Source organism: Cydia pomonella, chromosome 5 (genome assembly GCF_033807575.1).
Source record: "Cydia pomonella isolate Wapato2018A chromosome 5, ilCydPomo1, whole genome shotgun sequence".
Classification (NCBI taxonomy): Eukaryota; Metazoa; Arthropoda; class Insecta; order Lepidoptera; family Tortricidae; genus Cydia; species Cydia pomonella.
In genome coordinates, this window is record NC_084707.1 from 12,955,227 (window position 1) to 13,236,645 (window position 281,419).

General features: G+C 35.9%; 1 protein-coding gene across 2 annotated transcripts; it reads left to right on the top strand.

Moving 5' to 3' along the window:
- The first annotated feature begins 5,853 nt into the window (after positions 1 to 5,853).
- Positions 5,854 to 210,958, top strand: LOC133517749 (trissin receptor). Of its 2 annotated transcripts, XM_061851141.1 has the most exons (8): positions 5,855 to 6,849; positions 42,668 to 42,713; positions 133,731 to 134,041; positions 142,086 to 142,230; positions 143,898 to 144,057; positions 144,952 to 145,149; positions 194,112 to 194,270; positions 209,830 to 210,958. In XM_061851141.1, the coding sequence occupies exons 3-8, from the start codon at positions 133,795 to 133,797 to the stop codon at positions 210,295 to 210,297; spliced, it is 1,377 nt and encodes a 458-aa protein (XP_061707125.1). In that variant the 5' UTR covers positions 5,855 to 6,849; positions 42,668 to 42,713; positions 133,731 to 133,794; the 3' UTR covers positions 210,298 to 210,958. The 2 variants fall into 2 exon arrangements, with proteins under 2 accessions (XP_061707126.1, XP_061707125.1); XM_061851142.1 differs by lacking the exon at positions 42,668 to 42,713 and having other exon boundaries at positions 5,854 to 6,849.
- Positions 210,959 to 281,419: the final 70,461 nt, after the last annotated feature.

Sequence of the window (281,419 nt, forward strand, 5' to 3'; positions counted from 1 at the left end):
GCACTGTAACAGAAGTTATCCAGACAGCGCGCATTAATTAGTACTTATTAGGCGGAAGAACTCTCAAACTGTCTTTGAGGCGTATTTATTAATGCTTAATAGATACGCGAGACATTCGACTAGGCAAAATTCATTATGTTCCATTCTTTGTAAATAAATACCTAAGGAAAGAGTAAGAGTGAATGTGTGCCTATGTTGACGGCAGACATGTGGTGTGGTATAGGTACTTAATCGTCTAACGCAGCTGCTTACGTGAGCGAATAACTCGCGAACGCGAAGCGTCGTGGCGCGGCGCGGGTGAATTCAATCCTTTGATACCTATGGCAGTGTCCGACGCACTGTGGGCTGAAATTCGGCTCTCATTGACATAGAAACCGAAGTTGTTATTTTTATGTTTTTTTGATTGAAATAGGTTTTGCTCAGCATTGTTGTGGTAACCTATGAATTTTAGACGTTTTGGAATGAAAAATGTCGAGTTATAATTTAAAAAAAAAATGAAATCATTATTACTCAAGAATCGCTAAACAAACCGTGATATCCTCGCAGGTAGTTATACTACGAATAATTTGTAATTTTTTGGCATACTACATATATCCGTCACGGGTGCGGTTTTTTTATTAAATCATTAATTGTTTCTATGGAAAAAGCACAAAAACCAAAGTTAACAATTTAAGATTTTTTTGCTTGAAATTGGTTTTGCTCAGTGTGTTTATGGTAAGTTATACTTAAAAGTGTCAGATGGTTTGACTTGAAAATAGTAGAGATATGTTTTTTTTATCAAAAAACTTATAACTTAGCATAAACATACTGAGCAAAACCCATTTCAATGAAAAAAATCTTAAAAAGTTGACATTGGTTTTTGAGTTTTTTCCATAAAAACAATTAATGATTTTTCCTACTCCTCTACTGTTATCTGTCATTTATGCATTCATTAACACGAATATAAGAACATACATAAAAGGTTTCAAGAAAAGTCTATATTGTCTATTCCTCATAAAAGCTCTTGTGATTTTATTAGCTATAACGTTACTGCGATTAATGGCTACCAACCTAACAAAACCAAAACGAATACAGTTTTAAACTAAGTGCATTGCTGCCAATGACTACGAAGACCGCTTAGCGTTGCTTGTTTGTCTCCGTAGGCTACGGTGGCCAAAATTGAGAAAAAACTGTCCAAAAAATAAATTTAGCAAGTAGCAAGTACCAGGGCCTCATGAGTTACGAGGAGGTGTCGCGGACCGGCCGGCCGCGGCCCGGCGCGGGCCGGGCGCGGAACAAAGTATGCTCGCGCGTCTTGGCTATATACTTTTGCTGTAATTTGTTTACCTAAATTAAGATTTATTTTTGTTGACTCGTAGGAAAAATATTGTATACAACTGTTGCATAAAATACTATAAAAAAACCCGCACCCGTGACGGATATTTGAAGTATGTCAAAAACTCACAAATAATTCGTAGTATAACCATTTTCGAGAATATTACCGTATTTGGTGCATAATAAGATACATAAAAAAAACATTATAAAGTTTTTGTAAAGTTGGTATTGTGAACACACGTCATAAAATGAACCGATTGACACCTGATCCACCAAAAAAGGCTCAATATTTTTGAATCCGCGATGTTAGACACGACAGACAATGTACCAATATATTGAATAAACTATATAATAGTACTGTACTGAGATAAAGATTGCCAGAAAATGCATACATGCGATACCTTATAAGATAGCGTTAGATATATTATAAACCTCCCTCATCTTACAGGATTCCACTTCAGCTCGGGGCATTGTTCCCAGGATGCTACCCACATTACTTTTTAACTGGCTATCTCGGCTTTGAGCAAAGTACTCTTCGACATAACAAATTACCAAAATTTTTAGATTTATTATTCGTGTTAGAGTACATCGATTACAGGGAAAATTTTCAGTTTTAATTTTTATTGCAAAAGAGTAAGGTGCGAAAGTGTAAACATTATTTTGAATTAGTTAATCCATTGTAAGTAATAGTGAAATATTTACAATTTACAGTTACAATAACTAATGTTTCTAAGTCTCAGCCGCTTAATGTCTCTGCCATTAAAAAACCAATGTATATTTTTGACGACCGGTTTGGCCTAGTGGGTAGTGACCCTGCCTACGAAGCTGATGGTCCCGGGTTCAAATCCTGGTAAGGGCATTTATTCATGTGATGAGCATGGATATTTGTTCCTGAGTCATGGGTGTTTTCTATGTATTTAAGTATTTATAAATATTTATATATTATATATATCGTTGTCTAAGTACCCTCAATACAAGCCTTATTGAGCTTACTGTGGGACTTAGTCAATTTGTGTAATAATGTCCTATAATATTTATTTATTTATTATTTATTTATTTATTTTTTTTTTTTCAGAATTTTCAGTTACGTTTTAAAGGTCGCTACCGAACTTTGAAAATGTTGACCCTTCATACAAAATGTATTGTATGTGTATTTTTTAAAGTGTATAAATATTTAAATTTTTATGTTTATTTAGTTTGTTGAATTATAAGTAATATTATAATATTAATTATAAGTAATTATAATTAATATCGGCTCTATCCGTTCAATTACTTCCAAAGAAAGGTACCCAACTGTCCGGTTCTGATTTGATTTATATTTATATATGTTATAGAGTAGTCTAAAATAACGGACACATATTTTTTTTTAGCTGCCCAAACTCAACCTATTGGAAGAAATTGTCCTCCAAAATACTAAAAACTTACTAAATCTTCTAACTCCTATAGAAAGTGATGCTCGAGCAACTTGCTAGTTAATGGCTTGTTTGAGAATATGTTTGAGAACAGGAAAAAAAATGTACAATAGTTTTGTTATATCATCGACGACCGGTCTGGCCTAGTGGGTAGTGACCCTGCCTACGAAGCTGCTGGTCCCGGGTTCAAATCCTGGTAAGGGCATGTATTCGTGTGATGAGCATGGATATTTGATCCTGAGTCATGGGTGTTTTCTATGTATTTAAGTATTTATAAATATTTATATATTATATATATCGTTGTCTAAGTACCCTCAACACAAGCCTTATTGAGCTTACTGTGGGACTTAGTCAACTTGTGTAATAAAGTCCTATAATATTTATTTATTTATAATATTTATTTATCTGCTTAAACTCAAGTTTTCCTAAAAAAACACCCGTCTTTATGTGTAACTTTAGCGATAAGATATTATAAAACTTCGAATGTCGATTTTTTAAAGAAAAAATGAGTTTTAGCCGATATAACAAAACACGTGCTCATTATGTTTTGCTGCTTTTATACATATACTCAAACCAGCCATTAACTAGCAAGTTGCTCGAGCATCACTTTCTATAGGAGTTAGAAGATTTAGCAACTTTTTAGTACTTTGGAGGACAATTTCTCTTAATAGGTTGAGTTTGGGCAGCTAAAAAAAAATACGTGTCCGTTATTTTAGACTACTCTATGACATATATAAATATAAATCAGTCCGTCCGTATGTCACAGTCACTTTTTTCCGAAACTATAAGAACTATAACTATACTGTTGAAACTTGGTAAGTAGATGTATTCTGTGAACCGCATTAAGATTTTCTCACAAAAATAGAAAAAAAAAACATTAAATTTTGGGGGTTCTCCATACTTAGAACTGAAACTCGATTTTTTTTTCATCAAACCCATACGTGTGGGTTATCTATAGAAAGGTCTTCAAAAATGATATTGAGGTTTCTAATATAATTTTTGTCCAAACTGAATAGTTTGCCCGAGAGACACTTCCAAAGTGGTAAAATGTGTGTCCTCCCCCCTGTAACTCCTCAAATAAAAGTATGATAAAACTAAAAAAATATATGATGTACATTACCATGCATACTTCCACCGAAAATTGATTTGAACGAGATCTAGTAAGTAGTCTTTTCTTAATACGTCATAAATGGTACAACTAGTTTTTCAACCCCCTTTTCACTTAAAAAACCCCTACTAATATGCGAAATTCTTTTTGTACGGGACACGCTGTAGAAAATTCCGTGCAATGCTCCATATGCAAGAATGTGTATGTTTGATGCCAAAGGTATGTAACATCTAACCTGTTTACTTTTAAGACCATAGAGGAACTAGGTCCATGTTTAAGATATTTGTTTTGACTGTGATCTTGTTCTTTGCTTCAGTATTTGTAGCTAAATCAAAACGTGTACATGTTTAAGACACGTTACTACATTTATGACGTATTTTACAACTTTAGTGGGCAAATATGAATGGGTAGCTACATATAAATATATTGTATCTGAATTCTATGTAACGGCGTTAGTCTAGTTTTTTTTTTAAATATTGTATATAGTTGGGTCTGTACTTGAACTCAAATGATAGTAGCAATTCATTTTCGAAGTTAAATATTTAAAGTAAATCAGTGTTACGGGTAGAAGCGCAGTAGACTTTACCGTTCGGCTCGGTACCAAACAACAAAAATAAAACAGTAGCCGTTCGACTCGATATTGGTTACTGCGCCCATGCTGTAACAAAAGATATTTAAAAAACTAGCGCACAGACCAATTTGTTCGCTTTACCGGTTGAAAAGTTATAGCTCACATAAAATAAAGGTAAGATTTTATAACAGCTCGTACAATGTTTCATTCTAGATTTTCACATACCTGAAGCTAATGGGGAAAATTTATCTATCACGGGTAATCAGTTGTGGTGATGGACAACCATGAAAAAAGTTGTATATGTAAAGCATGCCAGAGCTCGGAAAAACTTACGATAAGCCGGCACGCCTTCACTGCACATTTAAATGGAGGCACTTTATTATTAGTTGGTTTCTGTGAACATGTTTTTCTTCTCTAGCGTGTCGTAAATATGCTATGCTAAACACGGGCTACATTATTTATACTAAGGAACTATGTTGCCCGGAAAGTTCTTTTGCCGCATTACGTGTTTGTTTAAAACTGTAGGTAATTGCTCTATAAAACTATTTTTACTTTTATTCATAGCACAGATTCTTGGGATTTCAGAGAAACTATACAAAATTATTCCATACAACTTTTTGTTGTTATTAGTTAAGACAATTTTGCGTTTATCTAAATTTAAAAACAAAATTACAAAAAATACTCCGCGAGCTTTCGGTAAAACAAGAAAGTTTTAAATTAACTTAATTTTCTCTAACATGCTTGGGGAACATTATGTCCAAAGAGAGAAAAGTTGGTGTTTACCCCTCGCCGTGCTAATATGGAGACCCGAACAAACAAAATAAGTATCCCAAATTGAACTAGGAACGTAGTGAGTCGTCCAAAAAGTGGAATCTGGGACGTTGCGAGGGTTTCAAGGCACGTGAAGTAAATAAACTTTGCTACTGAGTAAAACGCCAATATCATTTATCACGACCGCTAGGAAAATTCTTGCTGTAAAACATAACAAATACGATCTAAATTTATTCAAAAATCATTGTTGGCTTTACATAACTCAACAACTCAAAATTTGAATCAAATTACTTTGCACCCATAAGCACAACAATTGTGGCCCTCTATAACAAATGTAGTTCGCGTCAAAGCACGCGTCTTTGTGAATGACACGATCTATATGTTGAGCTCTCTAAGTGGGTTCATAAAAGTTAAAAGTAGATGGGGTGATTAGGGTGTAGTGAACAGTGTTGGCTGAATGTTAATTAGAATTGAAATTATTGAAAATTAACCATTACAAATTGCACCGAAAACTGTCACGGATTGTTACAGTTTACGGTTTAAATTGTAATGGTTAATTTTCAATATTTTCAATACTAATTAATATTCGGCCAACACTGGTTGTGGACCTATGTCTAAAGTGGTTTTGTAATATACTCGTATATGTCTATGGTTTTATTATGCTTTCATTATATTTTTGTGCCTGTAAGAGCGCTCAGGCAAGGCGTTTCGAAGTTGTAAACAGTAAAAAAGTTTTCGTATGACAATTATGAGGCACTCGGAGTTGCATGGAGATGAATACTCTAGATTAATTTACTACTCCCTGTTAATACTGAAGTAAGCTCAAGCTAAATAATCTATAAAATGTCTATCATTGTAATTATGGCCTTCATCAGCAGTTCCACTTTACAAAATGTTGGTTTCCTTGAGAATAAGCTTTGTTAAATAAGAACTTAAATCACTATAATATTTGAGAGTTCCCTTGATTTTTCAACACTATTCCATAATCAGATCCTACCCTGATACAATGGGAATCAAACAAAATTAAATCAGTCCAAACGTCTCTAAAATATCAGGGTATATACGTTAAAAGAATCGACACTTTGATTTAGTCTCGTAAATATCCATGTGATGACAAAAAAGTGCCTATTACTGAGCAAAGAACGAGCGGCAGAAAACCACGCAGCTGAATTAATAGATACTGTTTCCTTTTAGGTAAGCGAGGTTTTGATGACGGTTTTTTCAAACAGAACGCACATGAGGAAATGACTGTAAAAACTGATTTCGTTCGCTGTGACAAATTAACGCTGGAAAAGCCTAAACATTGCTTTCGAAAGCGTCTGACTGATTATTACTCGTACAATATTTGTGCCATTTTTCAAGAGTATCAAAGATAATTGGTTGGCAGTAGAATGGCGTGATGTAACGGAGTGTTGGTCGGCGAAGGCTCGACGCGCCCTAGAGCGGCTGAAGGGCTCCGCCACTGTCTTCAGTATTCGTATCGGCAAGCTGAGGCGCGGACGCCAACCGCGCAATTTGCCCCGTGTACTGCTATACCACGTGTCGATGAGATACGAGTTGGTGAAAAATAAAGTGCTACAAAGTGCTTGCTTTAATGAATTCTTTCAAATATTAAAATAGGCAACTTTCTTGGAAAAGTTTTATCGAAGTTTCTGTGAAATCAAAGTTCATTGGTGAGTTATTACTAACTTCATTTGAAAAAAAAATAGAATTTATCAACTAAGGAATACTTAATTTATACCTAATAATAAGTAAAAAAAAGTTACCGATTGAAAAAAGTTACATATTCCCGACGAGTAGGTCGGGCCAGCCGCACCGCCTAATAGGAAGTATGCCACAGTGCAAAATATAAACTAATTACTTATATTTTATCCAAAAATAAGATTGGAATACTTAATAAAAAAGGTGTACAAAACATTGTACAATTGTTTTTTTTTCTAAATAGTATTCAAGTATATCATTAAGATTTCTTACTAAAAGTTTTAATAGTTCAACAAATATAAAACATGAAGTGTATCGAGGCACACATTTTATATAAAATAATGGATCAATCAATTTAGAAATATTTATGACGAATCAATTTGTTTTTACCGCTCTTAAAATCCTTTTTTGACTATACACACTTACACAGCGTGTAGATTTGATACGGTCGCATAACCAAAGGGTAGTTAATTTAGGCTTTAATGAACACACTTTCATAGGTTTTATAAAAATAAAAAACAGACGACTTTAATATTTCCATGTAAAATAATTCAGCATGTAATGTATCACTACTTTGTTTTATCTCAAAACAAGGCCCAACGCTGTCTGTTCTCAATAATTGAATACTCAAGCCGTAGCCATTTTGGTGGTTACGCTGCTGTGTATGTGTGGATTTTTAGGGATGTGGACTGGTCGATTTTAATCATATTATATTTCGATAAGCGCTACACAGCGGCGTAAATATTATAGATATGTTAATTGATAATACATATTGTATAATAAATTAGGTATCGGAGTTTTTATCGCATGGTAAGACTAATAGCGAGCTATGGAGTCGACATTAGCAATAAAATTCAACTCATATTCATACTCATACTCATTTAATTAGTGATTTTAATTTTACAAGGACAAGAATGTTTGCAAACGATCCTTTAATTTTGTCTTTCAGGATTTAAATATTAGGTAATAATACAAAATAATGACCATTTTTATGTATTGATTAATTTACATTTATTTTACCTCTTTTAACATTCATATTGTTTTTTTAATGAAATTTCGTGATATAATCTATACAATAATTTTTAAGAAAAAAAAGCCGACTTCAATGAGGGAGACCAGGTGAAAGAAAGATGATTGTTGATTTTAGGTTTCATACAATGAAATTAAAAAGACAGCTACCTACGCCTAATTATGTAGAAAAGGAGGTATTTTTTTTTGTCACTGCACCCTCATTGACACATTTCAGATTTGCCCCATGGTTGACTGGTAAGATACCCGCCATAGGGTATTCGGCTGTATTTAAAATAAATTATTTCACACCATGCATGAAATAAAGCACCAGATAATTATTAGGAAAACATAGATAGCAGTTATTTTTAAACACAAGTTCTATATAATAAATAGGATAGAAATATAAAAAGTAGGTGAGTTGACCGTGACGTCATTGTGTAATGTTTCATATGAATTTGTTAATATGCTTGATTTGTTGATGAAAATACTTAGATCACTATATACATGCCTTTAACATTTGAGGAATTACCTCGATTCCTCGTGAACCCCATCGCGTCAGAACTCATTCGTGACAAAAGTTTGTCTTTAAAATCTATTTTACTTAACAAACACAGCGAAGAGGACAAATCGCCAAACGTGAACTATGTGTCGTTGAAGAGTTCCATTCTGATCAGCATCAGCAGTTCCAATTCATCAAATGTCACTTTTTTAAATGTAAATACAAAAATCACTATATGTATGCCTTTCATATTTGAAGAGTTCCCTCGATTCCTCATGGATCCCATAATCAGAACTAAGTTTTGACAAAAACGGGACCAATCTGTATATATACAAATTCAATATTTTTTTTTTTAATTGGTTCAGAAATGACGGAGTTATGAAGCAACATACATTAAAAAAAAACTACCGGATTGATAACCTCCTCTTTTTGAAATCGGTTAAGATATAGTAATTATTCTTATTTGTATTATTACCTAATATTTAAATCCTGAAAGACAAAATTAAAGGATCGTTTGCAAACATTCTTGTCCTTGTAAAATTAAAATCACTAATTAAATGAGTATGAGTATGAATATGAGTTGAATTTTATTGCTAATGTCGACTCCATAGCTCGCTATTAGTCTTACCATGCGATAAAAACTCCGATGCTTAATAATAATAATAAAATAACTCAATTCTTGCAGAAAGCTTGTTTTAGTATTTATTTATGTATTGTAAAGCTTAGTTTATATAGAATTGGCACATAATTAGCAATGTTTAAAAAATAATAATTCCATGGCGGAAAAAAAATTGTCAGTTACAGTTCAATCACCAACCTTCAAAGTATTAATGGTGAACATATTATTGTTCTAGCTTCATGCATTTTAAAGTTATCGACCATGAAAATTGAGAACAGGAGATTGATCGTGCACAAATCCTACTTCGAAAATTCTTATCGATCCCGGACAAAGACCGCTAAGTCGCTTAAGATGCTAAAAGCTAGTTTTTCTACAAATAAGTTCTACAAACAAGTTTTTCTATAAAACGTTACAAGGAGACTATCAGCCGACAGGAAAATACAAACTAATCGGAGGTCTGGGACAAATAACAAGATTTTGGGAAAAAAATCCCAAGGGTACTCAAACAAAATTCAGGACGGTCTAATTACGATTTATCCCAAAAATTCAAAGAAACTTCTAGAAAGATAAAGATGATTCACCTCAGAGGTGGCTATAAGAGCTATCGAGCAATAAAATAGCCAAATCGGACTGTTAAACAGATCCGACAAGCTAAAACACTAGCTCGACTATTGTACGACCCAGTATTGACAAAATTCGAAGCTGTTGTTGGACGACAAGACGTATGTAAAAGTCGATTTTAATCAACTACTCGGTTCGAAATTTTATATGGCCAATAATAGAGGTAATGTACCCGAAAAATATAAGTTCGTGAAACTTGACAAGTTCGCAAAAAAACATATGATATGGCAAGGAATTTATAATTCCGGCTGTAAGACGAAAAGTTTTATAACATAGTCAACACTTAAGTCGGACCTTTATATTAAAGAGTGCTTAGAGAAATGAGTATTGCCATTTATTAGAAACCATAACGGTCCTGTGAAATTTTGGCCAGATTTAGCCAGCTGCCACTACTCAAAAAAAGTGTTGGCATGGTATGCTAATAATCAGGCCAATTACATACCCCGCGAGATGAATCCTTCGAATTGTCCCCAATTTCAATCTATCAAAAACTACTGGGCAATCATGAAAAAAGAAAAATTAAACAAGACTAGTCAAATTGTCCAGGGTATCAATTCATTGCGATCTACAAGAAATCAACACGCCAAAAATGTCGACAAAAGTGTTGTGCAGAAAATGACGGGGGTCCATTATGAAAACAGTTCGTAATTATTTACATAATAGAGTTTTTTTTAATATATACATATTTGAAAGTTAATACATTACTATTTAAAATTCACCATTCATAACTTTCTTATTTTATTTACTTAAAAAAATAACAATCTTCTAGTGCGTACCAATTCTATATGAACTATGCTTTAACTAAAAATCCGAACTTTTCCTTCGTTTCAACCTGTGTCGTCACGATAAAATCGTGACCTGATAACCACAATGAAAAATAAAAGCGTTTTCTGTTCATTTTAGGTATAATTAATCCTTTCAAGTATTATTAAAATTGCAAGAAACATCGATAGTTTATCGATATCACTTTACCGACATGGCCACGGCAACTTGGTTACACATTAGGTATCGCATGGAGATATAATTTATTTTTAACCCCAGCAGCTCGAACAAGCCTACTTTCGTCACTCCAGGGAGTGAGAAAAGTGCGCCTTTTGCCATTCCAGGGAGAGAAAAGTGCGACTTTCGCCATTCCAGGGAGTGAGGGAAGTGCGACTTTCGTTACTCAAGGGAGTGAGACAACGTAGCTTTTTAATTTAGTGAAGGCCATGAATACTGGAATATTTCTAGAAGCTTTCGTCATAATGATGATGCCTTTCATTCATGAATGTAAATAAATGTGAACTTTACTTGATGTTGAATTTTTTTAACCTTTAATATGTTCTCACTACTAAGGTGAAAAGTTGTATGTGTCACACGCGAGCAAAGTTATTTTACATCTCGTGTTTTGAGTCCCTCGCTACGCTCAAGATTCTAACTCAGAATTTTAGAATCTTTCGCTTACTCGGGACTCAAAATCAACACTCGCAAGAAATACCAACTTTCCTCTCTTGTTGCACAAATTCTAAGAAATTTCAAAGTCCGTGATTAATCGTAGATAAAAACCAAGTGGACCCGGTGACAGCTGGCTTTCACATTATCTATTAAATCTCATATATCTATGACTCAAAATGTCGCATTTAATGACGCGCTGTCACAACTGTCACAAGTGAAAATCATGTACAAAATATGTACATTGTTGCTGAAAAAAAATCAGAAATGAATCATGCTCTGGTAGTTAAGACTAATTAAAAAAAATCGAATCAATTTATAGCACTAAGACCTACGTCTAGTTTAAGTTTGCGGTTATATCAAAAATACACATTGTATATTTTGTATAATTATATATTATGTATTTATTATTAAGTAAATAATCATAATCGTCATCAGATATATCTGAACCGCCGAAGTGCTCAAAAATATCTTGAGGCGTGCGCCTTGATAATAGAGGCGTATTCAGATATTTGTGAGCACCTTGGCCGCTCCAATATATATCTGATGGCAACTGTAAGAACAAGAAGAATTATAAGAAAATTACATCATTTACATATAATTTAGTCATTAGAACGTAAGTGCAAATTGGCCTACGTGATTCACTGATTGATTCACAAAGCTCCAGGTCAAAAATAAATAATAAATGCAAATGATTAAAACGAATAGGGGCCTGTCGCGTAAATATTTGACTAAGTGCTTTAAATACATCACAAAGGGCTGCTTCCGTAACGGAGTGACGGTCTGACGGAAGTTCGTTTCGATTCGGACGCACGGCCGTAATAGGGTAATTTGCGGTAGTCAAATAAAATTGTTTCGAATTAACAATGAACCAAAATTAAAGCGTAAATTCATTGAAAACCAAGACGAAGCCTGCGTTGTGGATATAAAATTATGGTCCCTGAATAAAATTTGTAAGTTTCGGCTTCATTACTAATAACTCTGTATTTGCGCTTACACTTCATTAAAAAAAAATTATTCTTGCCTATAAATCAGTTAGCAATTTATAATTCAAATAATAATAGTCTTTGATTTACCTGACTTACAAATCAATAAAAGCTTGTAAAAAGGAAGGCATATTAATGATTTTCGTGTGCATGTGTGTTTCGCGCTTCCTACATTTTAAATGGATAAAGAAATTTTATTATATGAGGCGTCGTCCGAATCGTCCCACTTACATAAGTATCAAATAGTCAGTTTTAGTTATTTTCACTTCCTTTCTCAAAACAGTGGTGTTATAATTATGATATATTACTCGTATATTTTAGAGGTTAGTTTCTACACAAACAAAAAGACAATCGTACACTCATTAAAACCTTTTAAAAAAGTGAAATACATGAATGAAAATCTTTATTTCAGGGAACTAGTGGCCCTAATAAATATCTTAAAATTAACATACATATTATAACAATATACTTTAAAACTAAACACTACAAATCACATTACGGTAAAACCGATTTATTTCTGAGAGTTTGAAGCCAAGTCTTAAAAATGTCAACACACTGTCGAACCAAATGTCGAACCTTGTGCGATAAGACAGAAATAAAACTGTCCATCAAGCTGTCCATTAGTTGGGATTTTACTTGGTGAATATTATCTTAAATTTATGTCAGATTTCGTTATTTTTTTAATGTTTTATTTTTCCAATTGAATCCTGTCTGGCCAAACAGTCACGTCATTTAAAAGTTTCGTGCTTCGAGTACGTTTCAAATTTCAAGGTCTGGGTTTCAATGTACTTAACCATAGATTCTGGATTTCCGTTGCCTAGTCGAATAAAACAAGTTTATGTAACGAATAGGCAAAAACGCTTAGTTTAAAAGGTAATTTAGGGAAAATGGCTTCATCTATAATTATATATTTTATACACAGACAAAATTTAAGGATTGAGCTTTTTCTTTTTCATTTGTTTGGGTCCAAATTTTTTTGACAAGCAACAGGTTTACCTGGTAAATATTAGGCGGTTGGTAAGAAGTTGCGCGATAACTTTCTAGTAGTTAGAAGAAGTAGCTGAGTGTTGGGACAATAAAGCTAATCTATATATTATATGTTTACTTACTTAACATCATACATATTAGCTTTATGAAGCCAAGCCTTCAACTAGCCAGTAAATTACCATAATACTATACCTACCAATCACCTCAGTTAAACTGTAGACCTATAAATAGGTACGAATTATATCAACCTAATAATATTGTATTCGTTTACCGCGATAGTTACTCATGAAATAATATCATGGAAACGGAATTACATCGCGTATAATGAATTTAGAATTCACCCCGACCATTCGAAACTTTGACTTATAGCATTCGTGGTCATCGGGTAACCGTAACAAAACATCGAAACGGGAAAGTTGGAATGTATTTTACAGTACATATGGGGCTACTTTATAGCACTAGTGCGAGAAGTAGCATATTATGTTACTGTGTCGAACATTTAAAGGGCCATATGTACTGTAAAACGTTGTACGATACATGTGCGAATAGGTAATTCGCAACTCGTGTCGATTTAAAACACTCCCTTCGGTCGTGTTTTAATTTATCGCCACTCGTTTCGAATTTCCTATTTTTCGCACTTGTATCGTAATGTACTATTTTAATACAGTTGCTCAAAAAGTCCTACTTTAGGTAAGTAGCTGTTTAGCGTGCGGAAAGTTGGATTTCGCGAATCATGACTACGTTGATGAGTGTTAATGTTAGTTTCCTTTAAAAATCGTAATCAACATAAAAACCTACTGTTAATGTAAAAAAATAATAAATATAAGCATGTTTCATATATTATTACTTACCTCTTCATCATTATATCACGTTTATTTTTTAATATTAAATATTGAAAAACCGGAGGCGTTTTTTCTTACTGCAAGAATGTTTTAAGTTTCCAAAGGCAACATTCGATATTGTTTTCATACAATTTAAATATACGATACACAAATAATCGTAAATAACGATACTTAGTTAATAATAGTATAATATTTTATATTTACAATTGTTTCTGTCTTATAGAACATGCATAAAAAGTACTTGTTGTTTTTCTTAATTTTTCGCAATTGTATTAAAAAACGTCGTTCGATACACGTGCGGAAATGTCATTCTTCACTCGTCCCCAGTCGTGAGGTAATGACATACTTTCCGCACTAGCATCGAAATGTACTATTAAATTCATTTTTCGCGCTTATAATCCGTTTCCATAGTTCTATTGTGTATCCACGTCATTAGCATCCATCGATCGCTCACTATCAGTTGTTAATTGCCATTGGTTTTTGACGTAGTTCGACCTAAAAGGCCGTTAAAAAATAAACTACTAACCAAAATAAATTATACAAGACATTCTCAAATGGTGAAATTGGACTTGAATTAATATACTTAACAATTAACATTGTTTTACATGTAAAGTTAAAGAATTTATATTCTTTGGTTTGGTTGTGTTATCAGGTCCACCCTCTATAAGTATTTAGACGATAAATTACATTTATACCTAATAATCTGAGCCATATTTCTTAGTGACCTCTATACCTATTTTTAACCTTTAGAGTAATATTGAAACGACCTTCGCTTATTTCCATAGTGTTACGGCTCGATTCGAAGTTTAAGATACGTCAAATATTAGGTCTGGGTACGATATGGATCGGATATGTCAAAACGTAATTTTTAGGGTTCCGTAGCCAAATGGCAAAAAACGGAACCCTTATAGATTCGTCATATCCGTCTGTCTGTCCGATTATGTCACAGCCACTTTTTTCCGAAACTATAAGAGCTATACTGTTCAAACTTAGTAAGTGGATTTATTCTATGAACTGCATTAAGATGTTCACACAAAAATAGAAAAAAAAAACAATAAATTTTGGGGGTTCCCCATACTTATAACTGAAACTCAAAAAATCTTTTTTCATCAAACCCATACATGTGGGGTATCTATGGATAGGTCTTCAAAAATGATATTGAGGTTTCTAATATCATTTTTTTCTAAAATGAATAGTTTGCGCGAGAGACACTTCCAAAGTGGTAAAGTAAACTGAATATTGCGCGAGAGACTTCCAAAGTGAAAAAATGTGTGTCCCCCCCCCCCCCTGTAACTTCTAAAATAACAGAATGAAAAATCAAAAAAAAATATATGATATACATTACCATGAAAACTTCCACCGAAAATTGGTTTGAACGAGATCTAGTGAGTAGTTTTTTTTTAATACCCCATAAAATAAAAATAAAAATTTTTTTCATCAAACCCATACGTGTGGGGTATCTATGGATAGGTCTGCAAAAATGATATTTAGGTTCCTAATATCATTTTTTTCTAAACTGAATAGTTTGCGCGAGAGACACTTCTAAAGTGAAAAAATGTGTGTCCCCCCCCCTGTAACTTCTAAAATAACAGAATGAAAAATCTAAAAAATATATGATATACATTACCATGCAAACTTCCACAGAAAATTGGTTTGAACGAAATCTAGTGAGTAGTTTTTTTTAATACGTCATAAAATTAAAAAAAAAAATTTTTTTCATCAAACCCATACGTGTGGGGTATCTATGGATAGGTCTTCAAAAATGATATTTAGGTTCCTAATATAATTTTTTTCTAAACTGAATAGTTTGCGCGAGAGACACTTCTAAAGTGAAAAAATGTGTGTCCCCCCCCTGTAACTTCTAAAATAACAGAATGAAAAATCTAAAAAAAATATATGATATACATTACCATGCAAACTTCCACCGAAAATTGGTTTGAACGAAATCTAGTGAGTAGTTTTTTTTTAATACGTCATAAAATTTAAAAAAAATTTTTTTTCATCAAACCCATACGTGTGGGATATCTATGGATAGGGATATTTAGGTTTCTAATATAATTTTTTTCTAAACTGAATAGTTTGCGCGAGAGACACTTCCAAAGTGGTAAAATGTGAGTCCAAAGTGGTAAAATGTTGAACAAGATACTTACTCGATCTTGTTCAACATTTTACCAATTTGGACACACATTTTACCACTTTGGAAGTGTCTCTCGCACAAACTATTCATTTTAGAAAAAAATGATATTAGAAACCTCAATATCATTTTTGAAGACCTATCCATAGATACCCCACACGTATGGGTTTGATGAAAAAAGATTTTTTGAGTTTCAGTTATAAGTATGGAAAACCCCCAAAATTTATTGTTTTTTTTTCTATTTTTGTGTGAACATCTTAATGCGGTTCATAGAATACATCCACTTACTAAGTTTGAACAGTATAGCTCTTATAGTTTCGGAAAAAAGTGGCTGTGACATAATCGGACAGACAGACGGATATGACGAATCTATAAGGGTTCCGTTTTTTGCCATTTGGCTACGGAACCCTAACGAGTCATTAATAAAACCAAGATCAAACATATTGTCACTTTATTTACTATATATTTCAGATACTTTAACAAAAACTGAAAAGGTCAGTGCATGGAAAAGTATATAATATATAAGACTCGGAAGAATCTCTCAGAAGAAAAATCATTTTAATTACCTAATAGTAAAAATTTCGAGCGAGAGAGCGGATCACTGAGAGTACACTACTAAATAGTAGCTGCTGTTACAGGACTCAAGACCTATGTCAGTTTCTGTTACAAGTGTACCAACCTACACTTGTAATTTACGATTATGATTTTAAAACTATTAAACTCCCATATTTTCGTCTATGGTTGAGCTATAGGCACTTGTACCTGTAACCTGTAAAATTGTAACACAGTACTTTTATAAAACGCAAATTGTAAAAAACGGAGCAAGTGTTGCCAGTATACGCCTGTAAACTTGTAACTTTATAAAATTGGGCCCAGGTGATGACTATATTATTAACGCCTAAATTAGTTTCTTTTAAAGTCCAAATGTTATATTTATGTCTAGATATTTGACCGTTATTATTTAGATAGGTACGCAGAATTTCCCTCAGTAAAACATTTAATTTCGCAGATTTTTCATTTTGTACATATTTCTTTGAAACCGTTTTTTTTAGATTGTATGATTGTATGTAATATGTTTCTTAATTTGGTAGATCATGAAGTTAAAGATAATCTTAGAAATAAATCACAGCAGATTTTGGTGTTGAGCAAGCGAAAGGTTCAAAATTTGTAAAAAGAAAAAATCTGGAGCGTTGCCAGTGTAGGTATCAAAGCGAAATAATTTATTGTACTATCATTTTAACCGTTAAACCATTCCATATTCCTTTCTAGTCATTCGATTACAAACTGTAATCCTTAATGTAAAGATGCGTTTGTTTTAAGTATGAGGGCAAGCATGTTGCCGTCATGGACTTAATAGTTAAACTATTAAGACTTAATAGTTTATTCTACCAGCAGAGCTAGCATATAAGAAAACAGCTCGAAATTTCAATTCAATGAAGTTAGCGGCCAAAGTTACCGGCCAACGTATGAACGGTATGGGCTCTGTAACAACTCTGCCTACTGGTAGACTGTCTACTTACATAAATAAGTTTAAACCGCAATAATTATATTATTTTTTATGTATTAAAAATTACTTCTTTTCACCTAAGTATATATGTATGCAGTTGTTTTTTTGCAGGTGACGGATTAAACAATCATTGTATTACAGGCATTATAATTATCAACAAATATATACCTACCTACATTTTATTCAGTTAGTACCGGTTGTGGCACATCGCGATTTTATGAGTTGTACGAAACAGGCAATATTATACCAAAGAGAATTTGAAATGGAGGCACAGATTAAATTATAGTACAGTCAGCATCAATAGCAGCGGCTGAAACAACGCCCCAAAAGTATTTGACATCCCAGATAACTTTTCCAAATATAGATAAATTTCTAAAATTCACGTTCAAAAGTATATCTTTTACAGTCTTAGTTGATCTATATTAAAGACATCACTTTTTGTTAAGCTATGACAGAATGGTAGATACTTATGAAGCGTTATTTGATCCGCTACTTTTGATGCTGATTGTACTACGGTACAGAAATGACACTTCTTACAAAACCGAAGTTTGACAGCGATTCAGGGACGAATCATGCTCTCCCTTTATAAAGTTTGGCACTATCCCTTTCCGCTTTTTATATAGCCATATAAGGTTGTCGAAATTCAAGTCATTATCTTATCTGTGTACGTCAAGTTGTGCCAACCCTAATAATTGCTCGGAGCAATTCTGAGCCGAACGGAGCCGAGAATGCCCGAAAAGGAGTGTCGATGTCGCCCCACTGATAGAGGTCGTCAAAGAAAACTTTGTAGCCTTTTAGAACGCCATTAGACTTTGATCCTTATAGTGTAAGGTGTACGCATAAAAAAACCGCAAATTGATGTGGCACACGCATACTAGAGGTCAACAAACTATACCAACTGATGAAAAGATGCAGTAAAAGGGTTTTTCAACACACTTGCTCAAAACTACGTTTTTATCCCACCAATTTTTGGCTCATAATCCTAGATATTAAACACGCGTGCTATTTCAGTGTATTATAACACTCGTGCTTTTTCATTATATTATCCGACTGAGTTAAGAGGGTAACTGATTGCTAATAATATGCATGGAAACGGAGCCTTCTTAATTTGGTCGAGTAATACACATTTTTTTATGTGATAAAACCTCTTTTAAAGTGTGATAACACCTCTTTGAACTAACATTTGAAACCTAATAGTTAACCAACTATTAGGTTTCAAATGTTAGTTCAAAGAGGTGTTATCACACTACACATAATTTATAGATTAAATTATCTCGTAAATTACATTAATGATCTCCATCCGTCGAATAGAAATACGAAAATATTAATTTGCTTTTAAATTTTTTTTAATTGGCTGTTTGTCGATTTTGTTCGCGCCTTTGCTTTGCGCGCGTATTGGAATCGTGCGTAAAAAAAATAACGCGCCAGCCATTTTCCGTATTTGTCATAAAATTGGAATAGTTTTGCATGTGTTTTGTTTTGTTTGTTATATTGACGAAAATGTCATTTATAAGCATTGAAAATGAAGAACACATAAATTTGACGCTGCCCGTAATACTAGAGAGGCAAGAGCCGAGAACGATAGCCTTTTACCATCAAAATCAGGTGAAAAATAATTGGCGGCATATGAAACTTTTGTTCAATGGAAAATCAGCAAAAACGCCCAGTCATTCTTGGATAACGTGTTGGTAGCTTACTTCAAAGAACTGGCGAATAAGTGCCTACAAGCCCAGCACGCTTTGGTGCAGATGTTATTTATTATTCGATGTTAAAACTGTAAGCTCTTATTTTGAAAATTGTACTTTCACTGTTTTGACAAAAAAAAACTAATTTAGAAGTTTTGTTTTTTCCTCGCAAGTGTGTTGAAAAACGTCGTATGAAACGCGTTCATTGGTCATTACCCACATCGGCTTTCTTATTGCGCGCTCGCAATATCGCCTCGTGTTTAATGACCAACTTAGCACATTTGTATCATAATGTACTAAAAGAGGTATTCCCCGTTGGATATATGGATATTACGTATAATTTTATAATTAATATGTACCGTATCTGCAGTACAGTTCCACAAGTCTCTTAAAATAGGTACTGAAGTAGAACTGTGTCACTTTGTAATATTGAAAAAAAAAACTAAATGATATAATATTCAAAATTGATTTCTTGGGTTTAGATATGAAGATAACCCGTATCATTTGTGGTGTATTGTACATAAAACAAATCAGCCATATCGTATCTGGAGGAGCCCAAACTCGGTATGTTTTGAAAATTGTTTTATTTTAATAAAAAAAAAAATACTGAAATGTAATAATGTGGTATAATATTCCTAGAATTGTCTCGAAAAGCCCTTTCATATGATACCACACACGAAAGGTTTCTGAAAAAAAAAATCCCATACAAAAAAGAATGACTCGGCACTCCCATCCTACGGGAATTTATTTATGAACTGCGAGTTAAAAAAAAAAATTGATCTCTAGTATGCGTGTGCCAAATGGCTAAACTATACATCGACTTGCGGTTTTTCTTTGAAATTGGGCTCGTACGGCTTCCACTATTATTCTTTCACTGATGTGTTAAATTATACTAATATTTAACCTTTGCGTTTTTGGGAACACGCGTATAGAAAAATGTAACGAGTAAACAGTTTCCCACAAAAAATGCCATTTAGGCGACACCCTTGCCTTGCATTCATGTTGAACTAAGTATAGTATACACGCGTCTTTATCTTTATCTTAGTAGGTATCGAAGTACCTATAGTTCTAGGTATTTTGAAGGACATATACACAGATGGCTTGACGGACAGTAGTTAGTAAGATGGTTCCGTTTGTCACCCTTCGGGTACAGGGGGCCTAACACGAAACTCAAAATTCGCAAAATGCGGGGATCTTTCTCTTTTACTCCCTCACTAAGACGTAATTAGAGTGACAGAGATGCCCGCAATTGACGAACTTCGATTTTCGCGGTTAAAACCCTGAATCGTAGAAAGTTACGTGCTTGCCTAGACGAATTGCTAGTACTAGTAGAATGTATTTTGTTTTCTTCGGTACTTCAGCGGGCATCCATTAAAAATACGACACACATTTAGGGTAAAAAAATGTGACATGTTGTGACAAGAGGGGGTCACACACATTAAGACGTCACTTTAATATCATCTCATCTGTAACTGAAAATTGTTTCGATTATTTTTTATTTTGTACCCTGTCAATCCTGTCATAATGACGATAGTATGAGAGGTCCCTAGCGATGTTCATATAGATTGTCACTGTGACAAGATACTGACTAGTACTTAAATTAAATCCTTTGACTGTACAATTAATACTAAAAATCTAAGCTCTGGTAGAACGCGTTGCGTAGTAAGGAAACTGGATTTATACCTGTAATTTACGTAGTATTTTATTGCTTTGTGCAAGTAGAATGAGTAATAACAATTTTATAGGAGTGAATATTTGTACCTATGAGTTATCTTATCACAGTCGTTTATTGTTTTGTGGGTATAAACGGTCCGTGGCGTTCGTGGAGTAATCAGTATCTCACCTTGTAAATTAATCAATAGTAGGTATAATATATGAGCCTTTTCAGGTAAGCTATTCTTTGTACACTTATTGATTTTGGTATTTCTATACATGATACATCACGTCTGACCAGTGTTACCAGGCATACGATATTTATTGACAATACGATAAAATGGGCTCCCGTACGATGTACGTTCCAAAGGGCATTATCGTACGCAAAAGTACGATAATTTCAGCCTTCGGACGATGCCATCCAAAACGTCTAGTATTTGAAGCAAATTTTTTTCATCGGTAAGATAATTTTGACAATCAAATACGATATTTCTCTTCCGCTCACCTGGCAACACTGTGTCTGACTTAATATAACTTTGATGGTTTTATCACGTCCCCTAATTAATCGAACGAAAGGCTTTATTTATGTGTTGTTGTTGTATTCATCGAATTATTATTTAGACTAATCAAATTAGTATTATAACTTATTTTAAATGGTCCCCAAAGAGGTTTGGCCTTATTCATAACGCGCTACAACTGCAAGCCCCACTAGCTTAGCATAATCGTTTATCTTAATCTGTCATTTTAGCATGTGTATTTTTAAGAAAGGGATAAAACATAAACTAGCTAAGTCAGACTGTAAAGTTTTTTGATTATGTTGCTGTAACAAAGTGTAGAAAACACTAATAAGTTGTTAGGATAATTCGGTACACGGCGGGAAGAAGTTGATAACTCGAGATATAAAATAGAAGAAATGTGAACGTAAAATAATATTACATAAGGTTCAAATTTCTTCAGTTTTATATCTTATATCTACGGAATTATACAAAGCATCTCGTGCTTTGCGCCTGCACGGGCCGTTTGAAAGTTTTTGCGGCCTTAAGTTTTCTAAATAATTCGACTTTTATTCAGCGTTGATGTACGAGTATTTACCTACTTTTTATAACATTTTATTTTGTTTGTGATGTTGATAAATTTAGCTATATAAATGGCTACTTAAATTTAACTACCAGAGTGTCTCGTTTTTAAAAGTAATTATGTACCTAAACTATTTTGTTCAAAGGCAGGGATTACAGCCCGCGTAGCCAACATGCCTATCGTTGACGCTCCGTAGCGAACGAAACGCAGCTGTCACTGTCGCACTAATATGAAAAAGGTATAGAGAGATGACTACGCTACGCTACGGAGCGTTAACGATTGGCATGTTGGCTACGCGGGTAGTTTACCTACAGGTTTTTATAAAACACGATCCAGGCCACTCAGCAACTTTAGTGAAAAGCGTTTATAAAAAGTGACATGTTGACTAATTAGGTACAATTTATTTTGACATTATCTATAAAAAGCTTTCTAAATTATTCTGCTAAGTCTATGTATATAATACTTCTAATTAGTGTGATTGTTTTAACTGCTGTGGACATACAGGGTGTTTATTTAGTCACCTGCATTAATTTACGGGGTTAATATAGTATAGGCCATACTAAGCAACTTTTACAATGCGACCAACCGAAATCGCGTACAAAAAAAACAACAGGTTGCACTCGGGAAGTGAAAACTTAAACATTAACGTTGTGCATTTTTGATATTTTGGAATCGTTAGGGAATAGTTTTACACGAATTGCTTTAATTGCTGGAATCATGTGGGTGGTTAACAAACACATGAATGTTGATGGCCCTCGTTTATTTTATACCTGTACCCCTAGTATAAATTTATTCGATGGCGTAACGTGATGTACGCGTTTGCGTTAAGTCTCATTTTGTATGGGATTTTGAATTTCCAAAACGTTCGCTTGGCGGGCTGTTTCTAAATCCCATAACTAAACTTTGACTGAGACTTAACGCAGACGCGTACCTACGTCACGTTACGAAATCGTTATATGGTTAAAATTATCTAAGGTTATATGGTTAAACTTTATACATACTTATGCTATGGTCGTTACAAAAAGCCGACTTGTCCTTTGCCAAACAAATTGGTGACGTAATTATATCTATACTTACACTCCAGTAGTTTGTCTCCACTCCGTACCAGTGCACGTGATGTTATAGGTAATTAGCGTTAAATAGGTACATTTCAATATGAACTATAATATATACGGCTGCCGCATCACGACATTTCATTATGAATATTGCAACCGAGAAGGCTGAAATGTTTCATAGATTCTTTCTATTATTAAACGAGTCCACTCCATGACTTGTATAACAACGGTGGCTGGTAGTAATATCCACCGTATTAACATAATAATCAGCATTGCAATTACACTATTCACATACTAAATGAAAGAGTAAAACTAAATTGGTAATCAGACCGACCAAATATGTGGAAGAGCTGAACAATGAAGAGATTTTTGTCTTCAATGAAACAAAAAACGATTACTAATTCAATATTAATTTGTGCCTTTATACAAGGTGCATATATCCCACATTGCAATCGTTAACGCTTTCTAGCGAACGAAACGCAACTGTCACTGTTGCACTAATACGGAAGAGTGATAGAGAGAAATAAGTACGCTACGATACGGAGCATTAACGGAGGGTTCATTATACATAGCCGTTAACCACTATACGAGTTATCACCCGGGAGGCGATTGGTTATGGAAATCTGTTTCTGGCTCGCGGTCTATGTCTATCACCACGAGCTGAACTCTTGATTAAGTTTATTAAATTATTAGCTCCTTAGTATTCCGATACGTACTTAGCCGGGTGGAACTTTCAAATTTGCAAATTAATGAAAATAATTAATGTCATCATCATCATGTAACTGTATTTCTTCAAGTGCAGATGAACAGGTTGCATTGTTTTTTGTATACACCTGAAAAGGTACTAGTGACAGGAGTATACAGATGTAATGCATAATTATTTTCCTTCGTATTTTCACGGAAACGTACGAACGTGTCTTGCTATTTCAGTCAGTCTCGGTACAAAAAGTACTGAGGTTGACGGAAGTAGCACGGTAATACGAACGTTTGCCGCTATAACAACAATTACTAAAAAGTAAATATTTAAGAGCAATTCCTAGCTGAGCAACTTTTCAAATCTCGAATTTTTGAAGCTATGTTTCTGTCGCGCTGCGGTGGGCGGGAGCCGGAGCTATCTAAGTGTGAGTGCGCGCACACGGACGCGAGACTCGTGCGCTCGCTCATTGCGCGCCGTTCCGTCGACATCGCCCGCGAGCCAGACGGAATTTATTCTGCGCTGCCCGACGCAAGTTGTTTTTGTTGTTTCCACGTAATATTGTTTTTCATTTTTATATTATACTGTATCTATTACACCCTAATACCAAACACCCTATCACCTGTACTAAATGTATTTTACACCTATGATGACGAAATAATAAATGATTGATTGATTGATTGATATTAATTACCATATAGGTAAAAACTGCAAAAAAGAATGATGTCTCAGCTTCGGTTGTCGTCGTACAGTCAAGTGAAAAAATATGTATCGAAAGAATCGTCTCATAAATATGGTACTACGCTCTTATTACACTGGAATAAGATGCTATGGGACATATTTTTTAAATAAGATGTGTACACCCATATTTTTACACTTGACTGTACCTATCCGTATCAGTAAGTTGGGAGTGATCATGGTGTGTTGTGAAATTTTGTAAGTAGGTATAAATATACCTATGGTTAAACTACAATCTATTTAACTTGTAGTACGATGGGGCTAAACTTGGGCCGCCTTATTGAAGAACGTATCGCAATGACAATCTGGGTAAAGTATGTTGGGATAATGCCGGACAATTTTGGGACTAATTGAGAGAACTCGTGAAAAAATGTTTTTTCGAGATCTCAACACGCGACAGATTCTTGAAGTACGTAGCGAATCGTTAAATAATAACCGTAGATTCGGCCTGAATTTTGGTAATCTTCAATATAGAACGGTTTTAGTTTTGTACCTGTGTAAAGATGAGACATACTTTTTTTTAGGGTAACGAGTGTTTTGCCATCAAGGGAGAACATTGGATGGTGAAAAAAAGTTGCTTCTAATGGAAAGAGAATAAGGTATCACAAAGAAATAGGTCCGGTGTCTACCCTTTTGTATCCGATCTTAACCCTGATACAAAAATTGATAAAATTGTGGCTCTCAAACTTTGATACCTATGTCATAAGGCAATTTGATAAGTAAACAATGTGCTAAGAAACCTCTTATTGTAAGGTTTACCCGAAGTAATAAAAAAAAACCACTAAAATAATAGATATGTTGCAAAGTTTTGACAATTTAAGATTTCGTGAACTGTACAGGTTTAGGGAAAGTGTAAATGTACTCGTATTGTTTATTGAATGGAATGTACTGGAAGATATTAAGCACTTAAGCAGGAGGGACAAAAATCAAAATAAAAAATAATCGTGCCCAGTAATTTTTAATGAAGGTCGCCAAAAAAATTAGAATCAAACTTAGAAATCAAAAAGAGTAAGTAGTTCTTTAAAAAGGTCAAGGTCCCTGAGCCCTCTTGAAGCATTTTAAGGAAACTAATTTCGAAGCCCTATCTCTATTTTGTATCCGAAACTAGCTATGTATGTATGCGTGCACATCTATATATGCATCCGTATGTGTAGGTACTTTATTGCGAAAAATTGCTTATTTATTTTACTCGATTTTGTTATAATTTCAACATGTATCATCATCCCTATACAATATAAATACTATTTATTGCACACTTCAATAAAAGAAAACAATACAAAAGAAAATTTAAAACACATAAGCACAGGTAAACAACATGCGGTCTTATCGCTAAAAGGCAACCTTTGGGTTGCGGAAATTAAAAAAAATACATTGTCAGTAACCGTCGCGCTGGTAGTGGTACTGGATAAAAATAATGGTACGAAAGTGTGATCAAGAAAACAATAAATGTGATAATTAAGGTCAGTAGGTAAATTGAAGAAAATTTAAAGTTTGATAATCACTGCTGTATTTTAAATAGGTAAAGATCTGATTGTTTCTGGTCCGATCTTTCCTGGAAGGGTCAAGATCGGATATCGGTCTACAGCAGTGCTAGGTCTGTTAACACAATTACAAAAAATTACACAGTTTCATCACAATACGCAAAATAAATTACAGAGCGAAGATCGGATAGAAGGAAGAATTCGCGAAATTTACTTTGCTCTCTGTGATTGCACATAGCACAAGCCCGACTCCCTGAGCGACGCGGGGACACTGACAGTCGAGGCGCAATGAAATGGCGTCTTACAAAATGTTGCCAACATTAAAAAATAAAGCCAAATTAGGAGGGAAAATGAATGTCCTACGTTCTTCACCCGCATCCGGTATTTACCCAACATACCTTAATCGTTGAACCGCCGTATTTCAAAATGGCCCTTATTTTGATATCGGCTAGCCGTAATGTAATACGGCGGGTTATACAATACGACTGCGATACTTATATATAAATCCCCTCGTCAATGTAATTTCATTAAATTTGCTATCTAGTGGCAAACATCAAAGTAGTTATCTTTTACTTGTGACGCACAAGTGTGAGCAATGTAAAATACTATATTTCTAAAAAAAATTGCCTACTACGTAATAAAAGAAAATGTGATTATTAAATTATAATATGAAAGGTGGTCAAATAGCAAAATGCTGTCGTTTTATTTAAAATAATGAAATAATTAGACCAGTTCCGAAAGTACCGGGAAATCCCGGTTCTTTAAAACAGTACCGGTTCTGCAATCCCTAATAAGGATGTTATGCCCATCACTATTCCTTCTGTGTACGTATATTTAGAAACTGTCTCCGCCTCCAATTCGTGCGATAAGGACAACTGCAGCTCGGACCGAAATTCACTCGCAAAAAACTCAAAAATCGAGGTTTCGCTCTCGACTGTTTCCTCCTCCAAAACGCAACTAATCATTATGAAATTTTGGAAATTGCAAGAGGAAGAAATAATCTATGCCGCTATGTTTTGATTTTTTGGATATTTTTTGTCATATTTGTATACTGTGCCTTTTTTACAGCCAATTCAATTTAGCCGTTTTTGCGATTTTCGAGGCGCTGTATCTTTCTTCAAAATAAAACAATCCAAAAAAGCAAAACATAGCGGCACAGATATTGATGATATTGATCTTATTTGAAAAAATCACTGCTCTAGGTTAAAAATCCAGGGAGGAATCAGTCGAGAGCGTTTGTATGGAAAAATCGCAACTAGGAATTCCTCTTAAGGGGGCTCCCATACAAAAAAGTGATGTTTAGATAATGGTACGGAACCCTTCCTGCGCGAGCCCGACTCGCACTTGGCCGATTTTTTATTACAGTACAATACTTCTTGTAGTAACGAAATGGCCAAGCTACATATTTAGACTAAGTATTTTGATTATATTCTGTTTTTTTATTCCGTAGACTAAACTGACATTTCATGTGGTACTAAGAAATGTCACGTCTTACATATGAAACGTCATTTTAGTCTACGGAATAAAAAACAGACCTTAGTTAATACTTTTGTATATTATGTATGTAAATAAAGATTTTAACTCCTAGATGTAAATAATGATAATAATTTAAAAATTACTAAATTACACACCATACCTTACTTATAATTTCAAACAAGTTTTAAATTAATTCTCTTGTCATTTGAAAATTCGTTTTTGAAGAGATGTAGGTACTTTATAAAAGGAATAAAATAGTACGTTTGGGATTTGCAACTATAAGTTGTTAAGCTAAATCGATCAATTTCTGCACAAATTTAAATTTAAATTGAATTCCAGCTAATTTATAATTATTTATCCTTGAGGTCCATCTTATAGCAAAAATATATTCCGTATACTTTGCACCAGAGTAAAGTACTATGTATAAGTATATTGAAGCATATTATTTATATTACTTATTTTAAATCAGAATTCGTTAAACTTATTCTTTTCAAGCATATCTCTCAATCATATTTGCGAGCGTTACTACATTGTTTTTAATAAAAGAAAAAATATATTTGTATTAAAGTTGGTGCAGTGGGCCAACACTGAAGTTCACAAATTATAGGCACACCGTAGGGCTAAGATGGTCGGCTCTGTATATTTATTTTGTGTGATCAGCACAGATATTTGTTCCTGTGGTATGGGTATTTTCTACGTGGGGCTTAGGCAATTTGTGTAAGAATGTCCTATATTTATTTATTTGATGTAATATCAATTTATTTGGTCAGGTGGATGCCATATACACAGACTTTTCGAAGTCGTTTGATAAGGTAGATCATCATATTCTCTGTCACAAAATTGAGGCCTATTATGGTATTCATGGTCGTCTTCTTCACTGGGTTCATTCATATCTTCAAAACAGAAGTCAGCTTGTCGCCATCAACGGGTTCTCTTCTCCTGAGCTCTCCATAACTTCGGGCATCCCTCAACGTTCTCACCTGGTCCCTTGTTGTTTGTCCTAAAATGATCTTGCTGATTGTTTAACATGTTCCTGCTTACTGTATGCAGACGATCTTAAACATGTTAAATCCATTAATGATACGAGCGACTGCTTAATGCTGCAAAAAGATTTACAAAAGTATCAGACTGGTGTCTTCGAATTCATATGTTTCTAAATGTTAGCAAATGCCATATAATATCATTTTCGAATAAGAAGTGCAAACTCATTTTGTCGCGTTCGGTAAGTTCTACCTCCTAAACATCTCGTTAGGTACCTATGAGGATTTATAAATGAGGAGGCAGAAGATCGGTCAAAATGTTTATTACCACTAATACTATGCAAGATCGGATTCCGCAAGTCGTTCGTAGCCAGAGTACTCCCCTGACGGTGTCGAGGTGGTAGGCGCCGATTTTTCTGATCGGCGCTGAGTTCAGCGCAGCTGCAAACTACGTGGCGCTGAGTCGGGGAAAGGGCCAGAAGCACGCCAGTAGTAAAACGGCAAGCGGGCGGCAAGCAGGAAGCCAATAAAAAGTCACTCTGGACTTTGGATCCCAATTCGGGGTACTTACACTTAAAAACATAATTAAACACCACAGTGATTTTATTATAGTCGAGGAACACGGACGAAGCCAAAATTCGATTACGGATTCGTTATTTCAAACCGTAGCAGAGATCGATATTTAAGCGACGGGCGTTCCACTCAACTTCAAAGGTAGAATGAATGAGCGAGCGGCGGCGCGCGATGATACAGCGCACCGATCAGTACACTTCATTCATGCACTCGCGAATGTGAACATTATTGTGAGTGAATGTAATAACTATGGCGCGACATATTCAAATTAATCAGCGTGAAGATGATTTTATAATCCTAAATACATAGTTTTAAGACAGTATTGTTGTATATATTAGTGTGTAATATAGTTTAGAGTATATTTTTAATTAGACAAGTAGTAGCTCTTAAGGTCTATTTATTAAACATGTAACGTTATTACGTTACAATTTATGACTATGAATTATCAGGACAGAGTCTTGACAGGAAATCAGTCGTCAAGGATCTTGGAATACTGTTTGATAATCAGCTCAGTTTCAGGCCACACTTTGATTATATAGCGAGTAGGAGCAGGCAATTATTGCATTTTATCTTCAAAACAACCAAGGGCTTCAGGGATCCAGCTAGTTTGCTTGTATTGTTCTCCAGCCTGGTCAGGAGTGTACTGGAGTATGGTTCCTCTATATGGACCCCGTATTACTCTCTACAAAGTAACGCTATAGAGCCGGTACAGAAGCTATTTTTGAAGATTCTTGCATTTAGATTTAAATCGAGACGTGCGTACAAAACATATACTAGTCGACTAATCAAGTTTAATATTCCCACACTAGAAGCTCGCCGTAAGATAAGTAACTTTATTATGCACTCTAGAATCGATTCGGCAGCACTGTTCTCATCCGTTACCTTTAACACACCTATATTTAGAGGTCGTAACACCAAACTTTTCGCACTTACAAAAACAATACTTCATTCTATAATCCAATTACAAGAATGTGCCACCAATATAATGCCTTAATACGAGTAGCCGGTGAGCATTGCGGTAGGGGCATTGATATTTTTGACCCCTGTGTTGTTAGGCTTAAGAAATAAATAAATAATAAATGGGTTTGTCTCATTTGCGCTGTTAAATCTTTATAATGTAAAGTTTAAAGTATATTAGATATTAGGTACTTAGTTATAGTATAATGTTTGGATAGTTATTTTATTTGTTGATATTATGGTGTTAAATTAATTTGTAACATTTGCGCTTACATGTAAAGCATGCTGTGTACACTTGTTTTGGATTTCGTGCTAGATTCCAAGTCATGATATGCAATTGTATGTTTCATGATATTGTACGATTTCTGTTCAGTGTACCCAATAAAGTAAAAAAAAATAAGAAGATCAAAAACCGAATACATGCATTGTAACTTCACGGGCAAAACCTCATCCCAATCTATAACCATCTCCGGGGTACCCCTGAAGAAGGTCGAGTCATTTAAATATCTTGGTTCCTTGGTTACATCAACAGCGTCTACCGAGTCCGATATCGAAAATAGAACAAGGGCAGGATGGCTGAAATGGCGATCCCTTACTGGCGTCCTGTGCGACCCAAAGATCCCAATCAAGACAAAGGGCACAGTATACAAACGGGCAGTTAGACCAGCCCTGCTCTATGGATCCGATTGCATTGGAGAATTTATTCTCACGTGGCGCATCGCCATCCCCGAAACCCACGAATCCCTTTGCAGAAATAAAGTAAACCCGGGATAAAAGAGCCTACCTTGCTTTTTGATGGGACGTTTATCGCAGACTTCTACATCCAGGCGGTATTAGGCCGCCTAAAACGTGCAGACATCGCCAGCTGGATTTGGCTGGATCACGCGATGCAGGTGGATCAAGTGCGCACACCGTATCGATCACGAGCAACATGAGTCCCGCTCTCGTCGGGTTGCTGTGTGCAGTGGTCACGCATTTAGTCAAGAGGATGGGGAAGATAATTTCAAAATGTTAACTTACCTTAAGTGAAGGATTATTTTTCCTCTGCATTAATTCAATTCGAGTAATTTGGTTGTATTTATTCAATTTGAAGTTAATTGGTGTTTTTCTTTAATCAGCAAACAAACCATCACCATCAATATCTGTTTTTTTGATAATATTATGTAGCTGCCTTCGACTGACTGTGACTTTTGTAGAAAGGCAAACTGTTCTTCGTTTTCGTGTACCATATAGCATTATCGTCACTTACTTCTTCTCGTAAAAAATACAAATAAGTAAATTAGTAATTTTATTTATACGTCTGACAGTGACATTATTCATAAATCATTGACTTTGACAATCAACTGACGAACGCTCCCGCGATTGCACGCCTCAAACAAATAGAACGACTGTCAAACTTCGAAAGTGTGACCAAAAATGAAATGCAAGTGTGAGCGTAAATAGTCTATGTGCGAACAAAAATAGTGATATCATGTTACAACATATTAATAATCTATCGATGTTTGAAAAAGTTGAAGTTGTTTGAAAATGTGTTCGCGAAGAGTTGACTTACCAAAGAAAATTTGATTTTCGCGCCTTTTCCTACTGACAAGTTGGGTTGGGTGTGCACAGTCTTGAAAATAGAAACCCATTTACAAGTATTTCAGAGCTCAATCATATTTCAACACGCACTTCCATGACCTTTGCTATAATATCCGACTAGTCGAACTTAAATATGTCTACAATAATACGTAGGTATATGTAAATTAATCGATTAAGCCGTTTAGTAGAAATAACAAAACGGCCTGTCGTATTTTTTTTACGGTGAAACTATAAATCACAGAAAGAAAACGTATGTATGTACGTAAATAAAAAATCAATACGAGTATGATGCAGTAGTTGGTATAATACCTATTAAATTCAGAAGCCATTACATTTTTAGGATTAAACTACGAATACAATTTACATCGTTTTAGAGTTTAGGTATTTTCAGAATTACCCCACGTTCGGAGACATTTAAAATTATAAGTAGGTTATTTTTCTACTTATTCCGTAAATAAAACTTCTCCGACGGTAACTAATAGTTCGAAACCAATTATAGCTCGTGTCATCAAATTTAACATGTTATCAAATTTAAGCGTTAATAACATGATATTACGAGCCAAGGCCCGCGTCTTCGTGAATGAGACGATCTATATTTTTTATTTGATTTATCAAACAACTACTCGAAAAATATTAAGTCTAATAGGTAACTATTCTAAAAATGTAATACTTTATACATTAACTATGGCATTATTTAGAAACACTACTGTGTCTCAAGTCTCAACTCAATACCTCATATTAATAGTTGTCTAAATCTGTCAGTTAGACGTATAATTATTTAAGAAAGGAATACATCATAAATTAACTAATTGAGGCTTGTAATGTTTTATACGCATATGCATATATTTTTATTATAATATACGACCTTCACCAAATGCATGATCTACTCATATCAAACAACAAAACGTCTGCAAAAGCCTCTGCGCTAAATCTTATTCTCTGAACGTCGTTGCGTGCGATCGTCATGAGAGGTGTAGCGCGGGGACAGAGCGCTTAGCTCCGCTCCGAGGCCCCGAACGCTCAAGGGCATTGGGGCGACAATCGTCAGTAAAGTTATTACTTAACCGTTGTTAATAATGGTTCCAGGAAGTAACATTTAAAATAACTCACTGAAGTTTGTACATTGACTATTATCTTAAATTATTATACTGCCTAACTATGGGTAACAACCGAATGTTGTATATATTCGATACCTCATAATTAAATTGTTCACCATACTCGTGTTGTCACGCTATAAACCTTGTCACGTTTCTATCTGTGGAAACTTGTAATTGGCTTACTATTTCTATGTCGAAACCTCTTTTGTCACTGTAGCTGTAAGTTTTCTTCAGAAATAAATAAATAAATAAGTAGAACCTCTAATTATGTAGTAATGGTAAAAAAGTATACTGTGTACCTGCCATATATACACGGCGATTAACTTATAATCTAATAAATTGAAATATTAAACTATAATATAAATATCTCATACCAAGGATACTTTATATGAGTAATGGCCTAACTGCAAATACAGTAGGTCAAATAAGAAAAAAATACAAAATATTTCGGTTTATCACCATGGTTAACATTAACAAATAAATTTCACCTGAATGACTTATTTTACTTCGGACTAAGATGGATATATGTTTTTAGTGTTTCACAATGATGTTTTTTAATAATATATTTCTAATGTTAGTACGGCATATACGTAACGTACAGTAAATAAAATAAAAATCCTGCGGTCCAATGACCGCATGGCATGCCAATGCATGGCATAAAAATTGAGAAGTTTTTTTTTCTCTGCGTCCATGTGCTAGTCAGGAGGAACGTCTTAACTTAAACCAACACTCAGACAGCCAAAGCTTTCGTCTTATTTCAACCAAAACTTATATCTCTAAACATCTACATGGTTAATGTGACGTCTTAGCTCCGTTGTATGACAAGGTGGTAAATAAAATACAAATTGTGATAGTGTGCTTGCCTAGCCACCTGCTCACCATGACACATCCCAACCGAGTGTCGACTTGTAGGTAGCTGGCAAACCACATTTATTGTGTAAACGTCACATCTCTTCCTTTTTATAATGATTTATTTATTTTACTTTATGTGTTAGCCATGCAACAATAGTTCAGTCATCTCACATCTGTTTATCTTATAACTGCTAGGTTAATTTATATTCTAATTTAGACATACTACTACCGGTTCGGAACCGAGAAGAACCGGCAAAAGAAACTCGGCGAGGTGTAGGTGTTATTTATTTTTTTCGTTCCCAGAATAGGCTCGTTTAGATTTATCGCTCTCCCGTTGGTCTTAGTTCCGGCTCAAATGACAACAATATACATATTTTATTTTAAATCAACTAATATTTATGATGCAATCTATGTTACCATCTCAGTCCCCTTGGGGTTCCACTCCGACCGACGAAGACACGCCAGAGACGGAGACCCTGACCGACTCTCTGGAGCACTCGGGTCCGTGGGGTCGTTACTCCCCAACAGCTCGCCACAAGTTGCCCTGCGGGGTTATTATTATTATTATATTAGGACGTCACATTTTGTGGCATTTTCCCTCAATCAGTTCTCATACACAAAAGTATTTCATTTAAAATAAATTTTCTTTTTAATGAAAAAGTTTGAACAACCACGAGCTTGTGGTTGAATATGTAAACAGTAGGAGCTCGGTGGCTACAAATTTGCTTAATTCAGCCGGCCATTAAAGTAGCTAATTTACGATGTTATCATACCACACTAGCATTAGGTACCTACGTAAGCAATAAAATTGGAGATCGTATGTGGGTACTACTTATGAGCTTACGACCCATATCATGCTACATTTGACGTAAAACGTCAAAACCCGCGCGATCGTCAAATCTTTCGTTCCTTTCTAATTTTCTGGCTTTACGCGCCCTCTAAAAATCATAACATAAAAGGGGAAAGCCAAACGTCGAAATATAGAAAACATTTATGAAATCTTTTCTTTTGTTGACCTCGAAGATGCACAAAAAAAAAGCTTCGAGGGTGTTCTAAATCCAAGGCCTATTGTCTTGAAAATATTTCCCCGTGACAAATATTTATTTTCTTTATCAAAAATATCATTATTCGCTTAATAAGGTCACTTTTTCTCAATATAGAAATACAAAACTCTATTGTTGCAAGAGTATTTACGTAAAAGAAGTCAACATGGACAATTTCATTAAAGTAATTTAAATCGTTTCGGGGCTATTTAATATTGTTTTGATAACAAAATGGCATTTTTTAAATTCAAAATATGTTTCTCTGTTTGAACACAAATTTGTTCTTTACTTACACCATTTTATTAATAGAGGATTTTTCTTTTCGATAGTCCAATAACTTCTTTCAAATAAGATTTTAAATCACTAGCTCACAGCACTAATTAAATATTTTCTTTAAGGCTGCGTGCATCCAGTCCGCGGCCTAAAATATTTCATTTTCTTGGATACAACATTCAATTCTCTAAAGGAACACACGCTTTACACTTTAAGGCAATATATTTATATGTAAATAAATGAGACCTTCAAATAAAGATAAGGGACACTACAACCAAGATAGGATTCCTTGAAATTATGATACTTAAGTGTCTCATTTGTAGGTATATTTTTTTATTAGGCTACCTTTTCTTATTCTAATTTAGTGCAATACGTCTACTAAGAATCATATATTCTTATAATAAGATTGTTTTCTTCGGAATGATAAAGTTATATAAAAACTGTTGTTCACACGAAGTTGACAAGAACTCTTGAACCAAAAGAATCGTTTTCTCAAACGGATTTGACGTGATTCTCACTTAAAACAAATATTGAATTGACTCAATAGCATGATTCTCTTGAATCAAAATAAACGCTGCTTAGAACTAAGACGTTAAAATTATCAATAAAAGATAATGATATTATTTTACGTGGAAACTGTACCTACAATTATGACAAAAGATAAAAATAAGTTTTGAGTCGAGAGTTCTTTAATTTCATTTAATAGTATTTTATGCAACAGTTGTATAAGAATGGTCAAAAAAGGCGAGTGGCGTGAGTTACAATGTGAGCCGGAGCCGAAGGCGTAGGCGAACATTGTAAAGGAATACGCCACGAGCATTTTTTGACCTACTTATACAACGTTGCATACAATATTTTTCCTACGAGTCAACAAAAATAAATATTAATTTAGGTAAATAAAGCAAAAGTATATAGCCAAGACGCGCGAGCATACCTTGTAACGCGCCCAGCCCACCCCGGGCCGCGGCCGGCCGGTCAGCGACACCTCGTAACTCATGAGGCCCTAGTACTTGCTAAATTAAATTTTTGTACAGTTTTTTCTCAATTTTGGCCACCGTAGCCTACGGAGACTAACAAGCACCGCTAAGCGGTCTGCGTAGTCTATGGGTGTTGCTATATTAAGGGTGTCACATGCGTGTTTCTGACTTATGAAGAAATTATTTTTACTATGCAACCAAATGAATATTTTGTAAGTTGGCAGCAATGCACTTAGTTTAAAACTGTATTCGTTTTGGTTTCGTTAGGTTGGTAGCCATGAATCGCAGTAACGTTATAGCGATTAAAAGCACAAGAGCTTTTATGAGGAATAGACAATATAGACTTTTCTTGAAACCTTTTATGTATGTTCTTATATTCGTGTTAATGAATGCATAAATGACAGATAACAGTAGAGGAGTAGGAAATAGTATTTTATGCAACAGTTGTATAAGAAGGGTCAAAAAAGGCGAGTGGCGTGAGTTACAATGTGAGCCGGAGCCGAAGGCGTAGGCGAACATTGTAAAGGAATACGCCATGAGAATTTTTTGACCTACTTATACAACGTTGCATACAATATTTTTCCTACGAGTCAACAAAAATAAATCTTAATTTAGGTAAACAAATTACAGCAAAAGTATATAGCCAAGACGCGCGAGCATACCTTGATACGCGCCCGGCCCGCCCCGGGCCGCGGCCGGCCGGTCAGCGACACCTCGTAACTCATGAGGCCCTGGTACTTGCTACTTGCTAAATTAATTTTTTGGACAGTTTTTTCTCAATTTTGGCCACCGTAGCCTACGGAGACTAACAAGCAACGCTAAGCGGTCTTCGTAGTCTATGGGTGTTGCTATATTACGGGTGTCACATGCGTGTTTCTGACTTATGAAGTAATTATTTTTACTATGCAACCAAATGAATATTTTGTAAGTTTAAAACTGTATTCGTTTTGGTTTTGTTAGGTTGGTAGCCATTAATCGCAGTAACGTTATAGCTTATAAAAGCACAAGAGCTTTTATGAGGAATAGACAATATAGACTTTTCTTGAAACCTTTTATGTATGTTCTTATATTCGTGTTAATGAATGCATAAATGACAGATAACAGTAGAGGAGTAGGAAAAATTATTAATATTACTCCAATGTTATAACATGCTTCTTCCATGAGGGGTTTTCTTGTAGTGTAAAATAGATTCTCTTACGAAAGTGTTATGAAATAATACAATGATATCACTGATTAAAGAAAAGCGTGAACTTAAAAAAAAAAACAATATTTCTTTCAAAACCATGACAAATATTACAATCGCTGGTGTCTCCTTTCTACTTGTAAGTTATTTACAAAATAACCTGTACTAGGAGGCACCGCTCTTCCATAGCTAAGTACAATCTGTATTATACTATTCTTAAAACTATGTTCCTTAATTATTATTTGAATATAAGTGTGTGTGTGTGTGTGTTAACTTGTATTGATACAATTGTTTTTGGTCTCAGACCGTATTCCTTTGCCGAAACTATTCTAAAGTCTCAATTTTAGTTAACATTTCTTAATTCGAAGAAATAAGATTTTGTAAAATGTTGCCAAGACGAAACCATAAGGCTCGCACTGTCAAAAAGTTATCAGATATCTTGTAGAGCCAAACTTCTAATTCTACAAGTCTTAACTTCACAAACTTTACACCTTAGTCAAAATATATGGCTTAGGTAACGAAGTTAATGATATTGTACTGCGTTTTACGGCGTTTCGTCATACTGACTTACCTACATTTACCATATTTTGGTTTCTTACATTATTTATCTTACAAAAAAGAAAATTGTGCCGCCAAAAAAAAATTTCAAAAGAATAATGTGCCAAATCAAGAATGCGCTGCAAATTTAATAACGAGTGGATCCAAATGACGCCGTGGCAATAAGTTACGCAGAAAGATCAATTCGAAAAATTGTTAATCTAGACACGCGGTAGCGTGTCAAGCCAAGTTCAAAAGAAAAGTACTGGCGACGCAGCGGCCGTGTGTTACACGAACCATTTGGAGCTACTTTTGACCCCAACGTATCTCTAAATCTATAATATATAAACATGAAATTTGTTTTTTTTTTTTTTTATTATTAAGACCCGTAAAGGGGCCCACTGATTACCAGTTCGTCGGAAGATATCGGTCTGTCAGTTATTCGCAAAAGATGATTATAATCAGTGGTCCCCTTAAGGCTAACTAGAACCCCGAAATTCCGGATTTATTGAACTTGGCTTTCATTTCACGTTTACGCTTTTGACGGGTGAACTATTACTCGTTTAATATTTTCACAGTACATATACATACTCGTACTATACAGCCAAAGGTCGGTAAAATATGACTCTCATAAGCGTTACGATCGAGCTAAATGCTTGCGAAGCTGTTGCCGGTCCCCAGAACATTAGGGTTTATCGCACACATAAAGCATTGACCCTATACAACTGTAAATTGGTTTCTGTGAATCTAATTTTTAACTAACGAGTACCTAAAGTTACAAAATGGGGCATGTATTTCTGTTGAAAGATAGAATACTACTTGAACATCATGACAAAGTTTTACATCTTCGCTTTTTGTCCTAGTAGCATTATACTAATAGGGGTAATGTTTGCGTTATATGATAGCCTAGGGTCAGATCAACCGAGGGTTAACGATGGTAAGGTAAGATCTCTATTAGTCCTTATTTTGAAAACTAAGTAGGTACAACGTAATATGCGTATTGTCTATCTATATTACGCATGTCTTGATCTGCTCATCAGTCAAGGGTCATTCTTTAAACGATACATTTTCTGCGCCCAGAGGGAAAAAGTACCCGAGGAATTATAAAATCTCACCTCATTCTTTTTAGGGTTCTGTAGCCAAATGGCAAAAAACGGAACCCTTATAGATTCGTCATGTCCGTCTGTCTGTCCGATTATGTCACCGCCACTTTTTTCCGAAACTATAAGAGCTATACTGTTCAAACTTCGTAAGTAGATGTATTCTATGAACCGCATTAGGATGTTTACACAAAAATAGAAAAAAAAACAATAAATTTTGGGGGTTCCCCATACTTAGAACTGAAACTCAAAAAATCTTTTTTCATCAAACCCATACGTGTGGGGTATCTATGGATAGGTCTTTAAAAATGATATTGAGGTTTCTAATATCATTTTTTTCTAACCTGAATAGTTTGCGCGAGAGACACTTCGAAAGTGGTAAAATGTGTGTGTCCCCCCCCCCCGTAACTTCTAAAATATCAGAATGAAAAATCTAAAAAAGTATATGATATACATTGTCATGCAAACTTCCATCGAAAATTGGTTTGAACGAGATCTAGTCAGTAGTTTTTTTTCAATACGTCATAAAATTAAAAAAAAAATTTTTTTTCATCAAACCCATACGTGTGGGGTATCTATGGATAGGTCTTCAAAAAGGATATTTAGGTTTCTAATATCATTTTTTTCTAAAATGAATAGTTTGCGCGAGAGACACTTCCAAAGTGGTAAAATGTGTCCCCCCCCCCTGTAACTTCTAAAATAACAGTGTGAAAAATTTAAAAAAAAAAAATGATATACAGTACCATGCAAACTTCCACCGAAAATTGGTTTGAACGAGATCTAGTAAGTAGTTTTTCTTAATACGTCATAAATGGTACGGAACCCTTCATGGGCGAGTCCGACTCGCACTTGGCCGCTTTTTTTTAATTTCTTCACCACTTATTTTAAGTGGAGCACGATTTCTTGCCTTGAAAAAAATTACAAAGTGATTGCAAACCGGACTGATTTTCAATCCGGCCGGACCGGATCCGGATTGGTGTAGGGATATTAAAATTAACTAATTAAATTACATATTGTTCTGGTTTTTGGCGTAATAGGTACGAGAATAAAATGTATATCAACATCAATAATTTAAAGTTAATAAAGAACTTTTCAATAAAAAAAAATTAAACTTATTAGTAAAATGTGTTACAATGTCAATCTCACTACAGAAACAAAATTTGAAATCTAAGTCAGTTATTTTTATTTAACCATTCACAAGTGCTCAAATTTTCGTTTACAATTATAAATTTGATTACTTTCAAAAGCCAGATGGGAAATAAGTTTTCGTAACTGTTCTTGGATTAAATTAAATGAGCAAAATTCAAATGAAAAAATAGTAAAACACAGCACAATATAGCGTCTATGTCGCGAACTTCAACCTCGACTTTAAAGAAACCTAATGGATTTTTGATTTAAACCCGAAAACGGAGAATTACTTTTAACTCAACGTTTAATGTAAGGTACTCGTATCATACACGGCTGGAATAGCACAAAAATTACCACGAAACACAATTACGTTTACACACACGTTGCGAATCTAACCTTCATGATATTTTCTGTATTTTTAACCGACTTCAAGATTTCAAAAGAGGATCCGAGGTTATCAATTCGGTTGTATGTTTTTCTTTTTTTTTTTATGTTTGCTACTCCATAACTCCGTCATTTCTGAACCGATTTTGAAATTTTTTTTTTATTTATTTATATATATATACAGATTGGTCCCGTTTTAGTCAAAACTCAGTTCTGATGATGAGATCCATGAGGAATCGAGGTAACTCTTCAAATGTGAAAGGCAAACATATAGTGATTTTTGTTTTTTCTGTAACAAATCAAGCATTTACATTTAAAAAAGTGACAATCATGAAGTGGAACTGCTGATGATGAACAGAACGGAACTCTTCAATGATGCATAGTTCACGTTTGGCAATTTGTTCTCTTTGCATGTTTGTCAAGCAGTTAGGTTTTCAAGGCACATTTTTATATTTCTATCCTGTTTAGTTTTTATAGTGCACACCGTAGTTCCCCTAGCTGACGCTGATTATTACGAGTTTAATTTGCTTCCATATTACACGTTTGATTTGGTTGTTAGATTAATTTTAAAATAGGTACTTCTGCTATTATTATGTATATTCAATGAAAATTAAATTACGACACCTTTACCTCGACGTTCTGCATTTACACCTCATTACCTATGCTTAATCAATAAATTAATTGTCAACTGAAATTTAAAGCGAACGTAAACACAGCGTACACTGTAAGCTAATTTTCAATCAAGTATCCCAATAGCCAAAATGTGTTTTCGCTTAGTAACAATGACAAACAAATTCAATTAATATAAAAACGCCTGGTTTATCGCCTGGCCGGGTAAGGATTTTCCCGAAAATCTAAATTCCCAAAGGACCTGGAATGACATCCATTGTAAATTATCTATGACTCTCTCTTAAGGCGCAGCACAGGTTCCTCACGCGCCAGACTCTTAGCGGCGGGAACCAGGGAATCCGGCGCCTGGCTACACGCCTTCCCTTCAGCACACACAGGCACATTTTTGGAACCGCACACTGCGCGTTGCGACCTGCCTGCGACTCGGCGTCCGGGTCTGTGCTCCACATAGGTGCGCCTGCGGCACTGAATGATGTCGATGCCCTCGGACACCACGAGCTCTCCTGCCAAAGGAGCGCCGGCCGCTTCTCTAGACACGTCGCGCTTAACGATATTCTCCGCCGGTCTCTTGCCAGCGTCAACGTGCCATCTCTTTTTGAGCCTGCTGGTATTGTAAGAGACGCTGGTAAGAGACCGGCCGGAATGTCACTAATTCCGTGGAAGATGGGACGGATGCTGGTGTGGGACGCCACATGTGTAGACACCCTAGCCCCGTCCCATCTCCACGGCACAACTGCAAAAGCCGGCGCGGCGGCCGAAAAATTCAAAAATACCAAATATAGGGGTTTTGGCCCCGAATACGATTTCGTACCTTTCGGCCCCTTACCCATGGGGGCCGCCGCCGGTGATCGTAGAGCTGCCAGCATCTACGGCACCATGCCGCAGGGGGATAGTTTTTAATTATTTATTTTAAGATTAGTTTTATTTATTTTTAGATTTAGAATTTAAGTTTTATAGGTTATAGAATTCTATTTGTTTATTAATAAATGTTAATACATTAGCCTTAAAAAATAATTATAATATGATTAATATGTCCAAATACGACGACCGGTCTGGTCTAGTGGGTAGTGACCCTGCCTATGAAGCCGATGGTCCCGGGTTCATTTATTTGTGTGATGAAAGATATTTGTTCCTGAGTCATGGGGGTTTTCTATGTATTTAAGTATTTAATATAGTATATATATCCTTGTCTAAGTACCCACAACACAAGCCTTAATGAGCTTACTGTGGGACTTAATCAATTTGTGTAATAATGTCCTACAATATTTATTTATTTATTATTATTAAAAAAAATACAAGTTGCCTGAGTTATTTAAATTAGGCGTGTATTTAAGTAATCACCAAATATAGTAAAATATAACGTCAAAAAACTTTTTTGACATGCCAAAAATAGTAAATGATTACCAAAATTAAAACTCCATCGTCGGGAACTATACTCCTCGACAGATAATAGGAATAATAATTTATCTTCTGACGTAATACATAACTTTAATATCATATAAAATCATATGTTTTATAATCATGTACCTAATATAATAATCTGGTATGCCAGCCAGTAGAAAAAAGCGGTAAGTTAGAAAAAAGTTTGTGGGCGCGAAGGGTCGACCTCGAACACATATTTCTGTATTCCGCGCCTTTAAAACACTTCGTTAATAGTATTTCGTCCAACAGGTACCTACATGATAAGGGTTCTTAAAATTCAAGGGCCGAAGTTACAAAACGAGACAACGAGAGGTTTGTAAAGATAGGCCCGAGAATTAAAAGTCACAACTAGGGCATGCTCCCGGTACTCGGCTTGTATGGCTAGAACCGGGAATTCCTGGTTCCGGTAATGTATTTGTATAGAAAACCAGTACCGAGAGCACTCCCTAGTCAGAACTATGTTGCTCTAGGTATTTCCATATATCTACGTAGGTACTATAATGTAAACAAACACAATCAAGTAAAAATCGTATTTAGTTAGGTGTTTGATAGAACTAATGTTTTTTTTTTTCTGCAGGTACATTGAGATACGAAACTGTTTGCCTCGGAGAAAGAATATTTTTGTAAGTACCTATGAAAATCTTTTTATAGTAACATAATTATTTAATTAGTTTCCTTAATTTATAAAATGTAATTTTCTTAAAATAAACTTTCTTAAATATATATTTAGAAAAGGTTACAGCGATGGACATTTAATTAAATCAAAAACTTTAAGTACCTAAAATATATTGCGTAACAACGCGTACTGATGTATGTATCTTCCTATGTAATATTAAATATTTAGAGTATAAATTTAAATGTTTGGACGTTTGTTCCTACTTAACGCTAAAACAGCGACACTAGAGTGGTCTACGTTTGTATGGGATAAAAAAATTGCAATCTTTTCGCCACGTGGCTTTGATATATTATGAAGTAGTAATGTTTTGCTAAATTTTGACTCATTTACTCATAATTTACTGATTGCTCAACATTCCTTTAGAATTTGATATCTCATACAATAAATAAAAAACATATTATTCGAAAGTAACAAAATGGCCGGTTTATGTTTTATTTCATTGTGAGTAAATAGGGGAAAATGTAATAAAACCATTAAAACGCCTCTAGTGGTCAAGTTCATTTCATACATTTTAGTATAGCAGAATTGCTCCGTTTTGAGTGACCTCTAATCTAAATAATGTTTGATTGTTTTCAAAATTGGTTTCTCAAAATTTTTATACGTTTTTGACAAAAAATAAAAAAAATTGGACCACCCTAGGCGACACGAGTTATTGGCGTCCCAGGCGTATTCTGGATGTAAAAACAGGTTATGAATTTGATGTAGATTTGTTACGGATATAATCTGTCGACGTCAAAGGTGACATTTGTTATGGATATAATCTGTTGGCGTCAAAGGTGACATTTGTTATAGATATAATCTGTCGGCGTCGAAGGTGACATTTCTTCAAACAGAGACTCACTTTTGACCCTGACAGATCTTATTCCTAACTAATCCCGATCAAATTTATGCCATGCATTATTTATGCCAGCATACATAATTATTGACCGAAGCGTAGCGTAGGTCTACGTTTTGACTCGCGCAATCTGCTTTCGTATGTCCGGATGTTCTCCTCTACAGGTCGCAATTCTCAACCGATTCGCGTGAAATTTTGCGACCATATTCTATGATCAAATAGAATTTTTTTATCGATCCAGTTTTTGGAATTTTTTCAAAATGGCGGAGTCATGGTACGTCGCGCCTAAACAAATAGCCGTATCGATATCATAAGAGTTTCCTCCTTTTGAGACATGGTTACAGAGTGATTTGCGAAAAATTCAGATATTTTAGAGCGCTGGTTTAGGGGGTATTTAGATATTTAGGTTTTACTCGAGAATAAGTAGCCTAATTTCACCGTGTCACATATATCCATTCGTGGCTCAATTGGAATACACTAGCTTTACAATCATGAGGTTCCGGGCTCAAATCCCGAACAATTGAATCTTTTTTGTTTTTTTTTTTGCACTTTAATTTCCTATTTTTTATTGGCTAAGCTTTGTAACAGGGAGAGAGAAGAGGACCCTGAATCTATTCCCTGAATTGTAACATTTTGTATTTTTTTTGTATTTAAATTTCGTATTGTTGATCAAGCGAGCACGAAGCGCGAGCAAAGCGTATTCGTTTCAGTTTTATTGTCTGAACTTTTTTTACGGCCGTTAAAGTTCAAGGAGACGGACAGTTGCGCAGGCGATAACGGGTTCATGTTTAAAAAAATCTGAGCAGTTTTTGCATTTAGATTAATTTATCAACTTTGGCTTTGCTATAGAGACGTAGTTGTAGATTGGAATATTGATATTATATTAGGGTATAGAAGTTTAAACGTAAAAGTATGTTATATTGCTTTAATAAAAAAAAAATATATACTACGCTTCGGTCAATCATAGCTAAAAGAGGGAAACGGTTTTTTTAAATATTTCCTGCGTGTAGTCGCCGCAGAAAGTTTCGGTACGGTTCGTGGCATTCTTTTAGAAAATTTTGGTGCATATAAATTACTAAGAGCCAGCGATGCTTGCTATAATCTTGTCTACAAAAATTCAGGGCACAATATCAACAGATATGATATTCTGTTGATATTTTAGTCAAGGTATTCGATGTAGCAAAATGATGTTTTAGCGGATTAAATTGCTAAATCCTATAGAGATAAAACACTACAGAGTGAAGCTCTGATGGCCCTTCTTCTGCCGACGAAGATGGAGGTGGTTCTACTTTTACCATTCAGGGGATGACCGACTAACTGTGGGCGTTTGGAAACGGGAAAGGGAGTATTTTCTCTTTCCCTCCCATTTTGTAGGCGATGGCAAAGCGAAATTGGAATGGAGGTGGATTGTCAAACAAAATTTTGTTGCTACAGTAAAATTGCTGCTATATCTTTCGACACATGATAAAAATTTGTAGAACGCCATTTGACTTTCCTTTCCTTGATGATCTTTTTGATCCTTATTCGTTTACTAATACTTATATGTTAAAATTGTTAAAGACCTAAAAGTGGCGCCATCTAATAAATAAAAGGCCAAATGATTGACAGCATCGTTTCGAGCGATGGCACCATAACGTTCCAAAAGTTTTAATCATGTGTCCAAAGATGGCAGTAAATTTACATGTCTACAAAGTTTTCTTAGTTAATAATTAATGAAAATTCCTTTTCCCTGCGGGCTTTTTAAATTCTGATATACGTAAAAGTATCTATAAAAAATTAAGAGCAATTAACATCGGTCGCTATAAATGAAACAATACTGCTATACAAAATAGTATGAAAATAAATTGACCCATCAATAATTCTGCTTTGGAAATGTGTTTCAGGGCTCTTTATTCGTTTTATTATACTTATTGTATAATATATAATAAGTATGCTAAAAAAGATGGCGATCGTTTTTTTGTTTTAAGTAACTTTGCATTTTTTTATTTGTATGAGGATATTGCAAATCACAAAATCATAGCGACCACCACACATCATTTGATTTGATTATTCGCATATGAGTTCAAATTTGGCACATAGATTACTGTTCTATAAAGGTAGCCATGTGAAGATAAAATCCTTTCAACTTTTCTCTACATACAAAGTTGGACCATCCTATTCGATAATTATGTTTTTTTGTCAATTTAGTTTTTATAAATTCTTCTAAACAGCGGAGCTATACATTTATTCAGTTTTAAGGGATACTCTACACGATGGCCCAGCGTAGGCCAGTCTATAGGGAACCCGATTTTACCCCTACTCCCAATAAATATCAATATTTTTTCTTACAGGTCTAATTTCTGTTATATTTAATTGAGCTTATTACCTTCGTAAAATACCAGATTTCCCACTACGGGGGTAATTAACTAATTACCCCCAAGTTAGGAACCGCTGCTCTAATGCATAAATGGACTTGCCTACGCGGGGCCATCGTGTAGAGGAGCCATAAGCTATGCTCGCGAGGTCTACAGCTCACAGAGCTACTAGTACTTATATCTATTTTCTTATAAGTTATAGTAAAGTTAAAGTAAGTAATTACACTTATCACATCCAAATGGGTTGTAATTCTACCTTATGTATGTTTAGCTATTGTTATTAAAGTTACAACACCTCTGGCATTATGCTGAGGCATGAAAAGCCTAAATGGAACTACATCACTCGAATGTCAATGGACATTTACCTAACTCTCCTCAACGTTGAATAAAGAAAGATTTATAGAGGCCGGGTTAGCGTTGCGTTGTACGCTTTAGATATATCACCTACACGTCACGTCAACAACAATCTAGAAGGCTGACTCCTATTGTTATATATGTTAAGCCGTTAAATGTTGACTATGATAACAATATAAATAAAGTTTCAACGTAATCATAGCATTTCTCTTTGAAACTTTGAAAAGCTGCCTAATTAAGTGAAATTCAATTATGATGTCTTTAGGAAATAAAGGAAAACTTGACCCTTTGTTTCATTTGAACTTTAAGACTTTTTCAATAAAGCTCAAATGAAGTTTAAACAAATTTATATAACTACCTAAATCACAAATTGGCTTAACGGGAAAGTTGGCACTTAAAAATTCATGACAGCAACATTAAGGCCAGTCCAGACGGGATGATAACATACCGATTTGATGAGAAAAGAAATTGCCATTAATCTCCAATTTTCTTATCCAATTTTAGCTTTATGGTGATATATGAGCACTCTTAATTAAAAATACTACCGTGACAAATTGATATTATTGTGTCCGTACCTCCATTTCATCAGAAATATCGGTCATAATCGGCGAGCCAAATTGGCGTTTGCGTCCGTACTAACTGATTTGATCATAAAATTTAATTTAATCAGATTGGGGAAAAATTGTTCTCGTCTAGACTGGCCTTTATACAAAGCTATAATAAACACATAACTTTATATAGGTACCTAAACAATATACCCCTTTAATACGATTATGGTTCAACGTATTGAGAATTAATCAATTTACCTATATTAGGCAGATCTACTTATAACCGAATTCATTGCTATATTCCTCCTTGCATTAAACAAGGGTCGGTTGGTTTTTTTATATTTTAAGAGGGAAGTATATATTAACGTACTCGTCCATGAAAAAGAGAAAATGTTTTTCCACTTTTAAATATTTTCCATTCTCCATGATTTTTTAGTATGTTATTGACACAATGAAAAACTAGGTCTATAATTTTTCCTTTCTTTCAAAACTTGCAATACAAAAAAAAATAAGCGACACCTATAAACCTAGAATATATTATGCTGAAGCGATGGACATCAAAAACAAAGTAATTTGTTAAGATTTAGTTCGTGGAAAACCTTTTCTCCCGAAATGGAAATTTCATAAAAAAAAGTACCGTTGTTTCGTTATGATCGAAAAGCTATTGTTTTGTTTTTAATAACAACCATGCATTTGATGACGTCCTCACTCATGAAGTTGTATCGTTCATAACTTTTTACTAGATGGGGTATTTTAGAGGCGTTATTGATAATTTACAAATTATTATATAATGATTGGTAGACGAATTGGGCAGAACTAATCTCTTTTTCAATGTTTAATTCTGAACAGCGTTTGGAGCGTATTATTGAGTAATGGACCCTAAAATTGGAATGAAGTAGGTATATACAGTATCGCAACAAGAGTTGAAATAAAATTCTGGTTAATAAAACGAATTATAAACTGACGTAACTAATTTAAGATATTTAATAGGTTTTAATGGCCGGTCTGACCTAGTGAGTAGTGAAGCCTATGAAGCCGATGGTCCGCTAAGGGCATTTATTTGTGTGATGAGCACGGATATTTGTTTCGGAGTCATGGGTATATTCTATGTATTTTTGTTGTCTGAGTATCCAAAACATAGCCTTCTTGAGCTTACTGTAAGGCTTAGTCAATTTGTGTGTGGATTCATTTAACACCTTAGATTTGTTTTTTTTTTAATTATATATATATATATTTAAGGCTAAAATATGAAATAACTTACAAAATATATTCATCTTATTAATTTTTTATATCACAATACATAAAACAAAGAACTGACTAGAAGACAGTTTTAGACTAAGGAGCGCCACAGAAATTTATAAAAGTTAATGCGTGGTGCAAATGCATCACTTAATGTTAATGTATTTATTTGTTTATATAATTGGTTATATCGTCCATGATACGTTAAGCCTTTATACATGGCGATTTCTAAAATTCAATCTTGCCTTCTTAGGATTTTTAACGTGTGACACATCGTTTGATAGGTGTGTAAAAAGAAAGAAAAAAGTTTTTAAACCAAGAGTTTTTTTTTCTAAAATAATCACTTCGAGATTCGAAACCTGTGAGTGCGAAGTTACATGTCCAATTTCGGATTACCTACATATCTATCTTATCCAATTTTAGCTTTATGGTGATATATGAGCACTCTTAATTAAAAATACTACCGTGACAAATTGATATTATTGTGTCCGTACCTCCATTTCATCAGAAATATCGGTCATAATCGGCGAGCCAAATTGGCGTTTGCGTCCGTACTAACTGATTTGATCATAAAATTTAATTTAATCAGATTGGGGAAAAATTGTTCTCGTCTAGACTGGCCTTTATACAAAGCTATAATAAACACATAACTTTATATAGGTACCTAAACAATATACCCCTTTAATACGATTATGGTTCAACGTATTGAGAATTAATCAATTTACCTATATTAGGCAGATCTACTTATAACCGAATTCATTGCTATATTCCTCCTTGCATTAAACAAGGGTCGGTTGGTTTTTTTATATTTTAAGAGGGAAGTATATATTAACGTACTCGTCCATGAAAAAGAGAAAATGTTTTTCCACTTTTAAATATTTTCCATTCTCCATGATTTTTTAGTATGTTATTGACACAATGAAAAACTAGGTCTATAATTTTTCCTTTCTTTCAAAACTTGCAATACAAAAAAAAATAAGCGACACCTATAAACCTAGAATATATTATGCTGAAGCGATGGACATCAAAAACAAAGTAATTTGTTAAGATTTAGTTCGTGGAAAACCTTTTCTCCCGAAATGGAAATTTCATAAAAAAAAGTACCGTTGTTTCGTTATGATCGAAAAGCTATTGTTTTGTTTTTAATAACAACCATGCATTTGATGACGTCCTCACTCATGAAGTTGTATCGTTCATAACTTTTTACTAGATGGGGTATTTTAGAGGCGTTATTGATAATTTACAAATTATTATATAATGATTGGTAGACGAATTGGGCAGAACTAATCTCTTTTTCAATGTTTAATTCTGAACAGCGTTTGGAGCGTATTATTGAGTAATGGACCCTAAAATTGGAATGAAGTAGGTATATACAGTATCGCAACAAGAGTTGAAATAAAATTCTGGTTAATAAAACGAATTATAAACTGACGTAACTAATTTAAGATATTTAATAGGTTTTAATGGCCGGTCTGACCTAGTGAGTAGTGAAGCCTATGAAGCCGATGGTCCGCTAAGGGCATTTATTTGTGTGATGAGCACGGATATTTGTTTCGGAGTCATGGGTATATTCTATGTATTTTTGTTGTCTGAGTATCCAAAACATAGCCTTCTTGAGCTTACTGTAAGGCTTAGTCAATTTGTGTGTGGATTCATTTAACACCTTAGATTTGTTTTTTTTTTTAATTATATATATATATATTTAAGGCTAAAATATGAAATAACTTACAAAATATATTCATCTTATTAATTTTTTATATCACAATACATAAAACAAAGAACTGACTAGAAGACAGTTTTAGACTAAGGAGCGCCACAGAAATTTATAAAAGTTAATGCGTGGTGCAAATGCATCACTTAATGTTAATGTATTTATTTGTTTATATAATTGGTTATATCGTCCATGATACGTTAAGCCTTTATACATGGCGATTTCTAAAATTCAATCTTGCCTTCTTAGGATTTTTAACGTGTGACACATCGTTTGATAGGTGTGTAAAAAGAAAGAAAAAAGTTTTTAAACCAAGAGTTTTTTTTCTAAAATAATCACTTCGAGATTCGAAACCTGTGAGTGCGAAGTTACATGTCCAATTTCGGATTACCTACATATCTATCAAGTACAGTCAAGGTATTAAATATCGATACGGACAAAGTGACAAAAATATGTACACAATACCTTAATATGCAGGCAATATCCGTATCGATATTTAATATCTTAACTGTACGTTAAATAAATATTAATTAAGATGAACCCGAACTATTTTATACAAAAATATAAATAAAAGTTCTGAGTTCCCTGGAAAAAAATATATTATTTTAATTTGTATAGTTAATAAAATGTAATATTTTGTTTTATTCAGTTTGACTTGAATGGAGAATATCTTATACTAGTTTTGCTACAATATCTTATACCTTTAAACGAGTAGTTCTTGTATATATGTATTTATTTTATTTACAAATGTTTCTATGACATTACAGTTAACCTAATGCGTCGCGAAACAGGATATAACAATATTTACATTAAAAAATTAATCATATACGTAGATACGTTCAACAACAACAACACTAATAACCCTATATAATAAATTTGCTATATCGGGGTTTTCGGGGGCGAAAATTTGATTTAGCTAGGTCTTATTTCTAGGAAAACGCACATTTTCGAGTTTTTATATATTTTCCGAGAAATGATCGGTCTCACAGTTAAAACAAGTGTTACCTACCGAGCAAATTGGAGGAAATAAAATTATGCAACCAATTTACAAGGGATAGCGACGGGTTACACGATTTACCCTTATATGAGGCTACAGACAGAGACATACACTCCGAATACAAAACAACCTTTTCACGCCACGTTGTTTTTCAGGTGAAATAATGAAAGTATACCTTATAATTTAATTTTCTTTCGAAACATAACATAAAATAGCCCACTTGAAAAATAGTACATTGTAGGAGAGGCCGGAAAGCCGCTCAAAGATGGACGAGTGAGTTTGAGGGCCGACACGTCAGTGGAGGCCCTACAATAATACGAGTCCATCTTTAGCGTTTCCGGCCGAGGCATTACATAGTGTTTTTCACGACTACTGCGAGGTAATAAGAAAACATTTGCATAACTATAAGTGCTTTAATAAGAAATAATATTTATATTAGCGTGAGGACAATTGTTGAAAGAAAACGATGTATTTTTGCCAGAAATATTTATATTCTCTTCACTTGAAGGACTCATTGTTATAGCGTAGATTCGTGTTTCTTGCATGTTTTGGTCTTACACAATTTTCACTATCCAATTCAGTATTTTCAGATCGCCTTTTTTACTTTATTTATCACTTTTAAGAGGCGTTTTTGTGTTATTTGCTTCAAACCGACTCTAAACTTACAATTAGAAGCGTTTTTTGATAAAAAACTATAAACAGCTACAAAATTAAAAACGCCTTAAGCGTGAACTGAATGGTTTGAGCGTTAATTGAAATTCCTTTTTTTTACAAGTACTTGGTCCTAATAAATAACCTAATTTTTATTATTGAAGGAAAAAGTTGCGCCAAAATAGTATTTTATGCAACAGTTGTATAAGAAGGGTCAAAAAAGGCGAGTGGCGTGAGTTACAATGTGAGCCGGAGCCGAAGGCGTAGGCGAACATTGTAAAGGAATAAATAATAAATTATAAATCGCGAAACGTCTGGTTGACGTAACTGGTGACCGAAGAGCTGGCGGCTTCCTCGCACAACGTATCAGTATTGCGATACAACGAGGAAATGCCGCCAGCATCCTTGGTACAATGCCTCAAGGGCCTATTTTAGATATAAGCTAGTTATAGTAATCATCTGTATATATCCATTATGTATATTGTTATTGTCAATAAATAGGTTTTTTTTTATAATACATATAAAAGAAAGGGGGAAACCTTATTCAAGCACAACAACATACAAAGTGCCGCCGCTCTGTGGACGCTCAACAAGGAGTAAATCAGAAACAGAAAATAAAATTATTTCCGTAAGTATGTAATTTCACATCTCCATTAAGCATTAAAATTAATAACATATACAGATTTAAGCTACAACGAAGAAACTAATTAATAACGAAGTATAAAATTAGTTAAATTACGATACTCTTTTGCATCAGCTGTGATATTTAAATGGAAAATACTGCAAGATATATCGTTTTATACGAATACGTCGTCAGTAATTGCAATCTTGCTATTTATAAATTCGAAACGGTCGGTCTCTGGGAGTGCTCGTCGAAATGATGTTCACAACTAGCTACCCTAGCAACCCCAGCGACCCCATTAATGTCTGTTACATTACTCGGAGGTTTATTCTCAACTGTGCATTTAACATATCGATATAAAAGTAGTTGCGCTCACTCGCCCGCACTAGAGTAGTTACAGCCAAATGCGTGCGATAGTGACATACTGATTTGTATTATCTTGGTTTTGTATTTTCGTTTCTGAATACAAGTCCCTGTCTAATATCTTGAGAGCGATAGATTAATGTATCTAATTTTACACATCATGCAGTACAGGGGCCTTATTCGAGATGCACAACTGTCAAATTTCGCGTCCACATCAAATCAACACTTGATTCTATCGCATGTTGATTGTATCAAGTGTTGATTCTATCAACTGTGGATATTATCATTTGGAACAATCAAAACTCATTCATAGAAAAAATAATCAAACAAAAATCAACTTTGTTTATTACTACTATATAGTTTGAAATGGCTCTGAACTCGAAGTGGTTCGGTTTGATTTGATTGTCACCTGACTGTGGATTGCTAATGTCAAATTTTGACAAGTGTTGATTTTATTGCTAGACTTTATTGTCCATGGGCTTGGGCACCATCTTGGATTTTTTGACGTACGACAGGGAATACCCTTCCTTTCCTACAATATATGGCATAGAGTAAAGCGTCTTTTTTTTTAAACATAAGTTTACAGGAATCAGCGACATCTTGTATTCGATAGGATAAGTAATGCGCTATGAACAATGCGGCGGCGAGTAGTGAAACTGTACCTGACAAAGTCAATCAATTAAAAAGTGACCACACAGTTGATGGTCGATAAAGGCGATTATTAATTGAATTTTAACGACAATAAAGAACTATTGACATGCGATCTTTTTGTTGAACCCACACCTACACGTCGAATAATGCTCGCTCCACATATTCTCCTACAAACGCTCAAAATTGTAAAAAAAATTGATGCAATTTACTCCGCACCCAGTCTCAAGTTGCTTCTAAACCACATTCACGAACCAAGTTGTAACCAAACACATCTGTAAATATAAGGCATATGATTTAGAGATAAAGTCCGTTTTTTTTTTTAAATTACGAGATGGTTCATGAATAACCTTTATTACTATAAAAATAATACTACATTTGTCAAAAAAAAATTCTGTATTGCGCTATTACATAATGCATAAAATTGATATAAAGATAGGTACCATAGTAGCTCGCTCACTTGGTCTATCAACAACTATTTTAATGCTCTTTGTACTCGTATACGCGACCCCATTGTATGTACAGTCGCCATCAGATATATCGGAACGCATGTATGAGATCTCAAATTATTAAGATAAGACCTACTGTACTGTCTATATTACTTACCAAGACCTAAGTACCTATTATTTATATGTACCTACACAAAGAGAATTCCTATGTTAAAAGGAGATTAAATACATATTTTGTTATTCAACTACAAATAAAATAAAATTTATCTTTTTCAGTTAACACATTTTTTTACCGATTTCTTTAATAAAATAAAACATTAAAGTATTATGTGACTATATTTCATTGTCTTCGGTGTAGATTATTTACTGATGTTCCAATTTCCTGTATCAGTTTGGTACCAGGAAATATAAAAACTACACCTCTTCAAAAACTTTGCTGGTAGTTCGACATCTGTAAGTTTAAATATAAAACATGATAAAAACACTTAAAAACGTATACATAAAATATTTGCCCTATATTCTGGTCGCTCGGTAGGGTGCCCAGAAGGCTGGGTGCATTTCCGCGCTGATTAACAATGCTGATCCTCTGGTCACCAGAAGCCTATATAAGGCGCTCTCATAGAGCCACGCTAGTGCCCTAGAGTTTCAAATTCAACCCCAAGTGCCACAAATATGTAGTTAAGGGTTTAAATTCTGGATCAAGAACATGGAATACTATTCGCTAGTAAGGCCATAAGTATTAGAAAAAAATAATAGTAGGAGACGGCCGTGGTCATGGTAGGTGGTACAGGTGGGCCAGGCAAGCTCTGAAATTATGCACCTATTTTACTATAACTTTGTTCACCTGTGTATATTACTGTTTCCATGATAATCATTTTTAATATGTAGCCCGTGTAATCGGGCTGTATAATTGGTCTCATATTTTTTAACACAAAATCATAATTTTAATTCAATAATTAATGGTGTTTCACATATTAATCATTAATGTACCTATTTTGCAAAATTTTCTTGCATATAATAATATTGTTTACTTCAATTGACGTGTTTATTATTTTCGTTACTATGTCAACGTTAATACTTAAAAAATTATAACGTGAAGGTTGAGTCCGCAGTACAGTTACAGTTTACGTACATAGTAGCATTAGCACAGTCGGATTAGGACCAAACTCGAAATGTCTGAACAGTCATGAAATTTTGGTATGTATATACGCCCCTTAAAGGCCCCTTTTTCATGCCCACACCATTTGACTTTTGGGGACCTCGAGGAACCGCAGCCATCTTGGAAAATGTGGACCATCCAGGAGAAATTCGCGTTTTACTCTAAATCTACGTTCTTTATTCAATAATCGTGTAAGGCAACATTCAAGCTTATAAAATTCTACATAAAATAGTTTTAGACATCTTTGCGAAAAAAAATGATCTTGCTTTAAAAAATACTTGCTAAACCCAGATTTAGCCCTTATACCCTTTCATGGGATATTCTCTTAATAGGAAACTTGGAAGAATAAAAATTCCACTTTTAACTATACATTTGTACATAATCTACCCAAATATCAATATTTTACTTGACTGCAACTTAACCAGAAAGTAGGGTTATGGGTATAAGTACTGAGGATTCAGGACACCCTGTAGCTTAGGATACTGGACGGATTTTTTAAATGACGTATTATTTAGCCCTAAACCTTCTTCTTCCGTTAATTTTAGTAACTTTGTAGTGCATAGCACTTGTATACTAACTGTGGATCTACTGATGTCTGTTTTACTGTACTCCGCTCAATAGTTTAGGCGCTAGAAGAAAAAATATGATTTAATATTCGGAGTCCTCTCAAAGCGGCTGTATTGATTTTTCTTTAATAGAACAAGTAAAAGTAGGTCGTCAATGGCAAGAGGAATCTAACGATAAGTCATTTAAAAAAATCCGTCCAGTATCCTAATACCTAGCTACTGGGTGTACTGAATCATCAGTACTTACACCCATAACCCTTCTTTCTGGTTTAGTCACAGTAGAGTAAAATGTTAATATTGGGGTAGACCACGTACAAATGTATAGTTAAAAATAGAATTAATATTCCTCCGAGTTTCCTTTTAAGAGAATGTCCCCTGGAAGTGTATAAGCGTTAAACGTAGATTCAGCAAGTATTCTCTATAACAAGATGTATTGTTCTGCAAAGATATCGAGGACTTTTTTGTGTAGAATTTAATAAGTTTTAATGTTGACTGTTGTGTTGATGGTACACATTTTCCAAGATGGTTCGGTTCCTCGAGGTCCCCAAATGTTAAATGGTTTGGGCATGAAAAAGGGGCCTTTAATTTATATACATAATAAATTTCATGACTGTTACAGAGATTTTGAGGTTGGTCCTAATCCGATTATGCTACATTGTGCGTCCGCAGCAAATTCGGTTCTCCATACAAATGTAGTTACGCTCTCATTTTAAAATGACTTGCTAGATTGCTCTGAAACTTTGTACTTACAATAGGATATGGTATGTCTATGCCTATAATTAATTTAAAACATAAATGTGAAATGAGAGCCAATTAAGTTCAATATTAAGAATATGTGTCGTTGTTGACTCGCCGACAACGGAATTGAGAATTTGAGGTGCCATGTTCTGTGCTGTGTAGAAAATCCTGAAATTATAAAGGATTTGTCTTGGCTAGTTTTTACGTATAGGCTACGTATCACCGAAACGTCACAAACACCACGAAGGTTCGGCTTGTACGGGCCCTCGTTTTTCCTATATTCTTATACGCTGCGGAGACCTGGACTATCCGAAAGACAGAGGAGAAGACGATAGACGCCCTAGAAATATGGTGCTGGAGGAAAATGCTGGGGATATCCTGGACCGAGTTTCGGACTAATGTCTCCATCCTTAAAGAACTCCGTATCAAGCAGCGCCTTTCGACTCTCGTAAAGATCCGCATACTCCGTTTTTTCGGTCACGTCTCGAGGAGGAACAACGACTCCATAGAGCGTCTAGTGGTGCAGGGTAGAGCAAACGGAAAAAGACCGCGCAAAAGGCCACCTATGCGATGGACTGACCAAATCAAATCTGCCATGAAGGGTCCCCTGAACGCATTTGCCAGAATGGCCCCCAACCGCGAAAAATGGCGAGAAATCGTACGGCAAGCAACATCTGCGCCTGATATCAGCAGTTGACCACGACGCTCTGCAAAGAGTACAACGACAAAGAAGAAGAAGACGTATCATATTTGTCTAAAATTTGGTTTGTTGGTACACACACAAGGGATAGTCTCTAGCTAGGTACGGGGTGCCACACTCGTCAGCGCGACGGCGATATTTTTTACCTTTTACCTAAAAATCTCAAATTTGTGTACGGGCTCAGCTCCTGTTTCGTCTTAAGGCTGAATTTAACAGATTCTGACTCACAGGGGGCTTTGAGCATGCTGTTGCGTTCGTTTTGAAAAAAAGAACTAGCCTAACAACACAATAAATGCTTGTTTTTCCGCATTCTTCACTATATCTCCCTGTCTCACTACTATCTGACCTTCTAACCCAGAGGGGAAAATATACCTTATTGGGGCTACTCCATCTTCCTCATGATAATATATTTTACTTTACTGAAAAGCAATCGGTACATGATACAAGATGCACATTGTTAAGAGCCGGGGTTAGAACCCACGACCATTGGTTTTAAAATGAAGCTTTGTATATAATTTGTATTTTTATAATAAATCTGTTTTCTTGTTGACATTTTGTGGTATTGTATTGCTTTATGTTAATTGTCAAGATATTTCTTTCATCCTGGACAATTGTCACATGCGTCACATGTACGTTTTTATGATAGATCTACATCGACGCAACTGCATGTCATTGTCAAAGAGCATATAATCACTACGTTTTAAGAGACGGGACTTCCATACTAGCGAGTGGAATCAGTTTGTTTCGCAAATAATTACCAAAATGTACGACAAAGAACTGTCAAAGAACCATAGTACCAACATAAGCGATTTAAATAGTGTAGTACGCTACACGCTTACGATTCTTATCGATATCGATAAAATGGGGAGGGTTGAAACATAGGCTCCTGTCTACAAATTTTGTACTCGAAATCAGGTTAGCATCGAGTCCACATTTAAGTTGTATGTTATATAGTGGATAGTTCTTAATTGGACTACTATCTGGTCGGGCTTAATGTGGACCCGAATTATTTTAATACAGTTTTTAAGTCGTGTTTTTTTTATTTTATTAAATGCTTGATTTTCATAATGATGTGCACATACATGTTTGAATAAATGTAACTTTTCTATGGGAAGATGTATCAGGTCTTCGTTCCCAACAAATTTGGCCCACTGCCTGCATCTGAAAACATACAGCCTTAGAAAAACATGACTATATCTACAGTTTATATTCCATGTGTTTGCTAATGAGATGATCAACTGATTATTTCGCGCTAATATGCATCTATAAATCATGTTTTTCGGCATCCAGTTATCAACAGCCCTTTATCAATGCTTTAACTTTTTATGTATTTATATGTCTGTTAATCATGAGAACGGGTCTGGCCTTGTTGGCAGCGACCCTGCCTATGAAGCCGATGGTCCCAGGTTCAAATCCTGGAACGGGTATTTATTAGTGTGATGAGCATGAATATTTGTTCCTGAGACATGGGTATTTTCTATGTATTTATAAATACTTATAAATTAGGTCTATGTACATATATATATATACATTATTGCACAAACTGACTTAGTACTAAAGCATGAATGGCATGTGTTGTGGGTATATATATATATATCGTTGTCTAAGTACCTTTTTGCACTAAATAATAAAGAAATTACACGAAATACCCGAACAAAACATTGAAGCCTTCAAAACAAACAAAGCAATTAGGCTGACAGTAGACTTGATGTAAACGTGACAGAATAAATAGCACTGACGTTTTCTTTTTCTTCGTTGGCAATGATTTGCGAAACAAATTCCATACAAAACTTTTTTCTTCCTAGTTGCGTCAGCCTGATCGGAATTTGGCAGCTAACTCCATCTTGCGTCCAGTAGAAGAATCAAAATCGTACAGGTAAAACTACTCTCTGCCTTAGGATCCCCTTTTAAATGTCATAAATCCAAACATGGCAGCCATACCCATCGACAAAAAAGTCTACCGTTGATCTAATTTCATTTGACAGTTAACTAATACGTATTCGACACGCTTATATTTGACAACTAGAATCCTGACTAGAGCTGGGACTGCGTACCAAAAGTACGTCTCTGTTACTCGTACCAAAAGTACGTCTAAAATACCAGTTTTACGAGTATGACCCCCAATAGGCAGTTTACGTATTTGCCGTGCTTAGGAGTCTTACAAATAAGGATTATTTATACAAATATCGACTTATTATTTCGGTAAGGGTCGGAAATATGGTGACGTTTTGAGTGAAGGCTATGAATCTATTGTCATATTTTTGTTATATATTATTACATTATTTTTAGATACAACAGACACCCAGACGACCATCTGTTAACAAAATTTTATTTTACCTAAAGTAACGGTAAGAATGGAGGTACGAGGTGATAAAAGTTTCATATTTGTTTTATTTCAGAAATCAAAGTCTGTACTTTTAAATACTCGACAAGCTAAAAGTAGTCTATTACAAATAACCTGTTCCAAAAACTATTCCGGTACAACGCCCCGCCTCTAGTGTCGATATTGTTCACTGACAGGTGGTGATAATAGCAATTCGACAAGTCACAATACTTCTCACATCAAATGGAAATCAACACGAAACGTCACTTTTAGCATGTCGAATAAGGGCCCAGATATTAAAGCTCTGGATAATTAAGTAAATCAGCGGTCGGTACCAACAGGTTTTTTTTTACTGTTTTGTCTAGTCTTGTTTTTTAGGTTTGTTAAGACGAAAGGGGACGACCGCTCCGAAACCGCCTTTCCATTCCATTCCAAACGTAGGCCCCATTTTCCTGTCTGGATATTAACATTATTGAAAATATTTTTTCACAATTCGATGTGTTTTAATCATAGTTATGGTCGAGATTTATTTAGACTTTTTCAATATTATAAGAATTAGGAGCATTTAAAAATTTGTATGAAACAGGTTTTTGGCTCCTAACTTTTATATTACTTGAAAAAAACGAAAAAAATCAAAGGGTCCCGACCCTTTGATTTTGAGATTCATAGCTATATGGCCAAAATACATAAAATTCTGTAAAAATATTTTCCATAATGTCAATATCCAGGGAGGCAAATGAGGACTACGTTTGTATGAAGATCGATCGTCCTCTTTCCTCTTAATCAATAGGTACAACGTTCAATCTTTTTTGTAATCTGAATTTTCATAGAGCTGTGAATAATGTTACTTCGTATATCCAATTCAAATAGTCTTGTTTAATTTTTTCACCACACCAACTGGTAAAGGCCCTTTTGATTGTTCAAAAACGAATGAGAAAGTTGCATTTTACCCACATGTGGGCCAAAGTAATCAGATGCTGTAAGTCACTTTTATCTTAGGTCACAACTGTGTCTATTCAAGCAAATAAAATAAAGTAGCATTTAGATTACTAAATAATAAATCATATTTCTAACAGCTGGGTATAAACTGGAGAAAGTTTCAGCAAAATCGAATTGTGCAAAAATATATTTCAATTGAAGCGAATTTCAACTTATTAATGTGCAGAGAAGATGAAATTATTTAGTTTAAAGTTCTCTAGACACAATTTCTTATCGTGATAGTGACATTTGTTAGTTATCTCTGATTTCTGTCTCAACTTTACAGTTTACACTTTACAGTTCTCTTGATTCGTGGGAAACCAGTTGATAAATACGTTTAATTTTAGGCACCAATTCGTAAGCTTTTAGTTGTGGAGCAGAACTTCTTAGGTATGAAATTAAATTTTATGTAATAATTTACAAGTCCCATTGAAATTTACACCCTGCTTCGTAAGAGAATTATCCTCGTATCCTATAATAATGGAAAAGTCAATATTTATGCTGTTACTAGCTGTTGCCCATTACTTCGTTCGCGTGGATTTATTTCCCGATGCATACTTTCAATCCCGTTTAATCCTGTTAAGGGCTGAATTTTCAAAAGCACTGAAATGCATACTTTCTAAAAAAATCCTTCCTACGAATATCAAATGCCTAGTCAAGTCGTTTCCGTTACAAACTATCAACTCCCTTAGGGGAAGAATAAAAAAAGCTGAAATTATTATTTTTTATATTTTAATGAAATACATTTTTATTTTGTTGAAGTTTCTAGTTCCTAGCTTAAAATAAAGCTTGAACCCCATACAAACTTGGGATGCAAGTTTGTATGGGGTTCAAGCTTTATTTTGATAATACTTACCTACGGGTAAAATTTTCAAAAAAGCTGAAATTCGTTTTCTTGTATATAAATAAAGTACTCTTATGATGAAGTTTTAATTTCCTAGCTTAATATAAAACATGAACATCATACAAATTTGCATCACATTTTTAACCTCTTTAACAGATGAATTAAAAAAAACGCTGAAATTAGTTTTATTTTCTTTTAATAAAGTACATATAGGTACTTACGAAGTTTCAAGTTCCTAGCTTAAATCAAATTTTTACCTCATACAAACTATCAACCCATTTTTAACCCTCTTAAGCGATACATTTTTAAAAACACTGACATCCAGTTGCCTGAATTCTAATAATATGCCTTTATACAAAGTTTTAAGTTTCGCACTCGAAAAAATGTTTGATATTATTAATGGCTCACTATCGTTCACTGCTTACAATTCGTGAATCTTGCAGTTTTAACTTCCATAAATAGTCAGTTAACAGTATACATACATACAGGCGTATTCTAATTTGACACTGACAGATCAGATCCATATCTGATTCATAACCTGTTACTAAAATTAGATTACGCCTGACAATTTCACATACTTTTCATATACCGGAATTTTGGCCGAAGGGTGTTAATTTCCGGTGGTTCTGCAGCCGGCTCTGTGACACTGGGGGTTTGCGAAATGCGTCGCAGATCGTAGCTATATTGTATTTTTTACTTCTAAGATATATTTTACAATATGTACATACTTATGCTAGTTTTAAGGTATTTATCTATGAGCCATTAGATGCGTGAAAATAAATCGTTCCATTTTAATTACAAAACCGTCTTAAATCCATGTTTTTATGGTTCCGTAGTCAACTAGGAACCCTTATTTATAGTTTTGCCATGTCCGTGTGTCCGTCCGTCCTCAGCTTTGCTTCGTGATCGTTAGTGCTAGAAAGCTGCAATTTAGCATACTACAATAAAACGGCAAAGTAAAAAAAAGTACGCCCATACAGAATATATTTTTTTTAAATCTCTTTAAACTAATAGTGTGAGATATCTTTGGATAGGTCTTTTAAAACGAATATGAATCTTCAACAACCACTTTTCCGCCGCTGCCTTCTAACTTTTGAACCATGAGTCCAAAAATATGGAAAAAACCGTAAAACTATAGCAAACATGACCGGTCCAGCTATTTTTTAAGTTTTTGTAAAGTTTCCCTTAATAGTAAAAAGGCATACAAAGCGCTGCGCTGCTTTTTTACTCCCTTATGCTTGTAATGTACATTATACTTACGAATAGCCCCCGTTTAGCCTATTTGGACAGAATGGTAACCACGGAACCCTGCACTGAACATGGCCCGACATGTTCTTGGCTAATATTTATTTATTATTCATAATTACCACTTTTAAGACGTATCATTTAAAATATCTGTAGCACTATTTTTAACAAGGTATGTAAACTATAGTTCACTATAGTAGTGAATATTTGTATAAATACTTTGTAAGTTTGTTTATTTTCTTTTTACTATGGCTGTTAGTAAATATACGAGATCTTTCTAAAAATATCATATAAAAAATAGCATATCCCTATAAAACGCATTTTTCAAAATTTTAAACAGCCATCAGAATTGTTTAATAAGTAATTTTCAGTGTAGCTTGCTTAAAACTAGCGCAAAACATCTTCCTTGTGACTGCGAGTCTGTTATTCTGTATACATTTCAAATTAATGGCTCGAGCATTGTAAACGGCCGGTTATTTTCGTAACCTATTACACACGTCCGCTTTTTTGTAATGGTTCGTTTTATATTTCACGGTTTAGCTGGAATACATAACTACTGCACGTCCAGGAATTTGGTATCTGTGTTAATTCGTTCCTTATCGGAGTGACAATAACGCTTGTGTTTCTCCAGCTTCCTTATTAATTGTCACTGTGACAAGGTATGAAGTGGCACAGAAATGTAATTCGAGGTAGGCAGGTAGGTATCATATGCATCTTTATGCATTTTAAAGCATTTAAAAAATGTACCATTTACTTTTTTTGGAAAATCATCAACTTTTGGGTTATTTCCATTTGGTTTAAGATTAAGGTTTTTTTTAAGCTGGCGGAGATACTGACCGCTAAGCCACCATATTTACATTATTTTAATTCTGATATTAGAGGTATCAAGTAACTCAATATTTTAATGTAAGGTATGCAGTAAAGTGATGTTTAGTATATATATATATTATTTACTTTATTCCTAAGAAGATGATATAATATCTCGATGGAAAAGTATAAATGGAAATTTAGGATATTACATTTGTAAAAGGCTCAAAACTTTCATTAAAAGTTATCGAGAATTGTTCATAATTTCAATATAACACAACTTCTTCTTATGAATGTTCACAAATTTCGAAAGAAATTGTAAAATAGTAATAATAAAACCATAGTTTGCGTATTCTGAATTATATAAATTCTTAATCGTACAAATCTTTGTTTTGACTCAACATAAAAAAAATTCAGTACGTTTAAATTATGTGGCTACTTTCCAGGCCCTTTAACTTTCATTAGAGTGAGCTTGAGTCCCATGATCCTCTCACGGAAGGACATTTCATCCTCCGGACACCGACCTATTTCGTGAAGTTATTAGTCTGTGCGGAAAGAGAAGAGTCGTAGAATGTATGGGGTCCCTTGCCTCACTTACATTTCACGACTCTTCTCTTTCCGTACATACTCTAGTGACAGACGTTAGTTGAAAACAGGAATGAATAACTAAGCTAAACTAACTATATATTTGTTAATGTTTGATCCTTTCGCATTTTCTCAAAGGTTAACTGGAAGAGATCCCTTTTAGGGATAAGTTCGCCTTTGTAGATAACATATTTTTTTTTTTTTGGCTATTTTATGTTAACCTGTTTATGTACAATAAAGTGACATACATACATACAGACATATATGATTACCAAATATGCAGATATATTAAGTACGTCTACTCCATGGTTAGAAACTGTAAGTAGTCAAACAGAATTAGAGAGAACAGATTCAGAAGAAACAATTCAAAATGTGTGAATGAAATCTAATTTCATCCCACAATCTTCATTCATTATAAGAGTAAACAAAATTGTTTTGACACCGTCAAGCAGTGAACCATTAATTTGAGGAGTAATGTATAAAATAATTCGGTATTATACAGAATGCATATAATACAATACAAATTTATGTACCTACAGAACCGAATATTAATGTGTTAAATAGCATATAGGCACACGCATGAGATCAGAAATTTAATATTAGGAAGGAAACCCATTGCTGATAAACGATAAGTAAAATAATCGTAACGTAGGCATACAGGGTGATTATAGTTTATTAATATTCTGAGGGAGTTATGAATTTCTTCATGTCTCTTATTATCGCATATTTTTACATCAAGCCAAATTAATTCACCAATTTTTTTATCAATGATTGGGGACAATGTTTACCAAATTATTAACCGATTACTAAATGTTCATCTGAGCTCTAGAATCTGAAATATAAATCGAATCGAATTGAATCCTCAAATACTTAAGCACACGTTAAGATTTTTTTTTCCTTTTTGAAGTGTTACGCGTAAGTATTTGAAAATTATTAAGTATGTATAAAATCAAATTGATAACAAAAACATTTGAATACTGGTGGGTAGTATATATTAATAAATTCTATCCTTTTATGTATGTTCTTATATTCGTGTTCATGAATGTATAAATAATTGACAGATAACAGTAGAGGAGTAGGAAAACTTACATTTTAAAGCTTCTTTCCCACCGTCACCAAGGGGTGAGGGTGGGAGGGGTGGGGTATGGTATAAGGATACCATATACCCACCCTTTATATTTGTTTTCAAATCGGCCATAAGTTTCTTTTTAACAATATGTATAGGTACTTGTCTCATAAAATATACACGGTGATGCGCACAACACGAATAAAAAAATGGCCAATATTAAAGAATCTTGAGAGCTACCAATTTTACTCTCATATATGTTAAAGGAAAATTAATGGTTGGTGTAATCAAAGCCATATTGTTAGGCATTTGCTAATTTAAACTATGTATAGCTTTATGTAATTTTATTTTATTACTAACACGAAACTACAAATAGCCGATATTGGTGCAGCCTGGTCTACGGAGATACATAACTAGGCCACACCATTATTGCATAGTAATAGTTACAGCTTATACGTGATCCCGATCCTTTGAGGCTTGGCTAGTAATATAAACAATCTGTATAGTTATACCTAAGATAGACATTATTTTATTAATAACTAAGGTGCTTTGGGGTAGCCTCGAAAACGCAATAAAGTCGAAATTCACTAATTTATATGAAAACAAAAGTATTTTTTTCTTTTGCAACACTTGCTTTAAACAACTACAGTTAAAAAAAACAATTGATATTCACTCCACAAGGAAAATTCCAATTTGTGTAATATATACAAACTTAATATAATGAAAGACATTCACGAAGACGCGTGCCTTAACTCGTAATATCATGCTATTAAAGGTTCGATTTGACAAATCTACGCGTCATCGTGGATGACACGAACTGTAATATTAAGAATGTGAAAGTATTTAATTCTGCTGCTGTGTTTGTTACCGCTTCATTCTTAAACCGCAGAACTTATTGGCTCTTTGAACTGTAGACCTCGCGAGCATTACTCAAAAGTAAATTAATGTATGGCTTCACCATTCTGAACAATTGCATCAACAAAAAACGATTTGATCATAATCATCGAACCTATTCACAATATTTCACGAGGATCGGTTGAGAATTACGACCTGTAGAGGAGAACATTTTTGTTACCCAAACTGAAACGGAGGCTTTCGTCAACATTTAATACTCGAGTTGGTGGTTGGAGTCCAGGGCACTACCTAATATATGACATGAAATAGAAAACTTACTTGGAAAACTAATACCAACTTTTCCAGCGCGCTGCCTATTTATGAACCCTAAAGGTACATACTTACATAAAAAGCCGGCACATACTAAGTGTCCAATACTTTTTGTTCGCCGATATACTTTGGTGTTTACTGGTACAATTAATGTAAGGTAAATTCTTAAATATATATTGTGAAAGGGAACGCTTATTTATATATAAATTTTAAAAGATGTTTTTAATGTTTCAAATGCAATTAGGTACTCAAGAGAATAACTAATTATAATTATTAATTTAACTTTACTGTGTATGGTTTTGAAGTATCACTTTACTAATACCAAAGTATTGTTCTCCAATATCGATTGAAATCGTTATATATTACTAACTGAATCTACTAATAAACTAAAAGTTTTCAAGGTGATTTAGCTAATAATTTTCGTTTAATATGTTCCGTTTAACACAAACTTATGTACATTTGAATACATACAGAATTTCATAAATGTCATAGGATGTGTGCTAGTGACCGCGGATAGGTTTGCATACGCGATGCTGCTCACGATAGTGCAATCGCCGACGGGATGCGGTTACCAAAGCCTTTGAGAGCCCTCTCGTACCACTCTATATCTAAAATATCTTACATAGTTGTTCACAGCTTCCAATAAACCGCCTCTCCGCTGGGAGCGTCAGGGAAATTGATCATTACGAATATGATAATAAATACAGGAGCAGAATACGACGTTTTTTTTAATATACATAGTTACATATAGGTTTTAATGGTTGCTTTAAACTGAAGAATCTTGATGTGTCTTTAATAAATCTATCGGATTCTTATACTGCATTAGTTATTTTCGGTTATTAAGTAGGTATAGTTAGTATGTATTCATGTCCTCGTGTTTCGAGTGCCAATACACGAATACGAAGTACATTACTGACTGACGAGGCGAAGAATGGAGGCATTTGCTGGGTGAATATTAATTACAGACGACCTTGAGAGCTCGTTTCATTGAATAAGAAGCTAGTAAAATCCATTTCAGCTCAGTGAAATATAGCCGAGTTTTCCGATCCGATCTTCTCAATAATGTCACAAAAATACTTAGTGCTATCGGTTCCTTATAGTCAGTACTTACCTTTTCCTTTCCCTGGAAACATATTAAGTCTATAAAGTATTAGACTGAAGATTACAGATGTCAGTCACAATGAGAAAGTTAACGATGATCAGCCAGAGTTGACCATTGTTAATTTTTTCATTGTGATTGACATCTGTATGTACAATTTATAATAAATTGCAATGTGGTACGTCCCACAATGTAAAAGAAAAAAATATTAACATTTAATACAGTTACATGTTAACTATGTTTGGTGAAAAGCCTACTTTTTATACAAGAATTTAACTTTTTTGGTCAGAGAGCGGAGTTTTTGAAAAATTGCACCGCTTTCTTACTTAGATCACAATACGGTTGCTAAAAATGATTTTTTTTTTGTCTTCAGCAATCCATAACCGGTAGTATCCAGCACACACACACTACACCTGATTTTTTGACTTTCGCTCGATAGAAAAAAATCACGAACATAGGTCTAAAACATATTTTAAAAATTTGTAACCATTTATGCACAAAAGCTAAAAATATGAAAATTGCTTCTAAAAATGCGCATATTTATTTTTGAGAGAATTCATCGATTACTTTTTTTTGTTAAAACCTACAGCAAATTAAAAAAACATGATATCCGCCAGTGCTGGGCATAATTAAATTAATTTGTAAGTACATTATGCATTAAATTACATTTAATGCAATTACTTGTAATGCATTAAGCTCGTAATTGAATTAAATTTAATTTGAATTAGCTGGTATTTTTTAATTGAAAATACATTAATTTGTAATTGCATTACGCAATTACGTTGTGTAAACTATTTATTACTTACACAAACAGGATAAAATTTACCCACGTGGAATGGTTAAGGAAAATATTCAGTCTAGTTTAAAACATTTATTGGATACACATTTACCAAAATACGATTTAAATTACTAATAAGCATTTAAAGGACTTCCTTTAAGTACTTACTTAGGTACAAGTTTAAGTGTAAATCTTCGAATGGTAATATAATCATATCCGGGAAGTACAGTCAACTGCAGAAGTATACATATATGTGTCAGTCCTAAACAAAAGGGACCTTTTGGCGGAAATTTAGTTATCTAAGGGATATAGATCTAGAAACATGAATGAAACAAACATGATGTTCTATTATTACAACAATCAACCCACCTAAAAATACCGCCATAAGGTCCCTTTTGTTTTGGACTAACGCAAATAGCGTCCAAAGTTGAATGTAAGAACTAAAAAACTTACACAAGTATGTAAAAAAAATAGTTGAAAATTGAGGATAAGTTCCTTAAAATTGAGTTGCAAAATTTGGCCTTAACATATTAAATTAAAACACAAACAAGTATAGCATGCTATATAAAAACAATGAAAATGTTTTACTAAGTGAGTGTAATTTGTAATGCATGAAGCAATGCAATTAGAAATTACAAAATGTAATTTCTAATTGCATTGCGAATAACATTTTGTAATGTAGTGAACTTTTAATGCAATTAGAATTTACATTTCCGTAATTTCAATACATAATTCAAATTACATTTTGTAATTACAATGCATAATTCGTAATGCAATTACTTTTTGTCCAACACTGATATCCGTAGTCTTGAGCACGCACACACGCACATCCATCTCGCTCCCGCTTACGATCAGTGAGTGTGAGAAAAGAATATGAACCTAAGAGGCGCTAATGGCCAAGGATGCTTCTCGTAAATTACTTTACTCATTGCTACCTATTACATAAAAAAAAAGTTCTATGGGACAGTATAAGAAATCAAGGAATACAGAATATTTAACCTATTGATGCCTCGCTTAAAGTAATATTTAAATATTGTATTTAATTTATCGGCAAAAGGCTTAGGGATTTACCAAGGCTGCTGCTTTCGAGCCCATTTAGCCGTGGGTCTCCGTTGCTCTCGTAGGCTACTCGTAATTGCGAACGCTATCTTTGATGTTGGTCCTTTCCGTTAAACATTTTGATGTATTGTACTAATGTCATTGCAGCTTAGTCATGTGTCTGGCAAGGAACTTTAGATTAGAAACACTAAGCACTTGCCGAAAATGACATATTAAGAGTATTTATTATCTCGACAACTGCCATGCATTTTAAAATTTTTGTATGCCAAATAGTTGCATGGACTTGTTGAATTGGCAGGCATCCGAGTCAATACTGGCTAGAGCTTTTTGCTGCATTGCATTGCCAGATAGTCTGGTTGCATATTGTTATTTTCTCTCTCGATATTATGCCAAGTGCCTTAAATATTCAAACTAAACCTCATATTCCAGCTTTTTCGGACGTTTACTCCGAATATTAGTATTATTTAGTCCATTCAATATCAGTTAAGAACAGACTATACTCTGTATCTTTAGGTATTAAAATAAAAGTAAACAAACAATTTGTACATTTCGGGTAGTTTTAATATTTATTGGTTAACCAACCAAATACAAAACCGCCTGGATCTGTCACTGAAAGGCCTGACTTTAAACCTACATTATTTGATCATGTAATGTTTTCATCTATCCTCAACTGGCTTAAGTAGACATTTAGGGTAGATTTTGTATACCTTTCTTTAAATATCTAAAGCTACAGAGTTAAAGGTACCTAATAATAGGCGTAAATGTCATTAACGGGTCTAACGCGATTTAATTTTATTGTTTTGATTATTATCCAATTAATTTCATTTATTAGTAAAAAAAAAACAACTTGTGAACTTGGGGACCAGTGATTCAGATGTTGAAACCAAGGGAGCTGTCTTCGGACCAGTGTGCGGATATTATAATTAGTTATTAGCCCCTCAATGAAAATAATAATGGTTGACAAAATATATTATCATGTATAAATTTAGTTTGATAACGGCTTTCTGTACATACTAATCTTAAGCTCCGCAATTCTCCTATTAAGTAGGTCGTTAACGAGCGGCATTGAATGTTATTAGTTGATTAATGAAGGTACTTACCTAAGTGTTTGCATTTCATTGGCAATACGTGGATGAGTTTCGTTTTTGTCAAATGATGCGAACCAGAGCCCGACATAGAAAACGATTCCACGAATAGGGTTGTTTCCAATTTTTTGAAACGCTTGTATTACGTTCTACATTAACTAAAAGTTGCCCTAAAATTCAACTTTTATACTAAACTTTAAATATGTTAAATTAACAAAATATATTTTGACAGATGCTTTCGCGCCCAAAACGCTCTTTGAAAATTGTGTGACGTCACAGTTTACGGTTTGACACATAACTACATACATACGTAGAAGATACGAACTGTCAACTGACATTTGTCATTTGTTGTTTATCGCCTAACTGTCAACAGTGTCAATCTGAGAGTTGTGACGTCATCAGAATCTTCAATGACGTTTCGAGTTTGGTCACGTGACGTGTGCCAAAAGATATTTTAAATTCAATATTTACAAAAATATGGTCATTACAGGTCCCCTAAAAATAGTTTAACATGTTCTTATATTCCAAAAGAATTTATTGGGATACAATTCTTCCCTAAGATTTGTAGATGGAAACAACCCTATTGTATTGAACCTAATGAGAAATTTTCGATAGTTTATATTTGCAAAAAGATACAGGTATTTTAATATATAAGTAGTAATAAACACTTCCCTGTATAAAACAATGAAAGGTAACATCAGATATACATTTGAAAGTACAAGTGCGAACTTATCCTTATGTTTATTTTATTTATTATAAACCGCTAGTGTGTCACCTCTCACAGCCTTACTGCACGCACTAACAATAAATTCGGATATTTTTTTCCAGCGTCTAGTAATTAATCAGTGTTATTTTCTCTACTACTCACTATATCTTTACGTATTATATAAATAAAAACATTGTTGAAGTATATTTGGTACCGGTTTTGTGATAAGTAATAACACATATGTGTCACCTTAAAATCGACTTTAAAAACACACCCTCACAACGAACACAATATTAAAGCTTAATTAACACTAACTCATCTCTTTGACAACACAACGATGCAACCAAAATCATGCATAATCAATCATCATATTTATTCAGTAATTATGTCACCATTGCGTTTCAACTGAATGGGCTACCGCTCAATTTATCCATCTCTCTAGGGGTACGTGGAAAATTTGTGTTGTGTCACAAGGAAATGAAATGAATGCACTTGAGATTTTCATAATTTTAAATATTTTACGGCAAGAATACTGAAGACGAGAAGTGACATAAAGCGTATTCCTTGTAAAAAATATCTGCTCCAACAGTTATTATTTTTTTAGGGCCCCGTAGTTAACTAGGAACCCTTATAGTTCCATCTGCCTGTCTATCGTTTGTTCGTCCGCGACAGCTCATAGTAAGTACTAGGAAGCAGCAATTTGGCAAATGAATATACATCAATCACAAGTACAAAAAAATATTGAGACGAAGTTTACGCTTCAACCCCATGGTAAGTTAAATCTTTAAAGCAGGGAAAAATGTGTAAAATTTACTTTTAAACCATTAGTCCTAAAAATATTGTGCGTTGCCGACCTTTAAGGGAGTACGCTTTAACTTTGAACACCTATAAGTGTTTTGAACATATCGGCTAAAAGGACGTGATACTGCTTCATGCTGCGAAGATGCTTCCATTTGCTTGTTACGTCGTTAGTATCTACAAAAAACTCCGTAATTTTTTTGGACGGCTAACTATGGAACCCTTGAACCCTACACTGAGCATGGCACGACATGCTCTTCGACGGTTTGTCTTTTTGTGTTTTTTTTTTCTTTTTTGTGTTTGTTAAATATTGTTTCAGGGTTTCAAAGGTGAACAAAAATTTCATTTTTTTTTTGCGTTACGAAGCACGGTTTAGGAGCCGTATCTTCTAAACCGTGCGTCGCAGCATAAAATAGTACATTGTGCAACGAGGGGGGTAAGCGAAATTTTGGATACGAGGGTGGTAATTCCCGACAGCCGCAGGCAATTAAAGACCCGAGTTTGCAATATTTTTACCCCCGGAGTTACTGACAATGTTTTTCATCACACTTGCGAAGAAAAAACTAAATTTTAAGCGAAATTATTCTTAAATACGGTGACATATCAAACATTCGTCCGCCATTTTGTAATTTCTTGGCAGGTGAGGCATCGAAGGCACACACCTATTCGGCATTCAGCCACGATTGAAAATTATGTAAAAATATTTTAAACGGCTGTTAAATTAATCAAATTAAATAATTTTAAACATAAACAAAAATAGTAAATTATAAACGCCAGTATTTTAAAAGTATAACTCATTTATGCTACTTGGTTTGTATGAATAAGTGGCTTGGTTTGTTTGTATGGCTCGCAACCAAACTTGTCCTCAGCGGATGTTTCTACGGAACCTGATGATTCTAATATCACATTTCGTAACATAAAACGTAAGCGTGATAGCTGCAGCGGAGATATCTTGAGTGAACTTTCAGACATTAAAAATCAGATGAAAGAAATGATGGACTTGATGAAATCGGCTAAAGAAACAAGTAACCGGCAAACAGAATCCATAGAAAAAATGTATCAAGATATTCTTACTATAAAAGAAGAATTAAGAAATAGTCAAACTAAAACAGAAAATTTGGCTACGGAGCAAAATCAAATCAAGGAAGAAATATCAAACCTCAAAACATTGAGCCAAATCACAAAAACAAAAGTAGATGACTTGGAAAATGATATAAAACGGAGCCAAACTTCTTACATGGCTGTAACTTCGACTTCATCGAACGAAGATATTATTACCGAAATCGAAGAACGGAAAATACGAGAAACAAATATTATTCTTGCTGGAATACCGGAATCGACAGGATCTACACCAGAAGAACGAATAACAGGAGACTTCAACGAAGCTCTCAAAATTATACATTTAGTCTCACCACAATGTCCCGATCCAATTGAAACTAGAAGACTGGGGAAATTTACACAAGGAAAAAGCCGTCTCCTAAAAGTTACTTTCGATAGTAAAAATCAAGCAATGACCATTCTGCGCAATAGGAATAGAGTAAAAGATCAATTTAAAATATACCCTGATCAGACTCCTCAACGACAAAGTTATCTAATCAATTTGAAAAAACAGTTAGCTGATAGAATCGCAAATGGCGAAACCGGTATTACGTTAAAATATATAGAGGCGTACCAAAAATAATCAAAGATAAATCAAAAAACTAATTAAAAGTATGGATAACGAGTATAAAAAGTGTTCTTTAACTGAAAATGTTTCGCACCAAATTACAACCAATTACGAAAACGTCATTACTAGTAAGAAGTCACTGAAATGTTTTTATATGAATGCCCGTAGTATTGTCAAGCCAGGAAGGTTGGATGAACTAAAGTGTGTACTACAATCATTTAATTGCATTATTCATCTAGTGATACTGACTGAGACTTGGATAAGGTCGGAGGACGAAGTGAAGATTGTCCAATTGCCAGGTTACACTCATTATCATAATTATAGGACAGATAGAAGAGGCGGTGGTGTCTCCATATTTGTTCACAACAATTTACATCACAGTCACGTAGAAGATCGAAACGTGGACGGAAGTCATTTTCTCTATATACATTTAGATAAATATTCATTGGACTTTTTAGCAGTTTACAGAAAACCAGATTCTGCGAATATTAACACTTTCTTCGAGACTCTAGCGGCATACCTCGAAAAATCAAAACGAGCTGTTATTCTGGGAGATTTTAATATTAAGTTACTAGTGTCAGAACGTCACACTAACGTTTATAAAGAGCTTATGGAAGAGAATGGCTATAAAATTTTAAATCTACTTACAGCTGAAGCCAGCACGCGTGAAACAGAATCTACCAAATTCATAATAGATCACGTATGTACGAACTTAAATGAAAACGGCTTTCATATGGCGATAATAGACTCTAGTCTCTCAGATCATAAACAAATATACTTTGAGATGAAAAGTTATGAACCGAAACCGGCCAAAAAGATCAAATACGAAGCTATCAATTATGAGAACTTGTATGAGACGATCACCGTATCTATGACTAACACAGATGAATATGATTACTATGCCTTAGAAGATAAAATATTGACCTGTATTCAGAAGAGTAAAACTACAAAAGAGAAAATGCTAAATCCTCCTAGACAGGACTGGATTAGCAAAGATATATTAAATATGATAAATAGGCGTAATGTATTGTGGAAAGAACTTAAAAGAAATCCAAATGACAAACAAAAAAGGGAAGACTTTATAAAGGAAAGAAACCGTGTTACTAATACTATCTCGGCGGAAAAAAACAAGTACTATACCAAAGCGTTTACAGTATATATATACAGTACAAAGATGTGGTGCTTAATAAATAGCCTATCAAAAAATAAAATAAAGGACAACCAAATCCCGAAGAAACTACAAACCGAAAATGGAACTGTGACCGATCCTAAAGAAATTTGTGAAAGTTTTAACACATTTTTTTTCAAATATTGGGGCAGAATTAGCAAAATATATCAATGCACAAGTTTCAAATACAAGCTATTCTCATACATCGGCAACACAAACACAACATAAGCTCGTGAAATTTACACCTGCGACTGAAGACGAAGTAAGCAAAATTATCAACAATCTTAAAGTGAATACTAGCTCAGGTTTAGACGGAATTACAGTAAAATCCTTAAAATGTATCCAAAGTGCAATCGTGACGGAGTTGACACAGAGCTTTAATAAATGTTTAGAATATGGCAAATTCCCCAATAGTCTGAAAGTCGCCAAGGTAACACCGATCTTCAAATAGATCCTAGGTAGTAAATCAGATCCTAGCAATTACCGACCAATTTCGGTCCTTTCTACTTTATCTAAAGTCTTGGAAAAACTCTTACGGAACAGACTGGACGACTACCTAAACTCAATTAACTTTCTGTATGATAAACAGTACGGTTTCAGACCACAATCCAGTACTCTTACAGCAACTGTGAACTTAGTTACGAAAATCAAAGTTAGTATCGACCAAAGGCAGGTAGGACTTGGCGTCTTTATAGACTTAAAGAAGGCATTTGACACAGTGAGTCACAAAATTCTTCTACAGAAGTTAGGGGAGGCTGGTGTCACAGGTGTCGCTCTTAAAATTTTTGAATCATACCTGTCAGGACGTAAACAAATAGTTAAAATCGGTGAACATGAAAGCAAACCTTTACCTGTTACGTGTGGCGTCCCCCAAGGGTCAATTTTAGGGCCACTGTTTTTTCTTATCTACATAAACAGTATCTGCGAAATTGGCTTAAAAGGGGAGGCAACCTTATACGCCGATGATACTAGTCTCTTTTACTTTGGAAACTCTATCCATGACATAATTACTGACGTTCAAACTGACTTAAACATTCTTAACAAGTGGTTTCAAAATAATTTACTTACAATAAATATTGCAAAAACTAATTACATCATATTTGCATCAAAAACAAAAAAAATGCCCACCACCCACCTCTGACAATAAATAACCAAGAAATAAACAAAATTGATAATGAGAAGTACTTAGGCCTTATACTAGACAAACAAATTACCTGGAAATCACACATTGAAAAAATAAATAGAAAGATTACATCCCTTACTGGAGCACTGCGTGGTATAGCAAAATGTCTCCCAAACAAAGTACGTTACATGATTTATAATTCTATTGTAAAGCCACATATCGATTATCTAATCGAGGTATGGGGTACAGCTGCAGCTACTCAAATAAACACAATACAAAGATCACAAAACAAATTAATTAAAGTACTGTTCCATTTTGATCCCTTAACACCGACAGAATATATTTATAAAAAAACTAAAATCATGAATATACACCAATCATACACTTACTATACTTGCATGCTAATACGAAAAATTATACTGAAAGATCTACATATAAAAATATCTTTTACCAAAAAACGTGACGTCCGAAGAATAAAACTAAGAAATGCTAATGATCTGATTCTTCGTCCACCACGTACAAACTATGGCAAAAAAAGTATACTTTATGAAGGTGCAGATTTATATAATAAATTACCGAAAGACATAAAAGACGCCAAGTCCTTTGTTACATTTCAAAGATTACTGAAACATCATATCACTTATAAATAGCTCCCCATATGCGAAAAAATTATAAATTAATATATCATTGCGATAAAATATGCTTGCTTCGAAGTTATTTTTGAACGAACCCATACTTTACAAATGACACTGACAGTGACAACATACTATTGGAATCAGCGCCATCGGCCTCGAGTTGAGAAACTAAATTGAATGCAGATAATTAATTATAATACTGAAACGACATTAATTAGAACCTTTAACATTATCAAAACAGAAGTACAAGACATTACAGTATCAACAAACAGAAACGATCATGCAACAAGAGTTTTAGTGCCAAATTTGTGATCTGCGACATGTGACCAAGGACACATTTACAACTAAAATATCATGAATTGTTTGAATATTTGAAGACTTTCAAGGATAATTAGAGGTAAAAGAAACATTAAATCACATTATTAGTTATGTTTAAGGTTATTTTTTGAACAAGAAGCTGGTGAAATCTATAAATGTTACTAAATTATTAACATTTTGCAGGTCCCTAACAAATTGGCGGAAGGAAGCGGCTCCTAGGAAGTCAACCAGTCAATTACTATGTACATACAACTGCTGCTCAAGTGCCACGTTGATGACCATGTTTAGAAGAAATGATGATTATGTTTAACATTATGAAAAGAGAACTATATCAAATGAGGTCTAAGAAGAATTACTTGCTTTTGTGATTAAATGAGAATTAAAAAAATATATATTTGTATTAAAACAAGGTTGATATCAGAAATATTTTATTTTCAGTAATAATTATAGTTAATGGTACAATTAGTGCAGTTCATAGTTATGTTGTGAGTTCTTCCATGTAAATTAAGTGTCTGACTAGTCAGGCATGGTGTATTTTCAGGTTCCTGCTGTTGTGATAATTCCTGTGGGTCAAAGTTAGAGGGGCTATGTGTAATCCAAGTGTTGTTGGCACGTGACGGTCCTGGTTGGTTAACAGGGCTGGGTGTAACCAAAGTGTTGTTAGCATGTGACGGTCCTGGTTGAGGTTCAGTATTAACAGGTACATTAAGACCAGATTGGAATGTGGATGAAGAAAATTCTGTGGGCTCTTGCGGCTTTACATTAATTGATTTTGCAATTTGTTTTCCAATTTTTAATTTGTTATCAACGGAGTTTTCTATGTATATGAGTCTCCTGCTACATTACTTGACCGCCAACCTCCATGCCTCTTCAAAGTTGTTATGTCAGCTCCTGAGTCGGTAAGTAATGTAGCAGAGGTTCTCCTAAATGCATGTCCAGTGTAAAGATTTGCATCAGGCAAATTTAAGTACTGAGCGATATCTCTCGGTATATTCCCAAACTTGTTTAAGCCTATTACCTGGGCAGTGCACCTTCCTCTTTGAAAATTCTGAAAGAAACGGTCACTTTTGCCCTTAGAAGACCGCAGACTCTTGATATTTCTTGACTATTTCTGCAAATGGGCCGTCAATAGTGAAGGACCTGGGAATTTTATTTTTTGTATTTGGTATTTTGACAAGAAGTATGTCCCCATGTGTATCTATATCTTTTACTGATACATTTGTGAGCTCTTCGCGTCTGCATGCGCCACAGACTCCAAATATAAGAGCAACCTATGAACAAAGTTACATATTTATTATATATTGTAAGACAATTGTTTATTTCATTCTATTTTTTTTAACTTCCTACTTTATTTTTAGAGTTAATATACTTAAATTGTGTACATATTTTATTAGATTTATATTTAAGTTTATACCTTTGTAGCTAGATGTTGCTGATCTGGAGCTTCATTAATAAACGTCTCAATTTGTTCAGCTGTTAGTACCTTCGATTTTTTACTCTGAAATCCTGCACTTTGCCTGTAGATACCTAAGACAGAGTAGGCTATAAAATGCAAATTCTTAATGTTTTTTCGTCATTTATATATTAATGAATACTTTAAATAAATACTCGTAGTATTCGTAAGCGTTTTTAATTTCATAATTTCCAACCCAAGTAAAAAATCTAATATAAAATTACTGCGTTTCGAAAGTATAGTTTGGAACTAAAAAGTAAAAAGCAACTCGTTCGAGAAATTGAGCTTCTCGCACGCTACGCAGCCACAAAAAGTACCACTTTTTGAGCAACTGTATTAAAAAATAAATATTATCATTTATCGGAACATTAAAGCCAAACTAGAGAAAGCGCTTTGTCACCTCCACGCTCTTTATATCCGTGTAAATACGTAGTAGCCTTATCTTATCTCTGTTACTATGAGGCAGCCGGTCCGGGCCGTAGCAACTACGCTCGCACTCTATTGCAAATTGTTTCGATTTGTTATTTCACTTACCCACCAAAAATGTTTTTATTTTATTTTATTGTGTTTAGTTTAACTTTTAGATTTTTAGTTTAAGTCATACATGTACCTACGTTTTTTGTTATAAGTGTGCGCTCACCGCTAAAATGTTTTTTTTTGCATGAAAAAAAAAGAAAAATTCTCATGTAAGTGAATATTTTGTATTCTTATGAGAAATAAAGATCTTTAAACCTAAGTGACATAATTTAAAAAAAAAAAAAAAACGCTATAACTCCCTAGGGAGTTATAGCTTTTTTTCACAAGCCATAACTCCCGTGGGAACAAAATAGGCCTTTGTCCTTCAGCACACCTGCATGAAATAAGATCTTTTTCGAGCAAGTGTGATGAAAATAATCAAATTTTCGTACTCCTTTCACTAATCCCAAAGTAATACTAATAAAACACAAAAAAAAATAAGAAAAAATAGAGAAAAAGAAAAGAAAAAAAGCGTAATAATGGCGTGCGTCGTAGCGCCAAAATAATTACATTTTTGTTCCCCTTCAATACCCCACGCACTGAATAACCTATCACATTAGGACAGGAAACACTCATCATCATCATCATCCTATTTTTTTTTTAAATTATATCATTGCAAGTTTGAGAAAAGCACTATACAAATCTCGGCGAGAAGAAGAGAAGAATCTTCGTTTCCCCTCCCTATATAGTTATTCCTTCTTCGGATTTATTTGCCTTGGAAAAGTTAGAAGCGAAAAATAAATTTCACACAAATTTTTGAATGCTCCTAACTCTTATTATCATTTTAAAAAAACATACTAAGGGGCATGGTTGCAGTTAATTTAATATACCTCATCTAATTGTATAAAAATATTTGTATTATGACATCCGGAGAGAAAGATGGGGACTACATATGTATGGAGGAGTTGTTGTTACATGCTGCTGTTCCTCTTAATATTACAATAAGCATAAGTAATATGTATTAATAGCTGGCATCAAGTGTTAAGCAATCTGGATAGAGGTCGGGATGATCCGTTATTGTAGCCCGACACCCCTTGCCTGGCATCCAGCCTTCGGCTCGAGGTCAATAAAATTATGTGCTCTACAGAAGTGCCCCTGCTACAGGAAAAGCGGTCAACTAACAATTTGGGACATTATTACTATTATTAGGGGCTTTCCTGTCAGAGATCTTAAGGGTACTTTTTCAGTCTCGCTATCATTGACTGGTATGAGACGATGGCAGGGTGTTTAAGTTTTTTTTTGTTTTTACTTTATGTCTTAAGAAATATTTTTATCATGCGTAGTTTGAAAGTAAAAAATATAGGTTCTTACATAATGTACGAGTACGATGGTGTGAACAGTATTCAAGCTTTAAAATCTCATCTTGATTTGACATTACTACGAGTATTCACAGTGCATCTTGCTCGGACCACATACATAATACATATGAGTAGGTATACATGTGAGTACGTGCGAGATTTTTTTTTATTCGAATACCGTGCCGCTCTGATACCTGGCAAATGAAGCAAACTTAAGTTATTATATTTTTTGTATATTACTTGCCATAAAAAAATTAGTATTTTTTTTTAAATATCTAGAGTAAAAACAGAAACATTCTGGGTACATGAGTATTTATTTATAAAAAAATGTAATTGCAAGGCAGGTACACGGAGATTTTTTTTTACTAGGAACAAGTAAAAAATATTAATCATTAGTAAAATTTTAGTGAATCCCAGGACAAGGAGATTATACTAACGGTTATAAACCAGTTTTACTAATAGTATTTACTAACACCAAAAAAATTGTCCTCCTTGGAATAACAATACTGTTTACTAAAAACAAGCAAACTTTTATTTGAATTCAATAATGTAACATACTAGCTTTTAATATTAAACAAGAATAGTTTTTCTTATTTTTAGTAACTTTTTTATGGGTTTTATTATACCTGTTACTAGGAATTATAATAAAAGTCATGGAATTTATTAAGCCGAGAAGTTTTATCTAGTGTTTTGTTTCTTGGTTTTACTAATCCTATGACTAAAATTCACAATAGTTTGCTTGGAAACAATAAAGCAGCACTCTTATTTTCAGTAAATATTTTTACTAGAAATTACAAATTTATAGAATAATTCATGGGATTCAGTAAGCTGCAATTTAATTTCAAGTAACCATAATTGCAATGTACAAATGCGTCCTCGCCTGAGCCTGATCCAAGCGATCCAAACGCTATCGATACACACCACACATATTTAGATCCCGTAAGGAACGATCACTTCTTACGTGATCTAAATTTGCGTGGCACGCTCCAATCGCGCTTGGATTGCTTGGATCAGGATCAGGTACGAGTGCTTCTGTAAATTGCAATTATGGTTACTTACATGTCTCTGGCCCAATTTTACAGGTTTCTTTGTTATATATTCAACGTAGTTAAAATTAGGCTTAGTCATAGTGACATGACAACGTTCAAATTTTAAATCGTCAAAAGTGAAACCTAGAATTGTAATATTGAGCTAGTCAAGTGACACTTGCATAGCTCTTCAGTATGCAGTTTTACAGGGTACAAGGAGCGAATTGTTTATATTTTGACAGCTACTCTTCGAATAATAGGAAATGCTAATTAAATCTAAGTAAGGGCTGTATGAATGTAACAACGTGAATGCAAAATGTAACTAGTAACTGTAAAAATAAAACAGGCAATTAAAGTTTAAATAAAATATCAAATATTTAGTAATTAAGTAACTTTATTTCAAGGTAAATGACAGTTCTTCATCTAGAATATATTATTAATTGAAGCAAACCTTGGCAAATTCAGACAAATCTACGGTAACGTTTCAATAGAGTACTATTTATTTTTACGTATTTATTTAACAAAGGCATTTGCCCCTCAGCGCATTTTTTTTAAGTTGTGCTTGCATTTCAGACAGCATAAGCTCCTTTGAAACTTTGCATTTTATTTTTAAATACTTAAATTAAAATTAAATATAATCAGCTGATCGCAAAAATATATAAAAAATGAAATAAATAAATGAAATTGCTGTCCGATCAGCTGATTATATTTTAAATATATTTAAAATAAAAAACCCTAAAAAACAAACACACAATACACTTAGCACAGAAACCCCACGACTTTCAACGACGAAGTCCATGTCAACTAACGAACGACACACCACAGCTCCACACACTAATTTTTGGCACAATCACAATTTTTCGTCGTTTCGCCGATGAGGTTACAAGCACAATGGACGAGTCAAGGATAGATACTGGGTGCGTTTACAAACCCTGTTATTAGTACACTTTACTAATATCTATAAAGCTATTTTACTGTTTACGGAAATAAGAATAAAACTCATAAGAATAAGAAAGGGATTTGTTAGAAATTAGAATTGACTTTTAATTATTAATACTCATTTGTAGCCACCGACTTTAATAAATCCCATTTGTATTATCTAGTAATCTTTACGTACTGGAGATAGTACACCATTTATAAACCCAAGGAAAGTTTTATAGAATTAGTACAACTCTGTTACTCCGAGTAAAGAATATTAATTTCACGATTTAGTAAAACCGTTTTGTATTTCCTATACTATGAAATTAATAAAATTTTCTTGAAATTATAATATTTACTATATCCTAGAAAAAAAATGTAAAAATTAATAGAGTTTGCTATTCCCGTCTTTTAGATATCAGGTTTTTAATTCGAAGAATATTTTTTCTCTCAGTGTAGTCTCTAATTACATTCTCAAAACTTCTACTTTCTATTTTCTTTGTATTACAGTTATCAATGCGCTGTGTTTTTTTAAACTCCGTTAACTTCGGGGTAAGGCCTAAGTAATAAAAACTGAATGGCAAAGTGAATTTATATATATATATATATATATATATATATATATATATATATATATATATATATATATATATATATATTCCCAGGCCGATACCATACCATATTATGATAATAATAATAATTAATAATTTATGTGTACAAATAAGATTAATTTAGCAGACAGTTAAATTTAATTTAATGCTTGGTCAATCCTAATCCTAAGAGACAATGCAGCGGTTACTTGAATGACATTGTTACACCCAACTATGTAGACAACCCGCAAACCCTAGTGGAAATCTATTTCCTGAATTGGGCAGACTGGAAGTTAATACCGGATTACCGGACGTTGACACAGCGACTATTAATAATAAAATTATTTTTAATTTGACCTAAAGTATATGTCTGAACTCTAGTGTATCCCATACAAAATGAGACTTAACGCAAACGCGTACGTCACGTCACGCTATCGAATAATTTTACACTTGGGGTTCAGATCTCTTTAACGGACTAATCGTATAGTTTCTAATTACCTAATTTAATGGAATGTCCGATTCAGAGTTCACTCTAACTATTTATTTGGCTGATTTTATTAGGTATAACCTAAAACACACGGCAGATTAATAAATCGGAAATACATTTTTGTCAACTGTGTACCAAACTCTAAAAATAAAACAAGATGTAAGAAAATAAGTGTGGGGTGGAAACGATTTTAACAATGTGATATAATAACAAATTGTCAAATACGTGTGTGGGTTGTAGACGTATCTATATGTTATGTTCTTATGTTAGAATACCAACCAGTATTACTAATTATACTTATATGTATAGTCAGATATAGTTACAGCTGTTGAATCATACAGTAGATAAAAAATTATAGCCAGGCACTGTTTGCAATTTTAATTATGATTAATATCGAAGCAAATCTGAATCTTGTAATCATCACGCGAGATGAGATGTTGTACTCGTAACGGCATCTATTATCCAAACATCCTGTCAGTAGCTTCCTCCCACACCATACCAAAACACAGGTCAAAATATACCTAATTTATTGGTTTTCATGACTGTGTTTTAATTGGAAAATATAACTTTTTAGTAAATTATTAATATTAACATATATTTTATGATGCTTGCTAAATGTTTGAGTTTTTAAATATACCTCATATATATTAAAAATTGTCGCAACATTTTCTACGTGATGAGTGCCTCATAGCAAGACTGGATCGTAGGGCTTACTTATTATATGGCCAATAAATGCACACACTTACGCTTATCTAAAATACGCCTATAAAATTATTTTGAAACTTAATAATAATCATAGAATAAATGTGTAGCTGCTTGAGTAATAAGATAGAAGTACCGAGGTCACGGAAAACTCCACGGAGCAAGTGGAGGAGTATATGTATATTTGAAAACCGAGCTTTTGTAGGAGTTTTGCCTCACAGGTTTATATATAATATTAGTGTGGCCGGACGTTGTACAGTCAACATCAATAGTAGGGGATGAAACAAAGGAACAAAAGTATCTGCTTTTAAGATTTCATATTTTATTTTTCCCTTTTTGAAGTCAGTTTTTCTTTTTTTAACTCGATTTTATATTTCTATTTTTAATAGTTGTGAAAGATTCACGGTTAGTTTCACTAGACTTAAATAGACCGGGATAGGGACCGACCGTGATTATATTTTGTATTATTGTTGAGCTCCCCATACTTCGACGCATTTGATTTAAGTCTACTTTCCATTTTTAATTTTAAGTTTTTGTTATGAGAGATGTTGTAGCCTTCTGCAAGACTCGTTTCTGTCTGGCTAAACAGTCATGTCACTAAACAGCGCTTCGGGTACGTTTTAAGTTTCAAGGTGTGGCTCTGAATCCATCCAAAACTGTGGAGTTCGCTCAATAGCACATGGAACCCATCATCAGAACAAATGTTCCTTAAAAAAGCGGCCAAGTGCGAGTCGGACTCGCCCATGAAGGGTTCCATACCATTTATGACGTATTAAAAAAAACTACTTACTAGATATCGTTCAAACCAATTTTCGGTGGAAGTTTGCATGGTAATGTACATCATATCATTATCTTATTTTAGAAGTTACGGGGGGGGGGGGGGGACACATTTTACTACTTTGGAAGTTTCTATCGCGCAAACTATTCAGTTTAGAAAAAAAATATGTTAGAAACCTCAATATCATTTTTGAAGACCTATCCATAGATACCCCACACGTATGGGTTTGATGAAAAAAGATTTTTTGAGTTTCAGCTCTAAGTAGGTATGGGGAACCCCCAAAATTTATTGTTTTTTTTTTCTATTTTTGTGTAAAAATCTTAATGCGGTTTATAGAATACATCTACTTACCAAGTTTGAACAGTATATCTCTTATAGTTTCGGAGAAAAGTGGCTGTGACATAAACGGACAGACAGACGGACATGACGAATCTATAAGGGTTCCGTTTTTTGTCATTTGGCTACGGAACCCTAAAAATCTTACTTGATTAACAAACTTAACGAAGTAAATGATGTATGTTCTGTCCTGTTTTTATGTTTCTTTCTGTACAATAAAGTGTTTTACTACTACTACTACTACTACTACTACTACTACATACAAAAATAACTGTCAAATTGATAACCTTCTCGTTATTTTGAAGTGTGATTTTTTTAAATTCTCTATGGAAAATTCCCATTATGAAGAGGGGGTAAATTTTCAAAGTCTAGTTACTAGATCAAGAGCGTGCGCCTTGCAATCCGGAGGTTGCGGGTTCAACCCCGGTTCGTAACAATAAGTTTTTCGCGACCAATTTACGAAATATGAGTTACGAGGTCAAGTGGGATATGGCACCGACTTCGGCAGTTGGCATATACTTAAATAATCGGACAGACAGACGAATATGACGAATCTATAAGGGTTCCGTTTTTTGCCATTTGGCTACGGAACCCTAAAAAAGGATATTTTATTTTATCCTTTCTGAAGTCGGTTTTTTTTGTAAAAAGTTTTTTATTTTAGATAAATTGGTTTGCCAGACTATATAATTATGGCTGACTATACATACACTCATCAGATTTGTCTAGCTAGTTATGAAAGTTTGCTACGTTTAGCTGATACAAATTTATTGAATGGATTCGTTCAGAAGTTTTCGCGAGAGTAAAATAGAGAACTAAAAGTAATCTTCAAAGTCTGTAGGTATACAATTTGAAAGCCGAAATTGTTTAGTTTTATAGTAGGTATTGTGACGTCTTGACTACGATGTATAACAAGGTGGTAAATAAAATACAGATTGTGATCGTGTGCTTGCAACCAGCCATCCGCCCACCATGACACTTCCCAACGGAGTGTCGACTTGCAGGTAGTTGGCAACCACACCTTTATTGTGTAAACGTCACATGTCTTCCTTTTTATAATGATTTATTTATTTTACTTTATGTGTTAGCAATTCAACAATAGTTTTGTCATCTCACATTTGTTTATCTTATAACTGCTAGGTTAATTTATATTCTAATTAAACATACTACTACCGGTTCGGAAAACAGAATTAACCTCAGACCCGAGAAGAACCGGCGAAAGAAACTCGGAGCGATTAATATTTTTCAACAATATTAAACCTTGGAATATTTACAACTATTCCTAATATCTCTCTCAGTTGCTTAACTATTAGTTGAAATAGATCCCTTTAAAGGATAAGTTCGCTTTACCCACATTTATTTTATTGTCATATTGTTATGTACTATTTTAGCGCAATAAAGTGTTTTACTATTATTATTATTATTTTATCTTTAAAATGTCAGTTTGCTTTCTTTAATTCAAGCACACGTAAACAGGTGTTGATTTTTATTGAGTTTGATGCTAAATAAAGTCTACAATTATAAGACACGCCTATTGTAAAGTGTACACCTAATATTTATTTATAATTTCTGGTTAAAGTTATTATATTAAATATTGCTAAGCAGATGTCGTTAATTCAACACATTTATGAGCTGCTTATATACCACTGCGCACCAAGATATTGTTTCAACAACTGTGTTGCTGGCTGTGTTGGTGGCCGTTTATCGGAAGGCATCCAAAAGGCTTTTCGTGTAACGTTCTCGTAAAAGACCCAGGACTCGTCTCCAGTGATGATGGACTCCAGAAAGCTTTTTCTTTGGGGGCACAGCAGCAGACTTTTACAAATGTTGACACGTAATGCACGTTGAGCATGGGTCAAAGCATGAGGCGTCCATCTTGACAAAACTTTACGGTAACCCATCGACTGCAGATGGCGATCTATGGTACTGTAGTGATAGTTCAGAGTTTTCTCTAAATCCCTGGTGGTGGTGCAACTCAAGCTCGCGCCGCAATGCTTCTTCGCCAAAAGTGATGGGGCGACCAGTATGAGGAATGCCTTTTAGACTTGTGTCGCCTTTATTAAAGCGCTGGAACCAATTGCGTACTGTGCGATCGGTAGTTGTGTTTGGGCTAAAAGCAGTGTTCATCTTATATGCAGTTTCCCTCGAACTGGTTACCAATTTGTGTTCATATAAGTAAATCGATCGAAGATGTCGTTGGTCTATTTTTTCGATTTTAAATAAATCCCTGTAACAAGCCCGCGCTTATATACCCTACGTGAAAGATTCAAGAACTTTCTACTACATACTAGATTTATTCTAAATATTCCCGAGACTACTGAAAATATCAAGAAAATTTAGAAGTGGGAAAAAAATTATGCAATACCCAATACCATACGTATACCTATAAGTTCATTGTAGTTTTACACGCATAATTAATGTCACAGTTGTTATAAAAAAAAAATTAATAACTTATTTTACGGTATTTTGCTTAATTGTTGTTCACCGACTCGTTTTTAGAAAGATTTCAATAGTATTTAAAATAAATAAGACGTTGGTGTTGATGTGCCTTATAGTACCTAATACTATTAGCGTAAACATAGTTTTTTTTCTCGACCATAATAAAGTTTAAATACCAGAAGTGTACCTTATAAAGATGTTTATGTGCTCAGGCTATAAATAAATCTACAATTTGTAATCATACCTGTGCTACCTTGGGTCCTTTCCTTTTATTGAAAAAATAATTTAAATCTGATAACTTTTTGTCCGTCATTTAGTACATCGTTTTTTATTTATTTTTTCTTACGTTTTTTTATCCTAGTCGCCATTGTGACGTCTTGACTCCGTTGTATGACAAGGTGGTAAATAAAATACAGATTGTTATCGTGTGCTTGCAACCAGCGGTGGCAGCATGGTTCCATTTTTATCACCTGTCACTATGCCCGTCACTTTCGTGCTTATATACTTGTTAGAACGTGACAGGCATGGTGCCAAATGATAAACAGCCGACCATATTAGCCCTACAGCCATCCACCCGCGATGACACTTCCCAACGAGGTATATAAAATATTTGATGACAAGACACCCGCGATGCGGGAGTCCGACTCGCCGCTTGTCTAACTTTGAGTCAGAATAAATTAAAGCCATTTCCTTAATGTTGTTTTAAATATTTTTCATATGCAAAGAACGTCTGTTGTACGAAGGTAAACCAATCCTGTTGAATAAAATATTGTAGTAACTGAATAAACATGAAATCCACACATTAATTAGAATGTAAACATCTGGTGTATATAATCAACAGTAGCCGGAAAAGTTGGCAGTTGAATATCCAAACAACGTAAACATTTTTGAACTCGTCTCAAACTGAACGTGTTTCTATATTTTTAATAATTAAAGACGAAAGTTGAATACCCGGGCGGTATCGTCTTTTCATACAAACATAGTCCTCATTTTCCTCTCTGGATATTAACATTATTAAAAATTGTTTAACATAATTTGTGGTATATCTTCGATGTACAATTACCATAGCTATGCCCCTATGTTTGATTTTATTCGAATCTTTAATTATTGTAAAAATTAGGAGCATATAAAAAATTGTATGAAATACAGTCTCACTTAATTTTTATAATATTCAAAAATTCAAAAAAGGCAAACGTCCCCTGTGTAATAACGATGGTAATTATAGGTACACCAAATTATGTTATTCATTTATCATCAAGTCTGATGGATTGACACTATTTCTGAGATATGTAGGATTGATAACAGCAAATATAGATAAGTACTTTTTTTTGTTCGTCGGTCTGTATTTGCCTGCCTATTAACAACTATCGAGTTGAAATTTAAAACTAACGAAGAGCCCAGAGAGTCTATTTCATTTAATTATTTATTGTTTTATTATAATAAATAACAATTAGGGTAGTAGTAGTAGCGCGCATTTAAATTATTATTATTATTTGGGTGTTGCGGGCCTTTGAGTGCCACGTCGACTAAGCAGTGATATATTGTGATGGCCCCTTAAAGTTCATGACTAATGCCCATGGAATCCAGGACGTTCCAGATTCTTTGGGCGGTAATGTTCTGTACCTCATAGGGTTACAATACATGCCGCCCTAAGTAAGTACTTCTTTTTGACATTAGTGGTCCACAGGAACAGAGAATTTGCATTGCAGTCTCCTCTGACTCATGGCAGAACCTGCATGTCGCATCTTGTTCCTTTCCAATTTGAAACATGTGTTTGTTCAACTTTGTGTCCAGTCAATATTCTAATCACCGCGCAGGTTTTGTTTCTTTTGAGCCCTAAAAGCTCCTTAGCAGTTTTGCTGATGAACCCTTTGATTAGAGCTTTCGAGTGTTCTTGTCCTTTGACGAACTTCTACCAATCGATTGCTCAAGTTTTTTCTATGTTGCTAAGCAGAGATTATGCATCCCGTTTTGTGATTCCACGGAACGGTTTTGGGCCGACCAGGGGTGTGTCTACGCCCTTTGTGCGCATTTAAATTAATCAGTTTTCATGTATTGCGACTAGGTCACCCGGAAATTCTTCTTAGAATACACGCATTCACTGCCAGCAACCCGCCAGGCGGGCGCTCAGTTCGCAGTCGCTTTTCGCTATATACGAGTTTTCGAATGTATTGAACCTACATGAATTTTAGTTTCTGGATCTTCTAGATCTATTACCGGCCAAGAATTAATAAGCTTTTCTTGTTTTGAAAGCGGCTTGAAGCTTAATATGGTTAATTTATCTATAAGGTTTTTTTTTACTTTAATAATTAATTTATGTAATAGTGGCGTTCTTACACCTACTAACAAAGCACAGCTTCGTCAAAACTTTCAATGAGGTATTTTTTATTACCACAAAATCAATTTGGTTTTTGATATTTTCTAGCCAATGCAAATAAAACTAAACTCAATCACCGATACTACCTATTATGTGAACTTTGATTTACAATACAATACTCTTTATTGCACAACCTCTGAAAAAAATGTACATGGAAACATAAAAAACATGAAGATAGAGGTAAACAACAGGCGACCATATTGCTACAGAGCGATCTCTTCCAGACAACCTTTAGGTAGTGGAGAACTGAAAGTTAAATTAACTAATTAGGAGGTGCAAAAAAACTAAATAGCAAACTAAATTAAAACTAAAATACCCTTAAAATTTAAGTCTACAACAGTAAGACAATACATATACATATACACACTACTTACATAATTTTATACCTACATATATACATATATACAATACTATATAATTCTTGTCAAAAGTGATAACCAGTAACGCGGACAGAAACACTAAGGAAGGGACAGATAATAGTCTTTAAGATGGGATTTGAAAACAGCAAGGGATTGAGCGCGTCTTAGTTCGATAGGAAGAGAGTTCCATAACCGAACAGCCCGAAAAGTGAATGAGCAATTATAAAATTTTGTGGAGGAAGGAGGGACAGAAAGAAGCAAATTTTGTGCGGATCTAGTGGAATTTAAATAACTAAAGCGTTATTTTAGGTAACAGGGAGTGGTGGGATTAAAGAGTATACTATAAAGAAGACAAAGAGTTGCACGGGAAAATAAGAAACGTAGTAAAATTTACGCAATCCAAATATAAACCGGATGCAGAGATTTTGTATTCACTCGAGCTTATTCAGTTGCTCTTCTGTGAGATCAAAATATGAGATGTCGGCATAATCGAGGATCGGAAGAAGAAGGGATTGAGCAAGCGCAATTTTAGTGGCGATCGGCAAGAGATTACGTAGTCGTCTAAGAGAAGCAACAAGCAACCTGAGGCACTCAAGATAAGGACCGGTCCATAATAACACCAAGATTTTTTACCTGGTGTGAAAATGGAATCTAAATACCATCAAAGTATATGGGGGGAAGATTCGCAAAATCTACTTGATTTATTGTCTTAATTTAGATAGTTTTATTTGGAACCAAGCACCTTATTTTTAAAGCAGTGTCTTACCTGAGCGAATAACTCGCGAAAGCGAAGCGGCGCGGCGAGGCGCGGCGCGGCGCGGGTGAATTCAATCCTATGGAAGTGTCCTACGTGGACGATCTCCGAATGCCGTTGGGCCGCCGCGCCGCACCGCGTCGCATTCGCGAGTCATCGCCCACGTAAGTCGCTGCGTTAGCTTGACATTTTGTCTTTGGATTTTCGTGGACTGAATAACTTTTTAAGATCATTCATTATTATTTAAGGATCGTTTACTTCTTGACGTCTGACTTAGGATGCTGAAAGTGATGTGAAAACGCTATGTAGATAATTGTGTAAAAAATATTTCTCAAATTCCCATGGAGATTACGGCGTCTTAAGGAGGGTTTAATTAAACTATTTAGGGTGGCAAAGCAGTTCGACCTTAAAAGTCGCCAACTCTGCCAGCGATGGATTTAATCTAATGTAGACACAGAATTTTACTTTGTCTCGAACAAAGCCATTTCTATAATAATGATTAGTAAACTTTTGCCCAGTAGTCGTCGCATTCATTAAAAAGTTAAAATTAAACTTTAAGAGCGTCACTGAATAGTCCGTCTGCAGTCTCTGGTCTATCGGGCGGAATACCGTTTTAGGCTAATAATGTGTACAGTCCAAACACAAAATCGATTATAGCCTGCCGACAACGGACTGCTGCCACCTATGTGACTACACACTAGCAGTTACTGTTGAGAGACGGCAGTTTCCAGCCGTAGCACCGCGTCATGGTCTTGTATGAGATGAGGGCGTTTAAGAGAGGTATGGGCATTGTGAACGTCATCTCGCTTTGTGTGGTTGGGCACAGCCAGTGGATGTCATTCCAGATCTAGAGCAGAGCCCACCTGGGGAAGTACCTCCACCTTACAGAAAACAGCAACCAAATAACACTAGACCCTACTCATAGTGTTGTGTTCCTGCCGGTGAGTAAGGTTGCCAGAGCTCCACGGGGGGGGTTTAGGGTCGGCAACGCGCATGTAACTCCTCTGGAGTTGCAGGCGTACATAGGCTACGGAGACTGCTTACCATCAGGCGGGCCGTATGCTTGTTTGTAGTATAAAAAAAAGAGAATTCAAACACTATTAAAATTATCTACGTGGTTAGTAACCATCTAACTAATGTTTTAGGAAATAAATCAAAAAATTAAACTGATTTGTAAGCCGTATTTTTAATTAAATGATTTCTACGAATATATTTTGATGAGAAAGTTTAAATGTGTAGACATTTGGATATTTGTTCCTCCATTTTATTGTTTCTTAGTTAACTTGATCACCCTGCAGCTCCTAAAGTATTGATCGTAGAGTAAAAATATCAACCAAATTTGTAGGAAATTTATTATTAACCCTTTTGTCCGAAGTAATACCTAGTATAATGCTATTTGTACAGATATTCAAGATATATAAGCAAAAATCTGAAAAATTCAACACCACCCCCCCCCCCCCCCCCCCTTCTACATCCTCAGCACAACCCCCACCCTCGAGGACTTTTAGTATATTTCTCTGGAGATCACAAAGTTTAACTATACCATACTAATTTTCAAAACTACAAAATATATAATTAATAGAATCTGGCGTTACTTTGCAGAATACCATATTAATATAAACAAAAAATATTACTTTGAAATCAAATCATTTCGCGGATTAGCAAAGTAATATTTTTTTGTTTTAGCTACACAAATTATTTCTCCTGAATTTATTAATTTTCTTGAGCGCTATTAATCAAAAACGACTGCTGAACGCATTTCTATGAAGTACGGCACACAGAATGATAGTTTATAATCTAAAAAGAATATTTTTCATATTGGAATTTATTCCCCTAGAGGAGGTTGCAACTGCAATTTAGTATTAGTGTACGAAAATAGATGGGTTGGAGGCTATTTTACGACTTCTACGCGAACGAATTTGTAAGTAGGCAGATGCTTGTCTCAGATCAGAGAAAGAAGATAAAAAACATCATTAAATGTTCGAAAACTTGGAAACGAATCTGTAACGGACATACGATTACAATAAAAATTACAATAACTCAAATTATACAAATGTCTGTAACTTATGTAACACAAGCAGCTACCTATAAGTTGCATTCTAGTTAACACGTTCATTGTCCGCGTGCTCCGTGTAGGGTCACGACAATCAAATCTTACAGCATCGATTTGCTTCTTATATTTACAGCGCTTACTCGAGTTTTATAACTCTAGTCTGTATAAAGTGCGCCTTTTTCGGGTCGAGTAAACGTTTACAGGCCTTTTATTCGATTGTTTTTATATTGTTTATCTCATCAAAAAGCGAAAATAAAAACGTGCTCTCGACTTTTATAGCACATAGATTTGCTAGTTGGGAAGCTCCTATGTTTGATAATTCAAATTGGGACATGTGAAAATATGAAAAAATCACAATTTTCGTACGAACTTTCTCTGTCGGTCAGTATAGGAAATTATTTAAACAAGAATGGGCCAATATTTTATCTACATAGTAAATGGTAGACTTTTGTCATCTTTGCCCTTATTTGGGTCGCCCGATGCGTCAATGAGACGCTGTTTCACGAGATCTTACATTCTCCGTGGACCTATTTCTTTTCTACACGTAGGTAAAGGCAACAGCGCAAACATGCACATAGCTTTTCTCGTATTAAGGATGGAATGTTTGCGCCATTTGTGGAGCGATAGACGTTTAATAAAATCTTAGAATATAAGGTATTATTATGTGGACATACATATATTATATAATAAGTTTTATCAAAGGACAATCTCCACCTTCTCAGCTCACCCATTTTCGATGAAGCTATTCCGTCTGTTTTGGCAAAATCTATATCTAAATTCCGCATTAATTCAGATCGTTTAATTAAAATTAGTAGCCATTCGGCTTTATTTATTTTAAAATTTTGTTTTATGGTTCCCAAATTTACCTACTTGCTCCGTTGCTGCCGTATCTGGAAATTCGCTAGTTTAGTTCAACCTATCGATAGCCTCCTCAAGTCACAACTGGAATCGATTTTGAATGTCCGATTGAATGAACAGGCATGGACCCAAGCATCTTTGCCTATTAGGTATGGCGGTTTAGGAACTCGTAAAATATCGAGTGTCGCTCTGCCGGCATTCTTGTCTTCAATCCATAGCACGTCTGATCTCGCAGGTAAAATTCTTAAAGCCTTACCGGCAACAAACTGCGAGATCGCGTGCTTGGAGGAAGCCAAGAGTGCCTGGATAGCTGGACTGCACTTAAATTTACCACCTAGACCTAAGGGGCAAAGAGCTTGGGACAACATAGCCTCCGACGTCGTCCTAAAATCCCTGATCCACACATCCTCGGGTAAGGACCGCGCAAGGCTCCTTGCGGTTTCCCGACCAGAGTCTGGACACTGGCTACACGCATACCCATCACCAAACACAGGCACATTTATTGATCCGGAGACACTTCGAATAGCCATCGGTCTCAGAGTGGGGACTGATGTATGTGTGGACCACAGCTGTGCTTCTTGTGGGGCAACCGTAGATCGTCTGGGGCACCACGGACTTGCTTGCTCTTCGGGCGCCGGCCGCCTATCCCGTCATGCGGCACTCAACGACATCCTGAGAAGGGCGCTCGTCAGCGCCAACGTCCCCGCAGCTCTGGAGCCCCAGATCGTGCTGGACGATGGTAAGCGCCCCGACGGGATGTCGTTGATCCCCTGGAGGATGGGCCGTGCGCTGGTGTGGGACGCTACTTGCGCCGATACGAATTCGTAGCTTTTGGTGTCGAGACACTTGGTCCGTGGGGCAAGGGTGCGCGTGGGCTCCACAGGGAGCTTGGAAAGCGATTGAGGGAGGCAACGGGAGACCCTCGCGCAGGCAGTTTTCTCGCGCAAAAGCTTGCCGTCGCGATACAGCGCGGGAATGCTGCCTGCGTGATGGGCACCCTGCCAAGAGGCCAGGGTCTGTTTTAGGTATCTTTATTTTTTCTAGGTAGGTTTAGTTTTAGTAGTTTTATTTTATAAGTAGTCATAATTTAATTTTAATATTATTATTATATTATTTATGCATGAAATAACCATTGACTTTAATAGAAACTGTAAAGTTTTCTATGTCTCATATTTTACCGAGACATAATAAGTACATGGTAAGATCGAACTTGTTTTTTTTTTTTCGTCCAAACATAAAAAAAATATATTTTACGCTAGAATAACTCTGCTTCAAATATGAAACATGTAACATTCGTTATTAGTGGGCGAAACAGAACATTACGCTTCATTAGGTACCTACCCTGTTCTCCATTTACCGGGATATTTAGCAACAGCACCAAGTTTTAACACTAAAGCTAACATGTAAGACAAAACGGGTATTTGATCTGAATGTCAAGAACGACTGCTGAGTGTCCACCGTACATCGTACATTTTCATTCCCTCTGGTTTATAGGACGTACACAAGAATTGTACTCGATATAATCCCTCTCAACCCCCTTAGGACAAGAATTTTCCCAACCACTGAAATTAATTCTTGTATTTCCATATGTAATGCCTTTTTATGGAGTTTAAATTATCTCGTGTGGAATAATACTTTAGATCCCATTGTAACTCCCTTGAGTGACGAATTTTCACAATTCTGAAATCTGAAACAGACGCTAACAAATTGCTAGAATATTGCATGCAAAAGCAATCTCGATTTTGTTCCTCAATTTCGTAGTTTTATAAACCTCCTTAGACACATAATTATATGTAAATAATTCATTCAGTATGTAGGTAGGTACCCGACGTTCGAAGCGAATCCGAAGAAATTTATGTGTCTGAGATCAAATCAAATAAAACGAGAGAAATAACGATCGGATCGTTCCAATGTACCTATGAATATTTCTTTAATAAAACTTCGTCTTATTAATTTACAAATGAAAGAAGCCTTAAAAGGAGTTTCGTAATAGAATTTCTATTAACATGTTGCGTACAATATTTTCAGATATATTAAATTTATTTTATGATTAGTACTTTCGCACCTAAGCTGTAATTTTTCCTACGCTCTAAGCCCTTTGGCCAATGTTCTAATTTTGCGCAAACAGTTAGAAACCCAGCAAGTTCCTTTTAAGTGCCGATCGGTCTACCGCAATTTGCGAGGGCGCATTTATTATAAGTTTATTTAATATAATTACATGTTAACAAAGCTTCACCAATATACATTTAGTTACTTAGTCTCATTTTCTACTTCGTTATAATTATAATCACAGTATTATATCATAATTTGAATTACCTACTTATTCTGAAATTTACATGGATGTAACGTTGAATGTGTAGGACTGTAGGTATGACCTGGATGCTCCATAGGGGAAATAAACGCCACCCTTGCAGATATGTTTGAACAAACGGGTCATTGAAAGAAATATAACGAATATATGATAGACGTATAAAGCAAAGCTTTCAGATCCGACTCACTCGGAGACAAGCAACATTTTCAACCACGATTTAATGATGTCATAACATTCCTGGTTTATTTTTGCTGTAATTATTGAGCTTGACGTTGCTAAGCCCTTGAAGGCAAGATTGACAAACTGTATGTATGATCTCTAAGATAAGATTTCGACAGCGATGTTGTCTTAAGTACAAATACTTAGGTCATACTGAAAGTTTCTGTAATCTCAAAAACTGTGTCAGATATGCAACATGTTTTATAATCGCTCTTCTTAACTCTTCCCGACAATGCGTACATAATTTACGTTACGCCAACCTAAAAAAACACGACCTGTTTTCTGAGGCACTTTTTGTAGGCCGGTTGTGCGGTATATATTTATTTCCTAATATGTGATTTTTTTGAAACATTTTATCACGAGTACACAACTGTGATTTTAGTTTAGAGTAGTGCTAGTGTTGGTATGTGTGTGTAGTGTGTGTGTAATATTCGTTCAAATTATTCGGTTTGGCAAAAGGACTCGGGTTAATAGCCGGCAAAATAATAACAAGTGCTTATTGTAAATTGCAATCAGTGTCTGTCGCTCCTTTTGTGACATGAAATATGTAACTAAAATGAATATATTTTAAGTTCTCATTTTAAGTGAATTGTACAAATTCTTATGAGAATAAAGAATCTTTAAACCGACTTTAAACTAGTAGAATCATATAGGTAAACAAACCAAAAGTAAAGTTAAGATACGCAAGCAACCTTCTCACGCGCTCGGCCCGCCCCGGCCCGGCTGGTCAGCGACACCTTCTCATAATTCATGAGGCCCTGGTACTTGCTCCTTGCTAAATTCAATTTTTGGACAATTTCTTCTCGTTTTGACCACAGTAGCCTATGGAGACTATGGAACAAGCAACGCTATGTGGCTTTCGTAGTCTATGGGTGTTTCTGACTTATGAAGCAATTGTTTCTGCTATGCAACCAAATTAATATTTTGTAAGTTGGCAGCAATGCACTTAATTTGAAACTGTACGTTTATTATATATATAGTATTTTTTTTAGGTTGGTAACCATTAATCACAGTAACGTTATAGCGAATTTATAGCACAAGTTCTGTTACGAGGAATAGACACTGACTTTTCTCCAAACCTTTTATGTATGTTCTTATATTCGTGTTCATCAATGTATAATTGACAGATAACAGTAAAGGAGTATAGAAAAAATTATAAATAAGTTCAACATTTAATTATTTATCAGACTGCCAGCATTTCTCAAATACATACCTACATATAAATTGTGCCTCACATAATTTTTAAGAAAAAAAAAACAACTCCAGTGAGGGAGACCGGTGAAAGAATGATTATTGTTGATTTTGGATTTCATACAATGAAATTAAAAAGACAGCGTCCTACGGCTAGTTATGTAGAAAAGGAGGTAACATGTTTTTTTGTCACTGCACCCACCTTGACACATTTTAGATTCGCCCTATGGTTGACTGGTAAGTTTGAAGGCAAAAAGGTATTCGACTACATTTAAGATTATTTCACACCATGCATGAAATAAAGCACCAGATAATTATTAAAAAACTAAAAGGATAGAAATATAAAAATGTGCCTTGAAAAACCTAACTGCTTGACAAACATGCAAACAGAACAAATTGCCAAACGTGAACTATGCATCGTTGAAGAGTTCCGTTCTGTTCATCATCAGCAGTTCCACTTCATCAAATGTCACTTCTACAAATGTAAATACTTGATTTGTTGGTGAAAATACTAAGATCACTATATATATATATGCCCTTAACATTTGAGGAGTTCCCTTGATTCCTCATGGACCCCATCGTCCATTCTGATCATCATCAACAATTTCACTCATCAAATGTCACTTTTTTAAATGTAAATGCTTGTTTTGTAAAGGAAAATATAAAAATCACTATATGTATGCCTTTCATATTTGAAGAGTTCCCTCGATTCCTCATGGACCCCATCGTCAGAACTCGTACTTCACAAAAAATTGTCTTGAAAATCTAATTTACTTAACATATACAGCGGAAAGGACAAATCGCTAAACGTGTACTATGCGTTGTTGAAGAGTTCCATTCTGATCATCATCAGCAGTTCCACTTCATCAAATGTCACTTTTTTGTTAAAGAAAATACAAAAATCACTATACGTATGCCTTTCACATTTGAAGAGTTCCCTCGATTCCTCATGGATGCCAGCATCAGAACTATGTTTTGATAAAAACGGGACCAATCTGTATATATAAAAAAACATACAACCGAATTGATAACCTCCACCTTTTGATATCTTGAAGTTGATTAAAAATATACAAAAGTAATAAAATAAAAAATATTCTGCAAGTAGGCCTCAAGGGCTCTTAGAAGTCAAGACAACATTAGAGTAACATCATATAGTGACATGAAAAATACATGACAACATTTATAAATACAACAGCCAATACCTGGGTAAACATTACATTTTAATAATCTTAAAATAATTAATTACTACAATACAATAGTGATGTATAGTCTCTATGGTTAGAAATACATTAAATCTGGAGATGTAAAAGGTCCCCGATGTCAGAGTAAGTACTCGTACTAATACTCATAAGATTTGAAGGTATAAAATGTCAAAATAAAATTTATACTAAATAAATAAATCGCGTCTGGTCTGTTAAGCTAGCAGTCTCGTAAATTAATGCTACAGAATACATAACTAGTATGTACCAAGTCAAGAATATTTTCAAACAATGAACATTTATTTTTCACTTCAACGTAATATGGAATTTCGTTACACGTCTACTGAAATATAGTGTAATCCCAATTGTTTTTAAGGTTTTTTAGGTTCAGAGAAAAATCATACCGCTTTCTTTACACTTTTAATTTCAATTTATTATTAATGATAGATACATTTATTCTAATAAAGCTCTTAAACATATTGACTAACTAAACTAAAATATAATATTACAAAATTAAAACTAAAATAAAACCTAGAAATAAAATAAAATCATCTACTATAAAATACGAGTATACTTACCTACAAAAAAAAGGAACCAATTATAAAGAGAATACTCCTTCTAAGAGGTCTGTTTGCGGCATGGACCCCATGATACTGGCGGCATTACCTCTCTATATGGCAAGGGAAATACGTTGAGAGAGGTACGCGCCAGCCCTGGGGTCCCCTGTGGTGTCGACCAGCCGCGCCGACAGTGCTCCCATGAATATTTTCATGTCGGCTGACCAGGGACCCAAAGTCTCAACCGCGAGCGCCAAAAACTCATAGTCATCGAGCAACGTCGAGTATTTGCGGCGCTTGAGTACTTGGGCCTGGTCAGCGGCAGCGCCGGCTCGAATGCGGGTCCCCTGAATGTGGGACTGTGCAAAGGTGTCGACACACGTTGCGTCCCACACCAGGGCCCTTCCTAGTTTCCACGGCACTAACGTGGCTCCGTCAGGTCGCTTGCCGTCGTCCCTCGCCATGCCCACGGGTTCTAAAACCGCAGGCACAGACACGGTGGCGAGCGCGCGACAGACCAAATCATTAATAGTGCCGTGGCGGAATATTCGGCCGGCGCTTCTTGAACATGAGAGGCCATGGCGGCCCAACTGGTCCACATCCTTGCCGCAGGCGCACGTATGGGGAACACATATTCTAGACCCAAGCCTCAAGCATATTGCTATTCTTTTCCTACTCCTCTACTGTTATCTGTCATTTATGCATTCATTAACACGAATATAAGAACATACATAAAAGATTTCAAGAAAAGTCTATATTGTCTATTCCTCATAAAAGCTCTTGTGCTTTTATAAGCTATAATGTTACTGCGATTAATGGCTACCAACCTAACAAAACCAAAACGAATACAGTTTTAAACTAAGTGCATTGCTGCCAACTTACAAAATATTCATTTGGTTGCATAGTAAAAATAATTACTTCATAAGTCAGAAATACGCATGTGACACCCGTAATATAGCAACACCCATAGACTACGAAGACCGCTTAGCGTTGCTTGTTAGTCTCCGTAGGCTACGGTGGCCAAAATTGAGAAAAAACTGTCCAAAAAATTAATTTAGCAAGTAGCAAGTACCAGGGCCTCATGAGTTACGAGGAAGTGTCGCCGACCGGCCGGCCGCGGCCCGGGGCGGGCCGGGCGCGTAACAAGGTATGCTCGCGCATCTTGGCTATATACTTTTGCTGTAATTTGTTTACCTAAATTAAGATTTATTTTTGTTGACTCGTAGGAAAAATATTGTATGCAACGTTGTATAAGTAGGTCAAAAAATTCTCGTGGCGTATTCCTTTACAATGTTCGCCTACGCCTTCGGCTCCGGCTCACATTGTAACTCACGCCACTCGCCTTTTTTGACCCTTCTTATACAACTGATGCATAAAATACTATAAGCTACTTAGGTCCAGAACAGCGCCGATTTGTCTGGATGGGAGAGCCTGTAACCGCTTTCTTAGATAAAAATTCGGTTGCCAAAAATTTAATTAGCAATCTTCAGGAATACCCTAGGGACTTCAGCGATTCGAAACCTGATTTTTTGACTTTCGCTCTATAGAAAAAGAAACGAATATAGGTCTAATCCGCAAAACAAATTGTAACAATTTATGCACAAAAGCTAAGAATATGAAAATAGCTTCTTATAAAACGCGCAATTTTATTTCTGTGGAGATTCAGCGATTGCTTTTTTCATTTTTTCAAACTTACAACAAATTAAAATTCAATAACATGATATCGGCGGTCCCGAGCACGCACATCCATCTCGCTCACGCTTATGCACAGTGTGAGAGAGAGAGAAACACGAACCTACGGCACAGAATAAGTAATAGTATAACTTGGCATCACGTAGGGTACGAATACGAGTAACGGCCCTATTCGAAGAATGAGATACGATAACGATAAGTTCTGGTCTAGATAAGTTCTCATTTAGATATCGTTTGTTTGTATGTCGTATAATTGACAGAAGCAACTCGATTCAGGCAACCAATGTCACTTTGGCGATAGAAATATCGTAGATAGACCTTATTGGGATCACAGCGGAATCGAAATAAACGTCAATTTTGACATGTTGTTAAGTTATCGATCTTTTAAAGATCTTTCCAAGATCTTAAACGTATCTTAATTATGCTTCGAATCGGGCCGTAAATCTACATTACGTAGGCTCCAAAGGGTTGTCATATATTTTTCAGCTTTACCTTGTTTTATAGAATTCCTTAAGATCTGTAACATGTAAGCATTAAGTTTCTGGACTTGACTAAACTAATGAATAAAGTTCAGTTAGAGGAAATTCTCTAAATATGTATGAGCCTATTACTTTAATGAAATGAAAATAAATGTCACGATAATAATGTCATGTAATATGACTTATCTGACATTATTATCGTGGATACACCGCTTCAACGAAATATATATGTTACCTACTCTTATTTACTTATCTATACAGAATTAGAAAGAGTAATAAAAAGACTAACATGTCAGTAGACTAAATACTGACAGTCATGCATATGTATTTCTAGGCATTTCAGCGTTATTAAATAAATAATGCACATTTTATAAGTTTAAGTTATATTTATCGATAACGTGACTCCATGCCACCGTGTCATCAAATTTTTACGTGCAGGTATACACTGAATCAAAAAATATTTCTGCTGTCCGATTACTATTCCTAATTTAAACTCTCAGTTTCTAAATATATTGTTATTATGAAGTTCATATGAGAACGCATGGGCGGCACAATAAATCCACCTCCTTTTAATGACACACGGAGAATCATGTTGGATTACCATTTCTGTCTTATTGTATTCATACTCTCGCGCCAATGAAATACCCCCGCTACTTATTTGTATTTATTACTTATTTACTTTCGTATAGAAATACGTGTCCATATTATCGCATTCGTACGGATTCCGGATTGAGGTGATATTCGGGTGGCTACTACGGCTGTAACACGGTCGTAATTTTATCACTTGTCACTATACTTGGCACGTTCTAACAAATATGTAAGTGCGAATGTGACAGGCATAGTGATAAGTGATATGAATGCGACCGTGCTACGGCCGCAGGTAGCATTATACGGTAAACGGACTATTGCGCTACTACAATTTTCTTGATAAGACAATCATTTTGTTGTTGTCGTTGCCGCTTTTGTCTCGATTAGAACGTGCAATTCTCCACTCAATTTATCAATAATATTGACAGTTAACTGCACTCTTTATCACTGTTGCTGACGCAATTCGTATTAATAACCTTATTAAACGCAGATGAATTAAGTATTTTTTTAATGTAAAAAGTCTCATAGAACTTGGGTGAGCGTGATAATTAGTTTACATTATTTAACGAGTTTTGTTAAACGATCCTAGAGCTATATTTCAACACTCGATAGAAACCTATTATACGATTTCTTATGCTACCTACTTAATTTGTATCATCAATTGTAACAACCCGATCCCACAAAAGCGCTTCAATCTCCAATTCAAATATGAAAAGCTAAAGAGGTCGTTTAATGTTCGGAGTAATCTCCCCCTCCAAGAAACCACAACTGCGCAGACCTTTTTGTCTGTAGGTATAGACGTCATTCCGAAGCGATCTTAGTCACTAAAACATTCCCGAAATTGCCGCGATTTCGAACTAACAGGCGAAGGAGAAATTGGTAGACTCCTTTTATTTGATTTCCGCTATCTCTGCTATTTAATTCAATCTTCGTGGTACTGGATTGTATTCCTACACTAACATTTGAAATGTTATATAAATTGGACCAAAATATTTAAGAAACATTTATTCTGTTTATTGGTGATACTTTTGACGCGAAGTCGGTAATTCAGTTATTTTCCATTGCGCGCAGCGACGTAGATGCATTGATAAATAAGTAGTTAAATTAATAAATAGCGAAATTAGCGCGGCTCGGCCGCCGCTGGAAAATATACGCTATGAGTGTCTCCGAACCTAGTCAACCCATCGTGAACCTCGACGACAACAGGAGCTAATGATTTGTATTCATTTTAATAGAATGTGCAGTTTTTTTTTAATAAATATGATTTTTAATACCTAAAATTTTCGTCACTCATTGCCGTCTACTTCAAGAGTCATAGAAATCAAAACTATAGTTTGCAAAAAAATCGAGAATATTTCATGGGAACTTTGCGAGAACAAAGCAATCGTAGAAATTCGTGCAAAAAATTCTGGTGTAAGTACCTACTTATTACCAAAGACTCCAGTCTGGTAACTACTCAGTTGGTTACTAAATTCTGTTACTGCAATAATATTTATCTACATAAAATCACAGGCCCTCAAACGACGAGGCCAGTCATCAATAATAGTGGCACGCACGATTGTCATGTCTAATTCCGTCAAGATTTGTGTGGGGTTTAGCACAGGCTTTCTCCTCAATAGCCTGCCATAATATGGCATAATCCAGGGGGTTAAGGTCCGGGCTGGAGGACGGTCAGTCTTCGTGGGCAATAAATTCAATTTTGTTCCTTCGAAACCAGGCTTGAGTTGTTTTTGCCTTATGTGCAGGAGCTGAGTCCTGTTGAAAGGCCCATGGCTTTTTTTTGAAATAGGGTGTGGCTTAAAAGGGCTTCACTATTGGTTCGAGAACGGTTTCCTGGCAAACTTTGGCCCCAGTTTTCACACCTTTTTCACAGAAATGAACGTTTTTTTTTGGGACGCAGGGGTAAATACATTTACGCATCTCACCCCCGAGCCGGGTCAGCCCATGTGGGGGTGGTATGTGGGACTCGCTCCTCCCACAAGTCCCTCTGCTACACAGAGGGAGGGGAGGAGAATACCCACTAACATCCCCTGCGGCGTCACCCGCTCTGTCGTTAGGGGGAGCGCCATGGGATCGCAGCCATTCTACCACGACGCTCCCCGAACACAGAAATGAACCTGTGTTAGCCCTGAGCATAACCTAGCCAAATCATCACATAAGAGGGATGATGGCCTCGTTGCACTCTCTGAACAGCCGCAATCGCCTCTTGACTGTTTTTTGCATACACTCTGTCATTCTGGCGGTTTCAACATTCTTCAATGGTAAAATTTTTTTCATCTATAAATAGTATTTTTTCGGTGACCATTAACGCTTCAATAGCACGCGACTTCTCTCTAGCCTCATAGTCTTTAATCGTCCATTAAGCAAATGACCTTTTTGGCTGCGGTAAGCGTGTAGTCCTAGGTCTTCATTGATAACTTTTTTTAGGGAGCTTCTCTTCACAGACATCTGTATTGCCAACAACTTTTGCTTCCGGACGGGGTTTCTTGCAATTCTCGCCTTCACTGCCTTTATTAGAGCTGGGGGGGGGGGGGGGGGGTCCGAACGGTGCCTGGTCTTCCAGACCTCTTGCGGTCATCGAAGCTCTGAGTACGATTGTATCTATTAATTGTGCGATAAACAAATTGTTTGTTGATTCTTAGGTTTTCAAGCAATTTTAAAATCATGTTTGGCGGGTGCCCACATTTGTGCAACGCAATTACTGCGACACGATTGTCTTTTCGAGGCCCCAATTCATTATAAATACGACGAGATAAGCGTTATGTGTGGTATATAATTATAGCTCACAAATTTACCACATTATGTCGTTTTTTATTTTTTCGGTAGCATTTGTTTTAACGGAAATAAAGAGGTTGCAAATCGAGTGACAGAACTTAGTAACCAACTAGGTACGAGTAAGCAGCTTAAATATGCGAAACGTTATACTTGTACTTGCTCAGTTGGAATACATGTTGCTACGTTTCTCAAATCATGCCTACGGCAATATAATACTGAAAACGTAGACAATATAATACTGAAGTTTGCTTAATAACTTTTTTTGTGCGAGTCGTCAAATTCTTCATAATATTCGTAATTAATAAGGTTTATCTCCCGTTAAATACCCATCTTATCAGAATATAGCGCCATTACGTCTTTACATTATTGTCTAGGTAATCGTAGTTTGAATGAGTACAGGATGGGCAAATAAGAAATATACATTTTGTTTTTGAAGTTTAACTATATTAAGTTCAAAGATTATTAAGTATTGTTTCAATAATACATTATTCAGGGTTGTCAAATAAATGCGAAACATAATGTCTGACATGTGTCCATCACTAACAGCCAGCAGCTCCTGACAAACTAACATTTGAGAAAAAAATGTTTGCTGCTAGACGTAAACATTTGGCAGATATTATCTTCCGTATATAATTGCCAACCCTTAATAATATATTTATGAAAAAAAATACTGTTTGCATTTAATATGCATAAAATTTTAAAAGCTAAGTGTATACCTCTAGTTTAATATCATATCATAATATAATACAATTTTCTTGATAAGACAATCATTTTGTTGTTGTCGTTGCCGCTTTTGTCTCGATTAGAACGTGCAATTCTCCACTCAATTTATCAATAATATTGACAGTTAACTGCACTCTTTATCACTGTTGCTGACGCAATTCGTATTAATAACCTTATTAAACGCAGATGAATTAAGTATTTTTTTAATGTAAAAAGTCTCATAGAACTTGGGTGAGCGTGATAATTAGTTTACATTATTTAACGAGTTTTGTTAAACGATCCTAGAGCTATATTTCAACACTCGATAGAAACCTATTATACGATTTCTTATGCTACCTACTTAATTTGTATCATCAATTGTAACAACCCGATCCCACAAAAGCGCTTCAATCTCCAATTCAAATATGAAAAGCTAAAGAGGTCGTTTAATGTTCGGAGTAATCTCCCCCTCCAAGAAACCACAACTGCGCAGACCTTTTTGTCTGTAGGTATAGACGTCATTCCGAAGCGATCTTAGTCACTAAAACATTCCCGAAATTGCCGCGATTTCGAACTAACAGGCGAAGGAGAAATTGGTAGACTCCTTTTATTTGATTTCCGCTATCTCTGCTATTTAATTCAATCTTCGTGGTACTGGATTGTATTCCTACACTAACATTTGAAATGTTATATAAATTGGACCAAAATATTTAAGAAACATTTATTCTGTTTATTGGTGATACTTTTGACGCGAAGTCGGTAATTCAGTTATTTTCCATTGCGCGCAGCGACGTAGATGCATTGATAAATAAGTAGTTAAATTAATAAATAGCGAAATTAGCGCGGCTCGGCCGCCGCTGGAAAATATACGCTATGAGTGTCTCCGAACCTAGTCAACCTATCGTGAATGAGTTCCTTGCCTTTCTGCAACAAAAAACAAGCCGGTGCTGGAAGAAGCAATGGATGCGGCGAATGCTGTCCAGATGAATTCGCGTGCGTCGAGTTTCACCGTCGAAGACATCTGTGAAGCGAAGCAAGTCCCTTGGGATTGTCGGCACCTATGTACTTCACCGGAGAGAGGATAAAACCGGGAATAAAAAGGGAAGAAGACCCTTGAGGATATATAATGAAATCCTGAGGTAGAATAAAGACCAGATTCCGGAGTTTGTGGCACCGGGTACCTTTATCCTGCCGTGGGCGTTGTGTGATCCGGATCTGGTCGACATTCGCTGCTTGTCAAAGGAAATCGTGACCCTAAAAACAAGATTAGCGGAAGTTATTACTAAGTTTGAAGCCAGCTTAGTCATAAATATTTTATGCATGGATTTATTCAGTTTTCATGAAAATTAAATGTATTAGTTTGTGATTATTTTTACTAAAACTAGAGACCACAACCTAATGGACCTCAAACGACGAAAAATTACCTCAAACGACGAGGCCAGTCATCAATAATAGTGGCACGCACGATTGTCATGTCTAATTCCGTCAAGATTTGTGTGGGGTTTAGCACAGGCTTTCTCCTCAATAGCCTGCCATAATATGGCATAATCCAGGGGGTTAAGGTCCGGGCTGGAGGACGGTCAGTCTTCGTGGGCAATAAATTCAATTTTGTTCCTTCGAAACCAGGCTTGAGTTGTTTTTGCCTTATGTGCAGGAGCTGAGTCCTGTTGAAAGGCCCATGGCTTTTTTTTGAAATAGGGTGTGGCTTAAAAGGGCTTCACTATTGGTTCGAGAACGGTTTCCTGGCAAACTTTGGCCCCAGTTTTCACACCTTTTTCACAGAAATGAACGTTTTTTTTTGGGACGCAGGGGTAAATACATTTACGCATCTCACCCCCGAGCCGGGTCAGCCCATGTGGGGGTGGTATGTGGGACTCGCTCCTCCCACAAGTCCCTCTGCTACACAGAGGGAGGGGAGGAGAATACCCACTAACATCCCCTGCGGCGTCACCCGCTCTGTCGTTAGGGGGAGCGCCATGGGATCGCAGCCATTCTACCACGACGCTCCCCGAACACAGAAATGAACCTGTGTTAGCCCTGAGCATAACCTAGCCAAATCATCACATAAGAGGGATGATGGCCTCGTTGCACTCTCTGAACAGCCGCAATCGCCTCTTGACTGTTTTTTGCATACACTCTGTCATTCTGGCGGTTTCAACATTCTTCAATGGTAAAATTTTTTTCATCTATAAATAGTATTTTTCGGTGACCATTAACGCTTCAATAGCACGCGACTTCTCTCTAGCCTCATAGTCTTTAATCGTCCATTAAGCAAATGACCTTTTTGGCTGCGGTAAGCGTGTAGTCCTAGGTCTTCATTGATAACTTTTTTTAGGGAGCTTCTCTTCACAGACATCTGTATTGCCAACAACTTTTGCTTCCGGACGGGGTTTCTTGCAATTCTCGCCTTCACTGCCTTTATTAGAGCTGGGGGGGGGGGGGGGGGGGTCCGAACGGTGCCTGGTCTTCCAGACCTCTTGCGGTCATCGAAGCTCTGAGTACGATTGTATCTATTAATTGTGCGATAAACAAATTGTTTGTTGATTCTTAGGTTTTCAAGCAATTTTAAAATCATGTTTGGCGGGTGCCCACATTTGTGCAACGCAATTACTGCGACACGATTGTCTTTTCGAGGCCCCAATTCATTATAAATACGACGAGATAAGCGTTATGTGTGGTATATAATTATAGCTCACAAATTTACCACATTATGTCGTTTTTTATTTTTTCGGTAGCATTTGTTTTAACGGAAATAAAGAGGTTGCAAATCGAGTGACAGAACTTAGTAACCAACTAGGTACGAGTAAGCAGCTTAAATATGCGAAACGTTATACTTGTACTTGCTCAGTTGGAATACATGTTGCTACGTTTCTCAAATCATGCCTACGGCAATATAATACTGAAAACGTAGACAATATAATACTGAAGTTTGCTTAATAACTTTTTTTGTGCGAGTCGTCAAATTCTTCATAATATTCGTAATTAATAAGGTTTATCTCCCGTTAAATACCCATCTTATCAGAATATAGCGCCATTACGTCTTTACATTATTGTCTAGGTAATCGTAGTTTGAATGAGTACAGGATGGGCAAATAAGAAATATACATTTTGTTTTTGAAGTTTAACTATATTAAGTTCAAAGATTATTAAGTATTGTTTCAATAATACATTATTCAGGGTTGTCAAATAAATGCGAAACATAATGTCTGACATGTGTCCATCACTAACAGCCAGCAGCTCCTGACAAACTAACATTTGAGAAAAAAATGTTTGCTGCTAGACGTAAACATTTGGCAGATATTATCTTCCGTATATAATTGCCAACCCTTAATAATATATTTATGAAAAAAAATACTGTTTGCATTTAATATGCATAAAATTTTAAAAGCTAAGTGTATACCTCTAGTTTAATATCATAAGTAAGTACATCGTATTGTGAAACACACTACTAAATATAAATAATACTTACGAGTACATACATAATTCCAAATAGAAAATTTTAAACTTGGATTGATATGAAATTGATCAGCATCAAAATTATAATCTTCAACATTGACGATTTTTTCGCCGTATCAATATGGAAAAATATACTTTCATATTCTGAAAAAAATAGATACAAGTCCCTAAGACTAGAATACTGATCCTTAAAATGGAAAGAAAACATTTTTTTTCTTAAATATATGTTTATCATAATAAATAATTTTACATTGTGATTTGTATTCATTCATATTCATAAATAGCAATTATTATCTTATCTGGCACCATCATATAATTTGTTTTTAAAGAAGTAAAATACTATTCAAATAACTTCAGTTAAATAACATTAAGCCCTTCAGCCCTTCAGGCGCCCCAATACCTATAAACTATTATTCTATTCCTTTGTTAGGAGTATACTTGAATTTGGTTCTGTTGTTTGGACGCCTCAGTACCAAGTCCATATTGATCGTCTGGAAAGGATCCAAAATATTTTTCTAAAATCACTCTGTTACAGAACGGGTAATTATTTTGAACGTACTTCGTTAGCAGCGAAGCATTTTTGTGTTCCTTCCCTTGATAACCGAAGACACTATTTAGATATAATGTTCTTGTTTAAAATTCTTAAAGGAGCGATTAAATGTCCGAATCTTTTAGAATTAGTCACTTTCAGTTGTTCGCACCACCCCCTACGTCCTAGATCTCTATTTTATATCAGCTTTGCCCGCAAGAATTACTCTCGGCACACTTTTTTCAGACGAGTCCCTAGTTATTATAATAAGTACCTACTTGATATTGATCCTTTTCACACTTCATTGTCTAGTCTCAAAATGATACTTAAACGTAAATTGTTTTAGTTCAAGTACCTATTTCATATAATTAAATATAATACAATGTATAAATGTAACTTTCCGGTTGTCCTAATACCTACCAGATATTAGTAAAAAAAAATAATACAACATATCCGATAATTAATGAAACAGACAGTAATGTCAAACCTACTTACTGTATTACTACTTATTGTATTTTTTTTTCTCCTCTAAAGACTAGTAAATAGATTTTAAGTATGGCTCATGATTTCATTTTCTTTATGCTGTTAGTATGTATGTTAACATTATGTATTTAATAATGAACCTCCAGGTCTATGATTCTTAAGTATGTTAAGTACTCCACATTGTACTTCAAATTCATTTGTATATGTGACTGTTTGTGTTCTAAATAAATTTAAAAAAAAAAGTTAAGGTATAACGTTAAGCACGACATGTCTACCAAAATTTTGTTTTAAATAAATAAAAATAAAGCAGTAAATATTATAGGAAATGACCACTCAAATTGACCAAGTCCCACATGACAGTAAGTTTAATAAAGCTTCTATTGTGGGTAAATAAATACATCGACAGCGATATATGTAATGTTACATCGCATTCCTAGGCCCCCGTTTCACCAAACTGATAAGTGCGACAATTGTCAAGAGAAATTAATATTGACATATTGTTCCTGTTTACAATTTTCCACAATTGTCACCCGATGAATATAGCCTATACGTAACAAGTTGAGAGGCAAAAACCCCTGAACAGTTAAAAAAACTGCTTTTTGGATTCTATTGTGAACTAGGAAGTATTATTGTTTCGCCATCTCCATCTGTCTATCCGTCCATCCGTCCGTCCGCGTGTGACGAAACGACATTACCGTATCTTACAAATCTATATATTTAAAATATTAAAAAGGCTTTATGTATACTCTTTCATATAATTGATTTTATTTTGCATGAATTCGTGACGTTAATTTATTACAAGAATTGAAACATAGCACAGTATTCTATCTTAATACAAAATAAATTAATATAATAAAAATGATGTATCTACTTGTGTAAAGGTAAGCAGCGCGCGCAAACCATGCTTGTAGTGCCGGCATTTCAATAGGAGATGCTATTATCTTAGCGGCGTCCTGAATCGCGAGCAAGCCACGCTACAACTCGACTAATCACGAGCGAAAGCTTGGACGCATGATCATACAAGGTAATAAAACTTGCATCATAGGTTTGCTAGGCCAAGTACCTATAGCTGGAGGGCCGCAGCGTCATCGCAGGGAGACAAGGCAGCGTCAGGAACAGCCCTTATTGTTTGAGAACACAACGGGAATATGTGCTGCCCGAAGGTATAGATCAGTCTGTTTATGTAAGGAGCATTTTACCAAGAAGAAGTTATCAAAAGAAGCTTGATATAAGTGTCGCCAGATAATAGAAGACCTAGGATAACTAAACTAGAGCTAAGTACTTACCCGTGCCTTTTATCATTTTATATTATATATTGTTTAATACACTAGCAGCTGAAAGCTGATGCGTGTATATCACTGCACTTGTTTTTTTTTTGTACGATTAATGTTACTTTTGGTAATTTTTAAATGTTTGTTAAGTCTGTTTTTAAAACTATTCACTGAAGGAGCATTTATTACAGTTTGTGGTAGTTTATTCCACTCGCGCACGACGCGGTTCGATAGAAAGTGCTTTCTAGGATTGCTTGTGCTAGGAACGCGAGTAATCTTTAAGCTGTGGCCTCTTAGACGATGATTCTTGCTCATAACAAACAGGTCCTTTAGTTCAGGTAAATCGTAATAATTATGTATGGTCTTAAAAGTTTCAATGATGTCACCACGCTGTCTTTTTCGCTCCAGGGTTGTCAAACCAAGACTGGCAAGCCTTTGGTCGTAAAGTTTGTTACGTAGTCCATATACCCTCTTGGTTGCCCTGCGTTGCACCTTTTCAAGTAAAGTGATATCCTTCTGAAAGTATGGAATTCAAATTTGGTAAGCATATTCAAGAATAGGCCTTATGTACAAATACAAATAACTTTATTGTGCATAAAATATGGAACAAAAGTTGGTCAGACAATATTATATATAACACATATTCCACCAGCATCTAGCATGCAAAAAACTTAAGAACTAAATATACAACTAAAACTAAGTTTAAAAAATCATAGTCAAGGCCTCTATTATAATATTATATCACCTACCTCGGTCAAAAGATGACATATTCCTCGATAGAATAGAAGGCCTTTTGTACGAGCCATGCTTTTAATTTCACTTTAAACGTTTCGAAAGGCAACTGTTTGATGTTATCATCCAGCCTATTATAGATTTTTACGCTCATACATAAAGTGTTTCTGCTATACAAAGCTGTTCTTTTGCAAGGTATTACTAGCCTATCAGGGTACCTCGTATTAAAATTACATACATCTTGATATGTCTTAAAACGTTCTGAATTAATTTTAACAAAAACACATATTTCGTATATGTACATACAAGGTACTGTCATTAACTAAAGATCTTTGTACAATGGTCTGCAAGATGTCATAATATCAACATCGCAAATTGCCCTTATGCATTGCTTTTGAGCTATCAGCGCTCGATTTGCATGGCGCGAGTTTCCCCGTAGAATCATGGCATATCTAAGTAGGGAGCAAACATAGCCATGGTACGCTTGTATGGCTGCTTTCAAAGTACTACAAGTTTTTACCACTCTTCACAAAGCATATACAAAAGAGTTTATCTTGCCACACACTTTATCGATGTGACTTATCCAAGAGCACTTGTCGTCCAAAATAATACCCAGAAATATTGTTTGACACGATTCTTCTATAGATTCATTATCGAAAGATACCCTAAGTACGTCTTATCTTTTAAAGTTTTAGGAACAGTGTTTTATCAATTGTCTTAAAGGTCTTTCGTATAAGGTATACTAGTGAGTTGGCTCTTTTTGTTATTTCCAGAATGTGAATATCCCACTTCAGGTTGCTTATTACCGTGACTCCGAGGTCTCTTTGTGAATTCACTACTTCTAGGACATGCGTACCCAGGGTATACGGATGCTGAGGGTTTGTAGGCCCAATATGAAGAATGGTACATTTATCCGAATTAAGTGACATGAGCCAGTCCTGTGTCCACCCTCTAACTCGATCTAGGTCTTTCAGTATGATGTTATGCGAGATGAGAGGGTTTCCTATTATTTTCGTGTCATCAGCGAAAAGTGACAGTCTAGATTTAACAATGGACTTAAGGTCAGTGACAAAAATTCCAAAAAAGATTGGGCCGAGAACAGATTCTTGCGGGACACCACTTAGAACCTCAACAAGTTCAGACAGGTCCTCTCCTACTCTGATTCTCATTTTTCTTACACTTAGGAAGTCTTGAATCCAGTTCAGAAGAAGTCCACGAATCCCGTAAGTGTAAGGGTCAGATGCAGAAGGCGATGATTTTGGACACGGCACGGATAGTCCGGCAGTTCCTCTCTCTGCGGCCCTGCCCCGCCCCTAGGTTAGGTTTTTTATAATGTCTTCATATATTCTTGTATTGTTTTGTAAGTTTTTATATTTTACTTTTATATTCATATTGTGAAAAACCTAAACTAAGAAATAAGAAATTTAAATAGAAAGCATGCACAAAGCCGTGACGAGTGGCGGAAAACAGGGGAGGCCTTTGCCCACCAGTGAGACACAATGTAGGCTATTAAAAAAAAATAGAAATACCCAAGAGTGCTATTAAAATTATTCAAAACTTATGATTGATGATGGTTCGAGCCCTACACCCCAGCAGGGGGTAACAGGATGAAAAGAAGAAGAAGAAGATGATTGAATTGAATTTAAGTAAATTATAACTAATAAATGCATGTTATGTACCAAAAAAAATAATAATTATGATGCACCTTCTTAACTTGTAAATGTATATCGAATGAATATAATATATTTATTCAATATATCATCTCAATGTCTATTTCACCTCCTTACCTAGTGTAGCTTTAGTACATAAGTATGTCATATGTTTTTTTAGGTTATTATGGAAGTTAAAAGTGTGCATAAATAATATTGAATAGACACGTCTAGTAATAGTAATGAAGAAAAAATAATAAGGCTGCAACAGCGCTGCAGGGAATATTTTTATCTCATGAAACCTCATAGTAAGAGCTTCATTAACGTGCCGTGTTTGTAAATCTTTTCACTTTCCGGGAATTTAAAGAAACTTAGACTAGAATAAGAAAAGTTATATTTTTAAGACAATGAAGCTTAACAGTGCTAGTTTTAATTTTCTACACTATACCTAAGTTTATTTTTTTAAAGTAAACTATTGTAATAAATCCTAATATTTTTCTCGGTGAAAATGTTTTATTTTTGATGACGCGTTTGAGGTTATATAAAAAAAACTGGTGCATTTTGTATGCATGCTATAAGCAGAACCCACTTACATTAGACGGCACGTTTTTGGTATTCATTTATGCTGATATTTTTGCCCATATCCCAGCTAGTACCAGTGTCGCAACGAATTCTAAGTTCCACCACGTCACGTTCAGAAGTACCGAAACACGGGTTCGTTCGGTTCATTGTAAAAGACTGTGAAGTTATTTAATAATCTTTAATATTAATGTTGGTGTTAGTAATGTGCTAAATATAATCGAATTTAAAATGTCATGAGGCATGCTAATATTAAACTAATATTACGGTTTACACTAACGTGTTTTTAATCACTCGCGCGACATTTTTCGGAGAGCCTCGGTCCGAGGCTCTCAGAAACATGTCGCGCGAGTGACTAAAAATACGTGAGTGCTAAATATCATTTGATTGTTTGATAATACGATCTCGCAGTTATCATGAAAAGACAGTTCTAAAACCTCCATAAACAAAATTTAAACAGGGGCATCTGTTCAAAGATTGTAATCAAGCTCCGACAAAGAAGTAATTACTAAACGTCATAAACTGCGTGTGCTAACAAAGCAATTTCGCCCATGGTTTTGGCAACTTGGCACTTCGCAACTCCTAAGCTAATATATATTAGTTCGACAAATTGAATATGCTCAAGAAAGATTATGAATTATGATTAATTATTTAGGTCAAAAATGTTCTGGATAACAAGTGGCTTTCCTGTGGACAATATATAAATAAATAAATAAATAAATATTATAGGACGTTATTACACAAATTGACTAAGTCCCACAGTAAGCTCAATAAGGCTTGTGTTGAGGGTACTTAGACAACATATATATATTATATAAATATTTATAAATACTTAAATACATAGAAAACACCCATGACTCAGGAACAAATATCCATGCTCATCACACGAATAAATGCCCTTACCAGGATTTGAACCCGGGACCATCAGCTTCGTAGGCAGGGTCACTACCCACTAGGCCAAACCGGTCGTCAATAAATATAATATTTTATTTTATTCAAATTTAAGCGGACTGTTTCTTTCCGCCAGCGACCATTCTTTTCCGCTAATACCTACAACATAGGTACTAACTTTCAAAGTCCAAGGCAATAAGTATATTAGTGATCTAACTTTATACTTCGATCGTAAGCTATCTATGTTTTTTATGTAGGTAAGCAACAACCATGTAAACATGAATATTTTCAAATTCACACAACTACTATTTAACTTTACGACGATATTTTGACGACCAGTGTAGCCTAGTCGGTGGTAATCCTGCCAATGAAGCCGATGGTCCTGGGTTTGAATCCCGGTAAGTGGTTCGGTCAAATTATGTTTTTTGAACAAAAAATTATATTCAAACTAATGCAGTATGATGATTTGATACCTTTGGGTATGGCGCTTTACGCACAGTAGTGTTCCCTCCCAAAATTTTGTCGAAGTTCATGTAGCTCTAACATGAAAATGGTGCATCGTGTCAAAATGAATGTAACCTTATTTGTTGAGAATTTATTAAGGATGATTTCTATGATTCTTACATTGTCACTTTTTTCCTAGCTATAATATTATAATAATACGACAAGCACAGAGCAAATTTTCTTAATACTTTTCGGACGTACACCAACATTGTAAGAGTATATGACGGTTTTAAATGGGTACAATATTTCAAGTATGTATATTTGGTATATGTTTGTATTTATTATAATACTATGTATTTATATATGTTTATTTATAATAGTAGTGTTTAGATAGCAGTGGCGGATCGTTCAAAGAACTCGGTTCCCATCGGCTTGTCTAATTTCAGCCCGTTGAGTTTTTTCACGATCGGTTCATGGAGAAAAGGAAAGCAAAATTAGCTCCGGGTTCCCTACAAATATTTGTGACGCGCCGCCACTGTTATATAGTGACTTTTATCTCTCTGTACTGGTTTTCTTTTCCGCACCAATTGTAAGTTTCTGTTTGGCCCAATGGTTGACTGGTAGAGAATGCCTTAAGGCATTAAGTCCGCCATTTGTACTTTTTTTGTATTGTGCAATAAAGGTTAATTAAATAAATAAAATATTTATCTCTGAAAATGAGAATAAGCCGTCAACCGGGACATATTTCATGCTAAAAGGGGGGGTTGCGTCATGTGGAGGGATGGGGATGCTATAGTGTGCGTAAAGCACCATACCTAAAGGTATCCATAGGACATTCGCCTTAAGCTGTATATAATTTGTTTGTCTTCCCCATACATTAGAAAATAACTTGACCGAATCAAAGAGCATTCATTTGAGTAATGAACACAGTTAGTTCCTCATTCATGGTTGTTTTCTATGTAGGTACTTAAAACTGAAAATTCTTTATTTACAATGACAATATACATAATGGATATATACAGAGGATTACTATAACTAGCTTATATCTAAAATAGGCCCTTGAGGCATTGTACCAAGGTACATATTTAAGTCTTCATATATCGCAATCTAAGTACCCACAACACAAGCCTTTTTAGGGTTCCGTAGCCAAATGGCATAAAACGGAACCCTTATAGTTTCGCCATGTCCGTCTGTCTGTCTGTCTGTCTGTCTGTCTGTCCGAGGCTTTGCTCTGTGGTCGTTAGTGCTAGATAGCTGAAATTTGGCATGGATATATAAATCAATAAAGCCGACAAAGTCGTACAATAAAATCTAAAATTTTTTTTTTTTTAGGGTACCTCCCCTACACGTAAAGTGGGGGTGAAATTTTTTTTTCGTTTCAACCCTAGAGTGTGGGGTATCGTTGGAAAGGTCTTTCAAAACTAATAAGGGTTTTCAAGAAACATTTTTTGATAAAGTGAATATATTCGGAGATAATCGCTCCGAAAGAAAAAAAAAATGTGTCCCCCCCCTCTAACTTTTGAACCATAGGTCCAAAAAATATGGGAAAAATCGTGTAAGTAGAGCTTAAGATAGACATTAAATGAAAACTATAGCAGATATGATCAGTTTAGCTGTTTTTGAGTTATCGCAAAAAGTTTTCCCTTCATAGTAAAAAGACTTAATTTAATTAGGTACTGATTATGCAAATTTGCCTATTTGTTTAACTCGGGTGAAAGGTACCGTTTCATCCCTTGGTTAACAATTTACTATACTTTAAGCTCCAGTTTAGCTTATTGTGACGGAAGAGTAACTACGGAACCCTACACTGAGCGTGGCCCGACATGCTCTTGGCCGGTTATTGAGCTTACAATTGGGCTTAATCAAATTGAATATCCTATAGCATTTTTATTATTATTTATATACTTACATATCTACATACTCGTATCGTTTATTGTTGCCTAATAGTACCCTTAGTACAGGCTCTGCTTATTTTAGGGCTAATTATGTCGATATATGTATGATTGGTCCAAATATTTATTTATATTACTATAAAATGAATATCCTCGTATGTATTGATTTCAGGTTCAAGTGCCAATTACATCCACACCTTATCAGACCCGATTTCGGGCCCGAGGAAGGGTATTTTTCCGTTTCACCAAATAACAATAACAATTACAATATTTGAAATGTAAAAAAATGGTTCATATGCAAAAATATCAAAGATTGAAATTTTTGGCAATTAGAGATAAAGTATTTTTTACATTTCAAATATTGTAAACGATGTGCTGATATTCCGTGAAACGAAAACGATTATCAGGCCCGAAATCGGGACTGATTTCATGCCCGAAATCGGGACTGATTTCATGCCCGAAATCGGGACTGATTTCATGCTTGAGATCGGGACTGATTTCATGCCCGAAATCGGGAAGTGTGGATGTAATTGGCGCTTTACGCCCATGCGAGTTTCCCAGAGGAATATATTGTTTGAATTTTTGTACCTACAATGTGGCTTGACACATATTGACGACAGTAGGAAGGGTATAATTTGTTACGGTTGCGTTTATTGACGAGATAGTGGCGGGCAAAGCATCCATCTCTTCATAACAGGCGGCATCATAAACGGACATAATATATGGTCAATCGTGTCATTGTAGCGTTTATTACTGCGTCCATCATACGATGTTCTATGGCCGGCAAAATTACATCGCAATTTATTATTGCAATAAATTAACCGATAGGGAACTAATGGTTCGAATAAGATATTTGTTTGTTATTTAATTCTATATTTGCAAATATGTAACGGCAGAGTTACATACTATATCTAGGGCGCTCAAGGCAATGAACCGATTGAAAGTAACATTATATTCATTGTTAAATTAGCGAATAAAGAAAGTAAGCTCAATAAATCTGTCTAGATCTTTTGCTGCTCAATTCACGAAGCTATTTCTGACGTATATTTTTATTACTCACCGGATACTTGTAATTAACTGCCCACGAATAATGAAACTAAATGAGCCACATCAATAAAAACTGCGATTGCCGGTCATAAATAGAGCGAACAAAAGAGGATGGCAAAAAGTCAACGATTAAGATAGGCCTCCAGGAGGCCTCCAGGAGGCCTATCTTATTGTTATTATTTGGTCATGCGTCTCGTTCGTATTTAAATATTCGAATACGCTGCGAGTAGCAATATATTAAATGCCGCTGACTATTCTGATGGGTTTGTCACTACATTAACCTCGACAATATTACAAGTAGGTATAATCAACTCCCCAGCTGGCACTGTTTGTATATTGTGATTAAATATTGTGCACATTTGTTTTGGGATATACAGATATATCCGTCACCTTTATTTCCCATATACCCTATTTATATATAGCTACTCTTATTGGTTGTTAGCACAGCCATTTAATTCTTTTGAAAGATATACCTACAGCAAAATAAGGCTGTTCAAATGATAATTAACTGAATTATTCCTTAAAAGGAAACTGGTTTTTATTTTCAGTTTGATAACGAATTTGTTTAAGGGAAGATAAGGTCACATAGGCATGGATTTAGATAAAAATCCTTTCCGTGACAAGAGCGGTCAGTCTATTAGTCAATTCAAAAAATAATGTACTCTTTAGAGCTTCGATTTATTTTTATACTTACACAATGACAAACACTAACTTGGGTTTCAAGTCCCATGCTTCTTAATCTTCTTATAGGGTGTATTCCTATTTGTCCCCGCTGGGCACAAATGGGAATAGGCGCTGCATATAAATCATTCCTAATTGTCCCTGCCTCATGTATACCAGCCATCACGTTGGGGGGGACAAATGTGAATACACCTTTTATAGTAGAATACAATGTTACGGAACATCTTTACACAACTTAGTTCCAAACCTAATAAGGCTTGTATTGTTCTGCGGCTGTAGCACGGTCGCATTTATATCACTTGTCACTATGCCTGTCACTTTCGCACTTACATATTAGTTAGAACGTGGCAAGCATAGTGACAAGTGATAAAATTACGACCATGCTACAGCCACAGGACTCTGTAGGCGTATATATTGACGATAATTATATCTAATCTACCTACACACTAGCATATTAAGCGTCTAAATATTCAGCTTACAATCGAATCGGCAAAGTTTATTGGCACGAGCACTGCCGATATAACAATGCCAAAAAGCCAAATACGCTGCAATATATTAATTAGAACGGTGAAATATATTTTGATGTTGTTTTGACCATAATTTCCACTCGTATTGATTGGCCGAATTTACACACTGTTACTGTGTCTGGTGCAAAAGAATTAATTAAAAAGTTATGCAACCTAACCTTATAATTTATATTTTGTATTCATATTTCATATAAATCCGTTTTATTAATAAAGTCAGTGATTGATACGATTATTTTTATTCCTACGAGTAAAATGTTACTATGAAAATTTATTTCGTTCCACTGCGTTTGTTTTTAGTTTGAAAAGTAAAAAATTTGCACTCTGCGTTTTCAATTTACGGATAATATGCGACCATTTACGAGAATGTTTGAGAAATATTCGTTTGCTATGTGGAAGCTATGACATCACAAGCGAGTGATTAAGTGCATGTCACGCGCCGGCAGTATAGTAGGTATACAAATTACAAAATTGCATGACCACTTTAATGCCATTGAAAATGAAATAGATTTCCAAGACTAATTTTCTTGCAACACCCTCATAAGCATGTTTGAATCTTCTACTTTTTGAAAGCTATGTGAAGAAAGCCAGGCTACGTCCGCACAGATATGCGGCTTGCTTAGCATCTAGAGCCCAGTAGCTTGCATGATGTGCGGTCGTAGCTGACAAAAAGCGGCCAAGTGCGAGTCGGACTCGCCCATGAAGGGTTCCGTACCGGTTGGGTTTCGGTGGAAGTTTGCATGGTAATGTATATAATTTTTTTTTTTTAGATTTTTTATTCTGTTATTTTAGAAGTTACAGGGGGGGGGGGGGGGGACACATTTTACCACTTTGGAAGTGTCTCTCGCCCAAACTATTCAGTTTAAAAAAAAATTATATTAGAAACCTAAATATCATTTTTGATGACCTATCCATAGATACCCCACACGTATGGGTTTGATGAAAAAAGATTTTTTTAGTTTCAGTTCTAAGTATGGGGAAAATTTATTGTTTTTTTTTTCTATTTTTGTGTGAAAATCTTAATGCGGTTCATAGAATAAATCTACTTACCAAGTTTGAACAGTATAGCTCTCATAGTTTCGGAAAAAAGTGGCATTGACATAATCGGACAGACAGACGGACATGACGAATCTATAAGGGTTCCGTTTTTTGCCATTTGGCTACGGAACCCTAAAAACAAACATTTGTTTACTTAGATACACGCTTATCGACTAGCTAGGAGCCAAGCGCACAGTGCGGCCGGTCGTGAAAATTCTAGAATGTTCGTTTTACTAAGGTAGGCTTTAGACGCTAAGCAAGTTGCTTGATTGTGCGGACGTTGCCTTAATAATATGCACACAAATCGTTAACTTTCATGATGTCCACAGAACAGATGGAGGTTTTTTAACCGACTTCAAGATTTCAAAAGGAGGAGGTTATCAATTCGGCTGTATTTTTTTTATGTTTGTTACTTCATAACTCCGTCATTTCTGGACCGATTTCGAATTTTTTTATTGAATCTATATATACAGATTGGTCCCGTTTTTGTCAAAACTCAGTTTTGATGATGGGATCCATGAGGAATCGAGGGAACTCTTCAAATGTGAAAGGCATACATATAGTCATTTTTATATTTTCATCACCAAATCAAGCATTTACATTTAAAAAGTGACATTTGGTGAAGTGGAACTGCTGATGCTGATCAGAATGGAACTCTTCAATGACGCATAGTTCCCGCTTGGCGATTTGTCGTCTTCCTTATGTTTGTTAGGCAAATTAGGTTTTCGAGACAATTTTTTTGTCAAGCGGGAGATCTGATGGTAGAATCTATGAGGAATCGAGGGAACTCTTCAAATGTGAAAGGCATACATGTAGTAATTTTTGTATTTTCATCAACAAATCAAACATTTTCATTTAAAAAAGTGACATTTGATGAAGTGGAATTGCTGATGCTGATCAGAATGGAACTCTTCAACGACGCATAGTTCCCGCTTGGCGACTTGTCATCCTTACAAGACAAGAATGATTATGAGATTCATCTTATTATTATGTTTGTCAAATCTGTCATTGGATTTAATTCGTGTAGCTACCGCTGACCTGGCGCTAGTTATGCACGCTTAATGCCGTGTTTTTTGTTTGTTAAGCAAATTAGGTTTTCAAGATACATTTTTGTCAAGCTCGAGATCTGATGGTAGAATCTATGAGGAATCGAATAAACTCCTCAAATGTTAAAGGCATACATATAGTGATTTTTATATTTTCTTTTACAAATCAAGCATTTACATTAAATAAGTGTCATTTGATGAAGTGGGACTGCTGATGATGATCAGAATAGAACTCTTCAACGACGCATAGTTCACGATTGGCGATTTGTCCTCCTCGCTCTGTTTGTTAAGTAAATTAGATTTCAAGACATTTTTTAATATAATATAATAATCTTTCTTTCACCGGTCTCCCTCATTGAAGTCGGTTTTTTTTCTTAAAAATTATGTATGTCATTTAGACCACTAAGTATAATTTATTCCTTATACGAATCCCGTCTATAGTATCAGCATCAGTATCAGTTGTACCGCTTTCTTAGAATTATCTATTGTTTGCAAATATAAACTCCCTTTTAAACAAACAAGAGTTGTTTGCAGGTAAAGCCTGACCAGTTGGGTTACGATAGTCGGCTCTTTATCATTTTTACAATAAGTATGTATAATCACGCGCCATATTGCGGAATTTCATTGGAACTAAATTTTTCATACTAAACTGAACTAGCTGTCACCCTATAGATGAGAATAACAGCGCCCGCTTGACAATGATCTTATTATTCTGGTTGAGCTTTACGTTCGTCATATAATATCTTCATCTAAAATCCCAAATAACACGTGAGTGTAATATTCTTTTTATCTTGGCACATAGTATTTTGTCTCGCAATTTGTACATGAATACGAGTACCTACATTCCCTATCTGACAGGCAATTTTGGGTATGGCGGAGCCGTGATAAAAGGTTTAAAAATTCAATATTTCAAAATCGAACCAAATTTTCCGACTTTTACTTAATAATTTTATTTTTAGAATTTTGTCTTTGTTTGTGATAGATTAACGTCTGGTTTTTATTAAAAATATGAATTGGACCTTTATCTCAGATTAAAAAAAAAAAAGAAAATTTATTACAATAATGTTGAGTTAAACTTTTCCTCTTGGGTCGATTTGAGATGGGGAAAAATATGTAATTAGGGAAATTATACAGTAAAAATGTAAAAGTTAAAGCAATCCCAACAACTGCGTACGCGGCATTATTGAGGATGATTTAGGAGACGTGGGCAGCATCAACCCTACGCATTCAGTATATTAAAAGCTACTGTTTCGTATCAGTATTAGACATTTTACCTTTCCATTTTTGTATTAAAAACAAAACGTTTTAAATAATTTACGCACGCACGCCGTTCACGGTCATCCTAAAAATAGAATACTTGCGCCAAATTGAACGTCATCAGAGGGGTAACTTTTTGAGACAATTTACTTTAATTCTTTTCAATCAAAGTGCTGTTTACTGTTGATTGCGGTTTAAACAACAAGAAGAGTTTGCTAATTATAGGAAAAAATAGACCAAAAAACTAAGCACTGGGGCTTTACTTTTATACCACATCGGAGGCAAACAAGCATATGGCCCGCCTGATGGTAGGCAGTCAGCGTAGCCTATGGATGCCTGCAACTCCAGAGGTGTGATATGCGCGTTGCTGACCCTTTAAAAACCTGTACACTCCTTGTTTGAAGAACCCCATACTGGAGACCCTCGGGAAATCTCGACTCATTCCACAGCCGGAATGTCCGCGAGACATTCCTCTTAAACCATTTCTCATTGCTAATTTCTTCCTAAAATAAATTTATCAAACGGGGCCATTGTTTTAATTTATTTTAAATATGACGGGATTTACCGGCGCCACGTGAATTATATTAAGAATTTATATTAATTAATTTGTTGCGGGTTTGTTTTGCCGTTCCCAAATTGACTTATATAGTTCTTGCGCACCGTACTGACTTGGCTTTACCCCGTGCATATTGCCTCCTTTGATTGTGTGTTAAGGGAGTCATTAAAATTACTGTTATATCTTTCCCTTGATTCGAATCAATAGGATCTGGGCTCACTTCCTATTCAGACCGGTGGTCTGGGCATTCGGCGTGCGCGGGATGTGAGCCTGCCGGCCTTCTTGGCGTCGTGTCGGCGGCTGGGGTTGATGGCCTTGACACTCAAATTTTATCTTCGAAAAGTGACGAGGTAGCCATACCTTATGATGCTTTGGCGGCATGGTCGGCTCTCAACCCGGGTACGGTAATACCGGGGGAACTGTTTGCGAGGAAGCCACCAGCTCTTCGGTCACCAGTTACATTAATCAGACGTTTCGCGATTTCTCCAAAAAAATTGTGCGCACTGGGACTCCATGGACCTAGAGTTTCAACGCCAAATGGTACTCTCTATCGAGGCTCTTACATATAATTATTACGTTTCAAACTTTCGGCGCTTTCCGCCGCTGCGCCCGCTTTTACATTAGTCTGTTGGAGGTGGGACGGTGCCAGTGTCTCTACGCAGGTTGCATCCCACACTAGCATCCGTCCCGAGTTCCAAAGAACTAAGGTTTAGCCGAGGAGTCAGGGTAAGGTTCTTTTCCCGTCGTTTTTCCCTTACCACAAGCCTTATCCAACCGTTTTGCGAGGATCTTAGCCATAGGCACGACCTGTGCGGGGATGGTCTGGACACGAGCTACCTTGAATAAGACTGACGCATAGCGAAGGGGTGTTAGGAACATTATTTACTCTGCGGGGTAGTTAGGGTATAATAGGATAGGGTGTAGTTCTGTGAGGATGTTTGCCACTTTCACCAGAGGAGGCGAGATATGTGAAGGTTGGAAACCTTCACAGTCTCGAGATAGATAACTGGCAACGATTATTTAAATTCAGAACTATCGCCCTGCCGAAGAAATAAAGATCTGCAGGCGGTTTCATTCTGAAAGTAGCAAGCATCTGAGTTACTCGATAGTTGTATTGTGTTGTTTGAAGTAAAAATATATTATCATCAGAATTTACATGGAGCGTTTACATTACCCACCTCAGATATACCGTATTTCTTTTACAGTACCTACCTAATAAACTAAAAAAATAAACGTAAAAAATGCACAAGTCCGTATCGGACTCATCCACTTTATTTATTTTTTTATAAATGTATAGTGGTCATATTAATTCCTGTACATGTAGTCTAAGACGATATTACTTGCTAAATTTCATAGTTCTAGGTCAATGGGGAGCACCCTATGAATTTTTATTCCCTTGAGAGTGTCGATATATACGTTTATTGCGGCATACATGGACATATATTTTTTGTTAACTTAGAAGTTCGATGCTTCACAGCTTTAAGAGACTTTAGACCTGAGTATAGAAACTTTAGACTTTAGTTTCAACTTGATACCTCCACGCGTTCTCCATATAAATAAAGGTCTTGACAGACAGACAGACGGACGGACGAACAACAAAGTGATCATATAAGGGTTCAGTTTTTATTCCTTTTATATTTAATTATTGCTTGTTTTTCATAGAAAATATTAATCGAGTATAAAAGGACTAGATACCATAGGGCATTTTCTAGCAACTGTTTTTCTTGAAAGGCCATCCCACATCCGATATCTGATCGCATACTGTAAAATGTAAGGGGTACACCGAGTGGATGCTGCCCTTGTCCGTGTCATGGGACGCATGCAAAGACAGCACCCGCCAGGGTGTAAGGGTTATTGAGAGTTGATGGAATCTAAAATGAAATAAGTTATTAAGTGAAAGCGACGGATTAAATACTGGGATATAAAACCGAACGCCTGTCTAATAAAAGGGTACCTATTCAAAAAAAAACTGGCAGTTGTTGACTTGTCCTCACAAGATGGGCTCCACAAAAAGCGATATCAAGATGCGAAGACTGAGGGTAAAGAGATGTGGCTGGACTTTAAATATATAGCTAACCCGCCATTTATGTATCCACATCTACCCTCAATAACGCAGCTCTCACGGCTTCTCTTTTGATGATCGGCTAAGGCAAGCCAGAGGCAGAACGAACTCTGCTAGTATCTGTAACGTAACACACTTCATTAATTAATTTCTTACTATTTATACACGACACCAGTACGTATTTGTTTTTGTCACTGGGACGGACGGACGTCATAATTACTCAACTAATCTCAAAAAAGTTTGGCAAATGCGAAGTCTTAGTAGATTAAAGATACCTCTTAATAGAAGTAGCAGGATTTTACCAAAAATATTTTTATATTTATATTATCAAATATGCTGCAATACTATTTTTATATTTATATTATCATCTATGCTGCAATATCTAAATATCTTTCTAATGATTTAATATAAGCATATTTTACATTACATTAAAAATCACATTGACGTTTCTGTATTTGTAACTTAAGGCTACACCCGACGCCAACGACCTCGCGCGTGTGGGCGGAGCCTATACCCTTAACCGCGACATTGCTCTTGCCTTTTAGTTTACTATGTATTTTCTTCCTACTCATAAGATGTCATATTTAATGTAAAAATGGTTTAGAATAACTTAGTTTTACGCTGTTTTGCTGGAGGTGGAATCTTAACAATATCGTTTAAATTATTTCCTATCATCATAATATAATTATTTAGTACAGAAATATCTGATCCTTAACATCTAGGTAACAAATAATTAGGTAGAATCAGAGTCCAGGATTTAGTTGTTATTCATTAAAGAATCTAGGATACCGTGGTTCACTTCGAGGGGTCCTAACCTTTAACTAGACGATCACTTGGCCAAATTATTGTTAGGATAAATTTTAGGGGTAATTGTAAAGGTGGGGTTTGTTTACGAAAGGTTGAGTATTTTATTACGTCTGAGGTTTATTAGATGGGGTAGAATTTAAGGGTGGTATAAGTTTAGGTGGGATAGGTTGGGGTTTCGTTTAGCTTAAGCTACAGTACGTACTTAAATATACATAGAAAACACCCATGAGCCAGGACTGTGCTCGTCACACAAATAAATGCCCTTACCGGGATTCGAAACCGGGACCATCGGCTTCATAGGCAGGGTCACTACCCAGTAGGCCAAACTGGTCGTCAAAAATTACCTAAATATCTAATATTTTCCATTTCGTATTGATTTCAAATATATGTTATGTTATGAAGTAAAGTCGCCATCAGAGTTGCCGAGGTGGTCAAAAATATCTGAATGCGTACTCTAGCGCCTCGACATTAGAGGCATGTACAGATACTTGTGAGCACCTTGGCCGATCCGATATATCTGATGGCGACTGTAGAATCATTGCTGTCAGTTACATGCACACTCTTAAATTGTAATTTTTAATATTAAGTTGTAATTACAGGTCAGGTTTAATAACACTTCCACGCAAATGCGTCAATATATGCATATGCAAGCGTAAACGTATTTTCATGGTCGAGGATGATGTGGATATTCGCATTTCGCTTCACGCGCCTATTCGTATATGTGTTGTAGAATCCAGTACAAAAGTTATACGAGTATACCCGGTGCAGCGCTATCTAGTATATATCAACCAAGTAGATACCTAAATATTTGATCAAAGAGTGCTAGAGAGTAGGTAGTTTGCTGTAAACGACAGATTGAAAAACAGCACCTCAATTGTTTTAGAAACAATGTTTTGCTAATAATTTACGCTAGCCAACGTTTAACGGTTCACCGACAATACTGATCGGCTCAACGTTTAAATATTTGCAATTCCCTTATAAAAGGACCAAGGGTCTCTTTGAATCCTCTGAAACCAGCTGAAATCAATATTGGATTCGTAGCAGGATACAAAATAAGGAGTCGGATCCCAACTTTAAAACATGATACTGGTTTGTTATATGATTTTTGCACCAGTCGGAACGAAGACGGTAAGTAGGTATATTAATTCATTATGTATTTGTGTAAACGGAAAGAACTAAGACAGAACGGCTTGGCTGATCTGGTTGGCGGTTTTCGGTATACACATACTGGCCTTAGCGTCTATTTCAGACGATCTATGGTGCAATGTCCGCAAAACATCTTTTTTGGTGACTGAAAAGACCGATGCGAGAGCGGCATACTTTGCCACAGAGCTGGCAAGGGAAGTTCGCGACGGACTGTGACGTTTCCCTACGGTGCCTTTTTTCCCTTTTGTCTGCCAGTGCCGCAAACCAGGCCTCGTCGCAGAACTTGCGACCATCTCCAACGCACTTGCGCCACTCCGTTCGCTTCTCCGCAAGCTTCTCCCAGTTACGGTGGTCGATCTTAAAAGCTGCCATATCCCTCTTGGCGCAGTATTTAAAGCGAAGCAATGGCCTCCCAACATCTCTTTTCGCATTCGCTACCACACCTAGAAGAACACGGCGTGGCAGTCGAGAAGGTTCCATCCTGTACACATGCCCCAGCCAACGCAGTCGCCTCTGTTTGAGAAGCGCGGTCAGGCTGGGCAGCTGTGCGATTTCTAGAACCTTTTGGTTTGTCACCCCGTCCTGCCATGATATGCCCAAGATCTTTCGTAGGCAGCGCATATAGAAGGACTTGACGCGGCGTTCGACTTTGGCATACGTGGTCCAGGTCTCAGCCCCGTACAAGAGTATGCTCAACACAGAAGCCTGAAAGACCAGCATCTTGGTGCTAGTAGTCAGGAGTCTGTTTTGCCATAAACGAGTACTAAGCTTCCCGAACGTAGTAGCTGCCTTACCGATGCGAACGTCAACCTCTGCTTCGAGCGAAAGATTGTCGGTTATTGTCGAACCTAGGTAGCAAAACCGATCAACTACCTCTAACGGCGTGCTATTGAGCAAAATTTTTGGGGTTACAGCCATGCCCTCAGCCAACACAACTGTTTTCTTAGTGTTAATAGATATGGCAAACAGGGAACATGCCTCAGAGAATTGTTTAATGATCAACTGAAGCTCACTTTCAGAGGCAGCAACAAAAGCTGCGTCATCGGCATAAAGAAGGCTGTCGACGAAAAGGTCCTCGCGATTTTTTTTCGATTTGAGGAGTGAGATGTTGTACAACTTTCCGTCGGCCCTCGTATGCAGATGGATACCCTGTTGGTTATCGCCGAAAGCTGCATGTAACGGCCGCGCGAAAACGTTTTCCATACAAACGTAGTCCTCAATTTCTCTCTGGATTTTAACATCATTCAAATATTTTGACAGCGTTTGAAGTATATCTAAAATTTTGTATGAAATTTGTTTTTTGCTAAAGGATAGAATGGACATAGAAAATTTAACAATGACCTATAAGAATGACTCATACCTCAACAGATATATTTTCCCAAACAATATGCGTCTTTTTGTTATATTTATGATAACTAGTCGAATCGTGGAATATATGGGAACCAATCAGAGATAAAAATATACCATAGATGAAACAAATATCACGATTTATTACTATCGGCTTTTTGTCCATTTACTCCGCTTATTAAAAAGCGGCCAAGTACGAGTCGGACTCGCCCATGAAGTGTTCCGTACCATTTATGACGTATTAAAAAAAAATACTTACTAGATCTCGTTCAAACTAATTTTCGGTGAAAGTTTGCATGGTAATGTAATGTATATCATATATTTTGTTTAGATTTTTCATTCTGTTATTTTAGAAGTTACAGGGGGGGACACATTTTTTCACTTTGGAAGTGTTGTTCGCGCAAACTATTCAGTTTAGAAAAAAATGATATTAGAAACCTATTAATAAATACCCCACACGTATGGGTTTCATGATAATTTTTTTTTAAATTTTATGACGTATTAAAAAAAACTACTTGCTAGATCTCGTTCAAACCAATTTTCGGTGGAAGTTTGCATGGCAATGTATATCATATATTGTTTTTAGATTTTTCATTCTGTTATTTTAGAAGTTACGGAGGGGCGGGGGGGACACACATTTTACCACTTTGGAAGTGTCTCTCGCGCAAACTATTCAGTTTAGAAAAAAATGATATGAGAAACCTCAATATCATTTTTATAGACCTATCCATAGATACCCCACACGTATGGGTTTGATGAAAAAAGATTTTTTGAGTTTCAGTTCTAAGTATGGGGAACCCCCAAAATTGATTGTTTTTTTTCTATTTTTGTGTAAAAATCTTAATGCGGTTCATAGAATACATCTACTTACCAAGTTTGAACAGTATAGCTCTTATAGTGTCGGAAAAAAGTGGCTGTGACATAAACGGACAGACAGACGGACATGACGAATCTATAAAAGGGTTCCGTTTTTTGCTATTTGGCTACGGAACCCTAAAAATACCCAACAGGGTAAACAACCCGTAAAAAAAAGTAAATAAAAATAAAAAAACTGGCCAAGTGCGAGTTCGTTTTACTGGCTCACCGAGAGGGCTCCGTACAAACTTTGAATTATCTCGAGTAACTATAAATTACAGTAATAATATATACTAATCTATGACTATAACAGCGAAAGACTTTTGATCAGAAGCACCTCTATCGGTCTCTCAATTATGTACAGCGCCATCTATCGGTAAATTTATTTTTAATAATAAAATAATAAAAAATATGTTTTTTAAATAACATTTCCACTACGAAAAGGTAATAAAACATGTTTTCGGAATGTTCCAGTTGAGCGCATTCAAATGATAACCCACTTGACCTAGTCAATAGATTTTGGAATTTTGCCCCCTCTTCGTATGGGGCATTTTCCCTACTTAAAAAAAATACTTCAACGTTATTCATAATTATTCCAAATTTCAAATCAATAGTTTAAGTGGTTTTCGAGATATTTAGCGATGTGACAGACAGACAGACAGATAGACAGACAGATAGACAGACAGCAGACAGACAGACAGACAGACAGACAGACAGACGGACGGACGGCCAGAGTCTCATTATAAGGGTTCCTTTTGTACCTATTTGGTACGGAACCCTAAAAATGATCAAGTCAGCAAAAAAAATTTAACATGAAACTAAATTTAATAATCCCGTTAAGTCATTGTACGTCAAATGGCGGTAAATTGAAACTCTTTCACGACTTTTTTGAACCAGAGTTGGGGGCCGATTGCCATATCGTTTCATACCAACTAACATGCGAGATTTGGCAAAATTGTATGCAATTGACATTTCATTTAGAATAAAACGTAAAATAAAATAAATAAATATTATAGGACATTATTACACAAATTGACTAAGTTCCACAATAAGCTCCATAAGACGTGTGTTGCGGATAGGTCATAGATATAAGAAGTAAGGAGATTTATAACGAAGCATAATTTCAACGAGTCTCGCTGTCTCCAACTGTCCCCCACCACATCATTAAAGGCGTGGCCTGACAACCAACTCACGCGCTGTGATTGGCCAAACCGCGCGGTGTAGGAGCCTAGAGCGGCGGCACTAGAGTGAGGACAATTCGATGGAGCTATCGATATTTTACATGTTCTGAACATGACCTTAGAGTTTTGACATTTTTGTTTTAAGTAATAATTGCCATAGATTTAATTTATATACCATGATGCGAAAGCTTGTTTATGCTTAACTAATCAAATTGGTTTAAATTTTAGTCATTATTTGATGTAATGTTTGTTTAAATTGTTTACTTTGGGATTGTCGTTAGACCCGAGCGCTTCATTAAAAAAATAGTTTCAGTTTATTATAGCATATTTCGTCACCAATTGAAAGCAATTCCAGCATGTTACATAGAGTTATGAAGAACTGCGAAAGCAAGTTATAGTAAATTATATTGTAAGTATAATGCACCATTAAATAAGCTTTTAAATCATATGTACGAATAATAAGGAAAGAGTAATCATACTGTAAAACGTTTGTAATAAAGAGCTTTAATAATAATAATAATAATAATCCTTGGGTCCCATGCCCCCGAGAGTCGGACAGGCCCCTCTCTCCGGCTTGCCTTGATTGGCTGGCTGGAGTGAACACTGAGCAGGGGCCGCAGGACTCTCACCTCTGGCTTGCCTTTACCGGCCGTCCAGAGTGGGGTGTCAGAGCTATATGCTCGCAGGGTGGAAGTGAAATATGCATAAGACGTGAGTTGGCACAGTGGCTGCTGACAGCCACTGGGTAGAAAGCGGCGCACACCTCTCCACACCCTGAGCCGCTCACGCAATGTTGTCCCCTTGTCGCTCTGTGCGAGCGGCCGTTTTCGAGGACCCATAATGTGAGTTGGCGAGTCACCCCCTGTCCATTTTTTCGTGTTTTATAACATATGATCAGGGCAGGTGCCATAGTCACCTCCTTAGTCTCGGTTACCAGTCCACTAGCAACCCAACCCAATAGCCCGGTTTCTTTTTGTACCTTTTTCTTACAATAGTCCTACATTAACCGGGGCTTGTCCTTGGGTGCACTGCTATAGTGTGAACAGGGATAATCGTCGGTTGGTGTCACATTACTTTTAGAGTAACTTGTCTTATTACAAGGGGCCTCTACGTGTTGGCTTCGGCCCCACGCACGCCTTCAAAATGCCAGGGACCCCATGATCCCGAGAATTTGTAAGGGACATAGAAATAATAATAATAATCATAATTATCAGTAAAAATCTTTCTGATAGAACTTTTGGATCGACTAAGTATACAATATACTATTATTTTAAACATATTTATATTCTATCGTTATATAAACGGGGCGAAGTGTAACTGGAAACATTTTTCTTGAAAATGATCCGAACAAATAACACTTTTCTCGCTCGTAAACCAGTTAGGGCCCTCTACCTGTAGCATCTATCCATTTTTCTTTAATACTGGGATTTTTCGGGAAACTGAAAAAAATTGCAATCATGAACATATTTGATTATACCTAGTGCAGTTATTCGAAACGTTGCTAAGAGCCTGAATAAAATATATATATATATATATAATATATATATATACTTATAGGTATAAACTATAATGTTATGAAAAAATTGTACTTAATTAAATCAGTTTATTTTTTGACTTACCTATTCGATTTTCAATTCAAATTAATAAGTATTAAATTAAACATTAGGTGCATATAAAATAATTGTAAAATTTTACCTGAAAAATAATTACTTTCATACACACTATATACAAACATTTTTATCGATAACGCTCAAAGATCAATTATATGCACGAGCACCACTCTACTTCGCGGCGTCAATGAAGGGAGCGGTTGGCGGTCGTACCAAGAAACAATAATGCCCCTGTGAATAATGTTAGCGGTTTAATGCATTGCGCCGTTGCTAAGGACACTACAAATAGTTTTCCATGCCAAAGCGTCAATGTAGGATGCATGGACAAATTGCCACGCGTTTGTATGACAACATGGTCTGACTCAGAAAAATCATATTTCACTGGATTTATTTGTTAAAATGTGTGGTTTTATTGACTAATACGTGAAAAAAAATTACTCACATGTGGTATGTAATGTATAGTTTTTGGATGCACTACTATTTCGACACAAAATAAGGCTATAATTCGGCATTTCACTAAAATTGACGCGCACATTGTTCAATGACAGCTAATTTGCTACTCTCTTACGGCGAGCCGGTATGGCCACGATGTGGCCATGTCGCGGCGACACGCGCCACGCCTCCGTCAGCCATCTAGTACTTTCTATGATCTGAGGGATAGGTACTTGGACAAAGATATATATATAATATATATATAATATATACATAATTATTAATACTTAAATACATACAAAACATCCATGACACATGAACAAATATTCGTGTTCGTCACACTAATAAATGCCCTTACTAGGATTTAAACCCGGGACCATCGGCTTAATAGACAGGGTTACTACCCACTAGGCAAGACCAGTCATATTGACTCAATATTTCACAATACGTATCTCTTTAAGGTAAACGCGAAAACCATCCATATTAATATCATAAATTTAATGTGAAAGTAATTCTGTCTATTAGGACTCTGTTTCACTGTTGCCTGTTCAAAACTATATTGCCCAACCTATTCAGCTAAAATTGAGCATGGAAATTTGAGCCCTGTGAATTAATATAGGTTTTTTTTGGACATTTGTCCGTTGGAGGTAGAAATTGAATATGAACCCGGCCGTATCTCAGGCCAGCAAAGTCGCCGCCACTTCTAAAATAAAATTGCAATACCGTCCTCTGCTCAGTAAGGAAAATTTATTTTACACTTTGGAAGCGTTTACAGCAGCATGAAATGACGTTTAAGAACGTTTTAGAGGGAACATCGTCACATATTAGAGTATCTTACGACTTATTAATTTACGACGACGTCAACTTTGTAAAATTTTTGAGTAATCGTCATATTTTCTCGCCCTGTGCATACATTAACACGAAGATAGGAATAAATTAACATCAAATATAAATAAATTGGGATAACAGTTAATCTATCACGCTGATTTAAACAGGAAGCCGATTTTGATTTCACAATTTTTTATGATTTTGATTTGAGTTATGATACGACCTTGAGTATATATCTATTTAAGTTCCCTCTTCTCCACCAAGTTTTATTGGTATATCACAATCCGATTTCTTTTCGGTGCACGGTGTTCGCAGGCTCCTCAGATTTAGGGATTGATTGATTTATGTTGTCACAATTGAGCTCGTCTCAAATGAAGTTACTTTACGTGAAAAAGAGCCTTTGTGATGGCCTTGTTTTATTAACGTATAAATAAAATAGCAGTTTACGTTCTAAACTTCTAACCAACATCGATCCCATCGGGTAGTTATTACGTATTCATTATGTGTATCAAACACACATCATCGAAATGAATTGACGCACGGTGATCGAAAATTGTAATAAAATGTATGTTTGTTTGTTACAGGTATCTGGCAGTAAAATGAAAGGGAGCAGAGAAAGTATACCTACATTATAACCTACATACATTCATGGATGGATCCGGAAACATGCTGGGAACAAAAGACCTAATCGTGTCAGATATTCAGTCAAGCGTCTGGGTCACCGCAAATAGAAGCCACCCCAACGGGTCAATCCATAATAAAGAATCGTTTGTTAACGTTTCCAGAATAAATAATAGTAATCCTTTAAACGACGATGAATATATTTTTGATAGAACAGATATCCGGGCTATATTCATTGCTCTTTATACGATAGTCTTTTGCTGTTGTTTCTTCGGTAAGTACCTACTAAACTACACGCTCTACTTATGTTTAGAGTTCCGTACCTTAAAAGTAAAAGAATAAACCCTTATAGGATCACTTTGTTATCCGTCCATCCGTCCGCCCGTCTGTCTGTCTGTCAAGACCCTTTCATATCATATCACATCATTCATATCATATTCCTTTATCTCGGCAACACGTGGAGGTGTCGCTGTCGAGTTGAAATTAACCTTTTAGTAAGTAACGGCAAGATATTTGCAGTTATACAACTCAGACATATCTATGAATAAAATTGATTACGCTTGTTTTTGTTGATAATCATAATTCTCATATTTCAAACGTTAAATTAATGCTTTAAGTAAAACATAAAAAATATTTATTTATAAATTATTTAAATTTTCCTACAAACATTCAGCCGCACTATGAAAATAGATACTTAATGACATTTTTCGGCCGACAATGGCAAACATATTACCGTCTTGTAATTTCAAATGACAACAGAATTATCGCTTAAAATGAATGAAAAATAACCTAGATCGCACACATGCTTATATTGTTTAAATAAATGCTCTAAAATATTGGTTAAAGAGTTTTTCGGTACTCATATCAGAAATATCATTTTGATATTTACCAGTCGCTTTTCAGTGAAGGAAAACATCGCGAGGAAACCGGACTAATTCTAATAAGGCCTAGTTTACTCTCTGGGTTGGAAGGTCCAATGACAGTCGCTTTCGTAAAAATAAGTGCCTTACACTATGAGCCGTTGCAAACTGTTGGGACAACGCGAGAAAGATGATGATTAAATACCACACTGATAACCGGGGTCTACGCGAGCCCTCACTTTCTTAAATAAGATAAATGGGTTAAACAACCCAGTCCCTTCAGCCATCAGGAGGCCTACCGCAAAAACCGTGTTGAAAAAACATTGCTCTAGTGTCAAGAACTACGGAGGAAATAGTCGAGTACGTTTGTATGGAGAAATGACCACTCCTGTTCCCTCTTAACGAAGAAGACAAATCGCCAAATTGAAATACGCGTCGATGATGAGTTCCGTTCTGGTTTTCATTAGCAGTTCTACTTCACCCAATGGCATTATTTTTAATGCAAATGATTGATTTGTTGATGAAAGTATAAATATCGCTATAATAAATAAGATTTGAGGTGTTTTAAAAAAGGCAATGTTTCACTCAGCGTGTTCTCTTGAAGACTATAGGTACGTTCCAACCATGTTCCATCGTGAAGCTAAGCCATAATATGCAAGGTGAATATGTGCGCAAGTCACATTGATCAACTTTCACTATGGTACTTTTTCCGCAATTACGAAAAAAAATGGCGGTAATCCTTATAAATTTTGGCTGATCATCTCTTTTATATGAATCTCTTTATGGTAAATAAGATTCTGTGTTTCCCGTATATCTTATACCTGTCGATTACGTTTTATCGACGTATACAGTTCCTTAGCGCAACACAAGCTTTGTTGTGCATCCTGTGAGGCTTTGTCAATATGACAGGCATGATATCCACATTTGAATGTACGAAATTATATTGATGACAGTAAAATACAGTATACTCTTGAAGAAGCCTTGAAAATATTGGATACCGTGAATAAATGACCCGATTCGAAGAATGAGATACGATAACGATAAGTTCTGGTTTAGAAAGTTCTCATTTAGATATCGTTTGTATGTCGTATAATTGACAGAAGCAGCTCGATTCGGGCAACCAATGTCACTTTGACATTAGAAATATCGTAGATAGATCTTATTGGGATCACCGCGGAATCGAAATAAACGCCAATTTGGACATGTAATTAAGATATGGTAGATCTTATATAAACGTGTTTTAATCATTCTTCGATTCGGGCCGTAAGTTAAGCCAAGGGGACATTGTCGTTCAGACAGTAAGTAATAAATGACTCGATTTACACTTCATAGATTTTAATGAGAATAAAGAGGTGACAATGATTTATTGCGACTGAAATTGAGTAATAAAACTAATACTTAAAGGAAATACAAAGGAGGTATGCTTCAGTGCACAAATATAATTACTTATAAAAAACATAAAAATGTACCTATAAGACGAAGTAAGAAACATCAACACAGAGTTTTCCTTTTATATTATAAATTAATTCACCTAACCTAACACCCAAATTCAACTGAACGAAAGTGAAAAACGTTTAAAGTGCTTTTAAATTTTACTTCTTCATGAAACATCACAATAAAAAGCCAATAGGACGTATAATATAGTGTTTCAGAAAAACTAATTAGTTTAGTGCACAAATAATTCAGAAGATAAGCCTAACAACGGAGTTGTTTATAAAATAAGGCTAGCAACCAGACTGACGTATCAGTTGAAGAAAACCGTACGTAATTTTCAAACATCAACAACATGGACGACATAAACAAATTGAAAACGAATACAAATTATTCAAATTGAGAAAACTAGCTAAATTATTTTTGGAAGCCAAAGGAATTGGAGATGACAATGACAATAAAGCCTGAAAATGAAAATGTAGAAATAAGATGTGCCATTGCAGAGAACCATATTAGCAACAGTCACCACAATATACAGAAGTTAACAGACAGGAAAAAAATCAAGTTGAAAGAGTCAACAATAATGAAGGTCGAGAAGGTGATACGTTAAGAAAAAACAATGAGAAGTAGAAGTAAAGACTGTTCAAAAAGGCGATATTCAGTTGAGAAGATTGAGTAGTGAAGCAAGTGAAAATGACCCAAAAGAAGTTGAAATAAATGAAAATGAAAGAAATGAAGTCGTGACAAGTGAATATGAAACAAATGAACCAATTAAACAAATGAACCAATTTTGATTTCTAAGTCTGTATTTAAATATTTTATTGTTTATAAAGTAAATAGATGTTTATGACATATAATTAGAGTTGATGTGTCGAGTGGGAGAATAAAGGGGAAAGACGTGTAAGGAGGAGAAATATCTTGCAGAGTGGAATTTATCTGACTAAATTATGTCTTTGATTATGTGTAGAATAATTCTTTGTTTTGGAAATATTGCTGTGACTAGAAAAGAGTACTAATGTAAATTAATACTTCAAGCAGAGTCGATTGAGGGGGTGTGTTAGTGTAAAGAGAAAGAGGTTTGATTAGCAATCGACTCGAGCTTGATATTGTATATTTAAATATAGAATGTTATCTAACATTGAATTCACAGATATTCAAATCTGAGCATTTACTCTTCGTCCAACTATCTAATAGAAGTCATGTAAATATTACGAGTATGTAACGGTAAACAATGAAATAATGTTGTGATATTACTAAAGTGCCTCCTTATAATTTTAGTAGATCTCCAAGGACCTCCCATAATTTCTTCAGTTCTTATTACGTCTTAGTGAGAGTATTGGAGAAAGAGCTTCGCAATTTGCTAATTTCGGTTCTCGCGGGAGGCCCCCTGATGGCTGAAGGGACAGAATAACAAAAATAGTTGTTTAACCAATTTATCTTATTTAAGAAAGTGAGGGCTCGCGTAGAGCCCGGTTATCAGTGTGGTATTTAATCATCATCTTTCTCGCGTTGTCCCAACAGTTTGCAAAGGCTCATAGTGTAAGGCACTTGTTTTTACGAAAGCGACTGTCATCGGACCTTCCAACCCAGAGAGTAAACTAGGCCTTATTAGAATTAGTCCGGTTCCCTCACGATGTTTTCCTTCACCGTAAAGCGACTGGTAAATATCAAAATGATATTTCTTACATAAGTTCCGAAAAACTCATTGGTACCTCCGGTCGTAAATCGCACGCTCTTACCGCTAGGCCACCAGCGCTTCCTAGGATGGTATTTAATATGGGCTGTAAATAACCTGTAATCCAATATCCTGTTTGAATGCCAGAGCATTGAATAGGCTGATAAATAGTCCGAGTATAAAGGTTTCAAATATCGATACTATACAATTTGAGAAAATGGTAGATTTAAAAAAAAAAGTACATATAATAAATAATAAATAAATATTATAGGACATTATTACACAAATTGACTAAGTCCCACAGTAAGCTCAATAAGGCTTGTGTTGAGGGTACTTAGACGACGATATATATATATAATATATAAATATTTATAAATACTTAAATACATAGAAAACACCCATGACTCAGGAACAAATATCCATGCTCATCACACGAATAAATGCCCTTACCAGGATTTGAACCCGGGACCATCGGCTTCATAGGCAGGGTCACTACCCACGAGGCCAGACCGGTCGTCGGACATATATGATTGTACAACACCATCCCCCGTCAGAATTTTATAAAGTTACTTAGCCAGGGAGTAGGTACGTGTTCTAGATATTTGATTTTATGTTTTAACTCACTTTGAAGTTGGCACATGAATGGTAGAGGCACTTGTGAGAGTTGTGAGTGGACACTTGGACAGATCCAAATAATACATATGTCTGTGTCTGTACTAGTAATACTATACAGTGTGTATTTTTAATATAACCTCAAACTTAAACTAGACGTAGGTATGTTTTAGTGCTTTAAAACAATTCTGAAAGATTTTTTAAGTTAAATCTTCACTACCAGAGCATAATTAATTTTTGATTTTTTTTCAAGGGGCAATGTATTTCGTACATCACGATCACTTGTGACAGTTGTGACGTCACGTCGCTTGCTGAATTATTTTGTATGAAAAAATAAAAGTCGTCTATTTTTTATAAACCTTAACTAACTGCCCTTTGATTATGTGTTCGTATCAAAAATACACGCTGTATAGGTACGGGAAACAAATAGCTTTTTTAGAGGCCGCATTTAAAGTAAGAAAGTAAATATTCTTTATTGCACCAACAATTATACATTTTCCATACATGTAAAACTACTAATAAATTTTAAAGGAAAATAAAACCAGGTAACAATAGGTCTTATCGCTAAAAAGCGATCTCTTTCAAACAACCTTTAGGTAGCAGGAAATGTAGAACTCATCCAAAAGTCAACAGGTAGTGCAAGAAGCTAAAAATGGAGACTATTAAGTGGCGTAGCGTGCCTTGGCGGGGCCCCGTATAAAAATTCGTTTGGGGGCCCTTAGGAAGTAGCGTGCCTTGGCGGGGCCCCGTATAAAAATTCGTTTGGGGGCCCTTAGGAAGGGTAAAGATTTCTCACAAAAACGCACGTTGGGGGCCCCGTGGCCCGAGGGCCCCGTATAATTGATACGGCAGATACGGCGGTAGCTACGCCCCTGACTATTAAACACAAACACACATACTACATATTACTTATACAAAATAATACCGAATACACTAATAAATATACAATATAATATAATATATATTTATATATACATACAATATATAAAATGGCAACTTAAGGCAGAGATAAAATTATAGTTTCAGCTGATTTTTGAAAATGGGGAGAGATTTAGCTAATCTTAATTCTAACTAGCAAAGCGTTCCACAACCGAATAGCCCGGAAGGTAAAAGTGGAGGTTAAAGGTACGTGTTTATGACTGAATTGTGCCCGTATGTGTGTCGTGACCGCAAAAACAATGGCATTCCACATACACACACCACATACATACCACAATTTACCCAATGAGATGTATTTAAAATAAATGTACAGCCAAGGTATTAAATATCGACATGGAGAAAGTGCCAAAATATTTACACGCCACCATACTGTATGGGCAATAAAGGTCGTGCAAACACATAATTACAGTACATATGATGCTACTTTACCGCACTCGTGCGATAATTAGCACATCACGTTACTATACATGTGCGAATAGGCAATTCGCAACTCGTGTCGATTTAAAACACTCAATTCGGTTGTGTTTTAATTTATCCCCACTCGTTGTGAATTTTCTATTTTTCGAACTTGTACTGTAATGCACTATTTTGGCACTCTGTCTGTGTCGATATTTAAAAGTAAAAGAAAAAAGTTTATTGCCGGAACCGAATCATACATTGGACGTCAATAAACGTTACAGTTTGGCGGGAATAAATATGTATTATATTAGTTTTAATTTTTATATATAAAAAAAAATACTTTCCCATAGAAAATGTCAAGGTCGGACAGACAAAAAGTATGAGACAGCAAATTTTTTAATACAATCTATATTAACCAAACGTTGTCTTAAAATTCAACTTTTACCCTAAAAACGGCTTTAATTATTTTAAATTAACAAAATATTTGTTGAAAGATGCTTTCGCGCCCAAAACGCTCTTTGAAAATTGTTTGACGTCACAGTTTACGGTTTGACACATAACTATGTACATACACACGTAACACCAAGGTCTGTTCACACACATTTACCTATACGCACACATACACAGCTTGCCCACCACCAAAATGGCTACGGCTTGAGTATTAAATTTTGTACTGAGAACAAACAACGGGGGGGCCTTGGTTGATCGAACTATCAAACCGAGAGTCATCAGAATCTTCAATGTCGTTTCGACTTGGGTCACGTGACGTGTGTTAAAAGATATTTTAAATTCAATATTTACAAAAATATGCTCATTAGAGGTCCACTAAAGGTAGTTTAACATATTATTATAATCCATAAGAATTTATTGGGATAAAATTCTGCCCTAAGATTTGTAGATGGAAACAACCCTATTGTACCTACCTACACCACAAGATTTATCTCTACAGGAAAGTTGCTACGACGCACAGCTTTAATTGGGAAAGTTAAAATGCCGCATCAAATTGCCGTTTCAAAGGAATGTGCAACATTTATTTGTGCCCCTAACCGAATCACGGCCTTTCTGTTACCTTCGATAGCAGTTCTTTCATTGAGAAATTAACAGAAAATATCTTTGTCCTAGATGGTTTTCCTTAGTTTCCGTCTGTATATAAAGTATAGGTAGGTCGGTGTACTAACATGTGAAACTATAACTCTCAGGCAAGATTACTTACGCAAAGCTGGGCCGTTATTAGCTAGCTAGATTAAAAGGCCAAATGGTCATATCATAATTTACGGTTGGGCAATTTAATACCGAAAGTTTGCCGATAAGTACTCAATTTATCGATGTCCTTTAAATGTCATAATCGATCCCCGTTATAAATAATGTATGCAGACACTAACAACCAATAAATATTACAACTTAATACTTTTACTGGAAGGCTTAACGTAATTACCGTACAGCTCCGCAATATTATTTTTGTATTGTCTTTGTTAACCATGGTTGGTTAACTTTATATAGGCATAATAAAAGAAAATAGTTAGGTATTTGTTTTACAAGGAAACAAAGTTGATATGTAGATCCTCGTGCTAATATTGATACCTACCCGAGCAATTGAAAGATCCCAACATTTAACCACGAGCGTAGAGAGTGGCTCGAAGAGTGGATGTGTTGCATGGGTTTCAAGGGTTAAACAAACTTTGCTATCGAGTAAAAAAAAAAAAAAACATTTTTCTCTACACGCACGCTTATAAAATATTTTGTGTTAACCATAACAAATCAAATCCAAATTAATGCTCTTAAATATTTATAATTTCGAACGAAAATGGCTGTTAAAAAAGGCATTCTAACTTCTAAGCTATGAATTAAATTGTCAGCTACTTCATTTACCCTGATAGAATTAAGTGCTAAAATTATTTCATTATTTAAAGCTTAATAAGCCAAAAATAGAACACTAAACAATTTTGTATGTAGCTGTAATAAACATGCAGGCGTCATTTTTTGTCTAATAGAAGGCTAAGTATATGTCCTCAGCTGGCATCGCTCGATAGCGATTACTTAGTGTATTGTTCTCGATCGCTCAGCGCAAATAGACATTTAACTGCGCTCTACGTGATTCACTTGAAAATTAATTTCAGTTCAGAGGAACATTTCCGTTTCTACGTAATTGTACCTAGTATGTTTTTCACTAATTTTGAACCAGATGTTTGAAATGTAATATTCGTAATTATAATGACATTACCTGCACACATTTTTTAATATGCAATATGCTCGCTCGAATGCCCCTTGAATTAAATATAAAGCTTGATAAAATACCTACGTGCTTAAGCGTGGATTTAGTACGAATTTGTTATCATACTTACATATCGTAGGATTAGTTGGATATGATGTCATGTTTTGTAATTAGTGTTTTTTTTTTTCAGGAAACCTATTAGTAATCCTTGTGGTGACTCTGTCAAGGCGGTTGAGGTCTATCACTAACTTTTTTTTGGCTAATCTGGCTGTCGCAGATTTATGTGTGGGAGTATTCTGTGTCTTCCAAAATCTGACGATATATCTCATACCTAGGTAAGTATAAAGATGTGAACAAGATATACCTAATGTTATAAACTATTAATTATACATCCAGCCAAGCGGAAAAGCCTATTTACATTGTTTGCATCAGTCGGATGTCGGGACTAGTGCCGGATCAGGACACAGCTAATCACTCAGGATTACTTCCTCTCTCATCCTCACTGCCTCCACGGCACGTCGATGATTATTTATTACATACGGCATATTGATTACTTTTATTGACTTAAATCATTATAAGCTAATTCTAGTAGCTTAAACAATATACCTTCTATATATATTATATTTGCCTTCTGGCATTAAGTCCGCCATTTGTACTCTTCATGTATAGTGCAATAAATAATACAGTTTAAATAAATAAATATACAAAATAATAAATGGCAGATAATCATAGACCACTACTGGCATGCTAAATCTAAAAGGGACAATTTGAAGAGCATAACCGAACTTATTGTACAACAGGACAACTGATCTGGTCTGCTCTCGAATAATCTTCTCATAGCGAATTTCTATTTTGTCCACATTATGCGCAGGTGGACATATCTATATGTAATATACAGAGCATGAACCATTTAACCGAATAATGAATTTTAAAAGCAGGAGTTATAAATCGACTAATCTATTTCAATCGATAGCTGTACACATTCTCAGTTTGTAACAGAGTATAGTAAAAATAATAGAAAAGTCAAATTATCGGAAAAAAATCATAGATACTCAGAATGTAAACAGCCTCTATTATAATGACTATGATAAAGCCAAAAAAGGCAAGTTATGTATTGCACCTGTATGTTCTATGGTCCCTCGTAATTACTAAACGGCTAAACCAAATTAGACTAGTTTCTTCCTCATTTTAACATTTATCAACGTTACAACCTCAACTCCTTGGTTAGCCGGATATCGAAGTCTGTTTTCCGGCAGTTCATTTATTTACTTACTAAGATGTCATTAAATAGTATTAACATCAGCATTCCATTGATTTAAAATTAAATTTTTATTTATGCTAATGGGATGAAAATACGAAATTTAATGTCGTATTACCACCACCACCATTTTTGCATTTTTGACGACCAGTTTGGCCCAGTGGGTAGTGACCCTGCCTACGAAGCCGATGGTCCCGGGTTCAAATCCTGGTAAGGGCATTTATTCGTTTGATGAGCATGGATATTTGTTCCTGAGTCATGGGTGTTTTCTATGTATTTAAGTATGTATAAATATTTATATATTATATATATCGTTGTCTAAGTACCCTCAACACAAGCCTTATTGAGCTTACTGTGGGACTTACTCAATTTGTGTACTAATGTCCTATAATATTTATTTATTTATTTATTTATTACCGGTTACTAGCAAAATTATTAAGTATCTACTTAAATCATACTGAAATTTCGTAGGTATAATCTTAAAAACTATAAAATTTCTTTTACAATTCCTTTTTACGAGCTTTCTGACAATGTGTACAAATTTACTTTACGATAACACACACATTAATTATACCTCAAAAATTTGTTAAGGAGTTAGATTTAAAACAACTTTTTTTCACTGCGTCATCTATAAGTGGGTCGTAATACGAACTTTCAGTACTGCCCACATATGAATGTGTTTATAAATTTATTTATATGCCTAGTCAAATGCCTAACCCTATTCATACCTTTTTCTTTTTTCAGTTGGGTATTTGGAGATTTTTTGTGCAAGATGTACCAGTTTGTACATTCACTCAGTTACACAGCATCTATATTTATCTTGGTTGTAATATGCACTGAACGATATTTTGCTATTATACACCCTATAACCTGCAAGCAAATTCTTACGTCTACCAGACTTAGGGTAAGATTTACTCGTGTATTCAATTTTAACTAGTTTTCTGGCGAACTTCCTTTTCTTTGAAATATACAGTATAGTATAGAAGGATTAAACACTAAATATATCAATAAGTCTTCTACCCAGACTTATTGAAGTAATATCATGTGAACTTTTTTCGCTCCACCAGCTCATGCCAAAAAGTTAACCTGATATTAGCAATACTATTAGACTTGAAGCTAATTCAAGATATTAAAACCAATAACTATTACTTAAAAAAAAAACCAGAGACCTCTCGATATATGTGAACGCTTAGTCACTCTTGCGTTGTTATTATCTATTCATTATTTAAATCTCTCATACATTTAAAACTCCGATTTGAACATTTTGAACATATTTCTGTGTAAGAGCGATAAGTTTAATAAAAGTTTCCAAGGAAGAGCCCAGTCAGACAGCACCTTTCCGTAACTATTTATTGAATAATGAAGTAAGGAGGCCGCTTGGGAAACTTCGTAAATCCGAGTCTGACTGTTCCTTCAAGTATTACCTTACAAGAAATATGGATTAACCAGGCCATAAAATTACATACACTTACGGCCCGATTTGAAGAATGATCAAGACACGTTTAAGATCTTGGAAAGATATTTAAAATATGGATAACTAAACGACATGTCTAAATTAACGTTTATTTCGATTCCGCTGTAATCTCAATGAGATCTATTTACGATATTTCTAACGTCAAAGTGATATTGGTTGCCCGAACCCAGCCGTGTCTGTCAATTATATGACATACAAACGATATCTAAATGAGAACTTATCGTTATCGTATCTCATTCTTCGAATCGGGCCGTTAGATCCAGTCAGTTTTACTATAGGACGTATATTTAGCCAATATGATGCTAACTGTTTTTATTTTGGCAGATGGTTATCATAGGCGTATGGATAACGAGTGCAGCATACAGCGCGCCCAAGTTTATATGGGTTGAAACTATAACGTACAACCTTGACAACGGGCACATGGAGACAATATGCATACAACATCTAAAAAAATACAACTCGGAGATATTCGATTTGGTGAATTTCGGATTCCTGTACGTGACGCCATTATGTGTAATGACGGTAAGTGGCATCACGTTCTTATTATGACTGACATCAGTGTATTTCGCTTACTTGATCTATTAGCTATAAGAATTGTGATCGAGTGGTTCTGTTATAGGTGTTAAATTCTTGTTCTGTACCCCTAGTGTAATTAAATTCGATTTCTAAACGTGACGTACGCGTTTGCGTTTAGTCTCATTTTGTATTGGATTTCGAAAGAGCGCGCCAAGCGGGACGTTTTGGAACCTCAAAATCCTATACAAAATGAGACTTAACGCAAACGCGTTCGTCACGTTATGATGTCGATCAAAGTTACACTAGGGGTACAGGACACGTTTATAATTATAACCGTATCCAAATTGTAGGAATGAAAAGGTTCGTGTTTACGTACCTACTTATTTATGGTATTGTCTAACGATATGTTTAAGGCCGCGATACATATTTAAAGGTCTAAGCCCATTGCAACGTATAGAATTTTATTGCTTGTTTTAGGTTTCTACCTAAAATTAACCCAACTGTATTTGGCATTAACACAAACAAACGACTGGCTAAATCCAATGGAATAAATAAATGAAAAATATCTTATTTTATCCAGGTGTAATAAAGGACAAAGGCTTATATTGTTCCAGCGGGAGTTATGGTTTGTGAGCTATAACTCTCTGGGAGTTATAGCGTTTTTATTTTATTCTGTCACTAATTCATACGATCCATGTGGGTTTACTTTTAAAACATTGACGTTTCTAATTTAATATTTTTGGTTATGTTTAGAAAGATTTAATTTCATTATTTAATAGCCGTTTAAAATATTTTTAGGCCCACTTGCACCATCCCACTAACCCGTTAAACCCGTTAATCCATTAACCCAGTGTCAAATTGTACTGGTAACCATGGTAACTTCAGGTTTAACCGGTTAACCCCGTGTTAGTGGAATAGTGCAAGTGGGCCTTACACAATTTTCAATCGTGACTGAATGCCTGATAGGTCTGTGCCTTCGATGCCTAACCTGTCAAACAATGTCAATATTGCGGACGAATGTTTGAAATGTCACCGTATTTAAGAATTATTTCGCTTAAAATTTTGTTTTTACTTCGCAAGTGTGATGAAAAACATTTTGTGTAACTCTTGTGTAAGAATATTGCAACTCGGGTCTTTAATTCCCTGCAGCATGCGGCTGTTGGCAATTATCACCCTCGTGTCCAATATTTCAACCCCCCTCATTGCACAATGTACTATAATACAAAACATCAAACTGACCAGGTACATTAACAAAAAACCGGCCAAGAGCATGTCGGGCCACGCTCAGTGTAGGGTTCCGTAGTTACTCTTCCGTCACAATAAGCTTAAAGTATAGTAAATTGTTAACCAAGGGATGAAACGGTACCTTTCACGCGAGTTAAACAAATAGGCAAATTTGCATAATCAGTACCTAATTAAAGTAAGTCTTTTTACTATGAAGGGGAAACTTTTTGCGATAACTCAAAAACAGCTAAACTGATCATGTCCGCTATAGTTTTCATTTAATGTCTTTCTTAAGCTACTTCCACGATTTTTTTCATATTTTTTGGATGGTTCAAAAGTTAGAGGGGGGGGGGGACATTTTTTTGTTCTTTTGGAGCGATTATCTCCCAATATATACACTTTATCAAAAAATGGTTGTTGAAGACCCCTATTAGTTTTGAAAGACCTTTCCAACAATAACCCACACTGTAGGGTTGAAGCAAAAAAAAATTCACCCCCACTTTACGTGTAGGGGAGGTACCCTCAAAAAAATTAAATTTTTAGATTTTATTGTACGACTTTGTCGGCTTTATTGATTTATATATCCATGCCGAATTTCAGCTTTCTAGCACTAACGACCACGGAGCAAGGCCTCGGACAGACAGACAGACAGACAGACAGACGGACATGGCGAAACTATAAGGGTTCCTAGTTGACTACGGAACCCTAAAAAGGTTGTAAACTTCGTAGCTGAAAGAAATACATGGTTGCCGCATTCTAAACTGATACCTACACGAAACACCGCGTGGCACTTTCTCGTCTAGTGGACGCGCTGGCACTACGAAACAGGAATTTAAAGCATGCACATATTTAATTTAACGGTTTCAATGATATTTCTGAAAATTTTGCAATTTTACATGAATTTTCGCGTTTCTGTCTAATAAGTAACAATTTACTATATTTTATATTAACAACCTTTAAACAAACCCTATATATCCTCATACACATACTTATATCTATGAAAACACAATTTGTTTTCATATATAAACATTAATGTTAGGCACAAAATATTAATTTTAACTATTTTTTAGACTCTTGGATCACAATTTTTTCCGTTAATTTCAAGGGTACATTCCTGAGCTTAAATTACGTAGATAACTTTTTCAAATTTTAACCGGTATTTTAATTAACTCCATTTCAGAGATTATCAATAATTTATTTTTATATTATAAGGCCCTTATGAGCGTATACACTTGCCTTAAGGCCTATTTACATATGAATTACTGTTTAGTACGAGTTTATACATTTGCTACTAAACAAAATACTATATCGGATGATTGATGTTTGAAATGACATTCATATGTCACAGTTTTCAATTGTTTGGTTGAATTAAATATAATGCCCGTGTTACAGCAGCGCTATATGCACCATTTAATTACTTTATATAAAAATATTTTTTTTAATAACTATGCCATTTAGTTTCCTTAAACATACTTACCCATACCCCGGAGTTAATGGAATTCAATAAAAACACGATGTGTATATAACAAAAGAGTAACAAATAAGATACATCACACGTTACAAACTACAACTTAACACACATTATTCATGCCTACAAGTGTAATAAACTGTCCGTCGGGAACTCCAGGCTGGCGTGTTCCTCTAGCCTAGCGAAGCCATCACATTGCGTGTCAGGTCCTGATATCACGACAAAGACAAGAGCGTTTCGGTGCTCTAATTTGACAGTATGTGATATATTTTATATTACACGCATAATTTTAGTGTCAGAATAAATTGTACAAATCAGATGCTAAATTATCCATTATACCAACGTCAGACCTCAGACAGAGTCTGTTCATAAGAAGTGTTAAGTAAAAGTTAGCATGTAACACGAGAAAAGCTTAGTTTAGTTAATTATTTAGTCTTTGAGATAATAAAAGGTTAAGTTAGTTAAATAAAGGTTAAGTAGACGTAATTATTGTATCATCTCCAACAATATAGACCAAGAGAACATCGCCGTGACCTCAATCGAAGTAGGCGAAATTAAAATCTGCAACATCTACAAACCACCAAAGAGTCGATGGCCAAAACCAGCGCTACCAGAACTTCAACATCCCTCCGTGTATATGGGAGACTTTAACAGTCATCATACCTCCTGGGGCTACAAGTATATTGACGAGAATGGCAAATATATCACGGAGTGGGTGGACAAAACAAACGCATATCTCGTCCACGATAACAAAAGTAGAGGCTCGTTCAGGTCAGCTCGATGGGGCAAGACCTACAATCCTGACCTAGTATTTACCTCTAAAGATGAGAACGGTCTCCCAGTTCCAGCGAAGAAGTCAATACTTAGTGATTTCCCAAATAGCCAGCACCGCCCCATTGTCCTTGAAATTGGCTTGAAAATCCCTCTAGTTCAATCATACCCAGGCCCGCGATGGAATTTTCATAAAGCCGACTGGAAGCAATATGCTGAAAAACTAGATGAGAGAATTAGATGGATCGAACCAGTAACAAGAAACTACGACCGCTTCAAAAAGCTCATTATCTCTACTGCAAAACAGTACGTCCCACGGGGATATAGGAAACAATATGTTCCGTGCTGGAATAGTGAGACCGAGGAGCTATGGGAGGAATTTCAAGAGACAGCTGACAGAAATACGGCCCATCAACTAATAAGGTCTTTAGATGAAGCTCGTAAGGCAAAATGGGAAGATACCGTTGGGAAGATGAACTTCACGCACTCAAGCCGCAAGGCCTGGCACCTCTTGAGAAGGCTAACTACCGGGCAGACGTCTCAAAACAGCCACCCGAAAGTTAGCTCAAACGCTATTGGAAGCCGGATAGTGGAACTCTCGAAAGCCCCGAGTCACAAACTTCATACCCGTGAAATACGCAAGAAACTGAAACTCTTAAAGTCTGAAGCCACCCCAGATGATCAATATAGCGGCCCCATAACCATACCCGAGATAAGTTCTGCAATCAAACACTTCACTGTTAATAAAGCCTGCGGAGAAGATGGCATTTTTCCCGAGTTCCTGAAGCACTGTGGCTCGCGGACACAGTCATGGCTAGCGGCATTCTATACCAATATAATAGAACTTGGCAAAATACCGCCTAAAATGAAGTCTTCTAAAATCATTGCCTTACTTAAGCCTGAAAAACCCGACGACAGAGCAGACAGCTACCGGCCCATTGCCCTACTCAGCGTTATTTATAAATTACTGGAACGTCTGATCTACAACCGAATATCGGAAACTATCCTTTCGAAAATCCCAAACGAACAAGCTGGTTTTAGGCCGAAACGGAACTGTTGCGACCAGGTCCTCGCCCTTACTACATATATAGAAGCTGGTTTCCAATCAGGAACAAAGTCTTCTGCAGTCTTTATAGATCTCACGGCTGCATACGACACCGTCTGGCGTCAAGGCCTGCTCTATAAACTATTAAAAGCTGTTCCGTGTCTTAAGATATTTAGAGTGATCGAAGATTCTCTCACAAACAGATCATTCCAAGTACATCTGGGCCAACATTCAAGTAAAACGAGGGTTTTGAATAATGGTCTACCTCAGGGATCTGTGCTCGCTCCCCTGCTCTTCAACCTCTACATCCACGACTTACCTGTCACGACCTCATGTAAATTCGCCTATGCTGATGACCTAGCCTTAGTAGCGCAGAACAAATCCACGGAAACAACAGAAGCCATTTTGGAAAAAGACCTAAAGGCCATGGATGAATACTTCCAGCACTGGCGCCTACGTCCAAATGCAAATAAGACAGAGGTCTGTTGCTTCCATTTGTCGAACAGGTTAGCGAAAAGAGAATTAAAAGTGAAATTTAGAGGGACACTTTTGCGCCATAATTTCTGCCCAAAATATCTTGGTATAACCCTAGACAGGAGCCTGACGTATAAAAACCACCTTAGCAAGTTGGCTGGAAAGTTGAAGACCAGGAATAACATAGTTCAAAAGCTAACAGGAACTTCATGGGGTGCCAGCGCTGCTTGTTTAAAGACGTCCGCTATGGCCCTCGTATTCTCAACGGCGGAATACTGTGCCCCCGTGTGGATGAACAGTGCACATGTGGCCGGTGTGGATGTTGAGCTTAACAGTACAATGAGAATAATCACGGGCTGCATCTCGCCAACGCCTTTGTATTGGCTGCCGGTCCTTAGTAACATAGCACCACCAGACATCCGGAGACAGAAATGCCTAATACGAGAGGTCACAAAAATTTCTGATAATTCTTCACTGCCGATACATAAGGACCTGAGCAGTCTTCAAATCACCCGACTCAAGTCTGGAAACCCACCGGCCAAAATCTTTCACACCCACAACCCATCACATCAGGACGACCAAGCGTGGATGAGAGAATGGGAGGCTCAGCACAGTGTAGACAACACCATTTTTGAGTTAGACCCAGGGAAACGGCCCCAAGGGTTCACGGAAAGCCGAGAAATATGGTGCAGACTTAACCGCCTCAGAACTGGCTTCGGTAACTGTGCGTACCTCTGGCACAAGTGGGGGTGGAGCGAGTCGGCGGCGTGCGAATGCGGACACCCAGAGCAGACGGTGCAGCACATGGTATTCGAGTGCCCCGTCACGAAATACAACGGACCAGCTGAGGATTTTAAACACCTGACAAAAGATGCGAGTATTTATCTGCAGAAATGTAAATTTTGAATTAAGTTTTTTATATATGTATAACCAGTGTGTAAACGCCATACGATAAATAATAATTGTAAATTTTATAGCGTGCTGGGTGATTGATACAATTAACAATGGCAAGCCATAATGCCAATAATAATTATGCAATTTTATCCATTTGTTCTTATATAGTAGGTTGGCGAATAAGGTTTTAGATTACTTTCCGTCCAAATCATCTCGGTCGTGGGTATTTGGTAGCAGTGCATGTATGATATCCTGAATACAAATATATGACATGACAAACGCGAAAATGGTGGGGGTACTAACTATGACGTTATAAAGTCGGCGGTACAAAGAATTTCTTTTAAACATACCATGTGGGGCAAATTAAAGGGCTTTGTAAGTAAATTAAAAATTTTTGATTAATCTGTTTAATTATTTTTAAACACTATATAAAGAATATTCAGTATCACTTACGGCCCGATTCGAAGAATTATTAAGACACGTTTAAGATTCTGGAAAGATATTTAAAAAATCGGTAACTAAACGACATGTCAAAATTTATGTTTATTTTGATTCCGCTGTGATCCCAATAAGATCTATTTACTATATTTCTAACCTCAAAGTGACATTGGTTGCCCGAATCGAGCTGCTTCTGTCAATTATACGACATACAAACGATAACTAAATGAGTACTTATCTAAACCAGAACTTGTCGTTATCGTATTTCATTCTTCGAATCGGGCCGTTAGTATGTATTTTAGAATAATCGATTCAGTCGTTTTCAACCTAGAGCAGTTTAAAGTCAACTCTGAATTGTGAAAATTTTGCACGTTTTATAATAATGTGTTGAACCAGGTAGTGAAAATGTTATAGTTTATTATATAATCAAAATCGATTTCTGGAAGACTTATCGATTTACCAAGAAGATTATTATTCCCATCGTTTATGAATTTACCTACACACAAGATTATTGGTTTATAATATTTCAATATTATGGAAAAAAGGGTCCGAAATTTTGGTACTAAGTAAAATGTAATTTTACAGTATCAGTACAATTAAATCCTTAATTGTACACAATAAAATTTAATGTCCCTAAAGCTTATTTTTGGCAGAATCCTAAAACGGTAAATAATTCAATTCGAGGATTTTGCCATAGGATTTATTCAAGTGGAAACTCTTAGAATTTGATGATATCGAATGACGACTTTGCTAAAAGATTAATAAACATTTGATTACTAAAATCGAAAATGTTGGCATTAGTTTATTTATGTTATATATCGTATTATATCATAGGCACCTACATTTACTATAAAAGCTGCTTCTATGTGCTTTTATAGTAAAGGTAGGTATTCAAATACAAGTAAGATATCATAATTGTTTCTTTAATTAATATAGACATGACAGGACTCACAAGACAAACCAAAGGGGCTCTCCAAGTTATTTCAAGTAAGTTCTACTATGCTGGTTAGATACCTAATATCATATTACACTGGCAGAAAGTTCATGGACAATTTAGTTTTCCATGTGATTCGTAAAAGGAGTACAATTTACTTATGTTGTGCCCATTGCTATTAGGTATTATTATCTAAAGAATTTTAGTATTTGTTGGTTTTATTTTTTATCATAGTTTTTTGTGTAATTTGACATTTAGAGACAGTATTCATCTCTAATAAAGTATTTATTATTTCATCGATTCCATATTTGTAATTGTTTTTTAGGGTTCCGTAGCCAAATGGCATAAAACGGAACCCTTATAGTTTCGCCATGTCCGTCTGTCTGTCTGTCTGTCCGAGGCTTTGTTCCGTGGTCGACAGTGCTAGCCGACAAAGTCGTACAATAAAATCTAAAAATTTAATTTATTTTAGGGTACCTAAGAGCATGTCGGGCCACGCTCAGTGTAGGGTTCCGTAGTTACTCTTCCGTCACAATGAGCTAAACTAGAGCTTAAAGTATAGGTACTAAATTGTTAACGAAGGGATGAAACGGTACCTTTCACCCGAGTTAAACAAATAGGCAAATTTGCATAATCAGTACCTAATTAAAGTAAGTCTTTTTACTATGAAGGGAATGCGATAACTCAAAAACAGCTAAACTGATCATGTCCGCTATAGTTTTCATTTAATCTCTTTCTTAAGCTTCCACGATATTTTTCATATTTTTTGGACCTATGGTTCAAAAGTTAGAGGGGGGGGGACACATTTATTTTTTCTTTCGGAGCGATTATCTCCGAATATATTCACTTTATCAAAAAATGTTTCTTGAAAACCCCTATTAGTTTTGAAAGACCTTTCCAACGACACCCCACACTTTACGGTTAAAGCGAAAATAATTTGATGATTTTATTGTACGACTTTGTTGGCTTTATTGATTTATATACTCGTATTCATGCCAAATTTCAGCTTTCTAGCACTAACGACCACGGAGCAAAGCCTCGGACAGACAGACAGACAGACAGACGGACATGGCGAAACTATAAGGGTTCCTAGTTGACTACGGAACCCTAAAAAGGTGTCATTAATGTAATCTTATAGAAATTTCAAGTGTAATAAACAGGACAGTGTAAAGTTGGTTTTCCTACTCCTCTACTGTTATCTGTCATTTATGCATTCATTAACACGAATATAAGAACATACATAAAAGATTTCAAGAAAAGTCTATATTGTCTATTCCTCATAAAAGCTCTTGTGCTTTTATAAGCTATAACGTTACTGCGATTAATAGCTACCAACCTAACAAAACCAAAACGAATACAGTTTTAAACTAAGTGCATTGCTGCCGACTTACAAAATATTCATTTGGTTGCATAGTAAAAATAATTACTTCATAAGTCAGAAACACGCATGTGACACCCGTAATATAGCAACACCCATAGACTACGAAGACCGCTTAGCGTTGCTTGTTAGTCTCCGTAGGCTACGGTGGCCAAAATCGAGAAAAAACTGTCCAAAAAATTAATTTAGCAAGTAGCAAGTACCAGGGCCTCATGAGTTACGAGAAGGTGTCGCTGACCGGCCGGCCGCGGCCCGGGGCGGGCCGGGCGCAGAACAAGGTATGCTCGCGCGTCTTGGCTATATACTTTTGCTGTAATTTGTTTACCTAAATTAAGATTTATTTTTGTTGACTCGTAGGAAAAATATTGTATGCAACGTTGTATAAGTAGGTCAAAAAATTCTCGTGGCGTATTCCTTTACATTGTTCGCCTACGCCTTCGGCTCCGGCTCACATTGTAACTCACGCCGCTCGCCTTTTTTGACCCTTATTATACAACTGTTGCATAATAGTATTTTATATTCGGCCGCTCGGCGACACCTCCTCGTAACTCATGAGGCCCTGGTACTTGCTACTTGATAAATTAATTTTTTGGACAGTTTTTTCTCAATTTTGGCCACCGTAGCCTACGGAGACTAACAAGCAACGCTAAGCGGTCTTCGTAGTCTATGGGTGTTGCTATATTACGGGTGTCACATGCGTGTTTCTGACTTATGAAGTAATTATTTTTACTATGCAACCAAATGAATATTTTGTAAGTTGGCAGCAATGCACTTAGTTTAAAACTGTATTCGTTTTGGTTTTGTTAGGTTGGTAGCCATTAATCGCAGTAACGTTATAGCTTATAAAAGCACAAGAGCTTTTATGAGGAATAGACAATATAGACTTTTCTTGAAATCTTTTATGTATGTTCTTATATTCGTGTTAATGAATGCATAAATGACAGATAACAGTAGAGGAGTAGGAAAAATACTATAAACTGCAAACTAAATTCGGAAATCATGTTTTGTTATTTAAAAAAATGTTATTAAAATAGAGGTCTGATTATGGAATGGTCAATTTGAGCTCTTTCAAATGATACCCTACTTGACCTAGTCACTAGACTTTGGAAATTTGCTCCCTCTTCATATTGGCCATTTTCTATAGTTGTTAATAATAAAATAAAAAACTAATACTTTCAATGTGTCTGGGTTAGGGTTGTTCATAACTATTCCAAATTTCAAATCGATAGCTTAAGTGGTTCTTGAAATATTTGGCGATGTGACAGACAGACAGACAGACGGACGGACTGACAGAGTCGCACCATAAGGGTTCCTTTTGTACCTTTTTGGTACGGAACCCTAAAAATCGATTCTGGGGTTTACCATCATCGGCCTAAGTCAATCACTATTAGGTAGTACACACGCTTTGAGAACTTAGTACTTATTTATTCAACGTTTTCTTGCTTTTAAAGATCATAGCCATTGATTTCAGTTTTTTTTTTCATAAATACTTTACATATGTTAAGTGCAGTTTTGTTTTCTTAGACGTGTTTAAGTGATGGAGCTTCATTTAAGTGAGAGAATTTTGAATACTGGTCATTTAGGTATTAGGTAAAAAATCGGCCAAGAGTGTAGAGTACCGTAGTCACCATTCTGTCAGAATAGGCAAGACGGGGGCTTTTTGTAAGTATTATATACATTACAAGCATAAGGGAGTAACCTTGGCTGCTTTTTGCAGGTCTCTTCTTTACTAAAAAGAGAAGACTTTTTTATTTTTAACCGACTTCAAGATTTCAAAAGAGGAGGTTATCAATTCGGTTGTTTTTTTTTAATGTTTGTTACTCCATAACTCCGTCATTTTTGAACCGGTTTTGAAAATTATTTTTTTGTTTGAATTTATATATATACAGATTGGTCCTGTTTTTGTCAAAACTCAGTTCTGATGATGGGATCCATGAGGAATCGAGGGAACTCTTCAAATGTGAAAGGCATACATATATTGATTTTTGTATTTTCTGTAACAAATCAAGCATTTACATTTAAAAAGTGACATTTGATGAAGTGGAACTGCTGATGATGATCAGAATGGAACTCTTCAACGACGCATAGTACACGTTTGGCGATTTCTCCTCTTCGCTGTGTTTGTTAAGTAAATTAGATTTTCAAGACAAATTTTTATCAGGTTCGAGTCCTGACAATGGGGTCCATGAGGAATCCAGTGAACTCTTCAAATATGAAAGGCATACATATAGTGATTTTTGTATTTTCTTTAACAAATCAAGCATTTACATTTTAAAAAGTGACATTAGATGAAGTGGAACTGCTGATGATGATCAGAATGGTATTCTTCAATGACGCATAGTACACGTTTGGCGATTTCTCCTCTTCGCTGTGTTTCTTAAGTAAATTTGATTTTCAAGACAATTTTTTGTAAAGTTCGAGTTCTGACGATAGAGTCCATGAGGACTCGAGGGAACTCCTCAAATGTTAAAAGCATATATATAGTGATCTTAGTATTTTCATTAACAAATCAAGTATTTACATTTGTAGAAGTGACATTTGATGATGAACAGAACGGAACTCTTCAATGATGCATTGTTCACGTTTGGCAATTTGTTCTCTTTGCCAAGCAGTTAGGTTTTCAAGGCGCATTTTTATATTTCTATCCTATTTAGTTTTTTTTTAATAATTATCTGGTGCTTTATTTCATGCATGGTTTGAAATAATTTATCTTAAATCTTACCAGTCAACCATAGGGCAAATCTGAAATGTGTCAAGGTGGGTGCAGTGGCAAAAAAAAAAAACATGTTACCTTCTTTTCTACATAATTAGGCGTAGGACGCTGTATTTTTAATTTCATTGTATGAAATCTCAAATCAACAATAATCGTTCCTTCACGGGTCTCCCTCAATGAATTCGGTTTGTTTTTCTTAAAAATTATTAAGCAAGTACTCAAAAAGGGCTGGACCTTGACTGGAGTTCGTATTTGCTATAGTTTATATTAAAAGTATTTATCAAGTTTTTGTTGTACGATTTATTTCACATTTTTGGTCCATGGTTTAAAAGTTAGAAGTTAGTGGGGCATAAGGCATTATAGGTACATAGGACACATTTATTTTCTTTCGGAGCGATTATTTCAGAAAATATTCATTTTATCAAAAAATGGTTCCAGGCCCATAGTCATTTCGAAAGACCTATCCAGCGGCACCCCACACTATTTGATTAAAACGATATTTTTCACAAAATTATATTTTGTATACCCAAAAAAAAAACTAGAGGTTTTATTTTACCGCTCTGTCGCAATGCATGATTTATGTTACCAATGCCAAATTGCAGCATTCTAGCACTAACGATCACGGAATAAAGCCGTAAAGCCGCGGACGAACAGACAGACTGACATGGCGCAACTATAAGGGTTCCTAGTTAATTAGGGAACCTTAAATTTTTTTAGACTAACACCAATAAGGTATAGTTTACGCTTTGAGTTGAAGATCTACAAAATTCACTTCCGCACAGTAAGTAATTTAAAAGTTAGATTGCTGAACAGCCTCCAAGATCAAACACGAAGACGAAGTCCAAAGCAAAACATGAAGATGTATATAGGTACCCAAACAGATGCTAAAAATTAAAAAAAAAAAAAACATTTTACTAAACCGCCCCGAGATACCTATAAGAAGACAGTGGAGGACCCGTGTGAAATCGCCTTTTCATACAAACGTAGTCCTCATTTTCCTCTCTGGATATTAACATGATTGAAAATATTTTGACACAATTAGTTGTATATTAACCACATTTAAAAATTTGTATGAAATCTGCTTTTCGCTTCTAATATTTACAATAATTAAAAAATCGAAAAAATCAAACATCGGGGCATAGCTATGGTTAATATACATAAAATAAATAATATTTTCCATATTGTCAATATCCAGATAGGAAAATGAAGACTATGTATGTATGGAGAAGCGGCCGTCCTCTTTTCTCTTAAATGACAATTATTTAATTCGAGAAATTAAGACACAGCAATTTTTAACTATATTTCATATATTTGCACCAATTAACTGATCGCCGCGCCGTCACTCTCAACTGACTAAAATTACGGACAGTATAATACCTAGCGATAATCATAAAGCAATAATCATAAAAATAAACACATAACTATGTAAATATCTCAATTATCTCAAGTAAAAACAAATAACGATGAATAGTTTTAATCTATCCGATACATACGTTAATCATCAAATAAAGTTTACAAAACAAATTAAAGTTTTACTTTATCTCTTGTACTTAATGGTTTAAGCGTATCTCTAAGTACTATTTACGTAAGGTTTGAGATGGAATTTAGACTGATCAAAACATTGTATTACTCCGGGAGCCATCTAAGTAATTGCCACACAGGGTAAGTAATATGTGGTCATTAAAATTTCTGACCGTGGCTCAGATCACGCACATGTACTTATTTATAGCTATTATTATTTTTGTAGTGAAAACAACTATCAAACATTGTAAATTACCAAAACTCCTGACTTTTTCCATTTTAAATGCATTAGCCTCTTTTGTCTTGTGTACCTACAGTCAATTATATTATTGCCATAATATTATTTTTTACGTTCTGCGATTACCATTTCTTGAAAAAATATATTATAAGATCAATAAAGAAGTATCAGGCTAATTTAATTTTATCATAAAAACGCTGAAAGTCAAGAAATTACTATATGTTTTAAAAAGGAGCAAAGTTGTTGTTTTACCGATCGTGCTAATATTGATTCCGAAAATGAAGATGAAAAGGAAGTAGGTCAGATTAGAACTGCGAACCCTACACCAAACGAACTATTGTTAGTAAAATATGTTAGGGTAGAAGAACTGCGAACCCTACACGAAACGAATTGTTGTTAGTATAATTTTTAAGAAAAAAAAACCGACTTCAATGAGGGAGACCGGTGAAAGAACGATTATTGTTGATTGTAGATTTCATACAATGTAATTAAAAAGACAGCGTCCTACGCCTAATTATGTAGAAGAGGAGATAACATATTTTTTGTGCACCCCCCTTTGTACATTTCAGATTTGCCCTATGGTTGACTGGTAAGATAACCCGCAATAGGGTATTCGACTGTATTTAAGATAAGTTATTTCACACCATGCATGAAAAAAAGCACCAGATAATTATTAAAAAAAAAAACTAAATAAGAAATATAAAAATGTGCCTTGAAAACCTAACTGCTTGGCAAAGAGCACAAATTGCCAAAAGTGAACTATGCATCATTGAAGAGTTCCGTTCTGTTCATCATCAGCAGTTCCACTTCATCAAATGTCATTTCTACAAATGTAAATACTTGATTTGTTAATGAAAATACTAAGACCACTACATAATATATATATATGCCTTTAACATTTGAGGAGTTCCCTCGATTCCTCATGGACCCCATCGTCAGAACTCGAACTTGACAAAAATTTGTTTTGAAAATCTTATTTACTTAACAAACACAACGAAGAGGAGAAATCTTCAAACGTGTACTATGCGTCGTTAAAGAGTTCCATTCTGATCATCATCAGCAGCCCCATTTCATCAAATGTCACTTTTTTAAATGTAGATGCTTGATTTGTTACAGAAAATATAAAAATCACTATATGTATGCCTTTCACATTTGAAGAGTTCCCTCGATTCCTCATGGATCCCATCATCAAAACTGAGTTTTGACAAAAACGGGACCTGACGGGAACGGGAAATGACGAAGTTATGGAGTAACAAACATTAAAAAAAAAAACATACAACCGAATTGATAACCTCCTCTTTTGAAATCTTGAGGTCGGTTAAAAATAGGTTAGGTTAGGTTAGAATTGTGACCCCTACACAAATATATATAGTCCTCCTTATCTATTTCGATGACGGCGACGCCAGAAAATTATGGATTTTGCCTGTTATGGGCTTACCCATATTTGTACCCATCAAAGTTCCTGCTTGGCGTTTTAGGGTTTAATTCCTTCGAGGTGAGGCGTAACTACGGGCTACGTAAAATATTACATACTACTGTAATATTTTACGGGGGAACTCGGACTGCCCTGAACTCGTTGCACAGCTCGTACGCCTGTTTGTTCCATCTGTGGCTAAGGCCCAATTTAATTTGCGACCACGAAGTGGTCACCTATTAGCAGTGCCTAAAACACGCACTATGTCCCATGGCAAATTACCACTTGTCCGCGCTCTACCATTTATATTAACACCGCATCCTCGCATCAGCACCGAAATGTGATGTATTTGCAAGTAGTTAGATGGATCTGTGTAATGAATGCATGAAGTTCTGTGACACGATGGATAAGCGAGAATCTTCTGTCTTGTATTAGTCTTCTTTCTTACATTTGTTCTATTTTTCCTTTCTAGACTGTATCATGTACCTAGTTTGTATAAATACTGTCTATTATAAATTTCACAGAATATTTGTTCGCTGTAATTCTGTGTAATTTATTTGAATCAATAAAAAAAAAAAAAAAAAAAAAAAAATCTTCAGGGTCACTACCCACTAGGCCAGATTAGTCGACACTCTATGAACTATGAATACTATGACTATGACTACCCTATGAGTCCGTACTCAAATAAAAAAAAGTACCGCCATCTTGAATTTCTTCCTTTTTTGTATTGATCTTTAGAATAGCGAGTTCTCAGTTTGGAGCGAACTACTAGTATTAAATAAAAGTAAAATAGTTTGTTTGTTTGTTTGTTTAAACTTTATTGCACAAATTTACAAAAATAGTACAAATGGCGGACTTAACGCCTTGAGGCATTCTCTACCAGTCAACCATTGGGCTAAACAGAAATAGTTAGTTTGGTGCAGGATTGTAAAGAGTTGATATGGAAATAGACACAAGTCGAGACTACTATGATACTATACTTACACAAATATATATTTTAAATACACCTACCTACACATATACATATTCAATATATATAAATAAACATACATATATAATATAATAACAATGTACCTATTAGTGTGAGATATCACGCAGACATTTAGTCACGAATGTTTTCAAATAAGTGCTTACGCAACTTGCTTTTGAATGAAAGCTTGCTCTGAGCTTGTCTGATAGGCAGAGGGAGAGCATTCCACAGACGTATTGCTTGGCAAGTGAATGAGTGTATTTTATTAAAATCTATGTTTATAGTAGGTATTTACATAAAGATCCCTTCAAAATAAATTATTGTTTTAGATTAAAGTGGAGGCTATTAGTTCGTCAGTGGAGATTAATACAAAAGTCTGAGGCATTTGAACGAATAAAACAAATTGAAGAATAAACTTTTGTAATTACAGTAATTGGTATAATCCATTTGTCGATTTCTTGATACCGTGAAGTTTATCAAATACGATAAATTAACACTGCGAGGTGATTCATTTCAATCAGTGTCTATCATGGGTAGATCAAACCGAATCAAGACAGATAGGTACCTTTGTAAGTATTTTATTGCTTCATCGAATTGATCTCTTATTATCTGAAGCCGTATTTTAGGTCGTAGATAAAGTACGAGTATCTCTGTTTTTAAAAAATAATCGAATTCCGTGTTCAGGTGTTTTATTTTAGCAAGTTTTATACTTTACAACTATAAACTGACGACCAGTTTGGCCTAGTGGGTAGTACCCTGCCTACGAAGCCGATGGTCCCGGGTTCAAATCCTGGTAAGGGCATTTATTCGTGTGATGAGCATGGATATTTGTTCCTGAGTCATGGGTGTTTTCTATGTATTTAAGTATTTATAAATATTTATATATTATATATATCGTTGTATAAGTACCCTCAACACAAGCCTTATAGAGCTTACTGTGGGACTTAGTCAATTTGTGTAATAATGTCCTATAATAATAAAAAACTACTAGGTCTAAAGTTTATATTGAACTTTTACACGTCAAATCAAGGGAAATTGCCAAAGAAAAAACACAATAAAACTAGACACTATATTTGCGAGGGCAGACTCCAAAAAAAACCTTAAAAGGCAAAGTTGGCTCGAAAGAAAAAAAACTTGGCCAAACCAAATCAAGACTTCGGTATTAAGTGCTTCGTATCACTCATCTCTATGTTTACTTACATTGGATGCTTATCCGCACGTCACTGTGCGAGCGGAATAGCATCACCCCAAAAATATTGTGGTAGAATATCCAGCACATACATGTCTCGTTTATACTCCGAGCGCCGTGCGGCTCAGTGGGAATACTTTAGGCAGCGCATAAATACATTTTCGGCAGTAGCTTGCCTGCTTTTCGTCTAAATGTCATACAAATAAAATAAAAAATAAAACAACAACATATAGTTATAATATATATGTGCCAATTTGTTCGATAACTTGTTGCCATTTTGTAGGTACCTAGTGTCATTATCAAGTTACTGTAAACCTTTTGGGACTTATGCTCAAAAAACTGCGTCAAGTACCTACTTGCCGTTTATGTATCAAAGGTTAACGACCGATTAGATCCTAATTGCTAACAAGACCGAATCCCTAATAAAGTGTTTACTTTATTTAGCCTATATAAATTCAAACAACTGTATTTGTTAAAGGCCCAACATGCATACGCCGCCGTGTGCCCTTTGTGTCAGCATCTAACCTTAACAAGAACAAAGTGAAGGCAATTTTCTTAAGTAGGTACCCATTTCGGGCCCGGTACTTGTTTCAGGATTTAATGCCCACTCACCACAGAAAGTTACTGTGCCCTCCAAAATATTTATTTTTCAAAAGTTGTGGCTTGATCTTATGTACATAGGGGCTTGCTTTATACGCATTAAGAATCCATAACAAGCTCGGCAGAATTGTGAGCTTCCAGCTTATAAAACAAACGACATAGATCAAAAACAAGTTTTGTATGAAAAACTTAAAATAGCTGTATGGTTTTTTTTTATTATTTTGGTATCTGAAGCTACATAAACTAATTACAGGCATAGATACTCTTATGCCTTAGGGTCTATACGGACTGTGCGGCGGCCGGTCGTCCGGATGACAGCTGGTTGCGGTTGCACTTGCGGAAAACCGGACAGTGCGTATAGCGCCCGTCATGGTTTGCGGTCGAGTGCACACGTGCGCTTTCAATGGCAACCGCACTCGCAAATTGGCAACCGCAGTGAATCTGCGTAGTGCGTACAGCGACCGTCCGGCTATCTGCCAGTCGAACTGCAGCGCTCCGAGCGACCGGAGTGGATGGGCGGCAGCCGCATTGCAGAGCGTATAGACCGCGGGCCAGTCGCATATTTCGTCAGTCATCGCCTCTCGGTTGATACTTTGCCAGATGATAGTTTAGATGCTGTTTTAAACTTAAAAAACCGTCGCGGTGGAATGACCGTTAGCTGTAAAAAAAAATCGCCTACCACTTTATGTGCGGCAAAGTATGCGTAATGTGTAAATTGAGTAATCCGTTGATGGCTTTTTAGGCGATTACGCCTGATACAATGCTATATGCAACGTGTCATGATAGCGGTTATTTTTTACATGTTGATGCGACCAGCTGATGTTCTTACCACCGCGATATAACCGGCTGACGACTTTTTAAATTAGCAACAGCTACTGAACTATCATTTGGCAAAGTATCGAACGGGAGGCGATGACGTTTTTTTTTGTTTTACGTGTTTCGGTGGCTGTCATTCCTCAATCCACCAACGGCGTAGCAGCTGACGTCCACGAGGATTCATCATACCTAGCCGTTAACCACTACACGAGTATTTAGCCGGGAGGCGATTAGTCATAGAAATTGTTCCTAGCTTGCGGTCTAGTATAGATAATACGGTTTAAATAAAATGTTGGGCTTCCGGTTAGCCTAGCGGCCATCCGCAGTGCGGCTAACCGGACAGTGCGTACATGATATAACCTTATCCTATTGTAAGGACAAAGTTTCAGAGCAATCTAGGTAGTCGTTTTAAGATGAAAGTTTGCTGCGGACTCTTAACCTTTTGAACGCCACGCCTATCGTACGCGGCGCGTAATCGTGAACCTTGTCGGTACGCATGAAGATTGATATTGGGCTGTAGCCACGCGCGTCATATGACGTCTTTGGCGGTCAAAAGATTAAGGAACACTTAGGAGAGACAACATAACGATACCTCCCAAGTAAGGCAAGTGACAATTTTATGATTTTGAGTTCTTTACATATTTATTATTAAAATACCAATCTTAACTTTCCACTGGCTGAAAAGTGTATTCTTTTTGGTAAGATAACTACATTTTATATACGCAAACATCGCATACTGAGGCAAGTCACTTGCACCACGGTAAAGTTAACGCGGAGGAGGGTAACAAAAGTGAGGCATACTGATACAAGTTACTACGTCGACATGGTAAAAAAAACTGATAATAACAATTGAAATTACAATTATTTGATATATTTGAAATGTTTTCATAATACATGAATATACAATTCTATTTTGAATCAAATTTTATCGTTAAGATTGGCATTTTTTAAGTATACTGGATGCTTGTTGGTTCGGCTAAAATACGCGTAAACAGCAGTGGCAGCATGGTTCCATTTTTATCACTTGTCACTATGCCCGTCGCTTTCGCGCTTACATACTTGTTAGAACGTGACAGGAATGGTGAGAAATGATAAAGAGCCGACCATCTTAGCTCTACTGGAGTATATACTGTTATATCATAAACTGCGATAAAATTTAGAATTCCATTAATGCAGACATAATCTAAGAGATTTCGCCAGAACATACCTATCCAAAACTTAATAGAATTGCTATAACAAATAACGTAGTTAGTTTCTGTTCTACCTTTGAACCGCTCTCCTGCAAAATCCTGATTTTGCAGTTGCCTCAGTCTTGAGGATGTACCGAAAGCAGTTTTTATTGTATTATATTTTTGCGGTTTCAATTTTGAGTTTAATAAACAGTATTTTGACTATTCAGCTAGCTAAATAATGACAAAAATAGTCTTTTCATGCACTTGAGACGTCAATTACTCCCCATATTAGCAAGATGAAGAATACCGTAAAATGGGGTGAGTAGGGATTGCGGGGGGAGTAGGGATGCGAATCCAGAATTTCTTATTCCAGTAGCTACTTTGATTTTCGGGCTCAGGTTGCTCTTAAAGTAATTTGATTATATTTTTAGACATAGTTTTTCTTCTTTTGGCAACACTAAGTTACCAAATCATACAATTATAAAACAAAAATTCACTGTCAAAGTTGATGGTCGAAAGCGGCGGATTTTTGTTTGAATTTAACTTAGTTTTTATGTGAAATTTGCCAAAGTAAGTGTTCATCAACCTTTCGGATATCGTTTATACACTTACGAGGCTTATTTAAAACAGAAAATTATAAGTATGTTTCGTTATTTATAATGGTTTTAACTTAGAAAATGCTTCAACCGAATTTGAGAATTTTTATAGGGTGAGAAGGCATGTATTGAGGAGTGAGTTGGGATGACAAAGGGGACAGTTGGGTCATGAATGGGGAGAACGTGTTACGAACGGGGTGTACCGGGATGATAGAGGGGGGAGTTGGTGTTAGTAGTTCAGGGTTGTCAATTTATATGAGTCGTCAAAAGTGTCTTACATTATGATAAAATGATTAATATTATTTAAAAAATATTGATGTATCGGAGGAGTTGAAGAAATTGCAAATTAAATAAAAATGTTATATTAAGTAAGTAAGTAAGTAAATATTCTTTATTGCACCAACAATTATACATTTTACATACATGTAAAACTACAAATGAATTTTAAAGGAAAATAGAACCAGTAACAACAGGCGGTCTTATCGCTAAAAAGCGATCTCTTCCAGACAACCTTTAAGTAGCAGGAAATTTCGAACTCATACTCAACAGGTAGTGCAAGGAGCTAAATATGGAGACTATTAAATACAAACACACATACTACTTATATAAGTATTAAAACAATACCTAATATACTAATAAATATACAATATAATATAATACAATATATATATATATATATATATATATATATATTTATACTTACACATATACAATATATAAATGGCAACTTAAGGTAGAGATAGAAAGTATAGTTTCAGCTGATTTTTGAAAATGGGGAGAGATTTAGCTAATCTTAATACTACTGGCAGAACATTCCATAACCGAACAGCCCGGAACGTAAAAGAGCTATTAGAAAATTTTGAAGTAGATAAGGGAGGAGCAAGAATATGAGTCTGAGAACATCTGATAGAAGAGAGATACTTGAAACGCTCTTTGAGATAAGGTGGTGTAGCGGGGTTAAAGAGAATGCCATAAAGGAGGGCAACATGAGAGTCACGGCGAAGACGAATAGGAAGCCACTTGAGCTGAGAACGAAACTGAGACACATGGTCATATTTGCGCAAGCCAAATATAAACCTAAAATTAAAATATGTCTTTTATTTATTTCATACAGTAATAAAGGCTGAGTGTTTAACTGACTTTAAACTGCTAAAGTACATTCTCTTTTTTGACTCAATACCTAATCTTTGGCTAATATCAAACATTCCCGAAGGTAGGAAGGTGGCGAAGGATTGAAGGCGAGTCTGGACCCGGGTACGTCCTTAAACTACGTCCACAAGAGAGGTATGGGCAGAGCCCAACTGGGGAAGTACCTCCACCTTACAGAAAATCGCAGCCAAATAACACTAGACCCTACTCATAGTGTTGTGTTCCTGCCGGTGAGTAAGGTTGCCAGAGGTCAACGAGAGGCGGGAGGGGGTTAGGGTCGGCAACGCACATGTACCTCCTCTGGAGTTGCAGGCGTACATAGGCTACGGATACTGCTTATCATCAGGCGAGCCGTATGCTTGTTTGCCACCGACGTAGTATTTAAAAAAAAATCCCGCACCAAAAACGCCGGGGTATGATCATGTCCCAATAAACAAACAAACAAACGCACTGCGTAAGTAATTGTCAATTAACATTTAAATTCTTTTGTGTGGCATAATCCTATTACTAAAAATTGAGGGCCTTTTACACAGAACTCGGCACTCATTACATGTAAATACGAGTATCAATACTCTTGTCGGCGAAGTCGATAAAGTTGCTTATTGTTAATATTTGAACTTTGCTGTCATTCATTACACATTAATTTTTTATGTTGGAATTCACCTTACTAATTCCATATAGACCAAAGTAATTTAAAAAATATATCTAAAAAACAAAAAGAAAACGGTCACAGCTTACAGAAAACATTAAATCGTTTTATGTAGGAGCATAAATATAAGCTAATTTTGCTACACAAATAAAATATTCTCCTGACAAGTCAAGCTTTTGTCATAATCCGAAAGTGTCAACCCTAGCAATTTTCCCATCTCACCCCATTGCTATCTATTACTTCTAGCCCCAACTACGGAGTGAGCTGGGATTGCACACTAAAATTGACAAACTAAAATTCATACATCCGGAACACTTTTTTTGTATATAAATTAATGTGCCACATATAAAAATAAACTTTTATCCAAGTTGGAACTTCGATTTCGCCCCTACTCATACCATTTTACGGTATACCTATTTCAAAAGTATTTTTTTTTAATTTCTACTTATTTTTCATTCATTACTAGTGGTCTATTGTTATACGAGTATTAATAGGCATATGGAAGTTTATAGCCGGGCAACGTCGAATATAACTTCGCCCTTGTAACTTTATCTGATTTTACGAACAACATTTTCAAAATACACTTCAACGCAAGCTTAAGCTGTAAAATAATAGGTACCTACCCCTTTTGTGTTTGAAAATATATAAATACATTTAATTTGCCTGAAATTTACATATTTTTAATTGAATGTTTCGCAAACAATACTCAAATTAGGTGCCTACATATATGTACCTATATCGGGTGTGGCCTGTACAATTTGACACTAGGTTAGAGGTTTAACCGCTTAACCTCGGGCCTTAGGTTTTATTTTATAGTAAAAGAAAAGTATTGTATACAATATTGATATAATCAAGCTTTTCAATCTCGTACCTCACTTAAGCAACTCAGCAAGCTTCGTTGCTTAAATACGGCACTCGACTGAAAAGCTCTCTATTAGTTTGAGCTTGAGCTAAAGCAAGAACCAAAGTTTTAGCAGTTAATTAAAGTATATGGTTACGTGTGCGGATAACTTTTTGTTGTATGTATAGTTGAAGAAATATTATTTGCACCGATGAATGTTATCACTAATTATTGGCTCTTTTACAATAGAGTAATAATGTAACAGTACTACTCTGTTTTGCTTACAGTATACTTCAGCTAAACAGTATTAACCCTAGTTATTTTTTTGTTTTTAACTTCTAAGTTTTCCTAGTATTCCAACTTTTCAATTCAACTATGTTAATTAGATCTAAAGAACTGTACATCAGAATGATCCAGAAACCAACGTGGCTAAATAAAGTCTAAATAAATAATATATCTACTTCATTTCGTTCCATTAGTACCAAGATGGAATTATATTGCAAAACTGAGATATTAATTTCAAGTTAGTAAGATCTGTGTCGAAAAAGTTTGAATTTTCGTAATAACGTACCTATATTAGAAACACAAACATAACTAGTTATTATTACAATAAATGGGACGTGCTTTATTGCCGCTCTTTTGTTCTTTTGGATTAGTAAAGATATTTTTTATGACCAATCGGAGCAAATTAAATATTTTGTCAACAATACGACCGTAGCTTCCAGCTCATAAATTTAGCAGGTATATATTTTATAGATGTACTATTTACGCGTGCGCCCGCCCGTGAGGGACAGAACATACGCAATGTGATAAAATTAAAAACTCGTTTTAACATTCCTGACAACATACCAAAACCAACCTACGTAATTTGGTCGGGTTCATTGTTGCCCACCATAAAAACGGTGGGCAACAAAATACGTCTACGTCACTTAGGACTCTTTATAACTGGACAGAAAGGAAAAGTGACACTATGACAAGAACAAACAATAATAGCGCTTTCTCTGTTACTCCTACTGAAAGTTTCAAGATCATTTCGTCATTCGTCAGATCATTTCCCGCCACCCCTAATGTTGGATTCAGAGTTATATGTACTTGTTCTAACTAGAAACAATTTTATGAATGAACTGTCAAACGATTAGACTTTATAGCTCAGGTGATACATGTTACCTGTGGTTTTTTAATCGATTTTATTACCTCTTTGCTACTACTCTTACTGCCACCGATGAACAGCTGCCCGGCGCCTGGATTACATGCTAAAGACAGTATGGATTTTTTTATCTTTATTTAAAGAGCTTTGCCACTTTTGTGACGACGTCGCTCGAATACTGAAGTGGCTTCGTTACTCGTTAATTAGTAGGTATACCTTTTTCTTCGTCTAGTTCTCACATCCACAACTAACTCAACAAAATGTTACATAATATCGAGATTTATAATGCATACAGCAACGATTATTATGATTTACTGAATATGTACGAGTGCATGTGGGCTCTTGGATTTAATATTTATAACTTGATGTAAGTACTTCTTACTTTCTTAAAAAAACTGCTACTGCTACTTTATTAACAAAACTATTTTGTCTCAACTGTGAGCATTACTAAATCTGCGGGCCTAAGATTGTCGCGTTTTTATTGCCTGCCATCGGGGCCATCACTTAGTAACAAATAATTATGTAATGTGAGAGTGATGCATGGCACGCACGATATAGTGTGATGTGATTGTGATGATAATGTTGCAGTTATAAAAAAGTTTTTAATAACTTTTTAATATTTTTTTAGCGAGAGTGGCTATTCAAACATCAATCTTCAACATTTATTCAGCAAATAGGCCAATAAGGCACTTTTCATCACACGTCAACATCGAATATACATACAAGTAAAAAAAAACAGATAAACAATGACGAAATGCAACTGCAAAAATCAATGTAAACTAAAGTATTATTATTACTTAGAGATGTATAAAGTCTCATAATGTCGAATTACAAAAACAGATAAAAAAAAATTTTTTGAAGTGTCATAACTAAAGGATTATATAGTTCATCAAATTATCCTTAGAGATGTATAGTCTCCAAAAGTCAGTCATGTACGAGTATAAATTAAACATTCATTAAGGGAAAAGAAACTTAGGAGAACCGAATGAGGTGTCTCACTGTAATTATACTTGAAAATAAAGTTACTAAATATAATAGGTCCTGTCAGCTTAAACAGACCAGTCTCCACAAACAGCACCCGTTCACGAGTATGACGCGTATCTCAGCCATCGCCTTCCTCAACCTTCATTTGGGAAAGTGAGTATTATATTCCGTAATCCCGTTAATGAGGGAAATTGATAAAGTAATTTAGCCTTACGCGCTGTAATGAGCCTACAAGATGGACAAGATCTACTGACGAATAAATGGCACTACTGCTTAATACGTTAATGGAGCAGAATGCGAAAAACGTGCTCGAACAAATATTGATATACCATCGAGCTGATCTGATGATGGAGACAGGAGTCGGTCATACGAACTCTGTGATGAAACAACGCCACCTAAAATGTCTCAATGAGTGTTAGTGGTCCGTGGTAATAAAAGTACAGTCAGCGACAAAAACTTATTTATCAGGTCAGTTTTATTTATCAGGTCAGGTGAAAATCAAAGCTCACTAAAGTAGGACCACTTTAATCCGGACTCCTATAATCCAGTAGACTCTATAACCCGGACGACATGCTGTATTCGCGGACCGATACGACCTTCAAACATTCAAGAAAAGAGCGTACTCCCTTCTTAAAAGCCGGCAACGCACTTACAACCCCTCTGGTGTTGCAAGTGCCCATGGGCGGCGGTAATCGCTTACCGTCAGGTGATCCGTCTGCTCGTTTGCCTCCTCTATCATTAAAAAAAAAACATAAATTTCTTTGTTTCATCGCCAACTAAAAGGACTGGCCATTAAAATAAAGTGCAAGAATGTAACTGTTTTTATTTTTTCACCAGAAATGTGTTATAGGTTATTCTGTTCATTAAATTAAGAAATGTTCACATATACATATTGCGTTCATTGATATACTAATTAAACACTACAAAAAATTGACATCATTCATCCGGAAACATCCGTTTTCAGCCTATCCGTTAATGTAAATCTTATCTCGTCTTACAGAAGAGCAATTAAACAAGCTTGAACGTCTTCAAAATGTGTGCATTCGTTTCACACATTTTGAAGACGTTCAAGACGTTTTTGGGCTACGAAAATTTGACCATGTGAACTCCAGCTTTCGGCCACAGCTTAAGTGGTTACCGATACGTTTTCGACGTAATACGCATATCCTTTCTCTTCTCTACAGTACCCTATTTATTCCTAATACTCCTGGTTACCTTAAAAAGCGGTTTAGTTTTCTTTCGTCTGTTAGGTGTTCTGAAAATCTTCTTCTTGCTCCCCCTCGGTTATCTAGTAAGTTCTACATCAAATCCTTCACTTTCCAGTCTGTAAGAATGTGGAATGCTTTGTCCATTGATATAAAACGAGCTCAATCCTTACCCATTTTTAAAAAAGTTTAAAAGATCACTATTTATCACTTTCTTAGTCTTGGTTTTATTCATGTAAGTAAATTCCCCTTTATTTTCTCTACCTGGTCGTTACTTCTCTCCCTTGAATGCTTAATTTATTTATGTAGGTTTATGTAGTGTATTATTGTAATTTAAATAATTTATGTAGTTTACTCGTATGTAGAGTATGTTTTATTGTTTTTTGTTTATAATTTAAAATTAACATATTATAAGTATACTTGTTTTATTGTTGTTTTGCACTGTCCAATAGCTTATTTCTTGCCACCGATTCGCTATCTGAAGGTTGTCTGGAAGAGATCGCTTTATAGCGATAAGTCCGCCTGCCATTTAAGTCCTGTCTATGTTTGTAATATAAGCTTTTCTCTAGTAGAGCAAAATAAAGAATTTTATTATTATTATTTGTATGTCTCTTACAAATTCTCGGGACCATGGGGTCCCGGGCATTTGGAAGGCGTGCGTGGGGCCGAAGCCAACACGTAGAGGCCCCTTGTAATAAGACGATTTACTCTAAAAGTAATGTGCCACCAACCGACGACTATCCCTGTTTGCACTATAGTAGTGCACCCAAGGACAAGCCCCGGTTAGTGTAGAACTATTGTAAGAAAAATGTACAAAGAGAAACCGGGCTATTTAGTTGAGTAGCTAGTGGACTGGTAACCAAGACTATGGAGGAGACTATGGCACCTGCCCTGATCATATGTTAAAAGACACGAAAAAATTAACAGGTGGTGACTCGCCAATTCACAATATGGGTCCCCGAAAACGGCCGCTCTCACAGAGTAGCAAGGGGACAACATTGCGTGAGTGGCTCAGGGTGTGGAGAGGTGTGCGCCGCTTTCTACCCAGTAGCTGTTAGCAGCCACTGTGCCAACTCGCGTCTTATGCATATTTCACTTCCACCCTGCGAGCATATAGCTCTGACACCCCACTCTGGACGGCCGGTAAAGGCAAGTCAGAGGTGAGAGTCCTGCGGCCTCTGCTCAGTGTTCACTCCAGCCGGCTTATCGCGGGGTTATCAATTAATACCTTAGACTACACGCTTACCGCAGACAAAAAGTTCATTTGCTTAATGGACGATTAAAGACTATGAGGCTAGAGGGAAGTCGCATGCTATTGAAGCGGTACGCACAAAATGGCCACCGAAAAATACTATGTACAGATGAAAAAAAAAATTACCATTGAAGAATGTTGTAACCGCCAGAATGACAGAGTGTATCCAAAAAACAGTCAAGAGGCGATTGCGGCTGTTCCGAGAGTGCAACGAGGCCATGATCCCTCATATGTGATGATTTGGCTGGGTGTGTCATACTCAAGGCTAACACAGGTTTATTTCTGTGAAAAAGGTGTGAAAACTGGGGCCAAAGTTTACCAGGAAACCGTTCTCGTACCAATAGTGAAGCCTTTAAGCCACACCCTATTTCAAAACCAGCCATGGGTCTTTCAACAGGACTCAGCTCCTGCATATAAGGCAAAAACAACTCAAGCCTGGTTTCGAAGGAATAAAATTGACTTTATTGCCCACGAAGACTGGCCGTCCTCCAGCCCGGACCTTAACCCCCTGGATTATGCCATATGGCAAGTTATTGAGGAGAAAGCCTGTGCTAAACCCCACACAAATCTTGACTCCCTCAAGCAGGCCATAGTTAAGACAGTGACGGAATTAGACATGACAATCGTGCGTGCCGCTATTGATGACAGGCCTCGCCGTTTGAGGGCCCGTGTCAAGGCCAGAGGAGGCCATTTTGAATGATATTGTCATATGTAATTCCTGATTTTGTGTACTTCATTTTAATATATAGTTTATTCAACATCCATTCGTATATTTTATCTAGATAAAGGTTATTGCAGTAACAAAATTTTGTAACCAATAACCAACTAGGTAAAGAACTATTTTGTGTATTTTTTTTTCAAAGATTTAGATCCAGTACTTTCGGAAATAAAGGGGGGGGGGGGGAGAATGGTCATTATTTGCCCATTTTCTTGAATAACTTCGAAACTAATTATTTCAAAATTATAAAAAAAAAATATTAGAGATTTCCACAATGAGCCCTGTCATTTGATATATATCACCCCTACCCATCTCTAATCACTCGATAAATACCCGTATTTACTCCTATAAATATATTTATATATGAAGTTATGTTAAGTTATATATATTTAGGGGAGTAAAAAAATTACTAATAAAATATTAAAAGGTAAGATTTAAGAACTAAATTGTTGAAGAGTGTTAACGTATATTAAGAATATTTACATAATAAAAAGCCTACAGGACGCTTAATTGTTGATATAAAAGTGTAATCACCAGTGAGAGGCAATTTGTGATAATGCGTAGTTAACAATTTTGTATTTAATTAGAAGCTATTTACTTTAAAAATATGGGACTTAATTTATATCGATATTCTAGATAACTGCATGTCGCGCAAAAGTGCGTGTGTACGCTGGAGGTACGACCTTTTATTAAGATAACACATAAACGGCTCAGCCGATCATCTTCAAAGTATTTTTTAGTTATCTACGGCTAATCTCCCGATATTTTTTCATATTTTTTTGAACTTTGGTTTGAAAGTTAAAGAGGGATTAACATTATTTTGGCCTTAAGAAACGGGTTTTTTCCAAAAGTTTTCAATTTAACCGAATAAGTTTTTAGAAACATTCACATTATTTTTTAAGACAGGACGACCGGTCCAGCCTAGTGGGTAGTGACCCTGCCTACGAAGCTGATGGTCCCGGGTTGAAATCCTGGTAAGGGCATGTATTCGTGTGATGAGCATGGATATTTGTTCCTGAGTCATGGGTGTTTTCTATGTATTTAAGTATTTATACATATTTATATATTATATATATCGTTGTCTAAGTACCCTCAACACAAGCCTTATTGAGCTTACTGTGGGACTTAGTCAATTTGTGTAATAATGTCCTATAATATTTATTTATTTTTTAAGACCCGTTTAATATGTGGTGTTGGTGGTTTCCGATTTTTTTTTGTGACAATTAGTTACATGTATTAAGTGCCCCCCTTAAAAATATTCCTCATAATTTTGAGTACTTAATCCAGTAGCGGCTTACAAAATACACCTTTATTTCAAATTTATATGCCCCTTTCGGGTAAGTAATTGGCTAGTATAATTATAAAAAAAACTATCATACATTTGTTATAATGCCATTTGATATATTATTTTATGTTGTAATGTAATTTTTATTATACGTTTCTTTTGTTATATTGTGGTTTCATCTAAACTGCCATTGATATAATGCCTACTGTAATATAATTTTTAAGTAGTATATAGACATGTTATATAATGATTTTTGTTATATTATACTTTTGTATAACGTAATACTTTATACAATTATAACAAGTATAAATACATATATTGTATAACATTTTTTGTCATATTTAATTTAATGATAACGTGAAGTTTTACATAATTTTTATAACAAGGAGGTAGTACGTAGGCCGTATAATCAAGTTCAGATTAATCATCCCACGTAACCCGACCTAACCTATTTTTACAAGGTTTTTTTTTATTCTGCGGGGGCCGCAGTTCAAACCTGACCTAAACCACTTTTGCCTTAAATCTCTTAAAATCTTACCTTGGTAATCGAGACCAGCGTACTGCACTAACTCAGATCTGTACTATTACTAGGTAAGAAAAAAGATGTCTATCAAAAAGCATGACAATGGAATATGGTGTACCACAAGGAAGCGTTTTAGGGCCCTTGTTGTTTTTAATTTATATTAATGACATCACCAGTAGCACCCAACATCCAATGATACTTTTCGCAGACGACAGCACGGTATTTATAAAACATGATCAAGACTGTGACTTTGAACTTGACATTAACACAACTATTTATAATATTATACAATGGCTTATTGATAATAATTTAAAAATTAATTTGGAGAAAACGAAATTCATGCAATTTACTCAAAGGAAAACAGTTCCAGACATAAGAATTATATACGAGGGACACACTATTAACAAAACCCTAACACAAAAGTTTTTAGGAATCCACATAAATCATAATATGTCGTGGGAGTCACACTGCACAGAAGTATGCAAAAAAATATTTAAGTTTTCCTATGCTCTATATCGATTAAGGAAGACAGCCAATCGTCGTACTGTACTAACAGCCTATCATGGTTTTGTTGCATCCACCTTAAGATATGGTATAATATTTTGGGGCAACTCAACATATAAGAATGTATTATTCCTAGCGCAAAAGAGATGTATAAGAGCAATATGCGGATTACAACGCGTGGAAAGTCACCAGACTCTTTTTAAAACGTTAAACATATTAACATTGCCATCTCTCTACATATATGAGTGCTGCGTATTTGATAACTCTAACCCTGATCTGTTCCAAAGGAGAGAGCCACCACAAGATTTCAATCTGCGTCCTAGAAACCCTGGTGTGCACCTAGAAACGTGTCAAACTAGCCTTATGCTCAACAGTATTGTGACAATGAGCCCAAGGCTATATAATAAACTGCCTTCTGACTTCAAAAGTACTGGCCCGAAGAAATTTAAAAGGTTGTTGCGCAAATTTCTTTTGGAAAAATGTTACTATAATGTTCAAGATTTTCTATGTGATAAATATATAAATAAATATATAAATATATTGACATCGAATTTGTTATATTATTCCTAAATGTAATTTAATATTAAACTGGCTGTACATTCTTATTAGTAATTGTAGGTGTAATATGTAAGGTTTATTGACATTTTTTTTTATTTGCTTTTTTTCTGTTTGTAACATGTATTTTAATTGTAAATTAATTTATTTGGGTAGTTATGTTTTAAAATGTCGTACGCCGGAAAGGTACATCATAGTTGCTACATGAAAAACACCCTATCACCTGTACTAAATGTATTTTATACCTATGATGACGAAATAATAAATGATTGATTGATTGATTTTATGTTGGGTATTTTATTCTACGGGAGGTCGAAGTTCTAACCTAACCTAGCCCTCCTTTTGGTAGGTAGTTGGGTCAAAATTCTTCTCATTGTCTTGTTTCTGACCACTCTGCTATTGTATGTCTTTCTAGCTGTTGATTATATTTTACATGAGAACAAATAAAAACAAAATTCCATCTCATACAAAAAGTTCCACTCCAACAGATTTATTGGGGACAAAATACAAGACAAAGAAAAGAATTTTGACCTAGTTATTCGTGTGTGCGGAGTCATAGTTCCAACCAAACCTAACCCATTTATGTCATGCAACTAATTATGCCACACAAATAATTATGTGATGTCACTTGTTAGAACAAATGATATGCTTTAGAGTATGTAATCATTATGGAAATGTATATTAGACGAAGTGTAAATATACCTTATGGCCATTATACCAATAATAACATTATGTATGCCGTTAATTAGGTATGACGGTAGTATGTCATTTAATACGTTATTCAAAATATCGATATATCAAACTATAATATATGAAAAATAAGTATAAAAAATGTGGTGCACCCGCCCCTTTCAGCATTCTAAATAGTTTATACCCACCAATTAGGGTATAAACGAGTAAATACTGCTAAATTGAGTAAATACTCGGTATTTACTCGTAAGTAAATACCGACGCCCAATACGACTCTTCGTTTCCAAACAGAAACATTCGGTTCGGGTGTTCTATTTTTGGGTACCTTTTCAGAAGGGTATTATGTAGATGTATCTGGTGCCATACTTATACGTATATAGATTCATGCTCAGGGAAGCGATGTGCTAAGGCTGGTGTCCAATCTGCACAATCATGAATAATTAATCTAACACTTCCTTATGGTCTTAATTGGAGTAAGTCCTAGAAGCTGGGCCGCAAACACTGCAGCAGAGTACAAGCAATTGCATTAATTACTCGGATGCCAGCTTTCCATTAAATTGTTTTCAAGTTTTTTTAGCTTTTGAACCGCATCTACTTTATTCCAAAGTTCTCGACCGAAACTGTTAGTTTAAAAATCGAATTAGGTTTAAGTAAATTATCTCAGTCTCGTAATGAATAAAACCAAACAATTTGTATACTTATTCGTTTTTTATTTAGGAAAATAAAAGTTAGTTTAGCCTCAAATTAATCATTCCAGTCTCGTAATGAAGAAAACCAAACAATTTGTATACTTATTCGTTTTTTATTTAGTAAAATATAAGTTAGTTTAGCCTCGAATTAATCATGTTAGAACTTGGCAAGGGCGAATGTGATTCAACGAAAAATTCCTACGAAATTACACTATCAACAGTACCAACAAACCCTTATACGAGTTGAAAGTCCACTTAATCTGTTTAGGTTTTCCAAGAAACTCATAATAAATTTGTAAGCTGATATACGCGTCATACTCGTGAACGGATGCTGTTTGTGGAGACCGGTCTGTATAAGCTTACACGGGTTACATGTTATGTTGTATGTAACTTTACTTTTCTTGCCTGTTTGTCTGATTTAGTTTCATATCTTTTAATTATTTATATAAAAAATCAGGTCTTGGAGAATCCTTTACATCTCTTACGATATTTAAATAATCGTTTTTTTTAATTATATTTTATCTCTGACACTTAGAGACTTTTATATCTTTAAAGAATTTTAGTATTTATTGTCTGTATTATGTTTTTATTGTGTAATTAATTACGAAATTTAAATAATAAATTATCTAATATTTTATTGATTCTATATTTGTATTTTGTTATTTTTATTGATTGTAAAAATTTGACACGTAAAAGTGCTCCTGTGGCCTATTTGCATGAATTAATGATTGTTTGTTTGTAGTTATTACGAGTAGTCAATGATACCGATTATGAATTACTAAGCTATCTTGTCTTATGAAACTTGCCACTTAATAAATTTCTCAAAGGACAGATTTCCCTAAGAGTCAGAGTTTAATAAGATCCGAGAGCCGTTTGCACAGTGATTATGCAGTGGTATAAATCTTTCGACCGGCGAGCTCTGCCGTTCCAGCCCGCTGGCTTCTCGAGCTGCAGCCAGACTTAATGTAGGGTAATCTTCTTATTGACTAACAACTTATGGAGGTTGCTGAAATAATGGTTACGGAAATAAGGATACTACTTCATTTATTTTAGGCCCAATATTAAATATACAGACGGTAACTAAACGTATACGGCATTAGATATTTGTTTTACAAGGGGGCATATAGAAAGCGGCCGTTGGCATCATGTCAAACAATTCTTCAGAGCACAGCCCATTGCACAAGCGGTAGTTCACTGAGGGACATTTTACCAACGGACAGATCATTTGTAACACTTACCCTATTTATAGTCCTGGCATAGAACATACGCCTCACTTTACCTGAATAAATTAATTCGAATAATAAGTTATTTCGAAAAATCATCAATCTAACATAAACACAAGAAATATTAGCTAAAAATGTCGTATGCCGAAGATGCATGCCAGGGGGGCGACATTTAGAAATGTAGTTGACATTAGTAAAGATGGAGGTGATTTCTATTAATTGGATCGAAACACCTACTTTTGCGTAAAGTTGACTTCCGATTATGCAATACATCACCAGATGTCACTATAAAATTGGTACAATTTAAAGGCATGAAAAACAACATTAAGAATGTTGAATATACCTCGTATGTCAAGACCTATCTTTATTCATATCAATCAATATCAATATCAATATCATTTATTTGCAAGAATACTTAATTATAGTTACAGGATGTTCTTGTAGAATATTGTACAGTATTCTATCGTAATTAAACGATGCGCAAATTTTCTTGTACAATAATTTTTAGTCCAACACAATGTGTTAGACTGAAAATAACTATACTATTAAATTTAATTAAATTGCATGCAATAACAATTACAATAAATAGATTAGACTATAAAAATTGCATAGCACATATCATTACATCAATTGGACTAATATCAATACAAAACATAACATTACATTAGTTGATTATCATTCTATAACACTGGTTCATTATCATTACATTACATAAGATTTATATTGGATTATTAATAATAATGTTAATTATTTGCATGATTGTGCTCAATAAACTCCTTGACACTATAGAAACAGTGTTCTAATAGAAAGCTTGTCATTTTCTTCCTAAATTGAGTTTTTTTAGACATCTTAAATTAACAGGCACACTGTTGTATAGTAGGATACACATATTATAGGCGTTATTTTTGTATATAGCCTTGTAGCATCTTGGCTGATATATTAGATTTTGATATTGAGATCTCTGAGTTCCTGAGAAGAACTCAGATCTTATTTTAAATATATCTGGGCGATCCTTTACAAATAGACACGCTTTTAAAATATACATGCATGGTAATGGCAGTATCTTTAATGTTTTAAAAAGTGGCCGGCAGCTATCTGTCACCCATGCTCCCATTATTGCACGGATGCACTTCTTTTGTAACAGGAGGGCTCTTTCGGCATCTACAGAGTTACCCCAAAGTAGCAATCCATAATTAAGCACCGAGGATACATAACCATGATAGGCTGTCATCGACGCCGCAGCATTAATTGTGCGTCTCAGATTCCTCAACGCAAATACGAATCGATCTAATCTGCTGCAGACATAATCAACATGCTCCTTCCAATTAAGATGCTGGTCAATATATAATCCCAAAAACTTAATACTTTCACAACTTGATATAGAAAAATTATTATAATTAACATTTAATTGCAATGGCTTACTATTATATGAATGAAATGGAATAAAAAATGTCTTTGCCATATTTATATTTAAATTATTATGCAATGTCCACTTATTTATGCAAGCCAAGGCATCATTAATATTATTTTCATATGATAGAATATTTTCTCCCTTTACTAGTATTGTAGTGTCATCCGCGAATAATATGCACTTATGGGGAATAGCAGAGGGAAGGTCGTTTATATATACCAAGAATAAAAGGGGACCCAAATTGCTCCCTTGAGGTACTCCAGTCTTAATTTCTCGAAAATCTGATCTATATTTAACCTTCACAAAAGTATTCTTGATTTTTTCAATCTTTACCATTTCAGTACACTGTTTCCTATTAGACAAATAACTTTTTACCCATTGAAGTGCTACTCCTCTAATCCCATAACATTCAAGTTTCGCGAGTTTCATAATGTTGTTACCTAGCAAATGTTGTTTACTGTCAAACAGAAAATGTAAACAGAGATATGATTGATATGAACTTACTATATTTGTATTAATTATAAAGTGCAGAACAGAGCAGAGTAAAATTGGACGAAGCATTAAACACGGGTAAAATTCAAATAGGGAAAGAATTCTAATAGTTAATATGGTTAATAATTATAAAATTTGAATAGTGCTCAAGGCAAATCCCTCTGCCGATCGCGACCCGTATATTGCCTCTTTATTAGACGAGTGCGCCGCCAGCGATTGTTCTATTAGACTGAGACTGTTTACACCGGACGAAATTACAAAAATATTTAAAACCAAAAAATAGCACCGACGTTTATGGCCTCTCCGCGAAACTAACTAAAGTGAGCCAGCCCCGCAATCAGTTATGTCCTGGCTAACCTATTTAATAACTGCATGCGATTAGGACAGTATCCGGAGTGCCTCAAAAAGGTCAAAATATGTCCACTTTATAAAGGGAAAGGAAAAAAATCCACTATAAAATCATATCGTCCCATATCCTTGGTCCCAGGCCCTAGTAAATGCTTTGAAGCAGGGTTAAATAACAGATTACTCAGTTTCTGGGTACCAAGGAACACCCTATCCGACAGCCAATATGCCTACCGACACGGCCGGTCGACTACAGACCTGGTGCGAGAAGTGGTGCGCTGTGTGCTCCGCGCCCGCGAGGCGGGACGATACGTAGCTGTCATCTGCTGTGACCTATCGCGTGCCTTCGACACAGCGGACCACGCACTAGTTGCAGACAAATTGGCACACTACGGTATCCGAGGCGCGGCCTCCAAACTAATACTGTCATTTATGACCGGCAGGGCCCAGGTTGTCATCGGGGATGGAGGTAAGGTTGTGTCTTCCGAACTACAAAACCTGATGGGCGTTCCTCAAGGATCGTGCCTCTCTAACACCCTTTTTAGCATTTTGCTGAACGACCTGCCAAAGACAATCAAAGGTGCAGACATACTGATGTACGCCGATGACGTCACGGCAGTCGTCAGTGCGACCGCTGAACGGGGGTTGGAAGAGGCGCTTAACCTTGTTATGGAGCAACTGCACCAGTGGTTCCAGTCAAACGGTCTCGCTTTAAATAAAGAGAAAACGAGCTACATGACCTTTAAATTAAACGGTCATAGAAGCCCAACCCTGAGGGTAAGTGCAGGTGGTGCCCCTCTACAGCACGTGGCCAGCACACGTCTGCTCGGGTTCCAGCTCGACAACGCGCTTTCATGGGAGACGCACATCAATGAACTTTGTGGAAGGCTAGGTCGCGCGTGCTTTGCATTGCGACGGTTAGCGAGCACAGCCGGAAGAGGCGCAGTGCGAGAGTGTTATTTTGCGACGGTGCACTCGCTCCTGACGTACGGCGTTGAGCTATGGGGACGTGCTTCCGACTGGAGACGTGCGTTCTCTATGCAGAAGCGTGCCGTTCGTGCGATGGCCGGCAAGACGGTGGATGCACCGGCGCGAGACATCTTCCGCGATCTCAAGATTCTGCCTTTACCCTGCCTATTTATTAACCAAGTAGCAAGATTCATGCGCGAAAACCTTGATATGTTTAATTGCAGGGGCATTAACACCAATTACAACCTCCGCAGTAATAGACACCATAATAGGCTGGTCACCGAAGCACACAGGCTTGCCAGGTCAGAGCGGTCCGTGTACGTTTTAGGCCCCTCCGTTTACAACCGCCTGCCTGACACTATAAGAAATGCAACTTCCATCGCGGCGTTTAAAGTCAGACTAAAAAATTGGTTGTCGCAAGAATTATTTTATAATTATCAAGATTTCTTCGATTTACCTATAAATATTTAAACCAAAAACATACTGAGATTTGCATTTATTACAATTAAAATGTATTAAACTAATGTAATTAATTTATATACTATTGTATAAATATTATTAATATTGTGATATTTAAAATGTGGTGACCTGTAACTCTGTTATTAATAATAAATTTCATTTCATTTCATTTCGTTTCGTTTCGTTTCGTCTCGTCTCGTCTCGTCTCGTCTCGTCTCGTCTCGTCTCGTCTCGTCTCGTCTCGTCTCGTCTCGTCTCGTCTCGTCTCGTCTCGTCTCGTCTCGTCTCGTCTCGTCTCGTCTCGTCTCGTCTCGTCTCGTCTCGTCTCGTCTCGTCTCGTCTCGTCTCGTCTCGTCTCGTCTCGTCTCGTCTCGTCTCGTCTCGTCTCGTCTCGTCTCGTTTCGTTTCGTTTCGTTTCGTCATTTCATTTCATTGCCGGGAGGTTTAGATATTTTAGAAGGTAATAAGAAAATATCATCCTTGGCGCTCATTGCAACCAGCGATAAAAAGGCTATGATAAAAACCTTTAAGATTTTGAAAATTAAAAGCGCAATCTAAATTTTTTTTGCGGCAAACATGTCCGATGGCTATGGGCGATGACACTCTGCAAAGATTAGTGCGATTTGATTCCACTTCCTCTTCTTCAGTCAGTCCCTCAATGCTGAGGATCGTGACATCATGTCCTTCTGTTGAAGACCAGATTCCTCCATAGGCTTCTATTCCTCGCCAAGCGCATGGCCTCGTGCAGTTTAATTGCATAGTTGCAGTGATTTGAGCACACCATCTAGTATGGGGAGGGCCCTGAGGTCTGGTGCCTTCAACTTTGCCCGTCATAATAACTCTCTCTAGGCTATCCGGGGAGAGGCGTGAGAGATGTCCGAAGTATATGGTTAGGTTAGGCATATTGTTGATGACCGGCGTTTTATGCGTAGCTCTTCCAATATGTGCTTATTAGTACGCATAGCTGTCCAAGGTATCCGTAAAAGCCGGTGCCAACACCACATCTCAAACGCGTTGATAGTGTTGATACCCGATTTTGATTCCGCCAAGTAAGACGAAATAGAGTGCATCTATGGAGGTACTTGCGTAGACAAGACATCCGACATTTATGCCTGAAATTAGCTATGAGAAGAATCTGAATCACGACATCATTATTCATTACTCATGTGTTTATTTTAAAAAATATCTGAAGCGAACTGTTTACGGAGCTATAATGCGAGGTAAAATAACCGCGAATTCTCCTAATGTGCAAGATTCTATATAATAAAGAATAAGGTTATAAAATATTATTTTATTTTCCTTTGCTTTTAAGCAATTTCTGGCAAACGGATTTGACAGAAGCGACGCCAAATTTCAATAATGTATTTATTTGGTACTATAGTTAGGCTAGCATGGTTCGGTAAGAACACACAAATCGACGTTTTCCCTGCAGCTATTTATTCGCTAAATATAAATACATGGAGGTCAAGTGCTCTCAAGGTCCTATATATACACGATGGGCAAATAAGAAGTATTATACATTTTGTTATTAAATTTTAACTATATTAAGTTCAAAGATTATTATTATTAAGTATTGCTTTAAAAATATATTATTCAGGGTTGGAAAATACAAGCGGAACATAATGTCTGACATATATCCACCTAGCAGGCAAATGTAAGCCCTTTATCATCGCATATTTCAGCATATTTTCGCACATTTTCGGCGTTACCTACCAAATTTGTGTCGAATAATCAGTTTTAATTGTTTAAATTTCATCAGCTTGTTAGCATAGACACGTTATTTTAGATAGCCCAACAGAAATAAGTCAGAAGATGCAAAATTTGGGGGATTTGGGTGCTAACCACTGTCACGTTTTCTAGAAATTAATCGAGCAAACAACGTGTTTTAAACAACACAAACATTTAAGAAAACATTGCTTGCTGTTAGAGGTAGGCATATACAATTGCCAACCCTGAATAATATATTTATGAAAAAAAAAAATGCAATAAATTTTGCCCGCCCTGTATATCATTAACTTTTATTTGATCCAACATTTTTTTTGAGATGATTAACAGTTATATACTTATTCCGAGTTTACAGTTTCACTGGTTGTCCTACGTTTCATTTTCTATTCAAGCAATTTTAATTTTCTACTGGGGCTCGGCCCCAATCTTCTTAATCCACGTATTTTACTTAAAATATTATTTGTTGTCTTGTTTTACAACCTAATTACTTGTAGGGGCTCTGTTTATGCTAAGGTTTTTAATGATAATTAATAGCTACTTTTAAATCTTTGGGTTTACTAGAAAATGATGTTGAGAATAAACTAATAATCAAGAAATTCTCGTTAAGGTATTTTCAGCCACGTAGACACAATTGATCATTTTCCAAGATTAGTATTTAATAAGAAATGTACGAGTATTTGAAGAGAAGTGAAGACCGTAATTTTGTACTAGTTATGAAAAGAATAAAATAAAAATAGTATTAATAGAAACAAACAATACTTTATTGCTAAATACTATAGTCGGGGCCAACTGCCATATCGTTCGATGTCAAGTAATATGCGAAATTTGTCAAAATTGGTTGAAATTGACACTCCATTTCGAAATCTTAATTTTTAATATCGGTTATCAATACAGTTAAAATTACGATGTACCTTCAGATACAGGTTTGTTAGTATAGGCCGTTTGTTTATCGTTTCTGAATATATTATAGGAACGTTATGATATTATCTGAATATTCATTCTATTTGGAGATTTGATGTTGTGCGAGTATACGTTAAACTCTACTTACAGCTTAAACAACCGGTCCTCAACCGAATATTGTAATAAATGGTAATACAGACCGCAGTAATATTTACTCAATTTCAGTGCTTATTATATACTTACAGCGAGAGATCCCCAGGCGAGTCAACCGGTCGTTTAACGACCTAGAACTCGGTTCACGTTACATTTGAGGCCCATATTAGTGCAGTAATGAAGCGAAAATGAACGTGAAACTAAAACCTGTGTACATTTATAGCTCTTTAAAATGTTATAGTTAGGTACTGCATAGGTAGCTTTATGATTTAAAAATAGCTTAGTTACTTCATAAATACCTACCTACTTCATCAATTGTCCTCCTTATTATTTTGGCGTACACCTCCAGTTACTTGCACTAATATTATTTTAAATTAGATCTCGGACAATGAGTTTGAACTACGAACGTGACTGTCCTACAGGTCGACTACTTCCAGTTTGTGTTTTTTTAGCTTTTCCCGGTTTTCATTGGCGAAGCTCGTTCTTACGTTAAAGTATTAATATACTGATCAAGAGGTATCAACCATTTACAAATAGAAAAATAAACTACATATTATTTTTTAAACAAGCAAAAACATCTGCGAACGATGCTATTAGGCAGCAAATTTTTCCACCATATGGGTCTAGAGGCGACATCTACCGTAAGAACGTTACACTTCTTAGACGGCTACCGGAGTTCCAAGTCTCCAATCTAGTACAATTTGATGATAAACGACATCATAAATTTAATGTTCATTCCTTCATCTTTCTAATTAATTCTGACATATCTGTTGAATCTATTTTACTGTTCATTTAGCGGTTTATATATGGAAGGTAGAGGCAAGGAACAGAATCTCCATATACCAAGAAGTGTCCGACAAAAAACCATAAATAGGTGGCGCTACAATACCTAGAATACTAGAGAAAAAAATCGAATCATAGACAGCGCACTTCACTCCGTCAATAACGCCTAGGTTCTTAGCTACTCTAGCGCTACTCTGGAGAGATTTGAAACTATTATTTATAGCTGACAGCTGGACACTTTTGCAACAGTTCTGCCTAAGGAGATTCTGTTCCTTGCCTCTACCTTCCATACGGTCTGTAGGAACTTCACGACCTTTCTACTGCGGCAAAGGCCCGGTTGAAAAAATCTAAAAAATAAATCATAGTTTACATTTGGATTCATTTGGCATAATTGAACCAAAAGAATCATCTCATCTCCATGAACATGACTATGTGGTTATTATGATATTTTGTAAATGTACCAAAGTAAATAATAATTGACACCAACAAGACAAGTTAACACAACAAGTTATTCTTTAGAAAGCCATTAAAACAAATTAGACCGTCGATTTTGGGCCCATCGCATTTATACACCGTGTTTTATTTATTTCCGTTAATTTCAATGGTGCATTCCTGAGCTTAAATTGAGTAACTTTCTCAAAGACACCGGTATTCTAATTAACTCTATTTCGGAGATAATCAATCATTTATTTTTATCTTATAAGGCCCTTACGAGCGTATACACTTGCCTTATGGCCTGTTTACATATTGATTAGTGTTTAGTACGTGTGTGTACATTTCCTACTAAACATAAGTACTATCTCGGACGATCGATGTTCGAGATTACATTGATACGAGTATGTTACAGTTTTCAATTGTTTGGTTGAATTAAATGTAATGCCCGTGTTTCAACAACGCTTCATGTACCATTGAATTACTAAAAAAAAAAAAAAAAAAGATTATTTAAAAAAATCTTTTTTTTAAATTTACTATGTCATTTAGTTTCCTTAAACATACTTACCCATATCCCGGAGTTAACGGAATTCAATAAAAACACGGTGTATTGTAGACCATAATGTACATATAATAAATAGTGATTCAATTTATTTATTTTTAAAAAGCTTTGCGATCGTCAACGTCTTTATAGGATTGACATAAGACTTAACTCCACCTAAACCGTGAGGTTCTTCACTAAGGAGTAGCATTTTCTGTGCACTAAACTTTATAGTGGATAGACAACTAACTGCCACTGTCTGTCATAGCTGACATGCGTGCGTTTCGATACTGTTATAGTAGTTTATGTGACTGCTACATAATAAAAGGCATTAAAATACACGAGTGTGAGTTTAAGAAACGAACAAAGTGAATTTTTTAATAAGATCATACGAGTGTTTTAATGCCTAATTATGTAGTTACATACACTATTTTATCTACACACATATTATAAACTTTCTATGAAATATTCACTAACCCAAATTAGTTGCAAATTGCCACATCGTTGCTCTCTTGGCGGAACTCGCGGATATGTGGTGGCGTCACCGAAATATTTTTATCGCTTATTTTACACGAAATTGTTGCTATAGTTACCTTAAAAACAACAAAACATATTAATTTTATACTTAAAACTAGTTAAAAGATAAACTGTACGTCAAATAAACTAGAGTCGGGGGCCTATTTCCGTATCATTCGATACATTCGAGATATGTCAAAATTGTATGCAATTGACATTTCATTTCGAACAAAAAGGCATCTCGACTGATATTAGAATAGAGGTCAAATCGAATTGCTTTTGTTTTCAGAGATGTTCCAAATTTGAATGCATAACCAAATCGATTTTGATGTAGTTATGAAGCTATAACTACATTATAGCAGATAAGAAATTTGTTGTAACAATTGTATTTTATGGAACTATTGTTTAAGAGAGGTCAAACTACGGAACCCTAAAAAGGCGAGTGGCGTGAGTAACAATTTTCGGCTTCGCCTCAATAAAGACGCCACGAGTATTTTTTGAGTCAGTTAAACAACGTTGCATACAATACTTTTTCTACGACCAAGCACTTACTTTGAAATAAAATTGTAAATTTAACATATATTTTCCATGTCATCTATCGTGATTTTGAAGGCAGTAAATTTTTAGTTCTTGGGCCATCACTGATATTTCTTCAGGCGTAGACACTAAGTGTTCGTCTTCATCCATACCGCAGTAATGTTTACTTGAAACTTGAAACCCTCCAACTTGAAAGACACGCTGTTTTTTAACACAAAAGTTTCGACAACCACAATAACCACATTCAAGAAGTAGCAAAGAATGGAGGGTACGGGCGGGAAAATGAATGAATGAAATTAAAAAAACTTGTCTATGGTTCACTAATTTGTCAGAGATGACATTTAAAATAAGGTTGGCAACAATGTATTTCATACAATATTTTTTTAAGTGGTCATTACATGAAGTATCGAAAAGTGCCAAAAAGATACTGCTTGTATGCACAAATACGTTTTTGGGGAATAGACTAAAGACTTATCTTGACAGCTATAGGGTTTTAAAGATGTGTGCACGACCCTTTAAATGACAAATAAAAGTACGGGACTAGAAAAAACTGTTTATCGTAATGTTGGCCATTATTTACGGATTTTGAAGGCATCATAGAGGGTTTATGATATGTGTGTAGATAAAAAATATAATAGTGATATTTACTATTTATTTATTTGTACCTACGTTTAAATTACAGATCGGATTCCCTAAATAATTGCCGAAAATTATTATGCCGAATGTCATTTCCCAAGCAATTTTTCACATCATTTCATTTCGCCGAATGGTCAAGTAGCAAACTCAACATAATAATTCGTATTATTTCCCAACGTAACAGTTAGCAACTGTACCTATGTTTGTACAACAACTTAGAAAGACATATTTTAAATGAATAATACCCGCTAAAAAACGCTATCTACGTAATTAGACTCTACGGACTAAGTAAGCAGGATCTTAACAATACAAAATTAATATAATTAATACAATGTCACGCTTATTGTTCGTGAATTTATAAACGAATATCGTATATGTTTATATATAGATATATAAAGAGAGAAACCAATATTGAATAATACATATAACAACTAGAAGCTAATCATCTCACGATCCCCTCAGGGGTCCTATACATATATTTATACCAATACATAGGTATTGTACCTAATAAAGTTCCCGACATTGACAATATAGATAAATCTACATATGTTGTTTTTCACAAGGCGTATAAAATGAGATTTTTGTTAGTAAATCGCAGCATCAAGTTATACTAGACCTGAGACAAAATTTTACGTGAAATATTTAGGTAGCTGATCCTTTGGTGTTGTCATTTATAGTCAGCTGTGTGTAACGTAGGACATAAATAACGATCATCTTGGATCTCTAGAGCACGTACGGGTAACTGACTATGCTAAAGCACCCGTAGATTTTGCAAAATGCAACGTCCTCCGTATAAAATTACTTTTAGGCTTTAGAACGGAGCACTTGCTGTATGCGAATGTATATCTATAATAACCCATTTTTATTTAAAAATATGCCCTAGGGCTCATAGAATACGTTATACTTATTTACTATTGAATCACCAAAATTGCTATCTACCAACTAAATGTACAAATATCGTTTATACCGCTCCCTTCTCTCTAAGGCTCGTGAACTCGTGATATTCGTAAATCTAATTAAAACTATTTATAAGCTCCTTACATACTTAGAAGAATATCCCTACAGCTCCTCGCTTGGTGATCTTCCAGTGTAGGTGTTTCACACATAGGGTGGGCTTTGTTCGTTGTAAGTCAAAGTGGGGCATTGGCAGTCAGCCTGGATATAACGACAGCATTCTATCGAAGTTACGATTTTCCTGACTGCTGATGGCGTTAAAAATTTTCGCCCGGCGGTTTTTTCTTTAAAAAAAAGGTTTTCAAACTGTCGGCGATGCTCATGCTATAGTTTCAAGGTCGAATCCATCCAATTGAAAATAAAAACAAATAAAAAAGCTCGTAGGTAATCAAGTTTCCAATAATTAACTTATTATGTGCACTACTGCCGCGTAAGTTTCCAACATCTCACTAAAACTAAAATTAAATCTCGATGCACTGCAATATGTGCCCGTTGCTAAGTCTACCTGTACAATGGACGCTTTACGATTTTCATAGTAAATTGCTTTATTAATTTTAAGTAAGAAGGTGTTTCGATTCTTGCTATAAATTATTTATACTTACCTAACTACTAATATTATTTACGAACTTGTTATTTCACATAACATTTATGTGTCATATCAAAATTATAAGATGTTAGATAATAGTTACTTACGATGCCAGTGCAGAAAATAGGAAATTCGCAACGAGTGGTGATAAATCTCCTCTCTCCCCTCGGTCGTGTTTTAAATCGACACGAGTTGCGAATTACCTATTTGCACGTGTATCGCACAATTTTTTACAGTACATATGGCTCTTTATAGATTCGACACATGCACGGGAAGTGTTCATTCCCGCACGTGTGCGGGAAAGTAGCACCATATATTCTGTAAACTTAATTATGTTACACTATTATTCATTAATACACTTGTATGCCGATACATTGATTTGATACCACCAGTCGCGTTTCGAGTCCTTCAGTCTTCAAACGGAAAACCAATCATAGTATAAAATAGGAATTTACATTACGTAATTTAGCCAGGCCAAGGATAGATGACCAGTTAATAGTAAGCACTCACATACGTTTATCTTCCCTGTTATGTGATACTCACTCCATCGCCAGTTTTATATTTCCCTGTCTTTGGGGTAATGTATCTATTATTGAGAGACAAATATTTTCTTGGTGACTCGTTTATTAGATTGTCATCATGTTGTTGACAAGTAATCAAAGCCCTTAGCCAACAAAATCTACCCGTTCGCACATTGCGTATCGAACAATTTAGGGTTACTTAGCAAAAATGCCGAAAAAGAACCCGTTATAGTTTTGTAAAGTCTGTCTATTCGTCCGTATGTCGCAGCCGTTTTATTTGAAATGTTTTAAGTACCTAAGTATATCTTAATTCAATTTCTATTTATTTATTTCAGAATGCATAGGTCCATAACATTGTTAGTATTACAAGTACTTACATTTAGGAGGTAGTGCTTACATGCAACACATACATCGAAATAATAACCAAAACTAGTTAACAGGTAATAAAAAAAATTAAACAATTAAATTTAGTTGATAGTCAAATTCAGTAATTACATTAAAATTGTAATAATTATACCTACTATTCATGTCAAATTCAATTATTAATTCCTTTTTATTTTTATTTAACATTAAAAATGAGAGTTAGTTGATGAAATTCGTGTTTAGACGTTAAAATATATAAAATACTTTTACTTTCAAACTACTTTTTTTTTAACATGTTGTTTGTTTCGTATAAAGGATGACTCACGCTAGACCGGGACAGGGCCGGGCCGGAGCGTCCAACACGTCATTCTCTATGACGGCTGATCGGTGATCACATGGTGCTTTCCATAGACAACGAACCGCCGGAAGCTCCGGCCCGGCCCCGGCCCGGTCTAGCGTGAGTCATCCTTAACATGTTATATTTCCTGGGCATGGAGCCCTTCCTTATCTGTGGACCGACACGCACTTAGCCAGTATCTATCTTTCTTTACGTCGCTGTCTAACTACCTAGAATAAGAAAATTATTTTGTTACATGTAATATTCTGAAGGGTTTGATAAAATGAATTCTTATTCAAAACTGTTTCTTTTTTGCTAAATAATCTGAGTTAGTTATCCTTATCTTTCTCTCTATATTTTAGTTAAGCATGACTTAATTAGTTAAATAACTACCTACACTCTGTACCTATCTTTAGATATTTAAATGAATGTAAACAAAATCTACTCTCAAATGGCTCCTTAAGCCAGTTGAGCGTAGATGAAAACATTACATGATCAAATAATGTAGGTTAAAGTCAGCTCGTTCAGTGACATATCCAGGCGGTTTTGTAATAGTATTTGGTTGGTTAACCAATAAATGTTATTACTACCCGAAATCGTAAGAATTGTTTGTTTACTTTTATTTAAATACCTAAAGATACAGAGTATAATGTGTGTAATTTGAACTTTTAAGTCAATAAAAAATAAATAGACCGCTTTAAAAAAAATACAATATTATCTTAACAAGCCTCATAAATTGACGACAAGGAAAGCCACTGCTGTTCTTATTCTTATATCTTATATGTGTCAAAGTCTACTTACCACGTCGCTAACCATGAGGCCGAGATTTGCTTGTGCAACACGAATAACCTGTCAAAACGTCCTTATTGCAGGCGACAAAGTGGGACTTTCTGCTTGGAAACGACACATAATTATTCAAACAAAAGTGAAAGCTGTAGGCATATTTCCATTAATGTCCCCAAAATGTTATTCAAATACTGGGACCTAAGAATAATACGAGGTGTTATTTAGCGCTACGGTAAAAGCTAAAGTGGATGAGATGGTGAACTAGGGAGTCAGTACAGGGGATAAATTCCAATTCCAAATTAGGTAAAAGAAGTCATTGCAAGAGGCATAATATCAGCTATTAAATACCGTTATCCGTGCATAGCTTAAAATAAGCCTAAAAGTGTTCGGACGAAAGCAACGCCCAACAAGCAAAAAAGTCTCAAATTGCGCACTTTATAAGAGTGGTGAGCTTATAGCGCTCTTATTATTGTTTTGGAATAACAATCGCTCTTATATGAGTCTTAGACAAGCTAGGACAGACTTTAGTAAGGTCAGTCTTATTACCTAGTCTTATATATGTTTATAAGAGCATTTTATAATACTATTATAAGCCTCTTGCTCCTACAACAACATTTACAAAGTCTCATTGATCTTGAGAGTACCTGGTCTTATATCCCCATTCTCTAAGTTCATTTGATTTTATATTAGACTTTCTAAATGCCATTGTAAGAATGCAAGACTAATATCAGCATAGCATAATACTATTATAAGCCTCTTGCTCCTACAATAACATTAACGAAGTCTCATTGATCTTGAGAGTACCTGGTCTTATATCCCCATTCTCTAAGTTCATTTGATTTTATATTAGACTTTCTAAATGCTATTGTAAGAATGTAAGGCTAATATCAGCATAGCATAAGGACACTGTAAGTACGTACGTTTTTGATCTTATTTAAAGCTATAATAAGAACAACAGCGGCACTTTAGTAAGATATTGGAGTGATATAGGATCAGGATACTAAATCACACAAGACAAGTTCAATATAAGATGGTTTGATCTTAAATCGATTTTGGGAATCCATAAATTTAACCATTTCGCATCAACAACCTTGTCACTTAAATAAAAAGACATTTAGTTTATTAGTATGTGTCTAGTAATCAAGTAAGGATAAACAAATATGTTAAGGGTTTTACTAAGTAAAGCAAGAAACCCTACTTAATTCAACATGGCCATATCATTTGTATTCAGAATGCCAAAGTTAGTGTAAATAATCTTAAAATACTCTAATAGTGCGCTTGAAAAATACACCTACAGCAATGGCTCACTATCAATACAAATAAATAAATAAAATAATTATAAGAGGATACAAATACCCATATTTGATCAGGCGCATGAAGTTTGAAGCGTAAAACAGGGTTTACTTTACAGTAAATAATATTTTCCCACGTGAATACTTACCGTAAAACATGAACACACACGATGATAACGAGCACGTTATTATATTTAAACATAATTCATAAACAGTTTGATAAATATTTACACTTTTTTTTTGTCACGCTGCAGTTAATTTTATTCGTACACTTATACTTTACAAATAGAATGTTTCAACTCTGTGTGATCTTCCAAAAAATCAAAATAAGTTTATTTAGGCTTACAAGATACTTATGTAAAAGCGATATTAGCCTGAGGTAGCTTAAATTAGTTTTGGGAAAATTACTGTAAACGCAAACAGCATTCAATTAGACTGATATTAGAACGATATTAAAATAAATACGCTTATAATTTGTGCCCAAATCCGGGCTTATACGATGATATAAAATCAATATAAGAGCGAAAAAATTGTAGTCTTGAGACTGTTGTAAGCGTGTTTTTGCTAGTTGGGCGATGTTAGTTTTTTTCCTTAATTATCTCACTAGCTTTAATCCACTAGACGTACTTCTACTTACCGTAAACCGCAGCCTAAGCCAACCGTTAACTCTAACTTTATTCGTGTGCGCTTCGAAACAAAGTGGTAGGTAAGTTAATTTGTGAGTCCCATGACTGATTGACCGTGCACCTGCCAAAAATGGGTAAAATATATTAATTAAAGAAAATGAATAAGTAAAAAATAATAATAATAATAATTTTGTATCAAACTGGAATTTGTTACTCGAATAATTATGCGAGTAATTCAATCTTTGGCACTAACGACAAATCAAGGATACGGAAAGAAGGGAAAAAGCTTTTTTTTTTTTTGATAAAAAAAAAAACAATGTTTCTTTTGTTGGCAGGTTTTATATACACGGATAGCTGTAGGGTTGTGGCAGAGCTCGCACGGGCTACAGCACCTGGGGCGCGTGCAGTGCTGCGCGTCGCCTTACCCGCGCCCCGAGAAGCAACCGCTGAACTATGAGCCACAACGCACATTTGTCGGCAATAAAGAAGCAAAGGTAACATGCTATTTATATATAATTTGCCCCCTCCCACATCACCCTTAAGGTGACAGTCCATTTCTGACTGCAGCTGCACTACTGCTCCGACATTACTGCAGCGGCTTGAACGCGTTGGTGTTATTGTCAATTTCCATAGTAGAATCAATGACAAGACCGACTGCACTTAATATGGTAATTTTAACGTATTTCCGACCGCAGCTGCACTACTGCTCCGACAGTGCTGCAGCGGCCTGATTGCGTCGGTGTTATTGTCAAATTCCATAACCAACTGCACGTAGCATGGTGATTTTTAGTGTTTGGTGCTCATCCAAGTCAAATCTTTCGCCTTTACAGAAATGTCTTTGGTCACATATATTAGTAGCTCTAAGCAAAGAGGATAATAACCACTACATTCTAAGGAGTATATTACACCCGCGGATAAACAACCCCGATAGTTTCTGTGTTTCGCGGTAGTTCCTCTGTATCTTGGCGTTGCTCTTATTGTTTTATTTTTAATGTTTCCTGATAAATTCATTAAATAAACTGTTCTCTCCTTTTTTCATAGTTTTCCGAGAACAGCTATAAGCTAGGGCAAGAGCGATAGAGAGGCAAATATACGATTTTCAAATTAAGATTTTCATGGTAGGCAATAAGTAGATAGTAGCTATGTATGTATGTATATATAAATTATTTACATGACCGATATTAGGGAAAAGACTGATGGAAATCCGTGGGCTACTCAATAAAATACCATATTAAAGAATTCCAAAATGTATTGTGCATCCGCACAGGCAAACGATTACGAGAGAGTGACTTATTTACAAATGTGACATCTGTCTAGAAAACTTAAATTCTATACAACCAGAGTTTATACTGGTACATAAACAAACTCCATGCTTGTGCTTTACATACAAAAGCACATGCCATCATCATTGTTGTAAACTCCAACACTGGCCCTTGAACCAATATAAACTCATGTAAATCACATTACACACATTAAACACAATAAATAATCTAAGCAAGACACATCTGCTGTCTAAAAACAATAAAACATTACAACAGCAAAAACATAGCAAAAGTATAAATTTATCAAAGTATCCGTCGCATATAAACTGTAAATAGTCAAAACATACATGTAACGGATCTAAAACAAACTATACTTCCGCAAGTATACCTACTGCTTAGAACAATCATATCATTTATTCAAAGATAAAAATAAGTATACATACTTATCGTGTTTTTCCTTTGCCAATGGTTTCGTTAAAACATCGGCCACCATTTCATCAGTAGACAAGTATTTTAAAACTACTGTACCGTCCTCAACGATATCCCTGATGAAATGATGTCTTACGTTAATGTGTTTCGTTCTGGCGTGGTACATAGAATTGGTGCACAACTTCAGCGCAGACTGATTGTCATTAAACAAAGTAATCCTATACTGTACCCCGTAAATTTCGAACAGAAACTTGCGTAGAAAAAGAGCCTCTTTACAAGCATCTGACAGACACATATATTCGGCCTCTGTGCTTGAAAGAGCGACTGTCTTTTGTTTTCTACTCTCCCAAGAGATGGTAGAATTTCCAATCTTAAAGACGTAACCGGTATAAGATCGGCGATCGACCTCATTTGACGCAAAATCGGCGTCAGCATATGCGACGATATCCAACCCTGACTTCTGAAAAGTTAAATAATTATTAAGCGTACCTTTCAGATAGCGAAGAACGCGTTTCGCCGCCTTCCAGTGAGTCTCGTCATACGCGTCGTTAAACTGGCTGAGCGAGCTGACAGCGTGCGCAATATCGGGTCGCGTACATACCACTATGTACATCAGACATCCTATCTGGCCTCTGTAGTCGTGCGTACAATCCTTTTTTGTCGATTTCACGAGCTTCAGACCTGTTTCCATAGGTGTTCGCGCAGGTTTGCAATCTGACATGTGAAATCGTTCTAGCACCTTCTTAATATAGCTTGACTGGTCTAGAGTTATTTCATTGTTCTGTCTGCAAAGCCTCATTCCAAGAATGTGGTGTGCTGGCCCTAAATCCTTGATTTCGAAGGCCTTCTTCAATTCTTCTTTGATTCCTGCCGTATCTCGGCAATCAGCTGAAGAAAATAGCATTATGTCATCAACATAGAGCGCAATTATAATCATAGATTTCCCGCTTGACTTGACATAAACGCAAGGTTCGGAAGATAAACGTTTGAATTTCATTTTGCTCGTCAAAACGCCATTTATTTTTTCATACCAAGACTTCGAAGCTTGCTTCAGTCCGTATATGGCCTTATTCAACTTGTATACTTTATCTTCTTGGCCTTTGATCTTGTAGCCCTCTGGCTGCTCCATAAAAACGGTTTCTTTTAAATCTCCATTTAAAAACACCGTTTTTACATCCAAATGCTCGATATTCATGTTATGTTCCGTTGCTAAGGCTAGTAACGTACGTATAGTAGAATATCTTACTACAGGAGAGAACGTTTCTTCGTAATCAATACCGTATTTTTGGCGCGCTTTGTACCTCAGTATTTCCCCGTGGAGGCCAAGCTTTCTTTTAAAGATCCACTTGCATTTGACAGGCCGTTGCTTCGTATCGCGATCAGTCAGAGTCCAACACTTATTATCGATGAAAGATTTATACTCTTCCGCCATCGCGGCTTTCCACTTACTTGCTTCCGGGCCATTCAGTGCCTCGCGAACAGACTGAGGGTCCCCCGTGTCACTGCATACAGTGCGTGCTACACTGGCCGACTCAAACTCACTAGTTTCATCCGTTGAGTTCTCGTAGTCTTCGAGTGTGGAATCTCCTGGGACATACGTCTCATCCGCAGGGTCATCTGGGGTCTCACTACTGCTCTCAGAATCATCTATCGTAATGACGCTGCTATCTTGACAGTTTTCGTTAGATATTTCTGCGGGCTCTTGGGGTAAATCGGGTAAGGCGGGTTGCAACATTATCAGTGACAGTTACATTATTCGGAAACAAACCAATCTGAGTGTAACGTGAACTGTCATCCTCATCCGATGAAGTGTCATTCCAAAAAGCATGTTCTAGAAAAGTGACATTTCTAGCTTTTATGACATTCTTCGGGCTCGCCGGATCTATCAATCTATAACCTTTTGACTCGTCACAGTATCCGACAAAAATATATTTCTTACTTTTAGGATCCAGTTTGTCCCGTTTGTGCTGAAGGGCATAGGCTTGACAACCAAAAATGCGCAGGTAACTCAGATTCTGCTTTTTACCTGTCCATTTTTCTTCCGGTGTACTGCCCATCACAGCCTTAGTTGGAGAACGATTCTTCAGGTAGACGGCGGTGTTGACCGCTTCTGCCCAGAACTCCTTTTTCAAGCCTGCTTCCTGTAACATGCACCTGGATTTCTCCGTAACGCTTCTGATCGCGCGTTCTGCGACTCCGTTCTGTGCTGATGACCTTGGAACCGTGGTCTGATGTCGAATCCCATGCTTTTTCAGGAACTTCTGAAAATTAGAATTGACATATTCACCACCATTGTCACTACGAAGAACTTTTATTTTCTTATTGGTTTGGTTTTCTACGAGAGCTTTGAATTCTTTAAACATCTCGAAAACCTCATCCTTCCTCCTAAGAAAATAAACGAATGTTTTTCGTGACAGGTCGTCAATAAACAACAGAAAATATCTTTTTCCACCTAGGGACGGGCATGGAAGTGGTCCCATGACGTCACTATGAACTACCCCAAGGATTTCTTTAGCCCTGGTCTCAGATTTCTTCGGAAAAGGCAACTTAGTCTGTTTACCTAAGATACAGGAAACACACGACTCAAAATTATTGTTGTCATAAGAAATACCTGTGACCATACCTTTTCTTAGTAACTCCATGCTGCGGGTGTTCAGATGTGCTAGACGATGGTGCCAAATTTGTTGCGTTGGCTGGCTTCCAGTTGCAGGGGACTGGGGCGCTTGCTTGACGTTCACGGCAACAGGACGACTGTCATCCTTCAGTTGACGTGCCGGCATCGCTTCACTGTCACCTGTACCTACAGACAAAGACATGGCTTGCGAGGATGGCTCGCTACACAAGGCAGAAACAGTTTCAATGGCATCAAGTTCATAAATACCATCCCTTAGTGTACCTGTAGCCAAACCTCCCCATTGTCAAAGACTGTACACACGCCAGAACGAAACACAACTTCGTAACCTTTCCTATCCATAGCACTAACAGATAATAAATTAACAGACAATTTAGGAACTAAGTACACATTACTTATAGATCTCACACTATTGTCCTTTAACACAGCTTGAGCAGTTCCTTTCCCAGCTGTCGGTAATGCTTCACCATTGGCAATATAGACCTTCTTTGGTTTTTCAGTTGTAAAATCTGATAAAAAACTGCGATCATTGCAAAAGTGTTGCGCCGCACCGCTGTCGACGTACCAAACGTCACGCTTGACTCCTGCGGCCAACGCTGTGAGATGCGCCTGGCTTTTCCGGCCACTCTTTTTGCCGTCAGAGTTCTCAAGACAATCCGCCTTGATATGCCCACTCTTTTTGCATCTGAAGCACTTAATTGGTTTACGTGCTTTTCGAGCTGCTAAAGCCGTAACATCTTCACTTTTCTCGTTGCGTCTCGAGTTTTCTAGAAGCAACTTCGCTTTGACATTTTCGCTTGACAGTGACATGTTCGAATTTTCTAGAGCCATAATTAACGGGTCGTAATCGCTGGTCAAACCGCTGAGTAAAATCACGGCCACGAAGTCATCTTCCAAAGCCGCTCCGATGTCGCTCAGTTGTTGCGATGTATCCATGACCTTATTCACGTATGCCTTCCATACTCGCACATTCGCTTAATTTGGTGGCGAACAATGTGCGAAGCAATCCGAGTCGTCGTGACAAGCCTCGGTCCTCGTATGCCTTCTGCAGGTTGTTCCACGCTTCGCGAGCCGTCTTGGCATTTCTAATTTGTGGAAATACACAAGGCTGCACGTTCAAGGCGATTTTCGCGAGCGCCTTCTCCTGCTTCTTCGCGTCTTCGTTTTTATTTTCAGTTGTGCCCACACAATCCCAAAGATCGTCGTGGATGAGCACCATTCGCATCATGAATTTCCAAGAAGAATAATTCTGAATTCCGGATAATTTTTCAATAAAAACATTCTGATTGGCAGTTGCCATCTTTTGTTCCCTTGCGAATAAATTTGAAAATAATTTGACGAAACACACGCGCACACTTTTGGAAAATGGTAATCAGAGTAGCAAATTTACTCTTCGCTCTGCTACTCTGCTACTCAATAAAATACCATATTAAAGAATTCCAAAATGTATTGTGCATCCGCACAGGCAAACGATTACGAGAGAGTGACTTATTTACAAGTGTGACATCTGTCTAGAAAACTTAAATTCTATACAACCAGAGTTTATACTGGTACATAAACAAACTCCATGCTTGTGCTTTACATACAAAAGCACATGCCATCATCATTGTTGTAAACTCCAACAAAGACTGGAAAACTAGTTCGCCTTTGTACTAATGATGAGTGTTTTTTTTTCCTGTTATGTTACTACTACTACTAAGTTTTACTGTTACTACTAAATTGCAGGACGCATTTATGTGTTAGAATAAGATCGTAGAATGTAGGTATGCTAACCGTTATTCATCATACAATCATGTACACACAGCATAAACAACATAAAAATGTCACAACATAATATTTCTACGATGATTCTAAGACTGAACGGAGTGGTCGTATGCAATTTCCTCTCTCTTTCCTCTTTCTCTCTTTTTCCAAAGTCTGACTGAGAAAATTTTTCGAATGAAATAGCTTACACTGTATCCTCTGTATTTGTGTTAGGATACTACGAAACCATAGAAGTTTACATTTTTTAGCGGCCACAATGGTCACGCACTGTGCGGCTTAAGAGGAATTTCCTCCCGCGGGCGCTCCGGCTTTAGTATGAGCTCCGAGCTGCCGAGGTTTTTCTGAGGGTCTACAGTATGCGTTCTTCAAAAAAGAAGTGTACAGGTTTTTTCAAAAAAGGGTCGGCAACGCGCATGTATCACTTCTGGAGTAGGAGGCGTGCTTAGGAGGTTCAGTGATGCTCGTATTTAACAGGATTAATTACTGAATTCTCGTTGACAATATTGTGGCACAGTGAATTTGGCGTGATAAAATGTGAAAGTATCGTAATATCATATTATATACACCGTGGGTTGGTAAAACCCGTCAGATTTTAAGCACGCATTCCTGAGGAGCAAAAAATGTTTAGTCAAATACGGCAAAAAAATGTTCTGTGTTTTTCTTTTAGCCTATAAAAAAGCCATTTTCTGCACAAAACACGTTATTTCTTTCTACAACTTATTAAGTTGTATTATAGGTAATTACTACTACTAGGGTAATACAAATGGCAAAGTTGTTGTTTAACACCTCATGGTAGCATATGGATACTCAAACGTAAGAAAGATTAAAGAATTGAACCACGAGAGAAGAGACAGCGGTTTTAAAATAAAATCGTATTGACAGTTGCGGGGGCTTCAAACCATGAGGGTTAAACAAACTTTGCTACAGAGTGCAACACGAAATTTTCACATCACACCAACACGAGGAAAATATTTATTATTCCCAGCGTGCAGTGCAGTGCAGCGCCATCGTCCAATACATTTATTAAATATTCTTTCTATCAGCCCCTTGGCTGACGTAAATAGCTTTCTTCATAAAGGATTTCTTGTCTCGCCCATCAAGTTTTATATGGTCTAGTCATAAACTTCTATCTGCCACGACCACGAGTGCCGTCGCCCATGGACACCTGCAACACAAGAGCGATTATAAGATTTAAATTTGTGCTTTACTAAGTTTGAAATAGGAAACTGGACAGCATTAAGTGTAAATTGCGCAATTATAGCTCTTACAAATCAATTTATTCATTTATTCTTCACTGTTAGGTACCTAAAGAAAGTAAAATTGGTTTCATATGAAAACTCAGAAAGATAAATCTGTAATATTTTTCTAACACTGAAAGACTGCATTGGAGAATTTATTTTCACGTGTCGCATCGCCATCTCCGAAACCCACGAATCCCTTTGCAGAAATAAAGTAAACCCGGGATAAAAGAGCCTACCTGGCTTTTTGAGGGGACGTTTACCGCAGATTTCTACATCAACAACAACAACATGAGCCCTGCTCTCGTCTGGTTTCTGTGTGCGGTGGTCACGCATTTAGTCAAGAGGATGGAGAAGATAATTTCAAAATGTTAACTCACCTTAAGAGAAGAAATATTTCTCCTCTGCATTCATTTAATTCGAGTAATTTGGTTGTATTTCTTCAATTTGAAGTTAAATTGCTATTCATTGAATGGGCAAACAAACGATCACCATAAATATCTGGTTTTTAGGGTAGCCAAATGGCTAAAAACGGAACCCTTATAGATTCGTCATGTCCGTCTCTCTGTCCGATTCTGTCACAGCCACTTTTTTCCGAAACTATAAAAGCTATACTGTTCAAACTTGGTAAGTAGATGTATTCTATGAACCGCATTATGATGTTTACACAAAAATAGAAAAAAAAAAACAATAAATTTTGGGGGTTATACTTAGAACTGAAACTCAAAAAATCTTTTTTCATCAAACCCATACGTGTGGGGTATCTATGGATAGGTCTTTAAAAATGATATTGAGGTTTCTAATATCATTTTTTTCTAACCTGTATAGTTTGCGCGAGAGACACTTCCAAAGTGGTAAAAAGTGTGTCCCCCCCCCCGTAACTTCTAAAATAACAGAATGAAAAATCTAAAAAAATATATGATATACATTGCCATGCAAACTTCCACCGAAAATTGGTTCAAACGAGATCTAGTAAGTCGTTTTTTTTAATACGTCATAAAAATTTAGAAAAAAATTTTTTTTTCATCAAACCCATACGTGTGGGGTATCTAGGGATAGGTCTTCAAAAATGATATTTAGGTTTCTAATATCATTTTTTTCTAAACTGAATAGTTTGCGCGAGAGACACTTCCAAAGTGAAAAAATGTGTGTCCCCCCCCCTGTAACTTCTAAAATAATAGAATGAAAAATCTAAAAAAAATATATGATATACATTACCATGCAAACTTCCACCGAAAATTGGTTTGAACCAGATCTAGTAAGTAGTTTTTTTTAATACGTCATAAATGGTACGGAACCCTTCATGGGCGAGTCCGACTCACACTTGGCCGCTTTTTAGGGTTCCGTAGCCAAATGGCATAAAACGGAACCCTTATAGTTTCGCCATGTCCGTCTGTCTGTCTGTCTGTCTGTCTGTCTGTCTGTCTGTCTGTCTGTCTGTCTGTCTGTCTGTCTGTCTGTCCGAGGCTTTGCTCCGTGGTCGTTAGTGCTAGAAAGCTGAAATTTGGCATGGATATATAAATCAATAAAGCCGACAAAGTCGTACAATAAAAACTAAAAATTTAATTTTTTTTTAGGGTACCTCCCCTACACGTAAAGTGGGGGTGAATTTTTTTTTCGCTTCAACCCTAGAGTGTGGGGTATCGTTGGAAAGGTCTTTCAAAACTAATAGGGGTTTTCAAGAAACATTTTTTGATAAAGTGAATATATTCGGAGATAATCGCTCCGAAAGAAAAAAACAATGTGTCCCCCCCCCTCTAACTTTTGAACCATAGGTCCAAAAAATATGAAAAAAATCGTGGAAGTAGAGCTTAAGAAAGACATTAAATGAAAACTATAGCGGACATGATCAGTTTAGCTGTTTTTGAGTTATCGCAAAATGTTTTCCCTTCATAGTAAAAAGACTTACTTTAATTAGGTACTGATTATGCAAATTTGCCTATTTGTTTAACTCGGGTGAAAGGTACCATTCATTACACTTTAAGCTCCAGTTTAGCTTATTGTGACGGAAGAGTAACTACGGAACCCTACACTGAGCGTGGCCCGACATGCTCTTGGCCGGTTTTTAATAATATTGCGTAGCTGCCTTCGATTCGACTGACTGTGACTCTTGTAGAAAGGCAAACTGTTCTTCGTTTTCGTGTACCATGTAGCATTATCGTCACTTACTTCTTCTCGTAAAAAATACAAATATACAAATAAGTAAATGAGTAATTTTATTTATACGTCTGACAGTGACATTATTCATAACTCATTGACTTTGACAATAAACTGACGAACGCTGCCGCGACTGCACGCCGCAAACAGCAGCAGTCGGCCGCTGCAGTAATGTCGCACCAGTAATGTCCCAACGGTAGTGCAGCTGCAGTTGGAAATGGACTGTCACCTTTACTAGCAAAATAGCAGGCGCGGCCGACGAGAGTGCTGCGAAATTCAAATACGAGTATAATAAATACGAAAAATTGGTACCAGCGTACGACTTTGTTCCGGTCGCTATAGAAACTGCTGGGCCTTGGTGTGCGGAGGCTAAAAAACTAATTTGAACTTTGGGGCGGCGTTTGAGGGATAGGGGCAGTTTTTTATCAGAATACATTTTGGACTATTAAATAATAGTACATTATGATACAAGTGTGCTAAGTTGGTCATTATATATTGTCATTACACACGAGGCGACATTGTGCGCGTGAGTTGTAAGCGAGCGCGCAATAAGAAAGCCGATGTGGGTAATTCGGTAAGTAATTACAATGCACACGCGTTTCAGAGGAAGTTTTTCAACACACTGGCGAGGAAAAAACAAAACTTATAAATGAGTATTTTTTTGTCAAAACAGTAAAGTACCTTCTATTTTCAAAATGGTGGCTTACGGTTTTAACATCGAATAATTGCACCAAAGCGGCTTGTAGGCATTTATTCGCCAGTTCATTGAAATAAGCTGCCAACACGTTTTCCAAGAAAGACTGGGCGTTTTTGCTGATTTTCCTTTGAACAAAAGTTTCATATGCCGCCAATTATTATTCACCCGATTTTGATGGTAAAAGGCTATCGTTCTCGGCTCTTGCCTCTATTAGTATTACTGGCAATGTTAATTTTATGTGTTTTTCATTTTCAATGCTTGAAAATGACATTTTCGTCAATAAGTATATAAACTAAAAACATGCAAAACTATTCCAATTTTATGACTAATACGGAAAATGGCTGTCGCATTATTTTTTTTACGCGCGATTCCAATGCGCGCGCAAGGCAAAGGCGCGAACGAAATCAACAAAGAGCCAATTAAAAAAATGTTAAAGCTAATATTTCCGTATTTCTATTCGACGGATCTCCATCCGATCGATAAAATGTTATGTTTATTCATTAATGTAATTTACGAGATAATTTTATCTATAAATTATGTTTGGTGTGATAAAATCTCTTTGAACTAACATTTGAAATTTGAAACCTAATAGTTGGTAAAAAAAAATGTATGACTCAACCAAATTAAGAAGGCTCCGAGTCCATGAATATTATTAGCAATCAGTTACCTTCTTAACTCGGTCGGATAATATAATTAAAAAGCACGAGTGTTTAATTTCTAGGATTAAGAGCCAAAAATCGGTGGAATAAAATCGTCGTTTTGAGCACGTGTGTTGAAAATATTATATTCAACTTTAAAAAAACTTTACTTTTAGCTGGTTACACAAAAACGGCTGAACGAGTTATGATGTAATTTGACACAGTTGTATAGATAGATATATATTTATATAATAGATTAGAAGTCTGAGTAGGTTATGCATCATTTCAAATTTAAAAGGAAATTTGCTAGTAATAATAATAACCTGAGACTTATCTAATTATCTACACGTTAAATTCACAATACAGAGCTGCCATCTTACTTATGTGTATAAGTAGGAATTACCATGAAATTACTCTAACGCTTATAGCTATCTGAAGAAATACTAATGATATTCCATATACCTAAACACGAGAATCTGAATTCATAAGATGTTGTGTGTAGTTACGGGTAGGAATCTTTAAAGGATTGAATTCCATACATATCATAAATAAAACCATCTATGATGCTTTCAATATCCACACATAACGGCCAGCATTAAAATAAACTGTTACAACAAATTTATTATCTGTAAAAATGTTATAATTGCGTAACAATATTATCATAATCGATTTTATAATTACATTAAAATTTAAAATATATTTGAGAATAAAAGCAATTTGATTTTACCGTTATCCGTTATACCGTCCGAATATCAGTCGAGATGACGATTGATTTGAAATGAAATGTTAATTGCGAACAATTTTGACAAATCTCGCATGTTAGTTGGTAGAGTCTGGCTACCGGAATATTACACAAATTTTTGGCGGGAAATTTAAAAAATCTTGGGCTGGTCACACTTTGTATAGTAGGTATTATAGTTTTGATAATAGAACATATTTTTGATTTTATGTGCAAACGTAAGTTACCAAGAAATCAATTAAATATACGTTGACGTGCACTCAAAGTCAGCTCATACAAATATGTTTCGCCAAGATATTTTTATATTATTTTATATTGTTAAATCAAATTACTATTGACCAATCACTTCACTCCACAGATTTTCTTCTAAATATTGGTTCTCAGTAATGTTTGGAACAAAATCATATTGGCAATAAAATCATACTGGAGGGTAGAATTGCGAAAAAAAGAGGAAGAGGAAGACCCAGAATATCATACATGTCACAGATTAAAGAATGGAGCTGTAGTCACTCATATCAAGAAATAAAAACGAAGGCCCAGAATAGGCTGGAATGGAAAATGCTGCAGCGACAGACGGCCAGGCCCTCTTAATATTAATTGATTGACATAGAAAACACCCATGACCTGTGCTCATCACACAAATACCTTACCGGGATTCGAACCCAGGACCATCGACTTCATTAGCAGGGTCAGAACTACACACTAGGCCAGTCCGGTTGTCAAAGTCGTCATACGGCCTGATTCGAAGAATGATTAAGATACGTCTATGATCTTGGAAAGATATTTAAAAGATCGGTAACTAAACGAAATGTCAAAATTGACGTTTATTTCGATTCCGCGGTGTACTAATAAGATCTATCTACGATATTTCTATCGTCAAAGTGACATTGGTTGCCCAAATCGAGCTGCTTCTGTCAATTATGCGACATACAAACGATATCTAAATGAGAACTTGTCTAAACCAGAACTTATCGTATTCGTATCTCATTCTTCGAATCGGGCCGATAGTCAGACTAATAGTGGAGCTAAACCAATTTTACTATCCCGTGATTCCTGTCATATGACATTAAAGTGTGTGGTTTTACCTAACCACCCTTTATTAAAATGCGAGGGAAACAATTGATTGTGTCACACAGATAATATGACCGCCAGATATATCAACCGCAGTTATTCGATTAAGCAGTAATTTGACCCGTGATTCGGGTTGTACATGGCTCATTAATTTTCTATTGATTCGAAGTTTTCAAACGCGTGAATCGGACACACGTGCACAAATAAACATAGGAGGCAGATATACATTCATACTACGGACATAGGTATTGAATTTGCTTATAGTAGTAGTAGTAGTAAACTCTTTATTATGTAACATATAACTCTGTATTAAATAACATAGAATTAGTAAGAAGTACAAAGGCGAACTTATCCCTTATGCTTATGTACCTACGTACCTACTTATTGAACCTGTTTGTTCTCTGAACATCTTGTACAGATTGTGAACTCCTGTGGTAGTTTCTTCTGAAATGCCTTTAACACCTTCCAAGTACTGGGGATATTTCTTGTGCACCAAGTTGGTCAAGTCACCACCATCATCCAAAATCATGTTTAAAGGCTGGAACAAAAAAAATGTAAGCGTTAGATTTAGTTAATCCATTAAAACATATAATTAGTCAATAGGCAGGTCCACACAGACCGAGCGAAAACGCGCGCGCCGCCTCGGCCGAGGTACGTCTACACTGGTCGCTTTGTGCGTATACTTGCTCTGTGTGGACCCGCCTGATTAGGGCTATTGTCTCTATTCTCGAGTTTTCCTTTATTTTTGCACACTTCATTATGTATAAAGATATTATTGCAAGTGACGAGTGAGTGAAGAAAGTAGAGAACTATTTTGATAATGGTCAGTGTCGGTACTTCCATACAAGCCCAAAAGCCGGGCTTGCCTTAGTTGCCTTACCGAAATTACGTAGTGATAAGATTAATATAGATTATTTTTAAACCGCGCGCCAAAAGAACTCGTATTATTACCCGCGTGCTTTTTTCATTATAATTAATGAACTTGGGCGATAATGTATGATAATTCGATTGACACGTTTTTATTTCAACACAATTGCTCGTAACGTGGAACGTATTGAACCGCATTTAGGCTCATAATCCTAGTTATTCAACCCGCGTTGTTTTTCCATTATAAATCTACTGAACTTGTGTGATAATATAATCCGATTGATACTTTTTTTAAATTGTAATTTCATTAACTGTTTTACTAATTAAAATTTGAAAAATGTATACCTACGTATTGTTTTATCCTCGTTGGTTTGCTTCGGTTGTTCGTCGCTTATTTTTAGCTCTCGCGCACAATTTCGCCTCGAGTGTAGTGACCAACGCAGCACACTTGAATCACAATGTTCAATTATGGGGTGAATGTATTATAGTGTAGGTAGGTATTATAGTTATAAATACATATATGAAAGTACGCAGGAAATTAAAGAAGTAAGATTAATACCGTTGTTATTTTTTTGTTTAGTTAGTGGTTACGGATAGTACTGATACTAATCATGTTTAAAGACAATACAAAGGAATGTAATATTGTACCGGAACGCATTGTTTATTCCACGATTGGATATTGATAAATCTTTAGTACAAGTAAGAAAATAATAATTTTCTTTTCGAGTGGACATTTAAAGCAAATAATAGGTTTCCATTTTTTTAAGATATGCTCTTACATACCCACATACCTAACATATGATATTTTACTTTGTTTTATGTTAGTAAATAATTTTTTTGTATACTATATTATACTTATCTAGAACAAAACTAAGGTTCGTTTATCCAGTTGCTCATTAAGGGTTGCCTTTTTGTGACGTACCGTACCTAGGTAATTATTATTTGTTAACATTGCAAATAAAAAAAATCCCTTTACACAGTAAATATACTCGTACCTAGGTATTATATTGTTAATGATGTGCTGATATTTGGTGAAACGGAAAAATACTCTTGGTCGGGCCCGACGTCGGGCGTGATATCAGGCCTGATGATAAAGTGTGGATGTAATTGACACTCTAGTGGCGTAAGGGCCTACGCTAGCTGACGCGGGTGCACGGAGCGGACGAGCGGGTTAACGAAAAATAGTATGAGCAACGCTAACTGAAGCGGACGCGTGCGGCGGATTTCACCTACAAATAGCACCCGCGTGCGTGCGCACGCGGCGGGCGTCCGCGTCAGCTAGCGTAGGCCCTAAACGTTTAATTATACGGCAGCAATTCTTGTTTAATTATTACAGATCATGGAAGACTTTAAAGCCTTAACAATATTAATTAACTTTATAAAGAACATCATCGGCAGGAAAACTTCGTCGTTCTTCGTGGTTTGTTCGACAATTTATTGTTTCCGCCCTGAATTTCATTGAAACTACGAGTATTTAGTAAGGTTCCTTTGGAATACATTAAAATAAATTAGATTCTGTTACTTTAGCCGGGTTATAATGATCTATAATTTAATAAGCATATCGTTTATCCCTGTTACTTAAAGTGAAGGTCAACAAAAATGGCAAATAATGCAAACAAATATGACAAATTTTGTTCGCATTTCACGTATGCCTTACTTAAAAGTTTTACGTTGGTTGTTTTCATTTAAATATAAATAATAAACATATATTGTAACTAGTAATTGATATAAATAAATGATTTAATTACTTATATAGACTGTTCAGAAAATCATATGTCCATAAAAACTGCGAGATTATGAAGAAATGAAGGTAAATCTGTTTGTTTACATTATTTGCGTTTTTTATTTAACTTCTCTTTACGTATTACTTATCAGAAATGTCAGAATGTGGAATGTCAGAATGGATGTTCTGTCGGTAGGTAGTGATATCTATTTCTCTTATCCATACTGACTAGGTACAACATCCACTGTTGACGACTAAGCGGTTTGATGCTAGCAAGATGCAGTCGGAAGAACCGAAAACTGCATTCCCTTAGAATGTATTAGTATGTACCTGTGTTGTACATACGATAGATTTTTTGGAAATGCCAGTTTGCATTGGTTCTTAGCACGCATATATGCCATGTGTTATTATTATTGCACAAGCGATATTGATAAATATGGAAGAGGGAGATTGAAATCAATGTTGTCGAGGGAACAAGGCTAACAAAAGCGTGGAATACAAAGGAAGCGCCGAGGCGCGCGGCCGGTACAATACAATAAGTCCTGACAGTAATCTGGGAATTCGCTGCTCGTTTTTTGGAACATTCAATATACATTCCCGCATATAAACCTGTAATTATGTAGAAATCGTTATCTAGCCAATGATAATTAACCTTTGTTAATAATGATTCCCGATACCATCAAACATTTATTCAGCAAATAGGCCACAGGGGCACGTTAATGCCACTCAATGCCGCTGAAAATGACTTATTTGGATGGGCCCTATATTTTATGTTTGTAGTTATATTTATTGGAAGGGTCCTTTATATTTTTTTGAATTATATTTAATTTTTTCAGCGAGCGATGAAGGCACTTAAAGCCTGTCGCGGCCCGGAGTCCCGCAACTGCCACCATCTGAGTCACCTATCACGCAACGTCCTGCGTGCGCGGCGCGGCGTCGTGCGTATGTTGATCGTGGTTGTGCTCGCCTTCGCCATCTGCAACTTGCCTTTCCACGCGCGTAAAATGTGGCAGCGCTGGTCCAGCGGGTACCACGGCACCGGTAATTTTAGCACGCTCTTCACACCGCTCACCTTCCTAATTACGTACTTCAACTCTGGCATCAACCCGCTCCTCTACGCTTTTCTATCCAAAAACTTCAGGAAAGGTATGAGGGAGCTGGTGTTCTGCAATTGTCACGGGAAAAGGAAGAGTGATAACTTAATATTGTTAAATCCAGTGGGGGTCGGCCTGCGGCGTAGCTCGACGCGATCCACGCGCGCCAACTGCAGCACCGTTACCGTGGCGCCCAACGGAGACTCATGAGACTACCGACGCCGGAGGTTTCTTTATAAAGTGGAAGATATAGACATTACTTGATTAACGGAAAGCACGGATGAAGTCACCGATAGCAGCGGTCTTTACACTATCTCTACCATCTCCAAACGTGATTTATACGACTAATAAAGAACTCTTCTACGTACCTATTTGGACTCTTTGACACTTGTGTAGTAGTAGATAATTTACGTCTGATAATGTTAAATGTTGTCATCAAGTGATCTCCTGAGCTTAAACGAGTACATATTTATTTTTAGTATAACTAGTATTTAATTAATGTCAAAGATAAGTTGTAACTACCAAAAAGCCAACATATCGTGTCCGTGTATATTATAATTATTATTAGATCCATGATAAGCAGTTTAGTTCATGCGAGAATACATATGATTTCAATGTATATTCGAATCAAACAATATGGGGCGCATAAACTTCAACACACGAGGCATGAATTAGTAGATTATTTGTACATTCAATTGATACAGGAAGTAATTGATCGGAAGGAGAACGCCAAACGTGTAACACGCATGGATTGAAGTTGATGTGCCAAAATAGATAACTTGTTTTTAATCGAATCGTGTTTACTGTATATTTTTCGTGTATATATTTATGTCTCTATAAATATGAAAATTAAAGTCGTTCGTTAAATTTTGGTGGTGTTTAAATTAATCTAATAAACTAAGAATAAATCTCGCATATAGTAATCGGATATGTGAGGCTGTGCATGCATTTGAATGGTTCTACTCCTTCTAACTCATGTTTGTACGTGAATAAAAACCGTGTCATCCACGAGGACGCGTGCCTTGACTCGTATTGTCATGTTATCAAAAGTTAGATTTAACAAATCTGTGCGTTATCATGAATGACACAAACTATATGTAGTTAAGTATACCTGAATCTAGTCTATTTCAAAAACTATCTTACTTTATTTAAGTCTGGACAAGAGTTTACGCAGGCGTACGACGTCTAGCGGCCGGCAGCGGCCATTCATGAAAATTTTTATAGAGTGAAATTAATAGTATTAGAGAATATACTTGAATTTATTTATCATTTCTCATGCTCTGAAAGAGGGTCATTGTTGTTCTACGAGGTGTGCAGAAAGTGATACGTTACTGAACTAGAGCGAAAAGCAATTGAAATTTTGTTTTAAATTGATTTGTTATTTATACAATTTACATTCTGATACTCCCCATTCCATAAACAACGATACTTTTACCTAAATTGTTAATTTAAAGTACTCAGGAGGAAGAAGACTCTCAAGAAATACTATGAAACTTTATACTTAGTCATGTTTTTAAACACAAGTATTTTATGTTCCTCGAATTCGAAATGAAAAGTAGAGTGTTTAGCTCGTGCGAAAGGCAGCCTTGGACTATAAACTACCTCAACTAAAATGAGTGCCTTTCATCCCTTGGTTAACAGTGTACTATTGTTTTCAAATCAAACAAAAGCAACTCTGTTCCATTTAATTATTATTCAAATTTCATTGGAGATAAATTAAATTGTACTAGCAAAGCATATTGAGACCAAATATTGGACACGTAGGTTATGGTTAGGGTGGTGTGTAGGGAGAAATTGAATAAATTTTATCTCCACAAGGCTTCCTTTTATTATATTATGAAATAGTATCAGTTTAATTTGAGCCCAATGTAATAATATATAGGTTTAGTTATGATACCCGCCCAACTTTAACCACGTATTTTCCTGACTGTATTACAAGTAAATAATGTTATATCAGTATAGCCTTCAGCCGCCCAGAGACCTATAAAAAGGTCACCCATACGTACTGTTGTAATTTAACGGATCGAAGGCTTTAGGTCATAAACATAACTCAAACGCCAAGGTCCCGGGCTTAAGCAAGCTAATGTAAACCTCTTGAAAGTGTGAAGGTTACTTCGACGGCGTCCGCCATAGCACCTATAGTTGTCTTTGGCGCGGCGGGCACGACTAGTAACGACGACTTTAGGTTTTCTTAGCGTTCAAATGGTTAACCCCCTTATTCATAAACGTCTACTTACTAAAGTTAACAAGCGGCTAATAATCGTTTGTCCTTTTCCATCATACCAATACGTCGGAAAGGGACAAACGATTATTAGCGGCTTATTAACTTTAGTAGACGTTTATGAATAAGGGGGTAAATCATTATTTTGATTAATCAAAATTGCATTTGTGTTATAGTAAACACCCCTATAATGGAACAGGCGCCAGTAATGGGATGGTATAGACAAATCTTGTAAAACAAGTATTTACCATCAGTGTATAATCGCTGGCAACATTTTACCATAAACAAGAGCCAAAGAGCTGCTTAAGTTTAATTATTCATTGATATTTGTGAAATTGAAAATTAATGGCGCCATACATCCCATGACTGGAGCAAAAAACCATAGTTTTAATTTCATTAAATACATAGAATACATTAAGGACGAATTGGACATTCAACTTATTATAAACTGATCGGTGATATCCTGCTTGTAAAGGTATCGCTAAAAATTTGCTTCAGATTCCCTTAAATTTGCGATGTTTACAGGAAAGACGCGAACGAGTTTGCTAAAAAATGTGTATTGGGTCATACACATCATGTAAATACACTACATTATCCTACCTACTGAAAACCTCAAAATATTAAACTTCTATAATATTTTGAATCAATCTAGAGTACATACTACCTGAATTAACTATGTTTCGAAAAAAATATCATTGTAAGGAACAGGCTATAAATGTGAGCACATTTTATAATATAGTAAAGTATTATAAAATGCGCGTACATTTTACAAACCTTTCAGAATATGTACCTACTGTCAAGTATCCAAATTACATTGTAACTTTAGAACGGGTTACTTTAATTGAGCTCCGTGCACTGAGGCAACCTGAAGATTTACCGTCCCCACTCCCAATATCCGGCCAAAGTGTGATTTGTTCCGGAGGCTCCGGGGCAACAAACCTAAGCTGACTTCGGGCTCACAACGCGGTGGAGCCAGTAATCCCTTCCAAAGGGACTACCGCAAAACACGTTCGATGTGTTGTTTCTCTGTCGCAATTGTAAATTCGTACGTAATTGTGACAGGGAGGCAACACGTCGAACGTGGTTCGCGGTAAGCCCTTAGATTCCATGACCTTCAAATGAGCTGAGTTGTTACTTTCCACGGATAAGCCAGTACACGTGCAACGACGTGAACGTAAGTATAGATATTTTTATTTTAAAATGTCATGGTTAAAACGCGTTATCACTAATTAAAACTTTTTTCTAAATGACTAGTCAGTAGTAGTAGTTAATTTTTATAAGCTACAATTTTACAATCTAGCAATAGTTTAATTCCATGCCGACACTGTAAACTTTTACATACACTATTATTTTCTCATTATACACTTTGACGTGCGCCAAGTCACGCCAAGATGGCTCCCGTGTTAATATCAAAATAAAACCTTTTTTTAAATATGCTGCATGTTTCCGCCATGGCAGAAGATGTGCTGGAATATATTCGCAAAAAAATCCGTTACGAGCTGAAAGTATTCGAGCTGCGAAAAATAAAAGCAATTTTTTTTAATAAAAGCTTTTATTTAAATGCTCTAAAAAGAAGAAAATAAAATTTTCCTTTAAAATTTTAATCATCAACTTATAACCTCATTATACACAATTTATATGTTCATAAAAGCTTGTCGCGCGATTTAATTGTGTAAACAAACTAGTACCTCTTTAAATAAGTAACTTGATGTGCTAAGTTTAAATTTTCAAACATTTTAATTTAATTTAATACTTATAGGTACCTACTTAAACCTCACGACAAGCTTTTATGAACATATAAATTGCGTATAATGAGGTTACAAGTTGATGATTAAAATTTTAAAGGAAAATTTTATTTTCTTCTTTTTAGAGCATTTAAATAAAAGCTTTTAAACCAATATTTTTTTTATTTTTTTTTATTTAAATAACACAATTTAGCAATAACGATAATAAAATGTGAATAAAAGTACAATAGAAACTTAAACTAATTAAAAACTAAAAATCTATATCTAAAGAGGGCCCCTGGGGCATAGTGCCAAATATTTTTATTTTATTTTTTACTTTTTAGTTATTTTGATTTACTCTCAACAATCCCTTTCATTTGATACCCATATTGTAGAAGTGCATTAAAAATAACTATTCCGCCATATTGGATTTAGAATAACGTCACATATTTTTTCGAGTTACTGTCAACAATCCCTTACATTTGATACCCATATTGTAGAAGTGCAATAAAAATAAGTATTCCGCCATCTTGAATGGTCCGCCATGTTGGATTTAGAATGGCGTCACATAATTTATCATGCATTGTCATCCAAACTAAACGTGTATACAAAATTTCAGCTCAATCGGCTGAAGATATCTGCTTCAAAATTGAGTTGCAAGATTCCACCCGAACAAACATACATACATACATTGCAAGTTAAAAATAAAAAGCTTTTTATCAAGGTAATTGACAGATACAGTGACGGCAACAACGACGCCGCAACAGTGATGTAGCTGCAGTTGACATCTAAACGTCACCTTATTGCGGCATTACTGCAGTTGCGTTGCCGCGGTTACTGTAAAATTCCTTTGATAAAATGTGTGACATAAGTATTTAACTTTCTAATCGTGGCAGTAATGCGGTAACGCCAGCATCACTAGTAACAGCACAGTAACAGCGTCAACGCCTCCATTAGCGTGGTCGGAGTCTAGAAATATAGGTACGTTTAACCCGTAATTATCTATCATTAATTTTAATAAATTAATATCACGCCAAGTTGGCGCGCATTTTAAAAACCCTAAATCCATTTGTATAATTTTAAATATTATTTATATTCGTTGTAAATTAATGGCGCCGTATATTTTAAATATAAAATGTAACTATAAAATGCAAAACATTTTTGTTCAAAGTCTAAAAGCTGTAATACCTATATCATTCATGTCATACTCTAATCAAGTGAACTGCCAGGCGCAAAATGCCAGCATATGATGTAGGACGCGTCAATGACCACTAGTTGAATATGTAGCTCGTGAAATACGGCGTTGCATGAATAAAAGATTTCCTTTAGTAGGATTGGTTCTTAGGACTTAAGGATAGATTTAAGAACTGGAGCCACCGAGATTTTTGATGTAAATTTTTGGGATGTCTCTCGACTTTATCTTGATATCTATATCATTTAAGCTACTAATCCAAGTTTGGTATCGTTTTCGTATAAATCGACGATGCTAAATTTCTCACCACACGCTTAAACAATCCCGAGGTTTAGTAATTATTGATGGTTAAAAAAGGATCGCTAATCAAAAAAAAATACAACGTCAGTGGCAAACAAGTATCCGTAGACTATGTACGACTGCAACTCCAGAGGAGTTACATGCGCGTTGCCGACCCTAACATTCCGCACCATCATTAAACTTTAATATTAAAAATTATTTTTTAATTTTTTAAGGAATACCTACTTCGTGACCTACTTATACCTGATATTGGAAGATTCAAGTTGATACTCTTTACAATAACAATATATCCTAATAGATATTCATATACAGAGGATTACTATAACTAAATAACCGGCCAAGAGCATGTCGGGCCACGCTCAGTGTAGGGTTCCGTAGTTACTCTTCCGTCACAATAAGCTAAACTGGAGCTTAAAGTATAGTAAATTGTTAACCAAGGGATGAAACGGTACCTTTCACCCGAATTAAACAAATAGGCAAATTTGCATAATCAGTACCTAATTAAAGTAAATCTTTTTAATATGAAAGAGTAGTACAATTTCGATACCTGGGGCACGTGGTGACGGAGAGTCTCAAAGATGATGCCGATGTGGAGCGTGAGCGCCGGGCTACTGCAGTTCGATGTAACATGCTTGCGCGAAGATTTGCACGAAGAGTGACCCAGTGAAGCTGACACTTTGTCAATGTTTCTACACATGCCAGCTTTGGGTCAACTGCACAAGACGAGCAATAAACACGATAAGGGTGCAATATAACAACGCGTTCCGTTACTTGTGAAACTACCCCGATATTGCAGTGCATCGAACATGTTCGCAGATGCTAGAATCCCGGATTTCTATGCGGTGATGAGATCGCGCATAGCATCGTTTAGGGATCGCCTGGGCACATCGGACAATGAGATTCTCCGCACTCTGTCTGAACGTCTGGACTGCCGATTTTTTAAATACTGGGTGACAATGCATAGCGAACGAAATAGAAAATAAGTGACCAGTTGTATACATTGTAAGAACGTTTCTATGGGAAAACTTTTTGCGATAACTCATAAACAGCTAAACTGATCATGTCCGCTATAGTTTTCATTTAATGTCTTTCTTAAGCTCTACTTCCACGATTTTGTCATATTTTTTGGATCTATGGTTCAAAAGTTAGAGGGGGGGACACATTTTTTTTTCTTTCGGAGCGATTATCTCCGAATATGTTCATTTTATCAAAAATGTTTCTTGAAAACCCCTATTAGTTTTAAAAGACCTTTCCAACGATACCCCACACTCTAGGGTTGAAGCGAAAAAAAAAAAATTCACCCCCACTTTACGTGTAGGGGAAGTACCCTTAAAAAAATAAAATTTTTAAATTTTATTGTACGACTTTGTCGGCTTTATTGATTTATATATCCATGCCAAATTTCAGCTTTCTAGCACTAACGACCACGGAGCAAAGCCTCGGACAGACAGACAGACAGACAGACAGACGGACATGGCGAAACTATAAGGGTTCCTAGTTGACTACAGAACCCTAAAAAGGCCCTTGAGGCTTTGTACTAAGGATGCTGGCGGCAATTTTTCGTTATATCGCATTTCCTTGTTGATACCTAGTTTTATTTCACTAAAATTAAGTGATTTTAGGTACCTAAGGATGTACCTAAACTGTTAATCTGACTTAATAGTATTAAGTACCTTCAGTTGTTTTCCATTTTGTTTGAATCTCTTCGGATCTGCTTTTGTTTGTTTTATTCATTTCCACAACGTTGAACTTGAATCTTAAACCTCAAAGTATTCGCAACTCGAGATGCTGTCTAGACAACGGGCTTTTAAATTACGGCCTTAAAGTTAGCGAACTTACGCGTCGTCGGTGACACACGAAAACTTGACACACACGGTGTAGCATTTCGCAAATCACTAAACTCGGCATGTCATCACTCATCAACAAACGAAGTTGTGTGTTATTTGTATTAAACTTAATAATTAACACTTTATAAGTACTTTTGAGCTTAAGAATCGGTAGAAACTACTACTGAAAACCAATTAAAAATGAACAATCATCTTCCTCACGTTGTCCGCATTTTGCCACGGCTCATGGGAGCCTGGGGTCCGCTTGGCAACTAATCCCGAGAATTGGCGTAGGCACTAATTATTACGAATACGACTGCCATCTGACCTTCCAACCCAGAGGGTAAACTAGGCCTTATTGGGATTAATTAGTCCGGTTTCCTCATAATGTTTTTCTTCACCGAAAAGCGACTGGTAAATAACAAATTATTATTTATTTATTTATCATTTGTAAATAGTTAGGTATAAGTATTACGTTTCGTCGTATCATTTGTACCTAAGATTTAATTTGCACCGAAAATCAGCGCCATGGCTTGCCGTGGCAATATGCTGAGTGGGGATCCTGTTTAACATTTAAGTAATTTGTGTTGTGTGTGTTATTTTACAATTTTCTCAAATGGTTATACAAATTATGATGTTAATAAATGTATTTCTTCTTTCTTTCTAATTTGCCTAGGGTTATAATTATGTATACTAGTCACTTACCTACGACTGCGTCTGCGTGGAATTTGTAAATTCTAATTTAATTGTTAACACTCCCACTCCCGCTCCCGCTTCCACTCCCACTCCCACCTCGGTCGTTCAAGATGTTTCCAAAAAGAAAAAAAATACCAATAGCAACGCCCCCTACCGGGTCCAAAGGTATTTCCAAACCATCTAGGAACCCGTTGATATATCACACAAAATTTCATCTTAACCTTCTCCAGAATGTAACAAACACTTTTTTGAAAACCGCATCAAAATTGGTTCAGCCAAACGCCAGATTATCGCGGACTAACATACATACATTCATACAAACATACGGGTCAAACTGAGGATCTCCGTTTTTTGTAAGCGGTTATACGATACGATTTACGTTTATTCTATTACATTAGGTCGTTTAAGATGTTTCCTGAATGAAAAATATACCGACAGCAGCGCCACCTACCGGGTCCAATAGTGTTTCCAAACCATCCATGAACCCGTTGAAATATACACACAAAATTTCATCTAAATCGGTTTTAGCAAATCAAATTCGACGATATACCGATAACAGCGCCACCTACCGGGTCCAATTGTTTTTTCAAACCATCCATGTACTCGTATACTAAAACCTTCTCCATAATGTAACAAAAACTTTTCTGAAAACCGCATCAACATTGGTTCAGCCAAACGCGAGATAATCGCGAACAAACATACATACATACATTACATACAAACATACGGGTCAAACTGAGAACCTCCTTTTTTTTAAGGCGGTTAATATAGAGTATTCTATCTATGTATCTAAGTCATAAGTTTTTCTTTCTCATCTTATAATTTCAAGGGTGCATTCCTGAGCTTAAGTTAAATAAGTAAATATTCTTTGTAATACAACTGTATTATATATGCCTTTTAGTTTGCTTAAATGTACTTAGACATATGCCGAAATTAACGAAGTTTTATAATGAAAACACTGTGTATATGTATACCTAAAGGAGATCATCGATTTTGGGCCCAGGGGAAAACCATCGCGTATATGGTACAGATTATTGCAGTCATTATATACGTATTTTATTACGGAAAAAGATATTCATGAAAAATACCGCATTTATTTTACGGAATAGTATGAATAGCATAATAATATGCATAGGTGTTTAAAAGTTTCCAGATTCCTGTTTGCACTGCAGGATTTTTCCGCATTCCCGTTTTATTTCCTGATTATGTTTTTACCATCGTAATGTATTGATATTGTCGATTAAAAAGACGATCTCCTTTTCATTCTCAATTGCCGAACTGAAAATTTTCACCTATCTAATTAGCATATTCCGGTTTGACGGGTGCAATTTGGTTTGACGTTTTTTCAGCAGTAAAGGTTCATTAATAAAAAAATCCCGGTGGTAAACCTACCTACCAATATTGTATGTGTAAAGACAGTGACTGTACTTTGGGGCACAACCCCCCCGAGTGTCTTCAAAATGGACGCCTTAATCATTCTAATTTAGATATATTTTTATCTCTTACACATTTCCCATCCCACCTAGTAAGTTATATTGGTATTCATTTCATTCATAGTATTCCTACGCGAGCCAGGAATAGGTACCCAAGTTTATTAATAATATCCTCCCTGATATAAACTAGGCTAGACTAGATAAGGTCAATTTAATATTTAATTCAGACCAATTCGTAACAGGATATCTATAAACAAGTAACCGAATTTCCAAGTACAATAAAATTATAGACAAAGCGTCGTCGAGTTTCAAAATTAAATAACAGTTTTGAGGGTTTGGGGTTTAAATCAGTTATTCTTTATTGAATAGGTTGCTTTTCAAATTAGCGTTATCAATAGGTTAGATGACTATTTACTATTTTTTGTTAATCATCTCAATAAACTCTGTTTCCTGTGAGGATCCAATCTCTATATGGGACCCATTTCATTATAGCAATGCAAAAGAGACAGGTCCGATCCGTATTCAACCCTAAAGCGCACACAATTATATTATGTTCATGAAATATTATAACAAACAGGACTTTTTCTTAGGCACAAAATAAATAAACAAAATAATTACGAAATATGATAATAATAATTACCAGAGACTATAGAGCAGTAGGTACATAATCCCATTAAATACAAAAAACGTGAGTGTTTGCTGTTTGCAATTCTAAATTCCATTTTAATTGAGGGTCGGATTCTTCAAAATGCCTGCCCCTGTACCTTTCGAAATTCCTCACCAGCTAGCTGTTTAATATCGCTAGGCATATGTCAGCATAACATTCGATAAAAGGTAAAATTTAAGTGCGAAAATTGTGCAGATTTTTAACATTGAAAATGTTTATCAGATCGTTTTCGTGGGGAGTAAAATTCGACTACAGTTCCGAAAGTTATAAAGATAGACGAAAGGCAGTGGTGTCAAAAGATGCAGGAGCTCACGGAGCCCCAATTTTTTTTTGTTTAGCAGTTTATTTTGATTTTTCCTTATAAATTATTATTTATATATGAGGCAAAAATAAAATTACATTACAAACAACTAAGTCAGCGTTGATAACGGTTTCTTGTAGGCAGACTTGCGGTCGCCATGTGCGCAATGCTACCTGATATATATAATAAATAGTACTTTTTATAAATGTTTATTTTTAATGCCCTTCGACCGTTGCGAGAAGCTCGAAATCTGTATTATTTTTTTCAGTATACTTACAAATGTATGGTACCCTAAAGTGTGAGTTTATTCAATGATGATTCAAATTTCTTTAATGATGTCCCTGTCAAAGTTAAAGATAAATTTGGCATTGCTGATTTAAGCTGGAGCTGCGTAGCCGACAACATGTAATTTCCCCTTCGTAGCGAAATACGATTAAGTATAGAGATCCAGGGGGGTCGTTGGCAGTGAGTGAGTTGGAAGTGTTGTCTTGGCCTGTTACTCTAGATATGAAGAACACAGCAATTTTTTTTATTAAATTAATTCTCGTTGAGAAATTGATCATTCGAAACTTGTGCTACTTACCCGCTAATATACCTAATTAGAATAGTAGCGAGCTAGTTAGTTATAAAAATCCTCTGTATATACTCGTATATCCATTATGTATATTGTTATAATTAGAATAGAACTTCACTTACAGGTAAATACGTTTAGAATACGATTAATATCATAAGAATAATCTTCTTGTGAATACGCGAATTTGTTTTTAAGTGATATGCCTAATAAATAAGTTTATCTGGTTTAGTCAATGACAAACGGTATATTGTACCTAATGATATTAACTTGCCTGAGGGTTTTATAAACATTGGATGTGGTATTTGATTGATTTGAGTGAATTTGAAGATCATTATCGTTGAGCGATGGAAACCCAATAAACTCCGGCCCCTAATAATGTATACTTGTATAGTGATATTAGTGATGTAGACATGAAGGTTAAAAAATAAATAAATATAATTTATTTTCAGGCTACTAAGGCCCGGCCCATACATACATACTAAAACTGGAATTTGTCATATGTGGAGTCCGACCAACCCACTCGTAAGTCTGCAAAGCATTTGTAATGACAAACAGTCCAATTCGAACTACACTGACCTCAGAAGGATATTTGAATCATGTTATTTAGTAACCGTGCATTTCGCTCGTACTTACAACACAAAAAACATAACAAGTACGATGTGCCACACTGCCAATGTCATCATTAAATAGTAAATAAATAATAATTATAGGACATTCTTATACAGATTGACTAAGTCCAACGGTAAGCTCAAAAAGGCTTGTGTTGTGGGTACGCAGATAACGATATATGTAATATATCAATACTTAAATACACAGAAAACACCCATGACTCACGAACAAATATCTGTGCTCGTCACACAATAAATGCCCTTACCGGGATTCGAACCAGGACCATCGGCTTCTTAGGCAAGGTCACTATCCACTAGGCCAGACCGGTCGTCATTAAATAAAGTCAAATTAAAAAAAAATGCTTTTGTACGTTTGTAAATACGACGACCGGTCTGGCCTAGTGGGTAGTGACCCTATTTCTATGTATATAGTAAGAATAAGTATTAGTAGTAGTTTTGCTTAGTTAGGGGCTAGGTCGATCTATGTAAGATTGTCCCCAAATATAAAAAAAGACACTCTCTCACTTCATTCTATTCAACTCGGCGCATAGTTATTTTTGTGGGGTGGGTGGTGTGGCGTTTTGTGATGTGAGTATTTTTACGCTTGACCGTATCTTATTATATGCCAGCTACAGCTATACGAGTACGAGTAGGTAAGCCTTGTTAATTTAGGACACTGACCAAGATGGGATATTTCCTTAATATAACCGGAGGCTTTATCTGAAATCTGTCAATAGTAGTAAATAACATCCATAAACATCGAGATAAGGAATTTAATGTCTAGCCACTAATAATAGGCCGGATATAGACGTAGCAATAAAACAATTGACATTCGATTATTCCAATACGCAGACTGCAATCAAATTTTCCAAAATTAGTCCGGAATACTTGATAAAACTGGCAAAAAATAAAATATCAAGATTGCATGCCAAAGATATATATGAAATTTCAGGAAAACTGTTATTTGACATAATTATTGCTCTATCACACCATTTAACATACCTAATAAACAACATCTTATGCTCGAGTAAATACCCCGAATCGTTAAAGAAAACTCGTCTATGTCCCATCTATAAAGGTAAAGGCGATAAAATAGACGTAGGTAATTACAGACCCATAACCATAGTGCCCCCAGTATCAAATCTAATTGAGTCAATAATGTCAAATGATATCCTTAATCACATCGAAAAGAATAACGCCATGTCGGGTGCCCAATATGCTTATAGACCAGGTCGTTCAACCATTGCAGCAACTCCCCGGTTCATGGAGAGTGTATTCAGTCCCTGGAAAATAAAAAGAGAGTAGTTGGCATATTCTTAGACTTGTCAAAGGCTTTTGACTCCGTAAACCATTCGCTGCTGCTAGCTAAACTACATGCTTATGGCGTAAAAGGTCAAAGTGCTGATCTATTAAAATCATATCTGTCAAATAGAGAACAGACGGTAGAAATTAAAGTTGACGGAAAGCGTTATAGATCAGAACCACAACAAATGACAATAGGAGTCCCACAAGGCTCATCGTTAGGAAATGTTTTATTTTCTATATTTTTGAATGATGCAGCTTACTATATTGATGCTGAAATAATTATATATGCGGATGACACAACAATAATTGTAAATGCCGAACCTGATGAAAACTTAATAGTTCATAAAATAAACGTAATTCTATCGAAATTAGAAACTTGGTTTAAAATGTCTCAAGTTAAGTTCTGAAATTTAGTAGCTGGCAAAAGGAGTCCGACTATATTGAAATAATTACCTCGAAGGGTGTAAAACTCCAAAGTGTCCAAAACGTGAGATTATTAGGGTTTGATTCAGACTCTACTTTTTCGTGGAAAACGCATATAAATTCGATTTGCGGAAAGTTAGCAAAAGGTGTATATTTCCTTAAGCAGTTAAAGACACTTATCTCTAGTTATAATCTTAAAGAAGCCTACCATGCATATGTGCACTCAATCCTTTCATATGGAATCCTGTTATGGAGAAATGCAACAGATTTTGAGTTTTAAAAATGCAGAAACGTGCTATTAGAATCCTGGCTAACGCAAAGTACCGAGATAGTTGTAGGAACCATTTTAAAAGCCTAAGAATTATTACATCAGTGTTAACATATATTTATGAGATATTGTTATATGTAAGAAAAAATCAAAGTGAGTTTGTATATATCCAGACAATCTGAGGCCAATAAAATGTAGACTGAACATTGCAAAAAAAATCCCCAAGAGAATGGCTCTAAAATTTGAGAAAGAAATGAATCTAAATCTAAATTATTTTAGGTAATTATTAAATTAGTAAACTGAAAACAAAGATTAAAGTTGTGATGATTTTTAATCTAATTAGCTACCTAATTGACGAACCTCAATCAATAGTTACTTCATAGTAAGATTTTGCTAAAATAGCTGTACCAATATCACAAACGTTCTTCACTTTTGGGAATGAAAGAGATGAAAATCAAATCAGAGTTTCACTTTTGTATCAAAAGCAACTATTTTAAATTAATCCGATATTGACATATAAATGGTTATTCGAGGATGCAGTTCCCACGGGACCGGCAGAGAGTTGGTCTGACCCAAATGCAATAAAAACGAACCTTTATAGACTATAGTTTATAATATCGGCCCCTCTCCCAATATCGGCCACCACAATTACTATAGAAATAGTAAGCCATTATTATGGATGGTGATTAGTGTTAGGCGGTCTTCACTTTGGAGGATGCGGAAAGGCACGCCGCTCCTCTGATATCGCTGCATGACGCGGTCTACCTTTTGACAATAATTGAAAAATAATGGTTTCGTTTTTCTGACTGAGGCAAGGACCCTAAAAATATTGATTGAAATATATTTTATGTACAAGTTTTAATTCAAAATAGCGCAAAGGTCCAATTCGTCTGCACTTTTTTAGAACTTACACTTTGATGCTTGCCAGGTGAATCAAGTTTTGTTACCTCGCTTACCTGAATTAACATAAGGTAAATAATAATATTTTATAAAAACTTTTTACAAAACAAAGTAAACCGACTTCAAAAAGGATAAAATAAAATATTATCCTTTTTTAAGTGTATGCGTTATCAACTAATATGTTTGAAGTCGGTGACAAGCCAAACTTCCACTTCTAAATTTTCTGCCATTTTCCATGATTGTTAAGTATGTATGTATTTTTGTCAAAATGAAAAACCAGGTTTATAGGTTTTCCTTTTTTTCAAAATTTACAAAACATTTTTTGTTTTTTCGAAAAGCGAACGTAACGAAGCCTATAAACCAAGATTTTATTATGCTGAAGCGATCGATATAAAATCAAAGTGATTTGTTAAGATATCGTTAGTGGAAACGTTTCGCCCGAAATGGAATTTCATACATTCAAAATCTTCGTGTGCCTAACAGCACCACACGCCGACATTGCGCCAGATCCCCCGATCCTTTGCAATAGATAGCATCTTGTCCACATCAAAGTTTATCCATTGGCAATAATTGCGCTATCTGTTCACAGTCAACGAATCGGTTCCCCCATTTATTGGCTTATGCTTTTGGTATTTTCAGCGGGCTTAGCTGATAGAGAACTCGTTAAAGCGTTGAAACTTGTTCAGTCGCGCAGATTGGTAACAAATCGAATTGGTGCTCAGTTTCCGACTCTCAGCTAACTAAAATAAATCGATTTGTCAGCGTTTTCAAGACTTTTCATATTATTAGCATTGTTTGAACTAACCATCTCACAAAAGTAAGCAAATAAATCTTGAAATGTGTGCCAAAAGTACCGCAAGGTTTTTAATAGGTACTTAACTACTTGGTTTCTGCTATCATTTACTTATTACTTCGTCTGCGGGGAACGATATCTTAAAATGGTTATAGGTATTAACTGCTGGCAACTCTAATTGGTTTATTTAAAAGGTGGCAACTATATTGGGTTATGAATTTTGTACAGATTCTAGTTACCTATAAGAAACATGTACCATTTTTGCTCAAAAAAAATGGAATTAATAGAAACCTATTGCAAATAATTATAGCAAATTTTATAACTTATTTTTTTATTAGTACATGTATATTTTAGTTTTGGTTTTATTTATTATTAGTTTAGTTTTTAAGTACTTTTATTATGGCTAGTTTAGTTTTAGAGTGTCACATAATAAAAATATTGTTATTGTAAAAAGAAACAATGTTAACTTTTGACAGTTACCTAACATTTTTACGATTATATTTTTCAGTGATATGGTTATGAATAAGTAACATAACTTTATTTTAATTAAAAAGTTATTTAAATCATGATAAATATTTAAATACAAAATTAAACTATTTTATCTTCATTACTTCTTATGCTTAAAACCTTTAAGCATACGAAGTAATGAAGATAGATTAGTTTATTTATATTGCAATTTCTATGGGATGGAGAGCTGGTAGACATTTTGGAGTAGGTACTTGAAGCAAGCTGAAAATTTGTCTGATAATCTCCTATCATATCCCAAATACCTACCTTAGAGTGTCTACCAATTCTCGGATCATATGGAACTCCACTTTATGTCCTTCTACGGGAATCAAATCAATCAAATTACCATCGATCCAGTGGCGGAATTCATTAGTTTAGCGGCTTACTCGTAAGCATGAAGACGTAACTAACAGACAGGTCCTTTCGCATTTGTAATATTAATGGGGATAATTTTAATAATAGTAGTCCAATAATAAGAAGAAAACAAACCTGGCATAGGTACCTACGCACCACAATTAACCACGATTGTTTCTATATTCTGATTGCCAGGTGATCTGAATACATTTATAATAATAATAATTAGTCGGTCGGAGTGGACCCCAAGGGGACCCGCAGGACTCTCAGCTCTGGCTTGCCTTCATTGGTCGTCCAGAGAGGAGTCGTTAGAGCTAAATGCTCCAGGGGTGGAAGTGAAAACTTGCATAAGACGCGAGTTGGCACAGTGGCTGTTATCAGCCACTGGGTAGAAAGCAGCGCACACCTCTCGACACCCCTGAGCCGCTCACACCGGTGTTGCACGTCGGCATTTTCAGGGGCCCATCTAGTGGGCGGCGAGTCACCGCCTGCCTCGATAACTAGTGAAAACATTGTTATGGCAGGTGTCCGGACGTCTTTGCAATAAACCAATATCTTTGTCCTCCCATACTTCAATCCATAGACCATTATACTGTTCACTTTTACTACATTAGTCCCAATGCCTGTTGCGACCGGTTCATTGTTGCGCCTGTGAATGGGTTCCAGCAGGCGTTCTACATGATATGAAAGCTCTCCAAGGGGCCTCTACGTGTTGAATCTATATCCTCACGCAAGCCTATCAAAAGACCGGGACTTATAGGCCCGTGAAATCTAAGGAGATACAAAAATAATAATAAAATTCTTTATTGCACAGTACATATACATGCTACTTTCTATCACCGCACCGCCCGCCGTCGGCAGGATGTTCATCCTCACGCCCTAGAACCTAAATGGTCACGCACTGTGCGGTTTAAGAGGAACTTCCTCCCGCGCACGCTCCGGTTGTGGAATGAGCTACCTGCCGAGGTTTTCCCGAGGGTCTACAGTATGAGGTTCTTCAAAAAAGGAGTGTACAGATTTTTAAAGGGTCGGCAACGCGCATGTAACACCTCTGGAGTTGCAGGCGTCCATAGGCTACGGTGACTGCTTACCATCAGGCGAGCCGTATGCTTGCTTGCCACCGTCGTGGTATAAACATAAAATAAAAACACGTGTCCACTGCAAAGCAACAGTTAAGCCTGATTGAAAAAGTGAGATTTAATATTTATTTTTTTATTGAAGAGTATATTAACATGTATTAACAATATTTACATAATAAAAAGCATACAGAACGTTTAATTTTTTTTTTAATAAAGGTAACCATCGTTGAGAGGCAATTTGTGATAATGCGTAGTATAGTTTTTTTTTTTTAATAATAAAAAACAGTATTTATTGACAATAACAATATACATAATGGATATATACAGATGATTACTATAACTAGCTTATATCTAAAATAGGCCCTTGAGGCATTGTACCAAGGATGCTGGCGGCATTTCCTCGTTGTATCGCAATACTGATACGTTGTGCGAGGAAGCCGAATTCGGTCACGAATTACGTCAACAATGCGTAGTTAGTTTTTATTTTAAATAAGAAGGTATTTACTTTAAAAATATGGGACTTAAGTTCTATCTATAATGTTCTAGATAACTGCATTTCGCGCAAAAGTGCATGTTTACGCTGCACTTACGACCTTTTATTAAGGGTTTTTCAAAGAAAACTCAAAAATGGCTCAATCGATCATGTTGAAGTATTTTTTTTGTACATTATTCTACGGCTAATCTCCCGATATTCTTTCATATTTTTTTTTACTTTGGTTCATTCCAAAGGTATAGACAGGGATTAACATTATTTCGGCCTTTAGAAACGGTTTTTTTTCCAAAAGTATTCAATTTATTCAATAAAGTTTTTAGAAACATTCAAGTTTATTTTAAAGACCAATTTAGTGATGTGCAACAAGTTGGTGGTTTCTGATTTTTTTTTTGTGACATATAGTTACATGTACACGTATGGAGTGCCCCCCTTAAAATTCTTAATTCTTACAATTTCAGTACTTTGTCCAGTAGCGGATAACAAAATACACCTAAATTTCAAATAAATATGCCTCTTTCAGCACTCTAAATAGTTTCTACCGTAGATTGGGGTTACTTTGATCAATTTCAAAATTATTATTATTTATCCCTCAGAATATGGAAAAAAATTACAATATCCGTTTTTACTCCTCTATCAATTTCACTAATATATTTTAATTATTTTATGTATTTCTCAAAATACAATAAAAAAGGGGTGATCAACTTTAAACTGAACTTGGGGTACTTTGATGCCCCCCTTTTGTCGACGGAATTCGATAGTAACCCCTATAGATAGTAAAACTTCAAATCATAAAAAATAAATCCGTTCGCAGGGTTAGGATTTATAAGGGTTTTTGTGTTTATAAGCATAATTGAACAATAAAAAGCTATCAAACTTTACCAACAGTATGTACCTCATCAACAATACCATGATGTTCGAATACTTGGCGTTTCGACAGCCTGCCTTCAACCACTTCTGTCACAGCCCGGTTTAAATCTTTTACGGAGTAAATAGTTCTGATATGCTCGGGAACCTAATCGTTTTTTATATGTTCGAGGCATTATTCTAAAAAAATAAAACTAAAAACAGTTCTGAAACCATTAGTTATTTAAAATTATAAATAATCTAAAAATATATATATATTTCGAGGGGTGTCATTGATCAGTCATCAAAGTAAACCCTTATAGGCGATCAATGACACCCCATGCCACAAAAACCGAAAAAAACACAAATGGCCGCCATGATTATGTTTTGCTACAAGAATCTATTCTATGCTATAGGCCGATAGATGCCTGATATTATATTTTATAAATAGAACATTGTACATTAGAAGTTATATAGTCTATTAAAAGTACAAAAAACGAATACTTACATTTTTTTTCATCGATCGACGTGGTTTATCCCATTCCCACGGAAATAAATCACAAACTGAGGGCCTACCGCGAACCACTTTCGAAGTGTTGCCGCCCTGTCACACTTACTTACGAATTTACAAGTGCGACGGAGAGATAACACGTCAAACGTGGTTCGCGGTAGGCCTTCAGGTAGGAACGTTCAATCTTGCCAACAGTAAAAAAAATCCAAAAGATCCGTTTAGAAAGCATTATATTCTAGTTTGAACCTGAGGTAAACTTATCAAAGTAAACCCAGGAATCAAAGTAACCCCAATCCACGGAACCCACTAATTTGGGTATAAACGAGTAAATAGGTACGGGTATATTGAGTATTCACTCAGTATTTACCTGTGAGTATTTAGTCCCTACCCATCTCTAGCTCGGTCATGTCGAGACACAGTAAACTAGGCTAAAGAAGGAGGCGTGTTCACATATTAAAAATATGATACCAATTTGATTTTAACCTCTTTTCATCTTCTTGGAACCAATATATAAGAGCGAGTGGGGCGAACTGATATTAAATTCAGACTAAGCTAAGTTGACAGCGATTTTTATAGCCCAGACGGTGCGAGTGTTAAGTAAACGTCATGATTTCATAAAAGCATAACTAAGCTTGGTCTGACTCTAGAATGAAAATGGAATCATATTTTTAGATACTCTGAATATACCTTAACCTCTGGCGCTCTGATATGGCACATCGATCAATCATGCTCTGTTTTATATTTTCTGGAGCTTTACAAGTCTACACAACTGTGTCAAAAGTGGCGTTTTTATTTGAAGAAACGTCACTTTTCACACTGGCATATCAAATCCATATCGTATCTTTAGCAAATGTATGACGTATCTTAAAGTTCGAATCAGGCCGTTATTATGAAAATTGAAGTCTTTCGATTCGTAAAAATTTAAATATAAACTCTGTAAATGTAATAATTTGCAGTGATATAACATTTTACGATTCAAACAAATTTGGCTATTCCGCAATTTAAAATTATAATAAGTATATGGTAAAAGTTTGATAGCTAATAATAAATTCATTTTGGGCGTGTAAATAAGGAAGACTCCTGAATGCCTACACAACAACAATACAATACGATAGTGTATTGTTTGTGATGCATGCGTGCGTGCGTGCGTGTGTGCCCGTGTTTGAGTGTTTATGTACTTCAATGGATAAGCAATTTATGTTCATTGATGGGCCTATATAACTATCATCAATAACAATAATATTTCATTGCATACAGGACGGACTGGCATAAAAAGTGCCTAGCATGTGAAAAATTCAACTTTTTTCATAGTAAATGAATGGAAAATATTTTCTCCCGTTTGTGCTAGAGGCTAGATTGCTAGTAGTAGTAGGTGCCCTACTAACTATAGTAGGATACAAATAAAATCGATTGACATAAAAATATTGTCAAAAGTACGATTTTGTTGCTGACTGTATTTTTTTTCCAAAATACAAGTATGTAGGTACATGTCAATAATTATATTAAAAAGTTAGGGATGTTCTTCTAATACCAATTTAGCATACCTAGCAGTACGAGATCTGGTAGCGGTCCTCATGGCCCCATTTAAAAATCCACCCTGTATACAATGTAGGGTTAGATTATGTTTACACTAGAACAGTCGCGCCCTAGTTTAAAACACATTTAGTCGCTTTGGGGTCTACTGGACCCACTACTTTAAATAACCATAAAATGAAAACTATGTCAGACAATGGTTATACACATAATATTCCTTAAAAAGAAAAATTATAAAGCATTCATGAAATAATAATCAACAGTTTTCATTAGCGGACATTCGCAAAATATTCGCTAAGCTAAATCTATAAATGACATTTTTAACTTTTTTAGCGCTTTCAAATGTAATGTGAATAACTTTCAGAGCTCTTTATTTCCTTTTTTATAAGCTAAAATTTCTTAAACTACTAGAATTGTTTCATCAAAAATGGCTAAAAACGATCTCAATGTATAATTGAGATCGTTTTTAGCCATTTTTGATTGAACTAATAGAGTATTAAAACTCTTCTGAAACTGAAAATAAAGATGTTGGAGGAATTCTCCAATAGGAGAAATTCGGAATGAACATCCGGGAACATTCGGAATGATCCGCAATAAACATCTTTGTTTTCAGTATCAGAAGAGTTTTCATACTCTATTAGTTCAATTGATGTAATTTTGTATCCTTTTTTTGACAAAGCCCTATGAGCAGTTAAGTTTTATGCTAAAAAACTAAAAACATAATGGTTTTAGATCATGTAAATACTAGTCACACATGGGAAAATCTTACATACGTTAACGGTTGCCACTGGGTCTAACAGACCCATAGACACTTCAGACGTTCATTGCTCGTGAGTGTGACGCCCTGACAGACAAATGAAATGACGAATCGACGCGACGAACTTTCACTTGAAGGTACTAAAAGCGACATCATCGTGCAATAGCTAACTAGCAAGTTAGCGTTAACAATAAATTGCCTCATAGACTTCGTCGGGGGGAGGGGGATCACGCGTTTCTGATCCCCCCCTCCATTATGAGGGTGCCCTGGCGATAAGCCGGGGCTGCCGGAGGGCGCCGTGGTGGAATGTCATCGATCCCAGTGCGCCCTCATAAACGGCAAAGTGGGTGAAACGCCGGAGTGGGTTTAGTGGGTAGGGCCAAATTCTCCCCCCCTCTTGCCAGGAGAGGGGAAAGGAGCGGCGAGTCCCACACACCGTGCGTAAATGCATTCCCACTCCGTCAAAAAAAAAAAGCGTTAACAATAAAGGCCCTGGGTCCAGCAGACCCATTAGCGACTGTTCTAGTGTTAAGAAATGAACATAATTACGACTTGATAGAGATCAGACGCAGTAATTTTCCTTCATTTATACACAAGGTTTCTTCATACTGAACGACTTATGGGGGCAACAGAGGTTAACACCAAGAGTACGCATTTTTATCTACGCCAAAATGAAAGAAGGTATGAAATATGTATTTTTAGGACTCCCATATGGCGGGTAAAATCTGCTTAAGTCAAATAATAGTCACATTACATGAAGCATTATTTCAGACTATAATTAAAAACCTGGCCGTGATTAAATCACGAAAAGTTCGGCTTCGCGATGAAGTATTGACTTTGCACCTGACCTTTACGACACCCTATGAGTAGCTGATGGCCCGATTCGAACAATGCTTACAACAAGTCACAGCGGTACGATACTGATCTGTCAGTGTCAAAAGTGATATTTATACAGATCAGTATCGTACCACTGTGACTTTTTATAAGCATTTTCCGAATAGGGCTGTGAGTTCAACCCTCAGAGAGTACATTTAGACCATATTATAATTAATAATAATGTGTTTGTTATTTGTATTAGGCTCTATTCAGCGGAACCCCAATGTAGCTACATTGAATATAGATTTGCAATTTCGCTAAATAATAACGTGCTGTCGGACCAAGCAAACTCTGGATGGCATGTAATGACAAAGTGTGGAAATATCATCTATAATGACAAATTTATATGAAAATATAATTTTTATAATGACACTCCCTCACTTTCCATTCAAATCAGTGCACACATGCAAAGTTAAGTAGCTTTAGACCGACGCTATTCATTCAAATAAGCGAATAAATTTTCAAACCGAAGGTCAAGGTTGAAACCCTGTTGTGGCACGTTTCTTAGTACTTAATTAAAAACGAAATATCATTTTATATTATGATGCCAATTGCCTTTCGATAAAGAAAAACATTGTGAGGGAACCGGACTAATTTATATAACCTTCTAAGGCCCAAGGTCTTACCTATAGTACTTCTTCAGTTCGATGTTTAAACCATATTCATTAGAACAGAGTTGCATTTTTTTTGTTGCGTTAAATTTTCAAACAAATAAAAATCAACTCATTATAGGTTCAGTGGCAAACTGTTGATTTTTCATTTTTATGGTTGGATCTTAGGAGGATAAGGTCTAGTTTTCCTTCTGGGTTGGAAGGTCAGATGGTAGTTTAGATGCTTTTTGTAAAAACTAGTAACTGTGTTAATTCTTGGAAGTAGGTTGCCGAACCCCAAGTAAGTCGTAGCAAAATGCCGAAAGAAATTATATTAGGTATTTTGATTGGCATTTTCTATTAAACAATCTTGGCTAAGGCTTTTGCGCTCAATGCTGCCTATTTGTTGGCAGTTTCAATTATATTCTTCTTCTTCTTTTAATACATATATGGCCTCCATCAAATCTATGATGATTTTGCCAATGTCAAGTTCGTTGTTCACTAGTAACTTTTAAAGTGTGCTCGTAGAGCATGACGTTGTTCGGTAGTTGCTTTTAGTAAAGAGATAGCTGGAAAGCCACGATGGATTGCCGGGTGTTGATTAAAACATGGTCAAACGCGTTTCAAGATTAGTTTTTCATTGGCTGTACACTTCCACGATAGTTCACCGCATAATAAGCTATCAATATTACATTTCAAACAATATTAATGAGCAAAACACAAAAAAATATTCTCGAAACGTCTTCGCCATCTTGAATCTCAACGACAACCCTCCATGGGTAATTCAAAATGTTCGAACATTTTGATATCTCTTGTCATTAAAATCACCTTGAGAAAACAATATGTTCTTTTCGCCTTTATACTAAAGCGGGCCACTCACATACCTGCCGCAGGGGCAATATTGGAATTGGACCCTTAATTGCCTCCTTAATTGTGATGTGTGTAGAGAAGCAGGGGCAATTTTTAGATTAGGCCTGCAGCAGGGCGGCAGGGGCGCAAGACCTTCCTAGCTCCCTAGATTGTATCTAACGCCCTGCTATGTTGTTACATGTGTAACGATTGGGGCAGTTCCAGTCAGTTCATTGGCGACTACCGAACCAAACTGAGGTCACTTGTCACAATGAATAAAGAACGTGAAATTTGGACTCGGATGAATAGATGTATATAAAGGCCGGCCCCACATGTGAAATAAAAAAAAACAAAAAATATTTTGACCGCGACATGCGAAACCAAACTTTTGAATTAATGTTCGAAATATATCGCGAACTCGCCAACGGTGTAGACATTACAAATAAATAAAAAAAATTGAAAACATACGCAAGTCTTACTCGCGTGAGTTGAAAAAGGTCAGTATTTCCTTTGCAAATACCTATATTTAAGTGTAATAATATATTATTTTCTTTTTACAATATAGTTCGTTCGCGTTAAGAATGCAGTAAAATCAGTATTGTCCGCCGGCCTAGCGATGCTCGTACCCAATCAAATCGTTCCAAATTAAAAATTCAAGTTCACAGTGACCAGTTGCAGGCATACTTTCTAATTTGGAACGATCTGATTGGGTACGAGCATCGCTAGGCCGGCGGACAATACTGATTTTACTGCATTCTTAACGCGAACGAACTATAGTTGCTTTGATAACACAGGAGCCATTCTCGTCGACGTGCGTTCAGCGGGACTATCACTTACACACTGAGTGGCAGGCTAGTGTGTAGAAAATAGACTAAAATTGCTGCGACCGGTATTGCCCCTGCGGCAGGTGTGTGAGTGGCCCGCTTTAATGTATGGCTTCATTTTCATAGTAAAGGTTTTTCATAGTTTTCCACGAACGACTAATTAGCTTTATGAACCAACGAGTATGCATATCACAGTCAGTGCCAAGTTTTAACACTCATTATCCTTACATAACGGGCTGCGTACTCATTGCCAGATCACGTAAAGTAAAACCTTTTTAACAAGATAAAGCCTATTAGGATTGTAGGTACACAGATTTCGTATTCTCATTAAATTTGTCTTTTCTGCACCCCAAAAGTGAGGAAAATTGGTACAAATGCCCAAAATTGTGATCTTCTTTTTCGCGTTGTCCCGGAATTTTTCCACGGCTCATGGGAGCCTAGGGTCCGCTTGACAACTAATCCCAAGATTTAACGTAGGCATCAGTTTTTACGAAAGCGACTGCCATCTGTCCTTCCAACCCAGAGGGTAAACTAGGCCTTGTTGGGATTAGTCCGGTTTCCTCACGATATTTTCCTTCACCGAAAAGCGACTGGTAAATATCAAATGATATTTTGTACATAAGTTCCGAAAAACTCATTGGTACGAGCCGGGGTTTGAATCCGCGACGTCCGAATTGCAAGTCGCACGCTCTTACCACTAGGCCACCAGTGCTTCTAATTTTGATAGTCCCGAAAATTACATCGGGACCGGTTTTAAATAACGATCAGCGGGCGTATGATGGACAGTGTTATCTACTTGACAGAGCGGATACGATCATCACTTGGGACGCGATGAAGTCACGTCGCTAAATCTGAACACGTGCAAAAAATCTCCAGTGTCCTTGACTGAAGGGTAAATTTAATGTTTTTCTTTCTGCGAATGACAATTTTATTTTTAAGGTTCTTCAATTTATTTTTAGGTACCTAAAGGAAAAGATTAAATCAGTTACAGAGTGCTACCGACCAATGCGTAGTAATTTAGCGCAGTTGAAATTATATCATCGATTTGCACCACCTTGACTAAAGACTCCATGTGCAGTGTACGCTGCTTCTGCGTGACTTCCCGGATATTACCCGCCCCGCCGGTAAACTAAGTGCTCCTAAACAGAACAGTTGGACCCTTATGCTCCAGCTGGCCTCGACATCTGGATTCTGAAAGATTGTTAAGAAAAAATTCGACGAAACACTGCAAAACGGAACAGCCCGCAGGTCAGAGAGCCCATGGTCGTCAACTTTACTCCTGGTGCGCAAGGAAAAGTAAGAACGTATCCATAAGTAAGTATCACAGTATTGGATATTTACATTCGGTATTTTTCACTCGCACTCCGAATGAACAAAACATGGACAGTGTGAACACATATTGAATTTTGCATATTTTTCTCCAATCCTGTGGGTACACTGCTATCTAGACAAAGATAACGTTAAAGCAATAAAATGGTGTGCAAGTCGATCGAGCAAAATACGCTATTATTTTTGGAGCATTTTAAAATTTACCAATGCCTCTGGAACCACGAATGGTATTTCTAGGTACTCTGTAATAATTCGACAGTAGCAAGGTATCGCGGTACAATTTGGAATTTTATTCGGCTAGGTATACTGTATTTAATTAAAGTATTTTCTTTCTTGTTGTTGTTAATGGACCTACTAATAATAGAAGTTTTTCAAAATTATTTTTATTCATCCGCAAATGATTGCAATACGATTCCGGATCTTCATCGGCTAGTTCTCTCAGCAATCTATTCGAGGCTCCAAATAAATTTCTTCGATCGATCCATGGTCGCACCCACCACTGTCGTCCCGTCACTGCTTTTTTTGCTTTTTGCTTGTTAAAATCTTAACTCACACCTCACACCTTAGAACCGAAATAGTCGCGTACTGTGCGGTTCCAGAGGAATTTCCTCCCGCGGATGCTCCAGCTGTGAAATAAGCTCCCTTCCGAGGTTTTCCCGAGGGTCTACAGGATGGAGTTCTTCAAAAAAGGAGTGTACAGGTTTTTGAAGAGTCGGCAACGCGCATGTAACACCTCTGGAGTTGCAGGCGTCCATATACTGCGGTGACTGCTTACCATCAGGCGGCCCGTATACGTGTTTGCCACCGTCATGGTATAAAAAAAAAAACATTGAGACGTCAACACATAATTTCTCCCGTCGTCCGGGCTTTGCTCATTATAGACACTTAGTATTGCTCACGTATATTATGTACAATCTTACATAAACTGAGGCTTCAATGAGCGATTTAGCAAGAATATACAGTCAGCATCAAGAGTAGGGGATGAAACAACGCGCCAAAAGTATCTGATATTCCGGATAACTTTTCCAAATATAGATCAATCTCTAAAATTCACATTCAAAAGTATATATTTTACAGTCTTAGGTGTTCTACGTATAGAACCATCACGGTTTATTAAGCTGTTACAGAATGGTAGATACTTTTGAAGCGTTGTTTGATCCGCTACTTTTGATGCTGACTGTACCTCCATCCATCCCACCCTCCTCCCACCACCCATCCCATCCTCATCCCATCCTCGCACCCACCACTGTCGATGCTTTTTTTGCTTTTTGCTTGTTAAAATCTTAACTCACACCTCACACCTTAGAACCGAAATGGTCGCGTACTGTGCGGTTCCAGAGGAATTTCCTCCCGCGGATGCTCCAGCTGTGGAATGAGCTCCCTTCCGAGGTTTTCCCGAGGGTCTACAGGATGGAGTTCTTCAAAAAAGGAGTGTACAGGTTTTTGAAGAGTCTGCAACGCGCACCTCTGGAGTTGCAGGCGTCCATAGGCTGCGGTGACTGCTTACCATCAGGCGGGCCGTATGCTTGTTTGCCACCGTCGTAGTATAAAAAAAAAAAAAAAACCTACAACATTCATAATTAAGATAAATGATTTTCTTAAATATTGCCTAATATAAATATGTGATAGTCATTAAAAATCCTTTGTTGGGTTAAAAAAGGATGTGTATACATAGCGTGTACAAACAAAAAGTTGTGTAACGTGCAGTTCGTAACATTAATGAGACAACTTTTATTGCAGGTTCCCCATGAATAGGTGCTTCCGCTCTATAATCGGTTTAACGGCCGCAACGCCAACACAAGCAATACTTGCCAACTTGCTTCCGCACCTAAATGAAATCTGAAAAATATTTTCATTCATTATAGTTATTAGTGTCAAGAGTACTACCTTTCTTATGTATAGGTTAAGTTGCTGCGGGAAGCCTTCAGTAAAAGAGTGATTGATTAACATATATAGTGGTGTTGCCAGTTCGGTAGCACAGAATCTAAGCAACGTTGAAGGATTATCGTTAATTCCTGAGCTTAGCGTATCCGTGCATGAGCTTCAATACTTCAAGTTCAGAAACTGGGTACAAGTACATTGATGCAGTAACTGGAGTACGTACTGAGCGACTGCGTAAGGCAACAGGATTTTCGGCATTAGCTTCCTGACCATCGTAAACAGAGGCAAATAAATCATTAAAGGAAATTTCATTTCATTTTAGCATGTCGTTAAAAAATAAGAGTGTAACTACGTTTATATGGCGGCGGTCCTATTATACTGGCAACCGTAAGTACCTACATTTTCTGCAGTTTTCTGTACTTTTGTCCAAAATTCTCATTTTAAGCTCTGGTGGCACGGTAACAATGGAATTACGACACTAACATAAACAACGTGTGATTTCGCTTGAAAAGACAAAGCAGCGTGTGTTTAATTGCTTCAGCCCATTAAGGCAGCGTTCGCGGCGGTTATACTCGAACTTGACTACGACAAGTTTACAAATTGAAAATGTTTTGTTACACTATGAACATTAAGGTCCCACTTAAATTTTCTCTTGTTACAAAAGACACATTGTCGGCTAAAGTCACAAACCTCGGAGCACCTCCGAAGTAGTTGCCAGGTTTGGAACTTTAGGTATAATTGACCAACGTAGCAAATCCCTAATGTCCTGTAATGGAATTTATTTATTTTACAGTTTCTGTCACAAATGCTCTCCATAGATTGAAATGGACATTACACAAATCACGATGAATATGCGAATCAACTATGTTAGGGCCAACACACAATAACACGATAAGACATCGTATCGTGGGACAATGCGACGTCGTGTTACGTTGCGGCGTCGTGTAACGTTGCGGCGTCGTGCCGTGGAAAGATAAGACGTCGTGCTACGGCACAATACGACATCGTGTCACGTCACGGCGTTGCGTCGTGGGACGCTGGGACGATACGATGTCGTGTCGTAGCATAATACGACGTCGTGTCTCGTTGCGACGCCGTGTCGTTGAAACTAACGATGTGCATAAGATAAGGGTTTCGAAATCTTTAAGATAAGACCTACTGTCCATAATACTAATACACTGTTTATTCGTAAATGTTAGTTTTTAATTTAAAAAAAAGTAGTTTTTAAGTAATGAATTTACATAACGCTTTGGCGTAAGCTATAATGTTTTGTTAACTTGATTCAATAAATATATGTACACGGGGAAAATTCCTACATACGACTCAAAAAAGAATGATCTGTTTCAGTTCATAGATGTTTTAATAAAATAAAACGTAAAAATGTTCTATGATTTTTTTTCTTTACTATAAAATCTTTTCTGATGTTCAAGTTCTGGTGTGTTGTGATGAACGTGTTTCATGTTTCAATTTGGCAACAGGATATATAAAACTGTCTTCAATAGGTAACTTGTGCTGTTGGTTCAGAATCTGAAAATTTTATACTTGATTTTATATAAGGTTTTGAAGTCGAAATCATGGACGTAAAATTTAGTTCTCTAATAAGGCCATATTTATTAGATAAGTAATCTAACAGTGGGAGACAACCGCGGTAGTAATACGGACTGTAGTGAACCCTAAATTATATACCTATTTTAATATAAATTTCTTCACATGTGTACTGTACAACCATAGAATAAAGAAAGATATTATCAGAGGTAATTTGTCTTATGACAAACTGTGACACTGGAATGGCGGATGGTTTTAAAGTGTGCGTGTAGACGAGTGACACCATGTAAAACATATTCCTCCCTCCCTCTGTAATAATTATTTAAAAAAAAAATTACACTGCTTTATGTTTGACAATAAATGCGTAATGTTGCATAATTACTTTCTGCAAACATTATTTAAAATAATAATATTTAGCATCGGAATGATATCAGTTCGTTTTTTTTTTTAATTTATACCTACATATAACTTAAAAAATATATTTAAACCATAAGTTTTAAACAAAAAAATATGTTGCAGATCGGAAAATATCGAAAAAGTATAAATATCGATTATTTATAAATTTATAAAAGTATAAATATTCCTGAAATATTTTTTAATCAAATATAGACTAAATTACAAATTTCTACGTAGGTATTTGCTTTTATAAGTCTTAACACATGCGCACCATATCTACGGACTCAAATTACATGCACCGCGTGCAAATACTTATAAAATTATAATATTTAACATTAGATGAAATCAATTGTTAAAAGACATTAGAGATATCTGATTTTGAATATTAGTCATAAAAGTGTCTTTAAACTCATTATTTTCGGAAAATTACCATACGGACTTTTTGAAATTCGCAATCAATAATTTATCCATTTATCTAAATAATCTTTTATAAGTACATAACGTGTGATCACAAATCACCCGATGCAGAGGCAGGCCAAAAACGAGATGGCGAGACGACCTGGACTCATTTTGTGGCGACTGGCGTGAGCATGCACAAAGCCGTGGCGCCCGTGACGAGTGGCGGAAGACAAGGAAGGCCTTTGCCCAGCAGTGGGACACAATGTTGCCTAATAAAATAAAATAAAGTACATAACGATTTAATAAGTATTGGAGGTTGTATATGTGTATGCTGGCACAATAGTAAACTAATTAAGACACATATATGACACCCGTTTGAATTTGTTATGTTTTTATACAGCTGTCTGATGTAAATCACTTGCAATATAATATTCACCACGAGAACTAGTGTTTTAACTATCAGCTCCACTATTCTGCTTAAGAGCCTAAACTAGGGTTCTTCCAATAGGTCATGTGCCTCACGCACAAGTTTTGATGCCTTTTGAGCGACTCAACTCAACACGTTCCGCTTGGGAGCGTGCACGACTGTCACGCAACCTAGTGTCCGCAAGTCTAGGGGAAAACGTCAATTCACTACATCTTATAAAACTACTCTAAAACTAAAAACTACTTAACGGATTTTCATACGACTTTCATCTATCAATAGAGTGATTCTTGACGAATGCTTAAGTATATAACTTGTTAAGGTTTTATGTAAATTGTTTGAAATATAACGATATTGTCGGAAAAAATCACGCTGGCTAGCAGCTTTAATCGAAAACGATGCCTTATCCGTTTGAGCTATAACAACACAATGTATGGTGGGGTTGTTTCTCATTTATAGGTCTACAAAAAAGTCCGCGATGTTAAATGTCTATCTTTTAAGGATAACTTACTATATCCATTTTTAACTTTTAGAAAAAGATCACGTAATATGTGGCATTTGCAAAAGCTATTTACCTGGATACATTATTAACAATTATCAAAATAAATACGTTAGTTATATTAAGCATTTCATACAGATTACAATGGTCCCTTACACCATTCAATTTAAATGAATATTTCAGGAGTAATCGTAAATCAAAGTTTCATTTCGAGCCATATAATTGTACGAAATGTTAAAGACGCTATCCGCAGTTAGTTCTAATTTTTACCACCTTATGCGCTGGGATCGCTTTACTTACCCCCACCATGCACTTCGCACGGTCCCATTTAAATTTGTTTTATTTGTGGTACAATAAAGAATATTTACTTACTTTGTTTAAATGTAGCGGTACCGTCCTAAAATACGAAAATCCGGGAACTAATATCACTGTGCAAGCGATTGAAAAATTGCTTCCTTCTAGTTATATTCAACGAGATTCCAGTAGCTGTACTCGCAGCTGAACGGGCTCAAGTACTGTAGGTATGTAGGTAAGTTCCAACTGAACTCCATTGAAAATTAAATGAAAAAAGTTGGTTGAAACTCTATGCTCGGCAACGAGTGTTTGCAAATAATCCTACTTGACCGCATTGCGAGTGTATACCTACAACTTCATGGAGGAACTTGTGCCGCTTGAGGGTCTAAACCTAGTTCTAAGCAAACAGCTATCTGGCGTAGTTGCTTGAGATCGCGCGTCGACGTACGCCGCACTGCCGGCTATACTGCAACTGAAGACAACTCTTTCGTTAAGAGGTTTGACTTCGCTATGAATAAACTTGTAAACAACTTCCCATTTATACTCTTTACATAATACTTACGGTAAACTTTTAAATATTATAGAACGCTTTCAGAACTGTATTTAATAACTTGTTGTCATGCTTACTATGTTTCTTTATATTTGATAAAGTAACTAAATCAAAAGGTTGCGTTCGGTCTCAGACTGCAGCAGCATTGCTGTCGAGCGCAGTGCTACTAGAAATGTCAATTATTACGGACACTGCTGTATCACATGTTAATAACTCGGTCTATTACCTACCAGATCGGCCTTTCTTTATATCAATGATATATGATTTAATTTGTATTTTTTTGCTGCGTTGATGAAAAATAGCATCTTGGGTATGTCACCGATAATATTTAATACAATTCCAGACCATATTAAAGTACTTCACATATATGAATTAAAAAAACAGTTTACTTCGTATCTTATTGACGAATGCTACTATGATATTAGGGAATACATAAATGATGATAATTCTATGATTATTAGTGACTAAATGTATTTTTTTCTATTGACTGTGTATTTAAATTTTGTATTAGAATTGTAAGCCTATTATTATATTAATCTTGTTTTATTTATTTTTGATTGACATTGTATTAAAATGTGTAACCTGAACAAGTGAAATTTTTAGTACCTAGCATTAATATTAATGACTAAGTTTTCAGTTAGGTTAGACATAAGCATGCGTTTATTATATAACCGCACGAGACAATTTTGTACACCTGCATAGTGGGTAAAACACAGAGGTTAAACTAATATTTATGTATCTACCATCTTTTATGTAACCCATGTTTAACAAAATAAATGAATTGAATTGAAATTGAAATGAAGGCGCCAGGCATTTGATGACGTCATTACTAAGGAAATGGTCTCTTTCAAAACTAATTCTTTGAACTGTTTTAGAAGTTTAAATATCATACCGAACAAAATATCGAAAGTTGGTTCTGATAACCAGATTCTGAAAAGTACTACTGATATTGAAAAAAACCAGTAACTTTGGACTGTAAATAAGAAAACCAGTCTCAAGAATTATAAGGTCTACGAGTATGTAGACGAAGTAGGACTCAATTTAATGCTAAATATGCCTTCTTAAAAGTTTTCTTCTTGATTTGCCGTAACATAAGTCGTTAGTAGAAAAAAATTACAAAATGAAAAAAGATCCAAAAACATCATTGGCTTTCGTGGCCAGAAACTTGAATTTAACAAGAGCATTTCGTCACTTTTAAATACATATACATTAAAACCGGCTACATTACCCCTTTTCCATGGGCTACAATAATATAAATGGGCAGTAATAGGCTTATATTGGGTGATTGTATAATAATACAGTATGAAATTTTTTTTGCACTTTTAAAACTGTTATAAAAATAATTGTTTTTTCATGTTCATGTGACCAGCTGGCGGTCTTTCCACCACCAGCCAGCTTGCGGTTTTTTTTAATTCACAATAGCATCTAAACTATCATCTGAAAGCAATACATGACTGATTACTGAAGCGTCCGGTTCATTACATATCGCCCTTAACCGGTTTACGAGTCTACGCCTGGAAAACTATTTTTGTAACCATTAAATCAGTACCCCTAGTGTAAATTTAGTCGATAGCGAAACGTGACGTACGCGTTTGGGTTAAGTCTCATTTTGTATGGATTTTTGAACAGCGCGCCAAGCGGGACGTTTTGTAAAGTCAAAAATCTCATACAAAATGACACTTAACGCAAACGCGTACGTCACGTTTCGCTGTCGAAAATATTTACACTAGGGGTACTGTTACTACCTCGCGGTTCATAATATTTTCCACTTGAAAACACCGTTTTATTTATAGGTAAGTAAATTAAATTATATTGAGGAATGACATATTAGGAAAACAATAGTAGTCCAAATCAGTTGCAGTAAAGAGTAGGACACTGGCTTTAGGACAAATAAATATAATGATAAATTGATCCCATCAAAAGCATTTTCATGTGAAATGTTGCCAAGACGAAACCATAAGGCTCGCACTTCTTTTGTAGAGCCAAGCGTCTAACTACAAACCCTAACTTCAAAAACTCTACACCTTAGTCAAAATCAAAATATGTGGCTTGGCCGTTTCGCTACCGCCACATTAGCGTAAGGTGAAAAATGTATTCACTATTCATTATTATAAAATACTTCTTGTAGTAATCAAATTTTGATGGGATTTCACTTCTTTTTGTAAGTTGCTTATGGCTCTTCCATCCCCTAATTTAAAGGGTTGGGGGTGATTTACTATTAAAAACCCTGAAATACGTATCTGAGGGACATTTTTTACTACAATCTGCTTTTTTTACTGATTCCCGATACAAAATTCAACCCCTTTTTCCTTCTAACGCCCTTTTTTCTTCTAACGCCATTTTCCCTCTAACGCCCTTTTTCTCCTCATTTTCACACTTACGGGGTGATTTTGGGATTGAAAACTATTCTATATCCTAACCCAATACAAAAACCTAAATATCTACATGCAAAATTTCAACTAAACCGGTTCAGCAGTTATTGATTCCCCATACAAAATTCCACTCCCCTTTTCATATTAGGGGCTAAAAATTTCAAGTTTTTTAATTTTTTGTTTTTGTTGTTTGTGTACTAATACTATCCTACGTACCAAATTTCAGCTTACTAGGACTTCAGGAAGTACCCTAAGGGTTTTGATGATCATCAGTAAATGAGTGAGTGAGTCAGTGACGAAATAAGTTTTTTATAGATATAAATAAAATCTAAAGTATAAGAGCTATGCAATTGAAATGTTTTTATGGTTAATAAGTCCACTATTGACATTATATCCCGAGAATATTGTTTATCTGATATAACCAAAACCCAAGTTATGAGGGTTCACAAAACGACGAAGCGCTTCGACAAAAGGTAGGTAGTGCCCTTGGACTTTTGCTCGTTTTGGCGGGTGCACTACTGTGCCCCCAGATATTATGGAACCCAACACTAGTACCAATATTCAATACTCGTACAAGCTGACCCGGCGCACTTCATACTGCCCACGCCTAACAAGGAATGATCAAGAAAAAGGTAATGGAGAATAATATTTATTTTCAAAGTAGCTTTTGCCCTCGTTTTGTGATGCACTGAACTTGTGAATTAATACGGATGTACAAATGAAATCTGGGATAAATAAATAAAAATTGTGCAACGAAATAGGTAAGTCAAATATTGCAAGCGAGATTATTGATATAGAAGCGACAGCCACAGGCTGAGTGAATTAAAGACTCGAATTTGCAATATTCTTATCCCCGGAGCACCCACAATATTTTTTAAATATTTTTACATTCGTCTGCCTATTTATAATTTTTTGACAGGTTAGCCATCGAAGGCACAGACCCATTCGGCATTCAACTACAATTGAAAATTCTGTAAAAATATTTTAAACTGCTTTAAAATAAATCATTTTTTTTAAATATACAAAAAAAACATATTATTAATATTATAAAAGCGCAAGTGTGTGTTACCACTTCACACTTAACCCGCTAAATCGATTTAGTTGGAATGTGGTATAGAGATATTTTGAGTCCCGATGAAGGACGAAGAATAAATTTTATCCCAGAAATCATCTTTTAAGAGGGTGAAAAGGGGTGTGGAAGTTTGTATGGCGAACCAATTACCGCTGAAACGATTTAAGGTGACAGTCCATTTCTGACCGCAGCTGCACTACTGCTCCGACATTACTGCAACGGCTTGAACGCGTTGGTGTTATTGTCAATTTCCATAGTAAAATCAATGACGATATCGACTGCATGTAATATGGTAATTTTAACGTATTTCCGACCGCAGCTGCACTACTGCTCCGACAGTACTGCAGCGGCCTGAATGCGTCGGTGTTATTGTCAAATTCAAAAAACCATCGTCCCCTTAAAGTATGTTTTGATGCAAGTAGAACCGCAATAGACCTCCTACGGAAACGAAATAACTACCAACACGATCAAGTGAAACTGTTTTCGGATCAAACACAAGCTCAACAGACACACATGAAAAAATTGCGTGAGCAACTCTCAAACAGAATAGAAAATGGGGAAAAAAACTTAACCATCAAATATATTAGGGGACATCCCAAGATTGTGTCGCTGCCAAAAAACGACGGCAGCATGAACAGCAAGGATACACCGACAACACGACAAGACTTGAGCCAAAACTAATATCTTACCAGATTCTAACATCCTACAATGACTTAAAACCTATAGAAGGCTCATTCAACTTCTTCTACGCCAACATAAGAAGTCTTGTAAGACATGGGAAGTTGGACGAATTAAAATGTCTCGTAAAATTATTAAGTATACAAGTCCACCTAATATTGCTTACTGAAACGTGGATAAAATCGGAGGAGGAAGCAACTTACCTAGATATTCCTAACTACCTACACTATTATAACTACAGAACTGACAAAAGAGGCGGCGGAGTATCTATCTATATACATAAAAATTTGCAACACAATCTGATTGGAGGGCAATATATAAATGGAAATAATTACTTATGGATACACACACATAAATTTAACCTAAATATTGGACTAGTTTATAAACCCGGCGATACCAATATTAATACATTCATTGAAGACTTTGAGAGACAATTGCCACAAAGAAAACCAACTATTATCTTTGGTGATTTTAATATAAACTTATTAGAAGAAAATTTGGATTCTAAGATATATACTGGCATGCTTAAGGAAAACGGATACAAAGTTTTAAATCAATTAGACAAACAATACTCAACGCGATCGACTTCAACAACGAACAGCATCCTGGATCATATATTATCAAATTTAAACGGTAAAAATATTCATATAGCACTGGCTGACTCCGCAATATCGGATCATAAACAAATTATTCTTGAATTAAAAAATAGCAAGATAAATACCCATGTCAAGACACAGTACGAGGCGATCAATTACGAGTTACTAGAGAAATTAGCTGGACAGGGCTTTGACAGGGCTTTAGAGTCTAATTTTGAAACATTACATGAGTCTATAAAAAACATGATAAAAAGTAGTACAATAACAAAAACGAAAATTATGAACGCTCCAAAGCAGGACTGGATAAATAAAAATATCATACAAAAAATCAATAGAAGAAATGAACTCTGGCAACAATTGAAAAATAACCCTGAAAGCGACGAGTTACTATCAAAATATAAAAAGGAAAGAAATGAGACTACAATATTAACCAAAAAGTGCAAGAATAAATATTACTATGACTCTTTCATAAAATGTAAGAACGATCCAAAACAAATGTGGCGACTGATATCAACTCTGTCTAATAACAAAAGAAAAGATGACAGCATTCCTTCAAAACTTACTACAACCACCGGAACTATCGACAACATAAAGGAAATTTGTGAGCACTTTAATACCTACTTTGCTACAATAGGTCCGCAGTTAGCTGACGAAATAAAATCACAAGATCTATATAAAGCAAGTGATAGTACATATAATACTAACATTGCTAACGGTAATACTGACAAAATGGCAGAGTTAATATCCTGCGATGAAGAAGAAGTATCGAAAATTGTTAAAGATTTGGACTCGAACTGTAGTGCTGGTATAGACAAAATCACAACAAAATCTATTCAATGTATAATACATAATATGGTTCCAAAGCTGACGAAATGCATTAATTACTGTTTAAAGAATGGCATTTTCCCAGACTCACTAAAGGTTGCTAAGGTTTCACCAATATTCAAATCAGGAAACAAAACGGAACCTGGGAATTATAGACCGGTCTCCGTATTACCCGTATTGTCAAAAATACTTGAGAAGATCATCTACCGTCGTTTGAATAGTTATCTAACACAAATTAATTTCTTTTTCGACAAACAATATGGGTTTCGTCCGGAATCTAGTACACTATCCTCCACGATCGATCTAGTTAATAATATCAAAACGAATATAGACAACAGGAAAATAGCCTTGGGAATCTTCATTGACCTTAAAAAGGCTTTTGATACTGTCAGCCACGAGCTCCTATTGGAAAAACTTAAAATCATAGGAATTACAGGCGTAGCATATGAAATGTTTGAATCATACTTAAAAAATCGCTCTCAAATTGTAAAAATAGGTAACGAACAAAGTTCTCCTCAAAAAATTACTTGCGGCGTCCCTCAAGGTTCTATCCTCGGGCCACTTCTGTTTTTAATATATGTCAATAGCATTAGTGAAATACCATTACAAGGAGAGCTTAGTCTGTATGCAGATGACACATGTGTGTTTTATTTTGGACATTCGATAGATGAAATAAAAACAATGGCACAAGATGATCTCAATAAACTATACAAATGGTACCAAAGTAACTTACTTACTATTAACATAGAAAAAACCAGCTACGTGATATTTAAAGCTAAAAACAAAAAAGTCAACGATGAAACACCATTGACGATAAATAAAATCAAAATAAAAAAATCATCAGAAGAGAAGTATTTAGGACTCATAATTGACAGCGAGCTAACGTGGAAACCTCATATTAATAAATTGAAAAATAAATTATCATCACTACGAGGCTGTCTCTTTAATACTGTGCACTGTTTTCCGCGCCCGGTACTATACACTATATACAACTCTCTAGTGAAGTCTCGCCTAAATTATCTAGTAGAGATATGGGGAAGTGCGAATAAGACTACGCTTAAAAGTCTACAGATAGCCCAAAATAAAATAGTAAAAACACTTTTTCGATATGACTTTCTTACACCAAGTGCTAAAATTTATTCGGAAACCAAAATAATGAATCTCAACCAGCTTTATTTTAATAATATATGCATACTTATAAGAAAAATAATAGATAAAAAAATTAAATCGCAAATAACTTTTAAAACAAAAACTGAGTTAGGATTACGACCTTTACGTAACTCCAATAGTCTATGCCTCCAACCCACGCGCACTAAATTTGGACAAAAAAACATTGGATATGAAGGGGCACAGTTCTATAATAAAATACCCACACATATTAAGGAATGCAAAAACATAAATAAATTTAAGAAAAAATTAAAAGACTTTGTAATTAAAAACATTTGAATCCGGCCCTGGGAGTTTCAAGATGGACGGCTCAAGGAACAGTCAAGTAGTAAACAAAATCAGCACGCGTAATATTGTAGACCTTATTCCCATATTCTGAAAATACAATATATACTAACTGGTATATTTTGGGGTAACAATTTGTAGATCCTTCCCTACCCACTGTTCACTGATTTTGTTGTCTTTGATTTGAACTTACCTTATCTATACTTAGATAACTAATTATTGTTTTATTATTGTTTGTATAGGTAATAGGTAATTAAACAATCTGCAAGTATTATACTAAAGGGGTTTCTTACGCGTTGTGCGCGTAAAAAACTTTGTTTTGTTTAACAACCAAACATACGTTGTAGTTTTTATCTAGATTTAAGTTTTAGTTAAGTGCTTTGTAAGTGAGTACACACTCGCTATACTTACTTAAAATTTATTTCTGTATTAGCTAAATTTCTCTGAAGTGAAATGTATAATTTCTTTGAGAAAATAAAGTTCTATAAACCTAAATTCCATAGTAAAATGATGAAAAGACCGATTGCACGTAATCGTAGCATGGTGATTTTTAATTTTTGGTGTACATAGGACCGCAACTGCGGGTGCGAACCGCACGTCAAATCTTTCACCTGTACAGAAATGTCTTTTTGGTCACAGATATTAGTAGCTCTAACCAAAGAGGATATAACCACTAGGTTCTAAGGAGTTTATTACACTCGCGGATAAACAACCTCGATAGTTTCTGTGTTTCGCGGTAGTTCCTCTGTATCTTGGCGTTGCTCTTATTGTTTTTTTTTATGTTTCCTGATAAATTCATTAAATAAACCGTTCTTTCCTTTTTTCGTAGTTTTCCGAGAACAGATATAAGAGAGAGGAAAATATATATACGATTTTCAAATTAAAAAATTTCATGGTAGGCAATAAGTAGATAGTAGCTATGTATGTATGTATATATAAATTATTTACATGACTGATAATAGTGAAAAAACTGGAAAACTAGTTCGCCTTTGTTTGTACTAATGATGAGTGGTTTTTTCCTGTTTTGTTTCCATTTTTGTACAAATAAGAGTTTTACTACTACTACTACTAAATTACAGGACGCACTTATGTGTTAGAATAAGATCGATGTAGGTATGCTAACCGTTATTCATCATACAATCATGTACACACAGCATAAAAATGTGACAACATAATATTTCTATGATCATTCTAAGACTGAACGGAGTGGTCGTATGCAATTTCCTCTCTCTTTCTCTCTTTTTCCAAAATCTGACTGAGAACATGTTTCGATATTTAATTTGCTTACTCTGTATCCTCTGTATTTTGTGTTAGGATACTACGAAACCATAGTAGATTACATTTTTTTAATGGCCACAATGGTCGCGCACTGTGCGGCTTAAGAGGAATTTCGTCCCGCGGGCGCTCTGGCTTTAGTATGAGCTCCCTGCCGAGGTTTTTCTGAGGGTATGGGTTTTTCAAAAAAGAAGTGTACAGGTTTTTTAAAGGGTCGGCAACGCACATGTATCACTTCTAGAGTTGGAGGCGTGCTTAGGAGTTTCAGTGATGCTCGTATTTAGCAGGATTAATTACTGAATTCTCGCTGACAGTACCGTGGCACAGTGAATTTGGCGTGATAAAATGTGAAAGTGTCGTAATATCATATTATATACACCGTGGGTTGGTAAAACCCGACAGATTTTAAGCACGCATTCCTGAGGAGCAAAACATGTTTAGTCAAATTTGGCAAAAAAGTTCTTTTTTCCTTTTAGCCGGTAAAAAAGCCATTTTCTGTAACAACACGTTATTTCTTTCTACATCTTGGCGAAAAAAAACATTACAACGAAGAAGTAAAGTTTTCTTAATTCATCTATAGATCAAAATTGCGAGTGTTCTTTTTAGTTGAGTAATATTTGTCACTTGTCAGAAGGTATGTCTAAACCAAAGTCACATAGAGGCAGCGCCGCAGCCAAAAAGGCGTTTTTCACAAAGTTATTGCAGAAACAATTTTTCACAAGAATTGCCATTATCTCTGAAAGAAGACTGACTACTGAAAACTTTGTATGATATTTTAGCCTCTAAATGCGATTAAGAATAGAACTTCAAAATCTATCAGGTTTTACCAGCCCACGGTGTATAATATCGTGTCACTTTCTCACTTTGTCATTTCAAAGCCATTCCTGGGATAAAAGAAGCAATCAGTAAGTTGTATTACCTAGCAATACAAATGGCAAAGTTGTTGTTTAACACCTCATGGTAGCATATGGATACTCAAACGTAAAAAAGATTACAAAATTAAACCACGAGAGAAACGACAGCGGTTTTAAAAGTAAAATTGTATTGACAGTTGCGGGGGCTTCAAGGCATGAGGCAAAAAGCATATAATCACTACGCATGAGGGTTAAACAAACTTTTCTACAGAGTGAATATTATAGAGAAAATATTTATTATTCCAATTAATTTATTAAATAGCCCCCTCCTTGGCTGACGTAAATAGCTTTCTTCATAAAGGATTTCTTGTCTCGCTCGTCAAGTTTTATAGGGTCCAGTCATAAACTGTATCTGCCACGACCACGAGTGCCGTCGCCCATGGACACCTGAAACGCAAGAGCGATTATAAGATTTACTTTTGTGCTTTAGTTTGAAATAGGAAAGGAAACTGGACAATATTAAGCGTAAATTGCGCAATTATAGCTCTTACAAATCAATTTATTCATTTATTCTTCACTGTTAGGTACTTAAAGAAAGTAAAATTGGTTTAATATGAAAACTCAGAAAGATAAGATAATGTAATATTTTGCTAACACTGAACGATTGCATTGGAGAATTTATTTTCACGTGTCGCATCGCCATCTCCAAAACCCACGAATCCCTTTGCAGAAATAAAGTAAACCCGGGATAAAAGAGCCTACCTGACTTTTTGAGGGGACGTTTATCGCAGACTTCTACATCCAGGCGGTACTAGGCCGCCAAAAACGTGCTGACACCCGGCGGCTGGATTTGGCTGGATCACGTGATGCAGGTGGATTAAGTGCGCACACCGTATGTATCCATCACGAGCAACATGAGTCCCGCTCTCGTCGGGTTGCTGTGTGCGGTGGCATTTAGTCAAGAGGTTGGGGAAGATAATTTCAAAATGTTAACTTAAAGTGAAGAAAGAGGCCGGACGGCCTGACGTTGGTGCCGTGGCGGAGAGGGCGTTGCCTTTTGTGGGATGCGACTTGCGTGAGCACCTTCGCTGCATCCCATTTGGGGCAGACCGTGCGTCGTGCTGGTGCAGCGGCAGAGGCTGCTGCTAAGCAGAAACACGCTAAATACTCCACACTGGCATCGGCGTACGACTTTGTGCCGGTGGCTGTAGAGACCGCGGGGCCGTGGGGTATGGAAGCCCGCCAATTATTTAGAGAATTAGGCCGGCGTTTGCGGGACAGGGTTGGTGATCCTCGTTCTGGGTCGTACTTGGTCCAACAGGTCTCCATAGCAGTTCAGCGGGGGAATGCTGCAGGCATTATGGGGACCTTTGGGCCAGGTGCAATGCAGGGGGGGGTTATTTTATAGGCTAAGCGTATAATTAATTTTAGTTTTAAGTTTTTTATTTTATTTTAAGGTTTAATATTAAATTATAGTATGACTTAAGTAGGACAAAGAAAAATAAAATATACTTTTAAAAAGTGAAGAAATATTTCTCCTCTACATTAATTTCATTCGAGTAATTTGGTTGTATTTCTTCAATTTGAAGTTAAATTGCTATTCATTTAATCGCAAACAAACGATCACCATAAATATCTGGTTTTTTAATAATATTGCGTAGCTGCCTTCGACTGACTGTGACTCTTGTAGAAAGGCAAACTGTTCTTCGTTTTCGTGCACCATGTAGCATTATCGTAACTTACTTCTTCTCGTAAAAAATACAAGTAAGTAAATTAGTAGTTTTATGTATACGTCTGACAGTGACATTATTCATAACTCATTGACTTTGACAATCAACTGACGAACGCTGCCGCGACTGCACGCCGCAAACAGCAGCAGTCGGCCGCTGCAGTAATGTCGCACCAGTAATGTCGCAACGGTAGTGAAGCTGCAGTTGGAAATGGACCGCCACCTTTAGATTTAGAATTTCATATGGAAATAGTTTGAGTTAAGAGGAGGAGTAAGTATAGAATCGTTGTCCACGAAATCATCCCTTTACGATGTAAAAAGGGGGTGGAAGTTTGTAAAGGGGATAAATAATCTAAAAAGCAGATTGGTAAAAAAATAAGCCACCAAAATTACAAATTCACGCAAACGAAGACGCGGGCAATAGATAAGTTATAAACGTGAGTGTTTTAAAAGTAAAACAAAAAGCTATAACTCCCGTGGGAGTAAAATTGACGTAGTGCGCAAGTGTGATGAACTGATGAAACATATTTACTTCTGTGATATAAACTAGAATAACAGTTTTCTCAATTTTATACAAATTATTTTTGCCGTGAAAGAGTGATAATCATAGTATACATACATGTCATTTTTTTTCAGTCCTATGCCTATTCCAGTATTTTGTGACATCGAGTAACCTACACAATTGGTTTTAAGAGTGATCCAGGCGACCATAAAGATGGCAACGAGTGACAAGAAATATGTGTGTGGGTGTATGTGAAGTCCCCAATCCGCATTGGGCTAGCGTGGGCACTATAGCCCGAGCCCTCTTGCACATGAGAGGAGGCCTGTGCCCAGCAGTGGGACGTATATAGGCTGAATTATTATTATTATTTTTTAATAAGCTTCTGACTTTTGAAAAATGTCATCATTATCAAATATTTCGAACAAATTGTCAAAAACACTGCCAAAGACTAACACAGTGTATTTTTTTTTGTTGTCGAAAAAATTATTTTTTAATCTTTTGTTCTAATTAAAAAATATTAACGTCAGAGCATTCCTGAGAAGTAACTCTACGTGGGATTTCAGGGTTTGTCCAATGTCTAAGGTCACCCTGTATACACACTAGGCACTAGGTAAAACGTCGATAATATATTCATACTCACAAAATTTCAGGTTTACCGAAGCATTATACTTAAAATTTTGTTTTCTACCTAAAATTCAATTCACAGGTAATTTCCTGTCGTCTAAAGAAGATTAATGGTACTTAAAATGATTTATGTGTGCCATAATCAACAAGAATCTCTGGCATTTATAGTACGAGTAAGTATCGTTGTGTGCGACTCTCCATCCCCAACTTAGCTAAGTGACTTTTGTTGTAATTTGTCAGGTTAAATTGAAATTAGTTAACTACCTACAGTACCTTAAACCTTGGTTACTTTGCTTGGTTGATTTGCGGGTCGATTTTGATAACAACTTCCATCCGCTACTAAAGTACTTGAAGTTATTTTTCTTTTTTAGCAACACTGACAGTTGCTTCAACGCATAGTGCCCGGGCGTGGTGAAAAAAAATATTAACTGGAAGTATGATTTTCTTCCCGATTTTATTGGTTTAAAAACTTGGACTGAACTTGTGTCAATTAATACATATGATTGTATGGCCTCTTAGGTTGATTAGTGTTTATTCGTGAGTTAAAAAAAATACGTGAATTCGATAACCTCGACATGCGGACGTAGCCGGCGAATCCATGAGTTGGGGTAACTTTGATCACTTATACGTGCTGAAATTGATCCAATTACTCCTGAACTAATAACTCGTGTGTTACTGTATGTGTGTACTTACATTATCTATACGGCGGCGTCCGACATACATGCTGCTCAACTCCCCGATCAGCTTATTGACATATAAGTTAAACAATCTTGGCGATGTTAATCCACCCTGTCTAACACCACAGTTAAGTGTGTACTCATCTGAATAAGCATTTGCCCATTTAACCTTATTCCTTTGATTACTATACCAATATGAAAAAATATCAACAACCTCTGGCGCTACGCCTGTCTCCCTTAGCTTGTCCCAAAGTAAGTCATAGGATACTAGATCAAAAGCTTTTGTTAAGTCTAAGAAGCATGCATATACATTTGATTTACTCTTAGTATAGTAGTCAACGGTGTGCTTAAGTGTTACAATTGCACTTTCAGTAGACAGACCTTCCTGAAATCCAAATTGTGCATCACAAAGTTGTATATGCTGACTAAGATGCTTATCCAATATTCTATCTAACACTTTTGCAACCACTGTAGCAAGTGAAATGAGTCTATAGTTTGCCTTATCAGCAATGTCACCAGTTGAGTTTTTTATTAGTGGAGTTTTAGTATATAGTTTTATTATAGTTTTCATAAGATTACATGGCAAGTAAGAATGGTGTAAACAAAAAGTAAACAACATAGCCAGAATTCTATTTAGATGTCCACCTGCATATTGCAGGTGTTCAATACTCAACCCATCATGTCCTGGTGACTTACCCCTTTTCATGTCTTTAATAGCCTGAGCTACCATGGTACTTGTTATTGCAAAGCTCGGAGTCGTTGTGCGGTTCAATAAACTTGGTATAGCACGTGGTTGTAACTGTGAGTCCACCTTAAAGCACTGCCCAAACATATTAGCAATACTCACTGGATCACTCAGGCCATCAACGCTAGCTGGTAAGGTAGTTTTGCCGTTTAACTTTTTGGTGTTTTTCCAAAACTTGTTGAATTGCTTAGAAGCATGCTGCGAGGCAAGAATATCCATACTTATTTGCCCTTGATTATTTTGGCAAAATCTAAGCCGAGACTTAAATATCTTTCTACTAAGGCACATAGCTTCATAAACAGGCCCATGCTGTGGTTTCCCATGCAGCACATATATGGAAAAATCTAGCCTAGCCCGTTCATGTGCCTGCGCCACATGTTTATTCCAGCCTCGCAAATATTTGTTTTTACCAGCACTGTTGGCATATTTCCTAGTACAACTTTCAACTGCAGCCTGACATAAGCTATCTATAACAGTCTGGTAAAGCCTATCTATAACAATTCTATGTTGAGAATCTGTACAACGCTTATCGGCACACAATTGAAACAGAAGGAAAATCTATCATAATAATATATAACATATATATTGTAATTAAAAAAAAAAATTGCCTCAAAATACAAATAATCCAAATAGCCATCCCAGACGGGGCAATTTTTCGCACAATCTAGTATCTCAATTACATTGTGTGCCGTGGACGCAAAAATGAAAATCTTCTCGGTGATCCCAGTGAAATTGATCTTTTCGGGCATTCTCGGCTCCGTCCGGTTCAGCATTGCTCCGAGCAATTATTAGGGTTGGCACAACTTTACGTCCCTTCGCGTGCGCAACCTGGATAAGATAATTACTTGAAATTTGACAACCCTAAATGGCCGAAAGGGATAGTACCATACATTAGAAAGGGACAGCATGATTCGTCCCTGAATCGCTGTCAAATTTCGGTTTTGTAGGAAGTTTTTTATCTGTGCGGTAGGTAGTATAAGTAGTAACTTATTCTGTGCTATTGCTTCGATTGTAAAGTGCAGTCCCCAAACTGGTCATTCAATTTGTCAATTAGGTCAGTATTTAAATTGATACACAATCTCATCTACCGGCGACATGCACAAAATGAAACCACTAATTTTGATTTATGGCGACAACCGAGCTCTGGAATGGAAATAAACAACTTGCCCCCGAACCTGCACACTAACATCAAAATTTAGCATTTTCGCGCCCGCGCCTCCTGATTCGATCGGTAACGTCACAATCTTACCGTCGAATCAACCAATTTTCTCGTGATAATCATAAATCGAAATCGTTTGTGATTTATAATTTTATTATCACATTGGTATTAATTGCAATATTTTATTTATCGATATCATTTTATCGATATTCCCCATGACTATATTTTCTTTGCTGTTTTGTATCATTTTATCTGTCAATCTCATGACAATTTAGCTCGCCTGATTCTAGAGGCAAGTGTTTTTCACTTATAAATGTTGTTGCTAGATAAATAAATCTAATAGGTATATACATAGTAAAACGAAAGATGAAAGTTTAATAGCTATTCAATACCTAGAAGCGAGTCGATTTCTGCATGACGTAACATAGTAAGTTGAGAAGGGTACGAATCTCACGGTCCTAATACACTCCGAATTTTATTGAATCTTGGCTTCTTACCTCGGGTCGGCGTGATTTTCAATTTTTCGGGTGGAGGAGTTACAGCTTACCATCATTGTGGAAAGTACTGTTCACGATAACGACTATAGTCGTATTTTATAAACTTAATATATCAAATGACGAATGTACGAGTAAATTAAATATGTATAAAGATAAAGAGTTTCATGTAGGCATATTACAATGCGCTTATGAACGTCAAATAAAGCTACGCCGGCTCTAACCCTACACCTCTGACCCGAGAAAAAGGAAATAAACAAATATGACGTCGGCTAAAGTCGCAAACCTCGTACAGTCAGCATCAAAAGTAGCGGATCAAACAAGGTTTCAAAAGTATCTACCGTTCTGTAACAGCTTAACAAAATGTAATGGTCCTATATGTGGAACCATTAAGACGGTATAAGATATACTTGTGAACGTACATTTTAAAGATTTATCTATATTTGGAAAAGTTATTCGGAATATCAGATACTTTTGGCGCGTTGTTTCATCCGCTATTATTGATGCTGACTGTACCTGCTTTTTTTAAATTCTGTTTTAACACTTTTAGATTGCACTATTCAGAACGCATCTGATGAGAAAACTCTTAAATGCCAAGAACAAACCGTTTACATTTAAAAAGCAAAATATAAAAAACCTCGCAGATCCCGACCGCCATTTTATTTATAAAAAAAAACCACTTAAGTAGAGGCCCCCACTCAGTACCGGTCTAGAGTTGGCGATGGCGTTGGGAGATAAGTACTTGGTTTGCTTCTCATACTAGTAGTATACCTAAACATTTTAAATTCGCATCGCAATCAAGTCGATTAAGCACTATTACAGAATGATTAGTATAGAAGAGGATAAGGATTTGGAAGATATTCCCAACCAATATGTGTTACCAACTGATATGTTTAAAGTCGGTGCCAAGCCAAACTTTGAAGCATACCATGATTTTGCCGCGATTCGATAAGGATGCGGCTATATAAATATGTAAATACAATGTGAAGGGGTCAAAAGTAGCTTGAAATGGTTCGTGTAATATTACACACGGATGCGTCGCCAGTTCCTTTTTCATTGAACTTGGCTGGACACGCTACCGCGTGTCTAGATACGGTGGATTGCCTTACACGACAGCAATGAACATACTTTCTGTAGGTAAGTACCTAAGAACACACGGTCGAACCTTCTTAGCGCAGTCCATACCATGTTTGTCGGTATATTAATATAAATACAATGCGTTTATTTACCGTCGTAATTTTTGAAAAGCTATATTAACTAGTTTTCGAACTGTCCATAGCACGCAAGTGTGGAATTGAGACTGAGTTATTTCCAGTCCCTTATCCAGAGAACTTCATTTCTAAATATAAAACAATTCCACGACCGACTCTTGCCAAATTTCACCTAAATCGATTCAGATATTTAGCCTTGAAAAGGTCACAAAGAGACACAGAATTAATTTCACGTTTATAATACCTACAGTTGTAATGTGTGTAGACATAAAGCTGATTATTTTTGACATGTATTGTTACAATTTGGCTTGGCACCGACTTCAAAAATATCAATTGGTAACACATATACTTAAAAAAGGATAATATTTTATTTTATCCTTTTTGAAGTCGATTTACTTTTTTCGTAAAAAGTTTTTATTTTTCCATTTTTAGGGTTCCGTAGCCAAATGGCATAAAACGGAACCCTTATAGTTTCGCCATGTCCGTCTGTCTGTCTGTCTGTCTGTCTGTCCGAGGCTTTGCTCCGTGACATTAAATGAAAACTATAGCGGACATGATCAGTTCAGCTGTTTTTGAGTTATCGCAAAAAGTTTCCCCTTCATAGTAAAAAGACTTACTTTAATTAGGTACTGATTATGCAAATTTGCCTATTTGTTTAACTCGGGTGAAAGGTACCGTTTCATCCCTTGGTTAACAATTTACTATACTTTAAGCTTCAGTTTAGCTTATTGTGACGGAAGGGTAACTACGGAACCCTACACTGAGCGTGGCCCGACATGCTCTTGGCCGGTTTTTAGTTATAAGGCATTGTTAAGAGCTTACGAGCAACGCGTGACGCATAAATTAAAAACAATAATGTTTAACACTAAATTCGTTAACATTAATAAATAATCAGGATTTTTCTCGAGTGCGCCCGGGAAATCATTCCTGCCACTACTCTAAATCTATCCTCCGCCCCGCAACTGGCCCAATCCCTCAACCTTCCGATCACTGAAACCCTTGACCCTGAACCACCAACACCAAACCTTCAACCGCTATTCCCCGACCTCTCAACCCCAGACCCTTTAACTCCTAATCCTAACCCCCAATTCCTCAACTTCCAACCCCCAACCCTTAACCTCTCAAAGCCTGACTCGTCAAACCCAAACCCCTCAAACCCCAACCTCAGACCCCCGTCTACCTTCACCACCACCTCTCACACCTACCCCTCACCTCTTAATTCCAACACTGCCTACATCGAAAATCATAATACACCCATTACATTTATTTATATTATCATATGCAAATTAAATAATGACAAAAGTTATTCCAAAAAAAATACACCCAATTATAACAGGTAAGCTCCACATATCCCCCGTCGTCTTCATAATCAGTAAGTAGACTTACCACAAGTTTAACATTGACATATTTACTATAGCGTAACTTATTTTATATGCATCTCGCTCGTACTGGCATCCTATTAGTGCGAGCGAGATGTATAGAAAGTAAGTTACGAACACGTCAGTAAATATGTAGCGTCAAACTTGTGGTAAGGCTACAGTTGCACTACATCAAATTGGTAGTTTACGAGAGGAAATGCTTTAGTTGCTTAAGAATACAGTCAAATCACCATACCTTTAAAAATTGAGGAGTTCTCTCAATTCCTCATGGAATCCAACATCAGATCAGAACCAAAAATATTATGGGACCACATTGGAGGTAAGTTCTTTCAAACAAAAAAGAATTACTCAAATCGGAGCACGGGTGTCGGAGTAATCGGTGAACATATTACATTTAAAAAAATCATCATCATCAGATCCACTTCATCAAGTTGATGGTTTTTGAGAGAAGATGCTCGGTTTGCTTAAGAAAACATCCAAATCACCAATAACGTGCCTTTAAAAAATGAGGAGTTCTCTCAATTCCTCATGGATGCCATCATCAGATCAGAACCCAATTAAAATAGGACCAACTTGTTACTCCTTTCAAACAAAAAAAGAATCGCTCAAATCGGACCACAGGTGTCGGAGTATTCGGTGTACATAAATAGAAAAATAGCCACAACCGAATACAGAACCTCCTCCTTCTATGAAATTGAAGTGGGTTAAAAAACGTGAAAGGCACCATTTGAATTTCTTCGATTTAGCGCCGTACTTAGGAAGGTATTAAAAATCTCCTTACACTACTCAAGGCCCTGACAAACTTCCTTCCATTAAACTTTGCTCGTTAAAAAATTAAAACACCATTGTTTAAAAGTTTTGTACTTTGACCGTTGTGGGAACCGTTATGTATAATTATAATTACAAGAAAATCAAAATGAAATTGATAAGTTAAGAGGTTGCCTCGAATTGAGCAAACATTATTGCGCAATATTAATTGGGAACTTAGAGATTACTTTTTTTATTGTTAAACACACAAGAAACAAAAATTAAAAACCATTACTGTTAGGGCATTCTTATAGAGCAAAAAATACGATTAAAATACAAATAGAGAGTATAAAAAAAGATGTATCCTGTAAGATACATTGCCAAGAATAAGATTGAATACAAACACAATATTTTGCAGCTGAATGTTTCCATTTCCGGACACTTATTTACAATTGATCGCGTTGAAGTAAAAGTAAAAATACGTCACCAACACAAACATCGCGTGATTTCTCATTTCGCTTGCAAACACAAAGAAGTGGAGTAATTGCTTCCGCACATTTAGGGCGCTAGCGGTAAAAGAGATGGGTAAGGGTGAGTAAATACTGAATACTGAGTATTTACTCACAGCATCCGATAAATACCTGTATTTATTCATTTAGGTGAGTAAAAACGGTTGCTAAGAAAAATATAAAAAAGTAAGTTTTGAGAACTAAATTGTTTTTTATTGAAGAGTGTACGATACGATACGATACGATAATTTATTGATAAAATATATTTTACATGTCATGTCTTAATACTAGGTACACATTGAGTACGCGGGCTCTCTGTACGTAGTCGCTTTCCTCTACAAAGCAGGAAAACGCTGGGATCGGCTATGAGCGTAGCGCTATGAAAACGTTGGTAGCGAATGTGTTAACAATATTTACATAATAAAAAACATATAGGACGCTACTTAACTTTTAAAAAAAGGTAACCATCTATAAGAAGCAATTTGTGATAATGCATAGTTAACAATTTTGTTTTAAATAAGAAGGTGTTTATTTTAAAAATATGGGACTTAATTTCTATCAATGTTTTAGATAACTATATTTCGCGCAAAAGTGCGTGTTTAAGCACTTACGGTTTTAATGATTTTTCAAAAAATAAAACTTAAAATATGGCTCAACCGATCATGTTCAAAGAATTTTTTTTTGTACTTTATTCTACGGCTAATTTCATATTTTTTTTAAACTTTGGTTCGAAAGTTATAAAGGGATAAACATCATTTCGGCCTTTAAAAACGGTTTTTTTCCAAAAATATTCAACTTATCTAAAAAGTTTTTAGTAACATTCAAGTTATTTTTAAAGATCCATTTAATGATGTGCAACACGTTCGTGATTTCTGATTTCTTTTATGATAAATAGTTACATCTATAGAGTGCCCCCTTACAAAATACACCTATTATTCAAATTTATATGCCCCTTTCAGCACTCTAAATAGTTTATACCAATTTGGGTACATATGGTTATATTGAGTAAATACTGAGTGTTTACTCAGTTCATATTCAACTTCTTTGTTAATATATATCGGCAACCAACAACATTTCGATCTATAGGTTTCTTGACAACATCGAAAGTATCGTTTTTGATTAAACTTTGAACTTCTGAAATTATTGCGTCTTTCCATCCTTTTCGTTCGTTACCGGATAAGGCCTCCTTTAGAGTTATTTCGGCGACTTCAACGAAATCCACACAGTCTTCATACTCTCCAGTCGACTCAACGCCTTCTTCCGTGGAAACCTGTGGCTCTACATCAACCATGTTGTATATCTTCCGTGGACGCCCAACATGACCTCGCTCCAGTAGTGGTCGCCCTGGACCTCTCTTTACTATCCTCCCCCCATCAACATGAACATCGTCTTGATGATGATCGTGTTGAGATGGTTCCATGACAATATATGAATCGTCTGTCATTTGGCGGGTTTCAACGGGAACATCATCTCCTCCTTCAGGTTCTGGATCACGACTACTCGATGACTCGATGCACTCATCCTCGTGATTGGAGATATGTATTACCGGATTTTCACTAGTTTGAGTCGGATGGAACTCTACATCTACCGATACAGGTTGATTTTGAACATTTATCGATTCTCCCAAGTCGATTTCAAAGGGGTCAATCTTCAGGTTCACGTTTTCTTTACCTTCACTTTTTGTTTCGTGAAATTTCACATCTCTTGACATGATAACTTGTCGTTGTTTTGGCATCCATACTCTGTAACCCTTGCGATCTCTAGGATAGCCTACAAAGATTCCTTCCAGGCTTCTTGGTGCGAACTTATCTTTCCCGGTTGACTTGTCCAAGACGTGTACCTTAGATCCAAACTTGTGTAAGTAGTCTAACTTGACAGGTCGTTCAAACCATTTCTCAAAAGGTATCTCACCTTCAAGACTTCTGGTCGGACAACGATTTCTTACATGGCAAGCTGTTGCTACAGCATCTGCCCAGAAACCCGGAGAAAGTCCTGACGAAATCAGCATACATCTCGCCATTTCTAACAAGGTCCTGTTTTTTCTTTCCGCGACCGAGTTCTGCTGGGGTACTCCAGGAATTGTCAATCTTCTTGCTATTCCTTCTTTCTTCAGGAACTCGTCGAAATCCCGATTACAGTATTCGCCTCCGTTATCTGTATGAAGATAAGTTATTTTACGTCTGAATAGATTCTCTACGTGATTTTTATATACCTTGAATGTAGTGAAGACTTCACTTTTTTTACTAAGAAAATATACTTCACACCATCTCGTATGATCGTCGATAAAGGTTACGAAATATTTCGCTCCATTTATTGACGTATGCCGCATGGGTTCTACGAGGTCAGAATGTATGATTCTCAACTTTTCATCGCATGGCCCACTCGATCTAGAAAAAGGCAACCTACTCATTTTTCCTTTCGCACAAATATCACAATCGTACAACTCGGCTACATCTGTCATCTTTAAGTTCATGCCAGATTTGTTTAAGACTCGGACAAGATCTTTCGCATTTAAGTGACCTAAATACTCATGCCACGACCATACGTCAACCTTTCGCTCAGAAATCGCTGACACTCCATCACAATGTTCCTCGACGTAATATAGATTACCTTTACGATTCGCGACAAGTTTAGTGTTACCATAACTATCTTGAACACTAGCTATGTTTTTCTTGAACGTAACGCTATACCCTTGATCAGTAATTTTAGCTACTGAAATTAGGTTACATCGCAAATCAGGAACAAATAGAGTATTTGGCAGTTGCACTTCAGTTTTAGAACCATTATTACATGAAGAAAATCTTACAGTCCCCTTACCTTGTACGTTTGTGCTCGAATTTGTCGCTAAATTTAGCTTACCGGGCAACGGTAGTAATGTAGTACCAAATTTATCTGTATCGTTGCACAAATGTGACGTACACCCACTGTCGACGATCCAGTTTCCATTCTCGTTGCCAACAGCATTAACATCTGAAACACAATTGAATGTTACAAAATTGGAATCAACATCTGATAATTCATTTAAGTTCGACACATACTTTGCACTATCATTACGTTGTACTTTCATCTTCTGTGTACACTCAGAGGCTTTATGTCCATGCTGGTGACATTTGAAACATTTATACTTAAATTTCGAATTAGCCTGCTCAGGGGCATCATATGCGTGTTGACGATACTCTATTTGTTTCTTAGGCTTAGAAGATCTCTTTCCTTTTACAAGAAGTGCCTTATCTACACTTTCTTTATCATTTCTGGAATGTTCCTCTTCTAATATCTTAATTTTCAATGCGTCTGGTTTTGGCAATGCATCTCGAGATTCTATGGCACATCTAAAATTGACAAAACTGGACGGCAAACTATACAGAAGCATTATAGAGATCAAATCATCATGCATTTCAATATCCATGTCCGCTAATTGGCTGACTGCATCGAAAAATCGCATGACATGTTCTCTTAAGTCACCACCTTCATCCAATTTACGCAGTAACAACTCTTTTAATAGCGTAGCCTTTTTTGCAGGTCCCTTGGAAGCATGAATGTTCTGTAACTTTAACCATACGTCACGCGATGTCTTACAACCTCTCAAATGTTGTAATTCGCTCGGGGTTATGGATAAAATTAGGTCAGACTTAGCTTTAGAATCGCCTACCTAACTAATTCGGCTACCTCAGCTGGTTTCTTGATACTCCCATTAACGTATCCCCAGGCGTCGTTTTTTATTAACACTGCTTCAACTTGGATCTTCCATGTTTCATAATTACTCTGTTGAGTTGATCAATTTTTACAGCACTACTCATTTCCGCTGAAAATTTCTTTCTTTTACCGTTAACACTATTCTTGAATCGTGCGTAGGCTACATAACCACTGTGGGGATAAAAACTATCACTATTTAGCAGAGATCTATAGCACAGTTAAACCAAGAAAGTGTATACTAGAAATTTATTCAGTGTTTACATGAGAACTGTTATTGACCGACTGACATACATAAAAGTAAACAAACAATTCATAGAACCGTTGCTACACAAATACAAATTTGACAGGGTTCCGTCTACTGCCAGTACTGTGGCCCCTTAAAATAGGCGTAACCAGATTCTACAAATATCACATTAACATAATATTTCAATACACTACCCATCTCTAGGCGAAACACTCACACTCTACTACGACAACTTTACGAATTCAAAATGATTATACGTAGAGGGAAGTACGTGTTCGTCCATACAAGAGTAAACGATTTTCCATGTCTACGTATTTTCCATTCTTCATGATTTTTTAGTATGTTATTGACACAATGAAAAATAGGTTTATAGGATTTCCTTTTTTTTAAATTAGCAAAACCTATAATATGTTATGCTGAAGCGATCGACATCAAAATCGAAGTTATTTGTTAAGATTTAGTTAGTGAAAACCGTTTTCCCCGAAATGGAATTTCATAAAAAAATTACCGTTACTTTGTTAGATTAAAAAAACCGGACAAGTGCGAGTCGGACTCGCCCACCGAGGGTTCCGTACTGTTTAATATTTGTTGTTATAACGGCAACAGAAATACATCATCTGTGAAAATTTCACCTGTCCCGCACGAAATCGCCTTTTCATACAAACGTAGTCCTCATCTTCCTCTCTGGATATTTACATTATTGAAAATATTTTGAAACTTACATATTATACCTAGTATCGAAACACACTTATGTCAGCTAAGACTTACGGCTACCCAACATATACATAGTTTAGTGCAAAGAGAATATAACTCGTTATTGAAACAAACCTCATGGTTCAGGTAAAGTTAATCCTTATGTCAATGCTATAAGTATAAAGACGTTGACAACCGCAACGCTTTTGTAGCTGTATCTGTACGAAAATATATATTAATATTATGTATTTCTAATTTCCGTCACATTTACAACCAATTTTATATCTTATTCCGTGGTAAAATGCGTATATAATTACCGTTATTATATATTCTGTTCCATATACGCGATGGTTTTTCCTCCGGGCCCAAAATCGATGATCTCCTTTGCAATAAAATAAATCATTTATTTATTATAAACCATTACTAGCTGTTGCTAATAAGACTCATAATAATGCCAGTTAACTGAATTTTTTTATAATATTAATTATCTATTATTTCTACGAACAAATTTTTGCAAAGGACTCAAAACCTAAAGAAAGAAAAACTCTAATCAAGCATCATTTCATTTCTGTGTATTGCCAGGGGACAAAAACTCTTTTAAATACAAAATTATACGATTAAACAAAACAGACAAAAAATAAAATAAAAATTCGGTTTATCTTGTCTTTCAAATTGAAACATTTTTTTACTTGCGGTATCTGTCATTAACGATGATTCTGTACCCCTAGTGTAAATTTTATCGACATCATAACGTGACGAACGCGTTTGCGTTAAGTCTCATTTTGTATAGGATTTTGAGTTTCCAAAACGTCCCGCTTGGTGCGCTCTTTCTAAATCCAATACAAAATGAGACTCAACGTGAGCATACGTCACGTTTCAAAATCGAATTTATTTACACTAGGGGTACAGATCCCCAAAATATCAACGCCAAGACTTTTTAGTACGAAAGCCTAAGAGGACATTTTTAGCGTTCCGTACCTCAAAAGGACAAAACGGAACCTTTATAGGATCACTCGTGCGTCTGTCTGTCTGTCTGTTACAGCCTATTTGCTCCGAACCTGTTGGACCAAATTAAGTTGAATTTTGGTAGTAAGTCTGTGACCCAAAGACGGACTTTTCCGCAAACAAATTAATTTTGAATATAGGGGCCACTTTTGGTGTGAGAATTTCAAATATAAATTTTTTATTTTAAAATAATTGTTTTTGAAATTATAAAAGAAAATAGACAAAAAATGACCATTTCCCCGCCTTACCTCCAGAACTACTGGGCCTAAAAAAAGAACATAGAAAAGAAGTCTGCAGTCACGCGTGAGTCGGCCTTACGAAAAATTATTTACGTGAAACGTGGTGTAGATAGATTGCGATGGCTGAAGGTTGACTTCCGAGTAGGGCCGAAGACCCGAGGAGCGTGCTAGAGGGCATCCTAGACGCGAGGCCGAAGGCCGATCTCCGGAAGATTAGTGTTCAAACACAGAACAACACAGACACACTTCTACCTTAAGATGTGATGTAAGCACTTTCTGTCACTGTCTGTTTATTAATCTGACCCCTTATACGGGTTTTTATAGACGTTTCACTCACGTACCGATCACATCAAAACTTATTTTTTAAATGTGCGAATTACCTCCGTAATTCCCCTTAAGGCTCCCCTTAAGGGCGCAAATTCGACTCGCACTTGACCGATTTTTATCTCGTCTTCCTCGCGTTTGTCCTGGCTTTTCGCCACGGCTAATGGGGTCTGGGGTCCGCTTGAAGGTTAAGATTAAGAGGCAATTATTATATTATACAAATATGTATTTACTTAAGCGCATCAAATTACCTATAACAAGCTTGCACGCTGCTTAGTATTTCCAAAGGTACTTCTACGATTTAAGACAGTACAATTATTATTATTAACAAATTATTAATATTAAAAAAACAGCAACAAAACTTATGTTTAGATATGTGTTAAGGTAGATCGTAGCTTTAATGACTATTTAATTTAGCCATATTGTTTTTCTTTTTTTTTTGCTAGCCTACTTTGTTATAATGTCCCACTGCTGGGCAAATGCCTCCCCTCGTTTTCTCCATTTACCCTGTCGTCGGCATTTTCCCACCATTTTGGGCAGAATGCATCCAAGTCGTCCCGCCATCTCTTCTTCGGTCTGCCTGCACCACGTCCCCGTCCTGCACCTATGTGTTCCGTCTATGGTATTCCGTGGGTCCTACACTCAGTAACCATTTTGGCCCACCTTACCGGGTGCATGCGGCAGACATGTCCAGCCCAGTCCCACTTGAGCTTGGCGGTCTTGACGCCTACATCTACAACTCGAGTTCTGGACCGTAGTTCCGTGTTACTGATTCGATCACTTCTATAGTATGAACACCTAATATACTACGCTCCATCGCTGGCTGGCAAACCTTGAGTTTCGACTTTACCAAGTTTGAGCATTTATTATAAAGATCTTATTGAGAAAAAAAGGCATCTGAATTCCTATAGCCATCGCTCATCGCCTTGATTAATATAAAGCCTTATTATAAAACTTCGCGCTTTTGAGTTTAATTTACTTTAGCTTTTAATCGACAACAACACCCTGTGCATACCTATTACATTGGGAAATTGTGAATTAATTTTGTGCTACTTAAGTACACATTCTTACGAACTTATTATCTTAAAATGAACAATTAATATCAATTTAATGTTTTCACGACGTAAATTTACTATGGCAAAGGGAATATGGCAGGCAACAGACGGGTTAAGGTGCTGTGGGTTAAGAGAGAGGAGTTTTTGAAAAAAATTACCGCTTCTTTAGATAACAATACGATTGCCAAACATTAAATTAGTAATCTTGAGGATTGTTTCTTAGGAAAACAGCGATTCGAATCCTAATATTTTGACTTTCGCTCAATAGAAAAAAACCACGAACATAGGTCTAAAACCGACTAAAAAAACTTGTAATAATTTATGCACAAAAGCTAAAAATATGAAAAACGAGAGAACTCAGCGATCACCTATTTTATATACATTTTTTTTAAACTAACAACAAATTAAATTCAAAAATATGAAATCCGCGGTCCCGTGCACGCACATCCATCTCGCTCAAGCTTACGCTCAGTGAGAGTGAGAGATGAACCTGAATCTACGGGGCCTTAAGCTACTTTTACTGACTTCTGCGGGCTCGCCAGGTCTGTTTGGCTCTTGCGCTCCTCGAAGCAATAAATAACGACGAGCGTTATTATCTTTCACCAGGCTCCCGCTGCCGCTGTAGCGTTGCGCAAGACGCGTTAACTGCTACTCTCTGGGGAACTTAAAGAGAAAATGCTTTGAGTTAGGGAGGAATAGCTTATTCACCTGTCAAAATGATAAAGATAACATTCTCCCTTTTGGATATTCACGTTATGAAAAATATTTTAACTATAGCTATGTCCCTTCGTTGCGATGGTAGCCTAGCGGTAAGGGCGTGCAACTTTCAATCCGGGTGTCAGAGGTTCAAACCCTGACTCGTACAAATGAGTTGGTCGAAACTTATACGAAAAATTAGTTAATATTTACTAGTCTGTTTTAGATGAAGGAACACCTCGTGATGAAACCGGATTTATGTGAATTAAGGTCTAATTAGTGTCCCCTCTGAATTGAAAGGTGAAATGGCAGTAGTTTTCGTAAAATGTTACGTATTTAGTCGCCAATGTTACCATGCGGACCCCGGGCGTCCTGGCGGAAGCCGGGACAAATCCGAGCACCACGGAAGAAGAAAAGGCAAGATCTATTATAATTGTGAACATATCTTTAGAAGTTCCTAGCTAGCTAGCTATAAGTCAAACGAAACTGCAAGCTGTGGTTAATATCATATCTAAAAGGGATGCATCAAATTTTGTAAAAATATGTTATATAATATTAATACCTATACAGAGAGGAAAATGGTGATTAAATACATATGGCAACTTCTTCGACAGAAGCATTAGTTAAGTTTCATATATTTTTGATGAACTGTAACAAAAAGTGAATTAGCAAACAATGGAGTGTTTGGAGAGAGTTTTTCTGTCTTGATTTCATGAAAAAATATGTATATTCTGATTTTTTCCTTTTGTAGGGTTCCGTACCCAAAGGGTCACCCGGGACCCTATTACTGAGACTCCGCTGTCCGTCCGTCCGTCCGTCCGTCGGTCACCAGGCTGTATCTCATGAACCGTGATAGTTAGCCAATTGATATTTCTAGAGATTAATAAATTATTAAAATTAAATTACCATTTATTTCGACCATCTGGGATCATACAACAAACAAACAAACATAATACATTACAATAAATTAAATAAATAAATGAGTTAATTAATAAAATTTAACAATATTCTGATTACATTAAAATTAAATATAACAAATTGCCAAAATTACATAACCATGTTAGTACCTACTTATCTTACGAGTACGTCTAGTGTTAGTATACATTACATATTGCCGAAAACATGGAGCGCACTGCAGTGGTTCAGATACGCACCATCCAACCTTCTTGCAAACATTGCTAGGATGCTGTTGGTGCTGGCCCTCACCCTGCTGATCAGCGAGGCTGCGCGTTTGCGCATGATGGCAGAGAAGCTGTCCACGCGCGCCTCCGCAAACATTAACGATGCGCTGCAGTAGCGAGGCAGCCCCATCAGCACCCTAAAAGCATTGTTGTATTGCACTCGCAACGCGCTGTACTGTTTCTGCGTGTAGTTAACCCACAGGGTACTCGTATAAAATGAGGTACAAAATGCTCGGAATAATGTTACCTTTACGGCAGTTGAGCTACGAGCAAACCTGCGGGCAATCATGTTTGCTCGAACAGCCAGCGCCCTGCGCTCCCTTTCGACGTCGGCACCGTCCTTGAGGTCAGAGGTGATGATATGCCCCAAGTATTTAAACTGATTGACCATCAGCTTCAGGGGATTCCCATTCAACTTTAAGGCTGGTACTGTCGGCAAACACTTCCCTCTGACTCCAAACACCATTAACTCACTTTTCGCGGCATTGTACTTGAGCCCATGCGTAATAGCATACCTCTCACAAACCGCTATGAGTTTAGAGAGACCACATGGCGACGCGCTCAGCAGCACCATATCATCCGCGTAGCTAATATTGTTTACGTTAATGCCTTCTACGTGACATCCGATATGCGTACTACTGAGCTCGTCAATTAGTGCGTTCACGTATAAGTTGAAAAGCTTCGGTGAGGTTAACCCGCCCTGCCTCACCCCGCATTCCAACCTATACGATTCCGACAGCGCCCCCGCCCATCGAACACTGTTGACCTGCCCTCTATACCAGAATTTAAAAATGGATATGAGCTCCCGAGGGACCCTCATATCCACCAATTTGTCCCAGAGTATATCGTAGCTGACTAGGTCAAAAGCCCTCGACAGATCTAGAAAACACGCATACACTGGCGTGTCTCGGGCGGTGTAGTACTTGACAGTCTGCTTTAGACACAGTATCGCACTTTCCGTTGATAATCCGGCCCTAAAACCGAACTGGTTATCGTGCAGCTGTACGTACTTATCTAACTGTGTGTTAAGCAAACTGTGCAGCACTTTCGCTACAATAGTGGCAAGCGAAATTGGTCTGTAGTTAGTTTTGTCCGATGTGTTTCCAGTCTTGTTTTTCACAATCGGCACAACTATTGTTTTCATAAGCTCAGCCGGTAAATAAGAGTGTCCCAAGCATAACGTAAATAGCAAAGCAAGAACACGAGGTAAATGCGAGCCAGCATGTTGTAGGTGTTCGAGGCTGAGTCCATCATGACCTGGGGATTTGCCTCTAGACATGCTCTTTATAACCCTAGCTACATCTTGAGCGGTTACTTTTGTCCCTATTATAATAGGCTCACTCATGGTCTCAGCCTCGACCTCCAAACGTGACGGTCCCAACGGTGATTTAACTAAAAACAGTTGTTTAAATAAGTCTGCTATTTGTTTGGGATCACTGACGCCATCGATACTCGCGGGAAGACCAGGTTTAGTACTCATGCTATTTGTACATTTCCAAAACTGCTTAAAATCTTTATTGGAATGTAATGATGCCATTTTATCAAATTTAATTTGCTCCTCGTTCTTCTGACACCATTTTAGGCGCGATTTAAATACCCTTCTGCTCTCAATCATTGCATCATATACTGGACCCGAAATAGGCCGATTATACCACACCCAGGCTTGATAACTACGCCTGGCCTCCCCGTGAGCTTCGCTGACGTACCTATTCCAGCATACGACTATTTTGTTTTTTCTACTAGCCTGCGTAGAGTTGCTAATGATAGCCGAACATTTGAGGGCTTCTATTACATCCTTATAAAGTTTGTCAATAACAGTTTTATGCTCAGCATATATTATATATTTCTCAGCATATATTATGCATTTATTATGTATTTCTGTTGCCGCTATAACAACAAATACTAAAAGCAGAATAAAATAAATCTTTCTTTCCAATCTCGAGGTTCTCATCCAATCACCGAAGTTAAGCAACGTCAGGCGGGGTCAGTACTTGGATGGGTGACCGTTTTTATAGATAATTGTACGGAACCCTTCCTGTGCGAGTCCGACTCGCACTTGGTAGGTTTTTTTAAATTTATTTTCTGCTGTCAAAAACATCTCTGTATGTTATTAGAGCACACGTTTTGTTCCATATATAAGTGATAGTATGTGAATTAAGGGTATTTTACAGCAAAAAAAGATTTTCGGAAATCTTGTTTGATGTATGCACATCAAACTTTGTTTTTTTTTCCAAAATTATTTAAAAATTATGGTTACCTACCCTATTTTTAATACCTTTAGTGATCGATTCTTAAGCGTCTCAAATAGGCATATCCACATTTCAAAACCACACAAGCTTCAAAATTCAGTCAAAACCACTGCAAGATTCACAGGTATTTGGGAATACCCCTCTAGAAAACCATTACTCGTTCTGTGATAACAATTCTACTTAACATGTGTAGAATGATTGAGAAGAATGCACTTTATCCATTAATAGTATTTTATGCAACCGTTGTTTAAGAGAGGTCAAAAAAGGCGAGTGGCGTGAGTAACAATTTGAGGCGAAACCGAAAATTGTTAATTAAGACGCCACGAGTATTTTTTGACTCAGGTAAACAACACAATAACCACATTCAAGAAGTAGCAAAAAATGGACGGTACGGGCGGGAAAACGAATGAATGAAATTGAAAAAACATGTCTATGGTTCACTTATTTGTAAGAGATGAGATTTAAATTAAAGTTGGCAACAATGTATTTCATACAATATTTTTTAAGTGGTCATTACACGAAGTATCGAAAAGTGTCAAAAAAATACTGCGTGTATGCCCAAATGCGTTTTTGGGGAATAGACTAAAGACTAGTCTTGGCAACTATACGGTAGGCACGGTAGCGGTAGGGTTTTAAAGATTTGTGCACGACCCTTTATTTGACAAATAAAAGTACAGGAGTAGAAAAAAATATAAAACATTTATTTACGATATAAAATATGGAGTTATTGATGTTTTACTCCAAAAATTATACCGGATAGCACATTTTACGGTATCCATAAAGTCCAGGATTTTATCATAGCAATCATGCGCATTATGTTCGTTGCTATTAACTTATCAGGGATAACCTGACCAACTCTTACTTATTTGTATTTACTTAACTAATAACTATTATAAGTAAAATACATAAAATATTAAATTTGTGTACGCCTCTCTCCGACAAAAAGTATACTTTTATGTGTATATAAGCGCGTGCGAATCAATACAATACCAATCTAATACCCAAATAAGTATATCATTTTAATTCGAAAATCGAACTTCATATTAATTTTATTGTATACTTCATTAATCTTCATTTAGGAGCATAAAAATAGGGATTCACTTAAATATATAGACTTAAAAACTGCGGCTCAAGAAGGTTCTTACTAAAATTTACGAAGACAATTATAAGCCGCGTAATGGATGGAAATTCCTTGTTAGTTTGAATATTCTCACCATTTTCAGAAGCTCTGTGTAACCGCTGCCCCCGTCTCTTATTAAGTCCCCGTTAGCAATGCGTACGTACAAATTACTGAAGCCTCGGCTTTAATAAAATCGGAATGTGAGAAACCAGTTGGAATCTACTTTAAATGAAAATAGCTTCACTGTCGTAGTTCAGGTGATACTTAATATTATAGGTACAAGTATTTAGACTTAAAACTGAAAGCTGTTTGCTCGAACATTGTGGCCATATTTGACATTCTATTATTCGTCATTGAAATTTAAAATAAGCATAAAGATAACTTAATATTTATCAAAGGTCTTGTCAAGTCTTTGATTCTAAATGAAGTTATTTTTTTTAATTATACTTTGTTATATGATAAGAAGATATTATCGCTGAGTTTAATAGTTTTCACTACAGATTTTTTTGTAAAGGGGTGCTAATTTGACGCCATTCCATTTTAATATTTGCGCAGTAAGCAGTGAGCTTTTAGTTTTAATAAGTTAAAGAAAATTAAAGTTAAAATGAATGCAGGTCACGTCACAGTTATAAAGGAGTTAGTTTGTTACCCGTGAACATTCTCAAATAAGAGTTATATACAACGCTTAAACTTTCGTGATTCCGACCTAAAATGTTATTTCGGATTCCTTTATACATCTCATATTTAACTGTTATAACTCTCATGGGAATTAAGAAATATGAAACGCACGAAATTCTCAAATAAGTTTCGGCGAAGCAACTTGCGAATCAAAATTTCCCGTTTTAAGTGAAAACGCGTTTTCCCTAGTTAAAATAAGATTTTTCTATCGCCTTGGTGAAAACGAATTTTCACTAGTTAAAACTAGTTTTCCGAAACGCTTTGGTGAATACTAGTTTTAAGTAGGATTTTTCAGTTAAAATTAGTTTTCGCAAAGCGCTTTTTAGGGTTCCGTAGCCAAATGGCAAAAACGGAACCCTTATAGATTCATCATGTCCGTTTATGTCACAGCCACTTTTTTCCGAAACTATAAGAGCTATAACTATTCAAACTTGGTAAGTAGATGTATTCTATGAACCGCATTAAGATTTTTACACAAAAATAGAAAAAAAAAACAATAAATTTTGGGGGTTCCCCATACTTGAAGTGAAACTCAAAAAATCTTTTTTCATCATCTTCAAAAATGATATTTAGGTTTCTAATATCATTTTTTTTCTAAACTGAATAGTTTGCGCGAGAGACACTTCCAAAGTAGTAAAATGTGTGTGCCCCCCCTGTAACTTCTAAAATAACAGAATGAAAAACCTAAAAAAAAAAAATATGATATACATTACCATGCAAACTTCCACCGAAAATTGGTTTAAAAGAGATCTAGTAAGTAGTTTTTTTAAATATGTCATAAATGGTACGGAACCCTTCATGGGTGAGTCCGACTAAACTAATAATATACGCTTCAGGTTTCGTTAAAAATTAAACGAAAATGTGTGTTATATTTGTATCCAGATAATTGATTTTAGAATATATAAAACCCAAATTAAACTAAAAGCTAAATCTCACAAACACAAACAAACATAATCCGCAAAACTGGCCCTGCGCCCCTCCAGACGCAAAGGAGCCTTTCATGCTCGCCGCGTTATCACGTTGAACGGCGATGGACAACCTCTGCATCATGAAAGACTCGGAGCGAGGATCATGACAACTCCACTTGCGTCTGCCGCCTTTCCCAATAAATGCTTTGGCCTCGGTACACCAACAGCCAGTGGTTTCCACGGCAAGATGGACAAATATGTAGTTCGCTAGCGCCGCGTACTTCTCCCGCTTTCGAAACGACGCCAGCTCAGCTGCTGCCCCCGCCGAATGCACGGTTCCACTAATATAAGAACAAGAAAAAGTGCTGACGCACGTAGCGTCCAGGGTCCATACTCGTACTGGGTTGCATAAAAGTTTAAGAGATAGACGCACGGTTTAGGAGATACAACCCCATAAAGTTTTTTTTCAGTCATGCAGAAATCTTTATAGGGCTGCATCTCCTGAACCGTGCGTCGTAGCGTAAAAAAATTCAAATTTTTGCACTATACAAAGCTCGGCGAGAAACGCGGTTGCCGGCCGCGTATCCCTACCCGATCTCGCTACGCTCGGCCGTCTATATCTACTTGGCCTGCAACCCTTCGTTTCCCGTCCTCTTTAGTAATGTACTATTACTACTACTGCTAGTACTAACTGTGTTGTGTTTAATTTTATTTTACCCGCTTATTTTTATTTTGTTATTTAAGTTAATTTTTAATTAATTATTATACAGGATGTTTTTTTATTACTTACCAAACTCTGATGGGTGAATAGATCTTGTACTGGTAGGTCATACTGAAAAACTTTTACTATAGGGCGAACCCCAAAATCGGAAAAAAATCAGCTGTTCCATAGAAAACATTGACTCTGAATCACCGGAATGTGTGCGGCAGAATTTTTTTTTGCGATTTCGGGGTTGGCCCCACAGTAAAAGTTGTTCATTATCTATACGCACGTCCTTCAAGAGTCATATTAATGTTATTCTGGCTAATTGTTTAGAAGTTGTGTCTTGTCGTCTGCTATTCTGTTTGGGCGTAGTCATCCATTTTATTTAAAGCGCCCACTCCGTAGTGTACTGCCCTTGCCCACTCTTATGTACTCGTACCTACGTATTCGAGCCGTACTTGAGCCTTTAACTAATTTAAGAGGGAAAAATAGCTAACAAATCACTTTGAGTTTGATGTTGATCGCTTCAGCATAATATATTCTACGTTTATATGCTCCGCTTACAAAAAAATGTATAGCAAATTTCGAAAAAAAAAAACGAAAACCTATAAACTATGTGTCATGGAGCACCTGGTTTTGTACCCTTGTGTACCCTTCAACGGCCAAGTCACACAACATTAACTATAATAATAAAGAAATCGAATCGCAGTAAGGAACCTTAGACTTGTTACGACTTTGTCTAGATTTCATTACTTTTTAAAGATAAACAAGCAGCTCCATCGAGACTTGGCTAGTTTTTTACAGAATGTTTTTGGTGGGATATACATATTAACAACAAGAGTGGCAAACAACGTGTCAACAAGAGTGGCTAAGTAATTTGATGCAGATTTTGAATTGTTTCCTCATATCGGTTGGTGGAGTTAACATTCAAATGTGATTTTTAATAATAAATATTATAAACGTTCGTTTGGATTTTATATGAAATGCTTTATAGTTAGTATTTTCTCGTGTTGGTGTAGTAAATAATTCACTCGGTAGCAAAGTGCCTTGAACCTGGAACCTTTTGCTTGCATGGGTTCATACCATGGGTTAATATTCATATATTAGCACGTGGAGATAATCAACAACCCCTTTGGAAATCAAATAACTATTATTAGAAATAATATAAAACGCTGTAATGAGTTTCGAAACTTTGCACTGTGGTCCCAAATCGTGAAAGGAGGAATTTTGCTTATTTCGCTACAAAAAAAAACGCATTCAATAGGGAAGTTGTTTGAAAAAATAATGATTATTGACAATTTTCCAAAAAAATGCGTATTAGCAGTAAAATAAATGAAAATATTAATGTATGGTGAAAAAACTTTTACTTTTTTCTTAAAAACAAAGTGACCACTATTTTTGGCTCGCATCTTAGGTCCAGATAGTAGGGCGTTGAGTGAAGCTTGGAACCGAGCGGCACCTGGCAAGAAACGCCGATAAAAATTGATCATACCTAAGAAGCAACGCAGTTCTTTCACTGTCTTAGGTACTGGGAATTCCTTTATTGTCTGCACCTTCTCTGGTATGGGCTGAATTCTGGCGGAAGAGACCTTGTAGCCTAGAAATGTGACCTCTTCATGCCCAAAAAGACACTTTACTGGGTTTATGAGTACACCATACTCGCTGAGGCGCTTGAATACGGTTTCCAGGTGTTCCAGGTGCTCTTCCTCGGTCCGTGAAAATACGAGTATGTCATCTACGTTGCCAAAACCGAAGTCTAACCCCTTGAGTACCTCGTCTATGAATCTTTTCAAAATCAAAGGTCATATAGGGGAACTCGAAGAGACCGAAGGGTGTCGTGATGGCCGATTTTGGAATGTCATCTTCGAAAATAGGTATATGATTGTAGGCCTTAATTAAGTCGATCTTTGAATAGACCTGAGTACCTGCTAGCTGGTAGGAGAAATCCTGGATGTGTCGCAGTGGGTAGCAGTCAGGAATCGTCCTTGCATTCAGCGCTCTATAGTCGCCGCATGGCCTCCATCCAGCGTCTTTCTTTGGTGCCAGTTGAAGAGCAGAAGACCATGGGCTCTCTGATCTACGAGCTGTACCGCACTGAAGCATTGCTTCGAACTCCTTTTTAGCTATCTGCAGGCGATCAGGTGCTAGACGTCGAGGCCGGCAGGTGACAAGTGGTCCAGGTGTAGTCCTAATGTGATGGACCGTTGTATGTTTCGGCTTCACTGGTTTACCTGCAGGTCTTGTGATGTCAGGGTACAGCTTCAGGGCATCGTGGTACTTCGTATCGCCTGACATGACCTTAACGGATGAGATGGACTTGGTTGAGTTGCTTTGTGGCACCTGGATGGAGAGAGTGGTGAGTAAATCAATGAGACGATGGTTCCGACAGTCTACCAGAAGATTGTAGAAACTCAGGAAGTCTACGCCTACTACGGGTTTCGTGACGTCAGCTATGACAAAATTCCAAGTGTACGCGCGACGAAGTCCTAGGTTGAGTTCCAGGCGTATAGTCGTATTGTGTGCAGCGAATGGTATTGGCGGTATATACCTTGTATATACCTAATTTCTGTTCAAAAATTAAAAATGAAAGGTCAGGTAATCTGGGTCGCACAATTTTGAGAGAGGTAATTTAAACCAAATGATGAGTGCCTAACACAGAAAATAAAAGGAGACTCAAGGCGTAATAATTATTTTTTATCAAAACGCACGGAGTTCAAAAGTGAACTTGTATTTTAATATAGGTAATATTCAAGTTTACTTAATACATCAATAAATATAACTTGTATAATATGTACGTACCTACGAATAATAAAATATATTGATACGAAACGTTAAAAAAATGTTTCGTACGTGTATCTCCACGCAAAAGGCACCAAAAAATGGATCCTATATATCACTCAAACAGGATAGGCTCTTGTTCTTATATCACAAAAAAGATAGCGTTCCTTACGATAATACGATGCGTAGACAAATTTAGTTTGCCAAGAGACATTTTCAGTTATTTGGGGCCTGTACTAAAATTCTAATATGATAAGCACTTTATCGTTTTAAGCCCAGAGTGAGTGGACCAAAGCTTGTTCTAAAAGTTACGTCTGTATTAACGTTGGGAGACCTGGGAGTGTTTTTTTGTTTTGGGCCAAATTGCTTAACAAAATCGACGGTCACCTTTTTAGGGTTCCGTAGTCAACTAGGAACCCTTATAGTTTCGCCATGTCCGTCTGTCTGTCTGTCTGTCTGTCTGTCTGTCTGTCCGCGGCTTTGCTCCGTGGTCTTTAGTGCTAGAAAAATGAAATTTGGCATGGCCATATTTTTATTTAATATAATACATATAATAAAGCTGACAAAGTCGTACAATAAAATCTAAAAAAATAATTTTTTTAGGGTACATCCCCTACACGTAAAGTGGGGTGTTTTTTTTTTGTTTTAACCGTACAGTGTGGGGTATCGTTGGAAACTTCTTTCAAAACTAATAGTTGTCATATATATCGTTGTCTAAGTACCCTCAACATAAGCCTTATTGAGCTTACTGTGGGACTCAGACAATTTGTGTAATAATGTCCTATAATATTTATTTACATATTTATTTAATTTAACCAATATAGTAGGACGGAATGTCACTAATTCCGTGGAAGATGGGACGGGTGCTGGTGTGGGACGCCACATGTGTAGACACCCTAGCCCCGTCTCATCTCCACGGCACAACTGCAAAACCCGGCGCGGCGGCAGAGGCGGCCGAAAAATTAAAAAAGATCAAATATAGGGGTCTCGGCCCCGAATACGATTTCGTACCTTTTGGCGTCGAGACCCTTAGCCCGTGGGGTCCGAATGCATCTACACTATTCAAGGAATTATCCAAAAAAATAGCAGACGCTACCGGTGATCGTAGAGCTGGCAGCTTCCTCGCACAGAGAATAAGTATTGCGATACAACGAGGAAATGCTGCCAGCATCTACGGCACCATGCCGCAGGGGGATAGTTTTTAATTATTTATTTTAAGATTAGTTTTATTTATTTTTAGATTTAGATTTTAAGTATAATAAAAAAGTTAAATGTTTTAAATGATAACATATTTTACAGTACATATGGTGCTAATTTACCGCACTAGTGCGAAAATTAGCATTTTACGTTACTATGTCAAACATTTAAAAGGCCATATCTTATACCTTTAAACGAGCAATTCTTGTATATATATATATATATATATATATATATATATATATATATTTCTGTGATCTCGTAAACGGCTCTAACGATTTCGCTGAAATTTGGTATATGGGGGTTTTTGGGGGTATACAATCGATCTAGATTAGTCTTATGTTTGGGAAAACGCGTGTTTTCGAGTTTTCATGCGTTTTTCTTTCGACGCAGAATATGGTCGCTAATTTCGTATTACCGGTCACTGTCCGTCTGGTCCAGCGGGTTAAGACGCGGACTGCTATACGAATGTTACGGGTTCGAATCTCGCCCGGTGACTAACTTTTGTTTTTTTTTTTATATGTTCAAGTTTATATATAATTTTTCAATTTTTATTGTTGTAGACAAGTTTAATTTAGTAAAAAAAATGTAGTTAAGATTATCACCTATACACCACCATATTACAATATATAGTTATAACCGAGCATAGTTATAAGTCGAGGGGTCAGACGGCATACCAGCAGTTGTACACAAGCAGTGTGCTCCTGAGTTGTGTCCTGTGTTGAAGACAGCCCTTGTGCACCCTGTGCCTAAAAAGGGTTATAGAAAGGGCCTAATGTAAGAATGGTAACCTATAGCAATACCTCACTTGGTCTACAATAAAACTACATTGAATACAATGAAATATGGGACCTTTTTCATTGTACACTACATACAAATGTTTCATCGTGAGACAACAGGGTGTTTTTTAAAACTATTTGAAGAAACTGCACCCAGGAATGAAGTAAATTTAAAAACATTTAGCTCCAAAGAAACTTTAATGCATATAGAACACAATAAAAAATGAAAATATTACCAAACTCGTTTCTATATCTCGAGAAAAAATAGCGAAACAATAATAAAGAAACTTACTTTTTCAACACACTTGCTCAAAACGACGTTTTTATTCCACCTATTTTTGGCTCATAATCCTAGATATTAAACACGCGTGCTTTTTCAGTATATTATACACTCGTGCTTTTTCATTATATTATCGGACTGCGTTAAGAAGGTAACTGATTGCTAATAATATGCGTGGAAACGGAGCCTTCTTAATTTGGTCGAGTAATACATTTTTTTTACCAACTATAAGGTTTGAAATGTTAGTTCAAAGAGGTTTTATCACACCAAACATAATTTATAGATTAAATTATTTCGTAAATTACATTAATTAATGAATAAACATAACATTTTTATTGATTTGATCTCCATGAATCGTCGAAGTCGAATAGAAATACGAAAATATTAGCTTTTTAAAATGTTTTTCATTGGCTGTTTGTCGATTTTGTTCGCGCCTTTGCCTTGCGTGCGCATTGGAATCAAGAAGAGAAGAGAAGTGCGTAAAAAAGAAATATAACGCGCCAGCGATTTTCCGTATTTGTCATAAAATTGGAATAGTTTTGCATGTTTTTACTTTATATATTGACGAAAATGACATTTTCAAGCATTGAAAATGAAGAACACATAAAATTGACGCTGCCAGTAATACTAATAGAGGCAAGAGCCGAGAACGATAGCCTTTAACCATCAAAATCGGGTGAAAAATAATTGGCGGCATATGAAACTTTTATTCAATTGAAAATCAGCAAAAACGTCCCGTCTTTCTTGGAAAACGTCTTGGTAGCTCACTTCAGTGAACAAGCGAATAAGTGCCTACAAGCCTAGCATGCTTTGGTGGAATTATTCGATGTTAAAACTGTAGCTAAG

Excerpts from the sequence above, each read along its gene's own strand:
- LOC133517749 (XM_061851142.1), top strand. The coding sequence starts at position 133,795 with ATGGATGGATCCGGAAACATGCTGGGAACAAAAGACCTAATCGTGTCA. Across the intron at positions 144,058-144,951 it reads TTACGTCTACCAGACTTAGG|ATGGTTATCATAGGCGTATG; the intron begins GTAAGATTTACT and ends TTATTTTGGCAG. Across the intron at positions 145,150-194,111 it reads CGCCATTATGTGTAATGACG|GTTTTATATACACGGATAGC; the intron begins GTAAGTGGCATC and ends TTTTGTTGGCAG.